The sequence below is a fragment of the Candoia aspera genome, chromosome 14 (assembly GCF_035149785.1).
Source record: "Candoia aspera isolate rCanAsp1 chromosome 14, rCanAsp1.hap2, whole genome shotgun sequence".
Classification (NCBI taxonomy): Eukaryota; Metazoa; Chordata; class Lepidosauria; order Squamata; family Boidae; genus Candoia; species Candoia aspera.
Window position 1 is genome coordinate 8,813,041 of NC_086166.1, and position 288,358 is coordinate 9,101,398.

The 288,358-nt window shown below is 42.0% G+C and overlaps 1 protein-coding gene across 2 annotated transcripts; it reads left to right on the top strand.

Moving 5' to 3' along the window:
* Positions 1-323: 323 nt before the first annotated feature.
* On the top strand, positions 324-166,241 carry SHISA9 (shisa family member 9). Of its 2 annotated transcripts, XM_063314852.1 has the most exons (5): positions 324-361; positions 932-1,381; positions 13,892-14,019; positions 145,693-145,848; positions 165,883-166,241. In XM_063314852.1, the coding sequence occupies exons 2-5, from the start codon at positions 951-953 to the stop codon at positions 166,239-166,241; spliced, it is 1,074 nt and encodes a 357-aa protein (XP_063170922.1). In that variant the 5' UTR covers positions 324-361; positions 932-950. The 2 variants fall into 2 exon arrangements, with proteins under 2 accessions (XP_063170922.1, XP_063170920.1); XM_063314850.1 differs by lacking the exon at positions 324-361 and having other exon boundaries at positions 843-1,381.
* Positions 166,242-288,358: the final 122,117 nt, after the last annotated feature.

Consider the following 288,358-nt stretch of genomic DNA (forward strand, 5'->3'; position numbering starts at 1 on the left):
GCAGCCCAAGTCTTCGCCCCTCCTCCTTGCAGGGAGGGGGGCGCGTCTCCTAGCAAGAGAGTTTTCCCCGCTGGAGAACTTGGCCGGCGCTCTGGCGGAGCGGGGGGGTGGAGGGGGGCGGTGATGGTGGCGCCGGCGGTGGAGGAGGAGTGGGGACCTTGAATGGAGAATGAAGAGCGAAGGGACTTGACTCTTTTCCTCCTCCCCCCCACCATTCCGCTTTTCCTCTGCAAAAAACATTTCATTCTGTCTCTAGCCTCCCTCCCTTCCCTCCCCACCCCCGTCTCGCGTGGATCCTTTGATCGCCCACCTCCAGTCTCCCCGACGGCTTGAGTCCCCCACCCCAGTTGCCCCCTCCCCCGCACTCTTGCTGATCCTGCTCCTCCCCCTCCTCCCCTCCTTCTTTTGGCCACTCATTCACTCTCTGGGTGTCTCTCCACACTCTACAAGTGCCGCCGCCGCTCGCACTTCCCTCCCCAGCCTCAGAAGCTGTGGGAAGGTGGGAAGAGACGGGGAGGGGGTCTGGCGGGGGGAGAGGAGGAGGAGGAGGAGGGGTACCCCGCCCCCCAACCCCGCATGCTCGGCAGAGGCTGCCCTGCAGGGCTGCGCGGAGCTGTCCGCGGTCCTGAAACCGCGGAGCTGTCCGCTGTGCTGAAATCCTGCCCTCGCCACTAACTGCGGGGAGAAGAGCGGGAGAGCGCCCCAACGGTGTCTGCCCCGGAGAGACCCCCTTTATGTGCAATCCTTGGCGCAGCGCCGGAGCGTCGGGAGGCTTGAATTGCGGCGGCGGCGGCGGCGGCAGGGAAGGCAACCTCAGGTGTCCTGGTGGTGCGCTGCGAAGGATGAAGGGCTTCCTCCGTTTGGTTTTGGGCTACTTGGCAGCAGACCTTCTCCCCACTCTCCTGTGTCGGGCGCAGGAGAAAGTCGGGCAACACCTGGGCAGCATCGTGATGCTGTTCGACTCCGGCGGGAACCACAGCCGAGCTGGTGAGCCGCCACCCGCCGACGCCTCGGAGCCGCCCCCCAGCCCGGAGGCATGCCGGGGCTACTTTGATGTGATGGGCCAGTGGGACGAGGCTTTCAATTGCAGCGTCCGCGGCTACCCTTTCTGCTGTGGCACGTGTGGCTTCCGTTTCTGCTGCCAGGATCAGAAGAGGCGTTTGGACCAGGACATCTGCACCAACTATATCAAGCCCCCCTGGCTGAACGGGCGCAAGATGACCAACCGGCCCATGGACCAATCCCACGACCCCACCCGCGACAAGACCAACCTCATCGTCTACATCATCTGTGGGGTGGTTGCGGTCATGGTGTTAGTGGGCATCTTCACCAAACTGGGGCTGGAGAAAGCACACCGGCCGCAGCGGGAACACATGTCCAGGTAAGCTGAGCCTCTTCCCTCCTCCCTTTCTGGGATCCTCCCCAACCCACACCCCCTCCCATCCCGAGGCCATATGCTGCCTGCTGCAGGCCTGTTGTGCTGTTTTAGCCTTGGAAAAAACTCCCAGCCACGTTGGGGTGGGCATCTTCTGTTCTTGGTGTTGGGGTAGGCACTGCAAGGGGCATGCCCCCTCCTTCAATCTTGGAAACCTTCCATAGAGCCCTGGGAAAGAGGGGGGGGGGAATGCTTTGCAGGGGCATTAAACCTACATCTCTTGTGCAATGGTGGCCAAGGAGCCCCCCAACAGTGGGAAGGACAGGAAAGAAGTACCCATGCACACAGGCACTTGCAGATGTTGGAGAAGCAGCAGCAGCAGCAACAGAAACCATTAAGGATGTTGAGTCAGTGTGGCCAGAACTGCAGAAAGATTTTCCCCATCCCATCTGTTGCCACTCTGATGTGTGGGGCCAAATCCTCTGTGGTGGCAGATCAACATGCACACACAGCAATATGCCCACCGACCCACACACACTCACACGTGTCTGCATGCACACACCCCTTTATCAGCATGCTACTTTGGCTCAGAAAAGTGGGGGCCTTTCCTTCACTTCCCAATCACCTCTCCTTCCAACCTGGAGCTGCATGTGTCCACAAAAAGCAGAGATATACCCTAACATGGAACCCAGCAGATAAACTGAACATGCAGTTCCAGGTGGGTCCAACTACAACTCACATAAACACACCCTGGGAGATATAAACTTGAAAAAGCTTGGTCTCTGCCACAGAGAGAGAAATGCTTAATACATGATAGCAGTGTATTAGCAGCATGTGGATGTTTCTGTGGTGCACAGATTTGTTTCAGAGCTGTATCCAGTGAGCAATGGCTGGTTTAGTTCAGATCTACGCCCCCTTCTCTTTGCCAAACAATGCTGTTGGGTTTCAGCTGTTTGCAACTCCAACTGCCTCAGGGGCTGAGGACTAGGCAGGTGGGACCAGCTCTACTTTGGCCCGTTGCCTCTCCTTGAAATTTTACCCATCACCTCCCCCACCAAATTTCCCTGCTACCCACCATTATGGCAACAGGAGGGAATCAAAGTCAAAATTCATTTGTCAAGTTATTTGGTCTGTCTGATTCATTATGCTAATCCCCAACACATGAAAGCAAAACAGATGGGGAGAGACATTTTGCAGATCAAATAAAAACAATTAAAAGCAAAAAAAAAAAGGTGGGGGGGAGAGAGAAGCTAAGCAAATAGCTTTATTACATGGGTAAGAAACCAAGAACCCAGGTGCTTTGCGGTGCAAGTCCCCACATATCCAACCATTGGGTTGGGTAGTGGAGGTGAGAACTGTAGTCCAAAATCAGGTGACTTTTCCCTGCTCCACCAGATGGATATTGGCATTAGGGAGAAGTTCTCAAGGGGAGCAATGGCATCACAAGGAAATGCTTTTTAATGGGCACAGCTGAGGTGACTGATGGCCGCTCAGACAGCCAGGTCCTTCATCTTCCGTCTAACTCCCTTCTCATTGTCTCTCTCTTTTTCCCCCAACACCCAGGATGGACCAAACACCTGGATCTTGCTGTTTGCTTTGTGACAAACAGCTTCCCCCTGCATCCAGGCACCCAAAATAGTTCTCAGAATGCATCACCCATTCCTTTCACTAGCAATTATTTGCTATTTATAAACTGGCTGATGGGCAATCATTTTTTACTACCAAGAAGAAATCTGTAGGAATCTGTAGGGAACCGAACCTCCTGTGCAGATGGTCTTCTGTAAGTAGGAAGGTTTGCTAATGGTGGGGAGACAGGGAGAGAATACCCTCTTGTCCCATCTGAGGGGTCTAAACCACTAAATTCAGGCCAAGAAAGTTCAAGGATACCTTTCTGTCTTCCGCTTTTTGAGAAGGTTGGAAAAGACTTTGGTCCCTCCTTCCCCTTATCCAGATCTCTATGTGTTTCTGTAGTCTCTATACCAAGACTGGCATAAAGTAACCATAGCATTCTACTGCTGAAAGAAGAAAGAACTGGGACTGATGTATTTACACACGTCCTGCAGAATCTGAGATTCTGTGCAGTTAAACAGGGCCCCAATTTTGATTCCACCCTGTTTCTTTTTTTTGGTCTCTTGTGCTCACTGCTCCCTCCCAGAATGGAGCTTATTTTCTCTCCTATCAAACCCTTTCTTAAAATCCAACTTCTCCGCAAGGACCAAACTGAACAATCTTCAATTTTTCCTCCATCACTGTTAAGGCATTTGCCTGTACCCACAGCTTATTGTTTCCAAAAGCAAACTTTTAGAAAACAATTTCCTTTGAGACAAGTGGACTTGGTTTGTGTGCTTCTGTGCACACTGTAGAATCCTGATTGATGACTAAAGGAATGAATGGAAGCTATGATTGCCCAAACAGGACACCTTAAACCAAAGAAAAGCAATGCCAAGCTTGGTGGAGTCTATTTTGTGTTTACTACAGCCCTGAGATCAGTCAAGTAGAGTACAAGACCGAGAATTGATTCTGAACAGAATATCTGTGAGAACATACTGAAGTCAGGAATTTCTTTGGATGGTCCAAAATTTATTTTGCTCCTAATTTTTTCACACCCAAATCTCTCCTGGTTATTCCAAGCTCACTCCCTTCACACCTGCGTGGAGGGTAGATTCTTTTGATTTTGCTGTTCTCTGTTGGAATCCGAGATTCTTGCTGAGCTACTGTAAGTTGCCAGAGATCTGCCAGCAGATCCTGATCTTTCTTTGACTCATCCCTGCCCTAAAATTCTTTCTTATCTAGGAGACTGGCCAGCTGTAATGGAGACAGCTTCGCCTCTGGCTTCCGGTGTAGTTCCTAAGGGTGCCAGAGGGAACTGGTGAATGGGGGCATCTCTTCAGATTGAAGGGCAGAATAGTGGGGGAGTCTAGGCTGTGCATCCCACTATTCCTTCTCGGCAATGTCCAGTTAAAGAGACCATAGTTTGAGGGACGAGAAAATGATATTGAACAAAGGGGACAAAGCAGTTGTTGGGTTCCTTGTCAAGCGGCCAAGGCAGAACTTATTTAAACCATCTTGCAGTTCCCAGATCTCTCTAACAGCCAGACATCTTTCCATGACAGTTTCCCATGCTTGCAGTGACCACAACAATTCCAAGACTGCATAATTCACATAACCTATTTTACCTGGTTACTGAATAAATCCTTTTTCTGGGTTGGCACTACAGATGTGAAAAACACATAATTAACTAATCATAACTTCACCTAATGGAGTGGGTTCACACACGTTAAGCCTCCTCCTCTCTGTAAATGTGTATGGTGTGTATGTGTGTGCGTGTGTGGGCATGTGTCTGTCTCTCTCCATCATCTATCTAGCCTAATCAAGGTTAACACAAAGCTTTGCATGGAGAAGAATATGTTAAGGCTTTACCTGCCCTGGTTAAGCCATTACGTGAACATAGCTGAAAGATAATCATTTTGGGCTGAAAAAGGGCATTATACAACCCTATCTGCCTTTTTATTTATCAGAGATACTTAACAGCTTTTGCATTGATCCAAACTTAAATGTCTTGGTAGTGTTAAACACATTGTAGCAGAGATGTTGCATGGCATTTATAAAACATTTCCATCAGTTTGCTTATTTGATGCTAGGATAATTTTAAAAAATTATTGCAAATGGTAAGGAATTAGGTGTTTGATCCCCCTTCAGGCCTGCATTTGTCCAAGGTAGCTTTCTAGTCCTCAAGAACTAGAAAGCTAGAACTACTACTATTTCAGAAGGGTGTGAAAACTAGTTCTTTAGGAGAACCTATGGAGAGGGAATGGAAGATTATTTATTCTCTGGACAAGTGGCATCATGGATGGGTGGTTGAGATTACTGGTATTGTTTTCTTCTTGTTTTGTGCTATATTGTCTATTTTCAACTTTAATTACCGTATTGGGGTTTTGTAAGATGCTTTGTTTGGTGTTGTGATTAAGGCACCAGGCTAGAAACCAGGAGACTGTGAGTTCTAGTACCGCCTTGGGCACAAAGCCAGCTGGGTGACCTTGGGCCAGTCACTCTCTCTCAGCCCTAGGAAGAAGGCAGTGGCAAACCACTTCTGAAAAAGCTTGCCAAGAAAACTGCAGGGACTACTCCAGGCACTCACCAGGAGTCAACATTGACTTGAAGGCATGAAACAAACGAACAAACCCCAAAAGACGCTCACAGTTGACAAATTAGAGTGACATAGAAGCCTGTGCAATCAATCAATCAGAAGGCCATTGGGTCTTGCATTGAGTGCATGCTATTTGAATTCCCTGGCATGCTGCCTGCGTAGCTCTTTAGATGGCTTCACATGACGTATTCAACTAGGTGAGATAAAGTCCTAGCAGATGTATTCACAAGCTAAGCTTGAGAGCAGTGTTCACCATGGGTTAGCCCCCCCCCCACCCCTGGTTTTGTAGAATGTATGAAGCCAACCCATTTGTGATCCAACATATTGAAGTCAGAAAATGAGTTAATGTAACAATCTGGTTAAATGCATCCTTTGAATGAAAGCCACGGTTCCAGAAAAGAAATCTGAATTTTATAAGGGTGTGATGGAATTGGGAACTGGGGAGAGGAAGAAGCAGACCATAACTCAGTACCTGGACATAGAAGATGTCCTGCATTTAACCACACTTTATAGATTTCTGAAAATCTTCTGGTGATAAATAATAGCAAGATGCCCACCTGTTATTTATTGCATTAAAGGTAAGTGAGGGAATTACCCTCTTTCAGTTCTGAAGACACAAAAGAAATCTTATGCTTCTGGCTAGGCTAATTCTCTTGTCCTGCCATGCACCTTCCCTTTGATTCTTCTTTGGCTCTTTTATGTTTTGAGACTTGAAGGTTGGAGAAAGGAAAGCGGGATTTTCTTGTCTGTCTCCCAGGCCTTCTTGAGAGTGAAAAATTTGGGCAAAGCTAGAATGATGGAAAGACAAGCAGCAGCCCAAAAGAGAAGACACAGAAACTAAGGAAAAGTTTGAGCAAAGCATACAATAGAACGGATCTGAAAACAGTAGAGCACAGGCTTCCAGTCTGTAGAATAATTAAATTTGGATAATAAACAAATACATAAAATAAATTGTAGGCGAGTAAGAGAAAATATAGGCAAGAAATTCGAAGGGGATGGGGGAAAAGGTTAGGATGATAATTACTTGTGAGAGAGAAGGCCGAAAGGCATAATTTATGCTCTGTATTGAAAATTTTATATATATATGAAAATATAGGCAAGATAAAATAAGATAGATGGAAAATAGAGAAGGTAAAATAGAAAATAGGGATTAGAGAACAAAACATTCAAATGTTTTAGCTACAAGAAAGGAGAAGCAGGTGTGTCTCTCTGCTAATCCCAGTCCTAAACCAGAATACAACAGAGAGATAGAAAGGCATCTTAATCTCTTAACTTTGGGCTGAATTCATGTGACCAATAAAACATAAACTAGCCAACTGTTTTTTAGCCAGCATCTTGTGCAAACTCAAACTAGGTAGTTAGCTTATGGTTGAGTGCCTATACAAACACTGGCAATTGATAGAGCCAAGGTTTAGCTGATCACAGCCAAGTGTGCATAAACACAGCATAGATAGAGTCCTTTTTGGAAAAGGGTAACCACATCCATCTAAGAAATCAAAGGTGTAATTCCCCACAGGTGAAACTCTACTTGTGGGTAAAGACCTTTAGTAGTCTGAAGCCGTGCTGTGGGCAGGGCTCTGAGAATTCAGTTTTCAAAGCCTTCTCTTGAAAACAGCTGCTTGCTGGAAGAAGGTTTTGTTTATTCCAGAGACTGCTGGATGCTGTGTGTGAACTCTCAGGCTTTGTTTGGATTGTGCTTTTGTTAAAGGCTGCAACCACAACTGACCTTGGGTAAGCCTCCTGTATCTCTCTTGCCTGTTGTGATTCTTTGTACTGTTTCTAAGCAGCCAGCTGGCACGAAGGGTTGGGGTGCATCTGCTCATGCCATAATACATGGAGATGTATTCTGGGGTGTTTTTTAATGTGCTGAAATGCTTCTTTCTCTTTGGTGAGGGAGGCATTTCTGTTAGTGGTCATGCATGCTGCGGAGCCCCCTTGTTCTCTTATTCCTGATGCTGCCTTCCTGGAATTTGAATGAAGAGGGACCCGGGGTTGCACACTGCCTTGGGCAGTCCTTCTCTGCCTATCTCAATACACTGCCATTAACCAGGTCAGATAAAGCCCTAGTAGATACATTTGTGCCACATGCTTAGCTTGGCTAATGATAAGCTCGGTTCCTTTTTTGTGTTTTAACAAGTTGTACATATTTGGTGGGTTCATGTTTTGGATAAGCTAAAAAGGATAATTCACTAACCTGTCTAAGCATGTGTGAATGCAATTTTTGCCTATCTCAAGGGAGTTTCAGGCACTCAAGGCAAGAAGAACCTAGTTAAATGCATTATGTTAGGTTTCTCTACCTGAATGTTCTTGAATTTCAGATTTCTCAACAATGTCAAGGCTAGTTGGGGTAGATATGAGCAGATGTCCCAACTGGGATGCCTGGGCTAAGTCTTAACATGGTTTGCTAACTGGTGACTTGGGCTGGTTTATAATTTGAGGTTTATAGTATAGGGTGTGAACCCAGTTAATACTTAATTGTGTCATAAACAGAGCTCTTGAATGTCTACACATTTGGGGTTTCCTGCAGAGACTGTTGATTGAGGTTACTTCAAAGGGTCTGGAAGAAGCCATAATTGCTTGCAATATTGTTCCATTTGTTTATTATGCCTTTGATTAGTTAGCCAAAACTCTATCTTCCATGCATGCATGTGAGGGAAGATCTCAGCTGTCTTCTAGATGAGTGGCATGTTCAAGGGTTTGCAGAAGAATAAAAACATGTATCAAATGTAAGAGAGCTAGGTTGAAAGTTGAGATATTTAGACAGATGTAAATGAAAAAAGAGAGGGAAGGGAACAATGTATTTGTGAAATAGGATGTTGATGATGGGGTGAAAGGTTGTGAAGGTGAGCACTCCAAGCTGCAACAGAGTGTCACAGCTTTGTCAGGGATGACCCCATTGAGCTGCCTTGTAGGGTCCTTGTGAGGCTAACTAAGCTAGTATGTAATTTGTTTGTGGCTTAGCAGGTTGGGCAAAAGCAGCCCATAATAAAGTTTATTTCTGTAGGTACAACATACTCTGTGAACACAGCAACTGGTGTAGGGTTTAGCATACAGAGTAAACCAGGCCAGTAGGTGAGGACTCTGAAGCAAGGGAGGGAGCATCAAGCCACCAGTAGACCTCGCCATGATTTGCAACAGTTCAGCAAAAATGTCTTACTCCTAGAGGCCTAATGATGGAAAGAATCCAACTTTAAAAAAAGAAAAGAAAAGAAAAGCTGTGAGCTGGATTGTTGGAGGGAAAAACTCAGGATTTTTGTATGTTTGTAAGCTTTCTTTGGCTACATTCTGTACCTCAAGATAAGCACTCTGAAGGATTTGAGTCCCAGCTGAAAAGTTGGGCTGATACATCACCCTAACAGAATATATATGTAGCTCAGTATTATACAGTATATTGTTGGGTTCTGGTGTTCTCTGGACTGGCTTTCCTTCTTGCAGATGTTTCATTACCAACCCTGGTAATGAAACACCTGCAAGAACGTCTGCAAGAACAAAAACTGAGTTCAGAGACCAACAAGAACCCAGCATCATACCAACCAAAATATGGTTTGCTTCCTTGTGGCTGAGCTTGTGGCCTGAACTCAGCCTGTTGTGGTTATTCATTAAACCATGGCTGAACCAACCATCTTGACTTAGAATGTGAACCTAGCCTAGATTTTACAAGCCTGATGATTGACCATTTCTGCTTTAAAGCATGATTAAGACATATCCTCGGGAAAAATGTGATACACTTGAAATACTGTGCTGATGGAAGAATTTGGTGTTACTCATTAGCCATGTGGGAATAGCTCCACCAACATGGGAGATCTGCCAACTGAGGATTCAGAAGGCTTTCCCATCCAAAAAGGCAGAGAAAACTGGAGGAGTTCAGTTATAATTCATGCAATGAACACTGCCTGCTTTTTCTGACATCTATTTAGCTCAGCTTCTCGTTCTGCATAGCTGCTCATTTCCCTATGATTTGGGAGGGGAAATTCCCAATCCTAGGAATCTCAGGTTGCATTCATATTGATTGAGCTCATGGCTTGTCCAGCAGGTAGATCTTGCAAGAAATGGAAGTCAACAGGAGAGAGACACCTGGTTCCTATTTGCTTCTTAAGACCCTTCTGATAACAAATGCATACTGGACAGGTTGCATCTAAAACAACAATTAAATGTAGAATGCCAAGGGTGCGTTTGTTAGTGTAAGCCCTGCCTGTTCCAATTTAATCTCACAGTCATAGGGACTAACATGTTTTTAAAACAGTCTGTCCAGAGTCAATCTGTTATGGGGAAGAAAATGGGGCGAGGTATTTTGATGGCTGTTGCCTGCCCCCTCTTATGAACATTGGCGAGCTGATGCATTCACTTTGCGCTCCAGGCTATTTAGTGCTTTCGTCCAAACTCTTCACGCATCTTATTAATGGGGGCAGGAGCCTGCATTTGAAAGAAGATTACTCTGGATGGGTTAGGTTGAGGTAGATGATCTGGTACCTTCCCCACGTTTTGGATGGTGCTGCTCAGAAAAATTCCCTTGCTTTTTCTCCCATCAAGTCTTCTTTGTGATCTAACCAAAGAGAGTTTGCTTTGGAAAATTCTTTCAACGGGAAAGAGAATTTGGGGGAAAATCTGGGTGGGGTATGAGTTCTTGTGCTTATTTCAGGACAAGACAGCCAGGGGTGTGTGTATATGTGAGTGTGCCCTGTCTCTCATTGTATAACTGTTGCTGCAGCACACTGCAGCTTTCTTGGCATCTATTAAATCCCAAGGAAAGCCATCATGAGGGATCTTTTCCAAACTGGTAAATGTAGAAGGGTATGGAGGCTTCAGAGGCAGGAAAAGATGCATCACAGACAACACCTCTTCAACAATAAAGTTAGCTTAGAAATGGCAACCAGGAGGAATGGGAAATTCTCAACCAATAAAAGCCAATACAATAGAACCCTCTTTTGTAAGGGAGGTAAACGGCCGAGAAATTTCAAGGCTGGGTCGGTTTTAAACATCCAATTCCCATCATGCTTAGCCGACCCAACCATAGTAAAGGACTCTGGGAGTTGTGGTCCAAAATCCTTGGAAGTCTTGCTTTGCCTGTCTCTCAGCTGGATGTGCTTGATGTCCCCAGCCCAGCTTTTAAGTATGTACAGAATCAAAGGAAGCTTTGCAGACTTTCCCTGTCCTAAAGGGCATCCTTTATTTATTTCACTCCTGTTTGAAAATAAGATTTTGCTATTTCTTGCCCTTCACATTCTCCTACTAAACATGTTGTCTCCAGCATTTTAACATATTTATAACTAGCTTTGTCAACCTCTGTTTTTTTCCTGTGTCCAAAAAGTCTGCTGTAATTGACGGCTTCTTTGTAGGCAGGTGTATGTGGTTTTTCTTTTTCATGATTTAGGCTCTGCCCAGAACTGCAGATTGCAGTATAATAATATTTCCCTCTTAGGAACTTAGTTATTCAGCTTTCTGAATCTGGAGCCAGTTCTGTGATTTTTCTCTATTATGTAGACCAGTGCTACGGTTATCTTGATATGTTGCTGCTGCTTCGACTCTTTCAAATCCTAAACTTATTCTAGTTATTTCCCCCAGGATTTCCCTTCTTTTTCTTCTTGGATCAGGCAAGCTTGTCCTTTTCCCATTTTATTTAAGGAATCTGAATATCCAGAACCTATTCAACCTGAAAGTATCCTTGATACTCAGCTATTCATGACAGTGGGCAAGTATTATGTTCTTAATTTAATTTAATTTATTAATTTAATTTAATTGATTTAGATACCACGCACTCCAGCTGACTTGGCCACAGTCAAGAATGGCCAAATATCAAGTATAATATGCTAGACAAGAAAAAGATGGAGTTCAAGGCTGCTCTTGACAGTAAAATCTGGTGTTGACTTTCCTTTTTCCCTTGTCAGCCCTACAAGGTAGACCAGACTATGAATCCAATGACGTATAGGTCAGGATTACTTTTATTGGAACTGCCCTAGGAGCAGAATCTTGCGAGTCTGAAGATGTTTCCCCCTCCCTCCCTCCCTCCCTTTCTCTTCCTGTGAACTGGGAAGGGCTTGTCTGAGATGTTTTTTCAAATTAGTTTCTTGGCTTAGGCTCAAGACCCACTTACTGTTTCCTTGGTAGCAGATCTTCCTCCTGTCCTTCAAGGCCAGTTCCTCTGCCTTCTACACCCCTCTTCCACCACATTTTCTGTCTGAAATACTGGGCAGATTTTATGCAAACTGCTACAGAGGCAAGGGCATGACCACTCTAAACTCTACTTTGATTGAACGGGCTGGTTTTTCCCCAGAGTCAGATGAGGGAAACTGGCTGTTTTTCAGAATGTGGTGGATGTGGAGGATCACTAAGGCTTCCAGCCATGGAACAGAAGAAGTGAATGATAAGCCAGGGAGTACACTTGACCACAGGGCTAGTATAAAGGGGTCAAAAGACCCAGCAATAAATCAATTAGCTTAATTTTAACTTCCCTTTCTTTTAGCATGCTAGGTGACCTTGGATACTTGTCACATGGAAGGATGGAATAAGAATGGCCATTTTGAGGCCGGTCCTTGGAGAATGTGCGTACCTTTATATGTTGCTGCCTCTTAAAAAATTAAGGTGTACACAGTGTTCTTACTGGAAATATTTTATTATAGCCTTTGGACCAGAAGGATTCTTAGGGCAGTTTGAGTTATACATATATGTAAAAAAGTAGGAAAGGCAGTAAAATAGAATCACACCATGCATCGTTAATAGGAACACTAGAAAAACATTTTCCCCAGTCTTTACATGGGATGGACTACAAGTCCCATTGGGTTTGGGCTGGTGGGAGTTGGAGTCCAGTGCAACTTGTTGTGTCAGGTTGGACAACGGGCTACGCAGAATGTGTACTTCTTACACTATTAGTCAGGGGGTTGCTGAGAACTCAGAAGCACCCATGAGAGCGGAGCCTTATGGTTTATGGGGTCTTCCTTGTCCCTTTGTACAATCACAGCTTTGTGAGTGTTTGGATGCTAGCAGACAGTTGGTCTGTTTTACCCTGAGATTTAATTTAGTGGGATTTTGCCTTATGTCTCTGAAAGTTTTTTATTACAAGGGTATAGCTCTACATGCATTTTCCTCTAAAAATCAACATCAAACTGCCATTTTTCATGTTCCAGTGAGGTATTGCGTTTATTTCATTTCAGCCCCTTTGGACTCTTGGCGCACAGCCATTGGGACAGGACAGGAACTAGCAATGTGGGAGAAGGACTGCCATTTTAATATTTATTTATTTGTCAATTTTTTAAAATCACTGCCCATCTCCCCCTGAGGAGGGACTCTGGGTGGTAATATCCCATGATGCACCTGCTGAAGTTTTTTTGAGGGGCATTGTGGGAAGTTGACAGGGATATCCTCCTCTGCCTGATGCTGATTACAGCCTCACTACTGGTAGCTGTGCTCTTGGCCCTCCCAGTTCATGCATAATTTTCTTCTTATTTTTCCATTCCTGAAGATAAGTGAACATGCCCAGTTCTCCTTGGAGTGTTTTTTAATGGAAAGTTGCTATATTTGGGGGTATATCTTTCAGAAAAACCTGAGGAACCCATATCCTTTCAGAGCTGCCTATTTCTCTCCTCTTCCCTCAACAGCATCTAGGCTAGGGCCAGGCAGAGAGAAACCTGCCTTTTTTCCATTCCTACTTCTCTTTCAATCTGATGCCACAAGATTTGCTTTTGATAGCTCTTTTAAAGGAGAAAAGAACTCTTGATTATTTTTCAAGAGTGGGATGCAGTGTTTGCTCACTTCTTCAATTACAAGATTGCTGAGGATTGTTGTCTCCATGAAGGATCTCCTTCATGGTACAGTCTTTTTTGCGATGGTTTGATGTTTCTCTGGTTTACCGCACGTCTTTTCATTCCCAAAGGAAAATGTCAGGAGAGAAAATTTCCTGTTGTGTTTTGATTTACAACCGGTCCTCGCCCTTATGACTGTCACAGCATCACCACAGTTATGTGATCATGGTTTGGTCACTTGGCAACTGGTTCACATTTATGACCATTGCAGTGTCCTGTGGTCATGTGATTGCCTTTTTTGACCTTCCTGGCAGGCTTCTGGCAAGCAAAATCAATGGGGAACCGTGTGATTTGCTTAATGACCATGTGGTCCGCTTAACAACTGCAGTGATTTGCTTAATGACCACCGCAAAAGTTGTAAAATCAGGTCAGATTCGCCATGTCCACTTCGCTTAGCAACCAAAATTCCAGTCCCGATTATGGTCATTAAGTGAGGACGACCTGTATTTCACAATCCACAAATTGGGGAAAGAGCTTAGGATGGCCCTCTCTGCCCAGATTTAGTCTGTGTATGTTCCTGATATAGAATAGGTTTGTGAAGTGTGTGAACTTAATTCTCTTTTCACAACTCAGAGCTCTTGCCGATGTGATGCGACCAGAAGCTCCCTGCACGACAGATCATATGGAAACAGATCTCAATATTGTGGTTCACATGCAGCATTACGAGAACATGGAAACAAGACCACCTGCTAATAACTTACGTAAGTGTTATTGTTTTGGTGTTTTGCTTGGTGACACTGGAGTTTCTTAGGCCTGGGAGAGCCAGACTTTGCCTTGCCTTCCTGAATCCAGCAGTAAGAATTGGCCCACGTTCTCACCTTCAGTTTTATTGCTGGTGGTTTCACACTAGCATCTTTTGGCTAAATATGTAAAAAGGTAGTTGAGTGGTTTTTCAAGTATTTCAACCACAGCTGATTTCTAGACCAGGAAGGGGGAAAACTGTTAGGTACCCCAATCCAACGCATGTTTCCTTGGGTGTTCAGGTCTATAGATCTCAGTGGGACTGAATTTTCAGTGTGCTGGACTTGCTGTAAAGAATGCTAAGCTGTTTTCCTCAAAACAGTTCAAGAATTTTCTGGGAGTCCAAATACTCGAATGAGCTCTTGGTGACAGCGATAAACTTGATAACTCGTTGTAGATCTGTAATGTATCAGTGGTGTATCAATTATGTATTGTATTTCAATCAAGGTTTTTGGTGTCACGGCATGTATATATATCCCTGATTCGTTTATATGCAGGCATATTAATGAATTATTTTGGAAAAGGTTTCCAACAAGGGAGAACAGAGGGTGGTGGCATTTAGAAAAACATTCAAGCTTTGGTAGAACTGTGGTCTTCATCACTGGCAATATTGCTAAACCCAGACCAAAATCTGCTGGGAGATAATGGTAAATATGTAGGTTAAAGCTACTGCTCTGAGTGAAATCTCAAAGCTTGATTATGCTCAACAGTTAGCCATGAGACTTAAGTCAGTAAAGATAACGAAAAGAAATTAATGAAGCAGGAAGTTTTGATACTCTGGATCTTTTCTCTAAAAATCTGTGGCTAACAGGGTTCCTCCACTGACTCTGAAAATGCAACTCAGCAGAGCAAGAAGTTACTGCTGCCTTTACATTTTCAGTGCAGGTTTCAAAATTGGAAACTCTGCATTGATCTTATTACGGCAAATGGCAAAAAGCTTCTTTGAGCAGTTATTCACTGCTCCCTGATGACCCCCCGTAAAGGAGTTTTTAGTAGGCATTGTTTCTCTATCGTCTTTTGATTCCTACTGCCTCATTGTCTGGAGAAGTTTTCAAATGAAGTTGTGTTCCTCCAGAACATTTCATGAAGAATGTTGCCAGTCTTTGAAAAGTGGCGTGTTTTAAGACAGTCACTTTTCATAGTTTGATGCTTGTAATTGTGTTCTGGCTGTTGCTGTTGGAGGTGTTGAAGAAAATTGGGTGACATGAATGGATCCAATATGTGTGAATTAGATTAGTCTAACTTGAGCTTTAGAAGCCTAAAATAACCGTGTGTTGATTAAAATATGAATGACAGGAAATACACATTTAAGCTGTGAGAACCAATACTGGACGAATGTTATTGCTGATATTGGTTGAAAAGGTGCGTAGAGACTGTTTGTGGAATATGTTCACCATGCTTATTGAATTAACCCATTTTGGGGGGGTCACACAGTATACTGAATCATCCACTAACCAAGCACACTGGTTCGGCATTTCAGGCTTAACCCCAAAGAAAAGTCACTACACTGAAAACTAACCAAGGCTATCATATAGGGTAAATCCATTTGCTAGGTCTGGATCCTGACCTGATTTAGCATGTTGTTGGAATGCTGCAGTTTCATAAAAGCAAGATGGCTGTGACATTGCTACAATTTGCATGTGGAGGAACATCAACCTGTTGCCCTCTGCTCTAAATTCGTCATCTACGACCCCGCTGAATTATCCTTTAGTCCTAATCTGCAAATTGCTTCAGACACACTTACACAGCTAGTGTTTTCTCCTGGGCCTTACTGAGCAGAATATTGTGTTGCTTACATTCTTTTTCTATACTGCTACGTTGGATGGCATTGATTCTCTCCTTCCCACTTCTCTGTCCACATTCATTTCCTCCATAACTCATATATTTAGTTGGGTTTGTCTTCATTTTAATTAAGATGGTTCCCTAATTGTTTCGCCTGTACTCCCAAATTCCATGGTAATTTTTCTATTTTTTATATTGTCAAGGAAGCCATACTGTTTCTTTGGAAGTTTATATTATTTTCAAATAACTCAATACTTTAATGGCAGGATTAATCTGCTTTGTCTAATGGATACATTCAGATGGAACTAAGGTGCCTGGAGTTGTAATGTTCTCTTCTGTATGTTCTTGCATTTAACAAAACACAGTCTTCCAGAGAGATGGATTTTTTTCCCATCTTTGCATTCCTTTTAAATCCCATATTTTGACATGTTTTCAGAGATTGGGACATCATCCTTCTTCTGAAGAACAGCAAAGGCCAGAAAAGTTTTGATCCAAATATCAGTAAAGACAGCAGATGGGGTACATCACACCTGGAGTTTGTAGACGTCAAATTTCTTTAAAAAAAAAAAAATCCATAGAAGACATCAACAAGGCAGATCTGAAGTGCAACTTTGAATATGCACAGAGACAGGAAACCAAAACAGAGAAAGTTCACCAAAATATTCACATGATTTGTGGCTTAACATGTGGAATTTGAAGGCTCTGGAGTGTTTACCTTAAAGCAGGTCCTGAGAACCTTCTAAATGTTCAGGTGTCTGCATATGTGTGCATAGCACAGAACCAAAGAGTACAGGAAAGTGCAATATGGTCATTTGCCCAGTTTTGCACTATTGAGTCATTCCAGATAAACCCCTTACATGAATAAATGATAAATCCCATTCACATGAATGTATAAGCATTTGTATGGCCTAGGGTATGTCTTCTCCAATCCAGCCTGCATTTCCCCCCAACAATCCTTAATTTGATGACAAGAGAATTGGCTTCTGAAATTTCTTTTGATGGAAAAAGGTGGAGTGACATTCTTGGTGAGTAAAATATTGGGTTCTTTCACTTCACAGTCACAAAACAGGTGTGGGGTGTTTGTGAGTGTCCTTTCTTTCACTGTACTGTCCTCTTTCCTGTGGTCTTCCTCTCCTTGTCACCCCATCCTTCTCTCCAAAGTTTTCTTCTCCTTTGAAGGGAACAGCAAAATCCCGTTCTCTCTCCTCTAGTTGAATAAGACATAACACCCTAAAGTGCAGGAGAATATGTCTGCCTGGTATTTCAACAGGGCCTGATTTCAAAGAGTTACATGGATTTTGATGGGCATCATGTTTAAGGATGTGCCTTAAGAGATATCTGCCAAAGTAGTTCTGGTGACTCTTCATGGATGCAAAATGCCCAAGGTATGGACCAAGGGGCTGTGGGCCACTTAAACACAGAAGTGTTCTCCCTGGGTCTGAAAATGAAAGGGGATTCAGATTTGCTTTCTCTGTTGCCCTTTCCTCTTTAAATGCCAGTGATGATGGGTCTAGCAAAGGGCAGCAAGATAGTCCATGAACATCTTTATCCAGACAGATGGCATTTTTATGGCACTGACCTTTCTTTTTTGCTTCTTCCTTAATTGTCTTTTTTAAAAGAGAGAAAGATGCTGCTGAAGTTCTCCCTAGCTATGCACGGGAGGAGAGGAGGGAAAAAAGATCTTTAGGGATGTGTTTTGTTTGAATCCAATCACACTGATGACTTAGTTTCAGCTGGCTTTCCCTCCCACCCCACTTCAGCTACGCCTCACAGTATTAGCTTATTCAGTGGCAACTCTGCCAGTTTGTAGCTAAGAACTTGAGGGGACATTTTCCTCCAAATGCCTTTTCTTTTTGTGTGATGACTTTTGGTTAAAAGAGTGGAAATGGGAACGGATCTTTTTAAGAGCCAGGTACCATTTTTCAGCTGAAGGGGCAGGTGCAGAACTTCAGATAATAACTGAGTCAGGGTTTCCCAACCGTGGCAACTTCCAGATTTACGGACTTCAATTTCCAGACCATGGTCATTGCTGAGGGCCCTGGGAGTTGAACTCCATGCATCTAGAGCTTGTCAAGGTTGAAGTCAACAAATCAGTCAATGCCAGCCCAACTTTTAATACCACTCCCAATTTCTCCTCTGAGAATTACTCATTCAGAGGGGTATTGCATAAGTGGGAAAGGTGTGGGCTACGCCTCTGCCCTAGTCACTGAAAATACACGGTCCTGTGAACTGGGGAGACCCAGGTTCAAGTCCATCTTCAGCCACAGAGCTCCCTGGATGACTTTGGGATAGTCAATGTCTCTCAGGCTGAGAGCTAGTGTGGAGTAGTGGTGAAGGTGCCAAACTAGGACTGGGAGACCCTGGTTCAAGTTGGCCCTCAGCCACTGAAGCTTCCTGGCGGACGTTGGACAGTCTTAGCCCACCCTATCGCTCAGAGCTGCTGTCGGAGAATATGGGAGGATTATTATGTATGTTGCCTGGAGTTCCTGACTGAAAGGCCAGATAGAAGCCTAACCAATGAATAAAAATTGTGCTACAGGCATGTAATTGTCCTTGCTCTTGACCCATGTCTCTAGAAGACTATGAACATAGATTCTGGATGGAATATTTTTGCCATTCCTATAGTCTCTCCACTAATTTTTACATCTGTTAAAAACACAAAGTGTTGTTCTTCCCATACCAACCGATCCTTTTCCCCCCTTTTTTGCCTCTCTGCAACTTTTCTGTCAGCCTAAAACAAGCTGATATAGCAATACTCCGTTCTCCCAGATATTCATTTCTGAATGTATCCAGCATTGCTTTATTCTTGCTACAGTAAAGATAAATGTGGCTTGACCATGATTTCTTGTTTCCGTTTTTTATCCCTGCAGCAAGCTGAACCAGAAAGCAAACTGAATAGCTTATCGGTACATTTTAAAAGCATGTTTGACATCAGAGATATTAAAAGAATTAAAATTAATAGGCTTTCTCTTCTCATTTATAAGAGTGGGTTCCAATCTGTGAGCTGCATCTCAGAGTTACACCTTTGTAATTTACTAAACTAAGCTCTTTAAACATCCCCTCCCTCTCCTCTTGAGCAATACTCCAAATTTAGTTTATGCCTAAAGATGTAAGTAAATCAGTAGGGGAACAGCATTAAATAGTAGGAAGCATTTTAGATTCCCCTTCTTCTTAATGAAACATACTTCATCACTCCTACCTCCCAGGTTTTGTGACAAGAAAGAGCTATTAGGATACATGTGTTGACTGATAGCTTTACATTGCTGTTTTAATGACTGGGCATCTCTCTTTTTTCCATGTCCCCAACTGGCGGCTCACCCTTTTTAATCCACTTGGGGACCTTTTTCAATGCACTTTTAGCAAGTGGAAGAACAAGGTTTTAAGCTGCCTGCTTAGCGTTGTTGGAAAATGGACATTGAAGCCAACAGAATTAAAGTGGTGTGCTGTTTCTGTCACCAATTTGCCACCACATGGGGAGGGTTTCTCATTTTATGAGCAAGCTGAGGCGCTGACTGGAAGGACTAGCAGCAAGCTCATGGCAGGGGAGCTGTCCACCAGGATGTGGTGCTGTCAGTGGGCAATGCCCAGGGACCAGTTACCTAGGCAAGGACTTTCTCAATTGTGGCATCCTCATAATGGAACACTCTGCCTTTGAAGGCGTCTGATTAATCTCCAGTAATTCAGCTTCATCAATTCCATAAGATGTTAGTTTTACTGGGACTTTTAATTGCTTTTCATTTGTGTGCTGCTCATTGTGCAAAGCAGGGGGGGGGGGATATAGATCATGGTGCCTCCAAGGTTTCTGTCCCTGGAACTGTTCCAAAAGCTCCTGATGAATAGTTGTGTTCAGGGTGTCAAAAATCAGAAATACATAGGATAAATGCACAGAGGAAAAACTGCATCCAGTGGGGGAAAATGTGTCTGGCTGTCTTTTGTTAAGCAGAGATTCCTTTGAGCCCAGCTTTATTCCTGGTTACTTCAAGGACACAACAATGCCTTTTTCTTGGTGACAGTAACATAACTGACTTGTCATTTCTTTCTTTCAGGAGGTTGAGGTGCTTTCCTCCTCCCTCAGACTAGCTTCAAGTTCTAGGCTTCCCCAATGTATCTCATCCAAGTACCAACCAAGCTTAAATCTGCTTAGCTTCCAACCCTATTCAGATCTGCCAGGTGCTGCCACCAAATGAGATAGATTGAATTTAATATTTAATTTTAAATGGAAAAAAAACCCTGAATTAAATTTAGTTTTCACTCTGGCCTACATTCACTTTCTGGAGATTAGCCCCAAGCATTCTTCTGAAATGCCAGATGTTAACAATGCCTGAAAATGCATTTTTTAAAGGGAAGTGCAATACACCCTGTAACAGTTGACCATGGAGAATGTGGAGTTGCAATTTTTAGAGGCTGGACAACCACCATGGTTTTTCTGCACCGTTGCAGAGGGCTGGACTAAGTGATCCCGGTGGCACCTTCCCACCCCATAACTCTATGACAACCTGCCAAGTTGGAGGAATCTTGTTTTAGATCTTCATCTAGGTGTGGTTTACACAGCAAATCCTGGTGCCTCACCAGATGCTCTCTGAGCCAGGCTAACTGCACCTTCTCTGGCGATGGCCATTTCATTCCCCAATTTTGGGGCAACGATTAGCTAATGTGGGTGGGGAAAGCAAGAGCAATGAGGAAAAAAAAGGTGGACTTGAAATTAAATTTACATGAACAGCTTCCGTAAATACATAAATGCGTACACTGGTTGGATGCCATTCATGGAGGGATGTCTCCACTGAAATTTATGGGAGCGAATGCAGGCAACCACGCTAGCACGTCTAGTTGATCAGGGCTGGACCATTTTGCACCGGATCCAGTCCATCTCTATAGGACTGTGACTTCGTGTGGAAATGCCTCTAAGAGATGGGTATCATGTATCATAACAAGCCAGGGGGATGAAAATAGGGTCAGTTTGAGGCCTTGTCTGCCATGCTGAGAACTCCATTGCACAATCATATAGGGCTCAGGCCGATTCTGAGAGAGAATTCCAGACACTCATTTTGTTCCTTAAATCCCCCTCAAATGCAGAAGCCCAAATGTTGGGCCGAATGCCTTCTGAAGAGTTCCAGAAGAGGTCTGTGGCCCTAGACCATGTCTTGCACTCCTACACTAATTGGTGACTAGCCTACCTTTAGTTTTTGGAGTAACTGGCTCAGTTCATGCAGCGATAACATAAATCATGTTTCCAAGGCCCAGTGACTTGATTTATGGAACAAGCTGAGCAAAACCAAACCGTACGAGGTCTTGTTGTTGTTTATTCGTTTAGTCGCTTCCGACTCTTCGTGACTTCATGGACCAGCCCACGCCAGAGCTTCCTGTCGGTCGTCAACACCCCCAGCTCCCCCAGGGACGAGTCCGTCACCTCTAGAATATCATCCCTCCACCTTGCCCTTGGTCGGCCCCTCTTCCTTTTGCCCTCCACTCTCCCCAGCATCAGCATCTTCTCCAGGGTGTCCTGTCTTCTCATTATGTGGCCAAAGTATTTCAGTTTTGCCTTTATTATCATTCCCTCAAGTGAGCAGTCTGGCTTTATTTCCTGGAGTATGGACTGGTTTGATCTTCTTGCAGTCCAAGGCACTCTCAGAATGTTCCTCCAACACCACAGTTCCAAAGCATCGACCTTCCTTCTCTCAGCCTTCCTTATGGTCCAGCTCTCGCAGCCATATGTTACTACAGGGAACACCATTGCTTTAACTATGCGGACCTTTGTTATCAGTGTGATGTCTCTGCTCTTAACTATTTTATCGAGATTTGTCATTGCTCTTCTCCCAAGGATTAAGCGTCTTCTGTATAAGCTCAGCCAGAAGGAAGAAGCTACAGCAGGTTGTTTTTTTCCTGCTGGACTACGTGTGGCATCTTTCCTATCCAATATATCTGATACTGGCTGAGATGATCAACACTGTTCTCCAATACATCCCAGAGATGCTGGGTGGAGCAAAGTTAATTGTGCCTTGAAAAATTGCCAAGAACAATGAGGTAAATCCATGAATTTTAGCATGTGGGAAGTTTGACAGGCTGCTTCTGTACAAAAGATATGAATCATAGAACTGGAAAGAACCACAAGGATTATCTAAGTCCATTCCTCTGCAATGTGCCGGAAAACCGATTAAGCCACCCATGAAAGGGTTATCTCCCATGTTTTCTTCAAAGCCTCCAGAGATGGAGAACTCAAGAACCTTTATAGGTAGATTGTTCTACTGTTTAGACCTTACTGAGAGAATTAGGGAAATTTTTCCCCTTAGATTTCATTAAATCTTGGTAGCTGCAGCTTGTACCTATTATTTCGGATTCTAGTTTCTGTGGTTGTGGAAAATAGCTCTTTCGCTTATTTTGGAAAGTGTGCTTGGAGAGCTCTTGAAAGCTGAAGAGGCCTGATGGGGTGACAGATATTGGAATGTTCAGTGGAGGAATGTGGGTGGAGAGGAAGGCGCAGTGGCTGTATTGGTGTTGGCAGCAGCCTGGCATTTTCCCATCCCACTGCTTGCATTTTAGACCTTGTGAAATATTTGTATTGGGCCAGCCTACACGTGCCTGAAGGAATGTCTGTTTTAGTCTTGTATTAGTTGGCTTAAGGGTTTCTGTGAAGATTGATATTGCTATACATTATTTATCCAGAATATTTATATCCCACCCTTATGCCTGACAACAGGCTTCCAAAACAGCTGTCATTAAGGAAAAACAGGCACGACCTACTACAAAATGTACTGTGTCCTTTCTACTAAGAGAAATAATGCTGTTCAGGTTGGCTGAAATACAATTCCCTTCAAGCAAGACATCTTGTTCAGTTCTCTTCCTCGCCCTCCACTCCAGACTTCCATTGCTCTTTTCCACCTGTCCTTTCTCCATCAGAGGTGCCCACCTGATCCCCCGTGGCTGTAGGTTGCTCCTCAAAGTCTTTGGCTTGACCCTAGGAACTTCCAAAAGTTGTTTCCAAATGATAACTTGTTAGTCAGATGGCAGGAGCAGAAGTTCATGAATGGAAAATAACAATACGAATTAGAATTTGTGAGGCTTACCGTCTTTGAAAGGACCCATTGTTTTGACAGAAGTAGAGCAAAGGGCCTTTATGAAGCTCCACGTTCCTCAGAAAAGTGCAGACACCACTTTTGTCAAAGGGAAGCAGTCCATAGAGGCAGGCCAGCCCTGTCTCAACATTTTGCAGATATTATGACGCGAAGGCCCCCTCTTTGCAAGACTAAGCACCTCCTCAGGACATCACCACCACAATCTCCATGTGCTTGCTGTTACTCAAATAAAGTCAAATTTGGTTTTAGTCCTGGCCTCACCCACTAATTTTTGGAGAGTGATCCCTCGAATGGTTGTCATCAATGGTCAAAAAAACGATTCTTGGCTCTGAGAAAAATTTTAGTTTCTGTATTCTGTTTTAAGAGGGTGAGGAAATGGGGTATGCCTCCTGGGTGAGTTTTTGTCTTCATAGATATGGAAGGAGCGATGGAAGATGTGGAGACCAACGCCATCTCAATGTAGAAATTGAAGTTAAAGCATCCTGGACATTTGGCTGTGCAATCTTTGCTTGGACCTGTGCAGTAAAGAGAAATCTACCATTTCTGGAGAGGGTTGGTTCCACTATTGAATGGACTTTTAAAAAAAATATTTAAAAAAGAAAAGAATCAGGCACAATTCAGGATTCCCCTCCCAGTCACTGAAACTCCTCCCTCTCGTTTCTCAGCGATCCCATTTTGTATAATCCTGTAGATGCTCCCTGAGTTTGTTATTACAGGATACAATTTCATTCACAAGTAAAGAGTTTGATGGATACGACAGCAAAGGTGAAGAAGAGGGTCGCCCCTAAGATGCTTCTTCTGCTCTGGTGGTTCCAACTGTTGGTCTTTCAAGGTCCCCCACTGACCATAGCACAGGATAAACTTGGGAGTCCAGCAGCAAAGGAAGGGATCATTCCATGATTTGGTTTTGAGGGTGTGATGTGTATCTGCATCTGAGCATCCTGACCCTTGCAGCTCTAGGCTCTATCCATTGGCAAGGGTTGTCAAGTTTTTGGAGTGGGGGAGAGTGAAATATAATGTGTCCCCCCACCACCATTACTGCTTAGATTACTGAGGTCCAACCTGAGGCCAAAAGGCTTGCCTCCAAATTGTATTTAGCTGGGGAGCTCACATTTAAACAATTGGTCCATCTCTCAGACGTCACAGCTGCCTCCTGCCCTGAAATTTCTCCTTTGAGTCAAGGGGATTGGATTAGGTGGTCTCCTCAAGAGCCTTGCAATTTGAGCATCCAATCTTCAGACCTGAAATCCTGCTTCCTGATCAGCTGTGACTAAGGCAGGGAATCTTAAACTTTGTGGTGCTACTTCCCCCTAAAATAATACATGGATTTGTCCACCCCGGCGAATAGAACAATCAGACCTTACTCTGACAGGGCTCCTGGTCTCAGTGTATTGAGCTTGTCTGGGCAGAGCAAAACCACAGCCTAGCAGCAATTGAGGTCTGCGTGTGCAAAGCAGGCTTGGGCAAGCCAAACCGGATTGGTGTCAGAACTCTCTCCAGGGGTTGCTCTGTTCTTTGATGGCCTTTGCGTTTGCAGCAATAGCTTCTGCAACCTGCTCCTGAGAACAATCCAAGATGAGAAGCTGTTGCGTAGACTCCCCTTTCCTCTTTTCCAAGAGTGTTTCTTTCTGGGAGGGCATCATGCTAGGTTCTGGTGATGATCCTCAGCCCTCACTCCAGGTCCTCAAGTGTCCTGGCCTTCTGCTGCAAGACATCCTCCTGGAAGATGTAGAAGAGACTCAAGGGCTTGGCATGCTTGGAGTGGGTGCCCAGTAGTTGCACCAGGACCCAGTGTGATGCCCCCTCCCCCAGAAAGAAACCCAGGAAGATCAGGAGAGGAGACTATGTAGGAACATGGTCCTGGCTGGATTGCTTTGGATTAGGATGGGAGTGGGATGGGACTTTTGGACTTTTGCCTCAAGCACAAAGGCTGTTGAAGGAGATCCTCAGGACCTGGATCCTTTGCACTGCATGCCAACAATTCATTGAAGGCTGCTTATGTCCAAGCAGAGTGGGAGTGAGTACAACCTCCCCCCCACCCCGTAAATTTACTCATGACTCCTCTGGGGTTGGAAGCCCCTCTTCAAGAACCCCTGGGCTAGGCTTTAATACCTGGAGTTTGAAACTCTAGAAAGACACCACAAGCTTCCTTGGAGGATGATTATTTATCTCCTTGATTTCCTTCGTGATTTACTTGGCCTCGTTCATCTCCCCATGTTGCTGATTAATTAGTCCTGCGTTTGTATTTAACCACTTTCTGCAAGCTCTTTAATGCAAAATATAATTAATTTACATTTCATGAAATGTGCATGCTGGACTAGGATGAGCTGGGCCTGCCTTAGAAACTCGCTATTGTTTCTGAGGAACATTACTGTTCATCTGAACAGCAGCGTGTGTATCGCACTGGGTTGTGGGTGTGTGTATGTGACAAGATCTCTGTAGCGTCAGCATATGGGAGCTGAACAGGACATTTGGTTCAATGACTGCACTCAGATACGAAGTCCAGATGACCCGCCCTGCTCTATGCAAATGTGGCCAACATCTGGTGGCCGTATCAGTGCGTTCACTTACAGCTTTTGAACTGACTATCAGCATAATGACAAGACTGATCAGTATGTCAATATAATTCCACATGGGCAAAGTTTAATTCTGTGTTTAACAAACAGAATCACCTTAACGTAATTAATGTCTTGTGTGGGTGTCTGTATAATGCTTCGGTGATTCCTTTTTTCCCTTTTTTTATATTCCGCATTCTATGACTTCTATAGTCTGCCTTCTGTTTTGGATCGTTTGCTTGGAACTTCTATTTCATGCCAAGCAACCTGCGTAGATGTTTCTGTGAAGTCTCCAGGAGTCAAACTTTTGGCTAGGAGCAATGTAAACCATTTTATTCATCCACATTTTTCTTTGGAAGCATCATAAAGGACCACTGTTTTGGTGTTATTAAAAGCTTCTTTTTCTTCCAGAGACAGGGTGCCAGACAAATTTCATACCTATTGTCTTCTGACTCTGGGCATAGTGGTAGGGGAGGGCAGGGGGAAGTAGAAGACTCTCTAGGGAAAAATGTATCCCGTGGATTCTTCTCCTAATATATAGTTTTTCAGTTGTCTTTTAATGCAGACTTTAAGATGACGTTGGCTTCCTAAATGAGAAACCAGGTATGATTCAGAAGCTGGTTAAGTATGGATTAGCATGTCACATTAATGAAGTCACCCATAATTCATGGGTGAACCCAGCCAATTGGAGGTTACAGATAGTCCTTGCTTAACAATCACAATTGGGACCAGAATTTCAGTTGCTAAGCGAAGCAATGACCTGGTTTTACGACCTATTTTGTGGTTGTCATTACGTGTATCACCGCGGGTGTTAACCAAACCATGTGGTCGTTAAGCAAATCACGTCGTTCCCCAGTGATTTTGCTTGCCAGAAGCCGGCTGAGCAAGGTAGAAAATGGTGATTGCATGGCCATGGGATGCTGCAACGGTCATAAACGTGAACCGGTTGCCATGTGCCCAAATTGTGATCATGTGACTGCAGGGATGCTATGACAGTTGTAAGTGTGAGGACCAGTCGTAAGTTGTTTTTTCCAGCACCGCTGTAAGTCTGAACTGTCACTAAACAAACAGTTGTTAAGCGAGGACTACCTGCATTCAGTTAGTTGCAGCTTAGCAGTTGTATGAATCCAGCCAAAGACTGCCCTTTGGAGAATGAGGGGTGAAATGTTGTTTAGGCAACATGTTTATGGACAACATGTGAATGGAAAGCACTGAAAGCTGATGCAAAACATGCATGGATTCTTCAGTGCTCCTTCAGTTGGAACTGAGAAAGATCAGAGTGGATGGCAGGGAGTTAAGAAGAGAAACAAGAAAGGAATGCAATATTGGGAACTCAATCATCCTTAAACTAACTCAGTGTTTTTCAAACTTGGCAATTTTAAGTTGTATGGACTTAAACTCCCAGAATTCCCCAGCCAGCATGCTGGCTGGGGAATTCTGGGAGTTGAAGTCCACACACCATCAAAGTTCCCCAGCATTCTGGCTGGGGAATTCTGGGAGTTGTCCACACATCTTAAAATTGCCAAGTTTGAAAAACACAGATCTAACTCATCCCCAAAATGGGTTGCAATGGGACTGGAGAAAACCCCCTGTCATCTAATGGAATGCTGAACCTGCTCTTTAGAACAAATTCCCCTCCACCCAAGGTTTGGGTGGCCCAGATCCTGTCAGCCTTTCCTAGTGCTATGGAAACCTGGCTTTTCTCATCTGTAGGATACCTGAGCCCATTCTGCTGGGAGAGTGCCCAGCCTCAGCTACTTGTGTGGTTGTGATTGGGTGTAGCTATGCATGTGTGCATGCATGTATATGCTCAATTTTAACCATTTTTGGAAACTACGAGCCATAAACCATTTATTTATTTAATTGTCTCCATTTATAGCACTACCCATCTTGCAGCAGTGACTCCGTGGAGATAACGTTGGATTAAAACTCAATACAGCCAGAACTAATGATGATGATATGTAAATATACAAGAGCCTGTTTGGTGTCGTGGTTAAGGCACCAAGCTAGAAACCAGGAGACCAGGAGTTCTAGTCCTCCCTTAGATACAAAGCCAGCTGGGTGATCTTGGACCAGTCCCTCTCAGCCCTGGGAAGGAGGAGGAAAGGGCAATTCACTTCTGAAAAAACTTTGCCAAGAAAACTGCAGGGACTCATCCAGGCAGTTGCCAAAAATAAATAAATATAGCAGCATAAATAAATAATGTGCATATAACAGCAGTGCAGGACAACAACAAGCACTACAGACATCCATCTCACAGGCCCAATATGAGTTGGGTGACCATGCAAATTCCTAAAAAAAAATATATGAGCAGAACTGAATTGGTACCAGGTTCAAACTGGTCAGACAATTGAAAGTTGACTGGTAGCTTTTCAAAACTGTAGATCTAAATTCCTAAAGCCAAGTTTAAAATCCTTTAATGCTGAATGTCTTCCGATCCCTTTCTTTTAGTCCTCTTGCCTTTTAATCTGTACACACCAGATTTATGACCCTGCCTTTTAGTGGGTACAAAATAAATTGAAAGGGCTGCATAAGATGAGTTATACAATTACACAGTGTAGTAATTGTGAAATATGAATGCAGTATTTTTCCCCCGCACGTGTCTTTATATGATACTTCGGTGCCTCTTAATCCTTTTAATCCATGTTTGCTAGTTTATAATAGGATTTACTTTGAAATGCATCATGCTGCTAGTTCCATTATTATAAAATAATACCAAGAAGGGAGTGGAATATATTTAATATTTATGAAATTGCTACATTGTTGATGGGGGATAATGCAAAACATAACAACTGCAAATTTCTAGTGATGGGGTGCCAAATGTTACTAATAATCACTCACAGATTATCACAATATTGACTTTAATGTATTGCCAAGTATGTTATTAAACCGTTTTAGGAAAGACTTCGTGTGGTATAAATGGGTGTTACTTTAATCTTCTTCTCCAATACCTATATGAAAGTAACTTTCATTGAAATATCGAAATGGCTGTCACAACAGGTACGGTAGATGGAATGGAAAATGTTTCAAATTGGAAAGGTCTGGAATTCAAAGTGCATTGTTTCAAGTTCACAACAACTATTTTACATTTGAAACTTCTGATTATTTTGCAAGTGTTTTAAGGTTTTTGAAGGTCCCACTGGGCACTGGAGTGAGGTCTGAGTGGCAACATGGAGCAATCAAAATCCCATAAACCAGTGTTTCTCAACCTTAGCAACTTTAAACTATGTGGACTTCAACTCCCAGAATTCCCTGAGCCAGCATGCTGCTGGGGGAATTCTGGGAGTTGAAGTCCACACATCTTAAAGTTGCTGAGGTTGAGAAACACTGCTTTAAACTAACGCTAGACTCAGGTGGAAAGTAGATACAACCATTATTGGACTTGCATGCCTTATAATGACCCAGATCCTCACTGCCTAAGTGGTGCAATAGTGTCTACATTAGGAAGCAGAATGCCTGTGAACTTCCAGATCATGCTAAACTACATTCCCCAGCGTTCCTCACCATTAGCCATGCTGGCTGAGGTGGTTGGGAGAGATGGTTACATCATCATCTCTCTATGTTGACTTGGATTGGCATTCCAATATTTCAGGAATCTCTCCCAATCCTACCTGCCAATGTTTGGGATTTAGGATCTTCTTGGTTCAGAAAGAAGGGAAAGATCCTATCCAGCATTGGCCATATTCAAATTTGGGAAGAGAGTTTCAAGGGATGGAAGAACTGGGTTCCTTTGTGAGAAAAATAAAGCAGAGAAGGGAAGGTGAAGCTAAAATAAACTCAGATCAGCCTTAGGATAGGTAGTTTTTCTGTGACCTTTGTCAAATTCGAGAACCAGTTTGGCTAAGCCAAGATCCTTGGTTGAATTCCTTAAGGGTCTTGACGTGTTGCTCCAAGGAAGCAGTATTTTCTTATTGCTCCAAGGAAATTAAAACGAAAGCCAGAGGAAACTACAAAGAGTTTTGGGTTGTTTTTTAAAGTCTTCCTGGGGCAGGTGTCAAAGATGATTCCTCATGGGCATTGTGGCTTAGCATAGGCTTAGCATACTGGAAGCTGGCCCTGTCCCAGGCCCACAGAATATCCCCTCTTTTGCATAGACCTGTTTCCTCTTAGTTCCAGCTGGCGAGGATTCTCTACTTAGATTTGTCTGATGTGATCTATCCTCGCACACTACATGATTTATTTTCCATCTCATCTAGTGACCCAAAAACGTTGTCTTCTGGTAGTTGCTGTTTTGCTTGGTCTCACCTGCCCGGTCTCATTTTTAGAAACAGCACAGCTATGACTTTTTTGTTTCCTTCCTGGAATGACAAACTGCTGGGGAAATAATCAGAAAGAGCTTTTCCACAAAAAATTACATGTGCCAAGGGCAAATGTCAGTACGGGGTGTGCTTGAGTTGAGTTCATGGCATCGGTATGAAGGGATTGATTCTTTTCTCACTAAGCATCAAAGAACGGATGGACAAGGAATTGGTGAGGGTGCCTAGAGAAGCCATAGGAACATAATATGCTCTGAGCAGTTTGTGGTTCAGGATATTGTGTAAACCCAGCATTGTGGAGTCCCGGGTGCTCTCTGAGCCTTGTTGTTTCCTTGCAGACGTTTCATTGCCAGGCTAGGCAACATCTTCTCCACACTGAAGACGTTGCCTAGTCTGGCAATGAAACGTCCACAAGAAAACAACAAGGCTCAGAGAGCGCCCGGGACTCCACAGTTCAACCCTGAGCTACAAAGATTCTCTTTGATTGAAACCCAGCATTGTTAACTTATAATATGCTTGGGAGAATTATTCTATTCAATGGATGAGTATTGCTCAGGTTGTCTCTCCCGCTAGCCTCTTCTTCGTCTTCTACCTCCTTCTACTCTTCCTGCTTCTCAATTTATCCCAGTTTGGAAGGTTGACATTTGACAAATTGTGGAGGGCCTTCCTTGTACGACTTCCCCTGCTGATACTTTCTCCTCCTTCCTTTATCCTATTCTTTGACCTGGTTTCCTGTCCTAAATTGCTTGCCTGGTAAACTGTTGTTCTCCTACTGGTAGTTTTCTAGATTCTGTTAAGCATGCTTTTTTCGTCTCTCCAAGGAGGGTGAGGAAACTCTCCCTGGATACTTCCTTGTGCTCAAGTTACCAGTCTGTGCCTCTGCTTCCTTTGTTGTTTAAGTTTTTGATGGAGTTGCCATCTCACCACCGAGTCTTCGTTTGTCCTCTAATAGCCTTCTTGACTGATATCAATCAGGGTTTCAGGCAGACCACTCAGCGGAGACACCACTTCTCAAATTCTGCTTGACATCCTGATGGCTAAGTCCCAGCACCTTACATCAGTGCGGATCCTTTTAGATCTGACAGATTCATTTAACTATCGGACATTGTCTAGGTTACAATTTTTGAGCATCATTAACAGGGCACCAGATTGATTTGCTTTTTTTTGTCTCTGCATTCATTCATTCATTCATTCATGCATGCATGCATGCATGCAGTTTTGCATGATGGATTTCAGTCCTGGGAATTCCTTCCTGAAGCAGGTAGCCCTCAGGAATCCGTCTTGGGTCTTGTTTTGTTTCCCTATTTACAATTCCCTTTAAATGATTGATTAATGTTATAGACATTGCTGATGAAGGAGAGGGCCGCCGTCTTCTTCATCAGCAGTGTCCATAACAATTAATGTGATTAATGATCAGGGCTCCTGGTATCATTATTATGCTGAAGAGACTCAAATCTGTTGGTCATCTGACCTTGCTGCATGGTCAACTGTGATGGAATGACTTACTGACATCCTCATGGTGGTCCTCTGCTGCCTTAATCTGAGTGCAGATAAAACTGAGGATGTCCTATTTTGGGACTGATCAGTTCTTCCCATCATCTACTGAGCTTTCCCCTTCTTTATCTTCAGGGCTCCCCAACTGCTCCAGTTTCCTTTATCTCAACCTTGGGGTCTTGACTGATGTGTGGTTGACTTTACACCCATGTATTGACTCTACAGATAGGCCTGCAAATTTTCACTTGAGGAATATTCACAAGATCTCGGAGGGAGGTTTCTGATGGAGGAAAATGTAGCTTTTTTATTGGCGCATGCTTTTGCCAGCCATACTACCCACTAGGTAAACCAGACCAGCAAATCAACTCCACATGAAGGCTAAAACTACTTTTATTGAGATTGCTATAGTAACAGAATCACGCAAGTCTGATTGTGCTGGACCTCCTCCTCCTCCTCATGTTTCTGTGAATCAGGGAGACGTCAGCCTGAGCCATTTCCGAATGTTATCCTGTTGTCCTGGACTTAGAAAATATTTCAGGCCCCTTTGCCTATAGTAATTGTTCCTACATCTCTCTGTCAAGGTCATCTTCCTTACTCCCTACAGCTTTAGATGTACGTATACTCAGTCCTACCCCAGGGTATGTTTTAAATGTATTGCTATGTTGGGTGCTCTAGTGTTAATATTTGTTCACTGGGTTCTGAGCTAATTTTATTGGGTTGATTGGTGTTGTTGACTTTGCCATTTTATTTGGTACCATGCCTTGATAAAAGCCACGATATGTTGTTGTTGTTAGTTTGTGCATCCAATCCTATGTGAACTCAGCCGTTGAGTTGAAAGACAGTAGTGTGTTCTTCAAAGCTAAGTTGTCCCAGAGCAATTGAAATATTTGAAAATCAGAGCTGTTTAGATGGGATCATTACTTCACAGTGGAAATGGGGTTGAATATGGAGAGCAATGAAATTCTGCCTTTACTCACTATAAAATACAGTGAGTATTTGTTGTTTTTCCCCCTTTCTTTCCTTTTTCTTTTTATAAAGCCTCACCATCTATTGAAATGGTATTCTTGAGGATAGGAACATAATAGACATGGCACTGTTCCCAGAAATATTTGGAAAAAGGAAGACAGCATGGATAATAATGCTATGTCATATCATATAGTATTACTATTGTTGTTGTTGTTATCTCCTCTTTATGCCCGCCCCATTAGATAGACCAGACCATGAAATCAACTCCACAGGAAGGCTAAAACTACTTTTATTGACATTGGCTATAATAACAAAACCTTGCAAGTCTGATCATGCTGCATCTCCTTATACTTCACTGAATTAGGGAGGTGTCGGTCTGAGTCACTTCCAAGTGTTATCTGGACATTCTGGACTTTAAAATGCTTTAGCCCCTTTTGCCTAAGCAATAGCTGCTGTGTATCTCTTCCCTGTAAATCATCTTCCCTTTATTTCAGTCATTGACCAGCAAAACAAGTCAACACAGGAATCATCAGAATGAGCAGGAATTGCTGCTAAAAGAGGGAAAATAAGATTGTGGCACATTGCCAGATAAAATCTACAGTATAGAAGACCATGTATGATTGATTCAACCTCTTCTATGCCCCTGCCCTGTAAAAGCACAGAGGAGAGGGCACGGCATTGCAATGTGTCCACTGGTATTTTTGATGTATCACTGTATGAAGGCAGGAATCCATAACTCTTCCATGGAGTCCTTGGTGCTCTCTGATCTTGGTGATATGCTTGCAGACATTTCATTACCTGACTAGGTAACATTATCAGACATATAGTAAACCAACCCCCCCCCCCCCCATTTTTGAGTAAACCAAGAAACCCAGTAGCTCAACAAGAAAAATAGGAGTCATCTACAACATAGAGTGCAAGGACTGTAACAGCCACTATGTAGGACAGACAGGCAGAAGACTAGCAGAACACGTCCATGAACACCAACTGGCCATCAGAAGACACGATGAAAACTCCTGAGTCTCACAACACATGGATAGATTCAACCATAGTTTCAACTGGGAAACTCTGAGCATCCTAGACCAAGCTAAATCCAAAAATGCAAGGGAATTCCTGGAAGCTTGGCATTCAGACACATCAGTCATCAATAGACACATAGATAAAAACCACATTTACACACCATTCAAAAGGGACAATAAAAAAAGCTGAGAAGGAAACAAAAAGACCAGAGCACATCCTCTCCAGCAAACAACACCTAATAAGCAGGGATTAACACCAAACAATCAAACAGAAAACAATACCCCAATCAAGGACCTGCCAAGGAGGACACAACATCCCCACCCCAACTGGCAGAGCAAGCCACTGTATATCAACAGGGAGCCAACCCTGCACTCCCTCACACTGATGATCTTACCTAGTTGGGTAATGAAACGTCTGCAAGCATGGGAGTGTGTGTGTGTGAGAGAGAGAGAGAGAGAGAGAGGCAACTACAGCTGTCAGCAAAGGTCCTTTCTAAATTCTCCACTCCGTATATAGTGAAAGTATCATTTTGAGGGAAAGAAATTGCTCCCTCCCCCTTTCGTTAGAATAATTTTTATTAAAAGATTTTACAAAGGTGATAAAAAGAATGACAGAAACATAAAAGAAGTAGAAAAAGAAAGAAATTGTAAAAGGGTAGAAGAAGGAAGGATAACAAGAAGGAAAGAAAATGAAAGGTATCTAAAGAAGTGACTTCCGATCTTTGCAGCTGTTACAAACCGGTTACCATCTCCGCCTTCCCATGTTGGATATCATGGCTCCCTTCTTCCCATAGACAACCCTTCTTAACCCCGAAATTACAAGTTCATTTTTACCCATTTTCAGCAAAAAGTCCATAAAGGGTTTCCAGTCTTTTATAAAAGTAGCCGTAGTCCCCTCCTCAATCAAACAAGTCAATTTAGCTGTTTCGGCAAACTCAGCCATCTTCACAATCATTCCTCCATTATTGGTGTTTGTGTAGTTTTCCATCTTTGTGCCTATAATAGCCTTGCTGCAGTTACCGTAGATAAAACCAGTTGTCCATGAGCCTTTTCTGGTTGACTCTCCATAAGTTGCTTTTTTCCCCTCTTGATGGAGAAGATCACTTTAGTGTGTTCTCCTGGATGAGGTGCAAAACTCTTTGTTTATGTTCCTGGCTATGAAGCAGCCAAGGAGTGTGTGCAAATATCCCTTCTTTCATGCATATTTGTACTTCTATGGTCAGCAGGCTTTTTGGCTTCACACAGTTGGATTAAATCCCAAAGAAAGCCCACAGGAGGCTACTTCTGCTATGGTGGAAGAGAACTTATGGTGGAGGGATGTGTTATGGAAAATAAACTATCCCAACCATATATTTCTCCATCCCACCAATAATAATAGCAAGCTCTAAAGTAGCTGTAAAGGAAATGAGAACCCACTGATTCTCAAAATTCTTTCACCAGTGATTTGAAGTTTAGATAGTAGACTTAGCTGACTGTTTAATTTTTCTTGTTGCTGATGGAAATGGTGGGGGAAACCACTGTTGGGTTCCCTGGCCCCTGGTTTGCTTCTGACTGAAGCCAATTTAGTGGCCTGCTAGAACCACTGAAATGGAGCAGAGCTTATAACACAGCTGAGAAGCTGGCACAGAAAAAGAACATTATCTTAAAATAGCTTCAATAAGCATGCCAGAGAAATACAGGTTATGGATCTTACACACTCAGCCCTCCCAAGCATAAAGAATCTCACGCTTAGACAGATTAGGTTAAGATAAGTAAAAGAATTTCTTACTGACTTTATTGTTGCTTCTGTTACATCCATCTTGATGGAAAAGGTGAAGTTCCTTTGTTCTTCTTTTCTTTCTAAATACTTAGTTTGCCCTAAACCCTCAGCCCTCTTTGCTGCCAAGGGCTCTGTGGAAGAAAGGGTCAGAATCCTTCATCAAGGCCTGAGCACATGGCCCTGATGAATGGAGAGCAGAGCAGCATGCTTGCTTCTCCCTGGGTGGAAGAAGAAGGAAGAGAGTGAGAGGAAGTGGGAGTGGCAACAAACAGCTTCCTCAGAGTTGCATTGCAGGACAACTCAATTTACATGCTAATTCACATGCTAATGAGGCATGCTGGATTTGCCAGGACTTCCAACACTGCTGTCCCCTCGTGTGGTTGTCCCAGGGTATTATGGGAGAAAAATGGCAGCTGCCACCAAATAAATAACAGTAAAGAGGCCCAAGAAGCTGTCTTTTTCTAAATGCATTTTTAGATTGCTTCAGCTTCGTGCTTCGGAGCACAGTGCCAGAAGAGCAAAATGAAAGGACAGACCCAAAGAAAAAGTGTTTTCTTTCTGCCCCAGGTTGAGTGCCAACTCACAACTTTGTGCTTTATGACTCCTACTAGCTGTTCCAGTTCATTTGCCAGATGAATTTCCAAACCAAGAGCTGATTGTGTTAGAATTGACCCAATTTGAGCCAATGAGCCTTTGCTACCGTAGAAATGGAGACAAATCAGACTGTATTTAGCGAACTAAGGGATGCTACTGAGAATGCCTACCAAAAAAAATGGCCATTTAGCACAACTCCTTCAAGTTAACTCTGCTAGCAATCAGCATTCATTTTAAATAAATACACTGTTAGTATTCAGCATCGATTCCTAGGCCAGGGAAAATTAAATGTTTCTACTGTTCTTTTCAGAGCTGAGCTGAAATTTCTAAGAACACATCTCCCTACCTTTTCTCAAAGAAAGTGTCTGAGATTGTTCTTTTTGCTAACCTCGCAGAAAGAATTCCAAATTAGAGAATGTTCTCCACTGTTGTTTTGACAACTAATATTTTCCTTCCATAATGCCTTAGCAGGGCATTTGACTGGGGGCCCAGTGGGAAAAGGAAACAGGTGACTCTGTCACTTGTTAGTGGCCATGGGCTGTGGCATTAAAATAACCTCCAATCCAACTGGCAGGGGTGAACCCACCATTCAAAGGGCTTTAGTGAAGTAAGTAGTTGACTCACTGAATTCCAGAGCCCTCTTCCTGGTGGGATTTGCACAACACAGTTAACCTGGTTATTGAATTAACCCACTTGTTGAGTGTGCCTATACAGGTAATCCTGGCTTAACAATGCTAACTGGGACCAGAAATTCCACCCTTAAGTGAGGTGGTCATAAGTTGAAAACCCCCTTGACCATGCCACTTAGTGATGGTGTTCTGGCAGTCTCCACTGCTGTCATTAAGCAAGGACCGCATGGGTCGTTAAGCAAGAACCTCATGTGACTGCGACTTGCGACTTCCTGCCAGCTTCCCCATTGACTTTGCTTGTTGGAAGCAGGCAGGGAAGGTTGCAAATTGCGATCACATGACTGTGGGAGGCTGCAATGTCGTAATTGCAAGCTGGGCACCCTGCACTTGGATCATGACCACGGGGATGCTGAAGCAGCCCTAAGTACGAGGACTGGTTATAGCTACCACTTGTTCAGTGCTGTCACTGGTTCAAATGGTTGCTGAATGAGTGATTATTAAATGAGAACCGCCTGTACACTGTATGTTATACCTGAATCATATTATCATTATCATTATCATTTTATTATTATTGCCTTCAAGTCAGTTTTTGACTCGATGCATCTGCCTGGACTCGTCCCTGCAGTTTTCTTGAAGATTTTGGGAAGTGGTATGCTGTTGCCTTCTTCTTCCCAGAGTGGAGAGAGAGGGGCTAGCTCAAGGTCACCCAGCAGCTTTGTGCCTAAGGCAGGACTAGAACTCAGGGTCTCCTGGTTTCTAGCCTGGTGCCTTGATCTCATCACCAAAATGGCTCTCTGCCTGAAATACTGTGTACCTGACCCAAAAGGCAGAATTCACATAACAAATGTACATACACTCACCTGCACACACACACTTTTGCAACTTAGTAAATTCAACCTAAGTGGTGCAACCACTTATACAAATTCAACCTCCTTGTAGCTTCCCTGCTACTTTAGTCACGGTGACAGAAGCAACAGGATTGATTGATGTCTGTTAATGAGAATGTTGTACAGGACCTATGGGGGACGAAGGGGAAAATAAATACCATATGTACCTCATTTCCTTAGACTTAATATCTGTATGATTGTGCCTATGTATCAGTGAGAGTGACTGGGCTTACCGTGAGCTAAAGCATGGTTTATGTGTAACCCACAATTAACTGGGTTCACTTAGTATGTTGGGTCATAAATTCGTAAAGGAAATCAATTTAATCTCAAAATCTACCCTCCTTTGACTGGCTGATGTGGAGTGTCATGGAAACCAGGGCTTAGTATGATTACTCTCTACGCATTTAATCTTTTTCCTGATTTATTGCATTAAAATTCTGCATTTTCTGGAAAAGCTTTGTGGGACATATAAGGACTTGGGCTTTAAGATGTGGAGAAGACCTTTACGCATCATGTATTCAGAATTTCTCTTAATCTATATTAGGGTAGTAAGGAGTGGAAGGATTTTGGGACATAACTAAGACATCAACCATGGCTTACACATTGCAACCATGTTTACTGAATAACCCATGCTTAATGGACACAACTCACTAAGCCATGGACTACAGTTTACAGCTTATAGTAGCTGGGTTCATGCATTATGCTCAGGAAAGAATCAGTGATGGGGTTGTGTGATATATGATCTGAGTCTTAGTCTGCCTTAAACACTTGATTTCTCCCCTAAAAATCCTTGGCATTGAATTTCAGTGACTCCAGGAGAGAAATAGAAGATACTTGTGAACAGAGAATTTCTATGACCTAAGCCAAGCTACAATTCCCAATGTTCTTAGAATTTATTTGTTTATTTATTTATCTATCTAATTTGTCCCTGCCCATCTCCTCCCACTGGGGGACTCTGGGTGGTTTACAACAATCGATTAAAAACAACAACCATAAAATACACAGTATAAAATACAATAATAAATAATAAAAATAAAAATAAAGAATCCAGGTGATGAAGAATCTAAAACAGTCCAAGTGTGGGAGGAGTGGTCTATAGCAACCATCCCCATGTAGATCTATTCCCTTCTCCACCCCAAGCGAGGCGGCAGAACCAGGTCTTCAGACTCCTCCAGAAGGCCAGGAGTGATGGAATTAATGTAGGCCCATTAAACTCAAGCCCAGGAATGAGCTAATCCAGAAATAGGGCAACCATTCTGGGCTTGTGGGGACATTTGGATTGTTACAGGCGCTTTTCCAAAATGGGTGCGCTATTGGACCAGAAGGCAAACAGGTACAGTTGTTCCTTGCTGCTCCCTATGGCCTATAAGATGTTTCTTACCATCCTAGTTACTCTTTTTGGGGCAGGTGAGCCCGCTTTGAAACCCCACTGGACAGCTCGCAAAATTAAAAATGTGCTCGCCGTTCCAGCAATATTGTCTTAATCAAACCAATCTATTTCATTTATGTCAGTGGTTCTTAAGCCGTTGACCCAATTACCTCTTCCCCGGTCTTGAATAATGTCATTCAGCCCACCAAACAACCAGACTCTGTTGTTTTACACAAGCATCTCAGCAGCAGCAGCCCCAAACTGGATCCTTGACTCACAAACAAGCAATTACAAATTGCTCCATTACCCCCAGGATATGTCCAAATTATCCCCTTGGGAATAATTACCCCCGGTTTAAGAACTACTGCATTATGTGCACTTACTGGCTAGTCTGTCACAACCAATGGGAACATCAGCACTGCTGGAGTTTCAAGGTAGGTCAGAGTAGGAATTCTATGTCATGCACAGTATATCAGTACTACTTTATTGTAAAGCTACAGTAATGTCTGAATGCTCTTCCCTCCCTCCCTGTATCTTTGTGGGAACTAGGGAGGGTCTTGTTTGAGACGTTTACTCAGGTTACCTTCCTGCCTTGGACTCAATCCTCTTTTATCTGGCCATTGTCTTCCTCCTGTCCCACAAGGCCATTCCCTCCTCCCTCTACAAGCACATGGGTGAGGCTACTGGTGGTTTTCCCATTCCCACTCCTAACATGAGTAAAAGCATTCAGATTCTTATAGGTTCTCCTATAAGAAGAGAGATTAATAAGATTAATAGGGATTAATAGGAACATTTTGAAAACCTGAACCTTGAAAGGACAAGGCTGCAGCTAGGAGGTACCCCCACCCTGAAATTAGTTAAGTTTCTAGTTTCCATATGAGTTAAAGCTAAGGCTAAAAATCTCTTTAGGGACTTTAATACAGTTTCCTCCTCCCCGCTTACCCCCGGAATGAATTTATGTGGGAAAAAGCCAAAAAGCAAGTTGGGAATATGTAATGATTTGAATGAGACTCATTAAATATTTACACATGCAAAATAAGCATTCAAGGTAATTAAATTCACATTGTATTTATGCAAGTGAGGTTTGGTTATGTTGTCTTACAAAACTTGGTAAGCCGAGAACAACTGAGAACAATTTTTGTCTTCCTTTTGCCCAAGGAGAAGAAAGGAAGACCTCTTATCCTTCATTATCCTCACCTGCCCCCCAAATAAATATTCAATATTGCTCCTTCAGAACTTGTTTTCACTCAGATATAGAGCTGACTGAATATTTGTGTTGTCCAGTATCACACCCTCTAAAAAAATTGGTATGTAGTAGTTGTTGGTTGGTCCAATGTACAGATTTATCTTTCTCATTGCAATGACACAACAATTGTCAACTTCTGAGATGAGATGTAAGGATACAGGCTAAAGGTAAAGGTAAAGGTTTCCATTAAGTCCAGTCATGTCCAACTCTAGGGGGCGGTGCTCATCTCCGTTTCAAAGCCGAAGAGTCGGCGTTTGTCCGAAGACACTTCTATGGTCATGTGGCCGGCATGACTAAACGGAACGCCGTTACCTGCCTGCCAAAGTGGTACCTATTAATCTTCTCACATTTGCATGTTTTCAAACTGCTGCTAAACCCTAAACACAGCAGAAACCCAACCCATTCTTTTGTCTGATGTGTGTGCATGAACATGTCTTCTGGTCTGTGTTGAACCTTCCGAGAGATGACACTTTAAGTTCTCCTTTCCCACCTTTGAAATTTGCAGGGAGGAGACAAACAGCTTTTCCCCTGACTTTCAAAAACATTACATGAATTAATATCAGCATCTTTGATTATGATCATAGATCTGGAAATATTACATAATGATCTCTACATCAAACCAGGAAGAATCTGGTAGCACTTTTTCTAATATATTAAAAGGCAACAGCTTTTGTGAGGTGCATCTCACTTCATTAGAAGCCACCACAGACTAACACAGCAATCCTCCTACAATTTCTATGTAAGTAATCTTGGTGATCACAGAAAAAAATTACAACCTAGATCTGTGTATTGTGAAAAAGCTGTTGCGCTGCATTGCTAGTAAGTGATGGGTGTTGCTTCTGATAAAAAAAAAGGGCATTTCTAGCTAACACCTTATAGTGCCAGACCATTTATCATTGGAGCAATTTAGATCTAATCAGTCAGGCAAAAGAGAAAACTACCACAGGTTGCTGTGATATTCAGCTATTAACAAGCAAGTGTGAAACAGATTTAATTAGAAAATTAGGTTCTGGAAGGGTCATCAGTTCATTGCTGAAATTTTGAGGCCATGTGGTCATTCTTCATTCTGAGGCTGTCTTGACAATTACAGATTGAGTTTTTGTTTCAGAATGGCAACTGGGATTGTTCATGGTTTATACACAAATAAACTATGGAGTAAGAGGGGTGAACCAGACATTTCTCTCTCAGCTTAAATTGCCTTCAAGAGTTGTTATGAAGATAAAGCAGTATATGTAGTGGGTAGAAGCTCATCAGAGGGCGATCCAACCTGAAAATAGGGAGGAATTTCCTGACAGTGAGAACTATTAAGCCATGGAACAGCTTGCAACCTGGAGTTGTGGGTGCTCCATCGCTGGAGGTCTTCAAGAAAAGATTGGACAACCATTTGTCTGAGATGGTATAAGGATTCCTGCCTTGGGCAGGGGGTTGGACTAGAAGACCTCCAAGGTCCCTCCCAACCCTATGATTCTATCACTCTATCATTCTATCACATCATTCTATGATTCTATGATTCTATGATTCTATGATTCTATGATTCTATGATTCTATGATTCTATCATTCTATCATTCTATCATTCTATCATTCTATCATTCTATCATTCTATCATTCTATCATTCTATCATTCTATCATTGCAAAACCCCTTCTACACTTCCCGGCACTCACTGGAGGACAGAGAGGTGAAACAAGGACTTAAAACCATTATCTGTTTTTCTATGTCAGAAGATACATTTCCAGCCAAAGTAGGGCTGAAGCAGTAATGGCGCTGAAGAATGGGTGTGTCTGGCCATTTTGCTGAAGAGCTTCCTAGCCATGATCGGTAGAAGCCCAGCATCAACCCCTTAACTGCACAACACAATCCAGAAAGCAAGAGTCAGAAGGACTTTCATTAATGAGGTTTAATGCCAAGAATGAAAAATTAGTGTGGAGTCTTGAAAACTTTGCTAGGAACCCCCTCCCAGCCCTCTTTTAGTAGTGCTTTCATTAAGCTGAGGTCTCTTTGAAGCTTTTGAATTTCTTTTCCTAGACGGTTTGCAGGACAGGTTCAAAATCCCTTTCTTTGACAGGTTGGTTACAAACTCTCCCGTCCATTCATTGATTGTGTCCAGACATATTCTTTTTTGCCTTGGCCCCGGCACAGTCTCTCTCACCTAGGCTAAAAGAGGGCTTCAAAGCACCTGTTCAGGTTTTGGAGCTTGCTGGCTGAGCCAACTAGTGGCCAAAATATGGAGAAAATATCTGGTATCCCTGCAGGCCAAATTCTAAGCGTGGCATCATTTGGAGCAATGCATAGCAGCAATCCATACAGTTTAGACTAAATCAATGGTGCAGAGCAATGTTGATGATTGTTTGCTTTTGCCGTCCCCTGTCTTACCTTCAGTCTGCAGAATGAGGTGTTCAGTGCCTTTTTCCTGATTCCTAGCACAAATGGGATTTAATCTTCTGCCCATTTAAAGAATTTAGGAGTAATCAGACAAAGCACTGTTTTGCAAAGCTCAAGAAACAGGTCTTTGAAGAAGAACCATTCTTCCTCACTCAGAAGATCTATAGGAGGTCCGTACTCCAGTTAAAACCATTGCTTTGATCTGGAAAATCCAACGTATGTATTGGATTTGGCAATCCGCTTCCATGAGATATTGGCCAAAGCTTTGACAAATCAAAGGACTCTTCTGGATCTGCCCAGTTCTGTTCTGTAGCTGCCTTCTACTCAAACTCCTCCAGACATGTAAGACATCTCTTGGGTTGGTGTGATGGTGATTCACAGTTACCCCAGCAATTTTCCTCAACTGGCCATCCTCCAGATGTGTCAGCTCATGAATCTTCACAGCCCTGCTTACATTTTTGCACTCAGTGACACGAGGTGCCATGTAACTTTGAGGGGGCTATAAACAGCAGGATAATGAGGTGAAGTAAGTAGTTCATCCAGGATTCCTCCCTCCAGTGAGAAATTTCAGCTCAGCAATAAAAATAAGACTAGGACTCTTTGCTCCCATAATTTATTTATTTATTTATTTTTGCCTCCGTTAGAGTATGGTTTCAGTGTTTTGTTACTCTCTTGAACTATTACAATCTCTGCCCTGGGAAGGATCTTGGCTCCCCTGTTGTTTGGGCTGAAGTTATGATTAGCGGCATTAAGCTCTTATTGTCATCATTAATTGCAGAGCATAATTCCATCCCTGAACAGCCCAGCCAGGATAGTCTGCTAGAATTGTAGTGCTCAGGGGTAAAATGTGAGCGAGTTTATCCAACCTGGCAGATATCTGCACTGTTACGACATTGCTGTCAAAAAATGTTGTTCTTTTGCTTGAATCTAAAGTTAAGCCAGGCTTTCTCCTCTCCTGGAAAATAACAATGGAATGAACTTTTAGGGCATTCCAGAAGCAACAGAGAACAACACTAGAAATTTCTAAGCAAGGCAATCCTTTAGAGGGCCAGATATACAGAGGTCTCTCTTTTTTTCTACCTTATCCTAAGGTTGCTTGAGAATTCCCTTCGAATTGCTTTGGCTGGTGTGTATGTGTTTTAAATCTTGATTGATGCTGGAGGAGGACTTCTTCTGATGATGGTTACAGAGTAATTTGTTCAGTTAATTAGCTCCTCCAATGGAGGGTTCACCAATGTAGTTAGCATGGAAATGAGTAATAAAGTTACATTTCCATTTATTGTCATTTGAATAAATGATGTTGCTATTGAAATGTTGCATTTGATAGCACACACCTTTTTGATGCAAAAAATATTGCAGATACGCCCGTGTAATGTTCTTGGTCAAAATATTGAAGTCTACACTGATGCTTTGCTAAGCGAAAAGGGGCATCAAAAAGAACTAGGGCAGTGTTTCTCAACCTCGGCCACTTTAAGGTGTGTGGACTTCAACTCCCAGAATTCCCCAGCCAGCAAGGCTGGCTGGGGGAATTCTGGGAGTTGAAGTCCACACATCTTCAAGTGGCCAAGGTTGAGAAACACTGCCTTAAACGAGCCCTGGATTCTGATAGAAAGTACATGCAATCATCATTGGATTTGCATGCCTTATAATGACCCAGATCTTCACTGCCTAAGTGGTGCAGCAGTGTCTACATTAGGAGCAGAACACCTGCAACCTTCAGATGTTGCTGAACTACATTCCCCAGCATTCCTCACCATTGGCCATGGCTGAGGTGGTTGAGAGAGTTCCACCATCACTGGTCTATGTTGACTTGGAATGGCATTCCAATATTTCAGGAATCTCTCCCAATCCTACCTGTCAACGTTGGGGATGGGATTTAGGATCTTCTTGGTGCACTAAGTTTGAAAAACACTGAACTGGAGTATACCAGGAGGATCCAATAATTGCCAAAGAAGAAAAGATGGTTTCCAAATTCTGAGTTGGTGAGACATCCTTGGTAATACAGCAGAGTAATGTGTGACCCCCAAAAAGCAAACTGGCATGTGCAAACCAAGAATTAGGGGAAGGGAAGGGACAGGGAGCAAAACTGAATCAAAACCTTTATCTTCTTGGGCAAAACAGAAGAATTGTACAGGTAGTCCTCACTTAATGACCATTCATTTAGTGATGGTTCAGACTTACGACGGTGCTGAAAAAAACGGCTTAGAACCAGTGCTCACCCTTACAAGTGTTGCAGCGTCTGCTCGGTCACATGATCACAGTTTGGATGCTTGGCAACCCCTTTGCATTTATCACTGTTACAGCATCCTGTGGTCATGTGATTGCCATTTTTGACATTCCCAGCCAGCTTCTGGCAAGCAAAATCAATGGGGAACTGCGTGATTCGCTTAACAACCATCGCAAAAGAGGTTGTAAAATCAGGTCTGATTCACTCAATGACCTCTTCACTTAGCAACCAAAATTCCAGTCTCAATTGTGGTCATTGAGCGAGGACTACCTGTATCTTCCTAATTGCCATGCAATAGAAGTTCAGTTGAAGCTCATTGCATGTGCATTGACTTGTGCTGGCCATTCATGTGTCTGGATGCAGTGGCTGCCACCCTTTACTTGGCCCAGTTTTACCAATTTCACCCGTGGATATTGAAGTGGAGCAATTTAGCACAGGATGGTTCAAGGAGAGGTATAAGGGCAGCTTATTTCCGTGGGGCTCTTTCAGGAGAGCTGGTATCTTTGAAAGATTGGTACCCACTCACCTATGGCAGAGGTGGAGAACCTTTGGCCTGCAGCTACAACTCCAGTCTGTGGTGGGGTTGATGGGAATTGGAGTTCTCAGGCTTAATCCACAGAGGAATTAGAGAAAGGGGCTAGAATCCACAGGGTCATGTATGTGTTGGCTACTGTTAGTAGTGTTCCACTTAATATCCTAGATGACTAAGATCCTGGCAGGTCTGACTCGGCAGGGTGCAACTTAATAGAGTGTGTGCTGGTGGGGACATGAGGTTTGGACTGCATTCTTCCATGGGTGTTATCTGAATTAATTGACACCTAGGTCCACCCCAGCTCCTGCTCCTCTTCTACCAGTAAGGTTGACCTGCTGGACTCTGGTGGTCCCAGATCTTGCGTGGGGTGAAGCCAGAGTGTGTTGGACTGTCTCTGAGACCTCTCTGCACAGTCTGCACCTCGGGTCCTGTCTGGTGTGGTAGACCCCTGCTTCTGATTTTTATTAAAGTTTTTTTTTAAAGGAAGATAAAAACTAATACAGAGTAAGAAAAAGAAAATCAAAGAGAAAGCTAAAAATGCAAGAAAGAGGGGAAAAAAGTAATAGAAAAGTAGAAAAGAAAGAAAAAAGATACAAAGTAGCTTCCCATCTTCTTTACAGCAGTTCTAAGTACAATTATAAGTTTATCTCTTACTGTAGGGTTACAACGTAACTCTCTTCTTTCTGTAATCTATCCTGTCTAATCATCAAAACCGTAAATCGTAAGTTCATTTTTTTATATTTCATGCAAAAAGCCCATCAGGGGTTTCCAGTCAGCAATAAACATAGATATGGTCTTTTCTCTGATCAAAGAAGTCAACTTAGCCATCTCAGGAAGTTCCATCATCTTCACCAGCCATTCCTCCATTGTGGGTAATGCTGAAACTTCCCATCTTTGTGCATACAATAATCTCTCTAGGACCATATTTCGCTTTCAAGAGGCATCATGGAAGGTGCACTCAAGGCTTTGGACACCTAAGGGCCCTGGGATCCACAAGGGTGTGAATCTTGGTCTTAAAGCCCCACAGGAAGCTTCTTGTTTCAATCTCTTGGCCAACCAAGGAGCTGCATTTGTCCTATGTGCTGTTTTTGGCTTGTGGGGTTGTGATCAATTGTGCTGGGCTGGGCTGACTGATTAGTGTATGGTTCAATGCATTTTGCAAAGCCAGAAAAAGTGTTAATTAAATTGGAGGATGAAGCATGGTGTCTGAATGCAGTCATTGTGCTGAAGGATAAGGTTCTTCAGTGACCCTTTATGGAAGTAGTCGAGTAAAAACTATGTGTCTGAATCAAAACCACTCCCAACAGCAACACTTAAAACTTTTCCAAGTAAGGGAATTCAGGATTCTGTGAGCTACTGCTTATTCGTATTTCACAGCCAAAAAGTGCTGTAGGTGTAAGAAATCACAGCACGAGGCATCAATTTCTCTGTCAGCCTGAGCAGTGATGTTTCACATGTTTTACTCCTCCTTAGGAATGTACATCTGAATGGGGGCCAGGGGGGAACCATAAATTATACAATCTTTCTCTGGGAAGAGGGTATTTATGTAATAGAGTTCTTTCCCCTGCTTGGAGTTCAGTCATCAGAAGCATACAGTAGAATCAGTGGACTGATGTAGGTGATGCAGACTGGGGTAGGCTGATGAAATGAATTGCGGCTTATAAAGTGTATGCCTTTTTATTAAAAAGTGTGAGTTGGAAAAGGTGCTCCCAGACTGCTTCTGCATACCCCCAGAGCATCCTTTGAACCTGTTATACTTTGTCTAACTAATCTTTGATCACCTGATTGACTTCTCTATGGTCACCTTGTCTACTTGACTAACTTTGGAGATCTCAGGAAAAAGGGATCAAGGACAAAGAAATGAACTGCTTCTTAGAATTCTTTAGAAATGGGGAACTGGAGGCTTTGCATACCCACGGGAGCATTACAGGTATGCATATTAAGGATGTAAAAGAAAACCTACTACAGGTGTCCTTCCAGGCAAAGTGGCACACTCTGTAGAAGAGGTATGATGCAGAGAGCCTGCTCATTTCTAAATAAAAGTAATTATCAGATAAACTGTGTTCAGAATTATATACTGAAGATAGCGAGGCGCTTGAAGGCTAAATTCTATGAGAAACGGTTAAAGGGATGAGGGATGTTTAGCCTAAAGAAGAGAAGGCTGAGGGGAGATATGAGAGCAATCTTCAAATACGTGAACGATGGTCCCAGAGAAAAGGATGTAGACATGTTTTTCATAGTTCCTGAAAGTAGGGCAAGAACCACTGGATGGGAGCTTTACAGAGGAAGATCCAAAGTCAAAATAAGGAAGAATTTCCTGGCTAGGGAGCTGTTAAGCAGTGGAGTGATCTCCATCCTGGAGTTATGGGCGCTCCATCACTGGATGGCTTCAAAGATTTGGGATGTTCTGAGGATTCCTGCTTGGAACCTCTAATCCAGGTTGGAGTAGAGCAAAAGGAAAGGACAAACTGTCAAGTGTTGTTCTCACACTACCACAAATGTGTTAAGCATGTCACATGATGCTGGTTTTTCCCCCCAGTCACTTAAGGACCTACAAATCTTCAAGTGGGAGTTCCGTAGCATGAGCACGTCTTCATGGATTGATTTCAACATGCCCAGTTTTACTGGTTATCAAATATAAATATTTCTACTTTCCCTCAGAAAGCTGTCACCTTTCATCTATCTCCCACCAGCCATTTCTGTCACACAAAATTTTGTTTCAGTTTTAAACGGCGACATAAAGTTATTTTCCACCTCAGACAATCTGTTCGACACAAATACATTCCCGTCGTTTTTCATCTCATCCGGGTTGTCACAATGGAATATTTACATTTCTAGCATTGCCGTTAAAACAAAACTCAGTACATTTTTATCGGGTGTAATAGATTCGGTGTTCCCACTACTTCAGACCTTGTGGCTGTTTTATCATTTTTCGTGTTTCACTTCTGGAAATGGTTGGAAATTTAGCCTTTTCTGTGGGAGAGCCAACACTTGGAAGCTTTCTTCTGCAGCGATTTAGGGTAGATCTAGACAACGTGAAAAAGATGGTTTGCCAGAGGACCCATCAGTTTTTCCAGACCCCCTAGAATTTGCCAGAATTCATGACTAAGTCAGGGCAAGTTCTACTTGTATTACAAGGCAAATTGAAGAAATCTTGCTCCAGTCGCTAGTTTTCTTCTCCTTGTCTTTACTGATTGTGGTGTCCTCGAGGTAACTGGAGCAGAAATGAAGCATATTTGAGCCAACATTTTACCACTAAGGGATCCATTTCTAAGCTGGAAGGAGTAGTGACCAAGGGGAAGACCAAGATAGTTGTGGTTGTTTGAAAATGATGAGATACTCAAAAAGAGACAGATGAGAAGGGTAATGTGCCAATCAGTATATGCACATTGCGGTAGCAAGAATAGAAAGTTATGGAGATGTACTGTACAATGAATCACGCTGATTTTAGCTATTTTCCTTTCCTTTCCTCTTACATTGTGCCTTTAATTTTCTTGGCTTACGGCTTCTTTCTCCTTTCCTGCACTTTGCCTATTATTGCTTACCCCCAAAGGGATTGACGTTGTGGGTAGGTGTGTCTCCTGTTTATAAGCTTAATTCCCCCTTTTTCCTGGTTAAGTAAACTGAAAGGGTGTGTGTCTGTGCATCTATTCATGCCATGCTAATTCTTTCAGATTAGTTTTGATCAGTCAATGAGAGTTGAAGGCTTTTGTGCCTCCATCTGGTTTCTTGTTGCTTATTCCACTTTTTGCATATCTGGAAAAGTCCAGGTCTTAGCACTAGTGAGGATTTTTCAGGCGTGTTCCTCATCTATAGTAAATTCAAGTTAAGATCAGAACAACCCTTCCCCTATGTCTCCTTCCTGATTTAGAGATCAGTGGTGTTGTACCTCTAATTACAAGGTGAGACCTTTTTTAAAAAAAGTTAATAGCTTCTGCATTTCTCAGACACCACCTCATCAGCACTCTGATTCTCATTCATGAAAATTGAAGACTTTAGGCGTCCTGGCAAATGTAACGACCTTCCGGTTTCTCGCCTAGATACCTGTATTTTCAGAAGAGAGATGGGTATTTCACCAAGAGACTCCTGTTTTTGGAAGGTATCTACGGCTACTTTTAAAGGAGTAAGTTCTGTTTAGATCTGATTTTAGCAGAGTTTCTTGAATGCCTGTTTTTTAGACATAATAGCAATGTTCAAGGCTGATTGGATAATCTTGCTTGAATGCATTTCAATCATCTTTTTTTCTCCGACAACATTTCAAGGTTGTTTAGGATGCTACTGTTTGTTCTCTCAGTTTTGGAGTTTTCCAAGTTCAGGACTGTCTGACCTTGGAAGGGTCCAATTCTTGAAGGGTGGTGTGGTAAGAGGTAGCATCCAGTCAGATTCCCCTCTCCAAGGTTGGAAAGGGGATCATTTAGTTGTATTCATACAACACAACCTGCTTGGCCATTAATCTAGACACAGCACCCCACTGGTGGATCTAGGGACATATAATCATGGTTCCCAGTCTCACAGGTGGCTGAGAGCTTGTTTCTTCTCTTGGTTTTTTCAATACAGGTCACGGAGAGAGGTGGGGAGGCTTGCCTATCTCTACCCGTTCTGCCCCCTTTTACCCCCATGTGACTAGATGAAGAGGGGTGAGAAAAAGCTTGTTTGTGGGGCCCATTCTAGACATTCATTTTATACTGGCTGCAGGAAGACAGAATTCAACCAGTAAGAGTGGGAAGGGACCTTGGAGAACATCTACAGGCAGTCCTCACTTAACAACCACAATGGGGACCGGAATTTTGGCTGCTAAGCAAAGCAGTCATTAAGTGGATCCAACCTGACTTTACGACCTTTTTTGTGGTGGTGTTAAGTGAATCATCATGGGCATTAAATGGACCAAGTGGTTGTTAAGTGAATCACGCAGTTCTCCATTGATCTGGCTTGCCCGAAGCCATCTGGGAAGGTTGAAAATGGCGATCATGTGACTGTGGGGATGCTGTGACAGTTGTAAGTGTGAGGACCAGCTGTAAGTCAGTTTTTTCAGCACCCTAAGTCCAAATCATCACTAAACGAATGGTTGTTAAGTGAGGACTACCTGTAGTCCAATTTTGCAGGAACCTTCTGTTCTTGTGATGGAGCTGACTTGGGGGGAGGGCAGGTCAATTTAGCCAAAACAACCCCAGCTCTGAACCCAAACTAACCCTCTCTAACCCCTGTACTGACCAGTGTTCACAAGACACACTAACCTCTCCTAACCCAGGTAAACATATTGTGTGAAAACAGCCATGCAGATCTTATCCGAGCAGGTGCTTTCTGGAGATACAGGCTTTTTTTAAAGCTAGGGGTAAAAAAATTGATGTCAGAGGACAATCCAGTGCTAAGATGAAGTAGCATGAATATTGGCCTCCTCAGATTAGGTATTGGAGGGAAAAAACTGAGCTGGTTCATGCATGTTAAACTAGGTTCAGTGGGGCCTGGGATTATGGATCAATGTGTTGTGGGTGCCCAGCCATTCTCTTGGATGCTGTGTCATTTTATGCCCTAATTTGGTTAGTTTGAGTATGTTGGTGAACACATACTTGAACACATCAACTATGTTTCTTCAATCAGGTTTAGAGCTTTGCATGTTGTATCAATCCAAGCACACTTTTTATCCTCCACCTCACCTTGGATCAGAGCAGATCCTGAGGGCTCTAGAGAATGTGGGTCATAGTGCTTAAAGCAAGTAGACAGCTGACTCGAAATGTTCACAAAAAGCAGCCATTAAAGGGACAAAGATGCAGGCAACCTGCCATAGGTACAGGGCGGATGTGGGACTTAACAAAACACCTGGGCCATGTGGGAGAACACCAATGGATGCTAATGAGGATTGCACGGATCTTGTGCCTGCTTGGTCCTGCTGCCAGAAAATGACTTATGACCATTTTTATTAAGTCTGCATTGCACAAACCACTTGACGGAACAATTTGGCTGTGTCTTGTTTCCATAATAACTGATCTCAACTAAATGATTATGTACCGAAAGGACTTTAGGTCCTTAAGGTCTAGTTAAGCTTGTTCCTCTAAGAAGATAAAATAAGTCTCACTGGATCAGAGCGAAGGTTAGCATTCTGCCAAATGTCTCTGGGAAGTCCATAGGTAAGGGCAGTAATCTATTCCTTTACCTTCCAGCAACTGGTGTCCAATATAAACACCAAACTAGAAGGTCTAGTCATGTTTGCTGCAGTAAAAAAACAACAGTATTGACATCTTTTAGGCCAGCCTTCCCTCATATGGTGTCCTCAAACTCCTAAGCAGAATAGCCTGGTTGAAGGAGACTTGGAGATCATCAAGTCCACTGTTCTTTCTTGTGATGGAGCTGACTGAGTTTTGGACAGACAGGCAAAGATTTAAGCTATAGAATGGAAAGGATCCTGGTCTGTTTGATGGAAAGGAACCTGGCCAGAAGGGTTAACATTTCAGCGTGGGTTGTTCTAATCCAAGGCTCTCCACGGTGCCTGCTTCTGTTCTGCCAACAAGGACTTCCATTTTCTTTGAAAGCTCTAGTCTTCAAAAAAATGGATTTTCCCAAGGAAGTGCCAAGCCAGATACTTTCTATGCATCTACAACATAGGATGAAGCTGGGATGGAATTTCAGCTGTCTGTTTTGCCTGTCATGAATTCACCGCACTGACATGCCACTCAGACATATAAAGGTGTCAGATGAAGTGTCGCAACTGATAGAGTTGAAATTCTGTAGTGTTGAGATTCAAAGTGATTGTTCTCCAGTTGCTTTGAGGACAAGTGCCACAACTTGGCTGGACACCCAACTTTTTCCAGCAAAGGGGTATATTGGACCTTTTGTCACACTGGTGGCCCTTTTGTCACCTTAAAGAGCATTGTGCCCCTTCTTTTTGAAAAGGCTTGGCATTTCTCCATCTTTGAGGATCAGCACCAAGAATGAAATGGATATAAATGCAGAGGCAGAAGAGATTTTCCCCCAAACTGGGTGGCCAACTGGCCCATCTGGAGGTCACAAGGTTGGCGAGGTTGCTGTGGAACATGGGAACTGGGGGATTATACTAAATTGGCTACCTATTCTGCATTTCAAGGAAAAACTCTTGATGTAAGGCTTAAATGTTTTACAAGGTTCAAATTTTCAAGCTACTAGGAAACAATTCGGGCCTTGGGAACTGTGGACCATTCGCACAAAGACTAACTTTAGGGTAATCTGGCATCTATGTGCATTATTTGAAATGCTGATATTACACAGCTGATGTATTTAGGATAAATGGTGCATTTCAGAATTGTTTTCTCTCCTTTTTAGGGGAGATCATTCAGGCAAAGCTATTTACAAGACGTTCTATGGAAATCAATGAGACAATTAGCTATCATGACTAATTTAAGTCCCATTAATTTCAGTGGGACTTCTTTTTTTAAAAAAATTAATGAAATGTAATAAACAAAATAAGGAATGCAACAGTGATAATACAATCAGAGAAAAAAATACAGAATAGTGATTTAAAATGAACTGCAACTGAAAAAAAAATCCATATAAGATTAACATAGAATTAGCTTAATCACATTGCTTAGTCAAACATATTATTAAATCTTGACCATATAAAAACATATTGCTCCATCTTCTCATTTTTACAGTCTAAAGACATTTCAAAAACCAATAAAGAATACATCTCTTGATTCCACTGTTTAATATCTGGACTCTTGGTTTCTTTCCAGCAATGGTAATAGAAATGTGAATAATAAATAAATAAATAAATGTACAGGTAGGTAAAGGTAAAGGTTTCCCTTGACGTAAAGTCCAGTCGTGTCCGACTCTAGGGGGCGGTGCTCATCTCCGTTTCAAAGCCTTGGAGCCGGCGTTGTCCGTAGACACTTCCGGGTCATGTGGCCAGCATGACGACTCGGAACGCCGTTACCTTCCCGCCGAAGCGGTACCTATTGATCTACTCACATTTGCATGTTTTCGAACTGCTTGGTGTGCAGGAGCTGGGACGAGCAACGGGAGCTCACCCCGCCGCGCGGTTTCGAACCGCCGACCTTCCGATCGACAGCTCAGCGGTTTAACCCGCAGCGCCACCGCGTCCCGTCAATGTACAGGTAGCCCTTGCTTAATGACCACAACTGGGACTGGAACTCTGGCTGCTAAGCAAAGCGGTCATTAAGTGAATCCAACCTGATTTTATAACCTTTCTTGCAGCAGCCATTATGCAAATCACCATGGGTGTTAAGCGAACCATGAGGTCATTAAGCAAGTCACGCAGTTCCCCACTGATTTTGCTAGCCAGAAGCTGGCCAGGAAGGTTGAAAATGATGATCATGTGACCACGGGATGCTGTGATGGTCATAAATGTGAACTGGTTCCAAGCACCCAAATCATGATCACATAACCTTGGGGAAACCGTGATGGTTGTAAGTGTGAGGACTGGTTGTAAGTTGGTTTTTTCAGCACCATTGTAAGTCTGAGCCATCACTAAACGAATGGTGGTTAAGCAAGGACTACCTATAGAGAAATTCTTTTTATCAAACCCCAGGAGGACTTAATTAGAATGACCAACTTGAACGTTAAGCACTAACAGTATGTGAACTGAGTCCATTTCAGATGTTCAGAATGACTTGGAAAATCAATCAGATTCTGCTTAAATGTTTGAATTTATTTGGAAAATATGGGTACAAATATGGGCAAATATCTTGCACCCCATCTAAATGTATGTGCAAGAAAAGCACCTGAGCTGGTCCAATTTGATTGCTCTCAGTTGGTCAGAATAGATTCAGAGGGTAGAATATTCACACCAGCCTATCGCTCCATGACTTTTGACATCAATTCATTTTGAAAGGCAGTTGATCAATATATCAGTCACAGAGATATACATTTCAGTAAGTTCTAATGAAGTACTGTTCATATCCTGATAAATCTCTTTAATAGTCCTTACATTGGCATTCTTTTTTTGGCAAGCTTAGGTTATCTCACAGGCTTTATGAGCAAGGGTGCCTGTGGGGGCATGGAGGTCAAGAATGTCAAGATGGCCATGGCTACTATGTGATCAAAGCCCTTCCTTGTACATGCATCTTATGCACAAGGCACATAAAAGGCAGGTCTTCAACTGTCTGGTCACAGCTGCCATCTTGATGTTTTGACCTTCTCCTACAGATGCCCCTGTTCAGAAAGTAAGTAGTTTTTAAACTACTGGAAAATGGCAACACAGTGAAATCTACCCCTCTTTAATGCCTCTGTATTCTTCCTAACCAACATTCACAGGTTGTTTTGATGGATAGGCATAGAAAACGTATTAGAGGGAAGGTAACCAGAGGCAAATTTTCTTAACCGGTTTGGGCTGCTTTTGGCAAGGGTATTTTTCTCCCCCACAAAACTAGTTGGCTTCCCCATTTTTGAGTGAAATGCTGTGACAAGATGAATAGGTTTTAATTATAACCCTTGCCTGCGTTTTAATGTGAGGGTGAGTATTAAATTGCCGGCTGTTTGGTGCCATGCATTTTTCGTCTTCTTTCTCTCCTTCCTTCCTTCCTTCCTTCCTTCCTTCCTTCCTTCCTTCCTTCCTTCCTCATTTCTGCCATGGCTACCCTGGGTGTGATGAAAGTTCCCTAGGACTGTTCTGTGAATTGCTCTGAAATCTTCTTCCTGAGATCAAAGATTTTATTGAGTGGCTGATTAATAGCTCCTTTGAACTTTGGCATATCTTCAAATGAAAATGCCTTTCCTTTTAAAAATCCTCTTTGCTGTTTATCAAAGGCAAATAATGGCATCTGATCAGCAAACTATCTGGGTTTTTTTGCAAACTGGAATTGTTTGTAGCTTAAGCTGTAGGGTGTCATATGACTCAACCCTTCTCTGAAACAGGACACAAGGATTTCCTTCTCTTCCTTTGTTGGCTTCTGCCCCTTGGGTTACTTATTGATTTCTGGGCACAAATGTATGCTTGATACTAGAATGCTTATCAGTTGACACTGGAATAAGGTTCAGGTGGTTACTCTATGGTTGCTGATGACATTCCTTTTTAACACCAATCTCCAAAGCCCCCTCTGATCTCTGTGGTTGACAACTGACCGGACAGTTTTCCTCCACTCTGATGCAGGAGATGCTCAAAATATGTCATTGGAACAAACCCATCCCAGGACGTTCCAAATTCTTCAGTGGACATGGCCGAAATGAACATCCCAATCTTATCATGAGTGCACACCTTCCCCTTCTATGTGCCTTTGGAGGGTGTCTTTGAGGGGCACCTTAATTATGAACCACACCACAAATAGCTGCAGAGATCAGAGTTGGCAAGCAAATAGAGTTCAGTTCACATTACCCATTTGGAAAGTGCAAATTCAGGCAAGTGACATTTTCTTTGAGTTGAGTTGGCTTCTGGTACTTCATGGACACACCCACATGGGGTTTCATCTTACTTTATTTTTTCTTTTGGCAAGAGAATAGAAGGGAATATCCCTCTGACTTCCTAATATAGACAAAGGACTCATCATCTTTCATCCAGGTCCTGAGTAGGCCCAATCCTGTTTAGCTTCTGAGTCCACACAAAGTTGGGTATTTGTAGAAGTTCTCTGCACCGCAGTGGAATAATCTACCTATGGAAGTTGTGGGTTGTCCACCTCTGGAGTTTCCAAAGAAGGGGCTGGATAGACACCTCTTGAAGATGGTTAATTGGTTTTCCTGCACATTGCAGAGAATTGGAGGATTATCCTTGTGGTCCTCCCAAGTCTACAATTCAGTGATTCTATTCTGTATTTTAGAACCAGTTTGGTGTGGTTAAGGCACTGGGCTAGAAACCAGGAGACCGTGAGTTCTAGTCCCACCTTAGGCACAAAGCCAGCTGGGTGACCTTGGGTCAGTCACTCTCTCTCAGCCCTAGGAAGGAAGCAATGGCAAACCATTTCTGAAAAACCTTGCCAAGAAAACTGCAGGGACTTGTCCAGGCAAAGAATCAGACACAATTGAATAGATTAAAAAAGAAATCTGTATTTTAATTACTGCTAACCCCTCTTCATACTCAGCTGCATGTAAGCACCATCTTTCTACCCCATCCATAAAATAAACAAACAAACAAACATTTGTTGAGAACCAAAGCTTCTTTGGAAAAAAAATCTGGCATGCTGGGGATTGGGGAAAAAAAAGAGATTCTCAGACACTGCCTCTGGCTATGCAAACCTGGCACATTTCTCATATGATTATTCCAATTATGTTACTTTTGGAGTTCTTCCAAAAGTCAGTAAGGAGTTAGAGAAGAACCGAGAACTCTGACAGTAGATCATTGGAAAGGAAATGTCGTGTCAATGAATGTGTCAGCAAGGCCAGCCAGATTAGTTGGGTGGCTTCATCTAATAGTTCTTTAAGTTTGCTAGCATTCCTATCTGCTCTTAAAGTGTGACATTATGAACAATGAAAAGCTTACCCACTTACCCACCCAATAATGGGCACTTTCTGCTGACCCAGGGGTATGTTCATGTCCTGCTTTCCGTGTTCACCCCTCACTCAGGTGGTGCTCAACCTCTCTTGTTTCACTTAAAGTAAAGGTAAAGGTTTCCCTTGACATTAAGTCCAGTCGTGTCTGACTGTAGAGGGCGGTGCTATCTCCGTTTCAAAGCCGAAGAGCCGGCGTTTGTCCAAAGGCACTTCCGTGGTCATGTGGCCGGCATGACTAAACAGAATGCTGTTACCTGCCTGCTGAAGTGGTAGCTATTAATCGACTCACACTGGCATGTTTTCGAACTGCTAGGTTGGCAGGAGCTGGGACTAGCAACGGGAGCTCACCCCGTCACGCGGATTTGAACCGCCGACCTTCCGATCGGCAAGCTCAGCAGCTCAGCGGTTTAACCTGCAGCACCACCACGTCCCTTGTTTCACTTACTGCCATTAAATTCCAAGACCTCCAGAGGTGCAAAAATAAAACATTACAAACACAACAAAATGCATAAAGGGGTTATAAAATGTAAAATACAGCAGCACCATTAGATTTAAATCTATGGACCAACCAGCAGCAACTGCTGGCTCGCTCTGCTTCCATTCTGATGAAAGCATGTCGAATCATGGAGAGCCAGCTTGGTGTAGTGGTTAAGGCACCAGGCTAGAAATTGGGAGACCCACTTTAGACACACAGCCAGCTGGGTGACCTTGGGCCAGCCCCCCTCTTTCAATATAGATTAGGCTACTATCACAATGAAGAGAGTGAGTTTGGTGTCGTGGTTAGGGTAGAAACCGGGAGACTGAGAGTTCTAGTCTTGCCTTGGGCACAAAGCCAGCTGTGTGACCTTGGGCCAGCCACTTTCTCTCAGCCCTAGGAAGGAGGCAATGGCAAACCACTTCTGAAAAACCTTGCCAAGAAAACTGCAGGGACTTGTCCAGGCAGTCTCCAGGAGTCAACACTGACTTGAAGGCACAAAAAAAAAGGGTTGGGGGGTTGGGGGGGGGGCTTGCCTGCATTACTCTGACCTCCTTTGCCCCATTCAGATGCTCCTAGGATCAACCTTGATATCACCCATTATTTATATTGTTTATAAATCTTTTACTAAGCATGTTCCCAGAAGCACATCTCACCATCCCCTACATAATGTCTGGGTTTGATTCCAAAATAACCACAATAGAGGAATGGTTGGTGAAGATGACAGAACTTGCAGAAATGGCAAAACTGACCTGTTTGATTAGGGCGCAGACAATAAGTACATTTATTACTGGAAAGCCTTTATGGACTTTTTGCTGAAAATGGAAAAAATGTTGATTTATGGATTTGATGATTAGAAAGGGGAAGATATGGGAAGAAGGGAATTATTATGTAACCTTAAAGAGAGGCTAGATGATAAATTTATTCGTAACTGCTGTAAAGAAGTTCAGAAGCCAATCCTTTATATGTTTTCTTTTTTCTTTTCCTTCCTTCTTTTTCCTTTCCTCTATTTACTTCTTTTTACTTATCCACCTGCTCTGTTTTATTTCTTTATTCTTTTTCTTTTCTTTAAATTTATATTGCTGGTTTACTTTTACTATTCTATAAAATCTCTTAATAAAAATTACATACATACATACATACATACACATAAGTAATGTCTGGATTTGAATCCAATAAAAGGAGAGTGAATAAAAATGGGTCTGATCTACCTGGGTAGTCAATGAAAAGAGGATAGTATTATCAGGAGGGAAGTGTTTCCCAGGGCGTTCTTTTCCAGATGGGGAGATCTGAAAGGGCAAGGGATGGGACAATTGGGAATGCCCCAACAATAGCCCTCGTTGCCTCCTCCAACAATTGCCTGCTCCAAAATCCTTCAGTGAAAAAAGTTGAAGGAAATTCTCAAACACTTGGAGAACGCACCTAGGGGAAACTATGGAGAAATTGCAAAGCAGATGTTGCCCCACAATAAATTCTACTGATATAGAAGCTTTTTCTCTGACTCAGCAGTGTTGAAGCTATTGCTCTTCTTCCCTTCCCTTCCCTTCCCTTCCCTTCCCTTCTTCATCCATTCACCAACTTCCCTTCCCTTCTTCATCCATTCACCAACTTCCCTTCCCTTCCCTTTCTTTTCTTTTCCTTTCCATGATATGCATAAAGCTCTTCCCATTGTGACTGCAAGCAGAATGAGCTGAAGGATTTTTCTGCAGTGTTTCTGTCACTGCTGGTAGAAGGAACTGCAGTGTCCTGGTTGAAAAATGAAATGTTGGTGTGTCAAAATGAGATAAAATTGCTTGGGATAAAATTCCTGACAAATAGTCACTGCAGGACAATCTAGAGTTCTTTTTATGTCTTAAATATGCCCCCTTGCTGTGGTTTTTGTACTTCAGAGAGAAGATTTTTTTTTCTCCCCGTTGCGCTGGTCAGTTTTTATTGCTTCAGACCAATAAAGCTGCAATAGATGAGGTTGTCTAGGATATCAGTTTTTTTGGTACATCTCTGCAAGATCATCTGAATCTGGACCAGCTCAGCTCTCATAATCAAGCTTTTAAAGTTTGTTTTTTCCTTAGGAGGTTTTAAGGATTGGAACCTTTATTCATGCCGTTAAATCATCTCTCCAGAATTGTCAAAATCGGCCCTAATAAAAGAGCAAATTGACCAGCTTGTTATTGAACTTCAGCAGAGTTCTAAGGAGTGGGAGGCTGCAAATTAATTACTGTGAGTAAACCTTGGTTAACAAACCAGTTTTGTGTTCATTTAACAGACAAGAGCCAAATAAAGCATATGATAACCCTCTGTGGTGGCCTGCTTCTGGTTTACCAGCAAAGTGAGCCAGATTCCTGCATTTGGTATGAATAATCAAAAACATGAGTATAGGATGGAAGAGGGGGAGCCAAACCAGGCTGCAGTTCATACAAAATGAATGTGGGTTGGTCACAAGATGAACAGGAACCAGCAGTGTGATGCAGCTCCAAAAAAAAAAAGGGGGGGGGGAAGCAGATGCAATTCCAGGCTGCATCCAGAGAAGATCCAGTGAAATCAATCATTCTTCACTGCTTTGCATTGGGCAGACCACACCTAGAATATTGTACCCACTCTGTACCCCTAAGATGATAAGGGGCATGGAAAGAATATCTAATGAAGAATAGTTGGAGGCATGGGGTATGAGTAGGCTGGAGGGAAAAAAATTCTGCAGGGAGACACGATAGCTGTCTTCAAGTGTCTAAAGGGCTATCGTTTAGAAGATAGGGCAGAATTGTTTGGAGTTGTTCCAGAAGAGCAGACAAGAAACAATACGTGAGGTCTAAATTACAAGGAAATATTCGTTGGTTGGATAGCAGGAAAAAATTCCTAATGATAAGAACTGTCCACACTGGAAAATGCTGTCTGGCCGGTGGCCTCTCTTTCTCTATTAAAGGTATTTAAGAGAGGCTAAATGGCCATCTGTTGGGATGCTGTAGAGGTGGAGGAGATTGACCTAGATGATCCTCAAGGTCCTTCCAACAGCTCCATGCTATGGTTCTATGAAATCAAGGTTTGAGAAAATCCCAAACGTCAAAACTCACAAGTGAGACTTACACACAACTGCTGCCTTGAAAATCAAAGCTGGATTTCAGCAACTGCTAATTTGATTACCCTGTTCCACTAATCTGTTTTCCTTTTTTCCCTCAAATTAGACTTCCAGAGCTAGAGAAGATCAGAGACTGCTTTAATCACCCCTTTGTTTCTTGCATTTGACTAACAATAATGACAAAGAGGGAGAAATTCCTTTGAGGTTCTGCATCTCCTTTTCAATCCAGGGATGCTGTACATTTCCAGATGATCAAATAATCCTGCTCTTTGGTTTCAAATGCAAGCTGTAATTGTGGGCAAGCCTCGAATTGAGTTTCCATCCCGCTCAGGGAAATACAATTTTAGAACACACAAACCCTTCAGAGAGTCTGTATGACAGGAAACAAGTGGGGATTACGAGATGGCAGCACAGTCCTTGAGAAGGAAAGCTTGGAGGAGTTTATTGAAGGGTTTGAATGCTTTTGCAGTATTGGATTTCAGATGCAGGGCTTTGCTCTGAGATTCAGATTCAGGAAACGGTTGTGCAACCACTGAACTGCACGTTTCTCTTTTAGCAGTGCAAGGAACAGCCACTTTGTTGGTTCACCGGAAGTTGGTTAGAAAGAACCTAAGGAAGTCTCCACTTTAGTGTGTTTTGGGGACATACTGTAGTTGTTTTGGAAGGATTAAGGAGAAAATGGAGGGGGGGATTTACAGAAATCTTGGCAACTGGATACATTTATGTTAGTGCCCCATTTATCTTTAAATTCATTAGGGCAAAAATGATGGAAGGTTGATTGGGGTCAATTAAGCTTTTGGGGTCTGTGTAGAACTCCATGCCAGTCGCCGCCGCCTCCTCTTCCCCTCCTCCTCCTCCTCCTCCTCTTCTTCCTCCCCCTCCCCCTCCCCCCTCCTCCTCTTCCTCCACCTCCTCCTCAAGTAGTATTTATTAAATTATTTTCATATAAAGTTTGAGGGCCTGATGAACAAACTGAAACTTCATGAAGGGGCCGATGAGCTGAAGAGTTTGGGGACCCCTGCGCTAGGAAATCAATGGCCACGTCTCTGGGTCTGGACATGTCAAACTGGCCTCCTGGCTTTCAAAGGGTGCCTCATTGAATTGGGAGAATCTCATCACTAAGCCTAATGGCATCATTATAAAGGTGTTATTCCAGAAACCTTGGGCATCAGCATGGGTTTCTGCTGCCTCAGTCCAAATGGTGAAAAGCGTATCATACCGTTGCACTGGAAGATCCGCCCTCTTTTAGATACATGTAGGACACCACAAGAGAGGCTTTTCAGCGAGAAACACATTGCTTTTGAGGGAAGCCACAATTCCGCAAAGCTGTGAAGTCCCAAGGATGGAACCATGACAAATTTCCTTTGCATTTAAATGGAAGATGAAATATAGTTAATAAAATGCCTCTCCACTTGTGCATTTTGTGATTTTCATCTTGTCAAAATGGCAATCATTTCTGGTATTCCTTGGGGAGTCTCACCCAAGAAGTTGGGAGTCCACAGTCTGTCTGTTTTCGTTGTATCCAGATGTTGCAGTTTGTATATGGAAGGGAAGGAAATGCTGTTAAGGTTGAAGGAGCCAACATGATTTCCTTGTTCAAATATATTTAATGGTATGTGAGCTTTTTTTTTTTTTACTGTTTTTTGTTCCTAAAATAAAGGGGGAAAACATCCTGTTCTTAGTTTTATCTTATTCTGAAGTGCATTAGCGATCAATGTATGCACGATGCGCAAGACTGGATGACAGGTAAGGAGAAATCTATGTCTAGTGGATAAATTAAGATAATGTAATAAGGGAGGACAAAAGAGGTTACATTGTTTTTTTGTCAAGAGGCCAAAGCCTGGTAAATATATCAGCCTACTTTCAGGACATTTAGCTGTTGAGCAGTCTGCTTGCTTAAAGCTTCTTCTGTGATAAAGTGGATTTAAGCTTCCACGCAAGACACAGTGGCTGTCAAAATGGTCCTTATTTCATTGAGATAAATGGTGCAATATGGCTAATTACTCTTGGTGGATGGAACTATTCAAGATGCTGTAAGGCTGGGAAGAGGAAAAATAAAAAATGCCATTTTTCTCTTGAGAGCTCCCCAGCGCAAGACAGATGTGGGCTTTCAATGGACTTGTTATTTTAAAATAGAGGGATAATTCAAATCTAATTGAATCACCCAGAGAATAACAGAGAGGCGGTCCTGTGGGTTGGTGGAAGCAATTCTGTGATAGAAATCTCAATGCAACCAACTCGTTGACGATAGTCACATGTAGGCCGCATTGTGTTCAAGCTGAACATTCAGGGAATGGGTCTGCACAACACACTGGGTTGTGCACACCCTGGCTTAACCAGGTCAGCAAAGTGAAGGCTCTGTGGTTGCATGTGCACCACACTCTGACCTTGGATAGGCTTAATCTTGGTCTGATTTTGGGGGGGCGTGTGTGGCTTAGGGTGTTGTGTGGACCCATCTTGTTAATTGTGTGGACCCATCTTGCTTCGTTAAATTATAGTTCAGTATATTGGGTAAGCCCAGAAAATGTGTTAGTCCAGGAGCTGGTTATATTCTTGAGAGAATGCAATCACTGGCTTACAAGTTGCAAACATTTGGCATGGCGTGCAAAGTCAGCTGTTCTGAGTCAAAGTGGTTTTTAATTCCCTTCAGTCACATTGCAGAGCTGTGGCCCTTCTCAAAGTGCCTCCTGTTTATCTCTGGAATTTTGATTCTGTGTTGATTCTGATCAACAGCCAACAAATTCTAACTGGGTGTGCTGACTTGGAAGGATGGGACTTGGAGTCTAACACATCTGGAGAGCAGAGATGTATTAATACGAATGAAGGCAGGTAAATGGGTGGGAAAGGAAGGGAGCTGCACTGGTTGGTGGCTTTCTTTCACAGTACTCGTAACCTGCCATGTTCCCAAAGGACTTTGGATAACATCCAACATTAATAAAAAGAAAACCCCCCAAATCATAAGTAAATCAGAACAATGTCAACCATCCAAAATAATTACCAACAGAAAGATAAACCCAAATTAAACCCAAGATAAAGCAAAACAATCATGGGTGTTGGGTAGTGGTCTACATTAAAATTAATCAGGTCAGTAAAAAACCTAGTTCCTTCACAGCAACAAAGGAATCTTGGTTAGTTTTATCTTGGTTTGATTTGTGGGTGCTTAGAAAATTGCCTGGAGTTGGCAGATTTTATTTTATTTATATATCAAATTTAGTCAAATTTAAGCTGCTTTGATGCATTTTACTAGAATCTCATGGTCCATCCGTGGGAGGAAGGTGCAATTTGCAGTCACCCCAGAATTAAGAAATACATTTCATCATTGGGCTCAAACCAGCCTTCCCAGCCTGATGCCCACCAGATAAGCTGGGCTACAAATTCCAGCATTCTCATTGGCCATGTTGGTAAGGAATTTTGAGAGTCAAAATCCAGTATATCCAGAGTACATCAAAACAAGGAGGCCTGGCTAAGCCCCAAACTTTGCTTTTATAATTAGAATGGAGCTTGCAAGCCTGTTTCCCTCTTGATCAACAAAAGCTCTCCCAGAAAATTACCGGGAGCTCCTGATCAGCTTTCTGCTCCCTTCTGTTTTTGAAAGCCCCAGCATTGTTTTGTAAAGGAAAATATTTGCTAATTCCAGACAGAGATTGATAAGTATTTCAAACAAGTAACATATATTTAGGGGAAACTCCATCCATCAAACTTTGCATCTCCAAGCCTCCAGATGGCAAACTGAACATATGAAACAGGATTTTACATCCATTATGTAATGGGATATTGTCAAATTCAGCAAAGGGCATCTGGAACCACCTTGATACTAAATATCTTCCACCACATTAAACTTCAGAGGAGTGCTGGGGTGCTGGCAGCTTGTGCAAACACCCCTTTTGTTTGCATCTCCTGATCTTTGAAATTGCAAGGTACCTTTTCAAAACCTACAGGATGCTTTCATTCCCCCCACCTTTTTTTTTTCCAAAAAGCTGCTGTAATTTATATTGACCATCTGTTCAAAGTCTCCTGTCTGACAGACTCTCAAAAACTTGCAATATTTATAAGCCATTCTTCCTGAGACTTTAAAAAGCTTTGCAAACTTCATTCCTCATCCCCCACCCCATCCCCTTGGGTGGTGGTGGCTAGAAAACCTGAGGGCTGGGAAGGGAGGGTGGATGGATGGGAAGAGACTGAATAAAACAAAAATGTTGGTACTTTGATACATGTCCTTCCTATGCCATGCCTTCACTTTAAGGATCTTCTAGCATTTGTCTGGCGAGGACCAGTAGATGACTTCCCATGATATATACTGCTGTCCTACTTGGCAAAGTCAATGTCTTGTCCATGGGTGTGCAAGTGAAAGAGCATAGGCTGACAAGTTGTGATTATGGGCACCCAAAATCTTTACACAGGACAGCAAATAGTAATGATAACTAAACAGTGTTCCAGGGATCAGAAGAGTAGAGGTAGAAATCTAGAAGGTTTCTTATAAATCTAGAAGAGCGTAACTTTAAGAAGTCCTCTCTATGCAAGTACAAGGAGGCTTATATCAGGCATTGTTTTGTCTGCTTTTTGCCCAAAGCTTTGATGCAAAAGCCACTGAGGACTCAACCCAAATTCAGCCCTGAATAGAGCATAGCTTTCTCAAGAGAAAGTCCTGATTCCCAAATAAACCATTATCCTATGACGCCTAGCTTTGCAGCCTTGTAACTCTGTGCCATTATCTTTCTTGCTGTGTTACATGGCAGCAACACTTTTCTTGGGGTGACAGATCTGAGACCTCCACAACCTTCAGGGTTTCCCCATACAACTCTTCCTCCCCCTCTTCTTCAGCTGAAGATTTGTCCACGGGAGTCATGCAAGAAAGCAAAACTTTCAAGGATGTCAAAGCAATCTGAACTTCCTTCCTAGTTCCAGTGTTTGTACAAAAGTGGTATCAGTAGCCAAAAGCAAAGTCAATTAAGCAGACCAGAGTTCAAATAGCCACATCCTAGTAATCCAGAGCCAACGAAGTCAAACATCCAGGTCCATCTCCTGACTGAAAGCCGAGAATCCAGGAAGCAAAAAGCTGAGATGATGATGGGGCAAAGTAACAACATTGTTCTAAGCGATTTTGCAACCCAAATGGCAGAGCTATAGCCAGTAGTGGGTACAAATAGCCTTTAGAAATTCTCCTCCAACCGGTGGGCAGACCCATTGGGTGGATTATTTCTCTAAATTTGTCCTGGGGAAGTTCTCTGACTATTCCACTTAGTAGCAGCAAGAGCACCACTACTGGAAAAACTAAACAAAAAAGAAAACCTAAACCTACAGCCTTGCAGAATGGCTTCCTCCTTGGAATGTCATGACAGGACAGGAAGTCAGAAAGGCTGCAGACTGAAGGAGGGAGGATTGCACTAATGAGAGAAAGCATATTTACTCATCTCTCTTGGCTGTGTAAATGAGTATCTACAATAATATCACTGCATGCTCTACCCAGGAGAATTTCATCCAAATTGCCTTCTTGGAAAGAAATGTCTAAAGCCAAATGCCTTTCTGAATGAGAACTGGGAGGAAAAAAATTGCAGAAGAGGGCAGAGTTGGTGCTCAGCGCTTGAGAAGGACTCAGCTGTCCCTGCCAGAGAACAAGTTCTTACCCCAAAGCGTATATTTGAGAAGACCAAATTTGAGATGCAATAGCCAGCATTAAGCCTGCATGTGAAAACAAATGCATTAGTTTATCTTATCTTAGCTTGATTTATTAGATTTAGAGGCTGCCTGACTCTGACTAGGGCTAGAAACCAGGAGACTGTGAGTTCTAGTCCCGCCTTAGGCACAAAGCCAGCTGAGTGACCATGGGCCAGTCGCTCTCTCCCAGCCCTAGGAAGGAGGCAATGGCAAACCACTTCCGAAAAACCTTGCCAAGAAAACTGCAGGGACTTGTCCAGGCAGTCACCAGAGGTCAAGACTGACTTGAAGGCCCCCCCCAAAAAGATGGAAGGAACAGGAGAATCTCTGTATGAACTGGAGTGTCTCCCTTGACAAAGCAGGCTTCTTTGATATAGAGGTTAGAATACTAGAGGTCAGGGTGAGGAATCTGCAGGGGAGCATCAAAAAAGTCAAGATAGCGGCCACAACCACCCTTTTCTTTTACCTCCCCCTCGCCCAGCACATGCCCCCTGGGTCAAGGGTGTGCACATCAGGAAAAAATCACTTCTATTATTTGCTTGGAGAGCCAGTTTGATGTAGTGTGGAGTTGGTGTAGGGTAGAGTTAGCATAGAGAGTGAGGAAGATGACCTTGACACAGATATGCAAAATGACAAGGGGATAAAACATGTTTTAAGTCTAAAAGACAGACTGACACATCCCTGGTTAACTGGAGTATAAGGAGGAGGAGGAGGTGCAGCACAATCAGACTTGCAAAATTCTGTTGTTATAGCCAATCTCAATAAAAGCAGTTTTAGCCTTCCTGTGGAACTGACTTCCTGGTCTGGTCTACCTAGTGGGTCTGATAGTTAGTCTGTCTAGTGCTAAATTTAACCTGTTGGGAGTCGTCTTAATTGGATTAATGGACCCCTTTTGGTGTTCCCATGCCACATTCACCATCTCATTGACCCAGCTGGACATATTCTGGGTACCAAACCCATAAGCTTTTTAATTATAAGGCATTTTTTTTATCACTGTGTTGTACCTGTTGGCTGAATTGAAATACAAAGTCCTTTTTATTAACCTTTTGCTTCCTATCAAAATAACTCTTTCTTTTGTAATTATTTAAGGAGTTTTTAGGAGGCGACAAACTGGGAGAGTTATAGAGGAAGAGAACATACACCCAATTGCAAAGATAATAGGAGAGTGTTATCAGCTTCTCATGTACTAGGACTGCCAGATTGCAGATACCTTCTCCAAGACAAGTAACATTATCAAGTAAGGTGGATCTCTTTCTATCACTGTGACACTAATATATAGGATTTGTTTTCTAGCCTCATGATGTCTCCAAGTTATGTGATCCCTGATTGATTGGGATGAGGCAGCAACGAAGATCACTTTGCAGTAGAGAACTGAGAGAGGAATGAAGTCAGTGTGACCCTTCCCCAGAGTATGCTTGAAATCCATGTTAGACACAAATTTTCACTCCTAATCCCCTGCCCCCACCTTTTTTTGGTGCCTCTGAGTCAGTGTTGACTCCTGACGACTTCCTGGACAAGTCCCTGCAGTTTTCTTGGCAAGATTTCAGAAGTGGTTTGCCATTGCCTCCTTCCCAGGGCTGAGAGAGAGCGACTGGCCCAAGGTCCTCCAGCTGGCTTCGTGCCTAAGGCGGGACTAGAACTCTCATACCACGCCTGATTGGCTCTTGGGCTGAGGGGGAGGGACTGGCCCAAGGTCCTCCAGCTGGCTTCGTGCCTAAGGCAGGACTAGAACTCTCAGTCTCCCGGTTTCCAGCCTGGTGCGTTTAACCACGACACCAAACTGGCTCCCTATTTCCTTTACCTCTGAGTTTATCCCATTGGACTCCCATTGACGTTTGAGTAGTTATGCATCAGATGGTGATATTTAGTAGTATTTCAAATCCCGCTGAAGTCAATGGGACTTGTTAAATAAACCTTCTGCAAATGTGATGCCCTCTGGAAGTGTTGGGATGACACGTTCCAGCATTCCATTGGCTGGGTTAGCTGGGAATTATAGGATGTGTAGTTCCAATATATCTGGAGGACCTCAGGCTGGCACGGTGTCCAACCTGTGAAGCTGATTCTCTGAAGCGAAGCTTCTGCCTGTGCTTGCTTATATAAGTAACAATCTCATTAGAAACAGCACATTAATCTCGAGAAGAGCCTTGTACTTATTTAGAACATGTTTAATGACCTGCTCACCTCTTTTATTTTTTTTTCCCCCTCTCCCTCCAAGCGTACGTATATAATCACATCAGTTCTTTTAATCTTGCTTGCTGCATTCATCATGGGGCACTGAGTTCTTTCGGAATTAAATGAAGGGGGAAAAAAAATAAGACTACATACGGGTCTGTTTTGATGAGGAAAACCTTTTATTTATCCTCTGAGTAGCACCTGATGGGGGAATTTATAGTCCAGGGAGGTAAGCATAGAAGAAAGAGTGGATACCTTTCCTTTTTAGGTTTTTTGCTCTGTGGCTCCGATTCTTCTTAATTTAGTTTAATTAAGAAAGCTTCATGGAAGCATGGAGTTGGTAGATATCTTGAGGTTCCTTTACATAAGAACATAAGCAGTGCCCTTTGGATCGGGGTCTGGCCCATCTAGTCCAGCAGTCTATTCTCATGGTGGCCCACCAACTGCCCAAGGAAGACCATTTGTCTCTCAGCAGAAGGCCTTCAGAGGCCATCCCACTACCCTCAAGGCTAATAGCCACTGATCCCAATGACTTCCATGAATTGGTCCAACCCTTCTTGAAGCCAGCCAAACTGGCAGCCAGCACCACATCTAACGGTAGTGAATTTCAAAGTTGAATTTTTTGTTGTGTAAAAAAACAAAAAAAACTGTAGTCTGACCCTCTGCCAGTACAGGAGATCTAGAATTCACATATTCTCAACACATGGCTGCCCAGTCTTCGCCTTCTGCTTGAAGACTTCCAGCAATGGAAAACCTCATCAAACTAATAAGAACATAAGACTTCAGGCTAAGCGTTCATCTAACCCAGCATTCTGAATCACTGAGGCCATGTCCCATTTTGAAAGCTCACAAGCATGGATAGGAAGGTAATTCTCTGTTCTGCCATGGCTCTCCAGCAGATTTAAGGGTTCGTCCTGGGATTCAGGAAATCAGAGACAGTGATCAAGGCTAGTAGCCACTGAGAGTCCGATCTTCCATGAATTTGTCTTATCCTCTTTTAAAGGAATCAAAGTGAGGGGACATTACCATACCTGGTGACAGGCAAATTGTGTAGTTCAACTTGTGTCATATAAAGAATTCCTTTTTTAAAGTATCAGTCCTCAGTTTCCCTTTGTTTTGTCTCACTGGATAAATTCTGAATAATTCCAAGGTTAGATGGCTGTTGTCCCCCAAAAGTTCCTTCCAGTTCAACCCAAGTCTGCATTCTAGTTGCATGAGCGTGTTGGCCTAGTCGGTCTCCTGAAACAGCTCACCATCTTCTTGCCATCCTCCAGCATCTGACACCTAAGGCCAGAGGTCTCTCCAGGGAGGGGGTCAAGAGAGGCAAATGATGAAAGCAGTGTCATACCATAATGACGAAAGCTCTACCACTTTTGTATACGTGTCACGGCATTACAGACAGATATGAAAGGGGTGGAGTTTGCATTGCAAAGGCACCACACTGCTTTTATTATTTTGATGAAAGCGTCTGATTCTGGTGATGCCTTTACCTAAAGCAGTTAAACTAACTCTACATGAGGCTGCCCTTGGGGAGTATTTGGAAGCTTCAGCTGATGCAAAAATGTGGCAGTGTCGGCAGTTATGGGTGCCGGTCATTTGGCACATGTGGCTCATCTGTCTCACGAGCTGCATTGGTTGCCGGTATGCTTCCGGGTGCAGTTCAAGGTGCTGGTGGTCATCTTTAAAGCCCTTCATGATTTGGGGCCAGATTACTTACAGGACCATCTCTCTCCTGTGGTGTCTACCCATCCTGTTAGAGCCAACAGGAGAATCATGCTCCATGACAGAGTGCCACCTGGTAAAGGTGTAAATGTAAAGGTGACCAGGGAGAATTGTACTTTCAGACTTGCAAGATTGATGTCAGCCTTACCAGGTAGACCAGACAGCAAACACAACCAGATAAACTAATTCTACTTTATTGTAAAGCTACATTAACAAAATCTTGCAAGTCTGAAAGTACAATCTCTCCCCACCCCCGTCTCCTTTACAGCCTGAGAAACTAGGGAGGGTGTCTTCTGAGCCTCTTGCCCTTCCTACTATGCAGCTGTGGGCTGTGCCCCCTCTTATCTGACTGTTCCCTAGGCAGCATCTCCCAAGGTCTTTCCCACATACCATTACAGATGGAAAAGGAAAGAATACCACTTCCTTGGTGCTAACAGTCTCTCATCAAACTTGTCATGAGTAAGGATGGCGAGCAGGGGGCTCCCATCCAGACTGTCAAGCGCATGCGTAGCACTGAGGAATTGTTCAGCCATTCAAAGAGACACAGATCGGGACCGCCTTAACCCTTGGGGGTTATATGTCTGGGTTTTTCCCACGCTTCTTCAGTTTGTTAGGATTCCTGTTAAGTACTAGCAATAAATATTAGAGACCAGTTCATTGTCTCAGTGTGTTTCCTGGTTGTTAGGACAAAACTGCTTGAAAGGTAAACTGTTGAGTAGGATGATTTTTATTCAATAACGAACCCACCCTCCCAGGACTGCAGTTCATTTGCCGGCCTCATCTGTCACCTTGCGATTTGCCTCCGTCAATGCTGCGGGACTTGGAGAAGGCATGAAATTTTCATACGTTTACAGTTTCTTATTGTCATTAATTATGGAGGATGTGCTCTACGAGAGACCAGCAAAACACAAGGGGAAGCCGGAGAGGGAGTCTTATATGCTTAGCTCTGCATTCTTCACTCAACTGTTCTCCAGTGACAGTGGAACAGATTGCTGTAGCTCTAGCCTGCATTCCATCCATAGGCGTTCAGGTGTAAGTCCACCCGATATATACTGAAAAACTGTAGTTACATGACACAAAAGTGCATTCTTGTAGGGTGCATTCCCTCTAAAATGCTCACTGCTGCCCACGTTTTCTTGAGCTTGAGAAATGCCTCATGATATTCAAAGCCATGATTGGAAATACTGTCTGAAGATAACCCAGATCATTTTTATTTCCAGATATGGATGTTCCACATTCCTTCAAAGATTTCAAGACGGCCATCTTATTTGTATTGTACTCAAGTGCCAGCGATTAATGACATACTTTTTCCCATTTATATTCCAAACACTCAGTGTAAAAGCAGATAAAAGCAGCAGCATGGGTGGCGAACTGGGACGGCAGCAAAATGGCAACATGAGCATGTGACATCATCATGCAAATGTGGTGATGCTCTGCTTGCACAAATTAGTAAGTTGCAGCATTTGTATGATGGCATTGTCAAATACATTTTGTCATTTGCTCCCCATGGGGAGCCATGGGTTGGATGGGGGAATGGTGGGGCACTTCTGTTAGAGCAGCCGGGGATAATGGATACTAAGAATTGTGGTTTGGCAATATCTGTGATATCTCATCTGTGAAATACACTGATGTGAGCAAGGTCAAGCATTCAGATTAGTGTTTGTAACCCAAAACCAGGAATGAGCATTCGAGTGGAGCTTTCTTAGTAATAAACTGCTTCCTTGGGAATTTCTTCTAAAAGGAGATATGCATATACCATTTTAATATTATTTTACAAAAAAAAAACACAAGCCCCATCTTCATTGTAAACAGTTGAGGTGCAACTGTCTTATTTCAGAAGATCTTACAGAAACGTGCAGTTTTTTGAAAAAGAAAATGGTTGCTGCTTTTCAAACATTAAATTTCTCTAAAAAACGATTTATAATCCTTTAAGTGATATTTTGAGAGAAGTGCATTCCGTTAGGTGAATGAAAGATCTTTTCAATGGGAATGGGTTCCATTAGGGAATCAGAAAAAGTTCATTCAGAAATCCCAAACCTGGGTAGAAGTTCAGTTGAGAAGAATTAGGGAAGCAGATCAAGTTTTTCCAAAGGTAAAAATTGAAAATGAATAGGCCCTGAGTCATCATGAGTCACGTCTGGAATCCTTGTTTGTAGATATTACGTTATGTTTTTTCAATTGCTTCAGTTGAAAAATCAACAATTTCCCTGGCTTCTTCCCCCATTTCCAATAAGTCAGTTTAACTTTCTTTAATGAGTTTTCTATTTCAGAAGCATACAAATGATCGAACTTTAGCTAAGCAAACCCGAAGGCATTGTAAAATTCCAAGGTATAATTTCTTGTGTAAGATTGTAAAGCTTCCTTAACCTTCCCTTCCAAGTTTCAGCGGTAAGGTGGTTTTCCAGTGATAAGATAGTTGGTGGTCTTCCATAAAGCATGCGCTATAATCCAACTCAGTATAAAAGCTTTAAAAGCATCCCGGATGGTCCTTAAATTCATTGATTATCTATTTATTTGGGATTCATGACCCTCAAAATCTTTTTGTTGTTGACGTTCAAACTGTGGATCATCTAATAGTGACATATTAAAATGCCATCTTAAGCCAGCTTGAGTTTTTCAAAACCCTACGGGAGATTTCTTTCTAGGCTGTGTGCGTGTGTCTGTGTGTCTGTGTACCTCTTTTTCATTCTCAGACCTAACAATAGAGTAATCATCTTACTGATAGACCTTGGCTTCATTCTAGTGGATTCCTGAAATTAATACTGTTGTTTTGTCCATTCAATCCTCCAAAGGGATGCCTAAAGAAACTCAGCTGCAACCCTAGAACCCACATTTACACAGCAGGTTAAGTTAGTTGACCAGGAAAGCATTTGCCCAGTCTTGAAAATAATTCAGAAACCACAATTGGTGCAAAATACAGCTGCTACCTACTGGCAGGTGAGGACCCCTCCAGCCACATAACACTGTTTTTGTGGTGATGCGTTGGCTTCTGGTAGGTTTCTAAGTACAGTTCAGAAATATTAGTTTTGCTTTATAAAGCTATGGCTTGGCTCACAGTTGTGTACTGAAAGAAGAATCATCTCCTTTCAGTAGAACAAGCCCAACTAGTCCACTCAACCAGGGTGGAAAGGCTTAAGGTACCCTCTATGCTTGAGGTCAGTGGAGTGGGGGAGATAGTATATTTCTGTTGCTACCCCATTCCTTTGGAAGATTCACATGGCATCTCCCTACTGACATATAAGAAGGCTGTCAAAATGGAATTACTTTGCCGAACCTTCTATGTTTTCATGCATTATTTTATGTATATTGTAAACTGCCAGGAGTTTTTGAGCTTGAAGTATAGAAAAACTGCAGATAGATGGATTGGTAGACAGACAGACAGACAGAGAAGCTTGGTATGTGTTGACCTTGGCTTGTGTTTTCTGGTTTAATGTATTCTGCAAACTCAGCCCTTTTGGTTAGCTTGGTTAGTTTATACTTTGGTGTATTGTGCAAAGCCTGAAAATGGGCCACATTAATAAACATGTTAAGTGTTTTGCATGCACCTGGCCACTGGCTTGTTCTGGAAGCCATACTTTCAGGGGACTTTTGACAAGCTGCAATGTGTCCAAATATGGCACCAAGGTTGGTGAGGTTGAAAGCAAAGGCTGCTGAGAAATAATAATGAATATTATTATTAGGACCTTAAGGGGAGATGTGATAGGAGTGTTCAAATATCCAGTGACTGATCACAGAGCACATCAGACTATCATTTCTTGCTCTTCAAACTAAGATAGTGAAGGTTCGTTTGCTTGTTTCTTCTGGTGATGACCACATTCGGTTGCTCAGTCTTCATTTTTTAAGTTCACTTCTTTTCTTCTTAATGCTCTTTCCCCTAAGATACTCCTTTTTGCAAGCAATATTTTGCTAATATAAGTGCCCTTAATATACTGTTTGTACTGAAATGCATTTTTCACAAACCTTTTCCTAATGAATATATCTTTATGCGCTTGTTTAAAAAAATAGAAGCACCTTGCTAAATTTGAAGAAGTGTGAAATCTGAAGGATACCTATGTTTTGACTCACATGTTTGCTTGAAAGTGAGAAATTGGGCAATTTTATATCTCTGATTTGCTTGCAAGAGAGTGAGAATACTCTTCGTTTTACCTGTTGACTGAAGAACAAGACTGTCTACTCTTTCTTTATTGCTGCTTTTCCTATCAAAAATAGGAGCAAATTTATGGAACAGTCGGAGAACAACAGGAGGTGACTTGTGGGAAGAAATAATGAAAGATTCATGAAAGGGTAAAAATAGCTGGAGTTCTCTCTTTTGCTTAATTTTTTTAAAGTAAGGGTTATTCCTCATTCACTCTCTTCCCCATTTACTGAAAATAAGGAAATTCTTTGTTTAAACAAGTTGGGTGAGTGTATAGATAGGCAGAGGTATTTTCCTCCTGGGAAGACTTTGGAAAATGCTGAAATAAATGTCTGTGTTGTTGTTTTCAATGGAAATGATATTCACAGCTATCAAAGATCCCAAGAATTACGTCATGGTGATATCCTGCCCAGGACTCTGATTACAAATTACAAATCATCTAAGCCATTAACATAACATGAGAAAACATAAATTAAAAAATAACAGCCATAGTGGAAATCCATAATAAATGAGTAATTTAATTAAAAAAGAAACAGCAATGTGACATGGAGGATTAGCCAAATCTGCAAAACAGGTAGTCCTTGCTTAACAACCATTCATTTCGTGATGGTTTGGACTTATAACAGTGCTAAAAAAAAGACTTATAACCGGTTCTCTCACTTATGACCGTTGCAGCATCCCCGTGGTCATGTGATCATGGTTTGGGCACTTGGCAACCAGTTCACATTTATGACCATTGTAGCTTGTGGTCATGTGATTGCCATTTTTGGCGTTCCTGGCTGGCTTCTAGCAAGCAAAATCAATGAGGAACCACATGATTTGCCTAACGACCATGTGGTTCACTTAATGCCCACAGTAATTCATTTAACAACTGCTGCAAAAAAGGTCATAAACTTGGGTCAGTTTCATTTAATGACCACTTTGCTTAGCAAATGAAATTCCGGTCCTAGTTGTGGTTGTTAAGTGAGGACTACCTGTACTTTTTTCATGGGTGCTAATTATCCCAATAATAAGTTACAAGACAGAACTGCCTGCAAGATAAGCAGTTAAGAGAGGGTGAAGATTCACAGGCTATCCTGTTGTAAAATATGTTCATTTGTTTCTGTTCTTTTGAGGTTTTGAGTCATGTCTGAAAATCTAGTCAGTGTGAAGTTGACAGTAGAAAGAAGCATCTTTGTCCAGGCTTCTTCCTGGTTTGATCAAATAGATTAGTAAGGACAACAACAGCTATTCTTGCTGAGGTCACATGGAAAAGGAACAACAATGCAGAAGGAGAAAGAGAAGGAGAAGGAGAAGAGGAGGAGGAAGAGGAAGAGGGGGAGGGGGGCGGAGGGGGGAGGGGGAGGAGGCAATGTGTAGTTTCATAAAAATATTAACATCCCACCATTTTTTCAATACTGAGTTGTAAAAGTACTTTGAAGAACATCACAATCAGTTCTTCCCCAACTCTAGTCACTGAATAGGCAAAGAAGTTGGAGGGGGGATGTCTCCAAATTTCTTCTGAAGAAGTCCTCCAAATTTCATCTTCCGAAGAAGTCCATCAAATTCTGCTCAAGGGTAGACTCTCCCTTAATGGTGATAGGAACACTGCTCTTGAAAAAAGACCCTCATCTCATAAGGGAAAGAAACATAAAACACTAGTTGGACACAGTAAGACTCATAGGGTAGTGCTGTTTTATAAATGGGTCACTTGTGGTTTACCAGAACGGGGACCAGAAAATTCAGCCTATCCTTGGCAATCATTGCTACTATTGGGTGGGATCCAGATTTAATCAAAGTGATACCATTGGAATCTCTGTGAGTTTAGGCATGGGCATATTCTGAATAATCTGGATCCAATATCATCTTCATCTTCATCATCATCATCATCATCACTGTTATTTTCAGACTGGTTTATTTTCTTTCTCTTATTTCTTTCTCTTACTATAAATAAGATTAGCTGAACAATGTTGCCATGGTGAGATTTGATAATTTTCTTAAAGCTACTGATTACAGTTAAGTAGCAACACACCATCTTTATTTAAATTGTGGATTTCAAGGATAGTGGAGGTAGTGATGGAACAGGAGAGGAAAGTTAGAATTGAAAATAACATTGATCACATTCATTGCTGGCTTTTCTTTTTTCCCTTTCTCTCTTCCTTTTCTTTTCCCCTTTTTCTCTGAGCTTCTCAAAGGCTGACTTCCAGAAGGCATCTGTTGCCCTTGTTTTGTACTTGTTTTGTCTTGACAAGACAAAAGAAACTAACTTAATATTAAAGGAAGTACAAAAGAAACTAAATTAATATTAAAGGAAGCAGAAAAAAAAATCCCAAAATATTTAGCTGGATGACACTTCAAGTCTCTTCAAATTAAACAGTTTATTTCAACATCCTCAAAAATAACATTTTTAAAAGCAAATCTTCATGCTGGCTTGCGAACAAACTGAAATTTAAGATGCTCTGGTTTAACAGACAAGGAATTTTCTGCGGAAATCATAACGCTGGAAATTGATCTCTCTGACCAAATGTAAAATATAATTTCCGTGGTGTAAATCCTTGGAACTTGCAAATGGATACCACAAGTGTGGCATTGGATATCAGTTATGAGTTTGGCATCCCTATGGAATTTCTTCTGCAGGGGGAAGAGAACAAAGATAACTTTCTAGTCCTTATGATTCCATGGAGCTTAGCCTGAGGAGAGCCCCTGTGGATGAATCAAATCTCACAATTCAGAAAACAGGGCTGTGAAAGACAAGACTTTGCCAGGCTGTTGAATATTAGCTTATATAGTGGAAGGATGTAGCACTGGAAAAAATACTAAAATGGCAAGTGGCAGAAAATCTAGATTAGGTGGGCATACAGGAGTGAATCCATCTCTGGTATATGTAAAGAGAACTAGTGGCCAGCAGTATGTGAACAGGTGTCCACATATATCCACATATCTTAGTTTATATGCATGCTCAGATTTGCTTTGGAGACTTGCGGACACATTCTCTCATTTTCTCTGGATTATTCCTTTGGCTGAACAATCATGGAATGGTCCGATACAACCTCTGAAGAGAAGACCTCCAGAACATTGGAAATTTCAAGAGGAGGAGGAGGGAGACATAAGAGCGATTGTAGGAGGAGAGCCATACTAGTCTATGCTAGCCAAAAATCAGAAGGAGTTGGGTTGGAACTTTTCCAGTTAACACATGTTATTCAAAGGCACCAGCTTTCATAGGCTACCGCTCACTTCATCAGAGGCATTCCATGGATCTAGCCACTCCAAATGCATTGGAAGAAGGGAGCTCACGAAAACTTATGCTTTTTAATAAAATGTGTTAGTTGGGAAAGGTGCTACCAGACTCACTGGGAACAAGGGAGCCAAGTATGTCTTCTCAGAAGAACCCAAGTTTCAACACTCTAAATCAGTGTTTCTCAACCTCAGCAACTTTAAGATGTGTGGACTTCAACTCCCAGAATTCCCCAGCCAGCATGCTGGCTGGGGAATTCTGAGAGTTGAAGTCCACACATCTTAAAGTTGCTGAGGTTGAGAAACACTGCTCTAAATGAACATTGGACAATCATCCATAGCTAGAATATGGACAATCATCCATAGCTTTTGTCCAAAAAGTAGACAGACTAAGCTATGCTAATTCTGGCATGGTTAGAATATATAGACAAAGCTATCAAGAGAAGTGGGCTCCAGTTGTATACAATTAAAAAGTACAGTGGGATGAGCATGCCCTAAATTTTACAAAGGTTACATTTAATTTCTGAGCCTGTCCCTCTTCATCATAATGGTTCTACTCAGGGCTTGGTTTGAGATTCTCTCAACTGCTTTCTAATTTGGTTGCACGTTTATTTAAGACCTGAGTGAATGGGCTCTCTGAACAGTCTCTTCCCTATTTACCCACCACTCACATTATATTTTGATACAGTCTAGATGCTAGTCTGCATGTGTTTTTCCACTGGCCCATCACTCTGTAATTATCCCCTCACCTACCATCAAGCTGAACTCTCTCTGTGTGTGTGTGTGTGTGTGTGTGTGCGTGCTATAATTGCCACTATATATATACATACAAAGCTACATCAGTATCAGAGGGGAAAGGTAATCAAAACCAAACCACACAGCAAATAAAAGGTTATGAGTTTGACCTCTTTGTTGAGGTTTTGTCTGATTAGCCTAGCTCACTTGTACAATTTGTTTATTGCTGTGTGTCCAGGATCTGTGTTATGACTGCAATCTCCTTATAAATATCTTAGATAACTTTAAACATCCTAACAGCTTTCTGGCAGGGCTCATTCAGAACAGAACTTCTAGTAAATCTATGTAGTAAATTCTAGTTAATCTATGTAGTAAAAGTAGCTGAACCCGTCTTTCTTGGACTGTGTTCATTCATTTTTATTAATTTATTAGATTTATATGGCCACCCATCACACTTGCATGTGACTCTGGGCGGCATACGCAGCCAAAACACAAATAACAATCATAGTCTTCCACCATTAAAAACAATTAAAATCTACATTTAAAAAATGCAATAATAAAAGGCAGAGAAGAGTGGAATTTAACTACATACAGTGTAACCATTTAATAGGCTCTACACTTCCTCAGGATCCCCAAGCCCAATGGCACACCCAAGTTTTTTTTTAAATAAAGCTTTATTAATTTTTTTTCAACAATACGTACATAAAATACATAAAAACTAAAAATGAAACAAAGAATACTACAAGAAAAAAAACTAAAAAGTGCAAAAATACAGAAAAGACTGTCACATGGTGGCTTCCGACTTTCTACAACATTATCAATCTCTTACTCTAATTTAAACTAAGATAAACATTATTTCTTCAAAGCATTTCCATCTCCATAAGACATTCTCCTCTAAAACAAACTACCTCTCCTGCTTAAAAAAATAAAAAATAAAAAACCTTTTCTAATATGATTATTCACCAGATAAGCAAATGCTCAAGTATTATCCTACTTCACTAAAGTTTTACTCGTCTCTGCCGACTAAAATAACGAAAGATAAATGATCTATATCTGGTTGATGTCCTTTTACCCAAGGTAAAATCATTATCACCAAAACAAAAACATCGGACTAAAACTTTAAGAGACCATCCTGATAAACACACTTAAACAATTATCCGACTTCAGAATAGGCTCAGGCCTTTATGTATCTCGGTATTACACACAAAGCTTTCCCCTTACAAGTCTCAAATTTAGCAGCCAGCCTTGATTCTTGGTCTTGATTTTCCTGGAGCACAGCCAATTGCCTTTCTCCCTTTCTCCCTTTGTACCCGATACTCTTCTTTCTTCAGAATCAAAGTTAACTCGCCGCAGTCCAATTTTTCTCCCTTCATTTTTTGACTTAGAAACGTTAATCCTCATTTTCTTTTTTAAAGAAGGAGCACTACTCTCAAAGTAGTTTTCACTCCTGTCTTCTTTTTCATGTTGTTGGTAGGCTTTAGACTCCACAGGTTCTAGGAGACGATCCGGGGCTTGGGTAACGTCAAGATAGAGTTCTTTAAAGATCGTTCTCATTTCTTCCATGCCTCTCCACAGTGTGTTACCAGGAGAAAAAAGATGTGAACAAGAGCCGTTCTCGCAGGAAAGCCAAGGCGGATAGCTCAAAATTCAACTCTGAAGATTCAGTGAAGTAGATAAATCTTTTATAATCCTCAAAACGTGAAGAAAATGGCAAAAATCTTTAAATCCCAATATTAGAATTTAAATATTAAAAAAGCCAACTTTCCAAATTAATAAATTCCAAAAATAATGAAAATCACCAAGACCTTCACATTTCTTTGTTGCAAAAGGCCTCTCTTCGGTAACAAATTGAAAAAAAAACCCCTTGGTGTTTTAGAAATGGGGTGGCAAGATTTAGGGTCCATTTTACGGCTTTGGTGCAGCCCCGAACTTGACATCTGTGCCTCCCAGAATTCTCAATCATGGATTTATTGCAGGCACTCCATTCCACAACACTCCCCCCCCCACACCCCTCATTAAGAAAATGCTGTCCAGAGAACCAAAGGGATGATTTCCTGGATTGTCCTTACCCGGAGAATTCTTCAGACTTCATGGACCCAGCCTGTGCCCAGAAACGCTGCGCCGTCGGTGCTGCTTTAGCTGCTCTGCCATTCCCCACAGGAAGCCCATGGCACATCCAAGTTTTGAGGGCCTTCAGAAACTCAGGATGCTATGAGATAATGAGATGTTTGGAAGGGTGCTGGGCGTAGAACTTTCTGAATATTGCAAGCTATCCTAAAGTTGGGAAGGTTATACAGGGTGGAGGAAAATGGAGATCAGTGGCGTGAGTTTACCCAGTGGTGCTGCAACTAAGTGGAGAAGGGCAAAATATCCTCTGGAAACCCCAACGTTCTTCTTTTCATTGTTTCACCTCTAAATGCTCAGGTGTTCCATCTATTTCTCGCTCTGTTCTTACTCTCCTCCTCTTTTTTAAAAAATTGATTATGTGCCATCAAGTTGGTGTCAGCTCTTAGCCAACCGCATAGATTGGTTTTCTTCATGACAATCTGTCTTTAACCTGGTCTTTCAGGTCTTCCAACCCATTACCACCGTAACTGAGTCCATCAACCTTGGTGGTGGTGGTCCTCTTCTTCTCTTTTCTTCCATTTTTCCCAGCATTAGAGCCTCCTCTAGAGAGTTAGAACTTTACATAATGTGTCCAAAGTAGAATAATTTGAGCTTGGTCATTTGTGCCTCAAGTAAGAACTCTGGATTGATTTGCTCTGTGATCCATTGGTTTGTTTTCTTGGCTGTCCACATTATTCTCAGGAGTCTTCTCCAACACCAAAGTTCAAAACTGTCAATACTTTTCCTTTCTTGCTTCTTCAAAGTCTACCCCTCCTCTTACCAGCACCCTTTTCCATCTCTCTTTGTTTTAATGTTTAAAAGACCTTATTTGTTTTCACACAAGCTGCTTAGCAGGTCAGAGTAAGCAGCTGCATTTCCCCAACCTGCTCATCTTGGTTGGTATAAACCTTGGTTGGTTGGTTTTATGGGTTAGAATATTTGGAAACCCAACCCATTTTGTTCATTATCATTCAGTGGATTATGTGGATACAATTTATGGGTCTGCTGCAGAACAAAGTTGCATATTCATTCCCCCAGGATGTCTAGATCCCTTGGGGACCTCTGACAGAAGGAGGGGGAAGATATGGAGTGATGCATGATGAGGCAAAAGCTTCTTCCTGAAAGCCTTGGATCTCTACACAATGCTCTAGTTTTAACAGCATCCCTGTAATGATATTGAGAAAGACCTTGGGAGACTGGGCAAAGAGGCGCTGCCTAGAGAATGGTCCGATAAGGGACAGCATAGCCCACAGCTGGATAGTAGGTGGGGCAAGAGGCTCAGAAAGGACCCTCCCTAGTTTCTCAGGCTGTAAAGAGGGAGGGGGAGAATTGTACTTCCATACTTGCAAGATTCTGTTGGCCTCTCAGGGTAAGCCAGATAGGAATCACAACCAGATGAGCTAATTCTACTTTATTGTAAAGCAACATTGACAGAATCTTGTGAGGATTCTTTTGGCAACCATCATCAAAGGCAATCCTGGAGTGGGCTTTGTAAAATGATGCTGAGGACCACAAAAAAATCTAAGATCTTGGTTTGTCCAGCCCTGTTCTAATAACTTGAGTTCCTTCAGCAAGCATTTACCTGCAGTTACTTTGCATCCTTAGCTGAGCAACAGTGTCAGTGTTAGAAATTATGCAGGAATCACACAAAGTTCCAAAGCTGATAATTTATGATTATGAGAAGTTGAAGCAACTGGATGCATTTGATATCAATTATTTATGGTGTCTTTGGAACGTCCTCTTCTTGTAAATCAGGAGAAGGTTGCATTGTGGAATTGGTCTCCTTTGAGCTTAAAATAAGGGTGATGCAATGGAAAAATTTGTGTCACAAATACTGGGTGACAGTAAGGCAATGGTGGACAACCCTGATGAAAAAATATCCAATTCAGCAGTGGAACAGAGAGGAGGTGGTGAACTTCCCTTTGCTGGAAGTGTTCAGTCAGAATTGGACAACATTTTAAGGATGCCTGCATTTGGAGTCCTTCACTGAATAGGATGGCCTTAATAGCTCATCCAGCTATCTTGCAGAGCTCACACGGTATACTAAACCAGTGTTTTTCAACCTCTGCAACTTTAAGAAGTGTGGACTTCAACTCCTGGCTGGGGAATTCTGGGAGTTGAAGTCCACACTTCTTAAAGTTGCAGAGGTTGAAAAACACAGTACTAAACTAAGCTGAAGTGCAGTACAGGTTCAACAAAGTTAAGAACTCAGCTGTTGTCTTAGCAGGTGTGCATACCATTGCATGAAACCATCATCTGTTTTGTTTGGGTACCAGTGTTACATGAACTTGGGAACGGGTTTACCTGGTTTCAGGTTTTGCATGCTGCATGAACCCAGTCAATATGCTCTCTCCATCAGCCTCATTTGCTTTTTATTCTGCAAGAATAGCAGTTTGTTTTGATGTGACGCTAAGCCCATGTGCAGCCAAACTGAAAAATAATGGCTTTTTCCCCCAAAGACACATTCTTGTGGTTTATAGCTGCTGTGGAGTTCGATGTGCTTCCCTTCCCTTCTCTGCTCGGACTATGGACCTCCTACTTGCTGGCCCTCAGATGCTCTCAAGGTTGTGTATTTAGACATTTTAAGATCTCTCTTCATATTATGTAACAGGTTTCAGTTGGAGCTATGTAACCCCCTGAAGTAATCTTTCATTTGCCAGCTCATCAATTGGTTCTGTTGACCTCCAACCCTTTCCTGTCAGATTAAAAATGTCAAATTCTTGCTTTTCCATGCAGGAACCAGTTCTACTTTTCTCTGATCCTTGTTCTAGATACCACCTGGTACAGGTGCCACCCTGGTGCTAGGTAGGGCCCCAAAGTGCACTGTGCGTAGTTTATATTGTGGGGAAAGAAGCAGAGGACTATGGGAGTTTTAGGTTAAGATATCTGAAAGGCACCATGCTGAATTAGATAGATGAATAAAACATTATTATGGCCCGAAGCCAGGAAAACGGACAAACAAACACAGAGAGAAATACAAAAACAAGCCAGGTTTATATGGGTGGAACCTGATCTTTAGGAAGGGTCTTCTGACAGATTCTTGAAGCTAAGTGGCAAAACGTAGGGACATTATAGGTGACTTGGAAGTTTTTGATGATTTGTTGGAAAGCTACATAATCATCTGCCCTGGAATTGTTGCTAGAAATTCAGATAAATTACCTCCCTAACCTATTGGAGATGGGGTCAAGAAGAGACTGAGGTTGGGACAGGATACTTTACCTAACAGCCTTTACAGGCTGGATTCACACAGCACACTGGACTAGGCTAAAACGAGGTAAGTTGTGGCCCAGCAAATTCAGGCCATCACGTGAAGTCACACGATTGATTTATCCGAGCACCCAGGTTTAACACTGTTGTGTGAAACCAGCCATTAAATTTATCCAGGGTCTTTTTTGGGCAACGGCTTCAGCCAAGGAAAAAAAAAACATCTAAAATACAGTGTAAGAGATGAAATGGGCCAAAGGCTCAATACTTTTCATTCGAGATTGGGAAAAAAATTAAAATTAATTCTGGGCAGACACATTCTCCTGCATTTCCCCCCTATCAGATCTCATTCAATTAGGTCAAAAAGAGTTTCTTTTAAGAATGTATTTCAAAGCAAAAGAGAAAGCCAGTGAAATCCTCAGAGGGTGAGGAGTCTTATTCTGGCCAAGAAGTATATACGAACATCCTGGACCCTGCCTTTCTATGAATACTCTTCTGTTCATCCTCCTGCAGACTCTCTTTCTTCCTATGCTTCCTTTCTCATCCCAAGGGAAAACATTGGGGATGGGGAGAATTTCCTTGGGGTTTTCAAAGACTTAAAATAGCCTTCCTTGACAGAGGTGAGACTTGAATCTAGAATGTCTTTTCGTTATCCAGTTCCTTGATTTGCTAAGCCACACTGGTCCATAGCTTATGACTTCTACCTAAGAAAAGATCATACATGCTCAGGAGTAGGGAAAGTTTCAAGATGTCCCAAATGAAGGAAAAAAAGGGGGGGATGTTCCTTCACCCCAGCACTCGCAGCTATTAACCACCTGTTGCACAGGGCAGGGCAAAGTTTGGAAAGATTGCTTGGCTCAGCAAAAGTTGGAGGGAACCCCCCTTTCCAAGCCATGTGGCCTTGCAGAAGACCTTCTCCAGCACTTTCAGTCGATGGAAGAGGCATCTGTGGATTCCCAAAAGCTTTAGCTGAAAACTTCCTGCTAGCTAGAGAGACTGCTAGATGACAGTTTCAAGCTGACACCAAACATTTTGTTCTCTAGGATGGAGAGTCCCTCTTCAGGGCACAGCTAACCTGCCTAGTGTTTCACCCCTAGCAGGTTCTTTCAAAAGTGTCTGTGTGTGTGTGTGCCTGTGTGTGTCACCTGCAAGCATTTCCTCCATATTTTTCAAACTCAATGCATTGCAGTTAAGTTCTCATAGATACAGGATGTACTCGTTACCTAGGAAACAGCCATCAAAGAGGATGGGACTGGCTGTCTTTTCAAACTGGAAAAGGAGGACCAGCGTTCGTTGATCCCAGAGACAGATGTGCTCAGGTGATGCAGGCAGCAGAGTTGTTTCTTGGGGGGGATGGGGAATAGAAATTAGGTTTAATGGAACTTCCATGAGAAATTAAGTGGCAACTGTCTGTTTTTTGCCTGGCGGGCTTCCTTTTGTGGCTGGGCCATAGCAGCAAACAAATCAGCAAGCTCCACTCCAGCTTCAGCGAATCCGCTTCTTTTCTTTCCCCACCCCACCGCCCACCCACGCAAGTGGTCTTTTGTGTACTGCTAGAATGGCTTGAAATTAGGACAAGTGTCAAATGTTATCTCTATAGTGCAATGCAGACAGAGGAGAGAGAAAAAACAAGCATGCTTTCTTTTTGTCCGGAGAGGTCCTTCTGATCCCCACCAGTAGCTCCTGGGCAACCTTCCTGCAGGATTGTTCCATTTTCCTGGTTCCATTCAGAGATGCTTTATTCAAACCTCTTTTCCCAGTGACCCAGGTATGAGCCAAGCACAACAGCACTGAGAGCTGAGATATTAAACTGAGCCAAAGAAAAAAGGTTCCTCCTCCTTTCATATTTGGGGGTGGCATGTCAATTGGTCTCAGGAATAAACCAAAGGTTTATGAGTTGGGAGGAAACAGTGGACTTTTGAAAGTCTGACTTGCCAAATTTGGAATGTTACTGTTTTCAGTTGTCTGCAGATGATCCTCTGGAAACTCAAGAACTGGCTGTGAACATGGAGGGAAGGGTATTGTTGGAGAGACTCTGGTCTCAAATGGACAGAGATGTTCTTCTTGTCTGGGTTCACACATTGTCCTAAAGCAGAATTGTTCTAGATGTAGTTCACTGAACAAGTCATGGTATCCTGGTTCACCTACAATGTTATGTGATAAATCATAGTGTACAAATTACAATAGCTAGCTAACCTAGATTTACTTTGCACTACCAGTGGAAAAATCAAGATTACTTGCAAAAATTTAGATCCTGTTCTCTGGCCAGAGAAGCTCTCAAAACGTGGTCTCAAGATTAATAAAAAAGACATTTCCTGCCTGTAAGCTTCCAATCGAGAAAGCACAGAAAATGGATGGAGAGGGAAATGGAGATCTTTGCAAGATTCTCATCCAAGTTTAATCAGAGCTGAATCTCATTTAGTTTAGCATCTTTTGATAAAGCTCACTGTGTTTTAGTTGAATTCAGAGGTTCAAAAGTATACACCATTGAGTCTCATGGATCTTAAAGGTAAAGGTAAAGGTTTCCCTTGACATGAAGTCCAGTCATGTCCGACTCTAGGGAATAGTGCTCATCTCCGTTTCAAAGCGGAAGAGCTGGCATTTGTCCGAAGACACTTCCGTGGTCATGTGGCCATCATGACTAAACGGAACGCCATTACCTGCCCGCCGAAGCGGTACCTATTAATCTACTCACATTTGCAAGTTTTTGAACTGCTAGGTTGGCAAAAGCTGGGACTAGCAACAGGAGCTCACCCTGTCATGCAGATTCGAACAGTCGACCTTCCGATCGGCAAGCTCAGCAGCTCAGCGGTTTAACCCGCAGCGCCACTGTGTCCCTCTCATGGATCTTACTCCCTGATTAATATGTGTAGGATACTCTGCTGAGCTCCATAGATTTAACTGTATCATCATCATCATCATCATCATCATCTGGTTGATTGGCTTGGAATATCTGTAGAAGAAAAATGTATATAGTATGATAACTTTTTTGAATATAAGTAATAGACAATCAGGATATGCCGTACATAGAGAATGCATATGTACATCATGTTCACTCAGTGCATTTTCAAATATGACTTTGCCACTGAAGGAAAAGAAGTGCACATTGTCACTGGGATTTAGATCATCAATTTATCAATCTGGACGCAACTTAAATTCAGCCCCAACTTAGAAATGGATAACTGGCTGCACTGTGTAACATTTGTAAAGCAAGTCTGTAACATGCTTAATCTGGTGACTGAATTAATTTTATTTCTGGGTCTGTATAACGTATTGAATTGGTAACTAACTGAATGAGCTGGATTTGCACAACAGATGAAGTTACAAAAAAAGCTGAATTGAGGTTAACACTCAAGCAAGCATCACATGTTGGGCAATCACAGCCACTAGTTCTGTAATTGAGCTGATTAAATATGTTAATCAGGAGTCTTAAGTTAGGCACAATGCTAGTTTAGTGAGATGACTATGTGAAAAACTGTGCTTCAGGGTTTTTCTTCTAGAACAAAAATGAAAATGGATTTCATTCCATTAATATTTATATCTAATAATAATGAAATGTCTTTGATGTAATTATTCTCCAGTTAAGTATTCCATAATTCCCCCTTGTGGAACAAAGCTTTCAAAGTTTGTGTGAGCCCTGAAATCTTGGATTTGGCAGATCTGGTTTAGCCAGCTGTTAGCTTCTCATACTGAAATGATTAAAGCAGAGAAGAGTCGATGGAAAACTTTGGGTTTACTTATTTTATTTAAATGTATGATCTTTTGGCTAAGATCAAGTGTAGTATCTGGAACACCTTGGAGTTGGACAAATGGTCTTCATGCAAAGCTTACCATTTGCTTTCATTCCAGTGCATTGGAATATTCATTATTGTTCTGAAAACATTTGTGCGTGAGTTACATGAAATAGCACTAATGCCATCTCACAAATTTTGACATTTGAGAGATGGGGAGGTGGGGTGTTTTCCACTGAGTGTTAAATGGATGAAATTGTCACTCCATTGACACTACATTTTAGCAGATACATGGGCTCGTTTGCATCCAAAAACAGAATGATCTCCTTTCCTTCTTCCTCCTTTTTCTTCTAATTTATATGACTATCCAGTTCTGGTCATTGTACAACTGACAAACCAGTCCACAATAACAAACCAGTACAGTTAAAACCAACAGCAAAGGTTAATGGGCAATCAGAACCCAAATTTGTATTACCTTCTTCCAGGTGGGAACTCTGATCAACTGGGCCCAACACCCAAGAAAGAAGGAGGTTTTTAGGGCCTTTCTAAAGGCCAGCAGGGTCAGTGCCAATTGTCTGTTGGGGTGGAAGGGGATGACATCCTTCCAGAGGGCAGATGCTGCAATCTTCAAAGGCTCCCTCCAATTATTAATGTTGGCTTTCCATGGCTTTAAAGATGTAGGTGCTTGGTTCTTGGCTCTACTTAAACATTGCAGTAAAAACAAAAGGAACAGCAAAAAAAAAAAAGCAATTTCACACCCCCTCCCCAAAGTAAGTATTACATTGGTGGGATTTTGTGCAAGAAAATTAGATAAAGATGATAGAGATAGAGATAGAGATAGAGATGATGATGAAGATAGATAGATAGATAGAGATAGAGATGATGATAAATAGAGATGATAGAGATGATAGAGCTAAAGATAGAGATGATGATAGGTAGATAAATATAGAGATTATTATAGATAGATTAGATAAAGAGATGATGATAAATAGAGATGATGATAGAGATGATAGGGAGAGGTAGAGGTAGAGATGATGATTGATAGATAGATAGATAGATAGATAGATAGATAGATGAAGCTGATGATTTATTTTATTTATTTATATTTCAAATTTAGTCACTGCCTATCTCACTCAAATGATGTCTGACCTGAAACCATTCGGGAAAATTATTAAAATGTTTCTTGGGAGAGGATGGCTGCAATTCAGAGGCAGATGATGCAAAGTGGGTGAAGACAGAGCTGAGCCTTTTAGAGAATCTGCCTGCCCAGCACATACAAACAGACTGTCTGTCAGCTATATTTATAAATAAAAGTTCACTTTTTTCCCTTTGGCATTAGAATTGATCTTTGTTTTTTTGCTTTTGCTTTTTTTCATACAAAAATCTAGTTCTGGTTTTCTCATCCATTTTTGAGCATCCTGATTTTTGTGATTGAGTGGGAGGGGGAATAATAGTTACTATAGCTAAATAACTGGCATTCTAACTGAGTGCTGTTACTGTTATTGTTAATAAAAATTCTTATCATTATATAAAATGTTACATGCCATTATAATGTTGTTAAATAAATGACACTGTTAATGTCAATAATCTCAAAAGTCTTCTCCAACCCAAAGTTCAAAAATGTCAATATGCTTTCTAACCTGCCTCCTCAAAGTCCAGCTTTTGAATCCAGCAGAAAAGTTCAGCCATCTATAAACTAGGATGCCCACGTGATCCATTCTGGTTCTTCTGGACCAGGATCCAGTCCCCTAGACCTCCAAAGGACCCAGGATATCTCCACGCAGGCACCGGAAGGAGGAAACCATTGTTGGATTTTCACTTGTGAAGTCAGATTTACATGACTTGCAGGCTGGATGTTGGTCTTCATATCTGGGTTTTTTTTTCCTAACTGCAAAAAAGAGGCCATTCCCATGGTAGCCACATGAAGATTCCAAGAAAGCCATTGTAATCCGAGGTGCCATCTCCTTTTGATTGTCTCAAGCTTAGAGAGATTACAAAAGAGAACACGTTTTCTCATTTGTATTACATGACTCTATGGATGACTAGGCAAAATTGATACGCTCAACTACAAGTGTGTGTGTGTGTGTGTGTAAATATATGCATACACAGACATATACTGTATATATTACACAATCTATATTCTATAATTCAGGCCGTCTGTAATGGCAACAAAAATAGAAGTTTTACCATTTTATGATGGTCTGCAAAGTATGGAAAATCTTAATTGAGCATAATCACAATATGTTAGCAGCACATGTTCTATTACTCTAATGTGATATTTTGAGATTTCAAAAAGGGAAGTGTGCTTCTCCTTCCTTAATTCCAACTTACACTGCACCACAGATGTTGCATTACCCATTGCCATCACTGTTCATATAGCCACAAGGCATTCCCTCCCTTTTTTAAACACTCTTTAAGGTCTAAGAAATTGACACTTGGGCCCGTATTGGCCTTCCTCCAATCTCCAGATGCCACTGGGTTAAAACACCCTAAGCCATGCTGGCATGGACAATGGCATGCAAGAATTACAGTGCAAGAACATCTGAGAAGCCAAGGATTTTTTAAAAATTAGTAATTTATACATAAATAATTTATGTATTTCAGAGAAATCAACACTGGCTGGGTTCCCCCAAAGTATTCAACTAGTACGTGGTGGAGCACATTGGAGGAGTCAGCAGTTAGGGTTCAGCCTCCTGAACCTTCAAGTGTTTGTGGATGCTGTTATTGGAACACTGGCTCACCACTTAGAGCAGTGTTTCTCAACCTCAGCAGCTTAAGATGTGTGGACTTCAACTCCCAGAATTCCCCAGCCAGCGAATCTTAAAGCTGCTGAGGTTGAGAAACATTGACTTAGAGAGATGAGGCCCAGTTGTCTCTGTGCTTGTTTCTGTTTCTCAGGAGATGAAGTGGTTTGTCTCCCTGAGACTTCCCTCTCCCACTTCCACTCTTAATTTAGAACAGAGCCAGTATGGTCAGTGGTGAAGGTATTGAACTGAGACCAAGGAGACTCAGGTTCACATCCACCCTTAGCCTTGAAAGCTCCCTGGGGCGGTGGTCTAGCCCAGTCATCTCCTCTCCACCCAAAAGCCAGAGTGGTGTAGTAACGAAAGGGGATACACTAAAAGTGTGGAGACCTGCGTTCAGCCCCAGAAGCTCCCTGGAGGACTATGGCCCAGTCTCTCCTTCTCAGCCCAAGACACAGTGTGGTATCTTGGAGGAAAAGTGGGATATAAATATAATAAATGAAAAGCAACACAGTTGTGTTGTTGAATTTCAGAGGTGTGGCGCTTGGAGTGCTGGGGGTGGCAAATAGCGTGCTGGAAGGGCCTTGGATTTTGCTGGTGGGCCTTCCCTTACCCACCCCAGAGGTAGCAGATGCATTCACAAAATATGCTAATATTAGCTAGTTTACTTTTTTTAAAAACTGAAAAGGGTTATAGGAAGCATGCTATTAGAAGATCACATGGTAGGCTACAATCCAAGTAAAGCAAGATGGAAGACCAACAACAAATCAAGTCATTGTAAGCTCAGAATGATAGACATGGAAACAGTGATCGATTGAGACTCAAGGGACCAACAGCAGTCAGGCAGTGACTATTAAGTTCCAAATGAAAGTGAAAAAAAATGGGGAGCCCAGCCAAATATGATTTATTCAAACCACGACTTAGTTAGGTGAACTCGGTCAGCATTTCCTTCCCTTCCTTGTCAATCTTTCAGAAACTACTAAAGACAGAATTGTTTCAGAGCGCCTTCTTCTGGTTTCATCACGTCATCATTAACTTCTGTTTTTATTGTCTTTATTATTTTTGTTTGGCTGGTGTTTTTATTGTGAAGCTTTTACTATGAATGCATTAGTTGGCTTTTTATATTGTATATAAGCTACTGAGAGTCTTTTGGATTGCAGTGGGATAGGGAGGGAGGGGAGGGAGGGAGGAGTCTAGCTATATGTATTCAAAGGAAGGAAGGAAGGAATCTATATGTATTCAAGGAAGGAAGGAGGGAAGGAGGGAAGGAAGGAGTGTAGCTATATGTATTCAAGGAAGGAAGGAAGGAAGGAAGTCTAGCTATATATATTCGAAGGAAGGAAAGGAAGGAAGGAGGGATGGAGGGAAGGAAGGAGTGTAGCTATATGTATTCAAGGAAGGAAGGAAACGGGTTAGCAAATGGTGCTTTTCCTTGCTTCTATGCACTGTGCATTTAGCTGAGAAGTCAGAGCATAGGAGTGCCATCATAACTGGGAGGAGGCACTAACCTGGGGAAATCTGCTCTAGAAAAATCAAAGCATCAAAGCAATGCAAGGAAATTAGATCTCATCTAGAATCCTCGAAGACTGCCGGAACCATCAAGGAGGGAGTACAGCTAAACTATCTGCAGCTTCAGAACAAAGCTGGTGCTGTCCTTCTGAAGCCCAATAGTGATTAGCGAGGGGGGAAGAATGTGGATGTTGCCTGTTCAACATACGACATGGGAGGGGAGAAGAAGAGCCATGCTAAACCCAATTGCTCCCTGGTGCACACTGCTTAAATTCGTTGTTAGTTATTGCATCTGAAATATGAGCTGAAGTATAACAGGTCTTTGCAAGACAAATTAAATACACATAAAGACTCTTTTTCTCTCTTCCTCCTCCTCCTCCTCCTCCTCCTCTACCATTACCACTAGCAGCAGCTTGGAGTTACTCGGTGCCTGTTGACTTAACTCAAACTGCTCAATCAGAACGATAGAGAATGGAAAAGAGGTGGGGAGAAATTCCTATTGGAAACGGACCTGGAAAAGTTCCCCTGATTCAAAGCAGAATCTGTGTGCATTCTTTAAGGGAGTGTGTTTTATCACAACATGTTAATGTTCCTGCAAAGAGAAAGAGCTTACACATCATTACAACTACTCCTGGCCAGGTGGTGAAAGAAAACAGTACTTATCAGCTTGAACACAGGAATAAATAGGCCCAGCATGAATTGGCAGGTTGTATTAAACGGTCTTCCTGGGTGGTAGACAGTTTCTGGTAGCCCTGTGATATTTCTGGTAGCCCAGGTGACCTGATAAATCTAGTGTGTTATGATGTGTTTGGATTGCAATCAGTTCTTGTCTATCACTGATATTTATATACATTGTAGGTGACGGGTAAACTGTGGCTGGTTGAAATCATTGTTTTAATCCCTCCCTAAAGCCATAATGATGGCTAGAGCAGAGGCAATGGACATTTACTTTTGCCCAAGAGAATTTCTGAGATTTTTATTCTTTCCTAATACTACTAGAAAACAAACAAAAAAGGACCTGTAGCAGAATTTTCTCAAAATATTCGCTACGATTGTTAGTTGCTGGGTTCACTTATTGAGACAAGCTATGGTTTGTTGACTAAGGTATTGTTGATAAGACATAGGTGGCTGGGTTCACACGACACAACACGCCAATGCCACCATGTTTGTATTATACCTTGATCCAGATTTTGTCTGTGTGTGGGTAGGCTGCTGTTTTTCATCATAATGCCTTGGAATGACATAATCTTTGGAACTTCATAAAGGATGCAAAATGTTGGCCAAGCTGCAAGCTCGTTACTGCTGCTTCTACTGCCCTGTATTCCTTAGCATGCATGCATGAATGGTGTAACGATCCACACGCTCAAGCATTCACTCAAAGACGGTTCTGAGACTTGGGTTCTAGTAACTGTTTAATGAAGCGAAGCGTCTGGTTCAAAGCAAAGTTGCGAATGGCTTCTTCCCCGTGCATTCTACAATTTAAAAATCACATTCTCTACTTGCCCCCCCCCTTCTTGGATGGTACTTGGCCGGATGGCCTTGGGCAATAAACCCCTAGTCTAAACAAACAAATTCACGCTCCAGGTTAACACCCCCTCCCTCTGGTGACTCTCCGTCTGTTGACACGGGTTCTATGAAGATGGATGCGAGTCCGATCAGGATGTTCTGAGGACATTGTGATCGGGGGGTATGACAAATGGTGCAATGAGCAACCCTGAGAAATTCATGGGAGAGTGGGGTGAACTGGTTCCACCTCCCATCATCACCAAGTTTCTCTGGACCAGCTGAGTGATGAATTGGGAAAGACCATTTTCCAGATGTTCAGCATTTCTCCAAAATTCTCTTCTCCTTTGGAAGGAATTTCAGGGAAAAAAAATCTCTTCCATTACATAGAATGCAAACTGATATTGCGGGTGAGGGAGAGGGAATCTCTTTAGCAAAATTCACATTATTTCACCTTTATCCTGAACAACTGAATGAAAATAAAACCCTGTCCGCCAAACTGAAGATAAGTGACTACTGTTTGTAACAACGCAGTCTGACACTGTTAGACATTGGGCATAGGATCATTTAAAAAATATAATTTTGTGTTATGCCGGTTCCGTTTTTGTTTTTAAAGAAACGTCTGGTTCATGTGGCTGGTTCTTGAATTAACACCTCTAAAGCAGAAGACACATGCAATTTGTTATCTCTTCAAGGGGGTTCAGCTAGGAAAAGGAATCTGCCCTAACCTTTAACAAAGACATTTCATTAATGTCAAAGGAAAATCCTGCCCTTGTTATATACTTTTTTTTTTTATTTTGTATCCCTGATGCTGCAGGCAATTATTTTCACAGCCTTGAAATGATCTGCTCTGTAAAGATTGGTTCTTTTATCTGGACCATCCTTTTAGATGTGAGAGGGTTTAGCCTGTTTGGAAATGCTAAATACGATCAGAGGGCAGAGGGAGGGAAGGAAGAAGAGAAGAAAGGAAGTTAATTCACAACAAAGATTTTCAAGATGGAAATAATGAATGATTCACCAGTGTAGAAATTAAGAAAGAGAACTCATTGTTGCAAGATGGAGCTAGGGCAAGTGGTGCCGGAGGTAGACTTTATAAACTCTGTAAAGCTTGGAGGCCCCTTGTTAAAATGTTATGCCAGAAGGCCTCACAAAGGTGTGTACTGAAACAGGACCTTGGGTCGCCACTAAAAAATGGAAAACACATGTATGCCTTTTAATTATTTAATTGCAAGGTATTTAAAGTGAAAAATACCAATTATTTTCAAATGAATGCATTTACTGATTACATATTTACCATTTGGCTGGCTTGATCTCGCTCACACAGTATACCTCAGAAACAATACTTAAATGTAATTTTTAAAATAATTTTAAGACACATTAATACACATACAAAATGCTGACAAAATAAGTAATCAGGATCACTTGTATTAATATAAGGAATAATGAACTCGTTTGCAAAATCAGAAAACGGATATCGGATACATCTCAATACATCTGCTTTCTTGATTTCTCAAAAGCAAACTCGTTCTGAAATTTTGTGAGGCCCTGCGGATTGAGAGACCCTAAACTGTAGCTTGTTCAGCTTATGCCTAAAGCAAGAAGGATGGCGTTTGAGTTGTTTCTTCTCCTCGCCCCCCCCCCAGTTGGTTTACATGTCAAAATACACAAAACAGTTAAAAATATAACAGCAAAACATATGATTTGCTGCTGCAACTGCATCTGATGGTAATGTTGGTCCCACCCTACCATTGGATACAAGGAAGCAGCGGATTTGGAAATGTCACGCATGGCCAACAAATGTCTGCTCATTGTATTTATTGTGTTTGTATGTTTATTGCCAAGAGCCCCATGTGGCGCAGAGTGGCAGGCGGCAGGACTGCAACCGAAACTCTCCCCACGACCCGAGTTCGATCCCAGCAGAAGCTGGATTCTCTCTCGGGTGGCTGGCTCAGGTCAACTCAGCCTTCCACCCTTCCGAGGTCGTAAAATGAGCTCCCAGCTTGCTGGGGAAGGTGACGATTGGGGAAGGCAATGGCAGACCACCCCACTATAGTCTACCAAAAAAACATCGCAAAAGCAGCATCCCCCCAAAGGGTCAGACATGACTTGGTGCTTGCGCAGGGGACCTTTCACACTTTCACCTTTCACATGTTTATTGCCACAAAGTAGTACTTCTGCAATTGCCCAACCCAGGAGTAAAAAACAGTCAACTGCTAACAGCTTATCATTGCTGCCCTACTTCAGAAAGCAAATTAATCCATTGGGAATGCTAAAAATACTGGGATTAGAGGGTCATGTGTTCACGACCCATGGTTTGTGGGGTTTGAAACAGGAACTGTATAACCGCATGCTGTCTAAATGCATCCCTGGCCCTCCCAGATTGTGGGTTCTTAGATCAGACCCAGCTAATACAGGTAGTCCTCGCTTAATGACCCCAATTGGGACCAGAATTTTGGTTGTTAAGCAAAGCAGTCATTAAGCAAATCCGACCCAATTTTACAGCCTTTTCATGGTGGTCATTAAGTGAACCACGTGGTTGTTAAGGAAATCACATGGTTCCCCATTGATTTTGCTTGCCAGAAGCCAGCTGGTAAGGTCAAAAATGGCAATCACATGACCATGGGATGCCACAACGGTCATAAATGCGAACCGGTTGCCAAGCACCCAAATCATGATCATATACTGTGGGGACACTGTGATGGTTGTAAGTGTGAGGATCAGTCATAAGTTGTTTTTTTCAGCACTGTCATAAGTCCGAACTGTCACTAAACAAATGGTTGTTAAGCAAGGGCTACCTGTAAATGTCGACTATTGAGGAGTGATATGATTTCCTAAATGGGTGCAGAGAATACAGAACCACACAGAAAGTATTCCTTCCTTCCACAGTGCTGAAGTGACCAGCCGCCACTCCTGATCACTTGCTTCCTTGCCATCCTTACAAACGTTCCATTCAAAGATTTGATTCAAATGCAATTCAGGCAAATCTCTGACTTGAGTCGACTTCCTGAATCAAATTGGAAAGCTGATTTGAATGGGCAGATGCCTCGGTATCGCTTTAAACAACCTCAAAGGCTTTGGTGTTTGCACCAAAATGGCATTTTTGGAACCGATGCAGAAATCCAGATTGGATCACCAAATCTGGCAGTTGTATTCTGGTTTGGGATCATTTACCCAAGTGTACGAGTCCCCTTCAACCTCACTAGCAACCTGCCACCTCCCTCACCACAGTAACTGGTGAGCAGGTTTAATTAAGAGCCACACAACCTTATTGACAATACAGGGATGCTAAAAATGTCACCACTGTTGGAAAGATCTAGGATGATGATCCAAGTCTACCTTTGTGGTTTGCACTTAGAACATCTTTACAGCTAGCCTCCTGGTCGACCATTAATCTCCTGGAGTTGTTTATCAGGAGACTTGTGCATTCTGACCTAACCAGCCAGCCACAGTTGGGAACGGTCTCGTCTCTGCAGTTCGGCAAGACTTTCAGCCCTGTTCTTGAAGATGATGGAGTTTTCAAAATGTTAATAAAAGAACTCCAAGCAGCTAACAGCAATCTTGCAGAGTAGAAGCGTGAACCCAAAGGGAACTTGCACATCAAGCTTAATTACGTTCAGAAATAAGTTCAGTCTTCACACTGTAGTTGCATGAAGAAAAGACAGAGATAGCTTACTTTATTCAGCAGATCTGGATGCAGGTAGGTTCAGAGTAGAAAGGCACTTCTTCACTGATTCTTTGGTAGCAGAGGATGGTAGGGGCAGGGGCTGCAAGCCTGCAGCCCTCCTGCCTGCATGTCTGCCCACGAGGTAAAGATGGAGACTGTGAATCCCCCAGTCCAAGAAGGAGGAGAAAGAGGAAATCAGGTGACCCATCTGACTTCCCACAAGCACAATAGAGACGCCTGTCAGACAAACCCTCCTATTATGCTCTTGAGACAATGCTGAGTTGACCCCTGATAATTCCAACAGAAGACACAGCTCCGGGTTGCATGTACAATTTCTTAAACCTATGATAAACTTTTAACATCCAGCAAGGCCCTGAAATAATGCTTCATGGCTTCCTTCTGTCTTCTCCACAGTGCACACTGACAGTGTTTTTCAGCGCTTAATTACAGGTGACAGAACTGGTTGTTTATCATTACTAAATGCATCAATCTTGTTTTTTTCCCCCATAAGGAACAGGAAATCTAGTTAATGACATTGTTGCTTGGTAGGTCCTGGAATGATTTGTAGTTCTCAGGGAGAAATAATTTATGAGGCTGCTGCTTGGAGGAGAGAAAGTGACTCTGTCTGTGGGTGAATTATGGCCTCAGTTTGACCAGAGAACATCTTAAGCATTTGTTTAAACATACACACACACACACAGACGACAGGTTTGAGGCAGTGGTGGAAACAAGAGGTAAGGAGAGAGAATCCTTTTAATAAGATGGTTGCCCAATCAGTTTGGAATTAATCTGGACTGGTCCTGGTTCTGGTCTTAAATTTTGGATCAATGTTTTTTTTTTTTAATTATCAGCCAAAAATTTGGAAGCCTCATGCCATTAGAAAGATCAAATGAAGATGGCTTGACATGACATAAGAGCCATTTGTTATGAAGGCCATCTAAGTCTAAAGGTACTGTGGTGGGACACAAAACATTTTTATTATTCTTGTAAAGGGGCATTAATTTCACATTTGTACTAGGTTAAAACCAAGTAGCAGAGGTATTCCTTGTGGATCTGGTGTATAGTTTGATTAGCTTAATCATCAAAATGGTCTGTCTGAAAATCAGCATCAGTCAGTGGTTGGGTTAAGCCATGGCTTGTTTTAACCATGATTTCCCAACTGGATAAAAAATGTTAGATTCATAAAAGCTACTAAGGCATAAACAATTATTTAGACATGACAATGCCTGGTTTCACATATTAGGCAAAGCCCAATGCAACACTGAATTAGATAGATATACTGATTGCATTTGTGCACACTAAACCATGCTTGATTTTTAACATGGTTTTCTCGTACAAGCCAGGGTGTCCTGGCTCACGCACAACAATTAACTGTAAACTATGATTTATAAACCACAAAGATTGGGTTCACACACTATGCTAAGCCAAACCTCAGTGTCTACTTTTTAGACTGGAGGGCATACAGGGTCCCTCTGTAATCTCATCCATTGGCCATAGAAATTGGCAACATTTGGGATTTCAGGTAGCCTTTCTCCCAAGCCTGTTTGGAGATGCCAGGAATCCTAGGGATCTAGTGCAAGGCACAATGATATCATGTGTGTGATGACATCATGCAAATGATGTAATTTGTACCATTGGTTCACTGACATCATGATGTGCAAGGTATCACGTCCCACCCTTGCTCATTCCCTGCAGATGCCCATCTCGGGGGTCAAACATCCTTCATTCAAAGCTGAAGTTCTCCCAAGGAGCCACATCTCCTCATGTTTCGTTGAAGCCTGCAGTGCTCCCCTTGCCATCCTCTTCTCAGAACAACAGAGAGCACCCCAGATCCAGCTGAAGATAGCCATTGTGTCTCCTTTGAAACTTCTCATTTTTAGGCTAAACACTTCTTTGCAGGGCTCAGCTTTCAAGATCCTTCATTGCTCTGGTACTTTCTCCTGGAATCATTTGATCATGTTTCTTAGAGATGTTGTGGTCAGCAATGGATCTACTGGATTCTCTGTGGCCCCAATCCATTCCATCATGCTTATGCCATGGGAAGGACTCTAATTTTATCTTAATGCTGTGGCAAGGGTTTGGGGAGAGAAGATCAGGTATTCAGCTGTACCCACACCATGTTCTTCAGGGGCATCTTTTCAGATGTCTTTGTGATCTTAGAAGGTACCCAACCCTTGTTGAAATACAGTCAAGCACTGTAGTTCTCCCTCTCCCAAAAGAGCTTAAGGTAGTAAAATATTTGCATATTTACCCACATCAAAAGGGCTTTCCAAAACTTCAAAGGATAGCTTCTGAAGTCTCTTCAGGTGTGAGCCATTTGAAAAAGAATTTATGCTCCGACTGCAGACCTATTTCAGAATGTGTACACACTCAAGCGTGTGCGCGCGCGCACACACACACTCACCCCATGCTTTATTGAAGTACTGATGCTTTAATGAGCCCCCTGCCCCCAAATCCACAACTCCTTAATGTGACATGACTACAACATTTCACATGGATAAACCAGAATAGATTATAATTATAAAACTCTATACAGCAGTACTTTCCTCCCCTTCCTCTTTTTCTTAACAACATAGCAACCAAGTTATGGCAATTAAGAAACCGAGCAGAGAAGAATGGAGAAAGAGGAGTCTCCTAGCGTCTACCATTCAGCTTTTCTCCCCCCGCCCCCAATCCCTTCTCATATTTAGCAGTTGACTTCTTAATGGCATAAACCAATTCATTCAAAATAAAAATAATGTGAAATTCGTCATCTGTCTCTGCTGCATGTATTAGCTAGGATTTTCCACTGCTGTAGCTTCTTTCCATGTGCATAGTTATCTCCAGTGACATTCTTAGAAGAGTCATGTTAGGTAGCTGGCTCAGGAAGATGCCTTCTCTACCAGATTAGGCTTCATGGTGTTATTAGGGAATAGAACTTACATATTTAGTGATTGCCCCTGGTCCTTGTGTGTGAGGGAGAGGGTGCTCAGTATGTCACTGTAGCTACCCTTGATAGAAGGTAGGGATATACATTTACATCATCATCATCATGGCCACCCCCTTTTTACTAAAGCTAAGCCAAAATGGCCAACCCCATTTCTTTATTGCAAGAAGGGCATTTGTGCTGTTCAGCAGGCCTGAAATTATTTCAGCTTCTGGGGGCTAAGTTTGATTATGGTGGCAGCAACAGCGGCAGTATTCATGCTGTCTTAAGCTGGTCTGTGACCATAGTAAAGCTTTGATTTGATTGATGTGTGTGTGTGTATGTGTTTGCCTGTGTGTAGCGCCTGGTTTTTCAGCTGCTGCTCCATGATGGTGGTGAATCCATTCTTAACAGACTGTTCCTTCACAGTGGCCCATCTGTTGCATCCTTCTGGGGAATTATGGGGGGGGGGGGGAAAGGACAGTTGGCACATAAAATGGTCACAGTGGTGGGTTTTGGCTGGACAGTGAGATGCTAAGTTAAAGCTTCCTGCTCTCACCTATTCATCCCACAACTTCAAATTCCCCAGCTGCCATGAAAACAGCTTTTTCTCTGTCTGGATTTTGTCTCAAAGCACTTCAGGATATTTTTCTCCTTGGAGTTTACTTTGATCAGAATGCACGGGAGTTCTACTCTCTTGAAGCTATCTCAGCTAGCATCACAGTGCCACATTCCATTGGATCTGGCCAGAATGTACATTCCCCAAATTGAAAAGCAGCTTAGTAGAATTCCTTACAAAGAAAGTGAAAATGTCTCCTATGGTACTCAGAGCCAGGAAGCCACCTGCTGAGATGAACCCGGGTTTGGAGGTTATTCTGTACATCCCCCGTTTTAAGGAGGAAAAAAAGTGAAATGTATTAAGTCACAAGCTTGTCTTCTCACAGAGGCATGTGCCCTTCCAAGAAATTAAATGTTAATTTTTTATGGCCAGGTATACTTACATGAGTAACTTCAGCAGAACTTGATGAACTGGTTTCATATCTTCTAATGGACATGAATCGGGGGGGGGGGGGAATCAATTGTATAGTTTTCCAATGAATGCCCAATTGTCAATAATTTACAAATTTGCATGGGAGGAAGAGGAATGCTGTAGGAAATTGCTGCCCTCCAAATGTTCATGGATCTGTTTTTGCAGATTTGTAGAGCTACCAAATCCCTGAACTCATCCATCCATCCATCCATCCATCCATCATCTATCATCTATCATCTATCATCTATCATCTATCTCTATCTATCTATCTATCTATCTATCTATCTATCTATCTATCTATCTCCATCTACCTCTCTACCTCTCTACCTACCTATCTATCTCCATCTACCATCTATCCCGCAAACTTTACATCACATTGCGATGGAATGCCCCCTCAGAACGTTTCCTGGCTCCCTGCAAGAACTACATCATCTCAAGGGTACTGCTGTCCACTGGCTAAACAATCTAGATATCCGACCATAGGCTTAGTTACTTTAGTAACTGCTCATACATAACTTAATTTATTCATAATTTTATTCATCATTTGTATTGCATGTTTTTAAAATAATTTATTGTCCCAATGTCCTATATTTTGTACACTTCTATATATTGTTTTTGTGATTTTTATGCAACAATGCTGAATTCTGCTATGCCATACGAAATAAATCTATATCTATCTATCTCCATCTTTTTTCTTTCTATCTCCATCCATCCATCCACCCATCCACCATCTATCTATCCACCATCTATCCACCCATCTTCCATCCATCCATCCATCCAATCACTGAATTTAAAAAGACACTGTGTCAGATTAGTGAAAAACAAAAATGGTGCATCATTTCATAAATAAAAGTTGTTAAATATTTGTCTATTCAGGCAACCCTAGTTTGTTTCTGCCTCTTGCTCTGGAAATTTCTGCACCCTAATGTCTGAGTGGAGCTTGGAGACCATTGTACCCATCCCAACTAACTTAAGCAGAAGGTCTAGCCCACAAGCAAACAGGTCCAGCTCTTTCTCAGCTGAGTGCTGCGCTGCAGCTTTGGGTCTGGTCAGTTGGGGGCCAGTCCAAAAAGTCAGAGAAAAGCAGGGTCAGACTCTGGACAATAAATTGCATTTGATTTCAACTAACTTAAATTAAATACAGTTAGTATTATTGCTTCTCATGTGTTTTATACATCCCCCTTTTTATTGCTTGCATGTAAGGATTGGTTGCCCACTAGGAGTCAGGTTATGAAGTACAGCATCATTAATTAATGATTAGAGAACCAGTTTGGTGTAGTAGTTAAGGCACCAGGCTATAAACCAGGAGACCTAGTCCTATAAACTTAGTGAGTTCTAGTCCTGTCTTAGACAGGACTTAGAAGCCAACTGGGTGACTTTGGGCCAGTCCCTCTCTCTTTGCCCTAGGAAAGAGGCATGCACAAACCACTTCCAAACTCTTGCTAAAATAATTGCAGTCCATGCAGTTGCCCGCAATCAACACTGACTCGAAGGAATGCGCGCACCAAGTAATGGTTATCCAACCTAGATTTTAGAAAGAGCGAACTGCTCTTCTTCCAAAACAAAGTTATTTTTTCAGGCACATTTAAAAACATATCTGATTTCCGCCCAGACAAAACCATCATACTTTTTAAGAGATTCATGGCTGATGATGGAACAAGTACTGTATATGACTGGGAAGTGGTCTATAACCATGTGAGTTCCAGCCATTTAATTATTTTTGTAGACCTGGGACTGTTTGGGATGGGACATTGCTTGCCTCTCTTCTTCATCCCCCCCCATTCCCCCCTCCCCTTTTCTTGCCAGCTGACTTTGAAAGGGCCTATTTCTGGGGAAATGCAAAGTGCTAAGCCTTACACTCTGAAGACGGGTTTCTAAGAAAGGCATTTATTTACAAGAACACAGTGCCACCCTAGGCAACAGCTGTGGCAGATGTACCAGCTAACAGCTTGGCATCAACTAATGGGAGTTCAGCTGGCAACTCAGTTGCCAGAAACATTTCCAAGACGAGACAAGTAAATTTGCGTGATGGTATCCTGGTGGACAGGGCACAGGTGTATAGAGGAAGCTAGGGCAGAGGTGAATCTGAAAAGCCCGTCCAGGCCCATGGTTCAGAAAAGCTCATTTTTCAGAAAAAGCGTTGGATGGAAATATTAAGGGGATTCAAGGACTTGATTCGAAGATTAATTTAGAATGCCTCTCGTTTGAATCTCTGGATTGAGTCAGCAGTTAGGATCCCTTCATTAAGCTGGATCAGGTGCCCTTTTTTTAATGGATCCGATGTCTTTTTCTAAAGAGACTAGGAAAACCAAGTTGCATCTTCAATTTGGGTTGGATTGGAGCTGATCCATGCATACCTAGAACGTCTCCTTTCTGAAGTCCGCTACTCCTCCCACCCCCTCCGAAATGATAAAAATAGTGAGATGCAAAGAAGGGAGAGAAGCAGGGGATTTGGTATCTATGCTGAAATTCCTCTGGAGAGGAAGATGCTTTATAGCTTTCTTTAATAAAAAATCAACCCAAGGGGCATGCTTTAATTGTTTGCCAAATAAAAATAGCTAATGTTAGGGTAAATCAGTGTTGTGTCTCTTGAGGTTGTTAAAGCAGTATGTGGTTGGTAGAAGATTTGGAGACAATCTGCCCCTGCAGAGTTTTCCAAACGGTGCTACCAAACAGTTATTTTTTAAGGAGAAATGATTTAATAATTGCCTGGAGAGCAGCATATCAGTGATATTTCACATTCCTTTAAAGATAAAAGAAGCAACACCAAATTTAGTTGTTCTCTTAAGCAGCCCCTTCTTTTGAGAGTACAGGTCACAGCATCAACGATCAAGTTGTTTGGGAGTTGAGAAAAAGTTGTGCATTCTGACTTTATGGAATAAGTACCGTTGCATTGGAGCAAGGAAAGAACTTCCTCTCTTTGATCCGTTCATAAATAGTCCTAAAGGAAGGGAAGAGATACATCTGAATCCATTTGATCGCAAGCCTCAATTACTCCTGAAATAAAGTTCTTTTGAACTTTAAAATTGGGGGTAATGCTGGTGTCAGTAATTTTAAAGGCATCTGATTCTCAGAACTTTAGATGGTCATAAAGAAACTGTGACCATCTTTAAAAATATACGAAACAGTCTTTTTGGAGAAAAATGTAGACAGAAATTTTGTTTGTGTGAAGGCCTTTAGGTCGGTCTTGATTCCTAGCAACTGCCTAAATGAGTCCCTGCAGTTTTCCTGGCAACATTTCAGATGTAGTATGCCATTGCCACCTTCTTCCTAGGGCTCAGAAAGAGTAATTGGTCCCAAGTCATCCAGTCAGCTTCATGCCTAAGGCAGGACTAGAACTCATAGCTTCTTGGTTTTTAGCCTTATGCCTTTAACCACTACATCAAATTGGCTCTCATAAGAAGAGGTACATATTTTAAAAAGTGGGAAGCGATAACTGATGAAAAATGTATTAGTGATTTCTAAAGCAAAAACAAAGAATGAGCAGGTAATTTTATTTTTACTGACCATAAAAAAAGAAGCAGAATAAAGAAAAAAGAAAAAAATGAGAAAAGCACAGATTAGACAAGCAATTTACAAGCATCATAAGATTATGTAAAGTACACATTTTCAGAAGAACATTAAGTTTTACATATTTGAATACATGATGCCATTTAACTGCAGATCATTATTAAAATCAAGTTAATATGAGTATCAGTAACAGTAATCAGTAGAAATACATGTTAAAGTGAAAAATTACAGTCTTATCTAGTCAGTAGGAAATGTATCCCTTTTAAAGAAATGTTAAATGACTTAAATGTTACAACTCTATATTAAGACAAACCCAAATGTCAGATATGGTACAAATGCATGGGCAGAACTACAGTCCAAAAGTGGTTTTCATGTTAAATTAAATTCTGTCAAAATTATTTTTCAAAGTCTATTTTTCAAGGTTGTTTGAGACATTGAAGCATATTCCCACAACTTAATTTGCAATTCTGCTGAAGGAATGGTATATATTTTCCAGTGAGAAGTGTAGAGTGTCCTACCACCTGTTAGCATGTATAGTTCAGTATACTTTGTAGAAATATAATTTACTAATATTTAATAGAACAATAGCAAGTTGGAAATGGAATTCAGCTCCTAGGATTTGTTTCATTCTACTGTAAAAATTGTTGAGCTTTACAACAATTTATAACAATATGGAAGAATGATCTGACCTGATTGTTATATTTCCATCAAGTTTTAGAAAATGAATTATCAATTTTAGTAATCACTACTGGATATACTTTTGGTAAAACATCTAATTATCAGTTTTCTTTAAGTGTGATATTCACTGTAAGTTTAATATTTTTCTTTCCTTGAAATTCCCACTGTTGCATGTTAATTGTTTGGTTGTAAATTTTGCATCCATCTAATCATAACATCTTTAACTTGTGTGGTTTCTAGGAGCAGGTAAATTTCATGGAAATGCAAAAAAGAAAAAAGAGCATTAAACTTGCTCACTTTGGATGTGAAGATAGGTATTTTTATTTGCAGCGCTTTGATATCCTATTTTAGTACCAAGAATAGCCAAGATAATACACTGAAATAGTCTACATGGGTTTTATATGTAGATACAGTACATATAAGCTTTTTTCATCCTTTTTAACCCAGGAATCTCACCATTTACCTGATAAATAGGTATCATTAATTTATTATATCAAGGAAAATATTCAATGACAAGAAAACATAATGTTGCTCTTAATGAATTGCTATTCTGTTGGGTTCATGGTGTTTTCTGAGCTTGATTGTTTTCATACAAATGTTTCATTACCAGACTAGGTAATATCATCAATGCATGGGGAGTGCAATTTTCTGGCTGTTCATATATAGATTGTTCTGGTTGACATGTGGTTCCTTCCTTGATAGTTCCTTGACTAGGATATTGTTTGCTCCTTGATTGTTTAGCTGCTTATCTGAATGTTGGCTGCTGGAGGAGATGGTTTGTTTGTTTCTTTCCTTGCTTTTGGTTGTTTCTTTTTAAAAATGGTTTGTAGATGGGGTTTATCTCTATGGGCCAGTTGGTGGATGGTTTGTCTGAATGCCCAGCTTCCAGGACTTCCCTAGCATTTTTGGATTTGGCTTGGTCTAGAATGTCACCAGCTTCCCAGCTGAAAGTGTTCTCTAATATTGTTATTCTACCCCACACTACTTTTGTTGAGTCATGGTTTAAGACTGTCTTTATTGGACTGGTTGTAAATTTTGTTATATACTGTTTCCGTGCCGTTCTATTACCATAATAAATCTATTTATTTATCTCTCTATCTATCTCTTTATTTATCTATGCACCCATCCATCCATCCATTCCACACTACTTGTAGTGATTATGCTTAGTAAGTTCAGATAGTTACCAAAAGGGCAAGTTTACAAAGCTGGGGTTAGCTGATCTTACGGACAGCAGTACTACTAGTGGACAAGATCCATTGGTGGATTACTTTTCTCCCATTGTCTTCTGAGATTGGATAGAAGTGTAGGAAGCCAGAGAGGCTGCTGATCAATGGAGGGTGTTACAATGAAGACAGGACATTCACATGTGCTGCATTGGCTACTTCATCAGTAAATAAATGCAAGAATCCACCTCTCAGTCATGAGCATTTTTCTAGAATTCTTGTCAGCCAGTTACTCAAGTACAGGGACCAGATCCATGTTTTTCCTATTATACATGGTGGTGGGAGGTCCCTTTAGGGTCCAGAAAAATGTTCACCCCACTTTTAAAAAAGAAATGCTGCCATTATTGCTTGTTAATGCTAGTGAAAGACAAGAATGCATACTGTATTAACAAGTCTCCCCCCGCCATATATTCTCCTTTTAAGAAGGGTGGACCTTCTTTCTGTAGATCCTGGGCCAAGATATAAAGATCTGCTCTGTTCATTTTAATACCCTTTCCCAAACACTCTTCCAATGTTCTATCTGAGTTGGGACTTCCAAGTATGTTTTGAAGTTTTGCTTGGGGCAAAATTCAGTGGCAGCTCCAAGCTGTCAATGGCAATCATAGGAATGGTGTGGCCTTCCTCCGTGAAGGAGATCAACAAGCACTGTTGGCTGTATCATTGATTTCTCCGTGAGAGGCTCTTTTCTCTTGAGCTTACAAACATGAATTCACAGAACTTGCCCTCTGGGCTGCAACATGCATCATCTCCTTTGGGCCTCTGATGAAATGGCTCAACACCTTTGCCTAATTGCCTGCTGGGTAAATCAGCTGTGGGGATTTTCAAACAAAAAAATCCATTGCTGCTGGAATGGTTCTTATTTCTAAGGATAGAGAAGAGTCCAAAGATGCCCAATAGGGTTCCATGTCTAGGGCTAAGCAGCCTCAGGGCTGGCCAGTCACATTGTATGATAGAAAAGACACACAATGTCTTTCTGAGCAACTGGAAGAGATGCAGAGGGAGAAATACTATTTTAGCTGTGTTTTTGTAAAAGGTTATGGTGCTAACATCCATCTTCCATGAGAAACTTGGGTCGTTTAATGGTGCGGGGATGGGATTTAAAATCTGGCATGTTTTATGGACAGTTGATTACAGTTTATTTAATAAACCATGTATGGGTAATTAAAATAGAACACTGCTTGCAGTTATTTGCTCTGGATTACATCTCTGCTGTCAGCAAATAAACCCCCTCTGTGTGTATGCCAGTTTGTGATTGAAAGGCTTCTGCTTAGGGGAATAGACTTAAGAAGTACTCAGCCCTGTTTCCCTTGGTGCCATAAAAGTACAGGTGAAAAGGAAGGCATTTCCAAAGAAGCATGTACCAACTTTAGAAGTGGTGATATGGCCATTGGAAAGACAGGGAAATTAGGGGAAATGAATTAGGAATAATGCTGGGTCCAGTGACCTTTAAAATGCCTGTGATTATAGCTATTATGTACTTAAATTAGGCATGCTGTACATATGTGTGAGCTCTTAATTCAATGAATTAAATTCTCCAACTATTCTTGAAGTCAGTCAAGGTAGATTATTGTGAGCAATTTGTTTTTAAAAGACAGATGTTGACCAAATCCCACTGAACCAACCTTCTCTGGATTCATGTGAAGTTAAAGACATGGTTTAGCCTGAGATCTTGGCAGAAGGATTTTGTTTTCCTATATCCCTGCCATACTTTACTCCTTGAACCAAAGATTTACAAAACTGAAGATAAAAATGGGGAGTGGGATTTGTGTGTGTGCGCGTGTGTGTGTGTGTTTGTTTGTTTTTTATCAAGCATTGATTTCCCCCCACTGCTTTTATTATAGTGAGGGCTTCCATCAGAGTGGAAGGAAAGTCAAGGGAGGTCATGTTAGCAGTTTTATGAGGACAATCCAGAATCCATCTAAAATTGATCTTGGCTTACAAAGTTCTCAAGAAAAGAACGAATGTGCCCTTTCTCTCATAAATTGGGTTGAGCCCAAGACTTTGGGTTCAGGCTAATTTACTTCTATTGAAAGTTGTTTATTATGCTCAGGAGATCATGCATGATTTCTTGCCGTTCTTCATCCACAGTATGGATTAGGCAACTGTGAAGAAACAATTGGCCGTAATCACCAAAAAAAAAGTCATATAAATATTACTTAGAATGGAGTCAGATTGAATCAATTCACTGAAGAAACGCTGCTAGTTGGTATATACTGTATGGTTTTCAACTAGCAGCATTTCTTCAGGGTTTCCTGCAGGAAGATTTTCCAATTCTATTATCAGATGTGAGAGAATCGCACCTAGAAATCACCTGCAAAATAGGAACAGCACAAGTTGAGATATAGTTATGAACAATGATGGGTTCTTGAACAAATCACTGTTGACTGGATCTGGACAATATATTAAGTCAAAGAGCAAAGTTTGAGGATCCAGGGTTGCATGCAGTCCTCAACAGTAATCTTGTGACTATATTTCAACCCAATGAGTGCTTTGTGTAAAGGAAGCAGAGCTGTATTTTGGGTCAAAATGCTTATGGTCACCCCAAGCCCTTCTCTGGCAGTTCTATTAGTCAAATTTAGTCATTAACTTGTTAAAAATAGCAACAGCATAAAAGGTGCTCTGGGAATCAGACATCAGGAGAAGTGTGGCTAGACATAATAGTCTTCTGGGGAAGGGGTTAAATAAGTTGCTTCAAGGGAGAGATTTTCAGATCCCAAATGCCACCTTTGTTTGGGGCAATGTGCTGTTTACTCACCAACTGCACCTTGGATGATGAACAGCCATGTTTCCCACCTGTAGCAACTTCTAGATGTGTGGACTTCAATGGCCAGAATTCTCAGCAACGGTCACATAGATAGGGGAATTCTGGGAGTTCAAATCCACTCATCTAGAAGTTTCCGAATTTGGGAGACCTAGAGGAGAGTAATGAAGAATATGCTTCTTCTAGGAAACCTCAAAAGATGACTTAAATCTGTTGAGGTTTTCCTACTAACAGATTAAGACTGCTATATGTGCCTAGTCATTTTGGCCGGGTTGAAAGGTTGTATTGGATTGTCTCCTCTCACGTGCTTCATGCAAATCACCTGGGGGGGGGAGGAAACCTGCCCGGACTTGTTCTCACTTCCTTTTTTTCTCTCTGCCGGCAATGTAGGCAAGCAAGGCTTGCTCCAAAGGGAGCTAAGTCCTTTAAATATGTTTTGTTTTTGTTTTGCTTTCTGTAAATAAATTATTGTTATAGAAATGCTTGGTGTGTGACTTTTTTGACCTCTCCTGGGCTAAAGGCTTTCCCAGCATCTGCCAACAAAATCAACCTGGAAGATCTTCTCAGCAGAAACCATCTAGGACAGGGGTTCTTAAACTGGGTTAGGAGACAGGATGCCCAGGTGGCATGAGCAACTTGGAGGGGGGGGGGGCGCATGGAAAGTCACATTTAAAAAAAAAACCTGTTCAGGTTTAAGGGTAGGAGCGCTCTCAAAACTGGCTCTGGACTTTGTTCCACATTTACTCCACACAAGGTCCCAGGGCAGTAGTAGTCCTATAAAGTTTGAGGACCCCTGTGATATATAGATTAAAATCTAATTATTAAAATTGGGGATATATTAATTTCTTGTCCAAGCCTAATCCCAATGAAATCATGCATGTGAATTTCTTATTGTGGGAAATTGTGGCACCACAGAGTTTGAGAAGCCCAGTTACAGACCTCCAAAGCTTTGTATATAAAGGTTCATTTCCAGCATCTCCAGGTAAAGCAAGAAAACATATACCTGAAAGGCTTGAAAACTCCTCTTTCCTGTTAGAATATTAGGCTGACAGGGCACATAAGGTAGACAATTGATGACATGGGCATTGTGACACCATGGCACAAATGATATGACTTACTGTATGGGCTTGCATCAAACGTCGTGACACAATTACATAACTGCATCCCAAATGCAATGACATCATGATGTCCTCATGGCTTGTTATGCATGTCACTGACTGGGCCCAATGGATCCAATACTTGATGATGGTGATATTAGTTTTAGAGCTGTAGTAATTAGAGAAAAGACGAGAAGAATTTTAAAAGCGGAGAGAAAAGAGGAAAAAAGCAAAGCAAAAACAAAATCCTAACAGAAAAGAGAGTTACAAGCATCTTAAAGTTTGGTATAAATTTTCAAAATGACATATTCAGATCTCTTATATCAATTAAAAGGTTTAAGGGAGTACTAAAGTAAGTCAATATTAAAAATTAGGATATTTTAACCAATGACCAATATTGCTCAAGTTGTATGTTTGAATGTGCTTTCTATTTTTTTTTCTATTCTGTTTTTTTAACAAGTTGTTAAAATCTTCTAGCTTAGGCAGAAATTATCACAATTCCTTTATCTCATAAACGGAGATAACGGAATTGCAATTTCTGCCTAAACTACAAAATTTTAACAAATTATTTTTAAAAAAGAGAATCTCATAGTCCTCTGTTAGGAAAAACCCAAACTTTAGTTGTAGCATGAGCCCATGTATAAGCTTGCAATCCAAACATGGCTTCCACATGAGTTAACTTCTATCACAGATTTGTGGTAGGGTTAGTTTTGACATTGCTACATACTCCCATAAGTTAATTTGCCATTCTTCCACAGAAAGAATTGTTCATAACTTCCTATGAGAAGCATAAAGATTTCTAGCAGCTGTTATGACCCAGTGATTTCTTATCTGCCTGATGTTAAAAACAAGTCACATTAATTTGTCACATGTGGGACAATTACATATTGTCAGTCCTTTAAGTTAGGCCAAGCCAAGAAACAGGCATGGTAGGGATTTCAGGAATGCTCTATTGTTGTAGGGTAGAATAATAGGATCTTGAAAGCCCGTTTGGGTTTCTCCCTGCCCCATCTTATGCCAAACAGAATCAAGCTGGTGTTACTTTGAGTTTCTTTCTCACCCATTTTTCTTTCTCAGAACTGTGTAATCTCTTTTGCCAGTCCCCCAGCCCTTTCATGGTTCACATGTCTTCCTCATTCCTAGAACCAGGTCTACACTTCTTCCCACATATTTTATAAAGGCAAGAAATGTGGGCGAAATGCTGATTAAACAGAGTAATTTTGACAGCAAATGTGTGCCCACAAATGTTTTCCACGTTCAGTGAATTAAACCTGTTTTGCAATGGCGCGATCCTGATGGGAACCTAGGGTGTCCGTGGGAGGAGGGGGACACAAAAGTCAAGATGGTGGCCATGAAATTCTGTCCCTTTTTATGTGAGCTGTGTGCACAAAAGGGGCAGGCCACCACCTTGTCTTTTTTGCCTCTCCTGTGGAATGTAAATAAAGAGTGAGACAAAAAAAAAACACCTCTGGAAAGTCTCGGTTCTCAGTGGGCTGCAGCTGAATAAGTCACTTGAGCTATTCAGTCCAAAAGTTCTTGGGATTACAATTCTGCCATGCTCCCAAAGATTATTAGCAGCCACCTAAATATCGATATATATTCATAGCTTTTGGGTCTTTTGGAAATCATCCATGGAACGAGAGAAGATGGGAAAGAATGCAGCTTTGAAAAGTTGCACAGCAGGAAGTTTGCATATGCAATTCAGTTGCTCCAAGCTTTCATTTAATTTTTTTAAAAACTCTTTTCAGAACATACCCGATTCCCCGATAATCTTTGGCAATAGCGGAGGAATAATGGGAAACCAAGCTGTGGAGATTTGAACCATCGTACTGTATTTCTCCACAGCATATTGAGAATCATTCTCTCTCTCTGCTTTTAGCATTCAGATTCTGCTTCCCAGTCCTGTGTGAAGTCTTGGGTGGGTTTAAGACTCATTCCTTCCCACTCAGAAGAAGGAAAAGAAAGTTGCAGAACGGAAGGAAGGAAGGAAGGAAGGAAGGAAGGAAGGAAGGAAGGAAGGAAGGAAGGAGTCTAGCTATATGTATTCTAGGAAGGAAGGAAGGAAGGAAGGAAGGAAGGAAGGAAGGAAGGAAGGAAGGAAGGAAGGAAGGAGTCTAGCTATATGTATTCAAGGAAGGAAGGAAGGAAGGAAGGAAGGAAGGAAGGAAGGAAGGAAGGAAGGAAGGAAGGAAGGAAGGAAGGAAGGAAAGGGTTCATCAAGGAAAGAAGAGATGGTTGCACCCACTTGGGTTCTACTCTCGCCTATTGCTTGCTTCTACTGTACCCTCCATGCAACTCCCAACAGATAACCTAAGATTGAATGGAGCACTCATTCAAGAGTAAGCTTGTATGTTCTAGATTTAAAACAATTAAAACCTTCAACATCAATCTAATGTCCTACAACAGGAGCCACGAGAGTTGGATTCCTTGAGGGTAGCTATCAGAAGTCATGGGAGTTGGGATAAAGTATGTAGTAAGGCAGGGTCTAAGCCAAAAATGGATGGGGTTACTCCTGTTCTCTCTCTTTGTCCATTTTCTAGTGTAGGGAACAGGCCACCCTTCCCAGAGGTCTAACTGGACCAGCTGCAAAATGCTTCTGGAATTCATGTGGAGGATGCTTGTCCATCAACATGAACCCCTGTCCTCATGTCAGAATTGAAAGAATCCCTCAAAACAAAATATTTGAGACCCTTTTGGATCTGCATCCTCCAAATGCAGGGGTGAAGCAGCTTTCTTCATTTGCGGTCCATTTTTGAAAATTGTATTTTTGGTCTCCAAGGACCACAGTTAATGTCACTGAGGAAATTATGATATCCCTAGAGCAGACCAGGTCAAAATGTTCATCTGGTTGTACAGGGTTTTGGTTTTGCAAGGGGAGAAATGAGTTGAAAGACCTGTAAACCCACCCAGCCCTCCAGTCAGAGTGAAAATGTAGACTCTGCCAACTCCAGGGTGTCCAGAGAACTCTGGGGGGCCAGACAAAGCCAACATGCCACCTGCTGTTTCTCTCTGTTGTACGGCAGGTAGTGCACCTGGATTGAATTTCTCGGGAGTGCTTGTTCATCTGGTTTCTTGCCACCTGAGGATCTTTAAAATCATATCTTGCCATTTTGAAAAGACAGAAAATGGGAGATGGTTCAGCTGTCCTAACTCAGCCACTTTCATACAAAGTTTGCATTGTTATCCAAGTAATTGGTTTCAAGCTACAGGTAGTCCTCACTTAACGACCACAGTTGGGACCAGAATTTCCATTGCTAAGTGAAGTGGTCATTAAGCGAATCTAACCCGATTTTAGGACCTTTTTTGCAGGAGTCATTAATCACTGAGGGCATTAAGCAAACCAAGTGATTGCTAAGCAAATCACGTGGTTCCCTATTGCTTTTGCTTGCCAGAAACCAGCCAGGAAGATCAAAAATGGTGATCACATGACCACAGGATGCTGCGATGGTCATAAATGCAAATCGGTTGCTAAGCACACAAATCATGATCATGTGACCACAAGGATGCTGTGATGGTTGTGAGGACCGGTCGTAAGTCAGTTTTTTTCAGCACTGTCTTAAGTCCGAACCATCACTAAACAAATGGTTGTTAAGTGAGGACTACCTGTAGTAGGATTTCAGCTAACTGAAAACTGGGCTGGCTTCATTAGTTTCATTCCTTCCCCATTTCTAAACTGTTTTAGTGTGTTCACGCGTGCATTCCATCCATCCATCCATCCATCCTTCTCACTGCTGGTTGTCCTCTTCTTCTCTTTCCTTCCACCTTTCCCAGCATTATAGCTTTCTCCAGAGAGCTGGGTCTTTGCATAAAGAGAAGGAAAAAGAAAGAATTCAGGAGTGGCACCAGTTCTCCAGAATGCTAGTTCTTATTGAGACCAGCTGGGGTGAAAACACTTCAGGTTGCACAATGGCTTGAATGGCAGCTAGAAGAAACTTGGTGGAGAGCTCAGGGTGGTCGACCTTTCAGCATAGACCACAAAACTGCTCTGCTCCCACTCACTTGAATCCTTATCCTGAGGCTGAGATGCATGTCACAAGGTGCAAGCAAATTCTTCTAACATAAATGCAGGTGCCACAAGTTTCTCCTTGTATTTCAGGAGAGAAGTGGTGATGCAGAACCTTTAGTTAGGTCTTCAGACCAAGAGGCCAATGCAAAACTGAACCAAACATGGTTGCACTCTCTCTGTTTTTCCCAACAGCTGTGCTTTTGATTAGGTTTTCAGCAAACCCCTCCCCATGTTCTCTTCTACCTTCCAAAAAATGCCAATATGCCGTAGCAACTGTGCATACTTAGGCTGCTTAGAATGCTCAGGTAGACAATGATGGGGATAGAACCAAGTTTTCCTTTATAAAGACTTAGTGTGCATTTTTGCAAACCACACACTGATATTTCCCCTTTTCCTCAGTGGCCTCATTTGACTCTGTTCTTGTCAGCACACTCTACCTGGTGGGATTGATTATCTTGAAGTATTGCTCCCAAGCAGGCAGACTTGAAGCCTTGTTGAGATCAATGAGATTTATTTATTTTCTGAGTGGGACTTCTAGGACCGTGCTATAAATGTGCCTTGTAAGTGGGTCAAATATGATTTGCCAAGAAGGGGACCAGAAAATGCAGACTCTCTTTAGGGTTCATTGGGTTGAATCCAGATTTATTGCAACTGAACTGGCACACTCCTCTGAAGTTTGAAGAAAGGTCATTTTTTGGTTGGAAAGGCTATTAAAATTGCTATCTTTTCATCATATGTGATGCCTTTAAAAAAAAGAGATAACTTTGTGGGATGAGTTAAAATTTAATCTTAATTGTTCTTTCAAAAGAGTTTCAAAAGGTAGCAGGAACTGAAAGTTACTCACCGTTTTGGCAGCATCTGGGTACCCAATAAAGGTGACCCCCTCCCTTCTCACAGTCATACTGCAGTTGTAAACCCAAATTATGTCATCACAGGTTTACCCCCCAGATAAATCTGCCCAAGGTGCCATTTTCTTTATTCAGCAGTAGTCTTCTGTGGATTTCTGTAGTGAGCCTAGCCACAGTATCAGATTCCTATACTGCAAGATCCACAATCAGGGAGCCCACTGTGGCATGAATGGCATCATTGAACGGAATCCTCTTTTTTTCCTGGTCACAAATTCCAAGCAGGAAAAAAACAACGTGCTTGGAAGAAATGCATCAAATGTATACATTTCTGTATGCAGCATAGAAGAAGAAATAAGCATTGTTTATAAAACATGGTTTCTCTAGTGGAAATTAGATTTTGAGAAGCTGGTATCTGAGAAGTGTAGATAACAAAGAATGATATCAGGGACTGTGCAATTTATGTTAACATCTATGGACACTGGGGAATTGTATACCCCAGCTCTATATGTTAGGGAAAGTTGTGAACCAAAATAACTAAAAACTTTTGTCAGATGTTGTTTACATCTCTACCCTAACTGCTGTTTCTGGCATCTCCTAGGCAACAGGGTTTGAGGTGGTAAGGAATTCTTTTGAGCAGCTGCTTCAACTATTCCCAATCTTTTATGGAATCCACTTATTGGAATCTGGTGGTAGATTCCTCAGGAACTTTGAGATGGACTATAAGCTTTGATGCTGGTAATCTTATGAAGGAAGAATCTGGAGTTCCCCGTTTTTCCTTTTTGGAGTTACTCTACTCCTTAAGAACCATGCTGAATCTCCATCTGAAGCCAAGATCAAAGTTATTTATCTGTTATTAAGCACAAGGATTAGAGATTGAAGATATATACATATGTATGTGTATGTACACTATTTATACCAGTGTTTTTCAAACTTGGCAACTTTAAGATGTGTGGACTTCAACTCCCAGAATTCCCAGACAGTATGCTTGCTGGGGAATTCTGACAGTTGAAGTCCACACATCTTAAAGTTCCAAGTTTGAAAAACACTGGTTTGCACTATCGCTAAATAGCCCTGAAGACATCAGTGCTGGGCTGAAAGAGTTTCAGTATATAAATTATGGAAGTATTTTTCAAGACTTTCACTTTTTTCAGGGCAGCTGCCCCTTAATGCTCCCATGAACCACAATTAATTACTTAGAGTAATAATATCTAATTGTGACTGAAGCAGAGAAAATGGAATCAAGAAAATAAATGATGAAATGTTTGGGAATGAAAGTGTAGTAAAGGATTGCTGGAAGAAATATTTTAGAGATTTCTATGAGAATGTCAACTGAAAGACATTTGGATTGAAAGAATTTCTTTTTCCCAGACCATGACTCAGCAAAGAAGTCAAAAATAAAGTTTCATAACCGCAAGAAAAGAAAATGTGAGTCCTGTAGAAAAAAAAATTAAAAATTGGTTATTCCCCAAATAGAATGAATGGAAAGTGGATCTAAATAAAAACAGCATGGAAGTTGCTAGAACAGAATGAAAAGAATTCTGTTACAGAGCAGAACAGAAAAGGATGTCTGGTGGAATGATGAAGTGGAAGCAGCTGTGGATGGAGAAAATGTGCATAAGAGAATGATAGCTGCAAAGGAATGATTAGAAAGTGGAATTGTAGAGTGTATATAGGGAAAAAAAGGTAGTTGCAAAAAATGTTGTCCAAGAAAGCAAGGAATAGTTAAGATTTAAAAAGGAAGAGAAAATGTAGAGCAATTGTACTAGAAATTGTATTAGAAATAAAGGTGTTTTGAAAGTAGGTGAGAAGTGCTAATCCAGGCACCTCAGTAGAGAGAACGGAATCAAGAATAAAAATGATGACATGTTTGACATGGAATTAAAGTGAAGTAAAGGATGGCTGGGAGAAATACTTTAGAGATTTCTATGAGAATGCTCTGATACTTTGATGGGTGGAATTGAAGTTAATACTGTTGGTACCTCTGTCCAAGAAAAAAATGATGCAAAGGAAACTCTGTTCATATTTTATGAATCTGATTTGGCCATGTCTTCCTTCTGGATATCAAAAACAAATCATAATTTCAAAGGCTTGCCCATTTACCTGCCTGCATTTGCCACCAGAGCTGATTCCACCCCTGAAAAGTCACAAAGCTCTTTTTTCTGGCCTTCCAAACAAGTAATACTATTTATTGGTTTAAAAAAGAACTTGAATAGTACAGAGCTGGTGAAGCGTATCCGCCTGAGCCACAGCAGCAGCAAGCCTTGTCAAGGAAGATGTGCTGTTGGGAAGACTAAGCAATTGGAGCTTGGGGAAAAGCCACAAAGATGGGGCTCAGAGGACGACAAACTACTACAAAACATTCCCCATGACCAAGCAGCTGCTTCATTGTGTCACCACAAACTTCTTTCTTAAAGAGATCTGGGATTTTCTTAAAAGAAAGATTTTTGGGTTCCCAAAGGCCAAGAAACAGGGATCGTCATTCCAAGAGACTAGTATCTAATGAATTGTCTTAATTTTAAAAAAAAAGGATGCAAGGGAATATTTGGATTATCTTTATTTGTTTACATGGACTATGCTTTGCCACTAAGCCAGTTTGACATACAGGTTATGTTATGGGATGTCAGGCTCAGCCCAAGAATGATGAGGAATCAGTCCAGCCAAACTCCAGTTCTTTATTTGCTCACACCTTATAGACAGAATCTTGCCAGACTAAAGCTACTCTACCTGTCCTAAGGGGAAATAACCTGGGAAGGCTCTAGGGCAGGGCTATCCTGAACCTCTTAGTCTTCCCATGTTCCATCCCTGAACTGTGTTTCCTCTTATCTTGCCCTCCTCCTTATCTTGCTCCCTCCTTCCTAACCAGCTGAGTTACTGAAGTCCATCACATCACCTCCCCCTTCATAGACCCATTCCATCACATGGGACTAGGAATGGGGAGACCCAGGTTCTAGTTCAACTTAAGCCACAGAAAGTCCTTGGGGGACTTGGGGCCAATCATTCCCTCTCAGCCCAGAAGCAGTGATGTGTAGCCTTGAAGGTGCTGGATTAGGAGTGGAGAGACCTTGGTTCCAGACCCCACAGTTGCAGAAGATCCCTGGGGGACTTTGGGCCACTCCTTCCCTCTTAGCCCAAGGGCCAAGGTAATATAGTATGGATGGTGCTGGACTAAGAGCAGAGAGATCCAGGTTCTAGTTCACTCTGAGCTAGGAAGACTCCCTGGATTACATTGGCCCAATCTGCCTCAGCCCACCCCACCCCACAAGAGCATTGTTATGGAGAAACATAGGAGGAGGGAACTATATACTGCTTTGAGTTGAAAGGCATAAATAAATCCAATAAATAACTAACCTTATCAAATAGACAATCACACCCTGATCATCAAATCAAATACAGCCTATAACATGTTAATGTCTTGTAGAACTGCAGCAGTGTCAGGCAATACACTTCCCTGGATTAATTCAAGCATTATTGAACAAAAAAATGATAAAATTTGGGACTTCTTGGGCCCCGCTGGGTTATATAGGAAAGGAATAAATAAATCATGTAGATGCACTTGACTAATAACAGACTTCTGGGAAGAAGTAATCAAATTCAGAGTGATTTGATTCGAAGTAATCACATTCAGAGTGATTTGACTTTGAGAGGAGGTTTAATTTTTTAAAATTTGGATATCCATATTGTTTTGAACTGTACACCTCTTACCTGAAGGTGGACAAGCGGACAGCAGAAGTGGATTCTCCATGCCCTTATTGCTAAGAGCCTGGTCCTTCCACACTGGAAAGATAAATTTGTGGCTCGGTCGATGGAAAACCTAATGTTGCCTGAGATTGATGTTGCTTAGATGATTGCAGTGAAATACGGTCATTCTTTACTGAAACTGTTGTGCAAAACATCGCACACGCACCGACATATACACAAGAAGCCCTTATGTATGTTAATACACTGTTGGAAAAAGCTGTCATCTCCCCTGGAGCATCTGAGCAGCCTTTTCAATCTCGCCGCAACACGCTCCCCACAGCCTCCAACGATCTGAGCATTTCTCCATGCAGAGGGAATGCCATCGTGCAAGCCGCATGGTGAGTTAGAGCATCATTTTCTACAGTGTGCATTTCTCAGCACTTTCCTCCTCTGTATCTGCCTAGGTAACCCCTTGAAATCTCTGATGTCTTCCTGAAAGGCTTTTGTTCTGCAGAGCCATCTATCTCAAGAGTTGTGCAGCAAGCATCACCATAGTAACAGTGAAAGTTCTCCTTGCCCTACTTATGAGGGGTGTTACTTTGTGTGTGTGTGTGTCCTCTCTGTCTCCTCTCACACACATGCACCAAACAGATGTAAAAATGATGCAAACCCTTTTTCAAAGAGAGAAGATTTGCAGCATGCTTCGCAGCACTCCATTTCTTGGGGAAAGATTTTCTGACCTGAGAGAGATCTCTTCAGCTCCTTCTGTTTTATTCTGGGTTCTTAAAGAAAGGCTGCAGGCTTCACTTTGGGCCAAAGGAATGCCACATTCATTAAAATTCCTTGTGATATCCTTTTAGCACACCGTGGGGGGGTTTACCCATCACTCAAAGCCAGGTTTTCTATAAATTGGCTAGGCTGGTCCAACTCCTGAAATCATTGTTTGCAGATGATAATGGCTGCATTCACATCCGATGTGAAGCCAAACAATTTAAATTTCAGCTTAACATGAAATGGGAACCATCTGAATTGTAAGTGTGGGGAAAATGGAGCCTCATCAAAATATCTGATTTGCTAGGTTTTGTTAAACACACACCATACCTCCATCTCTAGCATTTTTCAGTCCTTGCAAACATTCAAGCACAAATTGATCATCCTTGCTTTGAAAGTTCTCCAGAACTAGACCTATCTTCTAACTTCCTGTTGTCCCAAGGTATGTCTCTCTTTGATGTTTGCCCATCAGCTGCACATATGCCTCCCCAGCAACCAAGAGTTTGCTGCCAAATTTCAGTGGCACAATGGCCAAAAGTTGGTGGCACAATATTCTTATTCTTCATGCAAAATAGAGGAACTCTCAATCATATTCCTAACATAAAGACCCTTTCAAATCAAGCTGGGCAGGTGGTTGTCTTCTCATGGTTGTTGATCAGCAGCTTCCATGGGAAGGTCAAAAAAAGTCAAGCTGGCAGTCACAGAAATGTGGATTGAAGCCCCACCCCTTTTGTACATGTGTCAGCACTGCACACCTATACAAAGGGGCAGGCTTGGATTGTGCTGCTATGACTGCCATCTTGACTTTTTTGTCCCCTTGCTGATACCATTGATGCCTTGCTGATGGCACTGACATTCATATTTCTCTTCACTCTTATGCACATTTAAGTACCTGGGACTTGGCCTCACACATGCCTTTCTGATGGTGACATCAGATCATCAAATGGACTCCAACAGAACTTTGGGAGGCCAAGTTGCAATCTATTAGCCCCAGATATTGCCCCCTCCTGTTCTACAGTGTAGGAACACAACATGGACTTCTCCAGATGGTGCTGAGTCACAAATCCTAGCAGCTTCAGTCAGTAGAGAAATCAGTGAAGGACGTTGGGAGTTATAGTTCAGCAACATCTGGAAGTCCACATCTTACACATCCATGTATAAGATGTGGAAAGATAAGATAAGGAAAGCTTGATTGTAAGTGGTGTGTGTCTTGGCAAATAGCAGTGCAGAAATGATCAAGATGAGATATTGCCTCCCTTTAAATAATAATACCAAACCACAGCACTACAATCAATTCAGATTGCTATATTCCTTTTAAAAAGTTTTTTTAGGTTTTTTAAAATCTCACCTTCATTATTTTTATAAATAACTCAAGGTGGGGAATATACCTAATACTCCTTCTTCCTCCTATTTTCCCCACAAAAGCAACCCTGTGAGGTGAGTTGGACTGAGAGAGAGGGACTGGCCGAAGGTCACCCAGCCGGCTTTTCTGCCTAAGGCGGGACTAGAACTCTCCTACCACGCCTGATTGGCTCTTGGGCTGAGAGAGAGGGACGGGCCCAAGGTCACCCAGCCAGCTTTCATGCCTAAGGCGTGACTAGAACTCTCAGTCTCCTGGTTTCCAGCCTGATGCCTTAACCACTAGACCAACTGTCTGAATTATTTGATTTAATTAATAAATTTAATTTTTTATTTCAAAAAAGCCCCCCCCCTTCTCACAAAACCTTCCCTCAAATGGAATCTTTGTTTGCACTTCGTATGTACGCAGAAAGATCTCACTATATCCCAACAAAAATCTGTGGTAATAACTCTTCGACTTTCAGCATACCTTCTGGAACAGAAGTAATCTTGGTCCTCATCTGGAACAACAACCATATCCATGGTTTCTTAGCTTCTTCCCTCTTCATCTACAAACAATCAGCAGCTGGGCTGGAAAACTGAACCATATTTCCAGAGATAAGTCGGCCAAGCAAGGATATTAAGTGAAACTGGATCATGTGGAGAGTTACTGAAGGATAAACAAGGTCAACAGGGTTAAGATTGTGATTCCCACTCCTTTTTTGTTTAGGGCACTATTGCTTTGATGAAGGAAGACTCCATCATGATGTGAGCTCAGAAGGCAAAGGTACTGAAAGATGGAGGAGGAAAGATCTTTCATTGCTTGAGGCAGACCCAACCAGGGAAAATCCAAGTGCCATGAATAAGTTCCCATCGCTTTTTTCCTATTAGAGAACAGCTGAGACTGAACTTGCTGTGCATAGTTCAGCAAATCACTCTACAGGATGTTTAATGCTTGGATGGTGGTGGGAGACCTACCAGGAAATCTCAGAGTTGGGGGGAAAAACATCCCGTCCTGGATGACAATGCCAAACCCACTTCTGCATTGCTGCCAAGAAATGGTCATGTCTATGGAGCCACCAGCAGATGAGTTCAGCTTGGGACAGTCTTTCCTTGTTACATTTAAGTGATCTCATCATCTGCTACTTGTTTAAACCTGAAATGAAGTCACTTACAGTAATGAGGTGACCATGTGATATGTGTAAAGGTCATCTTTTACTCTAAATTCCTCTCTAGCATGGAGAAGTGACTCTTGTTTCCCACCTTGCCCTCAATCCCAAGGGAAGCACCTTTAGAAACATGATCAAGAGGAATTGGAAAGAAGTTCTCCAACAAGCTAAGTATCAAGCAGAAAATCAGATGCCTCTTCTGGTATAGGGAAAAAAAAATCTGAGAAGGTAGATTTCATGAAAATATTTAACTAGGTGCATCAGAAGGCTATCGGGGCATTGTCCATCACGTTAGTAATGTACCTTTTGATCTCCATGGGATTTTCCTGGTTTTATCCAAATGATCAGAGCGGCGTCATAGTGTTGCACCACATCTTGCTTTAGATATACAGTATGTGCAACATCATATAATGATGGTATGATGACATGATGCTGTCTTAATCTTTCTGCCCCCCGCCCTTGCCCCCTGCAGATAGGGTTGAATGCATCCGTTCTTGAAGACCACATACATTCACCGGAGAATAAGAAAGAGCATCAGGCACTGAAAAGAGATACTTCCTCCAAAAAAGACAGCATTTGAAACCCCAGCCTGCCATCATACTGAAATGAGCCTCTGGGAAGTGTGTATTGTAGTCACTCCCAAGTGCACACAAGGGTGTCTTCAAAATAGATGCTAAGAATAGCGCTCAGATTTCCTGTGTTTGTAAATTAAATGAGACACTTTGATTGGAATGAAAATGAACTCGGGGGGGAGAAAAATCTCCCTTTTTTTTTTTTAAATTACATTAGGAACACTTAGAAATCATACAGTGGCAAGTGAAAAATTGTTTGTAGGCTGGGTGCAGATGCATGAAATTGATTGGCATGCCTGCTGTGGCTTAATGCATCTGAGCCCTGTTGGCATGACATGCTTAACTGGGTCATGTTGTATTGGTGAGTGTGCCGTGCAAACTCCAAAACTCTGCAAATTGGTCCAGCCAGTTCATCCAGAAGGGCTTAAAGCATCAGTGCTCTCCAACCTGAGCAACCTGCAGATGTCTGGGCTGCAAATCCCAGTATTCCTGGCCAGCGTCGTCCTTCCAATTGTCCATGTTGGGAATCACTGGGGTGGATGTAACCTGAAACAGAGCTGGTCTCATCCTGCCCTAAATTAACTATCTTCAGTCATTCTCCTTTGTGAAATGCAAACTATTTCTTCTTGTTATGATCCTTTGAGTCAACTTGGACTCCTGTGACTACGTGGATAGGTCCGTGCAGTTTTCTTAGCAACATTTCAGAAGTGGTTTGTCAGCTGCTTCTTCTTAGGGCTGAGAGAGAGGGACTGGCCCAAAGTCACTCAGATGCACTTCCAGTCTCCCAGCTCCTAGTCTAGTACCTTTAACCACTATACCAGTGTTTCTCAACCTTGGCCACTTGAAGATGTATGGACTTCAACTCCCAGAATTCCCCAGCCAGCCACACATCTTCAAGTGGCCAAGGTCAAGAAACACTGCACTACACCATACTGGGTCTCTGCAGACTAGTTTCCTAAGAGTAAACAGTCCCTCCCAATATCACTGATCATGACACAGTTCCCAAGAGTAGCCCTGCAAAACGCTGGTCTGTCTATGCCAGCCTTTCTCAACCTTTTGACCCTGGAGGAACCCTTAAAACTTTTTTCAGGCCTCAGGGAACCCCTGCCCATTCAGGCTCAAATAAAAGTTGGAAGTTACAAAATTATATTTGTTTCATGGGTTTGTTGTTGTTGTTTATTCGTTCAGTCGCTTCCAACTCTTCGTGGCTTCACGGACCAGCCCACGCCAGAGCTTCCTGTCGGTCGTCAACACCCCCAGCTCCCCCAGGGACGAGTCCGTCACCTCTAGAATATCATCCATCCATCTTGCCCTTGGTCGGCCCCTCTTCCTTTTGCCCTCCACTCTCCCCAGCATCAGCATCTTCTCCAGGGTGTCCTGTCTTCTCATTGTGTGGCCAAAGTATTTCAGTTTTGCCTTTAATATCATTCCCTCAAGTGAGCAGTCTGGCTTTATTTCCTGGAGGATGGACTGGTTTGATCTTCTTGCAGTCCAAGGCACTCTCAGAATTTTCCTCCAACACCACAGTTCAAAAGCATCAATCTTCCTTCTCTCAGCCTTCCCTATGGTCCAGCTCTCGCAGCCATATGTTACTACGGGGAACACCATTGCTTTAACTATGCGGGCCTTTGTTGTCAGTGTGATGTCTCTGCTCTTAACTATTTTATCGAGATTTGTCATTGCTCTTCTCCCAAGGATTAAGCGTCTTCTGATTTCCTGACTGCAGTCAGCATCTGCAGTAATCTTTGCACCTAGGAATACAAAGTCTTTCACTGCCTCTACGTTTTCTCCCTCTATTTTCCAGTTATCAATCAATCTGGTTGCCAAAATCTTGGTTTTTTTGAGGTTTAGCTGCAAGCCAGCTTTTGCACTTTCTTCTTTCACCTTCATCATAAGGCTCCTCAGTTCCTCTTCGCTTTCAGCCATCAAAGTGGTATCATCTGCATATCTGAGATTGTTAATGTTTCTTCCAGTGATTTTAACTCTAGCCTTGGATTCCTCAAGCCCAGCACGTTGCATGATGTATTCTGCGTACAAGTTGAATATGTTTCATGCGTAGGCTTGTATATATGCATTAACAGCCTTCTTAAACTAAACATAAAGAATGAAACTTACCTCTTTCATGTGAAGTTGCCCGAATTTGAAATAATGTTTTAAATGAATTGTGATCTCCCAGGGAACTCTCGCAGGATCCTAGGGTGCCAGAGAACCCTGACTGAGAGACCCTGGTCTACGCATTCCAGCTCTGTGCCCATTTTTGTTTTCGTCCTCTCTTCAGCCATAGGGAGTTGGGGGACTCTGTATGCTAGTATTTATTTTCATTTTCCCCGGCACTTGAAGACAGGTCAGGTATTTTATGTCTTTTAATCATATTTGAGAGATGCACATGTCCTTTTTCTACAGCAAGTTTTTGAAAAAATTCATCTGTATATGGGATGGGTTGCACATGAAAATAATCTTAGAAACATTTGGAACGAAAAATGGTATGAATTTCTTCTTTTTCTAGGCTGCAAGAAAATGGCATTGTGCCTAGGGGCCCTCAAAGCCATCTGGCAGCCTGTAGCCTATAATCTTCTTTGCCTTACCTGCTGAACCTGGTTGGGTTTGCCCGAAGATTCAATTTCTATTTTATAGATCCATTATTTACAGCAGGTGTTTTTCAACAAAAATCTAAAGAGTTGGTGAAGTGTCTTTGAGTGCTCACTTTGAAAAAATAAATACGTTTTTCACTAACTTTGTCTCATTGTGCACAGACTTATATTTCAAAATGGAAAAAAATGAGTAAGAGGTGGATTGCTGAAGGAATTCATATAGGATCTAAATGTTCCTCAATTGGTCTTGTCATGGGATTTATTTATTTATTTATCGTATGGCACATTCACATCGCAGTTCAGTAGAATAAAAACACAGGAGATAAAGTACAAGATATAAAATCTAGAGTGTAAAATTATAGACATAGGTCTAGATTACAAATATAATTTTTTGCTTCATTTGTCACAGCCAGGAAATCGGCGAAATCTCTGTTATAGGCTCTGTTTTGGCACTCTGTCACTATAGGTTGGATATTTGTTTTTCAGCCCCACAGTCACAGTTCGGTGATGTCCTTTTGCCCCATTTGTAAAGGACATCAACACATCTGCCATGGCCCATGCGGATTCTGTTCAATGTTGTCCATATCGCACGGGGCTGATCAAATCCAGATGGTTTCTCTGAGATGCAGGGTAAGCTTCAACACTGTGGAGGACAATTTTCTAGCCAATTCTGTTTCCATGTATTGGAGATGTTGAAGTCATCTTCCACAAGTGATTTAGCTGTTGAAATGGCTGGATGTCTCGATCTCAGCCTATTTCGTTCCATGGGATATATCTGAGACCTATCAAGACTCAGTGTTACTCCTGTATTAGGGAGACAAGTTTCCAAATAACAGTTGAGGGGGAGCAATGTTGTCTCACTCTTCCTTAGCAGCACCCCAGGTTGGCCAGTCTCCTTTTCGGGAGAGATGGGCAGCAATAGAAAATAAATAAATAAATAGAAATGAAGATGGCTCTTAGCCAAACTCAGCAGGGCTGTTCTTCTTTACCACTTTCACCTTCAAGTGAAAACAAAACAGTTAGGACATCTAAAGGTTGGTACCATCATCCCAACTAAGATGATTAGGGATGATCACCTGATACTGAAGAAGATTCCATGGGTAGCAATGCATGGAGCCACCAGGTTAGAACCTGGAACCATGTTTTTTGGGGGGGTGGGGGGAGTCGCAGAGGGTGCCTATAGAGAGAACTCATCAGAGGAGGCAGGGGTAATGCAGAGCAGAGAAATTCTTTCCCCTCCTCAAAGTTCTCCTTCAATTTGGATGAAAGGGAAGTTGCTTTTGAAATTGTTCTCCCAGGAAAAGAAAATGTGGGTGAAATTCTCCCAGGGGAATGCAATCTCCTTGCACTGATTTAATAATAAAGTAACTGAATGATTAACCTATCCTTTGTTGTACAACCTCTCTCTTAAGCTCTACAGCCTCCCTGACTTCCCACGCTTCCTTCAAGGGGGAATTCCTTCCGCAGAGTTTTGCAAAAGTGTGTTTGTTAGGAGAAAGTGTATGCAAATACTTTTGATTAAGAAAAAAAAATACAGCAGATCTAACTATTAAAATACAGCTAATTTCTAATTAGGCTAAATCACATTTCTGTGTTGAAACCAAGGCGAGTTATATTGCTGATTTCATGCATCTATATCAGTGGCAATTCCAGCGTTGAGGGCTATCCGTATTTATTTTGTTGGTTTATTAAGACCATAAATTAATTCATCAGCTGTTGCTCAAGAAAGGGGCTCTTGAAGTGATGTAGCAATTCGAAGCAGATACAATAGCTTCAAAACCAAAGTGAAAACATGAGCCACAGAAGCTACAGCTAAGGATGTGAAAGAAATGTATTGTGGATTTATAATACATAATGTGGTATCTGTGGAAGTAGACTCATCTGCAGCCCAGAGTGGCAGCAATAAATCCAGAGTAATCTGCCGACGTTCGTGGTTAGAAATGTTTGCAAACATCAGTGTATGGGGGGAAAGGTTGTATGAAAAAATCCATGTGTCCTTTGGAATGTTATGTAAACTGATTGCAAGTAGTCCTTGACTTACAACCACAATGGGGACCGGAATTCCCATTGTAAGTTGTTGTGGTCGTAAGTTGAGTCACCACATGACAGGACCCGATTTTATGACCATTTTTACAGTGGTTGTTAAGCAAATCCAGCTTCCCAATGGGTGTTTTTTGCTGGAAAATAGCAAAAAAAAAAACCTCACAAAACATGATCACATGACCATGGGAAGCTGCAACCGGTTGTAAATGCAAGCTGGTTGCCAAGTGCCTGAAATGCGATCATGTGACTGCGGGGTGTGTGTGACGTTTTGTGATCCTTGGAAGTGCTTCACAGGCCATAAAGCACCAATTCCAAGGCTGTCGTAACTTCAGACCATCATAAATTAACCGTCATAAATTGAGGACTACCTGTAGTATAGGAAAGGGAAGATGTGTAGAAAAAAGACATACATGATGAGGTAATTGTATCAAAGAAGGTGTGTAATGGGATGGACATATATCTTGCCTAACATAATGTATGTCAATTGCAGGAAAACAGACCACTTGTATGACAGCAATGGCTTTCTGGGAATCTGATGTGGTTGCTGGCCATTATTTGCTGGAAAAGTAGATGGGGTGCAGGATTCTGGGAGTCCATTAGGATTCACCCAGACCATATTTCCTCTGCTGTTTGTCCCTAGTCAAAAACTTAGCAAGGCTATTGAACATACCAAAACATTTGCAAAGCATTTCAAACTTTATATTTTATTTGTCTTGTTTATATAACCATCCATCTCACACAAGTGACTCTGGGCAGCTTAAAGATGAAAAACAAAGACATTCCCAAACCTACATGACCACTACCACCACCCAGCACCCAGCACCCAGCACCCAGCACCCAAGGTTAAACTATTGACTATTAATCAAATAGCAAAGCTCATCACCCCCTGATCCAAATTGCGTCCCCTGCGGTTGTGTACTCTCACTCTGTGGGCATCTGAGTCAGCCTTTACCTTTGTTAACCTGAACTAAATTCAGAATTCTAGGCAGGAATAGCAACTTCTTCCTCCAGATGGATCTTTAGGTAGCGCAATGGACATAATCTGTCAAGTGAATCAAATCAAACCTTTCTGATGGCCTATGGGCCAGAAAGCACAACAATAAAATACATAGAACTGTAATTATTAACAAAACTTTAAAAAATTGCAATAAAATTACATAAAATACATTGTATAGTAACTGTAGTATAAATAGCAGTGGCCATCACTAAAATTTGTACTAAACTTCAACCGTAGGTAGGAAGGATACAGCAAATGACAGCACAAAATCGGGCAACCTGGAAATCTATAGGTAGTCCTCACTTAACAACTATTCATTTAGTGATGGTTCAGACTTAAGACAGTGCTGAAAAATCCGACTTACAACCAGTTCTCACACTTACAACCATTGCAGCATCCCTGCAGTCATGTGATCATGATTTGGGTGCTTAGCAACTGGTTCGCACTTATGACCATTGCAGCATCCTGTGGTCACACGATCGCCATTTTTGACCTGGCTGGTTGGCTTCTGGCAAGCAAAATCAATGGGGGACCATATGATTCACTTAACAATTACGTGGTTCGCTTAATGCCTGTGGCGATTTGCTTAACAACCATCCCAAAAAAGGTAAAATCAGGTCAGATTCGCTTAATGACTGCTTTGCTTAGCAACCAAAATTCTGGTCTCATTTGTGGTTGTTAAGCGAGAACTACCTGTATGTCAGAGTCCTGGTCAGATAGAAGCTGTGACTGATAGAAATTGTGCTCTCTACCAGGGCAGTTCTTTAAAAAGGGATAAATATTTCGAGTGAACATCCTGTAGAAATTCATTGGCTAGCTGGCTGGCTGAAATCTTGACCCAAACTATTTCACATTGCGACATTTTATCACAACCCTCACTTGTTAAATTTCTTGGGAGACAGTTCATATTTCCACTTCATCCCAGTTCCTGAGGCTGATCGGGTGAGACTGTTCTCATCACGAATATTTAGGGGCTGTTTTTCATTTGATTCTAATACAGAAAGTTTTCAGATTTTAAATACAAAGGTTTTCATGAAAATAAATGACAAAGGGACTGTTTCTGGTCCTATGGGAATTCAGACTGTTCATAGAAATATTGGGGAACCGAGTAAAGGATTAATGGAACGGTCCTCGGAAAATGGGTCTTTTTCCAAACATTCGTTTAGCATATTAATGGCTCTTCTTGGGTATTGAAGAAATTTACAGGGTGGTTCCTCCCCAAAATGCACATAAAATCCAATAAAAATTACGTAACGTGGAATTGCTGAGCATAACATCAAAGGGCAGACAATGAAAGTCAACAGTAAAACTTTCAAAGAAGGGATAAATCAGCACTGCTGTGGATCAAAAGCCTGGGTGGATAAAGCACACTTCCAAAACACAAGAGGGAAATTGCCCAGAGGGAAGCGGGTGGGAATGCCTTCCTCAAGTAGTTCCACAAAAGAAAATGTTCTTCCTTAATCACAAATTATGGGAATGACCTGACAAATGTATCACGACGAAAAATGTTCCTCAAGAATTCCCTTGCTGTCCACCAGCTGCTGCATCATTGGACCCTACCTACATACCTACTTACCTATCTGCCTGCCTGTCTATCTACAGTATCTATCATCTATCATCTATCGTCTATTGTCTATCTATCATCTCTATCTAATCATCTAATTCATTATTTTAATTAAAAAAATAAATAAAGAGAAACCTGGCCTGCTACAAACTAAAGTTACTTACCTACCTACCTCTGTCTGTCTGCCAGCCTGCCTATATTTTATTTATTTATTTATTTATTTATTTATTTATTATCCCACCTTTATTATTATTTTTATAAATAACTCAAGGCGGCGAACATACCTAATACTCCTTCCTCCTCCTATTTTCCCCACAACAGCAACCCTGTGAGGTGGGTTGGGCTGAGAGGGAGGGACTGGCCCAAGGTCACCCAGCTGGCTTTCATGCCTCAGGCGGAACTAGAACTCTCATACCATGCCTGATTGGCTCTTGGGCTGAGAGGGAGGGACTGGCCCAAGGTCACCCAGCCGGCTTTCATGCCTCAGGCGGGACTAGAACTCTCATACCACGCCTGATTGGCTCTTGGGCTGAGAGGGAGGGACTGGCCCAAGGTCACCCAGCTGGCTTTCATGCCTCAGGCGGAACTAGAACTCTCATACCATGCCTGATTGGCTCTTGGGCTGAGAGGGAGGGACTGGCCCAAGGTCACCCAGCCGGCTTTCATGCCTCAGGCGGGACTAGAACTCTCATACCACGCCTGATTGGCTCTTGGGCTGAGAGGGAGGGACTGGCCCAAGGTCACCCAGCCGGCTTTCATGCCTCAGGCGGGACTAGAACTCTCATACCACGCCTGATTGGCTCTTGGGCTGAGAGGGAGGGACTGGCCCAAGGTCACCCAGCTGGCTTTCATGCCTAAGGCGGGACTAGAACTCATGGTCTCCTTGTTTCTAGCCCAACACCTTCACCACTACCTCAAACTGGCTATCTCTATCTCATCTCTATCTCTACAATTCATTCATTCTTTTAATTAAAAGAAAAAGGATAACCAGAAAGCTGGCCTGCTACAAAGTAAAGTCCCATATTCAGATATGTATTGGCAGAATTAGGAGAGGCATTTGGTGTCATGGTTAAGGCACCGGGCTAGAAAGTAGGAGACTATGAGTTGTAGTCCCACCTTAGGCATGAAGCCAGCTGGGTGACCCTGGGCCAGTCCCTCTCTCTCAGCCCTAGGAAGAAGGCAAGGGCCAACCACTTTCGAAAAACCTTGCCAAGAAAACTGCAGGGACTTGTCCAGGCAGTTGTCAAGAGTCAACACTGGCTCGAAGGGACAAAAAAAAATTAAAATAAAAAATGGCAAGAATGTCTTTGCACCCTTATAATGGCACCCATGGGATGGTAGAAACCCCAGTGGGAGAGGTCTAAATCACCTTCTGGTAAATGGATGTTTTGTGACTGGTCAAGACCCACACACCACCCCTCTTTCCAGGGCAGCCCTTTTGTGAATGGCCCCTCCCCACTTATTCTCAAAAGTCCAATTGTGTCCTCAGCCTGAAAAGATTGCTTGCCTATGGATTACAGTCTTACAATTTATTCTTAAATAAACCTCCAAATGCCAAGCTGCAGAGGCCAGAACGAGCTCAAAAGGCAAGAATTAGTTGATTTCTTTATTTCTTACTCCCCAGAAGCATTTGACCCACCCCTGTGGCAGAACATACCTTGTCCAGCCAAACTCACTTTTAAAATGATGTTGCATCAGAAGGCAGGTAGCCCAACCAAGAGGGTGTTAAATATTTATTTTTCTCCATTTCTGATTTCTGTTAGGAAAGGGGTTTGGACTGAGGTGCAAATTCATTTTGTTCATGCATTTGTGTGTCTGTGTCTACATATCTAGATATGATTGATAGTCCACTTAAACTGCCAGATTTTTGAGGCAACTCCAAAACAAACAAGCAAAAATCCAATAAAATGTAATGTTCTTCATGGGTTGACAGTGGATTGGATTTTTGTCAGCAATTTTCTGTGCTTCTTGAGGCATCTGACTTGTACTTCTTGACCTAATTTGATTAGAGTCTGAGCTGGCTTTTTCAAATGTATCACTGAGTTCCCCTGTCTGAAAGATGGACAATCAACTGTTGATCCTATCTAGCTCATTGGCATCCTTAATCTGCACAGTATCATCTCCTCTCTGACCCAGAGTGGACTCTCCTGGCCTTTATGGCGGATGCATTATGAATCCCACAGCCAACGTTTTGGCTTTTTGCCGACCGTTGTTGGATTATGCAGTCACAAGAAGTAATGAAGCAGCTTGATCTCTCAACCTGATTCTAGAAATGTGTTGCTGCTGCAGTTTGTGATAACTACGCAGTGTTTGGGGATCAATAATCTTCCCATGGCAGTGTTTCGCTGGCTGTGTTATCTGTATCAATGTTACGACATTTCAAAAGCCATCACTTCGGCATCTGATATCGCAGCCCAAGGCACCTTCAAAACAGCAACTTCAGCATTCTGATGCCACTGTATCGCTTTCACAGAGAAATCAAAGAGGTCTGCTCCTGAAGAGTGCAAAGATTGGCTTGGCTTGTTCTCCGGGGTTATTCTCCCTCTGCAAAAGCAGCTTTGGTGGTTCTACCATATTCTCTGTATGCCTGAAGATTTCTTTCAAATTTCTCTTTGTGGTTTTTGGAAGCTGAGCTGACTGCAGGAGAGGATGGAGTCTGTTCCATTGTTGAGGGGGTTATCTTCCATTACATGTATTTTTATCTCTCTGAAGCTCCTGAAGCTCCTTGGTAGCACACATTTCTAATTTGAAAAAATGCCCAGTAGAAGGAGTTCCTTCCTGATATCTTTCTTGGGGATTTTATGGAAGTTTGGGATGCCAGGCAGACTGCAAATGCACTGGAGAGAGGATTGTACAATGAAAGGCAGGATGTTCGCTCACATCCTTTGGCCACCTCAAAAATGCACCATTGCACCTGTTACAATTCCAGTGAAGTGCTCTTCTCCTTTGTTGAAAACACTGAAAACGAATTCACTGTCCTTAAAAGATAGGTGGAAAATTTTTATTTATTTATTTATCAAATTTGTCACCCCCCCATCTCCTCCCACCAGAGGGACTCTGGGCGGTCTACAACAAAATTATCACTAAAACAAGAAATATATAAAATGCCTTATAAAATTACGTATCTTTAATCATATAAATAAGAGTAAAGTCCAGATGGCTGTGATCTCATTCAGCCTTTGTGTGGAAGGGGTACTTCAAGGCACCAGCAGGAAATGCAGGAAAACATTTTAATATGACAGTAGTTGAGATCTCTTAATACACCAAGCAGCATTTCTCCATTAAACTGAATTAATGGCAAGTGGTCTGGATCAGTTATCACTTGGGGATATGGTTGATCCCCTTCTGTGGATAGGAACTGTCATTTGTTTTTAAATGAATTAAAATGAACTAAAATTGGGTCTTGTGGTGTCAGCCCTTTGAAGTAGACCAGACTAGGAAACCAATGTTATAAATATTAAAACTACTTTTATTATAAGGTTACAGTAACTGAATCCTGCAGGTCTGAATGTGCCTCACCCCTCCCTCCATCTTCACGAGGACTAGGGAGGGTCAAGTCTGAGACGCTTTCTCAAGTTACATTTCTGCCCCAGACTCAAATTTCTTTTGTCTGACTGTCTTGGAAGACAGAGAGACACAGCCTGCTCTGTACCCATTAAGTAAGTCTGTAGGGGTGCATGGATCATTAATTCAGCTTAGACGATCAATTCAGTTTGATTTGAAAATATGAATTGATTTGGAAAATCACGTCAATTTGATTTAATGAATTGAAAGGGTCCTTGTGCATAGGCAGGGGATCTTCTGAATCACCCTATTGATTTGGAGGAATCTTTTTAGAAAGTCAACTCAGTTCAGAAATCTGACTGACTCACCTGCTAATACAATTTCCGAACCGAAATTTCCCACCGGTCTCCAAGTTGCTACGTCTCAGATGCCATGGAGAACACTGACCATGTTGAAAGATGATTCATCTGCCAGTCTCATTGTCTTTGTATTGGGTTGGGAAAGGGTGTCATCCTTATAATTGAGGGAGACTGTTCTGACACACACACCCTCCACTGCATCTGGGCAGCTTGAGAAATGTGGCAAGGCATCTTCCTCTTTCCGGATGCAATAAAAGAAGTGCTGAGCTCCAATAAGTCATGCTTAAGCTTCTTCCTCTTGATGCTATTCCTATAATTAGATAACTAAATTTAGAGGATAATTGTGGCACATTCCATGAGTGCTTTGTCACACACTGCTCAGACCGGAGAGTGTAATTTGTGCCCTAGAATTAATGGCTTCTGATGTGCCTCTTGACAAGACCTTAGCACCTGATCATCAGGATTCTTTCTTAGCAACTAACAACCTGTCTCTTGATGGATCAGCCAAGTTCACTACCACAAGCCTTTGCAGGTCTAAACATCATCAGCCTTTACCCCAAGAGAGATGCTTATCCTATTAAGAGAATCATTTTCCTAATTTATTTCTTGGTTACTAAATGCTTAATTGTATAATTAGGATATATATATATATATATATATATATATATATATATATATATATATATATATATATATATCTGTATATGGGAAACTATAGTTTGTAAAAAGAGCTCTATTTTATTCTTTTTGAGAAGAGTTTTGGCTTAAAGGATATAATCAGGGGTTTCCCCACAGGAATAGGTTAAGAGGCCATGTGACTTCATGTGTGTCACGACATCATCACACAAAGGCCATGAATTATATCATTTGCCAGTACAAGCCATGGTGTAGGGGACTTCATCATGGCTTGTACTGGACACCTGTAGATATAGTGAGAGATCCCAGTTCTCCCTAGATCTCTCAGAAACAAAAGCCATATAATCTGATTTTATGTACACTTACTAAAAATTAAGCCCCACTAATTTCATCAACGCTTACCTCCAAGGAAGTACATATCAGCCACCAGAAATCTTTGGAGAGCACCTTGTAACGATGGATGGGCTGGAATAGCAAAATCCCTTCAGCTTCAGACATAGTTCAGCCATCCCATAACAATTCCCCAGCAAAGGAAATGAAATATAGCATAGACTTAGAAAAAGCATTTCTCTCCATGGATGCTCCTTATATAACCTGTTTAACTTGGGTATCATCTCTCTACAGGGGCAAAAGGTAGATGAAGTATGTCCAGTCAGATTAGTTTCCATCAATGGTCTTTACTATTGTCTCACCTGATACCAGTCAAAGTGAATCTTTGTAGCTCAGGGTTGAACTGTGGAGTCCTGGGTGCTCTCTGAGCCTTGTTGTTTCCTTGCAGACGTTTCATTGCCAGACTAGGCAACATCTTCAGTGCAAAGAGGGAGTGGGTCTTGCCCTCTGTTTATATACCGTGGCTTGCCCTGCTTGTGTTGGTGGGGGTGTTGTTCTCTCCTTGGGAGTTCCTTGATTGGGCTGTTGTTTGCTGCTTGGTTGATTGCCTGAGTTAATGGTTCCTTGATTAGGGTGTATTGTGCTGTTTGATTGTTCAAACAGCACAATATACCCTAATACCCTTTCATTGTGCTGTTTGATTGTTTGATTAACACCAGATGAACAATCAAACAGCACAATACACCCTGATCAGGGAGCTGTTAACTCAGTCAATCAACCAAGCAGCAAACAACAGCCCAATCAAGGAACTCCCAAGGAGAGAACAACACCCCCACCAGCACAAGCTGGACAAACCACGGTATATAAACTGAGAGCAAGGCCCACTCCCCTTTTTGCACTGAAGATGTTGCCTAGCCTGGCAATGAAACATCTGCAAGAAAACAACAAGGCTCAGAGAGCGCCAAGGACTCCAGTGTCTCACCTGACCACCTGGGGTTTTCACTGGAAGCATTGCCAATCTTCTTCTTTTATTCATGGTGGCTAGTCACAAAATACCTATTTTATCAGTAAAGCCACCCAGAACCAGAGTGGCCTCCCAACCTTCCCAACCTACCTTTGTCTTTTTGTCCCCCTGGGATCCCTCCATCATTTTCAATTTCCCAGAATGCCTTTGGAAATAGCAGTGAAGGGATGGGCAAGACTACAGCTTTCCATTTCCTCCCAGTTTCTGGAAAGAGATGGGAGGGGTGGATTTTTTATTTTTTTCAGCTATGAATTCCAGTGTAGGGATTATGCTACAATTTTTGGTGGGTTTGGTGACGGAAAATGGTGCAACCTCTTTCACCAGTTGTGAGCAGAGGAAATTCTAAAAGGAAGCACTTCACAGCTGGACCCTTGGTGGCTTCAAGGTGATGTATATGTTGTTTTCTTTGGCAACAGTGAAGAACTAGTTTGCTTTTTCCTGAGGGGAAATGTTGTTTGGACTTCCCCTCCCAGGCCTTACAGCCCTGAGATCTTCTTGTGATCTCCCATCCAGGGATTAACCAGGTTAAATCCTGCTTAGTCTTGGGGGATCATTCCAAGTTTTGCTAAGTATATCCACCTCATGGTGGGACTCAACATTTCTTTGAGTTGAGGCCAATTCCCGGTGCTTTCAGGAATATTTCCATGTTCTATTCTTGGCAACAATTTGGTCATTATTTGTCACTGGCACCTTCTGGGATGTCATTCCAGTTTCCCAATCTAGCTTTGAGAGCTGCATCAAAGTGGCCCTGAATTGTAGCCTGCTCTATCCTTACATCAACTCTCAAATTTAAAGATGTGAGTGAGATCTGTCTCTTGATTTCGAATACCCACATCAGTTTCTCAGAAGAACATAGATGTTCTCCTAAGGCCTTTAAGTAGCCCCAACTCATGAAACTAGTGTCCATAGCTGAGAGGCTCTTGGCTTCCTCCTCCTCCTCCTCCTCTTCCTATCTCTGGAGCTTCATCTTCTTCATTCGACCACAGCACTTAGCTAAAATGGCTGAAAATGAGCTTTTTCCATCTGAACTTTCTCTTTTATCTACATCATAAATAAGAATGGTGAGTGTTTTATTTCTGTTTGTTACTTTCAACCCCCACCCCACCCCTGAGAGTATAGAGTGTGAGGGATTTGGGGAGGTGACTTCTGGGAATGAATGAATTCTCATCAGGCACTGAGGTAGAAGAAGAGCACGCCCGCAAAACAGCCCTGTGGACATATCTGCGTTCCGAGTTGTCAGTCTTCATTTTCATCTCTTCAAACATGCATCGGGAGGCGCCCCATTTGGAGAGACAAGTGTACCCACCATGCTAAGGTGCATCCAGGACTTATCTGCCTCCAGGTTCTTTTTTTCCCATTCCTCTCTGAAACTTTAATATCACTTCTCAACCCCCCTGTCATTGCACAGCTTCAGTTCCTTCAAAGGAAAAAGGAAAATCCAAAGTTCTCATCAAATTCTGCTTGGAGGGACCCTTGCCTTCCAAGGGTTGGATTTAATATTTAATACCTCATGCCTAGCCATAACCAATTTCATACCCAGGCTTGAATTTTAAAAAATAAAGAAATAGAACGTTTGCTGTTCATTTGAGAAAGAAATACAGTGTTGTCTCCATGAAACGAAGTCTTAAAGCAGAGGCACAAAAAATGGCTAACAACACCTCTTTTCTGCTTCCCCCCAGAGCTCCCCAAGAATGGGGATGCCCACATTTTCTCCCAGGGGGTTTGGAGAGGGGCATTTTGGAAATGGGGGAAATTTTTCAGAGTCCAAATGGCACTTGAATAGGCATCAATCATACATTTTGCTCCTTGAAACTTCACCCCCCTCGCCCCCAGATTGGTCCTACTTGCCACTTTGGGAAGGCGTGGCATGTGGCATGAAATTGTGCAGCTACAGGTAGTCCTTGTTTAATGACAACATTTGGGATGGTTGCTAAGCGAAGCAGTCATTAAGCAAATCCAACCTGATTTTATGACCTTTTTTGTGGTGGTGGTGAAGCAAATCACCACAGTCATTAAGCAAACCAAATCACACAGTTCCCCACTGATTTTGTTTGCCAGAAGCTGGCTGGGGAAGTCAAAAATGATAATCGTATACCCACAGGATACTGCTACAGTTGTAAATGTGAACTGGTTGCCAAGAGCCCAAATTGTGATCATATGACCGTGGGGATGCTGTGATGGTTGTAAGTGCGAGGACTGGTCACAAGTCGGTTTTTTCAGCACTGTTGTAAGTCTGAACTGTCACTAAACAAATGGTTGTTAAGCAAGGACTGCCTGTATGTTAAAGAAATTGTTAAAGAAGGGGTACAAGCTTTCCCCAAATTGAGACTCACATACTGCGAAGGGAATGGGATGAAGGTTTTCTTCTGGTGGGCCACAGAATCTGGGGAGACATGGGCAATTGCACGCACCCCATCCCCTTGGCCCAAACTTTTGGAAAATGAAGTCACTTTGCTTTGCCCCTTTGTGGCAAATCCTTGAATCAGGTTGATTTGATTGTCTGCAAAGCATTCCCTTTTGATTCACCCAGGCAATCTTAACTCATCCATTTTAATCAAGTCTTTAAATTAGATCAGTGTCCCTCAACCTTAACAACTTTAAGGCGTGTGGACTTCAACTCCCAGAATTCCCCAGCCAGCCTTAAAGTTGCTAAGGTTGAGGAACACTGGGTCAGATCAAAGTTTTGTACCACTGCAGTACTGCTTCTATAGCATGGAAGGGGCTTGACTGGATGTTCTCAAAAGTCCCTTCCCAAGATAACACTATACTTCCCAGTTCTAGCTGCAATTTCTTCTCCTACAGCCAACCTGATGCTAATAAGCTAGGTGAAGATGAATAGCTTTCAGCTGTCAGTGCAATTAGTAACCAAGCTAAATGTCCTCACATTATGTAAATACAGAAAACAGCATCATTCTAGGTGGCATGAGAGCGGCAGGTGACAGATTACTCTTCCCATCTTTTCATCTATCAAGTCAGGCTGTTGCAGTAGTTAACATATTTTACCATAATATTAAAAACAGTTTAGCATGAAGAAGCCATTACTTTTGGTGGAAGGAAGGGGGTGTGGGAAGTCCCTGTGGTATTAATTAGGGAAGTTTTGCTTTACGATCATAAAGCTTTTATGTTTTCCTGACTAAGGGGTCATTTTCATAAATAATTTGGAATGTTTGCTGTTTTGATTGCAAAGAACAGGAATGTTAAAGGCCTGGTGGGAGAGGAGAGGAGATGAACAGTGAAGAGTAAATCAGCTGTTTTGGTCTCAACACTGTAGTGCCCCAAGAAGGCCACCGTTTAATAACAAACATAGACATGACTACAGAAAGTTGTCACGTACAGTAGACTCACAGTTAACCGGCACCCATGGGGATTGGTAGATGCCAGACCCATGTAGTTTCTGGTTGCTTGAGAGTTACTCAAACCCCAATACCCACTAGATGGCAGCAGAGAGATACAGATTTTTTTTGCTGGTTGCTTGAGAGTGCCATTTGCTTGAGTCCCAGTTAACTGAGAGTCTACTGTATTAGATCAAGTTACATCAGTCTGGTTATCCCAGGTTTTCATGATCTTATCGTCAATCACAACACAGGGAAACCTGCATTTGATGGACCCCCATTTAGCACACTTTGGATGCAGTGGGTGAAGTTCCCATCCGGACATCTCCCTGAAAGAGCGGGCAAGTCCACTGCATCTGAAGTAGTCAGAACAATTTACGTGAAATTAGGTTGCATTTACATCACTGGTGTAATAATGATGTAAAATGAAGCAAAGGATGTGTTTTTGGATTTTATGGACATTCTGTACACGCCCTTTCTGGAATGGTCTGTTAAATCAGGGTTTCATTGCACCCACGTATAGATCTTTTAGATCACTTCTTTTAAGTTAAGAATGGGCAATTCTATCAGTTCCAAGTTTGCCACATTTCTCGTTCTGGTTGTTTTATTTATTTAGTGTATTTAGTATCCAACAGTGGTGCACGTGGAGACCTGCCTAATTTCTCCCCCACCCCCCAAATGCTGTGAAGTGGGTTGGCCTGAAAGGGAGAGATCATCCTAACTCACCCAGGGAAGATTTTCTGTTTCCCTAGAAGCAATACTGTAACCACTACACTAAACCATCAACAGAATTTCAACCAATTCTGTTTCACACTATTTTTAGGAATATGATTGGACATTTCTACTTAATCCCGTTTTTGTGGGGGAGGTATACCCTGTTCCCATGAGAGTACTGTTTGCAAGCCATTTTTTTCCTAACTTGATTTGCATGGAGACACCATTATTTTTAGGGGAACCTACTCTGGCAAAAATTACCACTTAATTTTGGAAAATCGTCCTAAAGCACCATTAGTGGAAGTTAATACCCCTGAAGAGCATCCGGAAGCTTCAGTTGGTCCAAAATGCGGCTGCGCGAACAGTGATGAGTGCTCCAAGATCAGCACATGTAACACCTCTACTGTGTGAGCTGCATTGGGTTCCAGTTGGCTTCCGGGTCCAATTCAAGGTGTTGGTTATCACCTTTAAAGCCCTACATGGCATGGGGCCAGGCTACCTGAGGGACCGTCTCATCCCTATAACATCAACCCGTCCCACCCGATCATGCAGAAGGGGCATGTTGTGGACCCCGTCTGTAAGAAAATTTCATCTGGCGGGGTACAGGAGGCAGGCCTTCTCTGCAGTGGCCCCTGCCCTTTGGAACATTCTACCCCCCGAGGTGAGGCAGGCCCCTTCGCTCCCGACCTTCCGGAGGGGCTTGAAGACCTAGTTTTGCCGCCTCGCCTGGGATGGGAAGGGCAATAGGAAATCTCCCACTTGGATTTTATATTTATATTTTTATTATTTTAATATTGGTGAATTTATGATGTCAGGTTTTAAGGTGAATTTTACTGTAAACCGCCCAGAGTCCCCCTTTTAGGGGGAGATGGGCGGTGATAGAATGCAGCTCGGCTTTAATGTTCATGCACGTAAATGCATGTGTGCTAATGCGTCCTGCAGCACCCCTCCTGCCATTTCAGAAACCATAGCTTTAGAAGTTGAATTTGGAACGTTGGTGACCCACCACAAGACAATTACATTAAATGGAACACAAGTCATTCAAGGCTTTATAAAAACAAAGCTGAAGGACCTGAAGCAAAGCTGAAAGAACCCAGGATGCTACCATTATTACCTCCATTATGTCAACTTGCATAAAGATATGTCAGTGGCCCTTCCCTCCTGATCGTCAGAAAATCAGTGAATAATTTCACCACGCCTGGGGCAGAGCTGTTATGACTTCACTTCTGGATGAGCAAGATTTTAAGGGTGTTTTGAAGGGAGAGGAATGTTTGATTCCCAGGGCACATAACATGTTTATACTGGAGGTTTTCAATTTTTAATTTTTAGCTGTTAGGCATTTGTTTTAACTTAAATTACAGAGTTGGGAAGTTGTACGCCTCTCCGAGCCAGTTCATTGGAGCATTCTATGAGCCTTGTAAATAAAGAAATAAAAAGAAATGAATTCTTGGTCTCTGACTTAAAATCACAACAACTTAATCTTCTGATATTTAGAATAGTTTAAATTGTTTGGTAAGTCCATCCCCTTCCCCCCACCCCCTGTTTGTGATATAATTACTTCTCTGAAACTTAATAATGCATCTCCTAATCTCTTGTTGGATCATTTGTTATTCTACCAGCAAATATTCTTGAATATCATTATTGAAGGCCTGCAGTTGAAAAGTCTGTGCTATAACACAGAAACAAAAACACAAGGACTAATGAAGTTTAATGCTTCAGAAATGACTTTTTAAAAACTAGGAGCAGCTTCCTCACCTTGCCAGCTGAGCATTTTTTCCACTAAATGGTCGCTGCAAGGGAGTTGAGAAAGAAGCAGTGAGGAATATTAAAATCAGGCATAAGTTCATATTTGATATTTGTGCATTCCAGCATGTGCTGACCTAGCCTAATATCTTGACTGGAACAAAATGATCCATAATGTCCATTCTGAATATCCCAGCAGATTTCAGCTCTATTAAAATACAATTAAAAAATATGTGTTTTAAGAAAAAACTAGGTAGGTAGAATGGAAAGCAAATGTATTTAAAGAGACATCTTCAAATTAGAGACTCACAAATTCCAGTTTGTTCATCAAATATTATTTGTGAGTTTTTTAAAAATGGCAATTAACCAGGTCAGAAATGTATATATTTTTCAAGAGGTTGCAGAGGTTGCAAATTCCTCAATGGGAGTGTGTTCTTTGTGAGTGTCACTTCTCACACTGATCAAATGCAATAGATAGATAGAAAAACCAGCAGTTACAAAAACCACTGTCACAAAAAAGACAAGCTTCCAGCCCCCTTCATCATAATAGTGAAGACAATGGATTACAGATTTTCTTCAATACTTTATTTAAATATAAGCATCTTAGGTACTTGCTGGAATTTTGGTGTTATATTCTTCCTGCTAATAAATATTACTAATCAGAATTCTAGGTGACCTATCCACTGGATTAACTGCTTCTAATCCAGACTGATTATAGGAAAGTGTATAGCATGATGTTCTCCCTGCAGAACATGACTTTATGGATCTTTGGCTATTTTTGCACAGCCCTTGCTTTTAGCAATCAATACCTGCCCATGTGCAAGAAGATGGAATTTCAATACTTAGTCATGATGTGCATGATCAAAAAGTATAAAGGGACATGGTCAATCTCAGTTTGAATAAAATGGTAGTGAAGGCTGTAGAAACAGTCAAGGCATGAAAGACAAACCTGGCTAATTTTGTGTTTGGAGTGTTTAAACATTTTAAAATCCTAATATTTGGGTAAGTTGGGGTTTCCTAGTGCAGAACCAGGACAGATGGACTTACTGTTATATACATGGCAGATACACCTCGTTTTACTTATCCGTAAAATGACACTAGATTTAAATTAGAGATGTCCTCCTCCTCCTCTCTTTATTGTTCAGATTCCTGTCTTCAGGAATTACAATCAGTCAAACAGAAATTGATTTCTTTGACCTTTCAACCCCTTAAAAGCAGGTTGCAACCTGTGGCAGTGTGGAAGGAGTGGAACTAAGATTTCCTTCTACATCGCATCCTCGTCTCAAACTTGTCTCTTTCCAAATATAAGACACGTAGCAGTTGGGAAAATTATTATCCATTTATCAAACCTGTATTATTAATTTTGCAAGCATTCTGGGACATAGACTCATGGATACTACCATTCCCTCCATTTTTGTCTCAGTAACGTTTTTCTACAAAAGAAAGCTAGTTCCTTACTTTCACTTTCCTGAATGTACCCCCCAAACAGAAATGTGTTGGAATGATGGAATGATGGCTGATGAGGAAAAGGACTATTTCCTCCTTATTTAAGGATGAAACATCCTCAAAGAACAGTTAACTCATCATTTGGAAGTTCGGGCTATCCAAAGAAGTTATGCTAGCATAATTGAAGGGGATTATTCAAAAACAGTCTGTCAAAAATTGGAATGATCAAGAAATTGATGGATGGATACCTCTCAGTTCAGACGTCCACAAAATAATCTATTTCCTGCCACCATGCAACTCTTTAAACCGTATAGAGCCTTTTCTGCTACTGTTACAGAGAGAGAGAGATGTAAAGGTAGGCATGAGTGAGTCTGCTGGGTGGTCCTTATGTGCAACAAGAGTGAAATCTGTGCCCCTCCATGGCTGTTAGCACATATTTCTTGGCTTTATCCCCAGTGTCTGGAATCTATCAGTCTCAAGAACTGTGGATTTTGCAGGCATGAGTTGGTTAAGGAATGATCGTACCACGTGGGAAGGAGAACCAACATCTAATTTGCAGCAATGGATTGTTGATATGTGTTGACTGTCAACATTTGGATTAGTTTTTGTTTTCCTTTTGACAAAGGCACCAAGAAGATTGCCAAGCAGTTTAGTTAAATTTTTGTTCCGTTCATAACAATGGTTTTTATTTTTTCCTTCCCCTTTTCTTCTCCCTTTCCTATCATTACTGTGGTTGTTGAAGTTATATTATTCATTAACATGGCTGTATGCACATATACTTTCCTTTTGCTAATTAGTTCAGCACAATAAAGTCCTATTAAAGAAGGATGTTAATGTATGCGCCTCTGAGCAGCCAGTGCTAGTGTGGCAATAATGTTGGCCAGGTAGAAAACCCCAGTTCCTGCCAGATGGCACTGCTTAATAAGTGGGACACAGAGCATGCCAGTCTGGCTAGACCTGGTGGGATGGGCAGAAACTATTGCGGAAAGACAACCCCACAGATAACCTGGTCCCATGCCATGGAAGGCTTGATGGATGGTGATCAACCATCTCCTTTGCATGCAGTAGCACACAGTTTTGGAGGATTTAATCAGCCAGTGTTCTCTTTGTGTGTGTGTGTGTGTGTTCATTCTCAGGTTCTTTTTTCATATAACACAGGAATACTTTCATATAACACAGCGAGCTGGCTGTGTGGAGCTGGTTTACCTCTACAGAAGATTCAGTCCAAAGGACTGAATCTAACCCCCTTAGATCCCTTTTGGACATCCCAACCCTACATTAATCATGTCTGCCTGATTAAGTGTATCCAGAAGAAGGCCATTGAAGAGTGGCTTTCAGAAGACCGTAGACTAATTGCCCACAGTTTTTCATCTCTGTTCCTCCAGTCCTTTATGTTAGGCTGGGCTACACAGTAAATGCAAAAGTGGATTTATTAAATCTATTATTATTTACTACAGCATGCTTTCCTTCTACCTATATACGCATTGTCTTTCTTGCCTTCTCCCTCTTTGGTGTGCTATAGCTTATTTTAAACCTCTGGGTGTAGAAAGGAAGAAAAGGATGATCTCAAATATTTTGTACAGCTGCTTTTTTTCCCCTGGTATACAATGACCTGAGCAGCATCGGAACATGACAAATAATTAGAGGCTGGGTGGGTGAGTGCCTTTTTCACATTCTGAATACTAATGCAATCCCAAAGCACAGGCTGTTGGTGAACAAGGGGATTTGCTTCCTAATAGAGAATAGACACAGCAAGACAAGACTGTAGACCTTCTCTTCTGTTGACAGTGCTTGTAAATATTTGCTGTTCTTAAAGGCTGGGCCTTCTGCAGGAAAACCTTCAGATGCTGATGCTTAAAACGCTTGTGCATCTTGCCCAGAATAAGCAAAAGAGCACAAGAAGGGCCAGATAAGATCCCATCTTGTTCAGTCTTCTTGGTCCTACAGTGCTCAACCAAATGCATCCATGAACCTCCCAAGCATGGGCAAGAAAGCGGCCATCTTTCCCGACTATGGTTCTCTAGCAGTTGGCATCTTCTCAGAAGAATCTCCTTCCCTACAAAGCTTAACATGTATCTGAATCATCCTAGAACAGCCTTTCTCAACCTTTTGACCCTGGAGGAACCCTTGAAGGTTCCTCGGGGAAGGAGCCCCTGCACATTCAGGCTCAAAGATCGGCCAGAAGTTCCAAAATTATTACATTTGTTTCATGGGTAGGCCTGTATATATGCATTAACAGTTTCTTAAACTAAAAAAAAAAGAATGAAACTTACCTCTTTAATGTGAAGTTGCCAGAATTTGAAATAATGTTTTAAATAGATTGTGATCTCCCAGGGAACCCCTCGTGACCTCTTGTGGAACCTGAGGGTGCCACAGAACCCTGGTTGAGAAACCCTGGTCTATGATGTAGATTGTATACAGCCTTGAGGGACAGAGGCTGAGGATCATCGTGGGTGGGACGATGCTGCCAAGTGGGCAGGATCATGTCACACACCTAGATGGAGCTAAAGCCTTTTGGATTTTCAGAATTTGGGGAGGAGGCCTTAAAAAAAATCTTCAGCCTAGTTTGTGGCCTGAATGTCAAGTCTCCAAGCTCAACCCTAAACGATTTCATAGACACGTCTAGGTAATGTCTTGGCAAGAATATGAAAATGGCTTGCTATTGTCATCTTCTGGGATGCTTCCATTGATTTCCCAGACTAGTTGCAACAACTGTCATTAGCAAGATGGCAAGGCAAAATGAGATGCTCTGATTGATGGGGAGGCAGGACCCTGAGACTACTGTCAATAAATGGGCAGAACTGCAGCATATCCAGACATTATAATGCACCACCTTTCAGCAGTGTCTGGGGATGGGCAAGGGCGGGGGAAGAATTTTGAAAACATTGCGGCAGCATCACAATGCAAGGCCTGACCTTTTTGTACATGTGTTGCTTCATCCTGATGAATGCAGCAAAGTCCTATGGACACCACCATCCTCTTGTATCAGGGGTTGGCAATGTGGCATCTAATATGCTGTAGCATTTATAACCACCCCAAATTAATTTCAAGATTCGGCAGGGTTTGACATTTGAATGAGACTTCAGCCATTTTTAAAACGATTCCTACAATTTTTAATTTTATCTTTAAGAATGCTTACCTATCCACTCAATTTTTTTCTCCCCTGCAGGCATGTTCTACTTTGGAGTACCAGTCTGATGCAGACCCAAAAAAGTTGGACTGTTATCTCTTCTCTTCCTCCACCTCTTTAAATTGCAGAGCTGGCTTCCAGGATGGAAAAGGGGAAAAAATATTTAACTTTCCTTCTCCACCCTCTCTTGACTCCCCAGATTGTTTTCTTCCGTTTCTTGTCTCCTTTCATTTTCTTCTCTCTTTGCAACTGCTTATTTAGTAATAGATTCTGTTTCCTGCACCCTTTCTCTGTCTCGCCTAGCTCTGCACACACACTGCTCTCTCCTTGTCTTGTTGACAATCCCCCCTTTGGTGGCATAAGCACTTGAGGCTCCACTGAGACAGAGAAAAACACAGCCAAACTCGGGAACGCCCCCAGCAGTCATTTCATTTTGGCTGTTTTTCTCCCAGGCTCTTAGGAAGACGGTTGAACGTGGAGGGATCCAAAGAGAGGGAGAATGGCAAAGCGGCTAGAGGGTGGAAGTAAAAGGCAGGGTCAAGTTCCCATCACTTTGAACTTGAGACCCAGGGACACATTCTGGCTTATCATAATAATAGCAACGAACAGGTTGGAGTAAATTAAACGATTGGATGGTTTTGTGTTTATATCTCACCGATTAAACAGTCAAGCATGGAAGTACAAATGACAATTTGGCAGGGCCAAGTTAATAAGCTAGCCTGCAGTGTTAATCATGGTTTTTCCTGCTTGGACTCTGGCTGAATTCCAGCATCCTATTTGTTTTCAGTAAGGTGATTCCCCTCCTATTTCTTTTGTGCAGATGCAACCCAGATGAATAATGTGGTACCAACATCACCTCTCCTCCCACAACTGGCTCATCCACACTCCTTCTCAAGCCTGGGACAGATAACAAATCCATATGAACAGCAGCCTCCAGGGAAGGAGCTTAATAAGTATGCATCTCTGAAAGCAGTAGGTAAGTCAAGAAAACTGCATCTTCCTCTTGACTTCGTGTATCCCATTGGCAATTTCAATATCTCAGTGATGTTTAATATTTATTCTGTTCTAGAAGAAATCTCAGATGGAGCAACTTTGTGCTTCAAATATTTATAGGAGTGATGCATTACAGGTAGTCCTCGTTTAGTGACCACAATTGGGACCGCCAACTCAGTTGTTAAGCAAAGTGGTTGCTAAGTGAAACCATGATGGTGCTTATGATCTGACTTCAGCTTTCCTTTGCTTTACAGACCTGCGAAGGTCGTAAATGTTAAGGATTGGTCATAAAATTGCTTTTTCATCACTGTTGTAACTCCGAACAGTTGCTAAACGAGGCAATCGCTAGACAAGGACTACCTGTGTCAAGCATTGGGAGGCTGACAAGTTAAGGAACTTCAGGACCTTGGACAGTACCAACAGGGGTTGATTGGCTAGAGTTTGTGCTGGCTAGCAGAGCTATTGCTCCAGCAAAGGTCTGGAAATGAGAGATATTAAGACTTTATTTGCCCGACTTGCTGAACTTGAACATAAGGAGGCATAAATACATTTTGTGAACTCCAAAACCCAACTAATTGGGCCAGTCTCTCTCCAATGAAATAATTCCTCCTGTGCTGTGTCACATGAAGGTGAAAAAGTGACAAAAATGGATATGGGTGGGGGGATAGCCCCGATCCTATCCTCCATAGTGGCTCCAACACTAATTGGAGTAGCCTTTTTAAACAGATTTTCCCCTTTTGGAAGGAAAACACATTTTAAAAGTGGGAAGTGAAGCCCTGTACTCCCCAGAATACCAGCAGCTGTCAGTACTAAAAAGATACTGTAGCTATTGGCCCAAAACCCCAGTTATCCTGGATTATGTCTTGCCAGTGTATGGAGGTGTCTTGACTAGGGGAGGCAGGAGTTGGCTGTGTAATGCAAACAGGACCTAAGAAAACTGGAAGGATTTAATATTCTAATAATTCTACCAATTCTGGATGTGGACATTGCCCAGGATATCATTGTCCACGGAAGTGTCTTCGGACAAACGCCAGCTCTTCAGCTTTGAAACGGAGATAGCACCGCCCCCTAGAGTTGGACACGACTGGACTTAATGTCAAGGGAATCCTTTACCTTTACCTAAGGCATTAAGAGAGACAGTTTGGTGCAGTGGTTAAGGTGTTGGCCTAGAAACCAGGAGACCATGAGTTCTAGACCTCCCTTGGGTATGAAAGCCTGCTGGGTGATTTTGGGTCACTCACTCTCTGGCAGCCCAACCCACCTCACAGGGTTGTTGTTGGGAAAATAGGAGGCAGGAGTATTAGGTATGTTTGGCGTCTTGAGTTTTTTTATATATATGGCAGGATAAAAAATCAAATCTAATAATAATTAAGAAAGCTGACAGGGTTTGCTATTCATGTAACCCCACCCTTTCTGGATGTTGGGTTTGGTTCTTAAATAGTTCTGCTAATATCTATAATCCACAACTCCAGCAAAGCTGAGGAAAAGGACAAGCTATGGGAAAATAATCCCGAGATTAATTCCAAAACTGAAGACTGGACTGTATCTTCAGGCCATGAAGGTGCTGAGCTGAGCAGTATACTGGGTTCAAACCAATTAGGGTGCCCTGCGTTCTGTTTTAGCCCCACCTTCAGTTTGATACTGATATGTGCATATATTTTCACAAGCCATTAGAGGATAAAAAGCAAGGGAAAAGAATGAAAATTAGGAGCCACGTTGTAGTCCAGCCACATCGGAGCATCAAGTGTCTCCACCCCTGCTTTTCACAATGCTTGTCCAACCAATTTGGAAAGGGGGCAGGGATCCTTAACCTTTACGCAAATTAACCAACTCCATTCCTCAGGACTGGCATAGCCTGGAAGCCAGGACTATGCAAATAGGAAGTATTGTGCTAGAGAGAATCTCAGAGCTGGAGTTGCTACCAAAGAGGGAGAGATTGTTGTTAATTAATGATGATGCTAAAAGCACATAGAGCACCTGTTTCAGCTCACAGAGGGAGGCCAGGCGCTGAGCTGAAAAGGCTATTATGTGTCTCAGTTTTAAATACCATGAGATTTTATATGGATACATTCCAAAGAGCAAAAACAGACCTCTTTCCCTCCCCGTGCCTGTAACTTCACCTTGTAATTAGCTGTCTCTGAGAATTCATGCGAAAAACTCAAGGTCTTTCAGAAAGGCTAAGCAACCTTCTCCACAGGACACATTCACTTTCGCTCTGCCTAACAGAACCTCAGCTTCACAACTTTTCATTTGGTGAAGCAGCAAGGGTGAGTGAATGGAGGACTCTGTGAAGACAGAGACCTTGCCTTGAAGACCTGGAAGCAGATATACAGGCCTTTTCTACAGGGAAACCCAGGGAAAAAAACCTTATTTTCCATGCTTCCTGGCTGAATCTGTTCAACTGAGAAGAACTAGTGTCAAGGAGTACCATCTGGGGACCATATCCCTTTTCACGAAGAGAAGACCTTTCTCTTAGAAGTTGCTGACCTTTCATTTAGTGGATCCATCGCCCAGGGGAGCAGCACACCAATCCAGGAGTCCTGCAGTGTGCCTCCTAAGTTGCCAAACAGATTGCCCACAATTTTGCGTTCCCCCACTTCAGAATGTGCTCCACAAATACCATCCGAAGATGCTGCTCCTTTCTGGTGGTTGTCAATATGACTGAAGTTGGATAGATGAATGTTTGTGAATACTCTTATGAACAATAAAAATGCTTGTGGCTGTGGCAAAGATGCTACCTATGATGGTGGGCCAATAGTTAGAGAAAATTGATTTGCTATCATAGAGCAGCCTGTCTAAATACAGGATGCGTTTTTCTCTTAGCACAAGGAAACAGCATGTCTTGCAACCCCTGACTTCTCCAGCACGGATGAAAGACTAATAACTGATTCCACTACCGTTTTCCCAGTGCAGTTGTTGAAAGAAAATAATAAGTCAAAACTCTACTTTCAGCCTTGTCTTCATACTAGCATAGTTGAGGTCTCGTGGGGATTTCTGCAGCACTTTATTATTCATGTAGAAGAAGTGCTGAATGTGGCTTATTCTCTTTTTTCTCTGATTAATCAAATTTGGGGAGGCTGGTTTTTGACTCTCATATTTAAGCGGTCACTGCTCATTCATGTGCCCATGATGTGTGCAGAGCAAACCTGAACTTGTTCATCACAGCTGGCTAGAGAAAGAGGTTCAGCGCTCATAATTCTGATGTCCAGACTACATAAACAACTCCAGCATAAATTGCCTTTGGCCATTCAAATAACTCTGATCTGGATGCAGGAGGGGGGCTGCTTTCACAAAAGGGCTTATCCCTTGCAAATATGTCCTCTCTAATTTGAGGGGCTGCAAGAATGGGATGAAAATTTTCCCCACTCATGAGGGCAGGAAACATTGCTTTTAGGGAGGCAATTTTGTGATGCACTTTTGGATAAATAAATCTGGTAAGTTATATGACATAGCAATGCTGTGCTGGCAATAGGATCCCTGATTGGCTATATCCGGGAATCACTTTTTGAAATAAATGTACCAAATCAAATCAGAAGTAGAGGAATGAAGCAGTGCAAAAACCACCACCACCACCACTATCACCAAACAGGAAGCCATCTTTTCTGTTTTCCCCTTCCCCTCCTTTCAGAGAGATTTAGCTCTGGCCTTGAGAAGAGGGTGGGAAAATAAAAACAGCTACTCAGCCCTAGGAAAATAGGAAGCATGAGAAAGAGACTCAGATCAGCCCCATTTTGTCTTTGTTGTCCTTAAAAAGAGGCAGTAAAAGCTTTGGACAGGCTTCCAAGGTTCTCTTAATATACCCTACTACAGTGAAATGGCTTTCCTGGAATTTCTGCCACGTCTGTTTATTGACCTGGTCTGCTTCAAATGGCTGACACCTAAATGCTTATACTGCAGAAGAGACTGACTATAAGCAAAGAAGTGTAAGTTTGGAAATCAAACGAATGCTTGCTTTAATTATTCTTCTCCCTGGGAAATTGGAATATCTGAGGGATTCTGAGATCATCATTCTCCCCAGTGGGAGAAAAAAGTAGGAGCGTCAAGGTGAGAAGCTTCATGGGTATGTCAAAGAACCCACTTAAAGTCAAACTATTGATCCCTGTAATCTTTTGACTGGCAGCAGTTCTTCCAACCCAGAACTCTCTCTTTATCTGTTTATTTATCTATTTATTTTACTTAGTCAATGTTTATGTCCACCCATCGCAACAAATGACTCTTGTGGGGCTAACAATATTAAAATAAAAGTAAAAACAGAAAAAAAAAATAGACAGCAGCCAAGAAAAAATGCAACAACCATTAACCTAGCCAGGAGATGGCCTCCTTCACACACTTGGGGCCCCAGGCTATGAGATGCCAAGAATCAATATTAAGAATCTATCTATAAGCATATGCTTGATGTCTACTAAACGATGGATCTTGTTTCTCTTAAGACATGGGCCTTCCTTAAAATTTCTCACAGCATTAGAAGATGGAGGTATGGGTAGTCTCTGGTCAATATATTTAGGGTTGTCCTTGATTAACAAGCCCACAGAACTTGAATCTGTTTCTGGATCTGGCGCCTCAGTTGTTGTCCCAATCCTAAATTTGTTTGTTTGTTTGTTTGTTTGGAATGTGCTGATTTAGCAGGGGCCACTAAGCCCTGAAGATGAAATATAAATGTTTGGTATGTCTGGATTTTGGTCAAGGCTTTCCTTTTATGTGTATTGCTCTATGAAATGCATTGAAACTGTGCTGCAGTACTTTTCTTTGACAATATTTCAGGAATCCGGAATAAGAATGCCTTCCTTCCAACCGTTTGCTAAGTTGTCTGTGTGCGCACAAACAAGAGGAGCAGAAGACATTTCCCCTCTGAGAAGTTGCACAGCTTCCTTATAAATAAAAAAGGGGGGGGGGAATCCAAGCATGGCTGCAGGACAAAATGTATTTTGATATTGTTTTGAAAAAGGGGAAATTGAGGTAGTGCAGAATAACATATTCCCTCTGTGTTATCATCAATGATGCTAGACTTGTAAAAAAAGTGACCTCCATCAGGGGCTGCAGACTAAATTGCAGAGCATCAATTCCCTGTCTTCCTCTCTTTCAGCCAGCAGTACATTCTTGAACTTGAAGCTTCTAGAAGTGCCTATAGGAAATAAAAAAGGAAATTTAATCAAGTGAGAATGAACCTTAGAGCAGAAGAGAGCAAACCATAGTTCCATTCAACCTTTACGTTTCTATCTGGTGTCCCCAGAGCAACCTCCAACGGTACTAATGAATTTCAGGTTCTTTTCACCATGTGAAGCAGACTAGACACAAACACAGTTGTGTCAACCCAAGCTGGGTTTGACATGATCTTTCAGTCCAGGGATTTCAGACCAGCTGACAGGCTTCTGAGCATGGAGAGATGTGTTAAAAAGACCAAGCTCAAAAATGAGGGTCATAAATGAAAGTGCCTTCCCCAGAGGAAGAAATGAGAGAGCCCTTTTTCTGATGTTATTTTTTTCTCTGCTGTTCTGAGTGAATTGTTTGAATTGAAGACCAGAGGAAGACCAAAATCTTTGGTTAGCTCAGGGCAGAAAGTTGGTGGCTCTTGGGGCCCACTCTGTCCTCAGCCTGATTTCAGAAGCCCATTGCAAGCTATCAGTTTAGATCTTTCACAAGAAGTTCTCACTCTCCTTCCTACAGTCTGGGGAAGAAGAATTAAAGAAAAATGGAAGAGGAAAATAAAAAGTAGGAAAAAGGCATGTAAGTATGCCCAGAAGAGGGGAAAAGGGTACCCAAGCACCTTCATCATGCAGACCTAGCTACCACTGGACACAGAAACACTTCCACACTCCTAACTTGATTGATTTATTGCTTATTATTTATTTATTTATTTATTTGCTTATGATTCCAATTTCTATCACTGCCCATCTCCCCCTGAAAAGGGGGACTCTGGGCAGTTTACATAAAATTAACCATTTAAAAGCAATGTATAAAATCACGAAGTAAGCAACCGAGATACTAAAATAATAAATATAAATATAAAATCCAAGTGGGGCAGATTAAGTGTAATCAAGCGGGTGTTGATTCGTAGCAAACACATAGAACGATTTTCTCCAGGAGGATCTGTCCCCAAACTGGTCCTTCAGCTCTTCCAACAGTCCATCCACCTTACTGCTGGTCATCATCTTCTTCCCTTTCCTTCCATCTTTCCCAGCATTAGATCCTTCTCCAACATTAGATCTTCTCTCTTGCATGAAGTGTCCAAATCACAGCTCTTAACTAGGCAATTACAATATTCATGCTTTGCAAAAATCAATTGTATGACAACAGGTTAGAATGAGTTCCAAAATTACTGTACAAGAGTGGTTTTACTTATGATGTGATGCAAAGGTAATTAGCATCTTCACTTAGAGTCTTTGTCTTCACTGAAGCAGGCTTCACAGCAAATTACAGCAGCTAATGTGGTACCTTCTAACTGAGAGTGTTATGAAGTAGACCCATTGGGTAGCTTATGGTTCGGTGTATTGTGCAAAGCCAGAAAATGGATTTAATCCAGTAGCCAGCTTGACATTTTTTAATGAATGCAGCCACAGGCTCTTTTTCTAAGAAGAGAGATATTTGAGATGGATAAAACTAAAATTGGAAAAAAGATCTTGAGCTATTTTCATGATCTCGTCAGGATGTACCGAGGGTTGCTTGTCTACAATGCAGTTTAAAGCCCTGGGAGGTGCGCAGATCTCTGCTCTTTTGTTCTTCACATGATAGGAAACGATCCAAATCCAGAAGATTCTCTTAATAGTTCCCCAGATTTTGACATACGTTGAGAAATGTAGACGTCAGATATGTGTGCTTTATAACTGGCATGGAGTAATTAAGTAAATAATTGTGTCAACCCTTCCTTCTGTCTTATAAATAGCAAGTGCTGAGTGTCTGCGATTTCATTTATTCTGAGTGTTCCACGGGCTGTTTTAATGCAGCCAAATGTTCAACAGGAAGGGGGAGAAGTTTAACAGGTGCTGCAAATTTAAAGGATTCTATCTCAACTACCATATTGACTGTGTTGATGGTCGTAGACAGTTATCTGATATCTACAAGCATCAGCCAATCCACTCACAGTTTAACACAAGTGCACGCATGCACAAACACCATATATCCCATCTCTTCTAGCTGCAGGGAGGGGGTCCCTGGGAAAGAGAGAAAAGCAAGGAGTTTTGTCCATATCACCAGTGACTATGAAGAGGTTGAAGACTGCTGATTTCCTAGCTTGGTAAACCAGAAACATTGGACAGAATTGTGGGAGCAGTGGATGGAGAAAAACCCAGTGATTTCTCCCCAAGATTGCTGGTTGTCAAACCCCTGAGAGTATTTGACCCCAATGAGCTGACCCAGAGTCAGATTCTCTTAGCCAAATTAAGATTCTAAATACATGTAGTCCTCAACTTATTACCATTCATTTAATGACTGTCTGAAGTTACGATGGTTTTGAAAAAAATGACTGAAGACTGGTCCTTGCACTTATGCAACCATCGCAGTGTCCCCATGGTCACATGATCAATATTCAGGCACTTTGGTACTTGACAACCGGTATGTATTTACAATGGTTGCAGCATCCCGGGGTTATGTGACCGCCATTTGCAACTTTCCCAGGGGGCTTCTGACAAGCAAAGTCAATGGGGGAAGATGGATTCGCTTAATGGCTGTAGCAAAAAAGGCCATAAAATCAGGCACGACTCACTTAATGACCGCATCACTTCATGATGAAAGTCCCAGTCCCAATTGTGGTCAGAAGTAGAGGACTATCTGTAAAAGAGTTCCCTGTGTCTGTTTGAAAAAAAGTGGAGGATTTTAACTGCACCAACCCCAATTGATCCACTGAAGTGCATTATTATTATTATTATTATTATTATTATTATTATTATTATTATTATTATTCTAATCTGACAAGGAGGGAGGAGGATTTTGCAGTCTGACTGATTCCTCACCTCCCATTAATGGCTGGAAGAACTTAGAAAATGTCATCTCCCCAACTGACTGGATCTCTGAAATTTTATAATGATGCTATAGAGGTAAAGCCATTAACCTGGAGAACAACTAACATGGTTAGCTGTCATATCCAAACACAGCCAATATGTACAGCAGCTTGCTTTCAGGATCTTTAATGGGCAAAGCTAGGCTCAAGAGACATGTATTTGCACAGCATTCTCTTAGACCAGTGTTTTTTAAGCTTGGCAGCTTTAAGACGTGTGGACTTTATCTCCCAGAATTCCTCAGCCAGCATGTGGAGTTGAAATCCACACACCTTAAACACTGTCTTAGATTGTCCTGTCCTTATGTAGATTTCGTCTCCTTAGGTGTCCGGATTCAGCCCTGCTGATTCAACCATAGCAGTGTCATGAAGAATACTCAATAACCAATTTTATAGTATCTCTGTGACAGCTAATAATAAAGTGCTAGGTATAAGCTGAGAGAAAGAGTTTTAAAAAGGATAGAGAATAATCAGAGATGCGCCAACTGGATAACGAAAGTTCAAACTACTTAGACGAGCAAAGAAATAATACAAACAAATCTTAAAAGGGCTCAACAAGGATGTAAATCTGGTTAAATCATGTGTCAAGATAAAGCAAAGGTTAACTGACAGTTTTAAACTAGAAGAAGATGTAAAGGTTAAAGGTAATCTGCTTGTCAGATATATAGCCCACAAATCTGACAGCTACTTACATGATGGAAATATTTTAGTAGAATTGACACAGTTCTCAAGAGGACTGTCTTTGCCCTTGATTTATTTATTTATTGGCTGAGCCCACAAATAGTGAATATGTATCTGGCTTGGCTTGTTGAGGTCTACATTTTTAAATGAAGCAGTTGGGGTTTTTAATTAATTAATTGATTGATTGATTGATTGATTTCCCCCTTTGGCCTAATACAAAAATGAAAACCCATTTACTGTTGTATTTTTGTTTTTTAAACTCTGTTTTTTCCAGTGCAGCTCCCAACTCAAAACTTGCCTACATGAATAAATACCTCAGGAAAAGTTGCATATCAAAATATGTGTATTAGGGTGAGTTGTCTACAAAACTATGTAACTAATGATAAAAAAAAATCACACCACAGATATATAGTAGAGAACATGTCATACAGAAAGAAATGTGGACTTTTGCACTTAAAAATGTCTAGGCAACTTTACACATATTCTGGGATGCAGATGTACAGATACTGAGCAGGAATGAGGGGATCATTTCCAGCATGAGGAGAAATCATTTTGCCTTTTATGGAAGCTCAGTGTTGAAAAGTCTTGGTCAGAATGATAGCCTCAGTTTTTGAAGCATCAGTCCAACTTTCTGGTTGCATCTAGATCTTTTTCTTCCTAACTCAGCCTTTCTCAAACTTCTGACCCTGGAGGAACCCTTGAAATATTTTTCAGGCCTGGTGGAACCCCTGCACATTCAGGCTCAAAGATAGGCCAGAAGTTGCAAAATTATTATATTTGTTTCATGGGTAGGCCTGTATAGACGCATTAACAGCATTCTTAAACTGAAAATAAAGAATGAAACTTACTTCTTTAATGTGAAGTTGCCCGAATTTGAAATAATTTTTTAAATAAATCATAATCTCCCAGGGAACTCCTAGGGACCTCTCATGGAACCCTAGGGTGCCACAGAACCCTGGTGGAGAAACCCTGTCCTAAGCCATCAACAAATCTATCTCTATGCCCCTACCCTTTCCTTTTATGAAAAAGGAAATAGCAAGGTAAATCTGCTTTGATTATGAGCATCTGAAATGAATATTAATCAGAATAGGCAAACCTTTGGATCTGGAGTACGTGTGGAATTTCAAAGTATGTGGTGGGCAGAAGTATAGTTCTGAGGGACATGGTCAGCTGTGAAACACTTGTTTACCAGAAGAGAACTGAGTCTACCAGCTTACTCTTTACCACTCAGAGGGACCATTGTGTGCCTCAGATTACTCCTGCAGTTACAAAGCTACAAGTAGTGCTTGGCTTCTGATTCCCTTTTTTTCCTTAAATTAAAAGAATATTTAAAAAGCAAATGAGGCAAGAAGATTGACGGACACCTAGAGAGTTTCAGGGGACATATTAATGTCAACCAGGCATTGTTTTGCCTAGCTCTGATTTAAAAGAACATATGGGGTCCCCTATGCCAAGGGAGTGGAGAAAGGAAGACCTCAGTTTGACAGCAAGTAAATTTATGCTCTCCGTTCGGAATGAAGGGTGCCTAACTGATTTTACGGCACAAGTCATTTGGGGAGGGTTGGGAAAGTGGGTGAGAAATTCAACAGTTTCACACTGGACGTTTACACTTCAGAGCATCCTTGCCTGAAATGTGGTGTGAAAATACCTCTGGGAGTCATCAGATCAAAGGAAGCCGTTCTGAGTAGACTTTAAGAACTCATTTCAAGGCACAAGGACAATCAGACCAAAAGGCTCGAGGGAGCAGCCATTTCACGCAGGACTTTTTAGTGACATCAAAGGGCAGAAGGGGTGGTAGAGTAGTCAATCTGTCTCAGGAATATGGAATAGGCCCATCTGTTTGCCTGGCAATTGTTGTCAACATCTTACTGGGGTACCAGGTGAGTCACCCAGAGAGAAAAATCCTCAACTCACCTACCGATTGGATTATGGAAAGGACTTTATGTTTCCTTTTGTTGTGGGAAGGAGAAGAAGGAAGGCTAAAAAGACAGTCTGCTGAAGGTGGGCAGCTCTTTCTATTTCTGCTCCCTGTTTTCTGTTTTAATTGAAGTTCAACAGTTTATAGAGCTTTTGACAGTTGCTTATTTATTTATTTGACAAATTTGTATAGCCACCCATCTCACATATGTAGCTCTGGACAGCATACAGAGTTAAAAACACAATAAAGAGTACGATGAATAATCAAAAACATTGCAGCAAAAATGCTTTAAAAACGTTAAAACCATAAAAAAAAAAAACAGTTTTGCTAACAACACAACCACCTTACAGACTCCATGCCCACATTACCGGATCCTCAGGCTAGATGTCTTCAGGCCCTTCCAGAAGGCCAGCGATGTTTGCTTCATTGTATTCATCTTCATGACACTGTTGTTGCTTATAATAATTCAAAGGCAGAGCTGTTTTGGAAACAACTGTATTGTTTATCCATAATCCCTTGCACATTGATTGGGTCCATCTCCACCACATGCTTGACCCATCTGTCAAGTACAGGCATCCCAAACTGGGATGTGAAATTCATGGAGGAGGGCAAGGGAAAGAAAGCCACATTTCTCATGTTGATTTATTAAGGATCTTTCGTACAATGTTTATATACCACCATCTCCACAGGGACTCCTAGCAGTTTACAACCACCCACAAAGCCCCCACAACCATATTGCTGGAATTGGACATGAATCTTTGATGGTTTTGGGGGTTCCACAACCATATTGCTGGAATTGGACATGAATCTTTGATGGTTTTGGGGTTCCACAACCATATTGCTGGAATTGGACATGAATCTTTGCTGGTTTTGGGGTTCCACAACCATATTGCTGGAATTGGACATGAATCTTTGATGGTTTTGGGTTCCACAACCATATTGCTGGAATTGGACATGAATCTTTGATGGTTTTGGGATTCCACAACCATATTGCTGGAATTGGACATGAATCTTTGCTGGTTTTGGGGTTCCAAAACCATATTGCTGGAATTGGACATGAATCTTTGCTGGTTTTGGGGTTCCACAACCATATTGCTGGAATTGGACATGAATCTTTGATGGTTTTGGGATTCCACAACCATATTGCTGGAATTGGACATGAATCTTTGCTGGTTTTGGGGTTCCACAACCATATTGCTGGAATTGGACATGAATCTTTGATGGTTTTGGGGTTCCACAACCATATTGCTGGAATTGGACATGAATCTTTGATGGTTTTGGGGTTCCACAACCATATTGCTGGAATTGGACATGAATCTTTGATGGTTTGGGGGGTTTTATGGATGGTTTTGGGGGTTTTATGGATGGTTTGGGGGGTTTTATGGATGGTTGTAAACATGGTAAGAAATATCCATAATAAATAACCTGGTTACTGAATTAACATGTTTTCTAGTGATAATAACAGTGAAGCATAACTAACCAAACACACTAAGCTATGTAAAATGACACCACATTAAGCCACAAAAAAAGAAAAAAACCCTAGATCAATAGTAACCAAGCTCATATCTCCTAGTCTTGACCTGCGTTGCTTAAGCATGTTGTGTGAATGTGTCCATTGTGTCATCAGACCACACACAATTAGTGGGAAAGAATGCCAAGAGTAACCCTGGAAATCTGCCCAATCATCACTAGCAGAATATAATGAATGAGTATAAATAGGAATTCCATGTTACTTTTTTCTCAGCCGGATTTGCTCATTTCGGAACAAATGGAAACTGAGCCCACTGAGTCTCATTCAATTCAGTGGTCCATTTGTTTGAAAACAAATATACAGCCTTAGAAAAGGAGGAAAACGTAAATGAACTGGTAATAAACGAACACTCCAATTCATGATAACTCCAGGAAATACATGGCAGTCCATTTCAATGTCTTTTTTCTTAGTATAATTTTTACTGAAGGAATTTTCAACCAGATAAAAATGATAGAAATATTAGAAAAGAAATGAAGTTTCTTGGTTTGTCCAGCCTCTGCATGACTGTGTGTTTAGATGTCCATAAATGTGTATATCTTTGGGTGTTTCTCCTAATATGCACAAGCTGTATCCAATTTCACCATGCTCACAGACACATGTGCGCACACACACATACACAAACATGCAAGCAATGCATCTTATTTACAATATCTTTGCATGTCATTTTCAAGAATGTAGGGCTGTTGGCCCACTCCTGAGGTTCAGCATTCATTTCATTCATTGGTACTGTGTTTGTCTATAGGAGCATAAGCCCCCTCATCAAGAATTGGAAGCAATTTGGGCAAGATGCATGTTTACCACTTCATTCTGAATTAAGCCTGTTTGCAGTGAACTTGGCCTCCATACTTTTTCTTGTAGAAAGCTAATGATATTTTTTAGCAGCTAGGTTTTTGTCTGCCTTATCAGGTAGACCAGACAGGAAACACAATCAGAAAAGCTAATTCTACTTTACAATAAAGCTAACAAGTCTGAAAGTAAAATCCTCTCCCACCCACCCATCTCCTTTAGAGCCTGAGAAAATAGGGAGGGTCCCTCCTGAGCCTCTTGCCCTGCCCACTTTCTAGCTGGGGGCTAAGCCCTCTCTTATCTGACTGTTCCCTAGGCAGCATCTCTTCGCCCCGTCTCCCAGTGTCTTTCCCACATTCCATTACAGTTTTGGAGTTACTACCCAGTTAAGAGGAGGGGGGAAATCCAATAAGCACAATAGTTTCAGTGGGCCGTTGTCTGCAGAAAGAAAGCCTGAAGTCACACACCGAGCACTTAGTGAGATGTTCATGTTGATATGACAAAACTGCACATTAAAAAGTTGTCTTTCTGCTAGTAAGATCCATTAAGAAGACATTTGGGCTGTCAGAGAGACAACAGGCTTTTCAATCCCAGTGAGCTGTATATTCCACTTTTTACCACTTTGATTGAAACAGAAAGAACATTTAGTAATGAAAAGAAACCCTTTGGTACAATATGGAGAACATCATGCTGGCAGAAATCTAATATTTAGTAAGTCTTGAATGGAAATTCTTTGAATTACTTTAAACTCTGGGGTTCTTTCCTTCCTATATTTTATCCAAGGGCTGGTGGACACATCTGAAATATCCAGAAGTCTTCAGCATGGGGAGAAATGGGTGTAGTTCTCAACTTTTTGTCACAGTAGAACTACTTCAAGCAAACTTCCAGCCTTTGGAAGACCTTACCTTTCTCCACTGATCCACCCGTGGAACCTAGCTTGATTTCTTTAAAAAAGATGTATGCCCTAGTTGGTGATCTGTTTTCCAGCCCAAACCCTAGAAGCTGGGGATGCTGAGTGAAGCAAATAACAGATTCTGATCGGTGAGAAATAGTGACAAGGTTTCAGAGATAAATCAGTTCTAGCAGCCCATCCCATAACATCTCTGAGCAGTTTCCTAATAAAGTCAGCCATCAAGGTTGATGGAAAGGATTGTTACTCTCATGGCGCTCCTTTGAAGAGATGCCCTCTTGTTTGTAGGGGGAAATGTAAGAAATCCTGTGATGATTAGAATGTTCTTCCAAAACACAGCCTAAGAAAAATAGTTTCAACGCTATGCAGGATGAATGAATAGAACTGAATTAGAGACACAAAGAGAAATTTCTTAATGTAACTGAGAAAAGGAGGGGCATGAAATGTCATTCCCAAATCAGTTTACTCCATACAATCTCCATCTTAGTCGAAGACCATAACAGAGGATCTTGGATAAGTAGGTTGATCAGCCACAGCCACACCTAAGTCTGATAGCTCCCACTAAGAAAGCTGCTGTTTCCCTACCCAAACATGTCTTTGTAATCCATCTTCCCTTCCCAGTGATTTAAAAAAATGGTTTGGTGCAATAGGAGTCTATCACCCATTTCTGCCTCTTTTTCATCTGCATATGGCTGGAAAGTATGAAACCCCAAAAGCTACAGAGACTGAGTGCCCAGAGAGTCTATTTTATGGGGTCCTCTAGGACTTTTGACTTGATGGCAGATGTCAAAAGAGACAACTAATCATTAAATCAATGTTCACATGAAACTGAGGTGTGAGTTGACAGAGGGAGGAGTTAATTCATCTCCAAACAAACACCTTCATCTCTGTTTGGGGCTAAAACTAAGCCCCTCATGATTAATTGAACAATATGCTTATTTCCCCGGGTTCCTAATCCAAATAAACCAAATGAAGGCCGCCAATGTTTCATTTGCAGCTATAGATCAGCTGCTGATGGGTGCATATCATGATGGGTACCCACCATACCACCAATGATGGTGCACCCATCATTCATGCTCCTGGAATACTGCAAGGAGATAAGTTCATGATCAGAAAAGGGATGGTAAAGTGGTGTCTCCCAAAATATTCAGGCAAATGAAGCAAACAAAGAGGAAATCACCAGGATCAAGCTAATATTGTTACAGTAACGCATAAAGGCATCAAATGCCTTTAAAAGAATTTAAGAACCCCCCGGATTTGCTGTAATTAAGTCTTTCCTTAAGCCACCAATGTAGACGCTTCCCATTTTTGTTGTTTTGAGAGGGTGGGAGGCAAAATGGGTGTTCTGAATCATATTTATGGAGCAACCAATCCAGTCTGCTCAGATCTGTTAGACTACACACACAGAGAGACCCCAGATATTCTGTGGGAATGATGGGAGTTGTATTTCTGTCCTTTCTAAGTGGCCTTTCCTTTAAATGCACATTGTAGATGTGGATATAATCATTATACTGTAGCACACTGAGGAGATGCTGAAAGTTTTGGAATGAAATGTTCCGTTAGGATTGACCAATATTCCATCTTGGCTTCCGTTCCTGCTTGCTTCTATGCCAGCAGAGTTACAGAGGGAGGCGTCTATTGTTCTTCCCATTGTTCTGAACCACAAAGGCTGTATTTGCACCACAGCTGATCTGGGGAAAACAGGTACCCCTGAATAGGAATAGCACACAATCATCAAGGCCCCGGTAAAATGAAGATTGGCTGTGGGGTTGTGGTTTGGTTTGGTTTTTGTTTTGTTTTGTTTTGTTTTTGAAGTTACACAAAACATCCATCCAGTGTCATTCAATCAGGGTTACTCTTGGGGACCTTACTCAGCTCCTATGGAGCTGCAGAAGATCAAAACTAAAATTGTTGCTGTTGTTATTTATTAAACTTGTACGCCACCCAATTATTTATTAAATTTGTATGCCACCCCGACAGTCTTCAGTGACACATTTATCACAGATAGAGAAGGGAGGGGGGTGATCAGAAAAAGAGGGGCAATAGTAGATTTTATTCAAGGTTTCCGTCAATGCTGTGGAAGAGTCTGTTTTCTGGACCTTGCAAGTCGACTCCAATAGAAATTTGCATTGGATCAATTTGGCATCCTTTCTCCAACAATGCTGACACACTAGTTGTGTTTATGTGACACAACTGATTCTAGGCTGCCAGTCTAGAGAAGACACTTATCCTTGCCCACCAGAAATGCACAAGAGAGCTGGTTTGGTGTAGCGGTCAAGGCACCAGTTCTGGTCCCACCTTAGGTACAAAGCCAGCTGGGTGATCTTGGGCCAGTCACTCTCTCCCAGCCCTAGGAAGGAGGCAATGGCAGCAAGCCACTTCTGAAATCTTGCCAAGAAAACTGCAGGGACTTGTCCAGGCAGTCGCCAGGAGTCAAGACAGACTCAAAGGTGCATGCACGTGCGCGCGCACACACACACACCACCAAAAAAGGCAAGGGAGGGGGGAAGTGCTTTCAGACTTGCAAGATTCTGTCACTGTAACCTTGTAATAAAGGTAGTGTCAGTCCTCCTGATTTTGGTTTCTTGGCTGGACTATCTTGAAGGGCAGACCAATTTGGAAATGGAATCAGAAATTTGGGGTTAAGATATGGGCTTGGATCAAACCGAACAACTTCTTTCACTTGATGAGATACCAATTCCTGGAAATATAGCTTAGTTTTCCTGGCTCCAGTAGCAAGCCTGATGGCAGGATAGGTTGCCTTCTGAGTTGAAGGAACAAGTGTCAGGTTTATTAGCTTTTCTAGAATGCTCGTCTGCCAGGCCGTTTGTGATTTCTCACAGAGAAGTAGAATGTGTTGCAAAACAATACGGTAGATGCCTGGGTGCTACTACCCAGAACTGCTTTTTCAGCAAAATATTGGACGTATTGCTGCACATTGACGGGACACTGCATTGTTTGTTGGGGGATATTCAGGCCGGCCAAGGTGGTTTCTATTGTATCATTACAAGGATTTCCATTTGCACGTGCCATGACTGTAAACAAGAACACCACCACTGCGTCCTACCAGCAAACTTGGCAAAACAGAATAAAATTAGCCTACACAACGTGTCTGGTTAATCAGTTCCTGATCTATAAAAGAGGAGGCATTGAAGGGTGCTTTCTTCTGATCTCAGATCCTATTTTGAAATGGGAGCAAGCCATTAGCTGCATTCCATGTTTTAATTAAAAAGGAAGACATCCTCTTAACTGCACCTGCATGTTATATAAAAGCACTAAGATGCCAATTAACAAGGAGACAGAAGGAGGTAGGTAAAGCATGTAGAGTGTAATTTGACAACATGGGCTCTTTCAGAAGCAATTTAAATTCACCTGGAGGAGGGGAGGGGAAAGCATCTCTCTGAAGAAGAAATGGATTATGGCACCAAAAAATAATTCCCAAGGAGGAGGCTATTAAACAACTCCATGCCCTTATTCCCTGTCTAGTAAAACTAGCATGCCAGAGCTGCAGATGAAACTTGCACTGGGCTCAAGGCCCAGCCGTTAGACTGGAACCCATTAACTCCTTCCCGTTATCCATATGAAGAGCCTTTGAGCACCCAGAGGTCATTTTCAGTATTAAAACTAGTGTACAGAGGATTTACAGGCCCTTTCCAGATAACTGGAAGCCTTGAAATGTTGTAGTGTATTCCATGCTTTGCAAAGGCCCAAATAGCATCTCATCTTCAGTTAGATTCAATCATTAGAAAGTGGGTTCCCAATGGGTTGCAAGACCCTTCAGTAGGCATTGATGGGCAGGAAAAGAGCACATGGAAAACAGTCAGCGTTAGTTCCAGGTTTGACCGTGGACAGAGTGTCAGAAGAATGAGGTTCCTTCCTTTTCCCTATTCATGTCCCAAGCTGGGAGTTTAATAGAAATCACCAGATGATCAATGGAGAGTCAGAGGAGATGTGCTTATTCAATCCAAGGTTGGTTGGTTGGTTGGTTTATTGCTGTCATCTATATGGCCTCCCAGCTCATGCAAGGTGACTCTGGGCAGTGTACAACAAGGAGATAAAAACAGTGAATAAGTAAAAACAATCCTTATAAAAAGATAAAATGATTATTAAAAGAATATTATCACAATTTTTTTTTAAAAATATGCCAACCCCAACCCTGCGGAGAGAGCAAGTGTGTGTCATGGTTCCTGTTCCAATGTTCCTGAAACATCGCAACGAGTTGCCATGCCATGCCATGCTGGTGTTGACACGTGTTGCTGTACAGGAGGGGGCCGCTACTGCTCCTTGGTGCCAGGCAGTGAGATGCATGACGCGGGTCTGCAGGAATGCATGTTCGGGTATCTCAACTGGTCAAGGACGTTACCTGAAGACTGCCAGCAGCCGTTAGGAACACCTGCAGGGGGATGGAGTTGTGCTGACTCTGGGGAAAGGGATTTGAGATTGCTTGGGAATTAATTGGGAGAAATCCTGCACTTTTGGTATTCTCAGCTTTGCCTGTGTTTCTGCATATTATTCATTATTAAATCAGAAATCTATAGAATGCCTGTGTGAGTCTGATTATTATTTTGAACAGGCAGTCATTACAGAATGTCAGTCATAACGGAGTCGTCTAAACAAGTCTCCCCTTCCCAAGGACTCCCAGGCCTGACAACATCACCTGGTCTGGAGGGACTTCCTAAATGACAGCAGGGAAGGAGCGAGCTAATTTCAGGGGGGAGAATGTTCCACAAGGATGGAGCCACAGCAGAGAAGGCCCACCTCCTGGGACGGGCTAAAAGTTGTTAGCTTTGGATGGGCGGCTGCACCAGGACCCTTTCCAATCTCCCTTTTTATAGGAATTTAGCCAATCGCTATCATGCAATAGAATGTGTTAGCCTATTAGTTTCTGCTCTATTAGCATGAACATCTTTCCTCCGGTACAATCCTTCTGTCAGAACCCACCATCAAAGAGTTGCTAGATCTGTTGATTGTGTTCTCTGTCATTGAAGCAACGCGTGTCAAGCTCCGGATGGGAGGGGAAAAGTTGCTCAGAGTGAGAAGGAATCCAAGGTCGTATCGGCCAGCCAGCCAGCCAGGACTGGAATGCTGGACTCTTAAGGGAAAAGCGAGGGTGGAGTGTGGAGGAGGTTTTGACGTGCCTATGTTTTATCAGGTAGCTGTGTGAGAACTTCTCTAGTCATGGTTTTTTGCTTAAATCTGTACACATGATCAATAAATCTGAAATCTGCACTTCATCTGGATGCATGAGTCAGAATTTTATTGAGTCAACTGTGTCAGAACTTCACTCCTTCCTTCCTTCCTTCCTTCCTTCCTTCCTTCCTTCCATATTCTGCTGAAACAGATATTTCCTTATCCTAAACTTATGGCGAACTTCCTTATTTATAGTTAAAAAGGTGTCGCTTTATCCAAAGCTCAAACAACGGGCACTTTATCTTTCCTATACATGTGTTTTTCTATACATAACATATATGTCTTCCTTTACATAGATTTTGCTGCATAATATATTCACTCGCCTTTATAAATGGCAATCCTTAATTTAAACTTATTGTAAACAAGGTAAGGAAAATACTCCAGCAGTAGGATTTAGGCCCTGGGCGTCGAATCCTCTAATGGCCTACTTTATTCATCTATGACTTCTTTGCTGCAGATGTTGCCTGCAGTGATGCGCAAGGCAACTGGGGCTTGCTTTTATTTTTAATTCCCTACCATATGGTGAAGTAGCATTGCTCCTGGGACACTTTGGGAAATGTTAAGGATGTCTAGAGCTAGCCTGATGAGGGAAGTGATTGGGCTTCTCCAAAAGGGGAGCTCCAGAGGTATGGGGCCACCTATAAGAAGTGCTGTGGCTGAGCTACCCAGTTGCACAGATAAATAAGAGAGCAGAGCCATTGAGAACAATCGGGGGGGGGGGGTTGGTAGGCCTCCAATAGCTGTATGAATTCTTGATTAGCTGCCAGGCGTTTACAATACTCTTTACTGCTAAGATTCTACTGGTCTCTCTACAGGGAAGAAAGCTTGCAATTTCTTACAAATCCTATTTACGACCCGACTGTTATCTCCATCTGGAAGGAGATCTTAATTTTAGCCCACACCACTGTCTATTTATATGTTGCAGCCTGGCAATGGTATCTTTTATTTTAAAATGTCTTTTTCCTACCTCTGAGCTAATACTATCTTTCTTTCTCGTTCTTTCAACACCAGCAGACAAGGGCAACGATGATTTCTACTCAAAGCGGCGTCATCTGGCAGAGCTGGCTGCCAAAGGAAGTTTGCCCTTGCACCCCGTGCACATGGAGGAAGATCGGCCATACATCCTTGAAGGGGGCACCATGAAACAGAATGGACAGAAGTCCAGAGCCACCAAACCACATATGCACCCCTTGGCTTACAAAACCTGGGACCCTAGCGATCAGTCCCTTCGGCGGCAAGCCTACGCAGCCAAAGGGAGGAACCTCATTGGAGATCCTGCTGTGAGAGACCCATTGACCACGCGGAGTCAGCATTACTTACCCACACAGCCATACTTCATCACTAACAGCAAGACAGAAGTGACTGTTTGAGAGCAATTTCCTTTGGTTCCTTTTTTAAAAAAATAAAATAAAATAAAACAAACACAAAGATCTGTTGGAGGAGAACCATGAAAAACCCAGGTTTAACTTGAAGCAAGGAAAGTGAAATGTCCCTGGTTGAAGAGAGGTGGGCTATCTGTTCAAGGACTGTCAAAGACTGGGTCAGCACTATATAGCAATATTCCGAAGTTTGCTCAAACCTTTGTACTTCACATGGGAAGCTGACCCCTTAAAACTGAATTTCCTTCCTTCTCCAAACCGAAATCCATGATGAGAAGTAGCACAATCTAGAGACACCATCCATTGGCTTGAGAACTCTTTCCATCTTCAAGGATGGGAAGGGGAGACCTTGATACAATCAGGATTGTTAATGTTGTTACGATGATTATTTTTTGCTACAACTTTTAAGAATGTTCTCTATTCACTCCATCTGTGAACAACAAAAGGCTGAAACTAAGAGCAAAGGCCGAAGGTCAGGATCCTGATGAGTGTCCCATTATTATTATTGTTATTATTATTTTTGGGGTACCATCGCTCACAAAGCAAGCAAGCAAAAAATATATAGAGATAACACATATAAGAAAGAGCAAAGACTCTTGTGCAAAATCTACAAGACTGTTACCATTCAAAGACTTTCTCGCCAATTGAAAAGCTTGGAGTTTTTCAGTCTTAAGTCATAGGTTTTTCGGATTCGTACAGGAGGGACGGGCCAAGAGTGGTGTGGTCAGGAATCCCTTATCCTGCTCTGAACCCTCCATCTCACAGCCGTGCACTCAAGTTAGTTGCTCTTCAGCCTGATTGGCATTTTTTCTTAACATAGTTAATTATCTCTGGTTTTCAATTATTTTGGGACTGACAATAACTAAGCGTGGGTGGTGCCTTCACTGTATTATTAACGTTTGATGACCGTCTTGTTTTTAAGTGGAATCTGTATCAATTTCAGATTCTTTCCTCATCTCCAAGGCTCCTGTTCTCAGATGTCCTTCATTCTTTTCCCTCTTTTCTTTTTCCTGCTGAGAACAAACCATTGTCACATTTTACTATGTTTTTTTCTGCAAAGCCTGGAGTTGTCACTTCTTCCCTGTCTCTTCTCCTGTTGAAAACTGGCTATCCCTGCCTCAGATCTCCAGAGTGTTCTGTTGTTGCTGTTTATGTTCTCCTAAAACTTGTTTAAGTCTCTTTTTGATATTTCTCTTTTTCTTCTTCCTTCCTTCCTTCCTTCCTCTCTCTCTTTGCTGATCGTTTTTGCAGGTCTCTGTGGGAAGAAAGGGATGTACAGGTTGGAGAATATGACCTGTAACCACTTCCCATAAAAGAAGGCTGTATGTAAAAAAACAAACAAACAAACTTTGTTTAAAAATATAGTTATTTCAATGTGTTTGTTCATGTAAATAAACCCACAGGAACAGCTGGGGATGTTAAGGGAATGCTTGGATGGGTGACACCAAAGTTGAACAAACCAATGAAAATGGCAAGGGCGTCTTTAGACCCCTGATTTCAGTGGTCTCATATTTCTACAATCACTGTGCATTTACAATGTCTTGACCACCAAACTTCTCTCTGGTCTCCTTCAGAAAGAGCATAACTCAGTCACGCTGGAACATGGACTAGAACATGGCACATGTCCCTCTTATTTCAAACCCTGTTTCTTTTCCCTCTCTAGCAGGCCTGATCTAGTGGTACCAGATCTGAGCTGCAAAAATCCTTATGACCACAAGGTGGCACCTATCCTTTTTAGCCACATCTGGTCATCTGGATTTCTCCAGCCCAGATCTGGTATGCCTAAGAATGAGGAGCTCTTGTTCCCCCCAACTGAAGGGCATCTGGATAGTGCTTGCTAGCAGGAGTGGAACCAGTGCCACCAATGGACAACTCCTGAGTCTTCCTAAGTAGGGCCAGTCATTCTTTCTGCCACACCTTCTCTCTGACTCTTCTCCTGCCCCTCCCCAGTAGACTGCCAGGGGAAGTAGAAGTCTCTGTTGGATGGTTGCCAAAGAGTTTTATTAGCTGAAATTAAACCGATGGTTGCTCGTTATCTCTATCCACTGTTTTACATCCTTGGGGTACAGGGAGAGAATTTTATTCTCATTCCACCAATTCTTGGCACAAAGGTAACTTGAGAAAACCATGAGAATAGTGAAAAGACAGGAGGGTGTTTCTGGCAGTAGAGGGCTGGTGGGGAATGTGAGTCAGGGACCAGGGAAGACTGAGGGGGAGATGAAAATGGTTGGCGATGTGCTGGTCTGTGTCTGTAATGAAGATTAATCTCATTTGATGGGTTGACCAACCCAGAGTTTAATCCTAGCCAGAGAAGAACTTCTGAACTTTCTAAGCTTAATTCTGGTCTGAAGCCCATGGAGTTCATTTCTGAGCCTCATTCACAACAGCATCCCAACTTTTAAGCTTGCATCTTAAACGGTAAAGCCTGTGTGAAAGAGGCATCTGCCAACATATCATAAAAATGCAATCCATCAAAGGATCCTGGATGGAGGGAGCTCCTTCTGGATCAGATACTCAGTGACAACAGGGCCGTAACTGGGGGGGGGGGGCAAGCTGGGCATGTGCTCCAGGTGCCATGCTGTGGGGGCACCAAAATGAGTGCTGGGGGGCCACGGAATCCATGTTTGCCCCGGGTGACACAGACCCTAGTTGCGGGCCTGAGTGGCAATCCTCTCCTAGATTTCTGAAATAACCTTTTCCCATGCTGTTTCTGCCCCATTTGCTTCTTCTTTTGGACACAGGTGGAGACGGCAAATTTCTGTTGGTTTTTTGAACCTCCAGCATGTCAAAGGCTTCTACATCTCTTCTGAATATAATGGCTAACGTTTTGCTTGATATAGTGCTTTGAGTACTTCATTCCCATTATCTCATTGCTCTTGCAAAAAGCTCCACCAGGTAGGTCAGTGGGGTTACACTCTGAAAAGAGTGGGATAAGGCAGAGATAAACTGATTGGCCCTAAAAGCAAATGGGGAGTTCAAAGAAAGACGATCAAAATTCGCCTTGCACCAAATCAGTCTGCCTATACATCTCATTCATAACAGGCTGCTTCAGCCTTTCCCAACCTGGTGGCTATCTGCAGTTTTAGACTACAACATCTGTTAGCTCTAATCATCATGGCTAAAATGATGGGAACCAAAATCTAAAGCATCTAAAGAGCATCTGGTTGCAAAGCATTGGGTCTTTTTGCTGGGAGTGGCTTTCTACGTCAGAGAATTGTATCTCTCATCACTTGCTTCCTGCTTATTTTGGAAGTAGATGCTCAGGACCTGAATTGGGGATGTTCTGCACACTTTTTCTCCTGCTGAGCTATAGTCCCTCTTTTCAGGTAAAGACCAAACAGAAATCAGGGACTTTCTAATTCATTTCTCGATGTCTTAACAGTGTGATTTTATACATACCTGCCCAGAAGTAAGCCCCACTGATCTCCTTGGTGCTGCCACCCCAACAAAATGGCACAGTTGCAGATCTATCCACTACACCCTGCTAGCTCATAAATGTGAGATACCTTGTTCTCCTTTTTGTAAGATCAGTTTACATAACCTTACTTTCTATAAAGAAAACAAACATCATTTCTCAAGTGACATCAGGAAAACCTGTTTGGTTTGGAATTTCTTTTTGCATCACAAGCCTTTAGAGCACATTTCACTTAACACCAATTTCAGCTGGTTAAAGTCAGTCTGGGCCACGCACACCACATTTTCAGTGAATTTTGGAAAACGGCTTGGCAAAGCAATTTGGGAGTGGGATAATCTCCAGAAGCTTTTGCAATTAATTTCACAGTTAATTGCTTTTGAAATTCTAGTAACATGACCGCTGTTTTTCTCCAAAAGGCCACTTTGGAAGTACAGATCCCAAGGAAGCAACCCAAAGAGAAAATGATGGGAACAGCCTGCAGCCAGCACAGAGCAGTCTGTTATATGGGTGGTGAAAAGGAATGAAAAGAAGATCATACTTTCTGCTACCCAAACAAAGAGATGTCCAAACTCTTGGTATTTAACCAGACTCCTGCCAATCCATCCTCAGCTATAGTAGCCCCTTCCCCATTTTTTCAAACCCAGATGGCAGTTTCAAATTCAGCCATTCTCAAAGAATTCTGTCGTGGTTACAGAAACAGTTGTGAGTCAAGATATCCATGCCTACTCCTCTTGGATTTACAAGTCCCTAAATCAACAATGGGTTAGGACCCAAATTGGAAAAATCAATCAGATGAGGAAGACTTTCCTGTAATCTCTTGGTGCAATGGGATGAAGAGTCAAGGAGTACCAGACAAGACTGGAGTGACTGGCCTGGTGTTAATATGATTGTGTACTCCTTAGTTCAAAATTAAGAAGCCTTAACTTACTTAAGCAAGGGGCTGGCCAGCTAAAGCATGTAATCTGAACTCAGCTTAAATTAAGTATTGAGCATCTCTCAATGATTAAGATACATTTCCCCCTTTTTAATCTGCATCTTTCAACAATTGGTGGTCACTTTAAGCAATTTATGAACATGTCACACTTTTATTACAGTTAGTTTGTTGGCCAAGCAACGATTACGCTGTCTGATAAAAAAAAACCAGATTTCCAAGCATGGGTGTCCACAGGGGGGCAAGTGATATCACATACATTATGATATCATAAAGCTAATATGAGAATGATGTACTCTGTGTCATGATGTCATAGGCATCAGTCATAGATGACAGATAAAATATTATCATGGCCTCTACTGCATGCCTGTATTTGCAGGAGAGTCGATGAAAAAGAGAACGTGTTTTGGTCTTACTACCTGAAATTCATTAATGAGAGAAATAAAAGTTGAAGTGGGCTGATGTAGATGAGAGAAATGCTCTTTCATTTGCAAACACGTCTTTGGAAAATAAATATGGCATTTCGTTTATTTCAAAGGTAACGGGGAATGTTTCCTCCTGAATTGGTGGTGTTACTGATTTGGCTGTATGGTCACCTATGAAATCCAGAATTTTATGGTAATAATTTTTGAATGGTTTTGAATGATACACCAGGAGCCTTAGCCCAAGAGTGAACAAAGAAATGGAAAGGACCTAAAAAAGTCCAATCTGAATCCATTTGTACGTATTTTATAACGTGCTACTTCAGTCACGTGAAAATGGGTGAAAACAGCTCAAGGGGAGCCTGAGGCAGCCCAGCACACCCAAGGTTTGAGAGGACAACCCAGCAAGCACAGATTAGGTAATCCTGCCCTGAGGAATGACGTGGCTCCACATATTGTTGTTCCTAGTTTTTGCAGGCTTTCTGATTCTTCCATCTCTCTCCTTTTAAACCATTTCCAACTCAACCACTTCTTACAATTTTGGGGCCTGCCTCAGTGTTAGTTCCAATTTAATGCTTAAAAAAGCAACATTGTGGGGAAGATTGATCAAAGGCAAGAGATCCCATTCTCAATTGTCCTTTTTTCCCCCTCTCTATTTCTGGTTACTATTCAAAAGGAAGGAAATTGGGGACCTCAACATGTGGAAACGTAGATCTGAACCAAAGTTTCTCAGAATGCATTTTTTAGGTGTCCTTGTTTCTGCCTTTCCCACCTTCCAAGGACACTTTTCATCAGTAAGGCATGCTGGCCGGGGAATTCTGGGGTTTGAAGTCCACACATCTTAGAGTGGCCAAGTTTGAGAAGCACTGCTTTACCTGATTTTTATAAATATCCTCAGCCGTTATTTGTTGAACTTTCTAAGATCCTTTCCACAAAGACCCAGAATAATGCTAACTTCAGGGCAGAGGGTCAGTATGCAAAGTGGTAGCCAGAATATTGATGCTTCTGCCTCTTCTACTTGTAAAGCCTTTCCCAAAAAATAACTGTTCTTTGGTCATTATTCCTCTAAAACCGTTGGAGAATTTGTCCATCCTTTTACTTCACCTAAAAAAAAGGGACATGGTGGCGCTGCGGGTTAAACCGCTGAGCTGCTGAGCTTGCCGATTGGAAGGTCGGCGGTTCGAATCCGCATGACGGGGTGAGCTCCCGTTGCTAGTCCCGGCACCTGCCAACCTAGCAGTTCGAAAACATACAAATGTGAGTAGATTAATAGGTACCGCTTCGGCGGGCAGGTAACGGAGTTCCGTGTAGTCATGCCGGCCACATGACCACGGAAGTGTCTTCGGACAAACGCCGGCTCTTTGGCTTTGAAACGGAGATGAGCACCGCCCCCTAGAGTCAGACACGACTGGACTTAATGTCAAGGGAAACCTTTACCTTTACCTTCACTTCACCTGAAGAAATTCTCGATGAAGGTCTTGGGGAATTTCTCCTCATTTAAAAAATAAATGGCTAATTTCTTCCCTAGAGATAGTCTTGGAGAATTTCTCCAAGATCTCCTCTCTGCCTTGAGAGAGTATGGCTGAACTGCCTCTCATCCCAGCTGTTCACTGGAGAAACTGTTGAATCATATTGAATCCCCTGGAAAAAAATTTGAAGAAAAACTCTTAGATTATTGCTTTTACTCCTAGAAAAAGTGCTGGGAAACCTGTTGGAGAATTATCTTCTCCAACATAAATACAGTCAAGGAAGAGTTAGGAGCTGCTTTGGGGCTTGTCTACACAGAAGACCCCAGCCAGACCTTCGACTTTTAGAAAAAAACCAACCAGGTTGTGTTCTGCTGCATGGCTGGTGTGTGGCCAAAAAGGAATCTAAGCATTTATCTAGGGCAAACCAATGGAGGCACAGAGGAGAAGACATCCTCAGTCCATACTTACTAGAGTGACCACCAGATGGCAGGTACGCTCCATTTCTTTGCTGCCATCTAGTGGTCATCCAAATGTTTTTGATGGCGGTTCCACCTGAGAACTTTGTCTTGGGACCCAGCGAGTTCTGCTTAAACCCCTGAGCTTCCTCCTGTGAAATTCTTGGAGAAATTGTCAGTGCAATGACTGTCTTCCAACCTCTCCAGCTGCAAAGAGAACCGGGAAGTTTGAGAGGCCATTTGCACACAGCCCTTGGCAGAAGTGCACAACCCACTTGTGCATCCTCAATTACCACTTCCTTGTGATGTGAAACAAGGCTCTACATTTGTCCCTTCAGTGGAATGTTGCTGTTTACTTCATGTGCTTAAGGAACACACTGCAACTGCACTCAGACAACCCCTCAAAGTTTTCTTTGTGTAAACCTGAGCATATTTTCATGTGGAAGCAACTTTAGTAAATGTATGTTCTGTAAGTACATGTGTTAATACTTGTTAATGATAACGAAGTTTGAGATCACTTCCTACACTTAAAAAATGTTTGTTTTTTAACTTTGTTTATTTGTAAACATATGTATTCACTATATTAATATGAATTTCTTACTGGGCAATAAAAACTGATTCTATGTGAGTAGGAATGGCGAGCTCCGTTTGTAAACTCCAGCCATTAGTGACTCCTTTGTGGCTACGGCATTTTTCTATGACTTTTCTCTTCACAGCTAGGTCATCTCCAGAGCAGCATCTCTTCTGCCCCAGGATGTTTACGGGCAAAATACACCCAATGCATACCTACCCCAGACACATTCACACATTCCAATAATCTTCCCAAGTATGTGCACACAAACACAGAGACAAATCCCAGTGTTCTCAGCAGAACAAGAGGCCTCCACAAAGGGAGGGTGGCCCAAAAAAAAAAAAAAAACAGGATGGCAGCCTCAATCACACAATCAAAGGCCCACCCCTTTCTTATGAGATTTGCACATGTGATGCACAGAACCAGGGGGTAGGCTTTGGTCGCATGACCGTGGACGCCATTTTCACATTTTTGACCTCCCCATGTGGACACACCTGCCAGGAGTGATGGCGGCTCTTTTAAACCATCTCTGCTATGCAGAATGACATCTCTGAGAGTGCCAAAGCCAGGAGAAGAAAAGGATTAGTGCTTGGCCCATTCCTGGGGAACAGAATCTTCCCAGAGTCAAATGGAATAAGGGTAACTTCACCAAACCTTTCCAAACGTTACCATTGTAATAATTATTTAGGGGGAAACTATCTGTAGAATAGAGCCAGTTTGGGGTCGTGGGTAAGGCACCAGGCTAGAAGCTGGGAGACCGGGAGTTCTAGTCCCGCCTTAGGCACAAGGCCAGCTGGGTGACCTCGGGCCAGTCCCTCCCTCTCAGCCCAAGAGCCAATCAGGCGTGGCAGGAGAGTTCTAGTCCCGCCTTGGGCAAGAAAGCCAGCTGGGTGACCCTTGGGCCAGTCGCTCTCTCTCAGCCCAAGAGCCAATCAGGCGTGGCAGGAGAGTCCTAGTCCCGCCTTGGGCATGAAAGCCAGCTGGGTGACCCTTGGGCCAGTCCCTCCCTCTCAGCCCTGGGAAGGAGGCAATGGCCAACCAGTTCTGAAAAACCTTGCCAAGAAAACTGCAGGGACTTGTCCGGGCAGTCTCTGAGAACTGGACACAACTGAACAGATTAAAAAAAATCGGTAGAGCAAGAGACGAACAGGAACTGAAACGCAAACCAATTGTAGTTCCAGGTAAGGTCAACATCTGCTCTTGTCCTTTCCCAGAAATACTTCTTCATCCTGTCACCATCAGCCTGTTCAAGGACTCATTGAGCCCTTTGGCTTGGAAGAGATTGGGTGCCTCTGGTTTACTGGATCAACAGTAGCGGCCTTCTACTAGGACAATCCAATTAACTCAGTTAAGTCATCCTGACTGACAGGTGGTCTTTCCTTCACAATGTTTCTTCCTCCTTTAAGAGCTATGGCCTGAGAGTTCTGCATTTAAGGACTCTGCCTTGATCTAGGGCCCCTCTTGGCCACTGGATTGGTCTCCAATTCAAGCAATGAGTACATCACATCATGCAAGAGCACCCATTGGTCTGGAAATATCCGGTCCTCTCCTGGCCTTTGTCAAAATAACACTCTTCCTACTTACATAAAAACATAAGCCGTGCCCTGCTGGATTGGACCCCTGGCTCATCTAGTCCATCAGTCTGTTCTCACAGTGGCCATCCGAGTGGCCAAGGAAGCCCACTAGTCTCCCTGCAGAAGGCCTTCAGAGGCCATCCCACTACCCTCAAGGCTGATGGCTGTTGATCCTAATGACTTTCATGAACTGATCCAACCCTTTTTTGAAGCTACCCAAGCTGGTACCCAGCACGACGTCTCACAGTAGTGAATTCCAAAGTCGAATGATGTCTGATGTAAATATATAAAATCCCCTTCTCACCCCTATGGGTGGTTATGTGTCTTCCTCAGTTTTGGGTCCTCTACCAAAGGCCTGGGAGTTTGAGAGTTCTGTGCATATCTTAGCTGTTCCTAGCACTGAGCACTTCACTCTTCTGGACAGAGAGCTCTGATGTTGTTCCTGGGATCTGTTGGAGCCACTCTCCCAGCTGAAGAGTCACAGCCCCGAGTGCTCCTACCACCACCAGGACCACTTTGGCCTTCACTTTTCACACCCTCTCTAGTTCCTCCTTCAGGCTCTGGTACTTCTCCAGCTTCTCGTACACATTCTTCCTGAAGTTGTTGTCATTTGGCACTGCTACATCTATCACCACTGCTGTCTTCTGGTCCTTGTCTACTATCACGAAGTCCAGTTGATTGGCCAGTACCTGCCTGTCCATCTGGATCCTGAAGTCACACAGGATCTTAGCCCTGTGATTCTCCATGACCTTCTATGGAATCTCCCATCTGGACTTGGGAGGGTCTGGCCCATACACTGTGCAGATGTTCCTGTACACGCCAGCTACTTGGTTGTGCCATTCAGTGTATGCTGTTCCTGCCTGCATCTTACACCCTGCCATTATGTGTTGAACTGTCTCTGAGGCCTCTCTGCACAGTCTGCACACACACAGACACACACACACACTTCCTTTTGCCTGTCTCGATTCTTTCAGGATTCAATTTCATTGGGTGACCTCTGGTTCTAATATTTTGGGAAGGGGAAAATAGCTTCTTGCCTGTTTTATTCCCACCATGCATAATTTTGTACACCTCCCTCCTCTCCCCTCTCCTTTACCTCCTTTCTACCCTAAAAAGCCCCAAATGTCATGATGTGTCTTCCTAGGGAAGCTGCTCCAGCCATTGGATTGTCTCAGTGACCCTCCTTGGAATCTTCCCCAGCTGCACCATCTCTTTTTTGAGGTGCAGCTCCTTGGAGCTCATGAACTGATCCCAAACAACTCCTTTTACAATCACCCCTTCTCTGTGGTTGCAGTGCGTTTTCAAGGAGAGGTCAAGGTTTTCAAGCCAGGGCACAGAAAGTTAGGAAACCAGCAGACTTGAAATCATGTCAAAGTGGGATTTCCCATCCTGATGCAAATGTAGAGATTGAGAGTGTTTTCATGCCCTGGAAAGAAGGTTCATAAAAGGTGAGCTGCTTCTGCGGCTTTCTGACCAAATGAGAACTCTGAGTAATCTCTCTAATGTGGTTTTATTAACTTCTGCCAAGTTGATTAATTACTTCCATTTGAACTTTCTCCTTCCATTCTTGGTGAAACGCTCCCTGCTCCCTCCCCTTTCTTCCATTGTTGCCTTACACTTGGCACTTTTCAAAGCTTCTTTTGTAGGATTTCATTCCCTTGCCTCTTCTGAATTATGCCTTTTTCTCACTGTACATTTTCAGTGCCGCATTTTAATTTTCTTTTTTCTTTTTAAAATGTACCCAGATTCATTTTTTAAAAAAACAATAGAACAGCTGTAGCTAAGGATACATATTTGGTCATCCTGGAAGCTGACAACTGGGTAGCTAAGCATTATTCAAAGCAGACATGCACCCCCCAAGAACATTGCTAGAGTGTAGAGCAGCCTTTTTCCACCTTTTGACCCTGGAGGAACCCCTGAAAAATTTTCAGGCCTTGGGGAACCTCTGCACATTCAGGCTCAAAGATAGGCCAGAGGTTACAAAATTAATATATTCGGTCCCTGTACATATGCACTAACTAAGTTCTTAAACTAAAAATAAGGAATGAAACGTTCCTCTTTAACGTGAAGTTGCCCGAATATGAAATAAATTTTTAAATAAACAATAATCTCCCAGGGAACCCCTAGTGACCTCTTGCAGAATCGTCGGGTTCCAGGGAACCCTGGTTGAGAAACCCTGGAGTAGAGGATGGGTGTTGTATTAAAAGTTTTAATTTTAAAAAATTACAGATGTATTTGGGGAGGCTATTTAGAATTGTTCAGGGTTTTTCCCCCCCTTTCCCTTTATTTATTTACTTACTTTTCTATCCCACCTTTATTATTTTTATAAATTTCTCAAGGCAGCGAACATACCAAATACTCCTTCCCCCTCCTGTTTTCCCCACAACAACAACCCTGTGAGGTGGGTTGGGCCAAGAGAGAGGGACTGGCCCAAGGTCACCCAGCCGGCTTTCGTGCCTAAGGCGGGACTAGAACTCCCAGTCTCCTGGTTTCTAGCCTGGTGCCTTAACCACTAGACCAAACTGGTCCAGTTTAAAAGTTACTTGGTTGCTAATTGCTCCAGCAAGCGATTTGGCTGCATCCAGAATGTCTCTGGGAGCAATATTAAACCATCATGCCATGTTGCTTCTAGTGAATTTCTGCAGAATAGACACTCCCTACTGAGATCTGTTGGACTGAAACAGAGCTAATCTGAAATAGGGTGAGCAAATGTTGCAAACATTTCCATGTCTGTTTCTTGAGGGATGACTTGAAAAGTAAAAAAAAAAAAAGGAGGACAATAAGGATAATGTTTCCTGATAAGCTAGGACAATAGCCTTGAAAGAATATTTTATACAAGAAAATGTTGTTGGTATAATAGCAGACTGAACAGCAGTGGGTGTAAATCACTGCAAAAAAAACAATAAAATTGAAAAGAGTAAGCCAGGATATATATATATCCTGTATACATATATACACATACACACACACACACATACATACATACACACACACACATACATACACACACACACACACATACATACATACATACATACATACAGCAAATATGAAAATCTGGTTACAGTAATATTTATAAATAGTACCAGGGAACCATATCCATACTGAAACATCAACAGTGCTTTCAAAATAAGGAGGGTTTTAAAAAAGCAGAAATGGCTTAGAAAAACCTATGTTCCTGCATTCCGCAGTTGCCATGGGTATGGGCTTTAAATGCGCCGTCTGGTGGCAACAGAGCATTCTCACATTCTGATTGGTCCTTAACCTGTCCTCCTGATCGGCTCATTGACTTTCCAGAGATTCTAGATTTGGAACAGGGTGGCTGATAATAGGCTGCATTTGCTGCAGAGTATCTTCTACTCTTCTGCCCTTCTTCCCTAGCGTTGGTTCTGTGCATTCCTGAAAAAATGCATCAAAATGGGCTCTGTCTTCTCGGTCCTCCTCTGCAGCTCATGGCATGAATTTACTTAAGGTATTGATTGGATAATCATTATCATCCAATCAATGGGGGAAGATTCATTTTTTTCCTACCAGGTTTGTCTATCATGAAAGATGGATCTCATTTGGTAGCAGCTAGCCCTGCGTTAATCGTCCCTGAATTCCTTTGCTTAGCAACATCACTCAGGATTACATTTTCAATGTCTAGCATTGAACTTCTCAGTGGGAAATTCACTTGTATTGGCAGGGAAGGAAGGTGGAGGGAGCATCTTATTCTCTAAACCATCATAGTATACACTCTACGTTGCCTGAAACTTCAATGCACAAAATATGGATGATTCCCCTGTACGGCTGACCACAAGCAGCTCTCCACCAAAACTGTAAGGAGTCAACTTGGATGGGCAATTTCTCTGAACTGCTCCAGAAAAGGACAATTCTCCATCAATTTCCCAAAGGCAAGACTTACCCACACCCACAAACTCATTGCCATTAACACATTGCTATTAATAAAAGAAACAGTTGTATTAATAATGCACCTTCCACTGGAGTGGGGTCCAACCACCATCAATATTAACCAGAATGAAACATCAGCTAAAACTGCATGAAAGTACTACAGCCAATATATACCATGGCAAATTGACCGGCACAATGAAAATAACACTTCTACAGCTGTAAAATCCTAAATGCCTTATATCTCTGCCATCTTAATTTGTTAATAAAATTTACTACAGAACAGCTCCGCCCTTTCACTCCCATTCTCACCATCACGGCATAGATGGTCCTATTTAAGAATGGAAGCTTACTTCCAAATGAGGGCAGTTTTTAAAGCCATGGGGCCTCTGGATGCCAATCTGCACCTTACAGAGCACCAATTTGTTAGGGAAAAAAAACACAGGCCCACACTGCTTTTCTACTTGTAGAAGCAATGCCTCGAAAGATATATCTTGCAGCCCAAAATATTCTGGGCGGTTGAAAGTGGGTTTCTCAGATGAAAGAAAAACTGAAGCAAAACAAGTTATAACTTCCACACAAGTTGAAAGGTGTATTGCGATCTCTACTTTCTATTTACATGCCTCTCCTAACAAAGTGCTGAGATAGAATGCATGGCTTCAGGCAACTGTGGAAGATGTCAACATCATTGACCTAGAATACAGAGTATCTTCAGCACCAGTCTTAGCATCATTTCAAAAGCGCTGCATTGCTTCACCTTCTTAATGCAGAAACCACCATCAGCAATCTTCTTTAGTTGGCTTCACTCCTGAAGTTTTGGAAAGGATGGATCATCAAGTCCAATAATACATAGAAGGCAAATTATCTAGCTAGTTAATTTATTGACAAGAGGGCTAGAGTGCATCTCAGTTTTATCTGGCAGTTTTGTGAAAATCCACAGAAGGATTGTTTGAGCTCTGAATAATATTGTGGTATATATATTTTTTTCTTTTCACTTGATTGGTTTCCTGGTATTTCTTTGAGTACTCTTAATAGGGTTAATTTTGCTTCTTGGCTGAATTACAAGGTGGAGATCTTGAGACGGAATTGCAACTGACTTCTGGATTGCCACAAGAAATTCCATCCAAAAGTTGTGCCCAACAATACCAGTAGCCCATTTTCATTTTATCTCATTTTATTTTATCCTTCTTCTTCAGACGGACAGACAGATGGACAGATGGCCAAACAGATGGACAGACAAGTGGACAGATAGATGGATGGACAGATGGATGGACAGACAACTATCAGTAGGCTGATATTGCAGCATTGGAAAGATAAATGCATGGTCCCATTTACTCAATGGATTGAAGACCAACTTCTTTTATTTTTATTTTTTTCAAGAGTGATGATGATGAAGTTGAGGCTAGCACATAATTTGGATTTAAGTGAGGGAGCGGTCCGCAGCATCAGCCTCACTCTCTCTTCCCTATTCCCATCTGAGTCCAGTGGCAAGACAGAGTTGAGACAACCAGAGATGGGACTAGGTGCAGTGGACAACCAGGATATCTCCTGTACCTTGTCACACTCTTCACATTCTATGATGCTTGCAGAGACTGCCTTCATGACTGTTGGGCCTTCCAATGGTCTCATCTGCTCAATCCGCCAGAGTCTGTCTTCACATGCTGGGTTAGGCAGCTCCCTGACTCACCAAGGGTTTAATGAGGTTTACCCTCATCTGGTTTAGCCATCTTATTGAAGCCATTGCCCAGGGTGTGGCTGTTGTCACATGCAAACAGCTACGGGAAGCCACAGATGGGAGCTGAATGCCAGGTGGGGACCAAAGGTGGGTGAACCACCTGGAAAGGACATGGCATGTTCCCCCGCCAAAGGCACTACTCCTCCCTGACATCCCATACACCCCATGGCTGCTCATATCTCCCCCACACCAGACCTCGCTCCCCCTCCCTCCAGTTTCAGAGCATGCAAAGATAGACATCTGAGATTAGCTGGGTCAGAAGTAAACAGGGGTGATTCACTGCACCACTACCAGCCAATTAATAGGTCTCCTTTCCTCTTGCTGAGTGTTGCAGAGCATTTCAACTTCCAAAAATGTCAATAGAAATGGGGGGGGGGGGAAAATTAGGAGAGAAATGCTTTCAGAAGATGCTTTAAAATCTTTCTGGCTGTACACATACCTACAGAGGAGCAGCCGAGTCAAAACACAGTGGAGGCCTGCCTCGGATCTAAAACAATCCCAAATTGAAATATATATTTTCCTCTTTCTCTGGATTCCAGTTAACTAGGGTAAAACAATAGCAAAACATTCCTGAACCCTAATTATGCTCAGTGTGCTGATAAATATTTAAGTTAAAATCATAAAGGCGTGTGATTTGAAAGAATACTTTCCCTGGCAGTAAGCAGAGAGTATGCTGTGATGTGAAAGCAAGAGAAAATTTAATTTTGTGTTGGTTCAGAAGAAGTAGAGAGAAACCATTCCTGTGAGGAATGGTTCCAAAAAGGAGGTTCAGAAAAATCTACCAGTGGCTGTGATTGTTGTTGTTTATTCGTTTAGTCGCTTCCAACTCTTCGTGACTTCATGGACCAGCCCACGCCAGAGCGTCCTGTCGGTCGTCAACACCCCCAGCTCCCCCAGGGACGAGTCCGTCCCCTCTAGAATATCATCCATCCATCTTGCCCTTGGTCGGCCCCTCTTCCTTTTGCCCCCCACTCTCCCCAGCATCAGCATCTTCTCCAGGGTGTCCCGTCTTCTCATTATGTGGCCAAAGTATTTCAGTTTTTCAGTATTTCAGTGGCTGTGATAGAGCAGTAGAAAGTCATCATTGTGGGGTCCTTGGTGCTCTCAGAGCTTGGCTATGTGCCTGCAGATGTTTCATTACCCAACTAGGTAATACCACCAGTGCACTGTTGATGTTGGTACATCACAGCACCAAGAACTCCACAGTCCAACCCTGAGCCACGGCTATTCTCTTCTACTGAAAGTCGTCATTAACATAAAGCCCTACATGACTTGATACCTCCCGAACCTACCACAGTCAACCCATCCAAGACACTGATTTATTTACTTATTTGTCTTTCAATTTTCGTCACTGCCCATCTCGCATTTGTAATGCACAATTTGGGGGAGGGGAGGGGTAAAGGCATAGAAACATTGCTTTCTTTTCATGGACCCATCCCTCCGGAATAGCCTCTTCCTAGAAGCAAGATTAGCTCTCTTCTGGCCTTCTGGTAGTTGAAACTGTCATGGCACCTGCCTTTTGGAGTGTGTGCAAATCACCACACACCCCACCCTACCCTGGAGATCCTTGTTGACCCCACCCAGTTGATGTCCAGGAAGGCCTGAAATACCTGGCTGTTCTCCCAGGCCTTGAGGTAGGGTATTTTTGGTTTGGTTTGGTTTGGTTTGGTTAGACGGAGTGAGTTTGTCTGGACACATGGGATTTTTTTGCTGTTTTTTACATTGTTTTTCACTTGATACAAGCCACCCAGAGTCATTTTGGAGTTAGATGGCCCTAAATCTCAACAATCAATCAGAGTTATTCTGGAAGGCTTTGCGATATTGTGATGTCACCTGTAGCTTACTGTTGTATTGTACTACAAGGTTGATCTTTAATTATTCTAATTTATTTACCTTATCTTACCATGGATGTTTTGAATCAATATGTTGTTGTTTTTAATTGCTGGTGTACATGTCTGATACAAATGGCCTCATCATGAAAAAATGAATGTGTGCAACAAGGTCAGAATGCAAAACCTGACTTTTTGGACTTGCATCCTGATATCAGATGCAAGTACACAAGCTGCATGGTTCGCATCAGGGTTTTTCCACCAGGGTTCCGTGGCACCCTCAGGTTCCACGAGAGGTCACTAGGGGTTCTCTGGGAGATCACGATTTATTTAAAAAATTATTTCAAATTCGGGCAATTTCACATGAAAGAGGGAAGCTTCATTCTTTATTTTTAGTTTAAGAACACTGTGAATGCATCTATACAGGCCCACCCATGAAACAAATATAATAGTTTTGTAACTTCCAACTTATATTTGAGCCTGAATGAGCAGGGGTTCCCTGAGGCCTGAAAAATTTTCAAGGGTTTCTCCAGGGTCAAAAGGTTGAGAGAGGTTGGTTTGCATTGTGATGTTGCAATGCATGTTCCATCATTCTGACATCCCTTCCCCCTCTCCCCTCTGCAGATGCCTATAATTGCTTTGGACCAACAAGAGCACCATGATTTCTTCACTCATAGCCAATTCTCAATATTGAGGCTCTTGCCAGCTCAGTGGCCTCTTCCTAATCCTTCCCTTGGCCTACACTGGTCTCTTTGCAGAGCTATGCTCAAGCTATGCTCAATCAGTTGACCCATCTTCATCCACCAGCATTGCACAACATGGAGTGACTGAATTATTTATGCACTGATGATTTTTACACTCCTTTCTGCCGGCTAGTTAATCCCTTGGACAGCAATTCATTCCCATGATACAGATCACTAGGGGATGTTACAATAGCTCCAAACGAGACTGAGCTGAAGTATTGGTGATTCAGTCTAATTCCAGAAAGTTAATTGAGTGGGCCAATTAACACTGTTCTCCTGTTTGCGCCGCACGGTGTTCCGCCCCCTTGACCTGAATCAATCAAACCTGTCAGGTGACTGTTTTGCATGACAAAGCCGGAACATTTTCAGAAAAGTGTTATTTCTGTTAACCAACCCCTCCTTTTTGTTTTACAACGAAAGCGTGGAGGACTTACGGAATGAAGAAAATGTTTGCTGATTAAAAGTGAGTACAGAAAATAGTCTTTCCCCTTTGACTTGCCCTTGTGACATCATTTTGCAAAAGCCAATGGGCCGCAGGCTGCCATGATGTGATCCTTGATTGGCTGGCTCATAGAACTCACCTGAAAAAAAATAATCCCCTTTTCTTCAAACCAGAACTTCTCTTATTGGGACTTATGGATAGTCAATTGGATAAGACTTACGGAAGATTGATTTTGTATATGGTTACTGCCGCAAGACTATTATAGCACAAAGATGGAAAAATACTGAAATACTCACAGTGGAGGAGTGGATTGTGAAGATGACACAACTTGTGGAAATGGTGAAATTGACCTGCTGATCAGGAATAAGACAATAAGTACTTTAAGTACTTAATTAAGTACTTTAAGCCAGTTTGGTGTAGTGGTTAAGGCACCAGGCTAGAAACCGGGAGACCGTGAGTTCTAGTTCTGCCTTGGGCACGAAGTCAGCTGGGTGACCTTGGGCCAGTCACTCCCTCTGAGCCCTAGGAAGGTGGCAATGGCAAACCACTTCCAAAATCTTGCCAAGAAAACTGCAGGAACTTGTCCAGGCAGTCTCTGAGAATCACACATGACTGAACAGATTGAAAAAAAAAACTTTAATTAAAGAATGGAAACCTCTTCTGGACTTTTTGCTGAAGATGAAAAAAAATGAATTGGTGATTTATGGATTTGCTGATTAAAAAGGGTTGGGTATGGGGAGAAGAGAACCATGTAACTTTAAAGAGGGAGAAGAGATAATGAATGTGTTTGTAACTGCTGTAAAGAAGATCAGAAGTCATATATATATATATATATATATATTCATTCATTCATTCATTCATTCATATATATATAAATTATATATATATAATTTCTTTCCTTTCCTTTTTTTTCTACCTGCGCTGTCTTTTCTACTTCTTCTTTTATCTTTTATCTCTCTTTCTTTCTCAATTTCACTCTTTATAATTTCATGTTTATCTTTTACTTATGTGAAAATCTTTAATAAATATATATATATACGCACCCACACCCACATACATACATACACTGTATGAAAAAATAATCTCCTTTCCTTAGAAACAAACAGAGCAAAACATTGGTGTACTAAATAGTTCAGTATGAAAAACATCTTAGGGATCTCTTGAAGAACATTTCATTCCTCATTTCATATCCAATCTTATTTCACATCCTGTCTAACGTGCTTACCCAAAGTGCACACAAGTCAAGGGATACTAGATTCTTGTCTTCAAAACCTGGCAAGAGCAGTGCACAGAAAACCCTGGGGAAAATAGCATAGGAGTCCATTAATCAAATACAGATGACCTCTGATCTGAGGAGCACAGCATGGGGTTCTTGCCGATACGCACAGAAAGCAGAAGGGAAGCCACAAGAGAGCCACTATTGCATTGATTGCCTGCAAACTCAACTTAATAGTCTTAGCAGGAATCGCTCCTAAGAAGTAATTAACTTCTTAACAAATACAGCTTTGGTCTAAACAATCTGCAGGTTATCAGTTCAATTTGCACATAAATTAAATGGATCAATATCCTCCTCTTAGACATAAATCTGTCTCTTTAAAGAAAACTATGGAAATGCACGTCCATTCCAAGGCCTCCTAGCTTGTGAGTAGGGGAAGGGGTGAAAAATAGTGGTTCTTCTTAAAATGAAAATCCATCCAATGTCATTGCTCATCCTTGCAGGATGCAGGAACCTGCTTTGAAAACAAGATGAAGCGGAGATTTCTCAGGATGGGGAATTCTGCATTCTGCAGCAAGCGCTTCGTTTGTTTGGACTCTCAGAAGGCCTAAAATTCTACTTACAGTAAGATCAATTTTCAGTCCTCCACTTTAAACAGTCAAGATCTCATTAGCAAAAGGGAAATTAGTGATGATGTTACCTGGTTGGGTAATGAAACATCTGCAAGCCAACAACCAAGCTCAGAGAACATCAAGGACTCCACATTTCAACCCTGAGCTGCAGAGATCCTCTTCTATTGGATTCACGAATGGCTGGGTTCATACAGAACACCCTTAACCTGGGTCAGTTACAAACAGTATTCACAAAACATACTAAGCTTTGTGAGTGTTAATCTTACAAGTGGATGTTTTGTGGGCTATTTGTGTGACTCCAGAACACTTTGTTGCTTCAGGATTCACCATACTGAGGGCAAGTTCAGAAAAGAGAGCACCTTTTGCGTGAATTATTCCTAAAATGCTCCATAGCTCTAAAGGATGCAGCATCTTTCGAGGACTATTGGTCATTATTGGCGGGGTCTGGACAGGGTGAGAACAGGCTAGAGGGATGATGCTACATCATGGATCACCAGTGTATTTTTTCAGTAGCAATTTTTGAATGATGCTATGTCCTTTTTTACTGTCATTTCAATTGAGCTATTCTAGGTAACAATGACAGCTGCCAAGCTGTCAATAACTACAGTAGGAAGTTGCTTGCAAGGGTGGCAAAACTTACATTTTAACAAGATGCAGGCAGCATGCAGAACTTTCTGATTTCTGGAGTCCTTTCCAACCCCTTTCCCAGCAGTGGCCATAAGAGGCATCTCCACGTTCTTCTGTACAACCAAATGACATGTTGCATCTCTGTGGGCGGTGTGTTTTTTCTCTCCTGTTAGGTTGCATTTCTTTAAGTGTGCATTTTTCTCTGCAACCCATGCTCAGATCTGGCCTATTTCCGAAGTCAGTGTTTCTTTCCTTGGCTTCTCCCCAAACCCCCCCTGCCAAATTTGATCCTGTTCTATTCCATTGCTTGGAGCGTTGTTCTGCTCACAGACAGACAGTCTCAACCTTCTTTTCACAGGTGCTTTCCAACCTGGGATGTTTCTGGGGCTGAGGGGTAAAAAAAAAAAAAGTCAAGTTGGCAGCTGGGCAATCAAAGCCCTGCCCCTTTTTACATGTGTGGCAAGAAGGGGCGGAGCTTCAGCAGCGGGGTGGCACCACCATCTTGATTTCTTTCGACACCCCCATCCCAGACACCCTTGTTTCCAACCTTCCACCGGGTTGGAAAGAACAAAAAGCTGCAATGCAAACATCGCCTTCCCAGTAGAACTTCACCGGGATTCAAAACTCTGTATCATAGTGAACGCATGGACATTTTTAAAAAAACAAATCTCACATGAGAAATCTGCAGGCTTCATCTTGGTCGTTCCCCCCTTAATCACTCTTGTTCATTTAAAAAGGCCTCTTCAAAATGCTGTGTGCTGTCACAGGGTTGTTTCTTATTCAGCCAAGATTTCCTTTGGGCTGGTGGATGATTACCGGTGGCAGAACGGTGAATACTATTTCCTGCTTCCTGCTCTCTTTTCAGAGGCCTGATGTCCGGATGGGGAATAGTAACTCATTGCTCAGGCATTGCTGTTTTACTCTCTTCTTCTTGTTTTATGTGCTGAAAGCTCCAGCTGAGCCACAGGTTCTCCAACACAGAGCTGGCCTTGAGGCAAAAGGGAGGCCAACCCTGCCCCCCACCCACAAATTGGGTCTGCTTTATTTATTTATTGCTGGGCATGGGGTGAGAGCGTGCATAATTTTGGAGAAAGGTTGGGAAAAGATATTTATGAGCCCAGCTCAGAGGATTGAAGACCTGCTGTTACTTGTGTCATAGGAATGAGTTGCTTGTAGGCATAGTTGCATGGATGTTGTGTGTGTGTGTGTGTGTGTGTGTGTGCATGTCTTCAAGTTAGTCTTGATTCCTGGCGACTGCCTGGATGAGTCCCTGCGGTTTTCTTGGCAAGATTTTCAGAAGTGTTTTGCCCTGCCTCCTTCTTCCCAGGGTGGACAGAGAAGGACTGGCCCAAGGTCACCTGGCTGGCTTTGTGCCCAAGGCAGGACTGGAACTCACAGTCTCCCAGTTTCTAGTCTAGTGCCTTAACCACTAGACCAAACTGGCTCTTGTTGAGGAAGTAGAATACTCTGAAAAATCCCCTGCATCTCTGAGCTTCGTGTTCTCATAATGGGGAGGGACAAGAAGGAAGGAAATACTGTGTTCTTCTTGGAGGAAGCAGAATGGGGAGTCTAAGAGTATCCATCTACCAATCTAGCCCGGTGCCCTTAACTGCTATACCAGACTGGCTCTATTTATCATATTGCGTTGTAAAATTTTCTTCTGGTCCTTGTCCTTTCATCATGTTTCACAATGATGGGACCTTGAGCAAGCGTTCAATGTTCCTACAGATCGGGCTTAATCGTTACACAACACATAATTCAACTTTGGAATTCACTACAGGTAGTCCTCGCTTAATGACCACAATTGGGACTGGAATTTCGGTTACTAGGCGAAGTGGTCTTTAAGCGAATCTGACTTGATTTTATGATCTTTTTTGCAGTGGTTGTTAAGCAAATCACCATGGGCATTAAGAGAACCAAATGGTCATTAAGCAAATCATGTGGTTCCCCATTGATTTTGCTTGCCAAGAGCTGGCCGGGGAGGTCGAAAATGGCAATCATGTGACCACGGGACACTGCAACTGTCATAAATGCAGATCAGTTGCCAAGCCTCCAAATCGTGATCATAAGACCATGAGGACTCTGCAATGGTTGTAAGTGTGAGGGCCGGTCATAAGTGGGTTTTTTCAGCACTGTCCTAAGTCTGAACCATCACTAAACAAATGGTTGTTAAACAAGGACTACCTGTACCATGAGATGTGGTACCTTGAGGGAAGTGGGACTGCCTCTGAAGGCCATCTGCTGGGAGACTAGAGGACATCACTGTGCAGTTGGCTGGCCACTACGAGAACAGATGCTGGATTGGATGGCCAGGGTTCTGATCCAGCAGGGTACAGCTTATGTTCTTATATAAGGAAGGAGAGTGCTATTTTGACAAAAGGCAGGAGAGACCAGGCTAGAAAGTTTTGGGTGACCACCGTCGCATTGTTGCCGGGAATGCAATATGGACATGTCCATGAAGATACCAGGAGTTGAGCTTAACTTGAGGAAGACGATGTATTTCCCTTTGTTATGCCTTGCCTGTTAACAAGATTGATTTAGGATGTCCATTGGCTGCTCTTCCCTGCAAAGTTTGAAAAGAACATGGTGGCTCCAAACTTCACTTTGGCTTTGTGTAATTATTCTACCGATTATACTGCTTATTTGTGATGTGCTTCTTTCTCTTCCCCCCACCCCAGCTTTGGTTTTTCTGAAGGTGAATAATTAGCTGCATAAATGTCAGGATGTAATGCGTTGCCTTCAAGTGCACTTCAGATTTGATGACCTACAGCTGCAAAGTGCGGGACCAAAAAATAATAATAATAATAATAATAATGAGAAACTTTGAGTAGCACAACCTGTGATGGAAAGGTGAGCACTAAAGACCTCATTCAGAGGCCAAATCCCTCAACCCTGGTTTATGACTCAGTCAATGAGTGGACTCACCAAAAGCAAACACACTGATCACGGCTTAGGACACGGATGGACAGACTTTCCAGCACTCATTTTATATTCCCTGGAGTACCCTGGGAGGAATTAGAGCACCTCCAGAGTGGGTGGAGTCAATTGTTCTATTTTGGGTGGAACAAAAGTTGAAGGATGAAATGGGTGCCCTCGGTCTTCAAGAGATGGAATGCAACCATTTTACTCCTAAACCCTAAACCTCCAACAAGGGCTGCTGTTTTCCAGTCCTAGTAAATTTTAGGGATTAAAATGAGATACAGGCAGTCCTCGCTCAACAACCACAACTGGGATTGGAATTTCACTTGCTAAGCGAAGTGGTCATTGAGTGAATCTGACCTGATTTTACGACCTTTTCTGTGGTGGTTGTTAAGCGTATCACTGTGGGTGTTAAGCAAACCACATGGTTGTTAAGCGAATCATGTGGTCCCCCATGGATTCTGCTTGCCAGAAGCCAGCTGGGAAGGTCGAAAATGGCAATCATGGGGCCATGGGACACTGCGACGGTCATAAATTGTGATCACATGACCGCAGGGACTCTGCAATGGACATAAGTGTGATGACCAGTTGTAAGTTGGTTTTTCAGCACCATCGTAAGTCTGAACCATCACTAAATGAATGGTTGTTAAGTGAAGACTACCTGTCATTGAAGGTTCCAGCCTTAGTTAATATGAGGCTCATCTGTTCTTAATGAACCAATAAGATTCATTGAATGACTTTTTACCAATAGGGTAGCATTTTAGGACTCAAATGTCATTGTTGAATACCAAGGGTTACATCTCCAGTTGCTGGAATCTCTAGCTACAATAGGAAAATACAGGCATAACTGGCTCGTCTATTGCCAGGTGATTCTTATCTACCACCATAAATTTAGCTTAACCATCTATGTCTAAACATTTTGATGTACACTTCTTGTTTGCAAAACCACCCAACAAAATGGAAAAATGCTCCCTCCCTCACCTGCAAGTTCAACAAGCAGTGAATTTTTAGAGTAAAGATCTCATGATTCTTTCCACATTCTGTTAATTATCTTTTAGCAACAATTATAATGAGAGAAAAGACAGCACAAATCCTTGGCAACCTAGTGATCATAAAAATGGCAGTGACACATCTCAGGCAAGGAGAAATACACTGGGATTTAGGATTGAAATCTGGAGATACGATCCACCATGAATTTAAGATTATTTATCTTTTCAGTCCCCCATCCCTCCTGTTTTCCCAATACTAAGGAGCTCAAGATAACTAACAAATGAAATACAAAAGAAAACATTCGAACAGTAAAAAAGACATTGCAGCTGCTAAAATGATAATCAGTTCTACTGCACAAAAGAGGAAGGCCTAGATTCTTCTCCCAATAGAAAGAAGAATGGTCTGGAAAGAAGCCATAATTTGGTGATGAAGCTGAAGGTGACACTATCCAGAAACTCAACCCAGATTTTCAGAAATCCATGCAGAAGCGAAGGGAGGTACATTGGCCAGGTCTTGCTGTCCTTCAGAAGTTTAACTAGGCTTTCACGTCAATGGGGGATCCTGCCATAAATCAGAGCAGCAGAAGTCAGATCATCTGGAGAGATTTTTACATGTCATTTTGTTTGTTTATGTATCCATTCATCTGTTTATTAGAGTACTATCATCTTCCTCCGCGAATTCAGGGCAGTATATGTAGCACTGCCTTCTCCCCATAACGACCTATAAGGTAGGTTGGTCAGAAGAATAGTAACCGGACTGAAGTAACACAGCGAGGATGGGCTTCAACCCAATCTTAAGCCAACACTTTAACCCAGGAAACCCAGGAAACAGTCAGGAAATGACTGGGCTCACATAATCTCCTAAGCCACAGTACCTATCCAAGGTTAACACTAACTACATTAGGCATGTTGGGTGTTGGCATCTGCTAGGTCTTTAACTTGGTCAAACATGTAGCATGCTATTGCGCCTTCAGACTCTCTGATTCTGGACTAGAGTTTAGAACTTTGGGGGGAAGTATAGGTATTTTGTAATGGTACAGGTAGTTCTCAGTTAACGACCACAATTGGGACCAGAATTTCAGTTGCTAAGCGAAGTGGTCATTAAGCAAATCCAACCCAATTTTACGACCTTTTTTGCAGCAGTCATTAAGCAAATCACCACAGGCATTAAGTGGACCATGTGGTCATTAAGTGAATCACACAGCTCCCCACTGGTTTTCCTTGCCAGAAGGTCGAAAATGGCAATCACATGACCATGGGACACTGCAACAGTCATAAATGTGAACCTGTTGCCAAGCACCCAAACCGTGATCACGTGACCGTGGGGATGCTGTGAGGGTCGTAAGTGTGAGGACTGGTCATAAGTCAGTTTTTCAGCACTGTCATAAGTCTGAATTGTCACTAAATGAACGGTTATTAAGCGAAGAGTACCTATATATGGGAAAGACCTTGGGAGAAGGGGCAAACAGATGCTGCCTAGGGAATGGTCAGATAAGGGAGGGCATAGCCTACAGCTGGGTAGAGGGTGGAACAAGAGGCTCAGAAGGGACCCTCCCTAAGTTCTCGGGCTGTAAAGGTGACGGAGGGATAATTGTACTTCAAGTCTCGCAAGTTTCTGTTAATGTAGCATTCCAATGAAGTAGAATTAGCAGATTTGGTCACCTTTCCTGTCTGGTCTACCTGATAAGACTGTCATACTTTCACAAACTTGAAAATATATTCTAAGCCTACTCACAAAATGGCTGCTATGGGGGTCATGCCCCAGCACAATATCCATTCCCAATATTTCAAATTAGAACATTTCCAGTGATTTTGTTTCTGGCAAGCTTTGTCAGAATGGCTTGAATAAGAAAGCTGATGATTGACATTCCCTTCTCCAGAAAACAGTCATCAAGTTATTCTTTAAAAAAACCCAACAGCCAGTTCTCTCTGTGAAGCTGGTATTTTAAAAAAAACAAAAACACCTTCTGAAGCAAAACTAAAGTATAAACAGTGGGTTAATAAACTTAGAGTGCTCACAAAACGGAGTGGGGGAGGAAAGCTATTATGACCCCTAGAAGGTCATGATCAGCTATGATATGAGAAAAAATAAAGTCCTTAATTGGTTTATTGGGGAATATCAGCTTTTACTACCTGAGTTGCAGAGGTATTACTGGTAGACCCCTGACACCAACTGTGCTGCTGAACTGCATTAGGCTTCAGGTTCAACTATTTTCCTTCCCCACAATGGGACATAACTCATCTGCAGATAAAAGTTGGTCATGATGCTACGTTTATTCCTGAAATCTGTGCACCTAGGGAACTTTTTATATAACACATATAAACAAGGAACAATTCCATGCCCACCCCACCTTCCACTATATGGTATGGTCCAGCCAGAGATAAATCACATGAGTTTGCTGATGGTGTTGCTCAAATCTTAACTTTAACGTGTTAAATCCTCTCTCCATAGCTTCAGTCTGTTCAACAAACGGAGAGGAACTGTGGTCCTTTCAAGTTCAGCTAAAAGGCTTAAGACGAAGATAGCATTTCTATTTACAAGAATGCAAGCAGATGTCTCCCCATAATTGTGGAGGCTTCTACCTGTGGACACAAGAGAAGCATAACCTCCTTCAGAACTCTGGAAACTTCAGAAAAACTCACTGGTGGACCTAATAGTATGCTGATGAGTCCTGGCAACCATAATTACTGTCAGCAAGCAGCCGCTTGGAACTGCCATTTTAATTATGCGCAATGCTGGATGTGTAGGATCACAAACATGCTGTGGGGCATTCAAATAGCACCCCTCCAGATTTCTGGAAGGGGAAATGTCCATGGAGGTGTTGATAGAGTTCCCATTCTGGCTGTCACTCTGCAGTGTCTACAACCCTGAAATTACACCACAGGCTAGTGCAAAATTAAGCACATAGGTAGCTTCCTGATGGTTACAGTTGACCAAGGAAGCAAGTATTCAGATTTCATAATCCCTTGCCATTAGCAAGGCTGGTTGAGGATTAAGGAATGGAAGTCCAGAACGAATGGAAGACAACAGGTTGCCTTCCCCACCTAGAGAAATTATTGAATCGGCAGACTGTCTAGGACAAATTTGTACCTCACGAAAGCCAGTGATGAAATGATGGAGTAGCAAAATTGGGTTCCTCCATAGGTGGCCCCAAATTGCAGTAGGAAGCAAATTGCAGTAGGATTGCATTTGTGTTATTTTGGCTAACAGAAATCTTGATTAATAGCAATCAGTCACCACACAAAATTGAGTCGATATTTATATGCATTTTGCCCTTTCTCTATGATTTTTTAGCAGTGAACATCCTAACTGTAGCTTCACAGAAGTAAGTCCCAGTGGCTTTAATCAGTGGTAGTCCTCAATCAAGAAAGAGCTAAAAACACTGGTATCTGGATTTGCACATGGCCACGATTTCAGCTGGGCTTCAGTCCTGGAATGCATGGACACATGGCTAAGGAATAGTCTATTTTTTCAAAAAGCATCTCTTTCTTTAAAGTGGCCTTTCTCCATCCTACGGCCTTCTAGATAATGCCTGACCCTTAAACAAGGTATAGGAAGGAAATTCTGGTTGCATTCCAAAACATCTAGACCAGGGATGAGTGACATGTGGATGTCCAGATACTGCTGAATTCTAACTTCCTTCAGTCCTGGCTGGCATCATCAGTGGGATAGTGGGAGTTGTAAAAAAAACATTGTCCCCTGTCCTAGAAGGGCCCCAATTGAAGAAGGCTTCTCCATGAAGCTATTCTTTCAAATTCAGATGAAAAATGATGGACTAATTGCATGGACACTGATCTTATTGCCAAATCTCCAGTATCTATGGGTAAGCAAAAGAATATTTGGGATGGGAGCTTCTAAAGGCAGAGGATATGCAAAATACGGACTGCGTACAAGTCCGGCTCAAGACATTTTGCTGCCTGAGATGAGGAAGAAAATGGTGTCTGTCCCTTTCCACTCTATGTTCAATAACCTGGACAAGCAGGTTCTTCAATGCTGACAAGGTAATTTAGATATGCAGAGCAGGTCTTCAACACAGTGCTGCTACCTCCTAAAATCTGCTGCCTGCTTTATTTTTGCTAGTGATAGGGCTGGTCCAGATTGTTTGTATTTACTAGTCCTAGAATGGTGACTGATTGTGTAGGGGGAGAGAAATAAAACTAAGGGAGGGGTTTAGGAAAGAAGGCAAGGTGGGCAGGTTGGCATATTTAGCAGCTAGAAGCATTCCCAGTCCTACATGTTCTTTCCATAACCTCCTAGCTCATAGCTTCGCTTAACAATGGGGAGAAGAGACATTCAGGGCCAACTGCTTGAATAAAGCTCCTGTTAAATTGTGCCTTTTGGCAAAGCTTGAAGCAAAGGATAATGGGTACATTATATCACAGGAGGATGAATCTAAGAGGCTTTGTGAGTCAGGAAAACATCTTAGTCAATGCAGTCCCAGGAGTAACTGGCTGTAACTAGCAATTTACTTGGTGGTCTGAGACCTATATTTCCTCAAGGTCATAACCCAATGCTTGGGTCCCAACGTTATGGATCAAAGGACTTGCTGAATGTGATTATTGTTTGGCCAGAGTTTAGAATCTCCATTGCTGGCCACTGTAAATCCTATATGCAAAATGATCTTAAGCTAACATTCCTGGTACTTTTTTGTCATTAAAACTATTTATTGTGTGCTAATTCTTCTTTTCGGTCCATGTGTGTGGCATGACTTTGCAGACTTATCACACAGTCTTTGTTCAGTGTTACTTGCTAAGACCCTTAATTCTCCATAGACATGCAGGGAGGTTTGCCTTAAAGGAGTTAGCTACAGAATGATTTTGCTTGTGGCTCTCAAATTACACATTCAGGTGGAACCAATGCATTTAAAAATATAGGTCTGAAACCATATGGCAATCCATCACAATTGGATGCTGTCTGATCCCAAAACTCAGTCATGCTCCCAAGTTAGACAATGGTACACATTCGAACATGTTTCAAAAGACTGGAATAGAAGGAAGTTGCCCTCCAGGGTTAAAAGTAGATAAACCAGGTGAGAGGCCTACGTCAACTGGGCAAAAACCAAATTGAATCATTGATTTGATACAGCAAATCAAATCTGGTATGATTTGGGGGGGATTTTGGGAAATCAGTCTAATTTGATTCAGAAATTCAAATCAGATTGGATTCTGGATTTGATTCAGAAGAAAATAACCTCTGCCTGTATAGAAGCATTCAAATTGATTTGGAGGCACCGAACTATTTGAACTGAAAGTCAACAGAGAGAGGTGATTAAGTCACCATTTATTCTGCAAAGGGAATATTGTACAGACCTGTTAGATAGTCTTTTCCATTTATTATTACATCTAAACAGTTCAAGATGCTTAATGAAAACTGGGCAGGGGGGGAAGCATCACTGAAATATCTTCTCCCTACCTCTGCCCCAGATACTGTTTCCATCATCTATCTTTCAGTCACCAGTTCAAAAACACTATATTTGTGTGGGCTTCCTCCAACTATCTGCAGCTGCCATAATAAATTGGGATGCTCTTAGTTCTTACTGATTTGAGTCTGTGATTAGCAATTAATTAATTGATTAATAAGATTGCCTCACTCCATAACAACTCTGGGGAGTATACAATTTAGGGGGGAAAAAGAACTAAAAATAATACAATTAATAAACCTCAGATATCCAGAAGATGAAAATTATCCAGTCTAATAACAACACACACACAGGAAACCCCTCCCCTACAATCTAATCCTACACCTGGTGGGAGAGCCAAGTTTTCCAGACTCTTTTAAACATGGTCAAGGTGGGCCCAGATGGATATAAAATCCAGATATGTCTGGTCCCAAATGCAGTGTCATTAGTGGGATCCATGTGGTTGTTTTAGCTCAATAGTTGTGTATTCCTCAGAAAGGCACCTTGAGAGTTCTCAACTAAAGATGGTGGGCTTAACTAGTTTAATGAAAAAGTAGAGAATAAGTGGCTAGTAGGAGTTTGCACATGGAGTCCATCTTCTACCTAATCCTTCAGTTGGAGAAATCAAGGATTGAATTAGGGACTTTCTGCACAGAAAGCAAGTGCCAATCCCCAAGCCTCTAGACCAGTGTTTCTCGACCTTGGCCACGTGAAGATGTGTGGACTTCAACTCCCAGAATTCCCCAGCCAGCCATGCTGACTGGAGAATTCTGGGAGTTGAAGTCCACACACCTTAAAGTTGCCAAGTTTGAGAAACACTTATCTAGACTATTTCCCTGCAAATATTTGAACCATGAAGAAACTGAAGTAGAAACTGAAGCATGGCTGGCTGGGGAATTCTGGGAGTTGAAATCCACACATCTTCAAGTGGCCAAGGTCAAGAAACACTGCACTACACCATACTGGGTCTCTGCAGACTAGTTTCCTAAGAGTAAACAGTCCCTCGCAATATCACTGATTACGACACAGTTCCCAAGAGTAGCCCTGCAAAACGCTGGTCTGTCTACGCATTCCAGCTCTGTGGCCATTTTGGTTTCCACCCTCCCTTCAGCCATGGGGAGTTAGGGACAAAAAGGCCTAACTCCATATGCAAGTATAGATCTTGCTGGCTGTGGAATTCTGGGAGTTGAAGTCCACACATCTTCGAGTGACCAAGGTTGAGAAATGCCACTCTAGACCTTTCCCAACAGAAACGGGCATCGCAGTCTCATAGTTTTTGGTCAAACTGGAAAGCTCTCCGCAAATGATCAGTTCAGATCTGCAACAAGACATTGGTGTCATGCCCTCGAGCAACGGGAAGAGAAGGTGGCATCAGCAAGAGAGTTGAGGTGGCATCTTCTACATTAGCTGTAGCTCCATCCACCAGCATGTGACTTCCTAGCGGCAGTAACAAGGGAAGGCAGAGCCCAGCAGATGAAAGACCCCTCACCTGGTTAAGAAAACCAAAGCAGGAAAAAAAAAGCTGAGCCATTTTGACAGCTCCTCAGAATGACAAGACAGCAGGCACAGCTGCAGTTCTCATGTTTAATTTAGTTGCCTACGTTTTCCTTTTCTTCATCGGCTGCTGGAATAAAACGAAAGAGATTGGGAATGGACGGGATGTGTGATTTTAACACCATTCGCAATTCTTTGCATCAAAGGGGCATCAGATCATTCTTGGCTTCCAGCACAAAGATGGTTTGGCAGCACTTGCTTTCTGTGCAGGAAGTTCCTCCTTCCTTCATCTTCCTTTCACTGCAAGGCTGTAACCGGACAGGCAGAGAAGCGGGGGGGGGGGGTCCTCCCTCCCTCCCTCCCTCCCTGATTGCTGGATCCTGCTGGCCAGCCCAGCTATGTCAGCTACCTTTTATCTAGGTCTGAAACTTCCAGAGTGATTCATTTGAATTCATTACAAGGCCTGGCCAGCAAGATAAATGCACCCGTAATTAGACAGTGTGAAGACAAGATACCTCTTTCATGTCAGCCTGGATCTGTTGATTAACCACCTCTCTCCTTTCCCACCCACTCTTTCCTCCAAATCAAATCAAGTTTGCCTTTGCATTGTGTTCTGGTTAAAGGAGGGTAATACAACTTGTGACCCCTCCCAGATGTTATCGGATTCCATTTCCCATCTTTTTTTTTTTAATCCGTTCAGTCGTGTCCAATTTTCAGAGACTCCCTGGCAAGTCCCTGCAGTTTTCTCAGCAAGGTTTTTCAGAAGTGGTTTGCCATTGCCTCCTTCCTAGGACTGAGAGAGAGTGACCAGCCCAAGGTCACCGAGCTGGCTTTGTGCCCAAGGCAGGACTAGAACCCACGGTCTCCCGGTTTCTAGCCTGGTGCCTTAACCACAACGCCAAACCGGCTATTTCTCATCTAGGGAGTCCCTATTTCCCCTCGGTTCTCCATTCTCTGAGTTCAGTTTTCCAATTTCTGAAATTTATTTTGTAATTTTTTTCCTGTATTTTTGAAAGTGCGCACGCGCGCACGCAGACACACACACACACACACAAATTGACCTGTATTTTATGTACATTTCTTTTCCCACAGACATTTCTTTGCAACTGGACAGTTTTCAAAGCAATTGCTCCAGTGTGGAATGTTATCTGATGCCAGCTTTGACAAAGATACATTTGTTCTACAGGTGTTTCCTTAATATACGTATTCTTTTAAAATTGGCATTACTGAATACATTTCTGCTCTGCAGCATTCAGAAAAGTGTGAGTTTTGAAGGATGTCTAAGTTTCCAGTGTAGTTCTGGTTCACAAGTGTGAAATTATATAGGTTTCCCTTAAACTGATGCTTTTGAAATTTGGCATTGGAGAAGACTCCTGACAATACTATACATAGCAAAGAAAATGAATAAATGGGTTGTTGAAAAATCCAACCCAGAGTTCTCACTCAAGGGACAAAGGATCAGGCTGAAATTATCCTATTATCCTATTTGGTGATCAGATCCATCCTTCCTCTTTCTGATATCAGTGTGCCAAAAGCTGAAATGGCATTGCTCATACATTAAAAGAAGTAGGTATGAGGAGGATAAAGCACAATAAATCTTTAGTGAGGGGACATGGAAAGAGAAAGTATCACCCCAGCTGCAGTCCAATGGAAAAAAAAGTTCAGGAGTCAGATAAAATGCTGAACTGAGAAAGTTGTGGAAAGTGGAATGGGGCGATCCACTCAGCTGTTTAGGGATGGGCAGGCTACAGCATTCCAGCTGTGCTGAACTACAATTCCCAAAATTCCTCGACCTGGAAAAACTTCCTGAGGAAGCTGGGAGTTGGTTTAACAACAACCAGAAGGCCAGAGGATGCCTGTCCCTATACTGCAATTTCCTTTTCCTCTGAAAATTGTGCATTTCAGGAAGCTAATGAAAGGATTCCATCATACTGAGGGCCCCATATACACTTCTTTCCTTCTTTTCTCACCTATCAGTAGTAGAGTTCAATGGCTAATGACCATTTTCTGCTTGGGCTGGAATAAGAAGTTAATGCAATTAGGTAAGCAAGCTGATTTCGTCATGTTCAGAAATCCGTTTGATAGATTTCTCTGATGAACCGATTTGGATGAAATGAGCCGGAATTTCCTGTTTCCCATCACCCTGAGCAGTAAACTTGCTATGAATGAACATCTATTATTTTTACTATCATTATTGCCCTGCTTCAGCAATATTATTTTTACTATCATTATTGCCCTGCTTCAGCAATTCAACATCTATTATTTTTACTATCATTATTGCCCTGAAATTGATGAGCCCTAAAGAAAAGACATCTTGCTGCAAATCCCGTTTTTTCCGAGTTGATGTATTTTATTCACTTTTTGCAGAACAATTAAAATGATATTACCTCTGTAAGGTAAATCCATACAGAGCATTGTTTTAATCTTTACTGCAAGCGGCCTGTTCCCAATATAAAGAGTAAAATATATTGTGCAAACAAGCACTTCTGCATATTTCCAAGATCAGCTTCATTGATGAGCTCCCAATCTTAATTTTGCACAATTATTAGTGTAAATCTTTAATTCTTTTTGATTATGTGCCATGACATTGGTGTCAATCCACTGACCACATAGATAGATTTTCTGCATGATGATCTGTCCCCAACCTGGTCCTTCAGCAATTCCAATGGTGCCCCCATCGCCACTGTAACTCAATCCATCCACCTTGTTGCTGGTCATCCTCTTCTTCTCTTTCCTTCTACCTTTCCCAGTATTATGGACATCTCAAGTGACCTTGGTCTTTCCATTGATTGATTGATTGATTGATTGATAATGTGCCATCAAGTTGGTGCTGCCTAGAGACCACATAGACCTTCTCCAGGATGATCTGTCCCCAACCTGGTCCTTCAGCTCTTCCAACAGTGCCCCATCGCCACTGTAACTCAGTCCATCCACCTTGTTGCTGGTCATCCTCTTCTTCTCTTTCTTCCATGCTTCCCAGCATTATAGACTTCAAAGAGCTAGATTTTCCATTAAAGTGTCCAAAATATGGTAATATGAAACATGGTCATGTCAGACTAGGCTGAAATTGCCATTATCTAAAGATGGAGCAGGCACATAGGCAGAGAGGACAAAAGCCAGGAAACTTGTCGAAAAGATCCCTTCAAGGAGGTAGATAAGAAGGAAGCAAGTCGTTGAGGAAACAAAGGAAAAATGTCACCTGAACCAGACAAAGGAAGTTGGGCCTAAGCACATGGAGAACCACCACCCGCCAATCCCATCTACAGCCACCAAACTTGTGAACCAACCAAGAAAGGACTTTTGGGGATAAAAGGGGTCCCGAAGCCCGCCCACTCCTTGAGTCATCTTTGGACCCAGACTTGGCGGCTTCCGTCCCTCTAGCTAGTGCCTGGCAGCTTAGTTGGACATGGGTAAGTGTGGATGAGTGTGTGTGTGTGTGTGTGAGAAAGAGCAAATGTATCTTGCAACCAGTAAAGTTTTGCTGTTCCTTTAAATTCACTGGGTCTCCGTGTATTTCAAAGAACCGGTTGTGCCTCAGTGTTGGGTTGGAAGTTATTTGCGTGTGTCCCTAATTACTTTCTGGCTGTTGACCAGGGCTGCGTGTCTTGTCTGCTCTAGTCGCACCTATCTGGAAAACCCAGGTAGGAAGCAAGGGGGGCTGACACCATCCCCGTGCCTCAACAGGCTGTGAGTCTGTGAGTGATTGACCATAAGCCAAACCTGGGAGCTTGTGTGTGTAACAGTCACTTGTGCCTTGAGTGAGAACTCTGGATTGATTTGTTCAATGATCCATTTGAATTAATGATTAATGTATCCATCTTTTGGTATTTGCACTTTGCTAAATTCAGTGGTTTTGATAGACAAATATATATATATATTAGGTCAGGAGTAGGCAACCTTAAACCTGCACACTCTTTGCAATTTTCAGAGGCCCTCCTAAAGTGGACGGTGCTGGAACCTTTAAGACTTTGCTGAGTAGGGTGGGAGAGAGAACATAAGGGAGGAAATAAACTGTGAAAGGCTTTAAGGCACACATTCTAATTTCTTCAGAACTAAAAACTCCCCCGTGTGGGGGAGATGGGCGGTGATAAAAAGATAAACAAACAAACTGGTCTCCAAACATCTGCCCTCGCCATTACAGAGACATCACCAGTGACCTTCCCCCAGTTAAGGCCCACACTTGAAGTGCAACCTTGGGATAATTGTGGGGGGAAACTGCCAATCAAAGGATAAAAATACAAGGTACCTCCTCCCAGGTTATGTTCTGGCAGAAGGAAGGAATTAGAGAAGAGGGGTTGGGCAGCTGCAGGTCTGCTCTGAGGAAGGCTCAGAGTTTAAGCCTGGGAATACCTCTTCCTGTCAGGAAGACAGGACTGGGAATACATTTAGTGCTGGGATCAGCTAGTATTTTTTTTTCTTTTTTTCTTAATTAGTAACTGTTCAAGATATAATTAAGACACGTAATGCAGAATATAAGACCGACAGAATATAAGTCTAAAAAAGAAACAGGAAAAGCTGAACCAGTGCAGGAACAAGTATTGAGGGCCAGTTTGGTGTAACGTTTCAAGGCACCATGCTAGAAATTGGAAGACCGTGACTTCTAGTTCCAGCTTAAGCACAGAGGCCAGCTGGATGAGCTAGTCCCTCTCTCTCATCCCTGGGAAGAAGAAGGCAAGGGTCAACCACTTCCAAAAATGTTCCCCAAGAAAACTACAGGGAATTATTCTTTTTTATTTTGAGGGCCAGTTTGGTGTAGAGGTTCAGGTGCTACATTAGGAGCAGAGAAGTTTGAGTGCTACTCCTGCCCTGGGCACAAAGCCAGCTGGGTTCTTGGGGCCCTCTCTCTCTCTCTCATCCCTGGGAAGAAGAAGGCAAGGGTCAACCACTTCCAAAAATGTTCCTCAAGAAAACTACAGGGAATTATTCTTTTTTATTTTGAGGGCCAGTTTGGTGTAGAGGTTCAGGTGCTACATTAGGAGCAGAGAAGTTTGAGTTCTACTCCTGCCCTGGGCACAAAGCCAGCTGGGTTCTTGGGGCCCTCTCTCTCTCTCTCATCCCTGGGAAGAAGAAGGCAAGGGTCAACCACTTCCAAAAATGTTCCTCAAGAAAACTACAGGGAATTATTCTTTTTTATTTTGAGGGCCAGTTTGGTGTAGAGGTTCAGGTGCTACATTAGGAGCAGAGAAGTTTGAGTTCTACTCCTGCCCTGGGCACAAAGCCAGCTGGGTTCTTGGGGCCCTCTCTCTCTCTCTCATCCCTGGGAAGAAGAAGGCAAGGGTCAACCACTTCCAAAAATGTTCCCCAAGAAAACTGTAGGGACTTGTCTGATGCCAGGAGTCAAGACTGACTACACCCAAAAAAGATAGGATACAGGTACTTTGTAGAAGTATGTAAATCTGTTTAAACTCTCTTTAAAAAAAAAAAAAAAAGGTTATTTTAAAAAGTGTCTATATTAACCAAGGGTCAATGCAAAAAATGTTGACCTCCAAGTAGGAAAAGGTGACTGATTCATCAATGGAGTAAAAAAAAAGTCATATTAGGAGAAATGAATACAAACGTTCATGCAAATTTTCACGCATTGTTGAAAAACAGCAGAAACCGCATTTGTCTGCGTGCTTAACTATAGCTTATCATTACAATAAAGGCTTTTGAACTCTGGTATTCCCTCCCTCCCCCTCTCCTTTCACCTAACTATTCTGCCTTCTGGTTTGAATTAAGATTAATGAGCAAAATCCAAACTGTTCTTAACGGTTCTTAGTGGAAGCAAGACAGGTCCATAAACTATAATTAGAAGTTGGCTTATTTCAGTACACCATGCTGGCTGAAAAGACATAATGATTAGTTATAGTTGGCCAAAAATGAAAGTTGAATGCTTCCTTCTGCGGTGGAGTCATGCAGATCAAGAAGGGGAGTGGATAAAGCTAAGAACCCCTAAGAATGCTGGCCTTGGACACAGTCAAGAGATGTGTGTATTTATTTCAGCCCTCCTGTATTCAGGAGCCATTCTGCACACTCTGCTGAGCAGGTCCTTTGTTTTCTGCCCCAAGTCCTACTCTGGTGGCACCATTACAAACAATAGCTTGGCCAGTAGACTGGAGCACATTGGCATGGGTCTGTGAGTCTACAAGAAATCAGTAAAGATACCCATAACAACAACAGGATCAGGGGCAGAACGCAGCCCAAGAGCTTCAGCCCTCCCGTTCCCCCTACTTGAATAAAATGGCTGAGCCCCTGGAAGACCACAATAGTTTCGGCCACTGTGGAACTGGAAGAAGCATGACAGACTCTGACATTTCCAAAGTGATGAAAACAGAGCATGAGCCGAAAGCAGGGGGAGGACTGTGGGCACTGAAAATGTACCCACAGCACATATGGCAGGCAAGCAAGGGAGCACTTGACAACCTTGAGTCTGGAGCCCACATGCCAGGAAGTCGGCTTTTGTGAGAGCCAGCTGGTGTATGTTCCACCATGAATGGAGCTTAGCTTGATGTTCTTCAATGCTTGAGGAATACAGTGATGTCATGGGGAGTGGGAGTTTTCTCCTAAGGCTGTTATTTTCGGCACTGATTGGCATTGTTATGCTCTGCTGGCTGACCATTCCTTGTAAGTAGAAGAAGACGGGTGATATTGTCCAGAACCATCAGATGATGTCTCAGCTGATGGGAAGTACTAGGTAGGAAAAAGAATTGGGAAGTGCCATTTTTATATTTGGAAGGTCCTCTTCCCCAAGCTTTCAGTGAGGGAAGCAGTAGCTGTGCACATGTGTAGGTATCTATATGTGTGAACCCAACCAGCAAGTTGCAGTCATACATCACCAAAAGCAATGCTGTGTTTCAATACAGTTTATTATTTTTCTTAGATTTATATCCTGCTGCACGCTTCAAGGCACTGTGGGGGTCTGCCTTCACTTCATCCCCTCAACCACAATCCTGTGAGTTATGTTGGGCTGAGAGACAGCAACTGGTTCCCAGTCAACCAGGGAGCTTCCATAGCTTAAGGTAGACTTGAACCTCTGGCATATTGGGAAAAATATATATTTCTGGAAGAGGCTCAGAGAATAAGTTGAGCCAAAAGCACTGATTTACAAGCCACACCTTAGCATGTGTGAACCAAGCTAGTAAGAAAGAGAAATCACTCTGCCCTTTTCCCAAATGCCCGTGGGCAGAAACTAGCACTCAGCCCCACCCCAAACCCCCAAATCTGTGGCATCTTCTCTCTTAATAAATCCCTAGAGCATAATGTCTATGTTCATGAGGCAGGACAAAAACAGGATAGAAAAACTTGTTGCATCCTAGCCTCCTTCCATGGTTAGTGGTGGCCATGATGGCTGGGGAATTCTGGGATTTAAACCTCATACATGTAGAAAGCACCCAGTTTGGAGAATGGCACTTATTATTACTGTGATAGCAGATCATGGATAAGTTGTTGTTCCTACTGTTTGTCCCATTTAGCTGTAGGGTCCACTTGTTGCAGTTCAGATAGTGAAGCTATGAATGCATAATTCAATAGGAAGTGTTTTAAAAAAAAAAAAGCTGGCTAGTTGCTGCAGAGCCTGATGATGATTTGTGGCTGAGGGGGGGTAACTGGCCCAGGGTCACTCATCTGGTGTCTATGCCTAAGGGAGGACTAAAACTTGTGCTTCCCCCCTCCTAACCTAGCACCTTAACCCCACACCATATTAGCTCACAGATCATGGAAAAGTGATGGGTGAAAATTAACTTTTCATTTTCCTCAAGAGAAGGCCATCAAAACATTCTTCTTCCTTAAAAAAGGAAAAGAAGAATTGAAAAGCAATTTCTTTAGCATCAATGAATGAGAATAATGGGGGGAGGGAGGGAGGGAGGGGGGGGAGGGAATGCTGAAGACATTTGACATAGCAATTGATCTACCACAGGTGTGATCTTCTCGATTCCACATCTTGAAGGTACAAAAATTCGAGATACCTGCCAAGAGAGGCTGATCTGGGCTAGAAGATGAACCCCAAATTTAGGACCTAGAGTGGGTTTTTTTAAAAAATGGGGAGGGATAAGAACAAGAAAACACTTGTCAATCACGTGGCATGCTGTAACTTGGCTGTAGCTATTGAAATGCACTGAGTCACAGATGTTACCTTTAACAACTGATTCTCAACTGTCATCCTCTTTCTGACAATAGCACTGAAAAGGATGAAGTGCAAGAAGAAGTTTCAAAACTCTTTCCCTGATCCCAGATTCAGCTGCAAACTGATTGAGCGAATAGCAGGTTTAAACCAGAATTGCATTCACTACCACTATTTTTCATAGCTTCTCAGCCAGCCTTCCCTTCCCCGGGTGCTTCTCCAGATTTTTTTTTCCTGGGTGGGGGGATTTCTACTCTCAGATTTCTCCAGAGAGTAGGTCAAATGCTGAGGATTCTTAGAAAAATCCAGATGTCTTGATGTTCTAGATGGTAGCCCTCTGGAGCCTAGGGGACAAAACGCAGGATCAAATGGACACTGTGATTTTGAGATCGAAGATACAAACTGAAGAAAGAAACATTCTTCCGAATTTCTTCTGACTCTTTTTTCCTTCTGTTTTGATAAAAGAATTGGCTTTCAGTGTTGCTTTGAGGAGAAGAAACTTTCAGTGAACTTCTCCTGGCTGGATTGGGAAAGTCTGGTACTTACTAAATAATGAGGTGTCAAGGGATATGCCTGAATATTTTTCAGGCTACAATGGTCTCTCTAACGGCTTCCCACACTATCAGTAAATCCTCAAAAGGATATTGTAAGGGAATTCCCTCTAAGGGGCTTGTTCACATTTTAGGAAAAGTGAGCAGCCAGGGAGTTTTGGAAAGGTGTCCAACAGACAGTAACTTCAACACTAACATCTCCCACCACCTCCAACAACGAAGTTATCTTAAAAAGACCAAGAGAACTTGAAAATAAATTCTGATACAACCAGGAAGGTAGAAAAACATATGCCTCTTTTTCAGGGAAAAACCTGAGAAATGGCAAGGTAGATTTCACTACACCATTCATTTCGACTGAGAAAATTGTGTAGGGAACAGAATGAAACCTAATCTCGTAATTGCATAGTCCCTGGGCCAACAGGGAGTCACCTACAACAAGGTCTGTCACACTTGGGTGCCATGGGGAATTCCAGTCCTAATTTTCTGGTTGTTCCAATTGTTTTAAGATTTTTTGGTGCAAAACTGCCCATTTTAAAAAAACATGCTTGATGAAGGGACAGGGAGGAGCACAGGGGGACCATAAAAATAAATTCACTTTCCCTGCTAATTCAGAATACATTTGGCTGACACAAATGTGATGGGAGCAAATTAGACACAATAAAATTGAGCATTAGGCTTTGTATAATTAATTTGCTACTTGCTGACATTAATTGCACCTTGCCTTTCAAATCTTTGAGTTGCAATTCTCAGTCAAATGTCTCCTAACCTGTCTCAGCCCTTGAAAAGGAAAAATTGTAACCCCTGTAGGGTTTTCAGTTTTTTGAACCCTCACCACAAGCAGCATTATTACTTCAAAACACATGCATCTATCTTGACTATTTTAAGATTTATATATTTGCATACTATTTCAGAGATGATTTGGGGGCTTAGACGTCATAACAAAGTTTTTTTTCCCCCTGGCTTAACTTATATTCACCTGATTTCAGTTTTATGAGGATCCTTGGAAAGGATGCTGGAATTTTATGGGGTAATATGTTGTGTTATTGTTTTTACTGACCATAAATTGTCCAGCTGCTGGAGATTGAGGGTAGTCTATGCATATTGTAATAAATAATACAAATAACCCTGAAGATTTCTGTAGCAAAAGACCTATCTGTTCATTTCAGTTTCTCTTCTCCTCCCTCCCTTTCTTCAGTTTATTCTATTCCATTTCTTTGGAACTTTGGAAGACTTGACCCAAAAAATATATTAGGATTCTAAATATTTTGATATGCAAATTGGCCTAAAGATAGAAATTTTGACAAACTGGTTTTCTAAATGTGATGTGATTTTGTACAACCATATAACTGGTGTGTGTACTTTCTCCCCCAAGGATGTACATTAATCTGTCCATTTCTTGCCCAGCTATGTGGTAGCATCTTGCCCAGCTTGGCTACCCTCAAAAAGCTAAACAGGGTCAGTACATGAACAAGCGATCACCAGGAAATCTGTGTGGTTGCCAAGAAAATTCCATGGACTCTGAAGGAATGTATCAGGAACTGAGCTCCAGTTGAATGAGATTTTACCTTTTTATTCATTTTTCCCTCCAAGAAGAGCACTGGAAACTTCTGAAAAATATAGAGTTTCAGAGGATAATCGCAAGCCAAGTTTCATATTGATCCAGGAAGAATGAATTTGCTGACTTCTTATCCAACTGCAAACAAAGGTTTCCCCCAGTCACAGATCTTCTGCAGAGTGGCAGGGGAGCAATGGTACAGTGAGGTGGCCATCCCAGAAACAGATTAGGATATCATAGAAGGGCAGCAACAACTTTGTTAATTATTCCACTTGTTATAGTTGTGTTACTAAATATGGAGAGAGCTGTTTGGGATTTATGGCTTTGTGGGCTGAAATAACTTCCGATGCTAGGTATCTTGACTTGAACACAAGGCACCATTCTATTTATTTATTTATTTATTTATTTATTTATTTATTTATTTTGCCCATCTCCAGAAAAGATGTTTCTGCTTAGTGTGATTACAGTTATGCAGCTGGTTCTCAGGAAGGAGGGAACACATTCCAAGGAGGAGGACAAGATAAGAGGAAACACAGTCCAGGGATGGAACGTGGGAAGACGAAGAGGTTCAGGATAGCCTCACCCTAGAGCCTTCCCAGGTTATTTCCCCTTAGGACAGGTAGAGTAGCTTTAGTCTGACAAGATTCTGTCTATACGGTGTGAGCAAATAAAGAACTGGAGTTTGGCTGGACTGATTCCTCGTCATTCTTATGTAAAAAATCTCACAATTCAAAAGCCAGCAAAAGAGGAGGGGAGTCTGATCACAGTCAATTTCTGAGTTTCTCTGAGAGAAATTCTGTCAGTTGAAGTATATTCTCTAATAACTTGTAAAGGTCTGTATGGGATGAAACCGGCTAAAGTTAAACAAACCAAGATGAAGTTGCTGTTGGTTTATCAAGGCTCTCTGATATCTCTGGTGTCGTCTCTCAGTGCAGTGGTACTGCCCCTGGAAGAGCAGGCTGCTACTTGGGGGTCTTCTGGAGCTGTGGCTACTTCTGGAACACAGGTGGAGGCCACAGCCAAAGGTCTTCGCCCATCTCCTGCTGATATGCCGGTTATGCCCTTATCTGGAATCAGGAGACTTCACAACAGAAATTCATGCTCTCATCACCACTTACCTGGACTACTGCAATGCACTGTACATGAAGCTACCTTTGTAGACCACTCAGAAGCTTCAATTTCTGAGTGGTCTACAAAGGTATAGAGCAGCCCAATTGTTGGCTTATATATGCTGGCATGTAGACATGCCACCAGAATTCCGGGCTCCATACTGGCTTCTATTAGGCGTCTGAGTACAAAGTGATGTTTTTAACTTTTAAAGCCCTGCATGGCTTGGTATTGTAGAGCCATGTTTTCATATCAGTTTTGGCCCACCTGACTCATGCATCCCAAAAAAACCCTAGTAATGGTCCTCCACTTCCATGAAATGAGAAGGGTGGAGGCCCACAGGCACTGTTTTTCCAGTGGTGCTCCTGGAATTTGGAATAGCTTCCCCCTCAAACTTCAATCAGCCCCCTCCCCAATCACTGTCTTTCCATAAACTACTAAAAACTACTATTTCAGAGGGCTGTCCTCCAAGTGTACAGCAACTGAGCAGAAATATAAAGCATATGATGAGCACATGACAAGAGAAAGGCAAATATATACACACAGTCCATACGATTATATACAAAACTTTTGCAGGGATGCAGCAGTAGCCTCATAACTGGATGTCCAGTTCAGCTATCCAGGAGATCGCTTCTGGAGTTGCTTCATGCAGATCTTCTAAGGAGCTAGGGAACGCACCTTGTGGGCAATCTTGCACAACATGTTTAATAGTTTGCATATTGGCACCACAGTCGCAACAGGGAGAATCTTTCCAGCCCCATTGATACAGAGGAGAGGCATTTCTTCCAATATCACATCGGATTCTATTCAATTTCATCCAGACAAAGCAAGGCAGGTTAAAGCCAGGAGGTTTGAAAGAGGGATCGCTAATGACCAAGCCGCAATGTGACAGCTTGGACCATTCCTCTCTCCAGGCACTCTTAGGATTGAACTGGATAGATGTTAGATATATGGCTGTTTTCCAAGCTGGCCTATGAGCTTTCAATCTTGTGGTGGTCTGTGCAATATCCTGATGGATAGGAAGGGCCTTGTTATTCAACATCCTTGACCATAACCAGGCGAGGGCTTATTGTCTTCTGATGTGCAGAAATTGAGCAGAAAGAAATAAAGCAGAAAGAAATTGAGCAGAAAGAAATAAATTGATGACACATGTGTGTGCAATTCAACCCTTGGGTGTCCTCCCAAGTTATCCATTATGCTGGATTACTTGGGTTTAAATAAGGGTGAAGCATTCCCTTTGAGTTTTGTTCCCCCTGGTAATGACTCTTCTACCCGCTGCAAATGAAGTCAAACGGAGGTCTTCTGTCAACCCATGCCACAAAATAATCCAAACATGTGTCATCTTTGCTGTTGTTCAAAGGATAAATATAGGCAAAGTCAGATTAATATTTCCAAGATTACTCATTTCTCTCTCATAAGAGAAGCAAAGATCATGCGCAAGATGACAGAAACCCATCTGGGATTGTAAAAGTCACCATATGGATGTCTTTAGCTAATTATAGTTCTTTTTTTTTTTTAACATGGATTAAAAAAAGAAGGACCCATCCATTAAAAAAAAACCTATTCCTTCCCCACTCCCGGTGTTTGCTAAATTTCTCAGGATACTAACAGATGGGTGAAGAGAATACATCTTGATGTATGTTTGCTCACCTTTTATTCACAGTTCCTCTCCTTCACATAATGAAGGATTCCCTACTTGCATTCTGGTAGACGTGCACCAACTTTAGGTTTTTTGTTTTTTTCAGAGTCCAGGATGTAATCCTGTTCAATGTATTCAGTGCCAAAACACTGTGAAGAAAGAGCAAGAAATCAAACTCTCCATGCTGACAAGCTTTGCAGTGCAGTGGATCAAGTGCTGGAGCTGTATTTAAAATCCCACATTGTAATAAATCCTCAACTCAGGCAGAAGATAAACTACAAAAGGGATCTGTAGACTACTGCCCTGAAGAACCAAGCAGAATTTCCGTCACAGCGTGGTGGAGTTTTCACTTGAGGTCCATCTGCAAAATGCGTATTGATGGCGAAGGTCATGTCTATGTGGAAAAGCTGAAGAGAACTGGAACCTTGTTAGGCTGGATCTAATTTGGTAATCCACCACACTGGTGTCCTTAGGAGAGAGGAGGGAAGACAGTTGTGGCCTTCTGAGCTTCCCAGATCAACATGGAGAGACTGGCAGTGTGTCCAATATCTGAGAAAGGCTTAAGATAAACCAAAATGGACAGATTGATCAGTCCTACTTGATTTGGAACAATTGGACACCCTGGAGAAGGTGCTGATGCTAGGGAGAGTGGAGGGCAAAAGGAAGAGGGGCCGACCAAGGGCAAGATGGATGGATGACATTCTAGAGGTGACGGACTCGTCCCTGGGGGAGCTGGGAGTGGTGGCGACTGAGAGGAAGCTCTGGCGTGGGCTGGCCCATGAAGTCACGAAGAGTTGGAAGCAACTGAACAAACAAACAACACTCATGAGGAGTAATGTTATTGACGTGTGGCATGTGCTGGCATCACAAAGTGAATGGTGAACCATTAAAATTCCCCAGGAGGGCAGGTAAGATGGTGCATCACAGGATAATACTGAGCATATTTGAGCATCATTATACATGTGGGGTTTTTTTTCTTTTTCTGAATCTCCTTCCGTTGCTTCATTTTAACGGCATTGCTAAAGAGGCACTTGTTACTCTTGACAAGGAGACAAGAGGCAATAGAGTGCTGGGGGAATCACTGAAAAATGAAAAAGGCATCATCATCTACAGTTCAAAGCAAATCAATATGCTAGCAGAGCCATTTCCTGTTAGCTAGACCATTCCTATAAACAGACCCAGGCATAGGTCTCCACAGGAGGAGTCAAGGGACATATCTGACTTCATCCACAAGTTACTGTTTTGACATCATCATGGCTTGTACCAGCCACCTGCTAGGCCCCAAACCTACCTGAATTCACAACCTATGATACTGGTTTAGCAAAAGACAAAACCATAGGAAAATCAGCTTAGTCTTAAATTGGTGCAGATAGTCCTCCCTCAAGTTATCACATTTTGCCACTACTGATATGATACCGAGACTTAGGGAATAGTACAGATAGTCCTTGCTTAATGACCACAGTTGGGACCAGGTTTTAGTTACTAAGCGAAGCAGTCATTAACCAAATCCAACCCAATTTTACCATCTTTTTTTGCAGCAGTCATTAAGTGAATCACCATAGGTGTTACACAAACCACGTGGTTGTTAAGCAAGTCATGCAGTTCCCCATTGATTTTGCTTGCCAGAAGCTGACCGGGAAGGTGGAAAATGATGATCACATGACCATGGGATGCTGTGACAGCCATAAATGCAAAGCAGTTGCCAAGTACCCAAATCATGAACATGTAACTGTGGGGAGGCTACGATGGCCATAAGTGTAAGGACCAGTCATAAATCGATTTTTCCAGCATCATCGTAAGTCTGAACCATCACTAAACAAATGGTTGTTAAGCGAGGACTACCTGCATTTGTTTTCTATCATGGTCTGCTGTTGCTCTTCACTCTGCACCTTGATCTCCTGAAAAGTTGGACTAACTTGTTTTTGGAGTTCCAACTACAGACGGAACACATTGTTCAGCTCAGCTTCTGATACCTTCTGCCGTTTATCCCCCTCTTGATACCCATGTGTACAGGCACACTGAGAAACAAGTGCACCTTTTTCGTTCAATCTTGGTGCATTCTTCCATATAATTGCATCAGAAATTCTCTCTTCCTCTGATGCACAGCAGGCACTTCTGCACCCTTGCTAAATGTTGCCCTTATGAATCTTGATGTAATTACATGGAAGATCACCTCAAGCATGCTTTTTTTTTGCAATCATAGCTGAGGTGGAGAACCAGAGAAACCTTGGATAAAGTGAGAGAATGGCTGCTTTCACACAGCATGTTTAACCTGCTTATGGAATTAACCCATTTCTGCATATACACAAGACACTAAGCCAAGGAATATTTACACAACTTGCGAAGTGGCAAAAATAAAGCTCACCAACTTTAAAACAAGTCAAGGTTAAAACTAATCTGAGGGTTGTAACTGACTGGATCGTTGTGTGAAGTTACAGCTACACTGTGCACAAACACAGGGATAAGGACAGGAAGGAGTTAATTAGTTTAACTGATTTCCAGATGCCTTTTCAGGGTGAAAAACCCCACAGAGCAGATTTCACTTTTTTTACTAAGCAGATTCAATAATCAAGCAATGTTCAATCTGTAAGTAATGAAAACAACAGGTAAGGAAGTTTCTGCAGATAAAGCTTCAGCACAGTTGGTTAAAATTCAATGAAACACAGATGGAAATAAGGCAATATTAATTTGGCATGGTTTAGCATTATAATGCCAATATCTCTGGAGTTGGGTGATGTCCTAGCAAAAATTGGAGGGGCGGGGGGAATGAAATCTATTGTTCTGTATTATTTATAATCCACATTCCACAAAATGTATCTTGCTGTTACAATGGAAATGAATCTCTGTGAATTAGGAGTAAGAAATGTTTCAGCTTATGAAATCTTATTGTTTCATTAACAATTTAGCTGGACACCAAGAGTACTTCGAGACACCAATATCTCTGTCCTAATAGAGCTATTTCCGGATATCAAAACACCACACATGTTGTTGTTTATTCGCTCAGTCACTTCCGACTCTTCGTGGCTTCATGGACCAGCCCACGCCAGAGCTTCCTGTCAGTCATCAACACCCCCAGCTCCCCCAGGGACGAGTCCATCACCTCTAGAATGTCATCCATCCACCTTGCCCTTGGTCGGCCCCTCTTCCTTTTGCCCTCCACTCTCCCTAGCATCAGCATCTTCTCCAGGGTGTCCTGTCTTCTCATTATGTGGCCAAAGTATTTCAGTTTTGCCTTGAATATCATTCCCTCCAGTGAGCAGTCTGGCTTTATTTCCTGGAGGATGGACTGGTTTGATCTTCTTGCAGTCCAAGGCACTCTCAGAATTTTCCTCCAACACCACAGTTCAAAAGCATCCATCTTCCTTCTCTCAGCCTTCCTTATGGTCCAGCTCTCGCAGCCATATGTTACTACAGGGAACACCATTGCTTTAACTATGCGGGCCTTTGTTGTCAGTGTGATGTCTCTGCTCTTAACTATTTTATCGAGATTGTCATTGCTCTTCTCCCAAGGATTAAGCGTCTTCTGATTTCCTGACTGCAGTCAGCATCTGCAGTAATCTTTGCACCAACACCACACATACCCCATATTAATTTTTTGTATCTTAGACTCACTTTTTAAACTTAGGGTTATTAAATATTCTCAGGAGTTTAAATAGAAGTAAAAAAGGACACTTTATTTATTTGCAGAATTCTAAATTAACACATATTTTCATTCACGTTCAGAGTTGATGATCCCTAGAATAGAATCTCTCTAAAAGTATACTGATCAGAAAAAAGATTCCCAATCTATTATCATTATAGTGTATCTCTTAACCTTAAAATAGGGTCTGGATACATACATAGAATATTGTATTTACACCCTCCTTATCACCACCTTTGTTCTGGACAATATGAAAACACTCCAAACAAGTATTTGACCTCAGATGATGGACGATCCAACATTAGTTTCACAGAATATAATTATTCATATAATCCTCTGGATGCAGTTGGTGAGATCCTTTATTTATAACTATTATCCAGATGACTTATGAATCTGCTTTGTATAAGTCACTAGATAATGTGAGCTACTTTACTTGTATGTGTGTTTGCTCAAAATAAGCACTTTTCATTTGCTGTATTCTTCATAGAATCATTGAGTGGGAAGGGACTACAAAGACCACTGACACCCACCCATCCATGAAGGAACCCAAATTAAAATATAATCAACACTTAATTCACTTAAACACATTCAGCGAAGTGGAGACCACCACATCTCTGGGTAGCTGATTCTACTATCAAACTGTCCTTACTCTTAAGAATTTGGCATTATTTAAAATTGGAAGGGCACAATCTAAGGTTCGGATGGCATGAGTTTCTATGGTACAATAAAGTTAAGGTTAATGTAGATTTTTAGAGCCTGGTGTGGTGCGGAGTGGGAGGCGGCAGTATTGCAACCAAAAACTCTCCCCACGACCCAAGTTCGATCCCAGCGGAAGGTGGATTCTCAGGAAGCCGGCTCGGGTCAACTCAGCCTTCCTATCATGTTCACTGTTTCAATGTGCACTGTACATCGTAACGTTTCACATGCCATGGTGCTGACGCGCGTTGCTGTTGGGAGGGAGCTGCTGGGAGACCTTGTGCCAAGCTCTGTATCTGTGTTCATTTCAATGGAATGAGTTTGGGTTACGTGCTCTGCTCAAGGACTTTTCCACCGCATCATCAGAAGCCGTTGGGAGCACCTGGGATTGTGAGCCTGGGAAGATTCTACGGGGGGAGGGATCTCATTTGTACCGAGGGTTTTTTAGTTTGCATTTGGCGTGCTTTTCCCATTCTCAGCTTTCTTTGTACTTGCATACTATTCTTTAATAAACCAGATTTTATTAAGCTCTTGCTTGTGAGTCTGAGAGTATTTTAGGATAGGCAACCATTACACTTCCATTCTTCCGAGGTCGGTAAAGGAGGACCCAGCTTGCTGGGGAAGGTGACGACTGGGGAAGGCAATGGCAAACCACCCTGCTCTATAGTCTGCCAAGAAAACATCATGAAAGCAGCGTCCCCCCAAAGGGTCAGACATGACTTGGTGCTTGCACAGGGGACCTTTCACACAATGTAGATTTTAAGAGTCATTAAATTAGAAGTGCCATATTGAGAATATGGAACAGGTATAAACCCAGACTGTGCCCGGAAATGCCTTTATGGGTCTCAGCACAAGAAGCATTTTACAGGAAAGAAACAGTAGGTGAAGAAAAATGGTTAACTTATCAAGAGTTGTTAGAACAGGAACATCAAGAATATAAGATGAAATCAAGAGAGCAATTGACTTCAGAGGGATTTATTTTTCAATGGTTTTCATATGCACAGTTAAAAGAAAGATTTAAGGTAGATAATAGGACATTTGGAATTGAGCAGCAGAAGACAGAATTTGAAGTTGAACTACGTACAAATTATGAACGTGTAATTGCTAGAATGTATAAACGTTCAGTGAAATTTGAAACAGAAGAACAAGTGAAAGACTGTGATAAAATAGGCTAAGAACTTTGGACACAATATACTGATGGAACAGTGGGAAAATACATAGTTAAAAGGATTGAAATTTATATTATGTTATAACTTAAATTGATGTTGGTATATGATGCCAGAAAAATTGTCTAGAATGTATAAAAGTACTTCAGATTTATGTTGGAAATGTGGACAATATGAATGGTCATTTTACCATGCCTGGTGGACTTATGAAAAAGCCAGAAATTTCTGGATTCAAATACATATAATAATACAAAGAGTTTTAAAGATCAACATTTAGCTGAATCCAGAACATTTCTTGCTGGGATCAATGGATAGACAATTAGAAAAGAGCCATGGAAGATTATTTTTGCATATGGTTACTGCTGTGAGACTATTATGTGCCCAAAAACAGAGACTCTGAAATAGCCACAACGGAGGAATGGTTAGTGAAGATGACAGAACTAGCAGAGACAGCAAAAATAACTTCTTTGATTAGAGAAAGGTCAGTAACTACATTTACTTTTTTAATAGTAATTTTATTGAAAATTATAATTACAACAGTAAAAACTAATACCAACTGAAAAAAACTAAGAGAATAAAAAAGTAGAAGGTCCAGAAAAGAAAGAAAAAAGGGGAAAATAAAAAAGAAAGAAAAATAAGATCATAGTAAAGAAAAAGAAAAGAAGTATATAAGGAAGGGGCTTCCCACATTCATCACAAGTATGTCTTTGAGTGTTCCATCCTTCATTGTACCACCCTCTCTCCAGCAGTCTCTAGGCCCTCAAGTTTCCCACAGATCCATTAAATCCCAGGGAAAAAGCAAGGAGTGGCTTTTTTTACCCAGGGAAATATGGGTAGGCAAGGAAGCTTGAGAGCAATAGAAAACTATGGAAGAGAAAACAACTTTCTACAAATTCCAGGCGTAAAATGAGCTCCAGAGCCAGAGAAATTCTCAAGAAAATAGTTCAGGTCCTGCAAATAATGAAGAAGAACAGACACCACTTCCATATGGGAAGAAAACACGAGACACTGCGGAGCAGATATCAGTATGGCCTTCATTCAGGATCCGAAGGGCCTTGAACGCAACACCATCTGGTGGTTCTCTTTGACACTTCTGGGCCTTTTTCCCAGGCTCAGCTGGCCAAAGCAGCAAGCATCTCTGAGCTGTCATTTTAAATGACCTGCCGTGCCCATAACGAGTCTTCACTCCAGGGCTCTGCGAGATTTCAGTCTGGTGCAGAATTGCCACATAAATTTCCCATAAAGCTATAGGATAATCCTAGAGCAGAGCATCACACAAAATGTGAAGTAACAGCTCAGAAACCCAGCAAAGAGGATTGCTGCTCCTGGAGACAGACATAGCAGTTCCCAAGGTGCTATGGAATCAATCACCCTTCTCCAGAATTCAGGTGAGGGTCACTCCTATTCCAGGTAGTCCTCGCTTAATGTCCACAATTGGGACCAGAATTTCGGTTGCTAAGCGAAGTGGTGATTAAGTGAATCTGACCCAATTTTTCGACCTTTTTTGCAGCAGTCGTTAAGCAAATCACTGCAGGTATTAAGTGAACCATGTGGTTGTTAAGTGAATCATGCAGTTCCCAACTGATTTCGCTTGCCATACACCAGCTGGGAAGGTCAAAAATGGCGATCACATGACCACGGGATGCTGCAACGGTCATAAATGAGAACCAGTTGCCAAGCACCCAAATCATGATCAAGTGACCGCGGGGATCCTGCGACAGTTGTAAGTGTAAGGACAGCTTGCAAGTCAGTTTTTCAGTGCCGTCGTAAGTCCAAACTGTCACTAAACAAATGGTTGTTAAGCATGGACTACCTGTATATACAAACAGGGGTTTTCAAGCACACAAGAAAAGGGTTAAGATTTAGGTTCATAGACAGTGTTGGAGGAGGACATTTTTCTTTGTGTTAACAAACAAGCATGGGGGATGTGAAAGATCTTTTCTGAAGCCCTCCTTGATAGGACAGGACCACCTTCCACCAAACTGTTGCCTTTCCTTTCTGCCCAGCTCAAGCCATTTTAGGAATGTAGGTGTGTTAGCTAGACAAAGTGAATACACAGATACCTTGCTGTTGTGTATTCTGCTAAGTCCTGATAGATGGAGCAGCCTCAGGCTATAGCTGGGTTCTGCTGGCCAGCAGCGAATTCCATGCATTCACTCCAGAGGTATTTCCTTCTAAATAGTTCTCTGTAATGATTGCCTATTCTGATATACTCAGACTCACAAGCAGGTTCTTAATGATATCTGATTTATTAAAAGAATAGTATGCAAATACAGAGAAAGCTGAGAATGAGCAAAAGCGCGCCAAATACAAACTAAAATCCCTCGGCTCAACACGTAATCCCTCCCCTCGCCTGTCCTTAGCAACCACCCCCTCCCAGGTGCTGGTAACCGTTATCCACTGATCCTGGGAAAGTAACCTTGAACACATGAGATAACCCAAACACATTCCAAACTAACAGCGAAGAGATTACACCTCTGCAAAGTGAAATCCTCCTCCCAGCCGAGATCAAACACGCATCAGGGAAATGACATGCGAAACGTTATGATGTACCAGGAACATTGAAACGGTGAACATGACATTCTCTTTTTTTTCAACTTCATGGATAATGCCCTGCCTGACATCAACATCTGCCCCACTTGTGTTTGAGAGGCACAGGCTGATAGTCCGTTAGTTGTAATTGAAACAGCTGGCTCTTTAGCCACTGGGAAGAGACCTCTACCAGCCCTTACAAGAATGGGTGAACCAACAGTTTTACCCCATAACTGAGCAAATTCAAGGTCACAAAGCCCATATCATACAACACACTTAACCAGACAGAGAAATCTAGCAGCTAAATTCACACAACCTGTTTGCATAGTTTAAACCTTGATGAGGTCTTTCATGGTTTAACATGTGTAAATCGTGATTATTTGGTTACTGTACAGATAGTCCTTGCTTAACAACCATTCATTTAGTGACAGTTCAGACTTACAGTGGTGCTGAAAAAAACTGACTTACAACCGGTCCTCACACAGCCGTCGCAGCATCCCCACAGTCACATGTTCACAATTTGGGTGCTTGGCAGCAGGTTTGCATTTATATCATTGCAGCGTCCCATGGTCACATGATCGCCATTTTTGGCCTTCCCATCTGGCTTCTGGCAAGCAAAATCAATGGGGAACCACATGATTTGCTTAACGACCACACAATTTGCTTAACGACCAGCACAAAAAAGGTTGTAAAATCGGGTCGGATTTGTGTAATGACCCCTTTGCTTAACAACTGAAATTCAGGTCCCAGCTGTGGTTGTTAAGCGAGGACTACCTGTACGGTTCAGCGTATTGTACCAACCCAAAAATGGGCTAATCCAGTAACCAAGTTAAACATGTGTGAATCCAGCAAACGAAACAATATCTGTCCTAGTGTGGTGTTCTAATGAAGGGAGAAGTTGCTAAGGTTTTCCCAGTCATTAAATAAGAACATTGCAAAGTCTGGGGGAACTCACTCTCCAAGCAAACTCCAACTCAATTCCAAAGCCTCTGGAGCCTTGCGTTAGTACACAGAACTGCATGTTTCCTATGCAATTTTAATTCACGTCTCGGGAACTTGAAAAAAAGCGACTCGCTTAACAAGCACTCATGACACAACCAGCACGTACTGCAACATCAGAAACTGTCTGTAATTGTGTCCCACACGCCCAGTACATGCACTTCTCTTCTTCCCGGAAAGGAACAGGGCGGAAAGCTCACTTTGATGTTTCATGGCAGCTGTAGAAGACAGAAGGGAGAGGCAACATCTGAATTCTCCCAAACACCTTGGAGCTATTAGAGCATTTTATTCAGGAACTCCCCCCATCATCCAAGCAGTATATTCTAGATGCAGCATAGCCAACTTGATAACAGCAGAAATGGGATTTTTATTCATTCACTTGTTTATTTGTTTTGCAAACTAGCAAACTAGCAATATATAATATAGCAAAATAAATACATCAGGAAACCAAATTTAGGACAGCCTGGCTTGAAACAATAAAGGATATGAGGCCTGGAAGGTTGCATGCTTTTCTCTGAAGCTGCTAAGGCATTTGTTTGCTCATTTTATTATTCTCATTTTATTGAGGATTGGCACCCAGTCAATCATGTAATACTTTCATGTGTTTTTTTTCTTTTTTCCTTAGCTCAGGCTCTCAAAATGCCTTTCAATAGCCATCCTGAAATAAGAAAAAAAAATCTGGAGCAATTCATTATAATGGAGCCTACTTTTAGGGGAAAGAAAGCTAAAAACTGTTTTATACTGGGCACAATTGTTTCTTTAATCTGTATACCATTTAAGGGTACTTTAAAAGCTCCTATCACCATGACATCTAATCTGTTCCAACAACAGGCATTCAGTGCTGCATTTAAGTGGCATATTTGAAAGCATTCTTGAAAGGCCCAAATCTCAGTTTTATTTGCTGGAGCTGTTTGAATTCTATACTCACACACACTCACAGACTCTTTTGAAAAACACATTCTTTTGGGTAGGAATTGTACATATTCTAAGAAAGGAATGAGAAGCAGGAGACAGATTCCAAGTCAATGATGCTGTTGAAAAGATGGATGGCTTTTCCATTCTTTGAGCAGAGAATCACAGATGTTTGCCAAAGAGGCAAGTGGGGGCAAAGGAGAACATGAGTATTTGGCATCAGCATGCAAATTAGATGAGTTACACTCTTGGGTCAGATGTCAGGCTGTCATTACATAATTGTGCTATTTGCATGATGACATCATGACCCTTGTGTCATCGTTTTGACATCATTGACACCCACTGCTTTCTCCTAGGTATGCCTTTTTTTTTTCCTGAAAAAATGCTGAGCACCTCATCTTGTCTCGTTTTGCGTCAGAAATGCAGGAAATAGAAAGGGGGAAAGCATTAATTAAAAGTTAAAAAGTTAAAAACATTTAATAAAAATATAAAAGTTATATAGCTCTAGCCCAATACCAGGCCACACCGATGGCAGAGGTGTTTCTGACCAGTAAGTCACTCTGGGTGCATGTCAGTCCCAAAGGGCACTGTAAGAGATGGGTAGTTGTTTGAATATTACCGCTTTCACAGCAAATATCCTTGCCCTCAGGGAGAAACCCCCATTTTTCCATATATAATCTTTAGTTCTGGCCAAGCCAATGTGCAGTCTGTTTAAACATCTCCAAACCATCCACTCTTCCTCTGAACCTCCAGGCAACTCCTCAAGCGGTTCTATCCAATTATGAAGATGTTTTACTTGAGATTTCCATCTTTTTAATCATTCTCCCCTCATCTTAGAAAATAGTAATGATCCTCATCCAGTCTAGTGTTGTCTGACTGATACTGACTTTCTAGTAGATCAGTTACTAGCCTCTCCCAGTGCAACAACGAGCTGGTGGAGATGAAGTATCTGCTCTGCTCTTTCATTGAGATATCTCCGCTCCCTCCAGAGGAAACCCAGACAAAGCATGATGTGACGTCAGCACAGCTTTTGATAATACATTTAACTTCATTTACAAATGTATTATTTACAAACTTCATTTTCATAGAGTACACTGAACCATGAGCTGACCAAACGCACTGCAGATCACACAACATGCTAAAACTCTTAAAGATACCTTCACCAAGACTGACATTAACCAGTCTTAGCACCTGCTGGATCCTGAACTGCGTGTTGTGTGCAAAATCATATACTTGGAGATAGAACTTTCAGGGGGCAGAACCTGCTTCGTTCCTTTTGCTCAAATCCAAAGAGGCAAGAGTGAGTGGCAAGATCCAGATAGCAAGAACAGAGAGGAGGTTTAGCCATACCTAGTCCTGCCAGAACTGGCCTTGTCCCCTTTGGGTGGAATTAGATCTGCTGTTACTTGGATTTCCTTATATTTTATATTTACATTTATTGATTATCGATATTATTCTGATTTTAATGAATTTTAAAGTGTTTTATTGTGAACACATGGGGAGATGGGTGGTAATAAAAATATGATAAATAAATACCTTTTATTCAGTATGTTGGGCACACCTGGAAACTATCTGCAAATTTGTTTAATAAATAATTGTGTTTGTAGCCACTGCAGGGGGTGGGGGGTTGACTGGGTTTTATATCGTGGATTTTAATTTTGTAAGCCGCCCGGGGTCACTGTATGTGAGTTGGGCGGCCATATAAATTTGTTTAATAAATAACTAAAATAAAATAATAAATAAATGTTCTATAGCTTACAATGATACCTAGCACAATTATTCACCAAGCCACAATAAAAACAAGCACATACTTTTAGGTGTCACCTTTGAGATAGAAAGATAGTTTAACGAAGCGAGGCCTGCCTGTTCCACTCACTGCTTCACAAATCCATAAAAGTCGACTTTCTCCCAAGCCCTCTTCTTCAGCTTAGTCCTCTCATCTATTGATGTCACCACTCATGCTTCTGAGCTTTATCTTCATTTTGGCTTTCCCTTTGATTTTTCCCTCCTCCCCTCCTCCAATTTCTGTTTTTTAGAAAGCCTGTGGAAGGCATTTCACCTTACAGAGGCAATGTAATTGTCCCCATCAAGACAAAGTGACAACTCAATGCCTCTTAACAAGGTTTTTTGCTTCAAAGCCTCTACCGGCAGTTCCAGCAGCCAGAAAAATCTTCAGGTAGTGACTAGAAGCTATCAAAAAGGCCGATACAGATGCAGGGAAGCCTCTCAAAATTGTTGGAACAATCGGAAAAGGCCTCAGAAGGAAAGCGGTGTAGCCATTTTGCTTTTAGAAACTGGGTGGTCCTATTACTTTACAAAACAGCTTCAAAAGAGGGCTTCATATAAGCCATCAAAGCAAAGCACCCTTTCAAAGATTTCCACAACCCTAATATTTAAAGCCAGTGTTGAATTGCCTTACATTTTCTCTTTGGAGTTATTTATAGAGGAAAAATGTAATGCGATTTTTTAAAAATCTGTTGAATTGTGTCCAATTCTCAGAGACTGCCTGGACAAGTCCCTGCAGTTTTCTAGGCATGGTTTTTCAGAAGTGGTTGGCCATTGCCTCCTTCCCAGGGCTGAGAGAGAGTGACTGGCCCAAGGTCACCCAGCTGGCTTTGTGCCTAAGGTGGGAGCAGAACTCACAGTCTCCCGGTTTCTAGCCTGATGCCTTAACCACTACACCAAACTGGCTCTTGTAATGTAATTTAGTGCCAGGTTAACTAACATCTAGCACTTCCTTTCTAGGGCCCCTGGACTGTCTCATAGTCACCAGGAGGCTTTCTTGCAACACATCATTCTCAACCTTTCAAAGATACACACATGAGCAACCTCCAATATCAATCCATCTCCCTGTCCAGCTGCAGACTTCAGGGAAGCCAACGATGGAGAGATACATAGGAGGTGGAGGTGAAGGTTCCTCAACCACCATCCTATTAACCCTCCCACCCCATCCCTGGACACCTTGACACAGGTGTCCTAAGTTAATCTCCCCTCCAAAATGAGAATAAAAAGTAGAATGGTCTGATGCCTTTATGGGCTTCCTTCCTTGAATGATTGCTGGGACAACTTGTTGCCTAATTTAGAGAACATCCTTGAGGTTCATCACCTGAGTCCCCATCGCAGCCTTGCTGGATTCTTGACAGCTGCTAAGGTTGACTGTGATATCATGATATTCCCACTGCTGGGAAATAGAGTTTTTATTTTTCCTGAAATATTTTCTAGAACAGGTATGGGCAAAAAAAACCCTATTTTTGTGGCTTCTAGCACCCCACCAAAATTTACTGGCAAAATGTTGAGTAATACCAGCATGCTTTCTCACCTATCTTTAGAAGGAAATGAAATAGGTGCATTAAGTATCTGGAAGCCTTAAATTAAAGCCTTATATTATAAAGTTAGGAAGAGAGGATAAAATGCCCCAGATCTCAACCTATCCCACTGCTGGGATGTTATTATCTCCCTTAATAAAAAAGTGTAAACCTAAAAATGTGGTCTTAGCAACAAAGAGAGAGAATTTGGAAACCAAGCAGATAGTTTAATGATCCCTGCATTATGCTCTCAACTCAGATCTTGACGCTGTAGGGTTAGGGCTGCAAAACTCCAGGAAACCATTATATGATAGCAAAGGTTGCTTTGCTGCAACCTAGGGTCATCCAGATGTTTGTAGTCCAGAGATGGTCATCCTATGTATGTTTTTTTTAAAAAGTGCCTTCAAGTCCATTTTGATTCCTTGTGACTGCCTCCAGTAGTTTTCTTGGAGGCATTTTTTGGAAATAGTTGGCCCTTGCCTTTTTCTTCCTAAGTCTGAGAGAAGTGACTGGCCCAAGATCACCCAGCTGGCTTTGAGCCTAAGGCAAAACTAGAACTCACGGTCTCCTGGTTTCTAGTCTGACACTTTCACCATTACACCAGGCTGGCTCTCCTTATGTTTGTTACCTCTGTACTAATTAGAATTGTCAGGGTCAGCAGCATGCTGCATAGTTAATGTAACATGCAGGTTGACCCAAAGAGCATTTCTTCACATTGTCAAAAAGCGATAGGCCAGGCCATATGCACCACAAGCTGTTCTAATTTCAATCATGTCCTGTGAAGGGGGAGAACTGAGACTCTACAAATAGGCAATCACATGAGGGTGCAGAATAATATGATTCCAGATAAGTGACTATTTGACTCAGCAGCTCTGAGGAGAAATTCATTATCTGTATCCTCGGCGAAACCCCAGTTAAGGAAAATTAACCCACAAAATAAAGGATGTCATGGAACAGGGTCATTCCTCCAGAAGGCAATGCAAAGGGCTATTATAAATCCTTTCCTTCTTTCTACTAATTCCAGGAAGGTCTGCAAACTTCTTAATCATGCTTTAAAGGTGACACCACGCTAGCCTCTGCATGAGAAAGCTCTACTACGCTATTTGAAGCATCGGGAAAGCATGCGTTGAAAAGCAAGAAGTGGGTCAGAAACGCTACTGTTGCCTGTGGTTTCGGTCCTCTTCCAATCAATCTTGCTGGGTAAACCCAAACTTTATGCAGAATTTGCTGACAGAGTAGAAATATTTTATTTTATTTATTTATTACTCAATTTTTGCTACCGCCTATCTCCCCCAAAAGGGGGACTCTAAGATGAGGTGAGAATGATTAAAAAGGTGGAAATCTCAAGTAAATATTTATTCAGCCCCACAGAGGAGCTGTCCAGCTCAAAATGCAGCAAGGCAGGTGATGCTTCAGCAACAGCTAGGCTCTAAGTAGGTTTGTAGACATGCTCTCTAGTCCTTTCCTTTATTGGCTTCTGGTTATGGTTATCTCTGATTGTTGCCTTTATTGGCTTCTGGTTATCATCTCTGATTGTTGCCTAGTCCTGGAGTATTTCCTATTAGAAAAATAGTCCTGGAACATAATTATCTGCCAGTTCTCCATTCCCACTCAGATTTCACAAGTCCCTTCTTTGTCTTAGAGAAAGTCAACAAAAATAAATCACTTCTGCAGGCTTGCAGATACGGCTGTTTGTGAATGTCAGGCCTGAGCCACAGGTAGTGATCTCAACTGATCCAAGAACCAGGGAACATGCCGCTAATCCTGGCTAAGGCTGGGCCCAACAGTGTTCAGGATGATGTTGGCAATATTGGGCATGGGAGCAAGTAATTCAGAAGGTGGTCAAGTGGCATTTGTCTTTATTATACCATTGGTTAAAAGGACAAAATGCTGTGATTGGCAGAGTTTCTGCTCACATTTTCCAATGTTTTCCGGATTGGAGTTCAGAATACCAATCCGAGGTAGCATAATGTGATACCCAGCCATTGTTTGTAAGGAAATACAGATGCCCCCCACCTCTGCTGATATCCAAACTAGGTTCACACAATACACTGAACACAAGCCAGGCAACCACATTTTAACCTACTGGATTTCCTGGGTGGTTAGTTTATAGTTCAATATGTTGTACAAACCCAGAAATCTAGGTTGATTGAGTAAACCGCCATTTACTCAACTACAGGCATGCATGTTGTGTGAAAACAATGCAAAAGAAAGGGAATCTTTTGTACAGGCTAACTACCACATTGGGGGGGGGGGGATTCAGTTTTATTCACAACGCTTTTTCGTGTATTTTGAGATACAGGCACAACATAGTTTTTTTTCTAAGTTGTATGAATTTTACCTTCCATTGCAATACATACAAACATACATACATATTCACTCTTCAAAGGAGAAGAGAGAGAGAAAGAGGCCAGAAAAGTATTTTTCACTAATTCAATGATTTTAATACCCTGTCTTTTAAGACTCTTAGGCTCATAATAGCTTGCAAGCCTTGTACCTCCCCTTGAAAACATATCTGCCAGTGCACACCATGTAGCGTTCATTCTTCATTTAGACAGAACCTTTTCAAAGATGAAATTCCAACCAAAACAGGTTACCATTGACTTGCACCCATTAAGAAGGCTGTCTTCTCATCACACTGGTCCTGACATACTGGAGCAACTGCAGACAGCTTGACAAAAGAGACTCATTTCCCAGTGTTGGAAAAATGGAAATAACCACATCTGCTCTTCTCAGTATCTCATGCCCTGCCTCAGTTTGGTTTTAGGGCTTCTCTGCTACCACTAAAAGAAGACAAAGCAAAGGCAGCATCAAATGAAACATGAGGCTGGCAGTTGGTTTGGTCATTCATTCATGTATATCTGTATCGGTCATGTGGAAATGTAGATGAGCTTTAAAGGGGCACTGTCTGTTTAGGGAACAGCTGTGCCTCTGTGCTATTGTTTTTAGAAACCAAAAAACTGAACAAAGAGAAAATGAATAAAACAACAATAAAAGAAAAATTTAAAAAGGAATGCAGCAACAGCAGTAAAATTATATATATGGGGTAAGGGGCAGATAGATGATAGATAGATAGATAGATAGATAGATAGATAGATAGATAGATAGATAGATAGATAGATAGGACTTTTATCAGCTTAATAAAGGATGACCATGTTTGATCAAAATCGCTCATATAAATGTGCCTGTTTAAGAGAAGGGTCTGGATCTACCTAAGATCTCTCTAAAGCACGGTTTCTCAACCAGGGTTCCGTGGCACCCTAGGGTTCCGTGAGAGGTCACTAGGGGTTCCCTGGGAGATCACGATTTCTTTAAAAAATTATTTCCAATTCGGGCATATCTACAGGCCTACCCATGAAACAAATAGAATAATTTTGTAACTTCTGGTCTATATTTGAGCCTGAATGTGCAGGGGTTCCCCGAGGCCTGAAAAATATTTCAAGGGTTCCTCCAGGGTCAGAAGGTTGAGAAAGGCTGCTCAAAAACTTGGGGACAACCCCAAAAAGCCATTCAAAGTCCCCACTGAATTGGCAAACAAGAGAGTAATAATTAAATAGAAGAAGAGCATTGCTATGAGATGGATTTAATTTAAAGTCAAAGTTCAAGTCTTTCTGGAACTGAGCCATCAGTTCTCTGTTGAAACTGAATCTGCCATCAGTTACGTTGTTGTGCTGTGGTTGGGCAGATATAATATTCATGGTCTGTTCCAGGAAACTAAAGATATCCAGGAGATACTGCAGGATCTGAATATACATTGGGCAAGGATGCAAGAACCAGGGGCTGCATATAGGTAGTCCTCACTTAATGACCACAATTGGGACCAGAATTTTGGTTGCTAAGCAAAGCAGTCATTAAGCGAATCCAACTCAATTTTACAACCTTTTTTGCAGCAGTCATTAAGCAAATCACCACAGGCATTAAATAAACCACATGGTCATTAAGCAAATCACGTGGTTTCCCATTGATTTTGCTTGCCAGAAGCTGGGTGGGAAGGTTGAAAATGGTGATCATGTGACCACAGGAAGCTGCGACAGTCATAGATGTGAACAGTTGACAACTGCCCAAATCGTCATAATCACATGACCGCGGAGACACTGTGATTGTCATAAGTGCGAGGACCAGTCGTAAGTCATTTTTTTCAGCACCATCATAAGTCTGAACCATCACTAAATGAATGGTTGTTAAGTGAAGACTAGCTGTATCTACAATGGATAGGAGCAGGACAAAGAAATGGGCAGAAGTGTATCCATAAGTAGGACAGTGTAACAAATATCCACAGCTTTAATTTTCAGGAGCAAAAATGGCAAAGGTACAACTTCAGACACATGTACCACCTACTCAAAAGAAAAAATCACAATGCATCATTTTACAGAGTCCAGCAGATCAAGGGTCAGTTCTAGTGACCTAATTAAGACTTTGACAGGAGAAGTCAACTAATTTTACATGCTGGTTGGTACTCAATTCCTTTCACCCATGACAATCTTTTTTTTTTTTTTGTCCAATTCAAGGCAGTCTTTAATGCTTCGGTGGTGGTTCAACAGCATGCTCCACCGCCACAGTTGCATATCTTATATCTCTGTTCACTTACCCTCTAGGTTTGGTTTGTTTTCCCCTTGGCTGGGTTCTTGGGTGGGAGGCTGGGTTGTGAGAACTCAACCCTTGCAGTTGACGATGAATTATGTGAACCAGACAATGATAAATTCTGTAGGTAATCCTCACTTAACAACCGCAGCTGGGACTGGCAACTCCAGGTAGTCCTTGTTTACTGATTGTCTCATTCAGCAACCATTTGAAGTTACGGCAGCACTGGAAAGGTTGGTTTCTGACTGTTCCTCAAATGCTAGATGATGAGGTCATTAGGCAAAACATCATGTGACCACACCAGACTTACGTCAGTTCTGCTGCAGTCATTAAGCGAATCACTCCAGGTTGTTAAGTGTGATGTCACATGATTGCAAGTTGCAACTTCCTGCCAGCTTCCCCACACTGACTTTGTCAGAAGCCAGCTGTGAAGTTCACAAATGGCAATCATGTGATCGCGGAATACTGCAAAAATTGTAAACGCACGCCAGTTGTGAAGTGCCTCGATGGTGATCACGTGACCACAGGGACGCTGCAATGGCCATAAGTTTGAGGAACAGTCAGAAACCTACTTTTTCAGTGCTGTCATAACTTCAAATGGTTGCTGAATGAGACAATCAGTAAACAGGGACTACCCGTAATTAGCTTAAGTGTGATGCGTGAACTTATTCATGAAAAGAAAGAATAGATTAAGACCTCTGATTGCTTTGGACTGAATATTGGAATAATGTATGCTTCCATTCAGAAACATGCCTCAAACTAGTTGGACAATCTCTTTTTAAGACTGGGAAGTATGTGACAGGAAAAGCTATAGCTGAGTAATGGCAGCTTGATGTTCTAATGCTCAATCTCAAGTTCATTGTCCAGTCCTCATTCTTAAAAGAATTAACAGCAGAGAACATGAGACACTACAGCAAGGATACTCAAAATGGTGGCCGCGATGGACCTGGCCAATCAAAGAACACCTACCTATGGGAAGGCCAACTAGTGGGCCTACCTTAACCCTCTCCACTTTAACCTTTCCTGACGCTCTAAACCAGTGTTTCTCAACCCAGATGACTTTAAGATGTATGGACTTCAACTCCCAGAATTCCCCAGCCAATTCTGGGAGTTGAAGTCCATACATCTTAAAGTTACTGAGGTTGAGAAACACTGCTCTAAACTAACCCAAATGCCTTGGGTTGATTTTCTTTTTCTGAGCAGACTGGGCTGGTTTCAAACAGCCCTTAGGGCTGCCAGGATCCAGCATACTATTTTCCCAGTGAATGTCTGTGAAGCGTTTGCCTGAATGGTGACTTTATTAGAAATGAAGGGGATGCTGGAAGATAACACTTGCTTTCTCTTTTGAATGAAAGGAATCTAAAAAATCCATCAGGGTGTTTGGTGGGCACCAAATGGCTTATCCTTGCTCTAAGGAACTATCACAAGCAGAACTGCTAGCTTGCATAAATGAATACCATTTGTGTTCCAGGGGGAACAAGGTTGATAAGTATCATCAAATGCTTCATGGCATCATAAATTATGTCATTTGTGAAAAGACATCATGATGCATGTGCTGTCACTGTTGTTTGCACCAGAAATCTATGGTGAAACCTGATCAGGAATGGTTTCCCTATGGCTGAAGCCATCTGGAGCTATTTTAGTCCCCCCAATCTACAAAGCACGGTCTACCTGCTGTTGACACCCCGCCACCCCGATGCCTTCATTGACCTGCCCAAGGTCAGCATGTGAACATCACCGCTTAAACAGAAGAGGTGGCCACTGTGATGACCTTTTCATCTGCATGGCAATGCAATTGTTGCCAATTAGGTTTTCTCAAATACTCCCTTTTTTAGCTTCTATGCCATTTTAAAAAAAAAAAGCACTTTAGCAAGAATTTCCCTGAAGAAGCCAAAACCTGCCCAACCAATCTTCTAAATTCCTAATGCCCTTTCTGCTTGCACATCTACAATGCGTCCTTCCCCAGCTGGCTGCAGATAACAAGTTCCTTTGGGCGGAATGGACCAGCATTGTCTGAAGCCTTTATTTTATTTTGTTTCCTTTTATTTCCCCATTTTAATCATGAGCACCTTAACAATGAGCTCAAAGCTCTGAATTATCCACAGATGACACAATACGGTCCAGTGGCTAGCTAATTTTTCCCCTCTGTGAAATCAGGAATGATGTGGAAAACAGTGGGATAAAGATAAGGTTGTTTTGCATGCTAAAAGCTTATTTAGTTGTTACATTGCTGTCTAGGGAATATTTCCCCTCCTTGCTTTACAACTCATGAGAGATTTTCTTTTTTGTTCTTAGAGTTGGGTGCAGATGTTCCATTTTCTCAGCCTGAAGCCCTTTGGAACTCAAGGCCTAGCTTCACTTCAACCCGGGCAGATCTGGCATCAAAGGTGTGCATTGTAGAGCATCTGTTGTCTACCCCATTTATTTATTAAATTTATTAAATTCATACGCTGCCCACCTCACTGTATAAGTGACTCTAGGCAACTTACAAATAAGAATAATTATCTGAGGACAAGGGGCTATTGAAACTACAGCTCATGTCCTGCTATACTGTACCTTCTATAAGGACTCACGGACCCATTATAAAATTTTTATCAAATAGGGAGTTATAAAATACCCGGGAAATTCTGACCTTTTTTATGTACAGTTGTTGCTATCTGATCAGTATGATTCAATTTCTTTGAACATAGCTAAATTTTGTTATATCGTCTATAAAATTAGTCAGACTTTCATTGCCCACTGATGATCCCACCATTAATATTATCATGGGGTTTTTTTTATTTCATTTTAATGCACTTTTATTTGTATTTGTACAAATTTGTATTTTATTTGATTCTGGTCTGTGACTGTAATAAAATATCGATCGATTGAATAATTATCTCATTAAGTTCCTGACACCACCTGAAGCAACCCAAACTAGGTTGTCCCAGCCTCACATGCTTCATAAAACTCCATCTTTTTCCCCCTATGAAAGATTACATACTACTACTTAGTTTTCTGAAAAAGAAACAAGCCTGTATTTTTTTAAATCTCCCAACTGTGGACATATTCTCTGTACCTGATGTAGGTTCTGTTGACTTTCATGGGATGAACTTTAAAGAAGCTTGCTTAGGAAGCAGTCTTGATTTCTAGTTGACAAGCCCTATATCATTTATACCTGCGCCAGGTGGGACGGAGATGATGAAAATAGCATCATCCTAAATGCAAATATGAAAGTGGTGGAGCTTGCATTGCAACAGAGCAATGATGTTTCATCATTCTGACCAAAAGGCTGGATCGGGAGAGAGGGGGTTCAGCATTTATTTTAATAGCCAAGGGTACCACACCAGGAAGGATGGGAACAAGTTAGTTTTCAAAGATCACTGCCCTTCTTTCACATATAATCGTCTGATGTTAGCCAGATTGGAAGTCACTCCAGATGGCTTCTCTTTGAGGGCATTATATTGTATCTCCCTCTCAGCTTGCTCAAAGTGACAAAAACAGTATTATCATCAATCAAAAAGAATATCTGGAGCTCAGGGTTGAACTGTGGAGTCCTTGGTGCTCTCTGAGCTTGGTTGTTTTCTTGCAGACGTTTCATTGCCCAACTGGGCAACATCTTCAGTGCTAGAAGGGAGTAGGCTTTGATCTCTGCAAACCCCACTCCCTTCTAGCACTGAAGATGTTGCCCAGTTTGGCAATGAAACATCTGCAAGAAAACAACCAAGATCAGAGAGCACCAAGGACTCCACAGTATTATAATTGCAGGCACAGCCATCTTTTAAAGCAGGTGGCAATAGGCTCTACAGCTCCCTTCCAACACTCAGGAATAAGAGTCTCCAGCATTCTATAAATTGTATCTCAGTTGGTAAACCCAGTAAGATTCTTCAGTGGAGGGAAATCCTATAATGTCATTTGCAGTTCTTCACCTCTCAGTGATCACTTCGTAATAGCTTTAGGCTGAGGTTGAGCAAATCAATAGAGCTACATCAATCCATGCTGGCTATTAATAGATTTATACAAGCCCCTTTTATTTCCTCTTCCCATCATTATTGCAGGCCAGGCCAACTGTCAGTTGTAAAAGGAGGGGACTGAAACCAGATCCCAAACTTTTCCCATTCCAGGAGCATTTGCAAGAGGGGGGAAAAAGAGTCAATGTGGTAGATGCGCGTAAGAAAGGGATAGGTCTTCAATAATACTACTTTTTTGTCTGTGCATGTGTGCCTTTGAGTCAGTATTGACTCCTGGCAACTGCCTGGACAAGTCCCTGTAGTTTTCTTGGCAAGATTTTGGAAGTGGCTGACCCTTGCCTTCTCCCTAGGGCTGAGAGAGTGGGATTGACCCAAGGTCACCCAGATGGCTTAGTGCCTAAAGCTGGACTAGAATTCAGTCTCCCAATTTCTAGCCTGGTGCCTTAACCACTACACCAAACTGGCTTTCACTAATACTAATACTAATACATTAAACTTGTATGCCACCAGACTCTCAATGATTCATGCAGTTGTGACCACTTTTTTGACACCCCCCAATAACTTTGTTCCTTTTCTAACCTTCGAGTGGCAACTTACAAGCATGTAAGAACTTCCAAAACACATGGGACATCCTCAATGAAAACCCTGATTTAAACCAGGAGTATATTATAATGCATTATTTAGGAAACATTTTAAGTGTGCCCCACTGCATAATTTCACCTCTTCTCCAGCCAATTAATGGCTCAAAATCCCATGAATTTCATGGTTCCCACATGCTCACATTTTATTTAACTTTGAGGTTCCACTGGTAACTCTGGGGTTATTTCAGGCACCAACAACCCCAGGAACAGCACCCCAGGGGGCATTGCTGAAATTTTCAGGCCTGTATTTTCAATTCTGAATCCCGTTTTTCCCCCATAAAATAAATGTACTAAGTCTAATGAAAACCTAATGCATATATTTTGCTCTCAACAACAGCATCTATTTAAAAAAAAAGTGGGGGTGGAATCAATATATAATGTGTTTGCCATTGTTCCAAAGAAATGGAGTAGAAATCTGCTACGTCCCTTTTTTAAATACTGCGATTATCTCTGAAACTTGATTCACAAAAAACTGGGGCAGACTGAGGCTTGTCTGCCTGTGTTTCGTGTAAAATGTCTCTCTCCTTCTTCCATAAAAGAAGGTTAGGATTTAATAGGCAGAATCACCATTTTTTAATGGCAGCTGAATGTTCACAAGAAGGGAACCTCAGCTACATATTCTCTCCAGCGCTGGCTGCTTTCTTAATTTGAACTGAAAAATCTCTGAAAGTTCTTTTGCAGAACTGCACCTGTGGCTTTATGATCTAGGTGTAGGCTCACTTTTTTTTCATGAAAAGAGGTCACTCTTAAGTGCAAGATTCCATGGCAAAGAGGAAGAACCAAAAGAGAAACAGGTTTGGACCTGGAGAGCTACTGGGTTCTCTCCTTCTTTAAGTAGCCAAAAGCAAAGATCCAGCTTAAAAATGATTTGCTGCCCTTGCAAGTGACTGGAGAATAAGGTTGGTGGCTGTTCTTCCAGTGTTCTGCAGAGTGTAGATTTGTGGGTTTTGAGACTAAATGTGCTGAGTTCTTCAGATTTTACTCATCTTTTTCTTTTTTCCAAAAGGAGTTCATTTAAATTCCAACAACAAAGAAATGCCAGCCTCAGTCATTCTGAATTGGCTTGAAAGCCTGAATCTAATGAATTCATTTTTCCCCCAAATTGATCTGAAAGTCCGAACTGGATTTTTGGTGATTTGCACACTCCTAATAAAACTTTTCCTCTGATGCCCCAGAGGACAGGCCCAAATTCACAGGCTTAAATTACAGGGAAGTTGATTCTGGTTGAACACAGTGAGAAATGTCTTGATCCTAAGAGTAACTGGCCATGAAAAAAATAAAAATGGTCTTAGCAAGGGTAGGTCTCCCATCCAGCTTCATCCCACAGGCAGACCTGGAATCAATTAAGCAAGCTTGCAAGAAATCCAAGAACTTGTAAAACAAAGAAGAAAACTTAGGTAGCCATGAAAGGAATCCCAGTGACTGCTGGAAAAACAAGCCCTGTCTATAAAAACACTCTTATATCTAATAGAAAAGGATATCTGTAGCTCAGGGTTGAACTGTGAAGTCCTTGATGCTCTCTAAGCTTGTTTGCTTGCTTGCAGACATTTCATTACCCAACTAGGTAACATCATCAGTTACCTAATTCCCTACCAAGGAGACCACCACACCTCCACCAAGACTGGCAGGGCAAGCCACTGAATATAAACAGGGAGCAAACCCCACCCTCCCTCACACTGATGATGTTACCTAGTCAGGTAATGAAACATCTGCAAGCCAACCACCCAGCTCAGAGAGCACCAAGGACTCCACACTTGTTTCTATTTCTCCTTCCCATCCTACATTACAGTCTCCTTGGACCCCTCTTTTAGGCAGCTTGACCTGACTCTCTCTGTCTGTTTTTACGTCCATCAGATTTTCTACCATGTTGTTTCTCACTGACGCTTTCATCTTCAAGCAAAGGCTGGACTAGTTTGAATTCACCGCTCAAAGCAAAAGTTGGACTAGGTGGCCAATAAAAAACCTCTTCAGAATCTGTGGTTAAATTCACAAATCATGCTAACCGATGGTTTATTTTATTCTTTGTTAAATAAGCCCTCTGTGGCTTCTTTGGGATCACTCACAATCCTAAGCTATAATTCATGCCTTACAAGCCAGGGCAGCCAGGTTTTTCACAACATGCTCAGTAAATACCAAACAGATCACCCTAGGGTTTGGCATGTGGTATCAACTAAGACAGTGACTCAGTTCACACATTGACCTAAGCTAAGCTTTGCTTTCAACATGGTTTGACCAAGGTCTAGTGGCCTGGTCTATATACTACACCATGCTAAGCTAGAAAACCTGGTTAACAAACCTTTCTGGCTGAATAAACACCTTCCACTAAGCCAAAACCAAATCATGTTAATGCTTTGTGTGGAACAGAAACCCAGCTGATCACTCGATACATGTTTATGATGCTTTTATGCACTCTTTAACGCTGTCCTAGAAAAGGCAAGAGCAAGGCAGCTACAAAAAAGCGTTTCTTGCCTGCTCCAAATGTCTGTGAGTCTCTCTACCCAAATCATAACTCATGCCACTCCCTGAGAATTAATTTAGACTGACTTACTAGATAAAACATGCACATTTATATATTTCATGTTGTTATTCTGAGCCCTTTATTATTACTCCAGGTGGAGCCTTAATTGCTTTTCTTGTTATCCATTATCTAAGGACATTGCTGAGATATCCCATAATGAAAAGACTATTCAGATCATATCTTGAGTAGCACTAGCAGTCTGAAATATTTGGATGTGTAAAGAAAAGGATGTGGGAAATTAAGGGGAAAAAACCACAAGAGGATAGAATTATTTAAGAGCGTAAGTTGTCCAAGAACTTCAAAGCACCAGAGATGCATACTGACTTTATGTACTAAAGTGTTCAGAAAGTGTGTGCGCTCACACACTCTCTCTCTCCCCCTCTTGATCTCACCCAAGTGGATGATTACTATCAATATCAATGTTTAAAATAATAATAATCCAAATAGCAAGTTGGATAGATTCAGTTGTAGCAGTGATTGGCGCACCATTGGAAGGCCCAAAGGCTGGGGACAAAATCATCCTGGAGAAGGTCTGTCTTTGTAGTTATTAAGAATCAACACTGACTTGATGGCACATAATCAATCAATCAATCCAAGGAATGTAGTAACATGGACCCAATGGATTTCCCCCTCCATAAAAAAAAAATCTTGCTGAGCCCACATTATATGTCACAGCATCACTTGGATAATTCCTAGATTTCTGGTTGAAACTTGAATTTTCCAAAGAATGCCAGCCAAAGATACAATTCTTTTTGTTTATTTTTTGCACTGTATTATTTTGGGATGAATAAATAATAACAACAACAATAAAAAGTCAGCTATGCTCTGGGATGAACTGTTGCAATCTGCAATGTGCTTTCCCCCCCAATATTCTACCGGCATCCTGCATGTTGTAGTGTTACTTGAGTTCCCTCTTCACCCCATTTAAGGGTGCTTTTCCTGCCTTAACATTTATTCTCTAGTCTTATTTATTTATATTCCTGAGTTAATTTAATTTAATTTAATTTAATTTAATTTAATTTAATAATTTCTTTGATGTAGATGCTGCCCAACACCAAACAATTCTGGGCAGCCCACAGTGTAACAAAAGAACACAATACAAGGCAATTCAGAAACAAACCAGCAAAAAGATAAGAAAGCAGATTAACACCCTCACACACAAGATGGAGAATCTGGCCAACAACAAAACTCACGAAGGGCTTCAGCCACCCTGGCCCAAGGCCTGGGAGAAGAGCCAGGTCTTCAAGGCCCTCTGGAACATTCTTAGGGTTCCTCAACTGCCCTTTGAAATATGATCCTAAACCATAAAACGGAGTTGAAAAACCACAATTGCTACATCTACCCAAAGGCAAAACCATACTAACCCTTTATGGCTTTATTTATTAGATTTATATCCCATTAGCTTCAGGCACTAAAGGAGGGGTATGTAACACACACACTATTTTCCCCACAACATCCTATGAGGTTGGTTGGGCTGAGAGAAAGCGACTGGCCCAAAGTTCTTCTGTGAGCTTCCATGACTGAGTGTGAAGTAGAAGCTGGGTCTCCCCACTCCTAGACCAGCCCCTTCACCGTTACTTCACCCTGGCCCTTGGGCAGAGAGGAAGGGACTGGCCCAAACTTCCTCAGGGGATTCCAAGGGTGAACGAGGACAAGAACCTCTGTCTCCCTACTCTTGGTCTAACACCTTCATCACTAACCCTGTCAGATGTCAACCAGACCAAGAAACAGACTCCAGGAAAATATTTACCTCCTCTCTTATGCAAATTAGGGGTGTGTCTGAGATGTTTACACATCTGGAGTCCTTGGTGCTCTCTGAGCCTTGTTGTTTTCTTGCAGACGTTTCATTGCCAGAGTAGGCAACATCTTCAGTGTGAAGAGGGGAATGGGCCTTGCCCTCTGTTTATATACCATGGCTTGCCCTGCTTGTGTTGGTGGGGGTGTTGTTCTCTCCTTGGAAGTTCCTTGCTTGGGCTGTTGTTTGCTGCTTGGTTGGTTGCCTGAGTTAATAGTTCCTTGATTAGGGTATATCGTGCTGTTTGATTGTTCCTCTGGTGTTAATCCTAGTGTTGATTTTTGCATATCTGGGTGTTGATTGCTGGCAAGGGAGTGTCCTGGTCTTTTGGCTTTTCTATTGTCTCTTTTGAATGGTATGTAAATGTTGTTTACCTCTATGTCTCTGTTGATGGCTGCTTTGTCTGAGTGCCGGGCTTCCAGGAATTCTCTGGTGTTTTTGGATTTGGCTTGGTTTAGGATACATCCCTTCTTCTTGATTTGGATTCAAGCTCCTCATGGCATTAACAGATCTCTCTGTCAAGGCCATCCTCTTAACAGCCCCACACTGGCTCTTGGGTTGAGAGAGACTGGCACAAAATCCCCCGGGGAGCTTCTGTAGATGAGCGTCTCCCTACTGCTAGCCCAACATCTTCACCCCACAGCTACATCTGCCATGAAATGGTACCGTCTCTGACATGAACACGGTGCCATCTTGGCTACATAAAGATCAGCCATACAATATATAGCATAAAATATATAGTTATTATATAGGTTCTGTCCTAGTAAAGGTTATTACTTTTGATTTTACAGACTTTTTAGTAGCTTGAACACAACAAGATAAATTACGACAGTATGTATATGTGTTGGGTTTTCAAACACTGCAAAGCTCAAGAATCTCAGGATATGGATCCACACAAACAAGATCTGGAGTTTGAAAGGCGTGAAACAGAAGAAACACGGAATAATAGTTGAAGTGTTCAAGTCCACAAATGAATCCAAAGCAGGATGTAAATTGCCAGGGTTTTATGGCCTGTTTAAAATGAACCATTTGACAAACTAGGATAGCATAATGGCTAGCATGCGAAACTGAGACAGGGAGGCTTACTTTCAATGGGATGGTACTGGGGTGGTCACTTTCTCTCCAACCTCATTTGCAAAAAATAAAATGAGGGATGATGCCTTAGACACGCTGCCTTTTCCTCCTTAGAGAAAAACCACGCTGTAAATGCATGAAATGAAATGAAATGAAATGAAATGAAATGAAATGAAATGAAATGAAATGAAATGAAATGAAATTATGGATAATAACCGTAAAACGTATGGCAGGAAATTCCATAGGAAAATGGGTCTATCACTGAAAAGCCCTGCCATTTCTCCTAGAAAACCGAATAGATCTATATTTAAGCACTCTGCCACACTCCCTGAAATCTAATTTCAATTTATAGTGCAGTTTTATTTTATTAAAGAATACCACTCCAAATGAGCAATTTTAAAAAAAAGGGAATCTGCTGGTATTCATTGCATTCGTTCATTGCCAGGTTACCTGAGAGACTTTCTCATCCCCAGAACATCAGCCCATCCCACCCGGTCATGCAGAGAGGGCATGCTACGGATCCTGTTGGCAGGGGAGTTCTGCTTAGCAAGGTCCAGGAGGCAGGCCTTCTCTGCAGTGGCGCCCGCCCTCTGGAACATTCTGCCCCCGGAGATGAGACAGGCCCCTTCGCTCCTGACCTTCTGGAAGGGTTTGAAGACCTGGTTCTGCCACCTCACCTGGGATGGGAAGGGAAATAGTTCTTCCTGGGGTGGCTGGTGTCATAGAGTCTTCCCTACTGAATGTAATCTCCCCTGGTTGGATTTTATGTTTATATTTATTATTTTAGTATCTCGGTTATTTACTTTGTAATTTTATATGTTGATGTTTTTAAAAGGCTAATTTTATTGTAAACCACCCAGAGGCCTCCTTTTTGGGGGGAGATGGGCAGTGATAGAAATTTGAATAAATAAATAAATAAATAAATAAATTTCCACTCATTGGCCTGTATTATTCCCGTGCCCAGGTAGCCTTGAGTGACATCATGATAGATAACTATCTCACTGGTTACATTACGTTATGGTACAGGTAGTCCTCACTTAGTGACCACAATTGAGACCAGAATTTCAGTTGCTAAGCAAAGTGGTCATTAAGCAAATCTGATCCATTTTACACCTTTTGCGGTGGTCATTAAGCGAATCACCATGGCCGTTATGCAAACCACATGGTTGTTAAGTGAATCATGCAGTTCCCCATTGTTTTTGCTTGCCAGAAGCCAGCCAGGAAGGTCGAAAGTGGTGATCACGCGATCACAGGATGCTGCGATGGTCATAAATGCGAACCGATTGCCAAGTGCCCAAATCATGATCACGTGACCGCAGGGATACTGCGATGGTCGTAAATGTGAGCACTGGTTGTGGGTCAGTTTTTTCAGCACCGTCTTAAGTCTGAACCATCACTAAACGAATGGTCGTTAAGTGAGGATTACCTGTATGTGTTCCCTGATTGCCTGGACCTATCCATCTGACAAATTCAGAAAAGAAAATCTGACAGCACCCAAGCACAAGAAGAAAAAGTTCTAAGTATGACTTCTTAAAAAAAAAAAAAGTAATATTTCCAGTTAGTGTCCGGGGACAAAAAACGCCCTTATCAAATAACTGTTTCTGAATTAGAAACTGAACTCAGGAACATCCAGCAGAGCCCTACAGTAAATAACTTTGAATTTGCATACCTTTTAAGTAAATTAACCTGCTCATATGCATAATTGCTTCTTTCTGGGCCAATTCAGATAGACATAATTACGGTGAGGGGAAGGAAAAGAAAGAATCCTAGCCAAGAGGCAGGATTATTTTTTTTTATGCAGCCATTTTCTTTTTCTTTAATATTTTGAAGGTTGTTCCACCAGCCTTTTAGTTTTTAATTAAAGGTAACCTATCGTGATGGAAGGGATCCACCAAGCCAAATTAGTGCCAAAGCTTTTCATTTTGTAAAATATGAGAGAGAGAGAGAGAATGAATCCATTATCTTGTACCCAATTCAGAATCACTGCAATTATTTCAGAACAGAAAGTGCAACCTGGCATGACACCATAATGAAAGAGTTTGAATGAGATTTAGATAAGTAGTTTCAAGTGTACAGCCTACCTTAATGTGTAAATTTCAGCTCTTCACATTTCTCCAAATCCTGTTACATGATTAGTAAAGTTAAAGCCAACATAGATCAGTAGATCACAGAAGGGATAACTATAGATGGTATATCTAGGTTTGGAAAGTTTATTATTGGTTGACCTTCTCCAAGCTTCAAGGAGCCCCCATTGCTATTTTTAACCCTGTCTGAAAGTTGAGTCAAACTCAGAAGTACTGGAGGAAATTTCTGTAAGGCTGTCAGGGAATCCCACAAATCATTAGAATCAATTGGTCAATCAATCAGTCAATCAATCTTGCCTTTCTTCCAGGCGCTCATGTTAACAGACATAACACATTTTCCCCCCACAATACCTTTTTGAGATAGGTTAGGCTTAGCAACCATAACTGGTCCAAAGCCACCCGGTGAGCGTTCGTGGCTAAAGGTGGACTAGGAAAGAAGATAAGCTTAGATGTTACAATGGGAGAATAATATATTGACAGCATGTGTGTATGCTTTGTGTATGTCAAAACCTTTCGTTCCTTCCTGACTTACACTTTGCAAAAAATAAATGAAAACTCAAAGTCCCCCTTAAATCAATTTTGATTTCTAGTCACCTTGAATCATTTTCTGGGAAGCCATATGGAAGGCTTGGTCCATTCCATTGATGCCCTCTGGTCTGCCAAGCCTCATCTACAACTTAAGATTCCCTTTAGGGGTGCAGGCATTAGTAACAAGGTTTCCTACTGCTGAAACTTAATTAATTAATTCAGATTAATGTTGATTTAGTGGATCCATCCAGTACAAATAATCCAGTACTAATAGAATCTTGAGCATGAGGGGGGAATATACTCTTGCACTTCCATCAGCTCATAAGAACAGACAGCTTGTAACAACAACAACAACAGGCAGCAACTAGGAAGGGAAGAGTAGAAAGATTACACAGAGGCCATGACCATTCATGGTGGTCTCTCTCCTTCACTGTACATTAATCAGTCTACTGTTTATTTTCAACAATCATAACTGTGGTGGATTTCAGAGCTGGTGCTCCTGCCCAAGAGGGAGGAGGCGCATTCCCCAGAGATAAAAGATTGCACAGTCCGGGTTCTGCTGGTGGGAAAGTTAATAGGCTCAGGGTAACTCCGTCTTAGAGCCATTGCTGAATATTTACCCATAGGTCAGTTAGAGTGTCTTTAGTCTGGCAAGATCCTGTTTTATGGCAAGAGCAATAAAGAACAAGAGTTGGAAATTCAGCTCAGCGTGGTTCTTCATCCATTCCCCCAGCAATAACTCAGTGGAAGCAAATACACTGGGGCATTCACTGATTAAAATAGGCAGTGCCTAGGCACATCAAAAGCAAGACAGGAGTGCAGGTGAATGCAATGTTCTTAGTCTAACAAGAGTTGGGATTTCAGCAAGATGCAGAGGTGTTTTGGAGCAGGACCTGACAGTCCTGTTCTCAGCACATCTGGAGGGATACCAGTTTCTGTCAGCCTTTCAAGGTAGACCCAACACAGAAACCAAAGTCATGCAGGCTAATACGACTTTTTATTATAAGGTTATAGTAACAGAATCTTGCAAGAACTAGGGAGGATCCTGTCTGAGACGTTTTCTCGAATTACACTTCTGCCCTGGACTCAGGTTTCTTTTCTCTGACCCTCTCTTGGTAGCAGCTCTTCCTCCTGTCCCTCAGGGTTATTCCTTCTGCCCATTACAGTTTAACTTACTTAGCACAGGGTAAAGAGGTAGCGCCAGCATTAGATCTTCTAAGCCCAAGGAATCTAGTAAGGCAAAGTCTTCTACTTCAGAAGATTCTGCAGCGGGAGACCTAGACTGATAGCTTCTTGTCCTTTTGTGACTCAACCTGATGGGGAGTGAAGAAACATCAGATTGTTAAGGAGCTCCGGAGACAAAAGACAAGCTTTAGAAAATAGACACTTCTTTCAATGGGCAGATCTCATGCAGTCCTTTTCTCCCCACCTTTGGTGTGCATGTGTAAATGTGGAATTAGTTTTGCTTCCCCACTTCTTCTGGAAAGAAAGTCCCATCAGCTTAGAGCAGATTTATATTGCAAACAATTGCACGGGTTGATTAATACCTGGAGGGGCACTCACTTCCAGTATATCATCTGCAGGCTGACAAACAATTTAGGATCAAGCACCTAATTGCTTGTAATCGGATATATCCTTGTAACAAGGCAAGCAACGATCAGCTTGGATGACTTTGGCTCTCGTTGCATTAAGATGATTTGTTTTTAACATCTGCCATCTCCAATCGAATGCCTTTCAGATATCTGGGGATTACAGATTGTCAGATGGTAGAGCCAAGAGTAAAACAGAAGCGCTTGCATGGTCAACCTACTGTATTTGCAATGTTTTTTCCCCCACCATTACCTCAACCATTATTGGACATATATACATCCTTATGCAAGGTCATCGGAACTGGCTTTATACATTAAGCTTTATATCAGTGTTTTTCAAACTTGGTGACATGAAGATGTGTGAACTTCAACTCCCAGAATTCCCCAGCCAGTATTTTAAGTATGCCAGCTGGGGAATTCTGGGAGTTGAAGTCCACACATCGCCAAGTTTGAAAAATACTGCTTTATACAGGTAGCCCGCGACTTATGACCACAATTGGGACTGGAATGTCCATCACTAAGCAAGGCAGTCATTCAGTGAGTCATGCCTGGTTTTATGACCTTTTTGCTGTGGTCATTAAGTGAATCACATGGTCATTAAGTGACTCTGGCTTCCCCCATTGACTTGGCTTGTCAGAAGCTGGCTCAGAAGGTTGCAACTGATGACCACGTGACCCTGGGATGCTGCAACCATCATAAATGCGTGCTAGTTGCCAAGCACCTGAATTTTGATCAAGTGACCACAGGGACACTGTGATGGTCATAAGTGCGAGGACTGGTTGCAAGTCACTTTTTTCAGTGCTGTCGTAACTTCAAACAATTGCTAAACGAATGGTCGTAAGTCAAGGACTACCTGTACATTGAGTATTAACTGCATTCCCTGTCAATCAGAAACTCAGCAGCTGTTCTTCACTTCAGGCTTTCAGCCTACCTGTCAAATGCCAGGCAGCTTCCATATGAAGAAGTCAATCCTATTTGTTAATAAATAAATAAATAAACTGCCCCCCCTTCTACTATTTTTAGTTTTAAAAGAGGTTGATGTCTTTAAAAGGCAAGAATGCAATTTCATTTTCCCCCCAGGTTGCTGCTTTTTGGCATTCCATCAAAGTATGTCTTTCCTTCTTGTCTTCCCCCCCCCCAAATGATGGGAGGCACATTTGATTTCAACCCACTTAAAAGGTTTTTAAACCGCTGTAAGAAAAAAAAAAGATACAGTCGTATTTTCAGCCTTTTAATTGCTTTTTTTCCCTCTCTCTCTTAAGGGAGGGCACCCTTTCAATAATTGAATTCCAGTATGAATGTTACCCACCAGAAGTTATATGCTGGTAGGGAGAAATTTGAAATGATTAAAAGAATATGATTCTGTTCACATGCTCAAGCCATCCCACATGCCTTGGGCTCAGTTTTATTGCCATCAGTACGAACAGCCTGAAACTTGCATTAACCCTTTTTCTGCAAGACTCAGACTGTGGGTATCCCAGATTGGATTTGATATGGAAGAAGCCATATTGCTTAGCAAGGAGGCAAAAGTCCCAGGCCAGAGAACTGAGGACCATTATCAGACACAACAATACAGAGAAGGTGAAAGAAAACAGATTTTTGTAAGGCAAGGAATCTGTGCAATGGATTGTTTTCTAACAAAGGGAAGTAATGAAAAAAACAATTTACCGTTCTAAAGTAGTCTTTGTCCATCAGTATACCAAGCTTCCAGTATGTCCCATCAATTCAGAGAGGCTTCTGTTTGTGGAGGTGCTCTCTGAGCTTGGTTTTTGGTTCGCAGATGTTTCATTGCCAGGCTAGACAACATCATCAGTGCTGGTGAGTGTGGGGTTTGCTCCCTGTTTATATTCAGTGGCTTGCCCTGCCAGTATTGGTGGGGGTGGGGTTTTCTCCTTGATTGGGGTATTGTTTGCTGCTTGGTTATTTGTCTGCTTGATTATTTGTCTCCTTGGTAGTCCCTTGATTGGGGTATTGTGGGAGGAGATGGGTGGTGGTGGGAGATGGGCAGCGGCAAATTTGATAAATAAATAAATAAGTTTCCTGCTTGATTGTTTGTCTGGTGTTAATCCCTGCTTATCTGGGCATTGGTTGCTGGAGAAGATGTGTTCTGGTATTTTTGTTTCCCTCTTAGCTTTTTTATTGTCTCTTTGGAATAGTGTGTACATGTGGTTTATCTCTGTGTCTATGGATGGCTGAAAACCCCAGCCCCACCCACACTGGCAGGACAAGCTACTGTGTATAAACAGGGAGCAAACCCCACACTCACCAGCACTGATGATGTTCCCTAGTCAGGCAACGAAATGTCTGCAAGCCAGCCACCCAGCTCAGAGAGCACCAAGGACTCCACAGTTCAACCCTGACCTACATATATTCTCTTCTATTGGAGGCTTCTTTATACTGGGACCAGGCAGTGCACTTACACACTGAATTTTGTTTGTTTTATATCCTACCTTTTCTTCAGGTGCCCAAGGCGTTCAAAGGCATTGTACGCAACTCCCGCTCCTCTTTTTCCCAACTACAACAACATTTTTCCTTTTCAAAACATCCGGTTTTAAATGTCTTTGTGAGAATCTTGCTTTTGAGTGCAATCAGCTGTCAAGAGCATGAGAGCAAGCACCACTGCCTGCTCCCTAACAATTACTTTTACCTGGTAACCCCTTTTAGTGGAAATATCCCATTACGAGCTGGCAATCTAGCATCTTTGCCAGCAGTCCAGTACACAGCTGTGATAAGTGCTCAGCCATACATTCTAAAAGCATATTATAAAGGGCAGGAGGAATAACCTTGAGGAACAGGAGTCAGAGACGCAACCAAAACAATGGTCAGATAAAAGAAACTTGAGTCTGGGGCAGAAATGTAATTTGAAAAAGCATATCAGACATGATCCTCCCTAGGTCTCATAAAGGAGGGACTGGGAAGCTCATTCAGACTTGCAAGATTCTGTTACTGTAACCCTCTAATAAAACTAGTATTAGCATTCATAACTCTGGTTTCCTAGTCTGGTCTCCCTTGCAGGGCTGACACATATACACTTACACTTCAGTGTCCTTGTTATAAGCAACCATACATAAGAAATTATAAGCATTGTAAGCCATAGTTCAGTTCTTCTCCAGCTCAGGATCCACAGTCCCCAGGCAGAAATCCTCTGCACGATCAACAACCCTATCATCTTGATAAATCACATTTGTTTTGTTGACTTGCTCTTCCTTAAAAGACAAGGTGCTCCTGAGTGCAGACAGCAGCCAAACGATTCAACTGTTTGCATCTTCGAAATGTCTTTTTTTGAAGTTGGAGTCTGCTGTGCCCAGAAGAACCTGGTCTTTTATAAGGGATGTGGTGACTTGGCCAAAATCACAGCAGCTTCAAGTCAGTGAGGGATACTTCAGAAGATTTACCCTCATTTTTTGCCCTCTGCCATGAAACTTCAATCTCTCAAACATCTCATTTGCTTTGGCATTGCAATGTTCTGCAATTTTTGCAAGATGGCCCCATCACTCTTTTTCCTTTCTTGCATATCATTAAAACCTCAACTACTGCCTGTCCAGCTACACTGAGAAAATTGCTTTTTTCTATTCATCTTCTATAGCTGCATCACCTGTGGCCAGCATACAAATATCAAAATTCTGCTTAAACTTTATCCAGAAATATTCAGAAGTGTTCCCTGAGAATTGCAGCTGTTTCAGAAACTGTTTTGTTTGTTGTTGGCTTTGTTTTGCTTTGTTTGCACCTCACTGGTAGTATCATGTCCTGTTTTTGTATGGATTGAAGCCTAAGGCTAATAAAACCTTTTTTTTAAACTGCTGTTGATTTAGCTAAATCTAAGAAAAATCATTTGTATATACTGAAACTACCTACTGTATTGCAGGCCAGCCTCAGCCAGTTCTCTTGCCAAATGATCTCTATCTTCAAGTGATAATGGTATGCCCACACAATGGTTAACAGCCCAGCTGCAGCATTTTATATCAATGGCAAGTTCTGGACAGCTTTCAAAGGTGGTACCACCAATACTGTATTGCAGTAAATTGTGATCCCGATTTTTACTTCTGCGTCACTCATCAGGAACTAAAGTCTTTGGGAATCCATTGAGTAGCCTCCTATTTCTAGGCTGCAGTAGCAAAGACACAAGGGAGTCATCCTCATCAAAAATCAGTAGGATTTATGTCTGGAGACATGATTGTAGGATGCTGTTAAAAGTCCAACAATCCAGGGAGAATTTGGTGGAGGCTACAGATCCATAACTAAATTATGGATTTCAGTATAGTAAATCAGATCTGGGCTCAGCTAGACAACCCAGGCTTCTCAGCTCAGTTTTTTGCCATGCAATAATTTCCACAGATCACCAGTTGCTACAGCATCTTCTCAGAAAAAGAAACCACAACATTTGTTACAAGTGAAACCTGGGCAACAGAGATTTCATTGCTCCATTGTAAAGGTTTGCAGGAGTAAAGAAAGCTAGGAATCCTGAAATGGTCTTCTTTACTTCTCAGTCAAATATGATTTGTCTTCCTTGCTTGCCTGTTATTAAGGACGACCATTTCATAGATGAAAAAGGAGACAATGTGCCAGCAGGGTCTGCAGCAAAATTCTACAGCTTGAAACGCTTTTGCTCAAGAAATTCAGTGCCTGGCCTTTTCTGTTTTCTTAGGAAGGCTCCAGAGCCTGAACATTTTTTATGATGGCCCCAAATCAGTAACTTTAAGCTATCCGAAACTGAACTCAGTCAAAAGACAGCAATAAAGAACTATATCAGCATTGTACCTAACCAAATTCAGTACATTTATCAAGGTCTGCTATTATGCCATGTTGGGCTTCCTATCCTGTGGCCCAGAATCTGGCTACCTTGAATGTAATACTTGAGTTCCTGTCTAATCATAGAAGGGAGACATAAAAGTCATCTGGATGACCTGGAAGTTTTGATTGAAATGTGGCATAAACTGACTCTGTATCAATCTATAAAGCTTGCACTAAAGAAAGATATGCTAGATGTTTTGACTGTCGCTATCCCACAAGGACATGTAGTAAACCAACCATCCTCAAACCAGATGGAAATACAGCAAAGCAGGTTCAAAATTCAAATCTGAGCAAACTGCAATTCCAAGGTCATCAGAAAGTTGGGTCCTTGGTGTCCTCTGAGCTTCTTGTCCTGCAGACGTTTCATTCACAAGCTAAATAATGGAGTTCGCAGGCTGACAAGCTACCACATATAACCAGCCAGCAGGTTCCACTCCCCCATGCAGTGATGATCTTATCTAGACTGGTAATGAAAGGTTTGCAAGAAAAGAACCTCAGAGAATACCAAGAATCCAACAAATCAAATCTGAGCTATGCGTATTCTCTACTACAGTTGTCAGGTAAGTAGCCAACTCCCTATTAATATCTAGACTCTAATATCTAAGGCCACTGGACAGTAGATTTAGATCATTTTGCATTTCTATGGCTAGAATTCCTCAAGAGTCCTTCTAGCTGGTTCTCATTGCACTGATAACAAGAGTTTTTATGAAAGATTTTATGTCAGTAATGCATCTGTGAAGTCTTTCTTCCAGACCAGCTGAGATTGATCAGGGATTGTTAAAGGAGCCAAGCCCACAGAGCAAAGGTTTACCTTTAAAAACAAAGTAAAAATTGCCAGGTAAGCTTCAAAGTGCAACTTGCACTTCATGTTGTGCGCCAGTTACGCCCTTTCCTGGACCGAGACGCCCTCCAAACGGTCACTCATGCTCTGGTCTTCTCCCATACAGACTATTGCAATGCGCTCTACGTGGGGCTACCCTTGAAGAGTGTCCCGAAGCTTCAGCTGGTCCAGCATGAGGCTGTGCAGGCAGTTATGGGTGCCCCAAGATCGGCACATGTGACACCACTGCTGTGTGAGCTGCACTGGGTGCCAGTCTGCTTCTGGGTCCAATTCAAGGTGTTGGTCATCACCTTTAAAGCCCTACACGGCATGGGGCCAGGCTACCTGAGGGACTGCCTCATCCCCAGAACATTGTCCCATCCCACCCAGTCATGCAGAGAGGGCATGCTACGGACCATGTCAGTAAGGGAATTTCACCTGACGGGGTCCAGGGGTGCTACTGCCTTCTCTGCAGTAGCACCCACCCTCTGGAACATTCTGCCCCCAGAGGTGAGTCAGGCCCCTTCGCTCCCGGCCTTCCAGAAGACTTTGAAGACCTGGTTCTGCCACCTCGCCTGGGATGGGAAAGGCAATAGTTCTTCCTGGGGGTGGCTGGTGTTGTAAAGTCCTCTCTACCTAATGAGATCTTTGCCACTTGGATTTTATATTTATTCTATTTATTAATACTGGTTACTTGTGTTGTAACTTACGTGTTTTATGCTTTTTAATTGTTGATTTTATTGTAAACCGCCCAGAGTCCCCCTTTGGGGGAGATGGGCAGTGATAGAAATTTGAAATATAAATAAACAAACCTAGGCAGCCCAGTCTCCAAATGCAAAGCTGAATTCAGCACTTTGCTAGGGATCTGGAGCACTGCTCTCAAAAACATAGATCTCATGATTGCAAAGTTTAATAGGAATACAGGTCGTCCTCTCTTAATGACCATTCATTTAGTGATGGTTCAGACTTATGACAGTGCTGAAAAAACCTACTTACAACTGGTGATCACACTTACAACCATCGCAGGGTCCCCATGGTCACAAGATCAGGATTTGGGCACTTGGTAACTGGCTCACATTTATGACTGTGGCAGCGTGATTGCCATTTTTGACTTTCCTGGCCAGCTGCTGGCAAGCAAAACCAATGGGGAATCGTGTGGTTCACTTAATGACCATGTGGTTTGCTTAACGACCATGGTGATTTGCTTAATGGCGCCGCAAAAGGTCATAAAATCGGGTCAGATTTGCTTAATGACCACTTCACTTAGCAACCAAAATCCTGGTCTCAATTGTGGTCACTAAGTGAGGACTACCTGTACGGGCTTCACTGACCTCCATAGACAATTCCTGGTTTTAGTTCAGATGGGCTGGCTCTTTCATCAGATTGAATTAGAACTGGTTGGAAACAAATTAAGATTTTTTTCTTCATGGCACTCACCTGAGCTATGAGAGTTGCAGTTACTTTAACACTATGGTTTTTCAGATACTCAGATAGCTTTGAAATCTGGCTTTGGTCCCAGGCCTGGGGTTGATGTTTATTATTTTATTATTTAATGGCCCCTTTTTTGTTTTGTTGATTTTGTTGTTTATTAGATCATTTTAGTCCGGGCTGTCTGTTTGATTTAATGTTTCTAGCTATTTTTAATGTTTTTTCTAGTTTTGAATGCCTCCCGAAACCCACTGGAATTGGGTAGCCAATAAATGTAAATACATACATACATACATACATAAAATATTATGGAACTCTTGTCTGGATCTGGATATGGTGTCCAGCCAGTCTTTAATCCTAAACTGTATTTAAAGTAAGCAAAATTTCCCATTGTTCAGACATAATTGGGATTATGGGCTGGTTTAACAGCAGATGACTGGAAGAGAAGAGACAAACTATAGTTTACCCAAGATAAGCTATAGTTTTGTAAGTTATTCCCAAACTGACTCATTGGCTGGGTTTTTGTGTGACAACAAGCCATGATTTGCTTTGATGCATGAATGCACCAAGCCACAGTCAAGGCTTGGTTCCCACCTAACATTACGCCAAAGGAACAGCTAGATAGTTTAAAGCAGTGTAAGCTCCCAGGTATTCACTTCATTCATGCAGATTCTTCATCATGGTTTGCTGCAACTGCAGTTTGTTGAAGCCATAGCAATCTGTTCCACACATAATGCTAAACTATAATGGACGAATTCACAGACTGTAGGAAGCTGAAACAAGCAAAAATAAGTGTTAGGCTTCACACAGCACGTCAAGTATGTTCTATAATTTGATTTCTCAATCCAGGTCATACCCACCCCCCCAAAAAAAACACCAACCAAAGGCTTCTCAAGTGAAATTTATAGATTGTGTTGTCACACAGGAAACTCAAAGGGTAGGCGAGAGAAAGAATGTGTATTAGGTTGTAATTGTGGCATCCATCTTTTGCATGAACTTATTTAAATACCAAAGCAATAGAAGATTCCGGTGTTGTCACAAAGCATATCTAAATACAGTAATTTCATCAAATTATAAGTAATTTTCCCTTGAAAAGAAAGTCTTCTGCTGTTTGGGAAAAATAGAAAGGGAAAACAAGTACAGTTATTAGCACCCATTTTAAGAATATAATCCCACGCAGACTCAGAACTCAAGTGTTGTCATTAAGAAGAAATGATTTAATCACAGATATGTCTGCTTCTAAAGTCACAGTCCTGGATTCCACAGCCTGCTCATGATTCTGTTTCCAAAATTTATATTCATGCTACTTCACATCTCGGTGGGGACTGAGCAAGGAATTAAGATTCTTTTCCATGTAGGTGTATTTCATAAATGTGTCACTGCAGTGGTCAATAAGCAAATGACATAGTTCCCCATTGATTTTGCTTGTCAAAAGCAGGCCAGGAAGGTTGAAAATGGCAATCACACGACCATGGGACTCTGTGACAGTCATAAAGGTGAACCAGCTGCCAAGCACCCAAATCATGATCTTGTGACTGTGAGGTAGCTGAGATGGGCATAAGTGTGAGGACTGGTCGTAAGTCGTTTTTTTCAGCACCATCATAAGTCCGAACTGTCACTAAAGGAATGGTTGTTAAGCAATGACTACCTGTATATACCTTTCTTCAAAGGAGGGTGTTGGAAGGAGAGAAGGAAGGGCAGCTGATTAGCCTCTGAACTGGAAGGAATCCATTACATTTTGTTTATGGAAACAAAAGCGAAGGTCCTCTGTTTACCTCTAAATGACTCCCATGCTTGCCTTCATATAGAGATTGCACATAGCTTTTAGTACAGGTAGGCACCTTAGTAGCTTCCTGATCTCATTGGATATTACGGCTTCCAGCACAAGTCCTGGTTGAGCGTGTAAACATCTGCAGCATACTCTCCAGATCTGTGGGGTTCAATTCCCAGAATTCTCACCATCAGGCATGTTTATTGGATTTGTGGGCCTCAGTATCATTACTGGGGTTGGTCCAGGTTCTTTTCTTGCCGCTGGGTGGCATTTTTGGGCTGTAGGGCTGAGCGGTTGGTGAGTCCAGTCACGGTTCAGGAGCTGCTAGCTTGCCGCCATCTTGGCTCCTCCCCTCATCAGGCATGTTGGTTGGGACATTCTACAATTTGATATCCACTCATCTTGAGCCCATCCAGGTCATGGAAGAGTGATCTGGGTTATCTACTCATTGAACCCGAGTATGTCTGCACCACATATTAAATGATGGCTTATTAAATCTGGCTTGGTATATTGACTGAACCCAGTCAGGAGAGAAAACATACAAGGGCAATATCCTATCCTTATCAGCTTTATTATTTTGATAACTATTTCTGATAGCCCTGGCTTTGCCAAAGCTCCCATAATCAATTTACGCAAACAGAAATTCACAACTGCTTGTGGATATTAGAACATTTACCACAGGATTTTTTTTTTTATGTACATATACCTTGTAAAAAGAAAAGGCTAATATTTTATCACGGCCTTTTTCTCCACTAGCTAAATGCCACCTGGTTAAAAAGAAGATAAGAAATACTGAAACTAAATTCTATTTAGTTTTCTAAAGAGAAACTAAACTAAATTCTAGTTAGTTTTGTATTCTAAATTCTGGGCTATTTGATTTTATGTTTTTAGCTGTTTTTGTGGGGGGGGTTCGTAGTTTCGTATGCCTCCTAGAGTCCACTGGAGTTGGGCGGCCAATAAATATAAATTAAATAAATAAATAATGATGTAGGATTTCACCCTGCATAAATCACTTCCCAAAAAGAACCACAATTTTATCAAACTTGGGTGGATTTATGGTTTATCTCAATAGCAATAATCTGGTATCCTTTATATACATGGCAATTTTTCGTATGTATAGTACTTGTCTGTTTATTCATATCACAGTAGATCTCCTTGGTCTTTCCTACATTTTTCTATTTATTTTTTCTCTATATGTATCTTGGGTTTATATAAATGAAGTTACCTGATTTTGTTTGGTAAAACTAATGAAAAAAACACTTCCCAATAGAAAGGAAAGAACTAAAAGCAAGAACAATCTGCTGGAGCATCTGATGAAGACTTTCCTCATTCTTCCTTTTGGGTTGCTATCCAAGCTACCTATGAGTATGTTAGATTACAAATCCCATCCTCATGATGGTGTACTCATTGACCTGTAAATGGTGGACACTGCAGTCCAGTGCATCTGGAAGGAGCCAGAGTAGAAAGAGTAAGAGCCAGTTTGGTCTAGTGGTTAAGGTGCTGGGCTAGAGACCAGGAGACTGTGAGTTCTAGTCCCACCTTAGGCATGAAAGCCAGCTGGGTGACCTTGGGCCAGTCCCTCTCTCTCAGCCCAACTCACCCCACAGGGTTGTTGTGGGGAAAATAGGAGGAGGAAGGTGTATGCGGGATGTTCACCACCTTGAGTTATTTATAAAAATAATAAAGGCAGGATAAAACTCAAATAAATAAATAAAAATTAAAAGATAAAATATCTATGGGGAAAGAGAGTGCCAGTTTGGTCCAGTGGTGAAGGCACCAGGCATGAAACCAGGAGACTGGAAGTTCTAGTTCTCCCTTAGATATGAAAGCCAGCTAGGTGACTTTGGGCTGGTCCCTCTCTTTGAGCCCAACCCACCTCACAGAGTTGTTGTGAGGAAAATGGGAAGCAACAGTTATGCCTGGGACTTAAATATTCAGTTGGACAGGGCCAAAATCTCCCGTCTTTACTGTAATGGAAAATCACCTCCTTCTCTTGTTCTCTACCTAATTAATTTTTTAAAAATCACACATGCTCTGGATAGGAGGTTTTTTCCTCTGGCTTGAGCTGACGTGCTACTTATCAGGGCAACAGCTAGAAGATATTTCAGGCTTCCCCATGAAAATGTTATTTGTAGATGTTCAAACGCAGAAATTGAATGAGTGTCCCATATTCTACTGAAGGATTCACTATATGCACCATGGCAATCATAACTCCAGGTATCAGAAATTTTAATCTCCCTCACAAAAATGAGATCACTGCTCTCCCTACCAGTGACCAGTTTTTAGATGTATCAAGGAAGTGGCAAAATTTATATCCGTAGCTTTGGCTTATAAAAGTCCATTGTTTTGACTGTTTTTGCCTTTCGTGTAATTTGTGTGTGTGAATTTTATTTGTATATGCTTTACTCTTTGTTGGATGGGTCATAAATTAAATCATCATCATCATCATCATCATTTATGTAATTTAGTTTCCTTGTCAGCAATATTGGGGTGGTTTGTTATCTATTTTATTTATACAGCCACCCATCTCACATATGTGACCCTAGGCAGTTCGTTGTTTATTCGTTCAGTCGCTTCCGACTCTTCGTGACTTCATGGACCAGCCCACACCAGAGGTTTCTGTCAGTCATCAACACCCCCAGCTCCCCCAAGGACGAGTCCATCATCTCTAGAATATCATCCATCCACCTTGCCCTTGGTCGACCCCTCTTCCTTTTGCCTTCCACTTTCCCTAGCATCAGCATCTTCTCCAGGCTGTCCTGTCTTCTCACTATGTGGCCAAAGTATTTCAGTTTTGCCTTGAATATCATTCCCTCAAGTGAGCAGTCTGGCTTTATTTCCTGGAGGATGGACTGGTTTGATCTCCTTGCAGTCCAAGGCACTCTCAGAATTTTCCTCCAACACCACAGTTCCAAAGCATCGATCTTCCTTCTCTCAGCCTTCCTTATGGTCCAGCTCTCGCAGCCATATGTTACTACAGGGAACACCATTGCTTTAACTATGCGGACCTTTGTTGCCAGTTTGCCTAGGCAGTTTACAATCAAATAAATAAAGGAAATATATACTTAAAAAAAAATAAAACACAGAGCAACTGGGCATCATCCAGACAATTATCAACACAGCCAGGCGATGGGCTATGTCACACACCCAGGGCCCCAGGCTCAGGCACAAAATCAAGTTTTTTGACATCCTGGTCTAGCCTCGATTTGGCCCTGGGCTACATTCATCTGAGTGCAAATCCCACAAAACTTAGTTGGAGTTTATTCTGGAGGCTACACATATGAGATTGTCCTGTCACTGGCCTGTGCTTTGAGTAAGATTACCCTGTCAACAGAATGAGCAGCTAACAACCTTTATTAAAATAAGACGTTCTTTTCATGCAGCATTAATGGAAGCTGCCATTTGAAAATGATTTATTATGTGTTTGAAACAGAAAATGGAAACTATTAAAAAAGAATCATGTTCCATTGAACAGAATTCTGCCAGTCACCTTAGCCATTTTTTCTGCTGCCCCTTGTCACCGTTATCATCTTAAGCAGCATTTCTCCCTCAAACAGATCATTTTCTGACCAGCCCCAAATTTCTGCCTCTCCTATATTATTATCTGTAGGGCAATGCTGACAATATTTCTCTGGTAATTGTGCATTAAGGGCCCATATATTATCATTAAATCTTGACATTTGAAGTAATTAAGAAGAGGCCACTTCCACTTAATAATAAAGCAATGAAATAGGAAGGGAAAGTTTAATACTATGTCAAGTACGTTTCTTGTGGAATATGCTTGTTTGCCCCAGCAAACGGCTCAACAGCTCAAGAAAATGAGATTAAATTTGCCTCCTACTTTCCAATTCCTCTAGAAAACTCTTCTGTACAGAAAATCAAGAACAATCATCTAATAGCTTCCTTTTTTTTTAATGCCATCATTCATTGTTATAATCATGCAGACACATTTTTTTCTTAATACTTCACATATATTAGAGTTGGGTATAAATGGCCTTTTTATTTTCCAACAAAACTGAGGTCAGAGAGATTGGGCAGACCAATTCTCCAAATTCCATGGGGGGAAGGAGAAATTTTTCAAGCATTTCTCCAGAACAGGACTCCCTTCTGGCACTGATATTTTAAAATCCCAGCAAGAGGTAACTGACACTGCCCAAATTCTGGAAGATGTTGGTAACTTTTCAGAAGAATGTGAAAGATCTTAGCAGTTATAATTCCTGGGGTCTGAGAAGGTTGTTGACCTGATTGACATATATCTGCCCCTGGTTCTGTCATTAGGAGAATATCCCTTCCCTGTCCTGCCCCAGCAATATAATATCCAAGTTTAAAACTGTTCAGACACTGATCACAGATAGACCATGTTTGCCATTTACCTAACAGCCTGAGGCTTGGGCCTACTTGTTGCAGGATTAGTTTTAAAAAGACCCACAAATATCTTTTATTTCCAAGAGTGTGTTTTTCCACCTTCTTTTCTTTTAGAAATGTAGAAAGGCTAGGTTGTTGCCATGAAATTTTTAATGTAATGTTTTCCCCCTCTGTTGCAGGGTGTCGGGAATGAGTTCAGCTCACTTGGAGGGTTTTAGAGAAAGCTGGCTGATAGAACATCTCCTCTGCCGCAGGTATTTGTGTGTGTGTTTCTGTATACGTGTGCATGAGTTTGTGTATAACTGTGAAACTGTAAAACACATTTTATTATATTGCCTGTTTTATGCTGGCACACATTCAGAGTTGAAAACCCCACATTTAAATAAATTTCGTGGCTATTCTGACCTGTTTTACTTAGGATATTTACCTTCAGATACCTGTTACTCTAAGTGTAATTAAATTTTGTTTTGTCATATGCAAATGTACAGATGACTGATTGATACATCCATTTAATGGTATGATTTGCACATATTCATATACGTGTAACTTGCTTTTCATTGCTGAATTTTATACATACTAGGTTTTGATTGCAATAAAGATTTCATAGCTCTATTTCTACTGTATGTAGGGGTGTGTGTGTGTGTATACACACACACACACTTTCAGTATTTCAAAAGCAGAACTCCAGGCTAATTGGAATGTCTTGCATCCTTCTGACCAGATTCAATTACTATGTCTGACTTTCTGCTTTGATTTAAAAGCTTCCAGACATTATCCCGCAGCAGAAAAGAAAAGCTTAGAGCATTACCCTTTCTAAAGAAAAGGAGAAACAATTAAATCATTGTTAAGCAGAGCACACATTTCTTAACCTTCTGTGGAAGAGGCGGGAGTTGCTCCACCTTGATCACATTCTGTGCTACGTGTCCCAATCAGTAATTGCATTCAACCCTTCAGAGAATGAGATGCTCTGCCTTGATTGCATATTCAAGGCCAAATGAAGCACAACATCATTCACACAATAAGCATTGGCATGAATGGCTCCTTAAAATAATTAAAAAGCAAAGAACAGGTGTGGGGTTGATGTTCTGGACTGGTATTCTGCCATGGTATAGTGGGCTTTGGATGTGTTTCCCCTTAATCTCTTCCCTTAATCACCCATCTTTCCTATGCCTGTCATTTCATTAGGGAGCACAAACACTCCCCCCACAAAACAGCGCCTCTCGGGTGGTGGTTCCCAGGATCAAAAGTATTTTCATTTCAATTCCCTTCTTAGTGCAGAAATCCAAACTAAAGCATCCGCTGAAAGTACATCTACGGTATAGCCTCTTTGTCGACATTCAGCAAGAGACAGCTGAGTACCGCTTTAAGTCACTGGGTTCCCTTGTCAAATTCCTCTTGCCATTACAGGTATTCCTTGCTTAACAACCACAACTGAGCCTGGAATTTCAGTTGCTAAGCGAAGTGGACATTAAGTGAATCCAATCCAATTTTATGACCTTTTTGCGGTGGTCATTATTAAGCGAATCACCATGGTCATTAAGCAAGCCATGTGGTCGTTAAGTGAATCTCGCAGTTCCCCATTGATTTTGCTTGCCAGAAGCTGGCCGGAAATGTCGACAATGGTGATCCCATGATCACGGGATGCTGCAACAGTCATAAACGTGAACCAGTTGCCAAGCACCCAAATTGTGATGATGTGACCGCCAGAATGCTGTGACAGTCATGTGAGCACTGGTTGTAGTCAGTTTTTTCAGCACCGTCATAAGTCTGAACTGTCACTAAATGAATGGTCATTGAATGAGAACCACCTGTAGAAAGTTTTTCTTAACCTTCACGAGAATCTGCTTTCCTGAAACCAAGGCTGTTATTTAATTTTCTGTGATGGACATCAGTGGCATTTTGAAATCCTTCACCCAAGATGGAGGCAGAGAACTTGAGTCCATGATTGCTCCAGATTTCTCCCAAAGAAAAGAAGAGTTTTCCTACACATTCTCAAAGAAGATCTCCCTGTTAACGGAGATAGTCACCATACTACTGCAAAAGCCCCATGGAAGAAATTTCTCCAAAGAACTTTCCTTGGGAGTGAAGAGTGGAAAACCAGGAGAAAAAATCATCCAGCAAAAGACAGGATATTCACCTGTAATTTTCAGCCATCTTTTGAGAAAATAGGTAGAGGGATACCACCATCCACCCATGAGAATTTCATCAATATTCTCCTCTCTTCTGAAAATTGGTCCATACTAGATACCAGGAGGAACTTCATGACTGTATGGATTGTCAGCCAGTGAAACAGGCTGCCATGTGAAAGGGGAGTTCCTCTTCTCTAGGGATCTTCCATCAAAAACTGGATGGTCATCTGTCAGAGATCCTTGAGTGGATCTTGCACTGAACAGGAGGTCTGGACTCTGTGACATCTTTCCCACCCCAAAATTCCACAAAAGGAGTTTCTAAAGCAAGCTTGCTTTCCTGAAAAGAAGGGGAATTTGTAGGAAGAATGCCAGATAATCTCTCTGTCTGGAATTACAGAACCTCCCTGACTGATAAAATAACATATTCACTAGCAATCAGAAAAAGAGGGGCATGCTTGCTTTAGCAGAACATTCTGCTAAAGGGGACCGAACAATTAATGGAAGCAGAGAGGAAAAAGCAAAAAATGCCCCATGCAGGTGACATTTCCAACCACTTCTGCAAATAAATCACACACACCCATCCTCCCACCCAAAGCATTCCATGTTGGAGTTCTAATAAACTTCAACAAAGAAATTTGGAAAGAAACATTTTTGATTAATACATGAATCCCTGTGTCAGCTCCCACTTCAACTGCCCTTTCTGTCTGCCCTTTTGCATTTGGAAAAAAATGATGGGCCATCTACTCTCAAATAAACAAGCCAACAACAACAAAAAGGATGTCTGGCTGAAAATAAAATCTGAAGGCAGGGTGTGGAAGGGGAAGAAAAAAGCCTAAATTTTACAGCAGCTATTCAATAATGCCCAAGGTATCACCTTTCAAAAGTCAAAAAACGGCTGACTACAATCCAACTAATGATGCGATTCGCTTCGTACGGAATCCAAATGATCATCCTTCTCAGTTGCCTGGGCAGAAATACAGTTTTGGGATCCGTTTTTTTTTGTTTTTTTTTTAAAAGAACCCTAAAACCACCCTCATGATCACAACAAAGAAGCTTGGTTTCAGTTCTTAAAACTTTGCCCAAAGATGATTTATTTGCTCGTCGTAAATTTATTTATTTCTTGAAAGCACTTTAGTCTTTGAAAAGCTCAGCCAAGTCTCGTTCAGAAATGAAAGGTCTGTTATTCGAGCAGGGCATGCACCTTCCTTCCATTTTCCTTGGTCTGAGAGAGTGACTGACCCATTTCCATGGGCAAACAAGTCCAACTTCTTGGAGTGCTATCTGCCCAAAGCATCACCAAACAGGGTTGCTTTCAACAATCTGTGGGAAACCCCCATTTGTTTGGGTAGGTCATGGAAACTGCTCGTGTTCAAGCTGTCCTGTGAAGTATGAATACAGTCTGATTGCTCCAGTTTTAAGCATCTTCTACTCCTTCATTGTCTCCCCAAAACCCCCTACCATATGGGCACAAAAACTAGGGAATTAGCCACAGGGCTCCTCAACTGAGCTAAAACTGGAGACCTAACGATTTCATTTTCTATTTCTCAATTTTAAATAGAACACATATTCTCACAATACATTGTTGTTGTTGTTTCTCATTCCCAACATTAGCATGCAACTTTCCACACATGGTAAATAATATTTCTCAAAGCTGTGCCCTAAAATAAATGTTGCGTGATAATGAGCTGTACTTTGCACGGAAACAATAGAATTCAATAAGGGGAGGAGTGGGCAGAGCACATGTATAATAGATTGCTACAGAATAAATAACAAGGAAGATTTTTTTAAAAAAATCAAACACATTGTCAGGATATATAATATTAACAAAGACAAGGCTAGCTTTTGAATGCAGCAAATGCTGGGTAATAATATCAACAAATACAAGACAAAGTTTGCAATGCACCCAATGCTATGTAATAATTTTAACGAAGATAGGACCACACTTTGTATGCACCAGATGCTATCTGATTTCAAATGCAAAAAGAAAATAGTCACAACTTCAAGAGTTGAAGACAGTTAAGAAGATAGATATTGACAAGAATGCCATCTTGTTTTCCAAGGCTGTTTGAATTTTTATCAAAGAATCTCTCTCTGTCTCTCTCTCTGTGTATGAAAATTGAGGAAAAATATATTGGGAAATTTGTCAAAACAAGGATCCCATTAGGGGCAAGCTGCCTAGCAATTGGAGCAGGAGAGAATTATCAGCTCGGGGTAAAGGTGATAAGAAGAGCTATAATGTGCAGTCAACATGGGGAGGGGCAGCTGTGCACCTTGGTTTTTGTATTGAACAGTAAGACATACGCCACTTGCTATGGGATTCTAGGTAGCTCGCAATGAAATCAAAACTTTAAACAATCGTAAGGTAAGGTAAAGGTTTCCCTTGACATTAAGTCCAGTCATGTCCGACTCTAGGGGGCGGCGCTCATCTCCGTCTCAAAGCCGAAGAGCCGGCGTTTGTCCGTAGACACTTCCATGGTCACGTGGCTGGCATGACTAAACGGAATGCCGTTACCTGCCCACCGAAGCGATACCTAATTGACTCACAAGTGCATGCTTTTGAACTGCTATGTTGGCAGGAGCTGGGACTAGCAACGGGAGCTCACCCTGTCACACAGATTCAAACCGCCGACCTTCCGATTGGCAAGCTCAGCAGCTCAGCGGTTTAACCCACAGCGCCACCGCATCCCTAAACAATCGTAAACCATCATAATTAAAATAATCAAAGTGAAAGCCATCAAGTGGTTACTAACCCTTAAGCGATATAATATGAAAAACAGACAGACTCACTCCATATGGATTCAAGGCAGTGTAGGATCCCTGGGTTGACTGCATCCAATCAAGTTACTGTTGGAAAAGCTGGGTCTTCGCTGCTTTCCAAAAAGACAACAGCCGTCATCTCCCTGGGGGCAGGCTCTTTCAGAGAAGGAATAATGTCCCACAAGGAAGGGATTCTCAGTCTGCCCTACTGGCCTGTGCAGAGTGGATGGGCTGGGCAGAGTCTACCTGAGTCAGGTAACAAGGTATCTAAGTTAAATGTTACTGGGCAGTTACACATGGTTGTTTGCACACCTGGTTCTGCAAATGCAGCCATGGTCTGTTAGTTGGTATGTATGCATTTATTTATTTATTAAACAAATTTATCGCTGCCCAAATTTATCACCACCCCCGAGGAGGGACTCTGGGCAATTTACAATAAGAACACAGTTAAACCAATAGAATATAAACGATACAGTAAATATAGTACATAATAAAATATAAATATAATGAAGCCCAGATGGCTAAAAGTTTTCTATAAATCCGCAGGTAAAACAGGGCCATTCTAGGGAGCTAACCATCCCCAGGAGTGACTATTCTTCCTCCCACCCCAGGCGTGGAGACAAAACCAGGTCTTTAATTGTTTGCGGAAGTCCAGGAGCAAAGGGGCCTGTCTCACCTCTGGGGGGAGAATGTTCCAAAGGGCAGGAGATGTAAATAAATGTATGCATTTATTTATTCACAACGTTTATCAGACTGCCTGAATGAGACAGGCTTTTGATGGCTTACAGAATTTAAGTATTAAAGGCGGAATAAAAGAATAAAAACAATTAAAACCATGACTAAATATACAAAGGTAAGCATTGTAAAATTGCAGAACAGGAGTCACTATATAACAATCCCCAAAGGCCCTCTGTATCCGGAAAGCCATGCGGGTGGGGGCCACATGCACATCAGGAGGCAAGGCTGGCAGATTCAGGAAACAAGAACCACTTGGATTTCTGGAAAGGTAATGTAACAGCATCCTGAAAGCCTGCCAGAGGAATTCTCCAGATCAACTTACACCTAGCATAATTGAGGAAGTTGTTCTGACTCTCTCTCTCACTTCCCCCATTCCCTGGTCTAAGGTGTCTTTTCTACGACAGTCCTTTTCCCTCTTCCACTTTTCCAGGGTCTGTTAGACTTTCCATCACAGAAGACAACCTATTCCAGAGGAGGGGAGCTGCTATAGAGAAAACCTGCTGAAGGTCCTTCTTGTGCCATCCACCTGGTAGATGAGAATCCTCAGCAGGTGCTTCCTAGTTGTCCAGGTAGGGTGGATGGAAACTATTGGGGAAAGGAAGTCCCTAAGCTGTATAGGGCTCTCAAGGTAATAACCAGCACCTTGAATTGTACTCAGATACCTACCAGCAACCAGCCTGCACAACAGAGGTATCACATGGCAGAACCACAACCAACTACTGAGCACTCATGCTTCTATATTCAATGTGTAGTAGGTTGTCAACTAAGGATTTACAGTCACGCAATTCACATTCCTTCGTAAGCAACTGTTAATGACATTTTTTTTTTTAAAAAACTTCCCTGAGCTTTTTGCAACAATAGCACCAAACATCTCCATATGTTCCTAAAGCCAACCAATTGCTTTAAGATGAAGCATCATTGAAAACTACTGTTGTCATAGAGATGGTGGGACACCCTTCAGCACTTGGTTGAAAAAAACCTATCAGCTTACTAAGAGTACCAGGGCTTAAAGCAATGGCATGAAAACTTTAAAGCTAAAGACTAAGGAACGGTACTTACCCCCTAACATTAATAGTTGTTGCGGAAAAGAGTTTCTGCAATTCATCATTCCGTTCCATCATATATGTTTAGGAAAAGGCTTTCTTCCTCCCTCCCTGGGTTCTTTGAATACATATGGCTAGATTCCTTCCTTCAATTTCATGGAAGTTTCCATTCATCCAGGAATCACGCATTCTCTGCCCTGCCCTGCATCAATTCACACAATTTCATGGAAGTTTCCATTCTATATATGCCATTAGTAAGGAGTCAAAGTGGGACGCGTTGGTGCTGCGGGTTAAACCATTGAGCTGCTGAGCTTGCCGATCAGAAGGTCGGTGGTTCGAATCCGCATGACGGGGTGAGCTCCCGTTGCTAGTCCCAGCTCCTGCCAACCTAGCAGTTCGAAAACATGCCAATGTGAGTAGATTAATAGGTACAGCTTCAGCGGGCAGGTAACGGCATTCTGTTTAGTCATGCCAGCCACATGGCCACGGAAGTGTCTTCAGACAAACGCGGACTCTTCGGCTTTGAAACGGAGATGAGCACTGCCCCCTAGAGTCAGACATGACTGGACTTAATGTCAAGGGAAACCTTTACCTTTACCTTAAGGAGTCAAAGCAAGGGAACACTTGAAGATTTGGACCTGGAGGATGTGTCTCTTCCTCGTCCCCTCTCAAGGGCCACATAAATCATCATCAGATAATAGTAGCTCCAGCCAAACATCCTCCCATTAACCTTTGGCCCTAGCATCAAAGTTGTGTCAGGCAAGAGTCACTGCTTCTCTTCATTCCTTTCTGCTTTTGCGGGGAACACACATCTCCCAATGGGCAGGCCCCAAGACTTTGTCGGCATTGCAGATGCTTTTGGCCATCCAGCTGATCTGTGATTTGTGGCTGGTTGTCCCCCCTGCCAAGAGAGGATCACCCATCACAGGAGGTGGCAGAAACACATGGCATTTAAGCAGGGGAGACAGCTCTGGAGTGACAGGTTGACAACTTCACCGGGCTGGCAGATGAGCAGGCCAGTGAAGTTAAAAGATAACCACTTTTAACTATCATGTCTTCTGCTACTGTTCCTTCCCAGTGGGTGGGACTAACGCTGATCTGCATACGGGGCTAATTACAGATCAGGCTGCATTCACCAATGCAAGCTCACCTTCTTCAGCCAGGTACTGTCCCATCCTCCCCAGCCAGCAGCGCAGGTGGAGAATAATGAGGGACTGTAGTCTACCATATTCAGAAGACTGTCTGTTTATCAAAGGATGGGCAACCTGCAGCCTACACCCAACCCGTAATCTGTTACTACGCTTCCAACAATTTCTCCCCACAGATTACAACACAAAACTGAGCAGTATATTGTAGTGAGATATTTTGTTTTGGCTTCTTTTCTTCTTCTTCTTCTTTCGTAAATAGAAATAACTTTCAGAAATAGACACATTAAGTCTCTGGCAAGGTTAAAGCACTTATTTTAAGGGTCAGAAACGTACTCCAAAAAATTAAGAAGGGGGGACAAATGCATCCCAGAGCTGGCTCGGTGACATCACTGCCATGGGCCTCAGAGGCTAGAAAATAAAGTGTAGCCGAAAGAAAACAGTTCCCTGGCCCCAATTTATCAAGTTCATCCAGCATGAAGTCAAGATAATTTGCACAAGCTTAGCTATCAATTGCACAATCTGTCACTGGTGCAATAATGTATACCAAGATTCTCCTCTTCTGCAGACAGAAATGTGTATTATTTTACACGTCTTCAAATTCAGCATAGCTCAGTCCATTGCAGAGGGCACTGGAAATTTGTCCCCCTATTTGCCCTGGAGGTACCACTGGTCTGCTCATCTCTAGGGAACAATATGGCTCAATGGGTAAGTTGTAGATACTCATTCCCCCCTCCATAAGGGCTGGGTTCACCTCTTGTATGAAACCATAACATATTTGGTTTTACTCAGATCTTAGAGCCAGTTTGGTGTAGTGGTTAAGGCACCAGGCTAGAAACCAGGAGACTGTGAGTTCTAGTCCAGCCTTGGGCACGAAGCCAGCTGGGTGACCTTGGGCCAGTCACTCTCTCTCAGCCCTAGGAAGAAGGCAATGGCAAACCACTTCTGAAAAAGCTTGCCAAGAAAACTGCAGGGACTTGTCCAGGCAGCCTCCGAAAATCAGACACAGTCGAACAGATTTTTAAAAAAATAGGTCTTAGACTACGATGGCTTTACAGCTTTATCAGATGGTTGAACCCAGTCGATGGTAGCTTATTCAACCAAGCACTATCAAAATGAAGCAAAGTTTAGAGTGATGTGTGAAAAGCCACAACGTCAAAGCCTGGTTAAACATGTCATATTGTAGGTTCCTTCTCCACCCACGCTTGAATCAACAGAGAACAATACTGGCATGAAAGTTGCTCCCTTCATTGTCAATCTCTATTCTCTGTTCTTTAATATTATCTAAAACTAGATGAATTTCACTTTAATTCCACTGCCTGTCCCACAATTTTTCATCAGCACTGTGTATTTTCTGTTTTAAGCAAACTTCCATTTGGTAGATGGATGGATTAGATCAATATTAAAAAAAAAAGTAAACATCAGAATTATAATTGTGTCAGTGGCGCTGCATTCCAGTTTAATTAGAGCTAAATCCATGTCTGCAGACCTGTAATTTAACAGTATAAAATTTGAAGAACAAGACTAACAACAACAGAATCTAATTAAGGTTTGCTAAACTTCACAAGACAAAAGCTTCAATTCTTGATCAGCACTGCAATCTGACTCCATAGTGTAATTATGTTTTTTTTTTAAATCAGGAAAAGTATTTTCATTTAGAAGACCATGTCAGATAAATGCCCTGACTGATATTCCATATACAAAACCACTAAGAAAGAAGAAGTAAGTTACTAAGGACTTGGACATTGTTCAGAGATAGAGCCAAGCACAATTATCACGAATGGCTCAGAATACTTTGCCTCTTGAAGCAACACACACATTGGTGGTTCACCTTCCCATTCTATGTTTAAAACATACAGTCTGGACTAGTACTTGAATCTACACTGTTGATGGGATAATCTACTTAAAGCTTTGGGAAGTCAGATCCACAAGGCACGCAGACAACAGCACCCACAGGTGGAGCAAGCAGGGTCAAGCTGATGAAAGCAGTACCACAATGTTGTGTGCACCCAGCCATGAGGATCTGAAAACCAAGATCTTTGTATGATGCAATCCCAGCCAATTATGACTCGTTCAAGAAACCATGGTTCAGTGAACCACAACAAATTGGGAACTAGATAAGTTACTCTTTATCAACTCAGCTGACAAGGTGATTGTGGGATAATACTGAAAGAAGAAGTGAAGACGACTTTAGGTTCTGGAATAAAGTCAGGACATAAAGTCTAACAAATAAATAAATTAGGAGATTAACAATAAAAACTAAATTCTTCAGGAAGCTTTCTATAGAAATAGCACGCTTATAAAAATGATTGTGCAGGGGGGAGGTTCCTCAGTTTTACAGATCAAGTGACTGAATTTGCATCTTTCTCTGATTAGGTGATAATTAATTGTGTTTGAATACTAAATGTGCAGCTGCACAGGAGATAATTTAATGCTTATGGTTTCTAATATAATTTTAAAAGAGTATCAAGGCCTAAATATAGAGATACTCTCAAGCAAGGTGGACATTTGAGCTGAGTCCAAACACTGCACTGAACCGTAAATCATCTGAAACCAGTCATTGTGATTTTTAAACCACTATCCATGGGTTGTGATATGAGAATGCAGACAATTATGGCTTATTCAACAAGCCATGGTTAAAGAAACAGAAAATTAATGCAATGTGTGAACCAGGTCTTGTCATTATGGCTGGGCATGACACCAATTTATTTAATTAAAATCTATTAAGCAAGCCATGATTAGATGGGTTGACACAGGACACTAAGCCACAAAACCATGGCTCATAAACCACAATGGCTTGTTTTATAAGCCTCATCAAACAAACCACATTGGGACTTCGTGGATGCATGGTCCCCACCAGTAAGTTATGCAATTATATGTATGATGGTATTAAAAAGTACAAAGGATAGGCAAAAGTTAAGGATGGACAAATGTTTCCGCTTCATTTTCTCCTTTTCTCCAGATAAGGAATCTATCCTTGATGTTGATCTATCTTTGATGGGTGAAGTTTGTTTATGCTTGTTTTATTTTTGCTAACTCTTTGATTAAGCATAAGTCCTTCCCAACCTGTCATTATTAATGGTTTCTAACCCAGGCTAGTTTGCTGCATTCTGTCATTATTCCTTTCTGCTTATATTTTTGTTTTTGAACAATTGTCACAAGCCCTCTTGGGACACCCAGTGAAGCTGAAAGTAAGGATGAATATAGACAAAGACTAAACTAATCTACTAACATGGATAGTGCAGGAAGGTCAACAGAGGAGTTGAGAGTCAAGAGTGGGACACAGATATGGGATTGCAGATATTCCAGTCAATTCATCAACAAGCAGAGATTTATTTCATTATTTTTATGTATTACACTTATTTCTCTAAGGCCCTCAAGGTTGCATACATGAGGTCACCCTTTGCTTCAGCCTCACAACAATCCAAAAAATTGTCATTGAGTTTTGTGAACAAGCGATCAGTTTGTTTTGTGATCCTGGCCCTCCTCAGTCCAATCCAACCTCTACATCAGTGTTTGAAAACTTGGCAGCATTAAGACATGTGGACATGCAGGCTGGGGGATTCTAGGAGTTCAAGTCCACACATCGTAACATTGCCAAGTTTGAAAAACACCGCTCTACATTATACTAATTCTCAGTCCAACATTCCTTGAGATTTGAACGCAGATCTTTCTGGCTAGTGTTGTGTTTTCCCTCTTGAAAAATGGAATATTGAAAGAAAAACTGCTTCCAAACAAAATTGTCAGATGCAATAGATGAGAATATCTGGAGCTCAAGGTTGAATTGTGGAGTCCTTGGTGCTCTCTGAGCTTGGCTGTTGGCTTGCAGATGTTTCATTAACATGATGTTACCTACTTGGTAACAAACAACCAAGCCCAGAGAGCACCAAGGATGCCACAAAATTGTCAGAATCAAACTGCAAATTTTCCACTCCACAAGGGAGTTACAAAGATTGTCAGGGAAAGGTTGCAGGCAAGCCAATCTATTTCCTGCTTATTACATTGCCTCTTACTTATCCAGGAACCATCACTTTTCTTTAAGACATTAGTATTATTATTATTATTTAGGCCCACAGGATGTCTCTGCAAAGCAATGTATTTTAATGAAAGATTGGAAAGCCAGTGAACTGGATGGAGGGGGAGAGTATCATTATGTAGGAATTCAGTGAAAGAATAGCAGAAGGAGAGAGGCTGAGATTTTCTAGTCTCTTAATGTTCTGGTTATATATGGTCTGCATTTACTGCCAGCAGCAGCCAAGCAGGGTGGAAAATCTCATGGAAAAATATATACCTGTTCAATTGCAGACATCCTTCAAATGCTGCTTAGTTCTGGTTTAGATTATCTGAAGATATAATGTCTTCATCTGGAGACGCTAGTTCTGCATTCTTTCAGAGAGCAGGGAAATAAACAGAAAATGTCTAGGATCCTCTCTGACTCAATGGGCGCACCAAATATATAGCTGGTTTGGTTTTGGCTTAGTGCAATGTGTGAACCCAGATGTGGTGGTTAACCACTGAATCAGGTACATTAAACAAACCATTGCTTACAATGAAGTGTGAACCCAGCCCATCATTCGTTTTACCCCAAAATTCACTTCTTGAACCTCCAACCTATCTATTATTATTCATGGTTTTCTTCCTGCTTTCTTAATTGACTTTAAAATAGGCCATGATATACTGAATTCCATGCCTCTCTCTGATCCCACAGAATTCATGGGGAACCATATTGTCATTTTCCTATGTCAAAACTCTATATAAGATCCATCCAGGTCATTATCGTCTGGGATATGATTGCTTTCCCATGTAACAGACTGTATGTATGTGATACAACTATTTGTACATTGCTCCATGGTGGTTTAAAACAATGACAAAATCAAGAAATCAAAAACCCACACCCATCAAGACAGTCTAAGAAAAAATGGTCCCAAAATTCAGCAACCATCAGTCATATCATCAAGGTTGCTGTCAGCTCTATGAGGCAGACCAGGTCAGAAAACAGACTCCAAGGAAAAGTAAAATCTACTTTTATTTAGACTATAGTAACATAATCTTGCCAGTCTGATTGTGCTTCCCTCTTTTATATTCATGTGAATTGGGGGGGGGGGGGTCTTTGAGATGTTTTTGTAATCCACCCCCATCATCTTGACTCAAGCAATGTTTCCCTCTTTGTTGCTTTGGTAATGGGTATTCCCCCTCTCTGTCAAGGTCATCCTCTTTACTCTCTACAGGAGCCCACGATCACCATTAGTGCCCAAAAGCCCAATTGTCTTTAACGCCATTCAAAAGGCTAGCAGAATGGGGGCTCCATGAACTTTGGGGAAGGGTCCTCATAGCGTAGGGGTTTATGCCATCAACCATGGTTGGCAAATCACAAAGCTCTTGAGCTTACATATCATTTTAAATCAAAACAACCAGACCACTTTCCAGTGGCATATTTGACACCCAGAGCAGATCAAGAGGGTGAACAGCAGCTGCAGGATCCTGGTTTGGTCCAACCACACCACTGCCTGCCCACTCTGCTCCATCACCACATTGGGCCACTAACTGTTCAACAGCTGATCAGCAGCAGTGATCCAACTTCACACCCACCACCAACCCTCCTGAGAGCCTCCTCATCAACTTTGACAGGTAAGAGCCTCTTGCCAGGCACCCTTCATCCCCCAGTCACCAAAAGGCCTGGTAGAGGACCTGAGACTGAGGAAGACACATACCACCCATAGGGGTGAGAAGGAAATTTTTATTTCAATAAGCAAGCCAGATAAATATTGGCTGTTGCTTTTTGTAAAAACATTGGTTGTAGCAAACCTTTTCACATCACAGCTGAGTCAAGTCAAAGCACAGCTTTTAGAAATTGACTGTTTTAAAAATTGGAAAAATATTTCTTTTACCATCCTTATCCTCATTTTTGTTTAGTTTCTGGAGAACCTCAAGAGATAATTTGCACAAAGCCCTATATGCTCCCTTAGGAGCACGGAATGTGGGATGCCACATGCTCAGTTTTTCTGCATGGAAATCAGCCATTTAACCTTTTAGATACTTCCACAGTCAAAAAGGCCCAGTGTATGGATTAGAGACCCCTTTTTTTCTTTCTTTTTTTTAAAGCATCAACTTCTGTGGTATCAACATAAAGAAACGAAGGCACCAAGACATGTGAGTAAGCTCATCAAAATGCCTGCAGCTGGAGCATTATTTAAATAGCTTCCTTTTCTGTTCTTTATGGATTACAACCACTTAGGAGTCTGATTATAATTTCCTTCTAGGGGCTCATTTAGTAACTAAGGCCAATTTTATTTATTATCTCTCTGTCAGCATTGGGAGATTCAAAATTGGCTCTCATTATTATCTCCCTTCCATTGGAGAGAATGGAGAGGGGAGGGGAGGGGAGGGGAGGGGAAGGGAAGGGGGAGAATGAGGAGGGAAGGGGAGGGAAAGGAGAAGCCAAGCTGAGCTGAGCCAAGCCAAGCCAAGCATTTTATGTATTACCAATTTGAGAGTTTCATTTAAATTTGTGCAAAGCATGGTTTTCAGCTTTCTTTTAAATTTTATTTTTTTTCTTTCCATTTCCCTTTCCCCCCCCCTTTTTTTTTTCTTTTCCTTTTACTTGGTTATGTGCATTTATCTTTGGAACCATGACAAATAGTGAATCTCAAGATTAACATCATGTTTAAAGTTTTACAGAGATTGCTAGTTATTTCTTAAGATGACATAATAAATTTAGTTCACACACACAGACCAGTAATACTTCTAGGCCTATTTCTTCAAAGAGAATAAAATACAAAAAGATATAAATAAAATATAAGTAAGTCACCACATCTTAGAATATAAGTTTTCACACTGGTATTTATGGTAGAAATGACTTCTGGGTTATGCGGGTCAGACAATGAATTTTATGTTACTAACAATGGTGCATTTAAACATCTGGGATGCTTTTTTTAAAAAAAAAAGTTTTGTCTAGTAAGTACCAACACAGGCATCTCATAAATTTTCATTATCAGGCCTGAACTCATCCTTCTATCTTACCTTACGATTCCCTTTTTTTTTTTTACTTAGCAATATACACCATTTCTGACATCTGCTTTTATATTAACTCAGAAATAATAACTGGCAACACATCATCCCACAAATGGCATAACATGGCTTTAAACCCAATCCTTTGCTTTGTTAAGGCAGCATTTCTCAGCTCCAGATACATTATACCGCATTTCCCATCCTCTTCAGGTACTCTTTTGGGCAAGACTGAGTTGCAAATGAGGACTAATAAAGAAGTCCCAGTATGACTTTGAAAGCATGACTCTGAAGTGCCATTAAGTTCTATGGCACCACGTAAGTGGCTATAGAATTGCAACTTTCATGACTGACAATATCTACTGTCAATACCACACAGTTGCTAAATGTGGCTTCCTCAATACCACACCTCCTAGTCATGTGGACTTCAACTGCCAAAACTCTCTAGACAATATAGCAGTAGTTGTGAATTCTGAGCAATGATGTCTGCACACCTGGAAGGTGCCCATTTTGGTAGACACGGATGTCTGACAAGGATAGAGGCTTATGAATACTATCACCAATAAATATGAAGTAGTAAAATATAAAGAGCCAGTTTGGTCTAGTGGTTAAGGCAACGGGCTAGAAACCAGGAGACTGGGAGTTCTAGTCCCGCCTTAGGCAGGAAAGCCAGCTGGGTGACCTTGGGCCAGTCCCTCTCTCTCAGCCCAACCCACCTCACAGGGTTTTGTTGTGGTGGGGAAAATAGGAGGAGGAAGGAGTATTAGGTATGTTCCCTGCCTTGAGTTATTTATAAAATGAATAATAAATATATGTAAATATATGTAGTGAGCTTTGACTTGAAGGAGATTTGACTTTATATTTAATCTCCTTCAAGTCAAAGTTGACTACATGTGAGTTCATGGACACATCCATATGGCTTGCTACTGTCTTTTTCCAAGTTCTTCTTTCAACTTCCCAGTCTAACCTATGACCCTGGTATTCCCTGAACGCATCCCATCCAAGTATTAATCTGATCCAGTCCTACTAAGCTTTCAATGCCAGACAGAATCACCCAGGTGCTGCCACCTGCTGAGATAATCAAATATAGCTACAGCTCTCACCAATACAAATGCTTCCTACAATCATCTACCTGTCAAAGTGCTCAGGCTACAGGCTGACTTATTCCCTTCATTTTCTTAGCAACTTGGAAATCAGCCATTTTTCCATTCCTAAATCTGCTCAGGCCCCTCTAAAACCTGAACTGCCAAATCTCAATGTGCCTCCATGCTAGCTGTCCTAGAAATGAAGGATGTAATCAGACATAGATGTAATGTCCTGTAATTCAGTGAATAGAGCAGCTTCTATGGTAATTTCTTGGGTAATTACATGTGCAAATGATGCTTTTCTGTAATTGAAATTGAACAGCCTATGGTAATCCATAATTTATTGTGCTACTTTCCATCATGCATTGGTGACTCTTGGGGAGGGCTCTTTAAGTGTCCTACATTTAGAACATGCAGTCATTCACAGCCACTGAGGCATTTGAGACACTGGGAAGGAAACACAGCTCAGTAGCAAAGGACATATTTGACTTGCCAGAGTCATAGAATCACAGAGTTGGAAAGTACCTTAGAGTCATCTAGTCCAACCCTTGGTCAGTACAGGATCCACTAGAGCATTGTGGACAGATGACCATCTGGCCTCTCTTTGAAGATCTCTGGCAAAAAAAAAAACCAATCACCTCTTCATGTGGCAGCTTGTTCCACTGGCTGACAGTCCATACTGTCATTCTCTGAATCAAATCACAGGTATTTCAATAGACAATCCCAAATTTTAACATTCTCAGAAAGCAAGCAAAGCTCCTCCTTGTTTTTCATCCTAGGTGTGATTCTATACTCTTCTATCCTATTTCCCCTTTTCTGCCTTTGCTCCAATGCCATTTTTTTTCCTGATAGGAGAGCTGTTCCAGGGAGCTAGTTCCCCAACTCCATCTTAAAGCCCCACATGCAGAAGATCCCATATTTAATCCTATTATAGGATCATAGAATGGAATGGTTGGAAGATACCTCAGAGATCAAAGAACTGTAGAGTTGGAAGGGATGCCAAGAATAATCTAGCACAACCCTCTGCAATGTGCAGGAAAACCAATTAAACTAACCACAAGAGGCATCTGTCCAGATTATCTAGTCCAACTCCCTTGCCTGTGCAGGAATCCTCTTTACCAAAGATTTGAGATATCCGTTGATACAAGTCCAAGGAAACTTTATTGGAGTTAATGGGCCAATTCCCTGAGCTGATATAAATCAGCTTCTGATGTACAGGATGTTCTGTCAGAATGGAAAGTTGGTTCAGTTGCTGGACACCGGGAGAATGGCACACTAGTTCATTTTAATAGAGCTACCGTCTCTCAGCTCAATCTATTTCACAGCGTTGTTTCCAAGATAATAGAGCTGGTGGGGGGAGAGGAAGAGAGAGCCACAGACACCAGCTTGAGCTCCTGGTGCAAGGGTATGGTATTTTTCAAGGAGAGAGATATATTTAGCCTATGAATGCCATGCAATGCTGAGCAGCGGAGCCAACCATGTGACTTAGCGAAAGGCTTTCTGCTTTCCAAAAGCTGGACCAGGAGACCTGTCCGTGGTGCTGAACACTCAACCTTCTACCATCTGTTTTTCGTGTTCTGGAATGTTGGCTACTTGGCCATTCTTTCCACTATACATCCTGTATGCTGGAATATTTATTTTTCTGATCATTTCCACCTTTTACCAGGCTGCAAAGCATGTCTATAAAGGGCAAGGAAGTCCCGGGCAAGGATGGGCCACCCAAACATCTCTAGTGCAACTCCTAACTTCCCTCACTTTTGCTGTGGTGGCTGGGGAAAATCCTGATTTTTATGAGCATACTTCAGAATTTGACAGGGGCTGCCAGGAAGGACAAACTCTTATTTTATGGGGAACGCCGGGATTTCTCAGAATTGGGGGCCAGATCGGAACCCAAAATGTTTCCAAAGGCATTCCACAAACGTGTACCCCTCTGCTTGAAGGAGAAATGCTGTGAATAGCTCCCACTCTTAGCCCAAGTGGTATGGGTCAGCCAGTTTTGGGGGCAAAGTCACAGAAAGTGAAACTCTTCAAGCACCTATAAAATATATTAATTTAATTGATTTGTATACCATCTTGGAGGCTACACAGTCCTCCCAAGGTATTTGTTTTACATCACCCCACCAGAGAAGCAGCTTTCATATCATAAATATCATCTCCAATACAATTTTTCCATACGTTTACTAGCTGGGTTGTGACTCATCTTGTAATGAAAGTGCACATTTGGAGAATCAGGGTTCCTCTTTTCCACCGCCAACCCCACAGCAACAATTACTTGCAGAAATGTCCCACGTCCCGGGAATTGTCAGAAGCACCTGTCCCCACCAGATCCACATTCCTTTCAGAAGCGCCTGGTGTCCCTTCACTGCTTAACAGAGACATTTAACATAAAGTCAGTTTCTACTCTGTTCACAAAAACATGCTTCTCACCTAGAATTGCTGCAAAAACTTCAAAAAGCAATACAGTACGTCACAGGGAAACAGGTAAGGTCTGATTCAGTTGCAGCTTCAACTTTTCATTTACAGGCCTGCATTAGTCTTTGAATAGTTTCTTAGAAGCTCCCCACCTCACCCCTGCAACCCAAGAAAAAGCCCATATTGTGGGATTCTGCTGCTATCCATAATAATTGGAACTGAGCTCCATTCTTTAATGCAGTACCTATTCATCCACATTCAGACATGGACATTTGTGCTCTTCTTGAAGAACATAACTAGGCTGTCCTTAAGCTATCACTTCTTCAAATTCTGGCACAGATCCATTGCTTTCTCTATATCAATTTTTCTGTTCTTGAAGTAGTTGGGAATAAAACAGATCTCCATCAGCAAGTCATGGTTTAAAGCTCTTATCTTAGTACGCTGCGTGAAGCCTTTTTTAAGATAAAAAGGAGTGCTTTCCTGGGACATTACAAGTGTTACCTTCCACATTCCTTACATACTGTATGTTTTAAGGTATTATATTTATCAGCCTTGTGGACAGTCTCATTTTGGTAGACTGTGCATCAAAGTAAACAAATAGCAGCTTTCAACACTCATTACATGATCTCATTAAAGCGTGACAATTATTCCTCTCTGAATAATCCCCAAACAAATTGTGACTTTATGCTTTGGTTACCTTCAATTAAGATATTTACAAGAGAACATGCTTGCCAGCTCAACAACGCCACCAATGTAGCCAATCCACACCGACAAGCTATATAGATGTTACAATTTAACCCACTTTTGATTATCCTAATCTCTTTAAGAGAGAAAAGAAATGCACCAGTGCAGAAACACACACACACACACTTTTCCATTCCTCTTCTCTCTCAGCCTTTCCCCACCACTTAGCAATTCAGGCAAGAATGGGAAAAAAATAGCATCAACAAGTTTTAAAGGAACTATAAATTCCTCATTTGGCAATGAAACTCCGTAGGCTACCGGTGTGTTATTTTAAGCAGGCAAAGCAATTCAAAAATATATTTTTTCAGTCCAGAAAGGCTGCCAGTCAAAAAGAAGAAAGTGAGACAGGAAGAAAAAGATTCTTTTTTCCCTCTGGCTTGATTTTTCACTTCTTTGATCTATTTCTATCCTGTTCTTCAAATGACATTCCCCCCCGCCAGAAAACAAGAACAAATTATGAACAGTGAAACCACCAAGACAATAAATATTTTTTAACAGAGAAAGCTGTCTGTATCACAACCTTTTCTGAGCCGAGGGCCATATTTCACTTCTGAGTGACATAACTAGACTTTGCTTTCAGAAATAGTGAGTGAGGTCAGGACAAAAATCTAATTTTGTTTCATTACCATTAGATTTAAATTAAAATTCAATGCAGTTGATATCATCACTCCCTAATCATGGACATAATCATTTCCCCCTTCTCTCCCATTAAAATAAAAATAGGGTAGCGACTTCTGCAGTTCCTGGAGGCATAACCTATAACTTCCTGGGGTTACTAGCAAGTCTGGCTTCAACTGGCAGGTTATGTAGCTATACATTCAGATGGACAATACAACTGACACGTGTACTCATAAATAGATCTGAGTTAGGTGCATATAATTTGCTTTCTATTTATTCACTGAATTTCATAATGGAGATCTTCTGCATCTCATTACCTTCCTTTTATGTCAAAATGTGATTCACCCAATTCAGATTAATGACTTAGCCTATGAGAACAAACACAGAGAGGCAGTTTAGTGTAACGTTGAAGGTATCGGCCTAGGATTGGGGAGATCCAGGTTCAGTGCCTTCCTCAGTCACAGAAACCAACTGGGTGACATTGTGCCAATCTCTATTTCTAATCCTAGCTAGGTGGTGCTGTTGTGTAAAGGGGTGTGAATCTGCCCACCATACTATTCAACTTGATTTAATAAGTTGAATAGATATAATTAGATCAACCCAATCAGTCTGAAGAGATGAACCATGCAACTGAGCAGTTGCAATTCATACCATCACTTTGATTCAATAAAAACTGGGCATGCATGTACACACAACCAAACTGATTCAAAGTATCCATCCATCCATCCATCATCCATCTATCAGTATGTATTCTGTTCTGCTCCAAAAACTTCAAAGAGCTAATATCAGATTTAAAAATGTGGCAACAACAATAAACATTTGAAAATAACATTACATTAAAACTAAATCCCATACATTGTTCTTAATCTCTTAAAAAGCCAGTCAGTTTAGTAAAATGACCAGAGTGTGCGGGCTGTACAGATCTCCAGGTGTAATACATGATAGAGGGATGGGGGCAGTGACAGAAAAGGCCTGCTTTTGGGATCAATATTCTTTAACCTGCCAAGGGGGGGAAATCCCATATCTTGCCTCATAGGATGATTCTCTGCCAAGGTTGGGGGGAATCCCAAATCTTCCCTCACTGGATAGATTCTCTCTTTTTCTGGACTAAGTGGCCCTACAGGCTACCTAGATCGCACCATAGATGCAATTGTTACACAAGCATCATTTACATTTGGGGGGGGGGATGCTGTCATCTCTGGGTACAAAGAGCTTTAGAAATGGGGCAGCAAAATGGAGTGTTCAGTCTGAGGACCATAAATGAATGGAATATTGATCTTGAGATCAATGCAAACAGAGTTAGGAGACTAAAAATACCAGAACAATTATGAAACAACAGCCTTGGCTGTGTGTGTGTGTGTGTGTGTGTGTGTGTGTCCCCTTAGCCATCCCCCAGTAAAGGACTTTATTGCAGTGTGGGCTGCTTCTGGTACTCCATGTGGTTCTTAATGAATTTTGGCAAGCTTTGACACTTCCCAAGTACACCCATGCGACTCGGCCTTCTAAGCTATTTATCTTTTGGGATAACATTTCAGGAAGGGGAATTCTCTTCCAGAAATGGAAATATCCCATGTTCTTCTTTTGCCAAGAGTGCTCTGGAGAGATGTAGCAAAGAGCAGAGTATATTCTTGAAGCCTGTCTTGTGGAATTAATGCCAGCTTTTCACTTCCCATAGCACCTGCATGAATAAATGAATAGGGTTTATACAAATGTGTGTGAGGGTCTACTCAAGGTTACTCATGCCTTGATGACCGCTGATTTGGATTAATGTAACATATCTACATCAAACTGCCTTTGAAGATCACTCAGAATCTATAGCATAAGTAGTTGTGGGGGCACCTTAGCATGATCCTGTAACACCACTCCTGGGCGAGCCACACTGCTTACCTGCAAGCTTCCAGCTGCCATTCGAAGTCTGGTTATCACCAATAACACCCTTCATGACACAGGACCAGGCAAAGATGAAGCCAATCAAAACTCATGGTGGCTTCAATATTATATGACCCTCTGGAGCAATCAGAATTGAATTTTTGGATGGAAGGAACATTGTATTCAGATCAGTTTCTTCAAGCAAATGTCTGCATTTAGTATTCTTCCTTTCTTTCCTACCCTCCTCTCTAGAATTGTACTGATGGATCTCATGGTTCCTTCTTGGTGGTGGTGGTGGTGGTGGTGTTTAAAAAAGGAAATCCTAAAAGCTTGAAGTCTGCCCACTCCTGCTATGGAAACAACAACAGATTAGAGTCCTGGAATTCCTTCTTTATTGTCAAAATAGGAAGGTGAAGCCACCCTAAATCCCACAGAAGCAAAGTCTGTGGTTGCCCTGTTCCAGCCCCAATTTGGGGTGGAATCAAAAGCTAGAATTCACACTCTGGACCTGGTGCTGCTGTTGGCTACTTAGCACTCCAAATGAGGATGACTAATCTGTCTTACAATGCAATTTGGGGGGAAAATCAGAGCTGTATAATTTGCCTTAGTGTCATAACTCAGCTACATTTTATTGGCTACAGCTACTCTGCAATTAGCATTTATCACAGATCCATTGGACTCAGAATTAAGTCAGCTTTTCAAGAACACCGGCCAAGGAATCGCTTATTGCTAATAAGAGTTTCAGAATCTACTTTAAAGTATCTGTACCATTTTTAAAAAGGGGGTTGGCCACATCTCTCTCATGTATTATTTTTTAAGCAACGGGAGACCTTCCCCATGGATCAAGCTCAGGGGGGTCTGCAGTACTCTCAAAAAGTCAAGATGGTGGCCTGTGCTTTGAAGTCCTGCCCTGTTTTAATGCAACATACATAAAGAGGGACAGGGCTTCTATTGCATGGACATCTTTACTTTTTTTACACACACACACATTCACACACACCCTGTGGGTGCCTCCGACCAAGCTGATGCTTTATTAATTGCTTCTGCTCTAACCTGATGGCAGAAACAGATTATTTTATTTTAAGACAAAGTCTGTGGGCACACACAAATTTATGTAATCATGAAACAAACCATCATGGCCTGCTTCGTAGATAACATGGAGCCATCAGCCATGGTTTCCAAGCTACAATAACTGAGTCTCTATGCCTCATGCTAAGCCAGAGGCAAACAAAGCATAATGAAAGAGTCAGGCTTAAAAGGTACCTACTGTGAATCTACCGGCCAATATCTGAAAACACAAGATCAGGCAGTGGCTAATGCTAACATGAGCAAGAAGGACCCATTGCCTGGAGTGATACTACAACATGCTAAACCCTAAGTCATTCTACTATTAAACCTACTAAGCAACATCATGCTAAGCCATGGTTTTAACCTACTATATCTGGTCTGCAAGTCCAGACGACCCCTGCACGGAGTCAAAGAGTTTAATTTGCTGCCATCTAGTGGGTGTCTTGACTTTTGCAGCCCAGATATAGTAGACTTATCTTCGTTGTACTCTGTCTTTGGAGGACAATAAGACCAAGAGGCAGATGTTTCCAGTAGGTTTTCTTCTGCATTGGAACCTTAACAGGTGCCCTACAGTATAAGATCAACCCCCAGCAACTTCCTCTCCATTTAAATCTGGGGTGCCACCTTTTCTGAAGCCAACGGCTGCACTCCACATTTGGGTTCTTCAAAAGAAGTGGGTGGAGCCAGGACAGAATAATTTAATTTGCCTTTGCATTAAAATCGAATTAAATGCACTCATTGCAGTTACTATTAGGGCTATACAAAGCTTTAAAAGGATACTTCACACACTGATGTTCTGAGCATGGCTGCACTCACAAAGCAGTGCTTTTGCACTTCTGAGAAGCAAAACAAAGTTGCCATATTATTTCACCTCACTTTGGGAAGGGACAAAATGGGGCAAAACATCCCAACAAGGTGAACCATGCCCCCATTGCACTCTAATAAGGTGAATAGCGTCAATGCCATTGCGAGGAAGCATCGGTGCCATCTCCTTCAAGCCTAGTGATATAATTATTCTGATTTATTTAATAGTTTCTTCCTTCCATCACCTGAAGGAAGAAAAAAATAAGAACCTGGGGCAACTAGGAGGCTACATCCAGCTCTTGTTCCCCAAGCTGTGCACCCAATGTAAAGAAACTTGGACAGGATAACTGAGAAGGACCTTGCCGGAGACCTCTTAAATCCAATAGACAATACTGAGTCAATACTACTTGTTCCCTGCTTTCCTCCTCCTCCTCACTGAAATTGTCCCCAAAGGGCTACTGAAGTGAAGACTCCTGGCTGATCAGCTTCTCTAGGTATTATGCATAATTTCCTTCTTGCATTGCCTGTCAGAGTTAGAAGTAGGGTGACGAGACAAGGCCAATGGAAACTGTGAGATTTCTGAAGCTTTCAAAACCTGTCATGGCCTTCTACACAGGAGCCCACCAGATGCCTTGCAAACTGGCAAAGATTCCAAGGAAAATGGTACCGTGCCTGTCCAGAACGCAGGGTTGGGAAGGGGTGATGGAAATCTGCAGGATGTGAAATCAGTAGCTGCTCAGAATTATTTGCTCCAAGTTGGCCATGAGCTTTGACACAGCATTTAATAGAGTGCTATAGGATCCAACAAGGCATGATTACAGTCCCATGTCTAAAACTGACAGTACATCTGAAGCTCTCTCATTATTACAAAGGGGATACAAAAGCCACACAATGGGGGGAATGATTATAAGTGTTTGCACTGACCCAGTTTTTGTCCTCAAATGTCACCACTCAACTCTCCCTGTTAAAGGGAAGCCAGCCTACGCACAATCTCCAACGGGAGGGCAATTTCAAAATGCGATGCAACGTTGTCCCAAGGGAAATGTTTTCATAGGTTCAACTGGTTGAGATGGTCCCAGCAGGAGGCAGGAAGACACCCAATTCCCTTGTAAATGCAGATTTATTAGGACAACACTTTAACATTTGCAGAAATAATTTTAGCATTATCAAGTCTTACTGTTTTACATCACAACCCCCAGTTCCTATTTCCTACCTTAGTTTATCTTTTCTATGTTTTCTATTACTTACCCACATTTCTATAGACAATAGTTCTACCTTCTATAGATCTGCATTCCCATGCTCTTATTTCTGCTTATTACTTTGCCTTCATTTCTCCTTCATTTAACCCCCTTTTTGTCTGTTTCTTTACACTTATACAAGCCCTCCCTCCCTACACTGGCCCATAGTCACTTGTGTGGTCTGTTGACAACCAGTTACTGAGTGAGAATAAACACTCATTGGCATCTTCCAAGCTGAAGCCAGTGGTGGTGGCTGCTATTTTGGTCTGCCTCTCATTGGGACCACCAGCACCTGGACCTTCAAAATGTCAGGATCCAGGCTTTTTAGAAGGCTGTTTGGCCCTGCCAGTTCCTGGGTTGGTCATGAGAGGTCAACGCCCTTTCAGATGCTCAGCACTTCAAACCACCTCAGAAGGTCGGTGATATTTATGTGTAGGCTACACAACCTCAGCCTTGGTCCTTGGAAAAGCTCAGCTGATGCTCTTGGTGATGCTCTATTGCTGCCAGTATCTCTTGCCATGAATGCTGCCTCACTCAGCCACCACAGCTCTCTAGCTGAGATCTTCTGCTCTTTCTTCCTCCTTGCAATTTTCTGTTTTCTTTGTTCTGTCTTCTTTCTCCCTTTCCTGACACCACCATACTTCCCTTCATAACCTAGCCCCTTTTTAAGGGGCCAGCTCAAACTGGTAAAGGTGGGGCCTTTAAAGGGAAAGGAGGTGCATGATTCTTCCAATCACTACATGTCTTTCTTTCCACAAATATTCCAGCAACAGTGAAAGGCCTCACTACCCAGGAAGTGAGCTGTTTTTGGTGGAACTAGAACCGTCATGAGCACTGATGGTGAGCAGGAGGGGAACCCTATCCAGGGAGGAAAACGCATGCGTAGTTTAGAGGCTTTGAGCTGCCATTCAAAGAAACCCAGAACAGACCCACCTTGACTTTTGGGGTTTATCTGTCTGGGTTTTCCCACGCTTCTTCAGTTTGGTAGGATTTCCTGTCTAAAATAGCAGTAATAAAACACTAGAGACTTCCTCGTCTCGGCATGGTCTTTGCTTAGTCAGGACAAGAACTCAGCATATGGAAGGGAGTGGGGTAGAGAATGAGAGAGAGAGATTTTCTTCTAAACTTTCATTTTCACCCCCTTCTTGCAGTTTCACTCTTCACTATAATTTGTTGAGTGTGTTAGCCTTTCCCCCAATATCCTACAACAGAATGCTAGATCTGGGATTTTTGGGTGAACATAGAGTTTTGCAGTGTCAGTTAACCTTCTGGTAAACTTTGCATGACATGGATGAAGTTAGTTTAATTCTATGAGAGACTCAATCTTATTTGAGACTAAACTATCATCTTGGGAGTTAACTGCCTAGTCTGGTTTTCAGGGAACATTCTTCTCTGTGGAAGCATGATATTGACTCCAGCTATGATCACTGTCCCCAAATAAGCCATTCTGATTGTGGAAGGAAGGATTGGGAAAAGGAAGGTGATGATGGATGTTCTTCAAAGGACTCGAGTTTTGCATAAAGGACCTTGTGGTCATAACTTTACTAATAACACCAATCCAAACATAAGTCATTCTTGTTATGACCAGCCTAGAGAGTGTTTGCTTTGGAGAAGCCACTGCTAGCAACTTCACCACAATAAAAATGAATCTGAGCTACAAAAGTCCACAATTCAACACTGAGCTTGCAGTTCTCAGCTTAATTGCCTGCCACCCAAAAGGGTTGGGTGGCAAGAGAAAGAAAAAAGAGATTTAGAGGTCTGCCTCTTCATGGTTTACACATTGCTCACCATAGATCATGGGAGAAGGTGGTCCTCAGATGAAAAACATGAGACCTGTTGTGATTTAAAAATTATGTCTAAGCCCAAGCATACATACATACCCTAATCAGAGAAATGGGAACCAAGATCTCTGATTCACTTTACTGACTCACTTACAAGACGTCAATGGGCCCCCATCTTTGCAATACATACTACAAAATGTTTGCTTCTTGTACAGAATCAGCAGCACAGTGTATCGTCTGTGTCTAAGCAAGTTCCCCAATAGATGTACTAAATTAAAAGCTATTTTAGCCAAAGAAACATCTGGTTCTGAAGATAAGGGAAGTATGATTTTAGAATGCCAGAGTATCAGACCCACAGACAGACGCTCTCGTTTGCTGATTATAAAATAAATTTGCACTGATATTCCTTGCTCTGTACTCCTTATCAATTGTGCCAAGCTGTTGACTGGAAACATTCCATTCTTTGTATTGCAAAAGACATTTCCGATTGATGCTTCGTTTTGCATCTTTTTGGAAAGGAAAAAGGGCAGCTTGCCAATCAGCTTTTGGAAGAAAAAAAAAAACCTCTAGGCAAAGTCCATGCAAGATAGACTCTTCTCCTTAATCAAAAAGAATTTAAAAGGAAATCTGGCTCTCTTCAACTGGATTTCTCCCATGGAAGTTTTCGCTCCAGCTGATAGCCCTCTGGGCCTGTAGCTGAAGAATATAATCAGAAAGACCCAAAGGCAGGATGGCCAGACTTGTTTTCCACTCCCTCCTCTCAACCAGAAGACCCAGCTTTGCTGTAATCTTCAAGCTCCACTGTCCAACTCTTCAGATTCTCAAGAAGTTTCTCCTCATGGTCAGTCAAAATCTATCTTCTTGTAACTTAAGGCCACGAGTCTATTAGCCCTGCCTTCATGGGAAGCAAAGAATAAATCCTTGTCTTATCCTCTACAGGTAATTTCACCTCTGCTTCTCATCTTTGTTTGACACCCTGAAGTATCATTAGGCATTTATGCTGCCGTGGTTGAATGCGCTACCCAAACTTTCCTCTTGCCCAGCCTATCTGTCCCTGTGAGATGAGTGGAGAAGATGAGCCTTTTTGCAGCCTTCTTGTTGGTGGGACTAATGATACAGCAAGGGAGAGGTGAAGGTAGGGCAGGTTGGGAGGGTTTTAAGGAGCAAAATGAAAACCTTAGAGCTGTAAGGCACCCATTTCACCCTTTACAATTCCCAACCTCACAAGTCCATTGGGCCCACTTGGAGTCCTGGCCCCATCCATAAGCGCAGCTTTCAACATGCTACTGAAAGCCTAGTATGGCTGTTCAGTTGTCAGAAGTTGCACATCTCTGTCCTACATTACCCCTTTCATAGAGATATCAGAGCAGCTTTGCCCTAATTATGGAAAGTATCAGGGCAAGAGCCAGAATTTCATAAAGTCATAGAACTGAAGGGGCCACTGAGGCCTTCAAGTCTGACCTCTGCTCAGTGCAGCAATCCAGGTTAAAGCATCCCTGAGTGATGGCTATCCAGCCTTTACTTGAACATATCCAAGGAAGAGAACCCTGACACCTTGGTAGTAAGAGGCTCCATTGTCAACCTGTTGAGAAGTTTTTTCTACCATTCCATCAGAATTTCACATTGTCTTCTCTTTCATCAAGCTGAAACTTGGACATCAGCAACAGAGTAACCAAGCTTTGCACTGTCACTCAGCACAGAGGTTGCCTGCTAAATAAGGCAAGTTTCTTGGTCTACCCTTGGTAGAAAAATGCATATTTACCATAGAATATTTAGGTTGCGTTAAAGGCAAGTTCCTCTTTGCATCACTGTATGAATGTCCACTATGTTAGTCTGTCCAACTGCAACAAACTCAAGTTTACACCATGTGTCAGATACATAAGAAGCAGCATTATGCCCCTACCTGCCCGATTTCAATTTGCAATACCACCAAGGGTGCGTTTTCCTTGTGTATCTTTGTGATCTTGGGATGTGAGAGAAGCTCCTTTCTGGCAAAAGATCAGTTATGTCTGTAAATAAAGTTGATCTCATCAGCTCTGCTTCCGACTGCTCAGCTTGTCCCACTCCTTCCCTGCCTTGATTTCAGTAACACCCCTGCTTACCACAATCAGCACATCCAGACTAAAAATGCTATACCTAAACAACCATCAGGAGTACCATGCCCACGTGCCACAAAATGCTCTCACTTTGATTCTGTCTAGCAGAATATCTCCTCCTAGTTCTTTCCTGTCCACCTCATGACATTTACAGTTCCTTGTGCATTAATCAGAAAGGTCTGTTGGCCCCACTCAATTGCAAGGGACGAAAACAAGGTAGCAAAGCTCTCATCTCCCACACTCAATACCTTTAAGGGCCAGCTGATGAACAAGCCTGAGCAGGAGGGAGGCCCTGGCCCTGGCCTGATGTTGCAGCAATGCACCTTGAGCACTTCAGCATCCTTGTCTTCATACTAGTCAGTTTTGTCGGAAAAGATCCATGTAGATCCAGGTTTCATTTTTAAGAACATAAAAAGAGCCCTGTGGATCAAGCCAAGGGCCCACCTAGTCCAGCATTCTGTATCTACAATGGCCAACCAAGGGGATTTGGAAAGCAAACAAACCAGGGGTGCCCACGGGGTGCGGTTGGGATCTGCCTGGTTTTTGTGTGACCTTCAATTGCACCATCGTGGCTGCTGTCATTGACTTTTTTTTAATCATATCCTGTGGACAACCCCAGCACAAACACATCATGTTATAACATGGGTGCAACCCACCCAAATGTTCTGGTTATTAGCGTCTTGATGGACAAGTCAGGCATCATACTTAGTTTTGCATAGAGGCTGAAATCTCTCAGCAGGAGCTGCCTTTCCAATTCAGGTTCTCTGCAAGCGGTTGAGTGTGCAACAGCTTTTGGCAGAGAAAGATGTTGTTTGTCTTGGCAATTGGCTCTGCTTCATCTCAGGCCCTGGAAAACTCTGAGTTTGCTTCCAATAATCAAAGACTAGAGTAATGTTTGCTGTGGAAAGGGGAAAATATGTCATACCCAGTGGTGTGAGAATGCTCCAGAAAGATTTCAAGGTCCTACTTCAGTACAATCTGGGCTTGTTTGTACTTTATATATACACAGTGTGTGTGTGTGTGTGCGTCTGTGTGTATGCATTTTTTTTTTAAATCAAATTTGTCACCGCCTATCTCCTCCCACCAGAGGGACTCTGGGCAGTTATGCAAGCTGTAATATATTTATTATATTATATTATATTATATATTATATTTTATATTATATTATATTATATTATATTATATTATATTATATTATATTAATTATATTATAGCTTGCATTTGTGAAAACCTAGGTACCTCTCCCACCCCAGAGAGAGAGGAGCTCCAGGAAAAAATGCAGGATGAACTCATTAGCTTGAAATTATTGCAGCTCTGCACCAAAACTGATGCCTTAAGAGAACAGTATTATGCCATGACTGGCTGTGGCCCAAATTTTTGGACAGATGAGCTATGCTTTGTCTGATTGGGGCTAAAGACCTACATGAGAGCGTACTTTCTGATTTATTGCAAAATGCCCTTGGCACGGGGATCCACAAGGAGAGTAAATGACAACACGTGTGTTGTGTCATCATGTCAAGGACACACCCTATGTACTTGCATCAAACATCGTAACACAATTACATAATGGCCTGATGCCCTGTTACCTAAAACTATTTTTTTATCTACAGTTTAATTTTTTTACTTCTCTTTTGGCCTGCCGTTCAGCAGCATTTGCCCATAATGCCATTATAATCTCACTCTGTCTCTCCACCCCCACCCCGCTCCTTAATCAGCTACAACTCTGGAGATAGTCAAGTTGGAATTTGGCAGAGCAAAGGAAGCAGATTTGAATTAAGCAAATGTGTTCTTTCTGTATCGTTTAAAAAGTGTTGCTCATTCTTTGAAAGATTCTGTAAACATTAGCTGCAGGGGCGTTAGTTCAATGCTTACTTTCCATTGCAAATTACCTTGAGCAGAATTCAGGATGACACACTCACTTTTAGCTGGGTGTCTATTGTTTTTACATGTTAGAGGCTTCACTTTTAAGTTCCAGGGCTTTCTAACAGGAGTTGTTGGAAGCATGCAAGTAGGATGAACTTCTGAGAAGCAAAAGGTGTATTAAACCAACCTGACTCACCGTGGTTTGCTTTTGAAACTTAGATGAACTCTCCCAGTTCCTTTTGAGCATGCTCAGCTGGAAAAGCTGTGTGTGCGTGCATGTGTGCGCTCGTGCACATACAAATGGATACACATACTGTACATATCAGCAGCAAAATAAAGCAAAGAGAAAGTTTTCTTCCACTTAGTTACAGCACCCCTCCTCTGAGAATGTAGAATTTGGTAATCTGCTTCATATTAAAAGTAATCCCAAAGTAGCTGCAATAAAGCAGATCAATAACGCTTGCCTACCTCTCCCAGATTACAAAAGTCAGATCTATAAAACTGAATAACAGCAAGAGAAACATATTAAATGGCAGCCAACAGCATCAACATAGCCTAAAACCTAGGTGAACAAGTGGTCCTTCGTTTGATACTGAACGCTAATTCTATTTGGTGCCAGCTGTAATTGAACAAGGGTATTTGCTTTCATCACGTTTGTGATGTTCATACGCAATCATCACTTTTTGCCTGTTTACGGCAAAAGAAAAACACCTGAATTATCCACTCTTTTCTGGATGTGATCCATTTGTTCAATACCCATCGCATTGTTTGTTTGTTTGTTTGTTTTTCAAATTTTGCCACCACCCATCTCCCCTGAAGAGAGGGGCTCTGGGCGGTTCCCTTTCCAAATAAACGGCATGGTGGACCTCTTCTTTTGGAAGAAGCAAGCATGATGAGATGGGACCAAGGACAATAGATCTTTTTTGTCCTATTGTTTGCCAGCAGGAAAATGCAACAATGCTGTTTATTTAGCTAGGCACATCAGCCTAAGTCGGCAGTCTCCGCTTACATCAAATTGCCCTTTGGGGATGAAGGTAGAGGAGGAAGACAAAACATTTCTGTGTAAATATAGCCTTGAGAATTTTCTCGTAATAAAGTCTTCAGCTTTCATAGAAAGGAGCACATCCAGCCATGCCAAACTTAGAGGAATAGTAGAACATATGCAAAGACATCATTATCATTATCATCATTATTTCTATTATTTTATTATATTTTCTATCCCGCCTTTATTGTCTTTATAAATAACTCAAGGCGGGGAACATACTGAATACTCCTTCCTCCTATTTTCCCCACAACAACCCTGTGAGGTGAGTTGGGCTGAGAGAGAGGGACTGGCCCAAGGTCACCCAGCTGGCTTTCATGCCTAAGGCGGGACTAGAACTCTCCTACCACGCCTGATTGGCTCTTGGGCTGAGAGGGAGGGACTGGCCCAAAGTCACCCAGCTGTCCTTCATGCCTAAAGTAGGACTAGGACTCTCCTACCACGCCTGATTGGCTCTTGGGCTGAGAGGGAGGGACTGGCCCAAAGTCACCCAGCTGTCCTTCATGCCTAAGGTGGGACTAGAACTCTCCTACCACGCCTGATTGGCTCTTGGGCTGAGAGGGAGGGACTGGCCCAAAGTCACCCAGCTGTCCTTCATGCCTAAAGTAGGACTAGGACTCTCCTACCACGCCTGATTGGCTCTTGGGCTGAGAGAGAGGGACTGGCCCAAGGTCACCCAGCCGGCTTTCATGCCTAGGGCGGGACTAGAACTCATATTATTTCCTACTATTGGTGGCATTTTATGTCAGAAAACTAAAACCCTTCTATGCAAAGAGATGTACTATTGGAACACTGGCTAAGGCAACATGTCACCAGCTGGGAGAGATCCCTCACTAGCTAGTGGACAGGGAGGATCTATGAGGAAGCTAACGAAATACAGCTGGGGTGGAGAACAGTTTTCCCCAAATGTCTATTACTCCATTGTTAGTTGAGAGAGAAAGGAGAAGGTTCCAGTTCTGTAACTTCCTAGCAGGCCTGGCATAAACATCCAGTGCCCTTAAGCAGATTCCATTGCTAGCATCTGGCTCAATTTCTACAATATCTACTCAAGAGTCATACTGAGTTAAGAACGGCCCTCAGCTTGGAGCTGCATTAGTTGGTAGTGGCCCAGCCTCTGTTGCCTGCTGTTACTGATTAGAATCTCCTGGGAGGTTTTAGCTGAATAGTTGAACCTGAATAATTTCCTGTTTACCTAAATGGCTAATCAGTATTACCTACATATATGCAATGTGTTTTATGGACTGGTCATGGACCCTGATAAAGATTTTGTCTTTGAACTGTGTGGCCGTGTGCTCTGGAAACACAGCCACATAGTATTACACCCAAAACTGTGGTTTACAAACCACATTGGCTAGGTCTGCACAAGGCCCTAAGTCCCCCAACAGTATTTGGGCTTAGGACAATAATTGCATTGTTTCTTGTGCCTTAGAGTCAGCCTTGACTCTTAGTGACTACATGGACACATCTTTGCAGTTTTCTAGGCAACATTTTTCAGAAGTGGTTTGCCATTGCCATCTTCCTAGGGCTGAGAGAAAGTCACTGGCCTAAATTAGCCAGCTGCCTTCCATGACTAAGACAGGACAAGAACTCAGAATTGTCCATTTCTAATCCAGCACCTTAACCATTAGACCAAACTGGCTCAGTTTCTGGATGATCGTCAAAGATCTTCCTTAAAAGGCATTACAAAAAAATTAATTTCAGTGTGGTTAAGGCAAACAATTGGCACCCAATGAGGAAATGCAGGAGAAGGACCCAGCAACAAATAACATTTTCTTAAAATAAACAA

Coding starts and splice junctions, on each gene's coding strand:
- SHISA9 (XM_063314850.1), top strand. CDS start 843: ATGAAGGGCTTCCTCCGTTTGGTTTTGGGCTACTTGGCAGCAGACCTT. Junction 1,382..13,891: donor CAGCGGGAACACATGTCCAG/GTAAGCTGAGCC, acceptor TTCACAACTCAG/AGCTCTTGCCGATGTGATGC. Junction 145,849..165,882: donor TGCATCTCTGAAAGCAGTAG/GTAAGTCAAGAA, acceptor TTTCAACACCAG/CAGACAAGGGCAACGATGAT.